Source organism: Panthera pardus, unplaced genomic scaffold (genome assembly GCF_024362965.1).
Source record: "Panthera pardus isolate Hobbes unplaced genomic scaffold, ASM2436296v1 HiC_scaffold_1, whole genome shotgun sequence".
Classification (NCBI taxonomy): Eukaryota; Metazoa; Chordata; class Mammalia; order Carnivora; family Felidae; genus Panthera; species Panthera pardus.
The window spans coordinates 66,236,395-66,491,466 of record NW_026526654.1 but is presented as its reverse complement, the minus strand read 5'-3'; the positions used below and the strand labels follow the sequence as shown (position 1 = coordinate 66,491,466).

The following is a 255,072-nucleotide window of genomic DNA, read 5'->3' as shown; positions in this document are numbered from 1 at the left end:
CTGTCTAGCTTTGGGGATCCTTTAAGATTTACTCCCTAACCAAGTCTTCCTTCTTCTCCTTAGAAGCAAGCATAGTCCTTGAAAAAAGTGGAAAAGTAAAAAGGTATTTCATCAGACTCTGGGAAATAGGCACCTTGTTTTTCTTTACAGTATTAGCATGTGGTTTCTTTTCCTTGTAAGATTAATGTGTCCCAATGAGGCCACGGCCACAGACCATGAATTTATTCCGTTTTTGCCGATAGATTTTGCTCCGCGGATTGATAAGCCTCTCAGAAAGACAAGAAAATTGACAGCATTAGGCAGATCTGATTGCTCAATTTTGTCTCAAGTAGTATTTGTTGTGCATAGTGTGTAAGTGTGAAAAATGTTTATATTTTTAGGCCTAAAAATGTGTTTCTCATATAAATGTGTGTTCCAGTATTTAAATTGAGTTCCTGTGCTCTTAAAAGTTGTTTGAACCGTGCCAACTGCTGAGATTCAGTTTTACTGACCAATGCTTGGCCTTTAAAATTTATGCTTTGTATTGCATGGTCAAAATCAAGGCAATGTGCTTATCAATAGTTTTTTTAAAAATGCTTTGTCATATATGGAATCAGGCACCAGGCTTCATTCCCTGCAGATTCCTTCTAGCAAGTACCAGGTAGAACCCAGGGCTTTAAATGTGGAAATGATGTACAAATACAGGCTGGATTTAGAAAGTACAAATCACATTCAATTTGGATTATTTTATTTTTATCAATTTTTTTTTACTATTTTTGAAAATGTTACTACCTCCATTTTTTTCCCTTTTAAAAAAAAATCATGTCTCTTTAAATACGGTAGCTCCGTCGTTGATTTGAAGGATTTATTTTACCTGTTGTACAGTACAGCCAGCCTGTTTTCTTGTCCCATTAGCTTTGCAATTAGACAGAAACACGTGATGAGAAAAAACTGAACCACAACACTTCTCTCTTTTAGTAGATTGTATTAAGGAGGCCAGAGTAATGGTGAGCCAAGGTTATATACATCCTGTGTTTTGTGCCTTTTTTTTTTTTTATGTTGCTAAACTGAGATAAAAGCTTATGCAAAAGAAACCCTAGGCAGCCCACAGGTAATGCTCTTGATTTTCCTAATGGTGGGGAACACTTGGGGAACCTCTGATTTGCCATTGGTGAAAGGGCTGCGTGGTCTGCTGGAAAGGTGTAGCAATTGTTGCTAGAAATCTTTACCATTTTCCCAATAGCTCTCTCGTTTATTTATTTTCCTTTTAAACAGAACAGAGGTTTACTAACCATTTTGGTCAGTGCAGATTTAATCTAACGTTTGCCCTATGGAAATAACTGGAGTAATTTGTATTTTTATGCTCAGTAGTTTTTAGAAGTTCTTTTGGAAAATGAAGAGTTATTTTTGAGTGCACATTGGTTAAGCTATTGAGTCCCCATGGTAACCCAGGGCACCAAAATGCTTTTGAGAAAGAGGTATTTTCTTGGTCTGAATTTACCTGTTTAATTATGTAGCCAGTACTGCAAAATGTCTTTATTCTAGTCACCCGTCATGGTGGCTTAAATGTATACATATATTTCTTGTGTTTCCAGGCTACTGCATACAGGACAGTTTTATATTTTCTTAAATGTTAATAAAGATATTTTGAAGCTGCTTTTCTTTTTACCTCTCATATCTAAACATTTCACTTCTGTTCTTAATTATTTTAATTATTTTTGGCCGGTTATTTAGTTATTTCTTTTTGTCTTTCAGGATGACACTTATTTCCTTATCTTTGTTTGAAGTAGAGATTGATCCTGAGATTCGCCCCCAAAAAATCATTACTAAGGAAATGATTTAAAAATCATTAATAAGAAAATATCATGCAACCTGCATCATAGAGGTTTTAAAAATCCTAGACACAATGAAAGGATAGCGATTTATTGGAAACCTACTATGCATAAGGTCTTTTGTAGGTGCTGAACTTTAACCTTTATTCAAACTTAACAATGGTTCGTTTGAAGCTTTATAATTTTGTACATTGAAATGAAAATTTAAATCATTTTCAAAGACTTTATCTTATTTTTCTTTTTAACATTTATTTATTTTTAAGAGAGGGGAGGGTAAGGGAGGGGCAGAGAGAGGAAGACAGAGGATCCCAGCAGGCTCTAAGCTGTGAGCACCGGATCCTGGGCTGGAACTCCCGAACGGAACCCCTAAGATTGTGATCGGAGCTGAAATCAAGAGTTGGCTGCTCAACTGACTCGAGCCACTCAGGTGCCCCTCAATGATTTTATTTATCTATAATTACAACTACTTGAGGTCTTTACATTTTTAAATCTTTTTTTGTGTTATGTTGTTCGGGTAGAATAGTGTTATTTATTCACACTACCCTGAATACTTGGAAATGATTTTGTACTTCCTTTGCTTCAGTGATGGTTTTAGACTGTTCATCTATACCCAGCGGATATTAGATATCTGTGTATATTGTGTGACTGTGTCCTTCCCCAAAGAAAGGTAAATAATATTTGTTTCCTTAATGTTAGGTTGACTAAGCAACGTTGCCTTTAGTGCTGTGAATGGTGAAATGTCCATGTGCGTTACTTACTATGTGGAAGGCACTGTTCTAAGTGTTGATTTTCTTTTATTTTACCCCACAGTTAATCATGTTAATTGAAAATTCTAGTGTGCATCAAGTTTCAGTCAAAGGCTGCATAACATAGCTCAGCTGGGTTCAAATCCCTGCCTGCCCCTTCTTAGCTCTCTGCCTTTGGACCAGCTCCTGAATTGCTTAACCTCTCTAAGCCCCGGTAGTTTCCTCACCTGTGAAATTGGGGTAAAATGGTACCTAACTCAGGGTATTGGGAGGATTTAAAGCAATAATCAGTGTCAAGGACTTAGTTTTGTGCTGGGTACAGATGAGTCCTCCCTGGATGCTAATTGTTAGAAGACAAATGGTACAGGTGTCCTATCCCTGTTGTCCCTGCTTTATGTGATGATAGTTGACGTAAACCAAAGTATTCAGAGCATTGGGGGGTGAATCCTGGGCATTTATTTGTCCATGAAGTATCACACTTAGTTTGCTAATGTCTCCGTCATGACAGAAAACCTAGCCTGCCGATCTCAGATTGTGAAACAAATGCGTGCTCTAGACAGGTTTCCGATCCTTATGCCCTTCCGGGCTGCCGAGGATCTGTGGGACAGCTTGTACCCAAAAGAGTCCAAGTAGGTGATGTAAGTAAGGAGACCTTGATTCGTCCTTCGCGTGAGTTGGGTCTGCGAGCTGCTGTCAGGATTGATTGAACTGGACTGAATCCATGATGAATCTCAACCAGTAACCCAAGGGTGAAAGTCACCTTGTTGTCAACATCCTCCGGGCCAGCTGGTGAGCCTAACAAAGGTGGAAAAGGCGAGAGGGGCTGCAGCGTGACTCCCCTTTGAATGGCTAGAGGGAAACGTATTCCAAGAGCACATAACCCTTCCCAGGTTTTTTCTAATGTGCTGAGTCCTTGGAACCAGCTGGGATTCAGTCCTAAATTTATAACAAACATGTGCCATAGGCATAAGGTATATGAGCTGCGTGCTCTCTCAGTCCTCAAAAATGACATGCAGCATTTCGAACCACAGGTGAGCAGAAATGCTTTGTGATGACACTCTTCATTCTAAGACCAATAGCAGTTTATGACCTTAAACAGTAAATACAATGGATTTGCACTTCAAACCTATCATTCTGCTTATGCTCACAACCCTGACTAAGCATATATTTTATCCTTCCGTGTAACGAGGCTAAAATTGCATGTGGGGACTTGGGTAGGGAAGGACACAGGTTGCCTGGACAGGTGATGGCGCGTCGTGCTGTCTGTGTTGACAAGGAACTTGCATCTCTTACACCACAGCTGGACAAGTAGAAGGGCGGTTGACTGTTTCTGAATCACACAGTGAGATTAGCGTGTTCTTGACAGTCCCATAGGATTTACAACAATCTCAATCCCCCACCCTCATGTTTTGATGTCAAGAGACTTTATCCGGGTTGAAAAGAGGAAGTTCCAGGACACTGCTTGTCTCCTCACCCTGTCCCACGTAGTGACCTGCCTCGGTGGCATGGAGAACATTGTTTTCATTTCTTCTGCCAGTTTTTCCAGGTGATGTGATATCCTCCAACGGAAGGAGATATGGTGTCCAGCTCCTATCAGGAGTCATGGGGAAGACAGACTATAGTTCTTTACTCTTCCATCCACGAGGAAAGATGGATGGAACACCTTTACAAGCAGAACACCTACGCTTTCATCTGTTTGACATATTAATATGGCTCTGCTTACGGTTTGCTTTAAAGAAAAGGTTCTGTAACTACAAGAGGTTTGCGTGCAGACGACCAAATACGATGAGCCTTTGTGCTCCTGCTTCTCATTGGACGGTCCCTTGCCATCCTGCTTCTCACTGGATGGTACCTTCTCATTGGATGGTCCCTTGCCATCCTGCTTCTCATTGGATGGTCCCTTCTCATTGGATGGTCCCTTCTCATTGGATGGTCCCTTGCCATCCTGCTTCTCCTTGGACGGTACCTTCTCATTGGATGGTAACTTCTCATTGGATGGTACCTTCTCATTGGATGGTCGCTTACCATCCTGCTTCTCATTGGATGGTCCCTTCTCATTGGATGGTCCCTTCTCATTGGATGGTCCCTTCTCATTGGATGGTCCCTTCTCACTGGATGGTCCCTTGCTCTGAGCCATGGAACTCCTATATGTCAGTGCTGGTGAAGTCCCTTCCTTGTGCTCAGGAGCCCCACACACCCCTTCACTAACCTATCCAGAAGCAGACCCATAAGGAGATGCCTGTAGTCACCACTCCTTTCAGCAGGAGCTAAGAAAACCATAGCATTCCCTCTTCCCTGCTCCCCCACCCGGCCCCACCCCATCTCCCAAACCCAGACTCATGGCATTAAAAAGGATTGCTTCCAGTGGGTTTGTAACTTGGTGTATCACTTTACCCAAGTGATCCTACTTGGGAGGTGAAAAGGCATCTCCTGCACACTCACTCTGGTTATTCTCAGTGCATTGTTGTGAGACACTTGGTGTGTCCCCAGTAAAGGTAAGAGGAAGGTGGCACTAATGGGGTCCGTGAGGAGCTGAAGCAATTGGCCACGGTGACTGAAAGTGGATCCATTAATATAACAAATCTGCCTTGCCACCGTTTCTTGCTCAGTAGAGATTAGTTAGTTAGGAACCGGAAGGGCCGGTTTTGCTAATCTGCTGTAAAATAAGCTGTGATGAATTAGAGCAGTGTGCTTTTCAGACCCACACCTGAGAACTAGACCTGGCCCAGAGTGTTTATTAATAATACATTCATCTCATTTATCCTCATTTTCAAGAGGAGAGAGTCATTTTGAAAAAGAAATGTTTTCCATAAGGTGTAGAAGTATTAGAGCATCAAATGCTGCAAGAACATCCCTTAGTCGTGGAGGTGTGGAATTTAAGAAGCCAGAATTTTCTGTATGAGTTATTGACATGAGCTGGCTGGAGAATACAGGAATCACAGAAGGGAGGGGCTCTGGCTGAAATGGAAGCAAGGATCTTCTGCTTGACCTCTAGACCTCCCCCAAATGACCTCTGCCCTCTTAAAACATCCGCACAAATCAGCACCTTTCTAGTAAGAACAGGTAAGGGAACCATGGCACCCATGTATGGGCACAATGGTAGCCCTCAGATGGCCAAGCACCGGGGGGCTGGCTCAGCCCTCCACCATTGCTCAGTCCCCGGCTTGCAACCTGGCACGGGTAACACCTGGCTGGCTCGCCAGGTCAGTCCACCTACCACACAAGGAGGCACCTGACCCCAAGAGGGAAGGGGTGTGCTTCCCTTTCCAACACGACCTTCCCCACCCCCACCCCGGCTCCCCAGATGCTCCACCAGCAGTGGTGATCCAAGGGGGTGGCTGGGAACGGGAAGCGAGACTACCCTGGGCCTCAGGCACCAGGGGAACCGGGGGCCAGGTTCAGCCTGCTCCGGCCCCACGGCTGGAGAAACACGGTGACGGTTCAGCCACCTGCCTCGGGGAGAGCCCCTGGTGACTCACAGACAAGAGGCCAGAGAGCATCTGCTGTGTCCGAGAACCCAGGCCTGTCAGCACCACCGAGAGGCAGAGGGTGGGAGGGAGTCCTCCACCCCTTCCTGCACACAGTGCCCACCAGCAGGGAGGAGAAGGGTGGCCACGGGCATGGGGAGAAGAGTGGTCCCATTCCCCAGGAGTGCTTTGGGCAACCTGGGCTGTGGCCCTCCCAGGAGAGCACGAGGTCACCACGTCCATCTGACAGGCACCTTTCTTCCTGGTACCGCATAGCGCCTCTCTGAAGTCCAAGGGACAGACTTCTGATGGGGTCAGGGTGAAGCACAGGAAGTTGGCACCTGGGAGGGCGCACAGCCCTGATGAGAGGTAAGCTCAAGATCCTGTCTCCTGAGACCGTGAACAACTTTTATGGCAGTTGTGTGCCATTTGTTGTTAGACAGTGGGCACGTTTCCTGAGAGTGTGACCGTGAAGTTTAGATGAGTTGTATCATTACTGAGTCACTTCAGGACAGCTCTAGCCTAAGTCTCCAAAGGAAGATCCAAGAGAGTTGTTGGGATTGCTGTGTGTGTTTTCAACCTAAAAAGTTTCTACAGCTAAACTTGGTCGGACTCAGGGACCGTGTTGTCTCAGGTGGTGAACTTCTGTGAAGCCTGTTTCCTCACCTTTAAGGCTCTTTACATATTCATGCCCTCTGGTGTTATTACCAGTTTCCATTCGTGAACAATTATTGATCAATAACCGTTAAGTGTAGCGAAGTAATTATTGAATATCTTAACATTTCCCACATAGACCAATCTTGGAGTAAAAATGTCTATTATAAGTCTATTTGATTTTCAAGTACTAGACGGGGCAATTTGTTTGCTATTAAATAATATCCGTTAAGCTTGGTGGATGTTAACACTGAGTTTGGTATTTCCGTAACTTAACAAAAATGTGTGCACTTTATGAATTTTGATCAGCTCCTCCCTCAACTTTTGTATTTTTGTGTTATTTATTTTTTAACGTTTATTTGAGAGAGTGTGTGTGTGAGCAGGGGAGGGGTGTGTGGAGGAGGGGAAGTGAGAGATGGAGAGAGAGAATCCCAAGCAGACTCTGTGCTGTCAGCACAGGGCTCCTAGTGGGGTTCAGTCTCACAAACCCTGAGATCACAACCTTAATCGACTCAGCCACCCAGGAGCCACTAGTTAAGTGTTTTAATATCGAAGTAATTAATGCTTGTTGGGAAAAAAATAATAGAAATGTACAGAAAGTAAATGTCTTCTCTCTGTCTTCTCCCCAAACCGTTACATTTATTATATAATACAATTAATACATAATATATAAACAATATATATAATCTCATATTTACTAATTTATAATATATAATATTTAAGTAAAGAGATTACATTGCATTACTTGGTGACTCAATTTTTTCATTTATTTTATCTTCGACATCCTATGGGACCAGATGTATAGACCCACTTCATTCTTCCCAATCCAGCCTTTGATTTTACAGGTTCAGAACCTTGCTTTTTCAACCTGCCCAGGTATTGTTAAGAAATACTGAATCTAGGGGTCATGAAACCAGCAACGTGTTTACTATAGGAAAATCAATTATACAAATAAACAACAAAAAAAGAAAAACTTCCTGTAATCCTTTTCATATAGAGATAGTTATTGTTAATATTTTGCTATAATATATATAATTAAAAGCATTGTAGGGGCGCCTGGGTGGCTCAGTCAGTTGAGCGCCGACTTCGGCTCAGGTCACGATCTCGCGGTCCGTGAGTTCGAGCCCCGCATCGGGCCCCTGTGCTGACAGCTCAGAGCCCGGAGCCTGTTTCGGATTCTGTGTCTCCCTCTCTCTGACCCTCCCCCATTCATGCTCTGTCTCTCTCTCTGTCTCAAAAATAAATAAACGTTAAAAAAAAAATAAAAATAAAAAATAAAAAAATAAATAAAAGCATTGTATATACATATAAACATATATATGTATATATATATCTGTATTTTAATTTAAAAATATTGTTTCATTGTTATTTTATAACCTTATTGTTTCTTTCAAACATGTAAGAATTTTTTTCCATATGGCATAAACATTTAAAAGCTTTTTGACAAAATATTCCCTATTTGTCTTCTGGAGTCCTGATTTAATTCCCACCAGCTGTGTGTAAGTGTTTATTTTCCTTCATGGGAGCTAACTGGTCCTGGGAATTCATCATTTTTTTTAACCTTCATTATTCTTCTAGGTAGAAAATAGCATCTTATTTTAATTTGTATTTGATTATTAATGAGCTTGAACATCTTTCCCCTCTGTTTATTACTGAATATTATCTATTATAAAGGACTCATCCTAGTCTCTTGCCTATTTTTGCATCATAGTGTTTATCTTTACCCCCAGTGATTTTTAAGGGATCTTTGTGTATTATGGATACCTACTCTACCCAGTTTGTCTACCTCAGCCATTTAAGATGAGATGTAATGTGATGATCTATTGGGACCCTAAAGCCAAACAGACACGGTTCGATTGCTGGTGCCACCATTTCCTAGTTGTATGACTTTGGTCAAATTACTCAACCCTTTAAGCCTTAATATCTACATCTGTCAAATTGGGACAGTAATGGCACCTGCCCCATAAAGAGCTGTGAAAATTAAATGAGAAGATCCTTGAAGTGCTTTAAATGGTGCCTGGAGTATCGAAAATGCTCACTAAATGTCAACTATTATTTTTCTCAGTGGCAATTCAGAACCTAATCGTATAAAGGAAATGTCACACCATGACCATTATTATTATAATTGCATCTGACAGTGATTTTGTTGCTAATTTATACTAAAATGGAACTTGTGCTCTTCTTTAAAAAAAAATATATGTATATATGCAAATACATAGGTATACATGTACATATGCATTTATATATCTATACTTATATGAGCAGACAAAGTTATGAAGTACATATGTATTTACACATGTATATATGTGTGTATATTTATATATTTTCTATGACCAGTCATAAAGTTATTTTATGAGGATGTGTAGTTTGTTTAATTGGTTAGAAATCGATGCTAGGAATTTCAGTTTACGTGGCCGCCAGTGCTGAGGTGGACGACCTCCTACCCAAATACATAGAAACGTCAGATAAAATATGTAGGTGAGATGAACAGAAAGGGAAATCCTGGCGTTGGAAATAAAAAGAAGTCAGTGGCAGTGAACCAAGCTTGAGGTGAAGCTGTGACAATCCACCGAGGTATCCGATTAGGACATGGGCTTTTAGGGGCCAGGCGCTGGGATGGTGGCACGTACGTGGGGTGTAGGCAAGAGCTCTCTGGTCAGCAGCAGGCAGAGAACTGAAACAAAATTCCCTGCTTCCTGTCCCTGAAACTAGAAAGCCCACGCCCCAAGCCAGGAAAATGGGGGCAAGGGAGCTCTCCGGGACCTTTTTTATACAAGAGCACTAATCTCTTTCATGAGGGTTCCACGCTCGTGACCCAATCACCTTCCAAAGCCCCCACCTCCCAATATCATCCCTCTGGGGACTGGGTTTGTACATATGAGATCTGAGGGGAAATAGACATTTCAGTCTATGGCAGCAGGTGTCCTAGTTTGACAAGGGAAGAAGCTGGTTAGGGATGACTGCCAACGTACGTCGGAGAGGGACTTAGATGTCAGGATTTTGAAACAGTAGAGAGTCACTGAAAGATTTGGAGCTGGGCAGATCTTTGGCAAAATGAGGTCCGCATTAAGAAATGAATCTCGAATTGATGCCAAGTTACTCCTTTAATTTCCAAGGGCTAGTGAGCAAAGAACCAGATCCAAATAAGTCATGAGTTTGTGCAAAGTGAAGGCCAAATGATGTCACTGAAGGCTGCAGTAGTTCAAAGCAAGCGAAGTAGAGAATTGATCTCCTGGAAGAACACAGTAGATGGTGTGGGCGGTGAGCACAGAATAACCTGTGCCCTGTGCCCATGGGGATCGGCACCCACTCACAGGGCAGAGGGTGACTTAATTCCAGGAAGTCACCACTCTCCTCATTAACAGATGTAATTCGATTTTGTTGTTATTGTTTTGAATTTAATTTTTAAGCTAATTTTGGATCCATTGCTAGGATCTAATTGCATTAACAGTTTATACCAAGTTTTATGCTTGCTTGTGTAATAGCAGTCGTTAGAGACAACTGCGGAAGTCGGGTAATTTTTCCAGACGTTTATTTCCAGATGCTAGAGACGTTCCGGTCTAGCTGACTGCCCTTATTTTACAGTTACAGTTAAAATATACAATGAGAGGCACCTGGGGGGCTCAGTCGGTTAAGCATCCGACTCTTGATTTTGGCGCAGGTCGGGATCTCACGGTTGTTGCGATCGAGCCCTGCGTCGTGCTCCACACAGAGCGGGGAGCCTACTTCGGATTCTCTCTCTCTTTCTGCTCCTCCCCTGCTCTCACTGACTCTCTCTCTAAATAAGTATTTAAAGAAAGTAAGATGTAAAATGAAGCACAAAAGGTGACTAATAATAAGAGCAGCCATAATTGAAATTAAGTGTGAAGACTGGCACTTCTTGTGCCCGTGCATCTTCTCACGAATGCCTTGTAACCATGCTGGGACGTGAGTGCTGTTTACTTTACTTTTCTTGTTTTGATGAAGAAACAGGCTTAGAGGAATTAAGAAGCCTATCCAAACTCACAAAGACCATACATGCAGGACCCGGGTTCGGAAGCCAAGCCTTGGTAAACTCCGGAACACGTGCTCTTAGCTGCTTTGCTATACTGGCTTGAGCTGGCCACACAAGTTGACACCCTGGCAACTTTAGATTCCAGATCTCAGGATTTGTGTTCTATATTTTCCACCTCACCCCAGGCCTCCGTGGCTGTGAATATAGATGGCTGAAACCACAGAGTAGTTCAAGATCCCACTGTAAGAAAAATGTTTAATTAGGCACATCTACACTATCAGAGCTTTGGAATATTAAAAACTCTGACTTTTCATGGAGTCTCCAGAATGTTTTAATTAGTTATTTGATACATACTTGATTTTCCCTATCACCTGTAGCACACACCAGTTATTCAGGTTTTGGACCCGATATTGGCCCAATAAGTATCTGTTGTATGGACGAATAAAAATCTAGAACCTCTTTCTGCTTACAAATAACTTATATTTCAATAGGCTGCTTTCAAATGCAAATGTATGTAAGTCCGTAGTGACAAAAATTGATTTAAGAAGTATTTTCCAGGAAGTACCTGGAAGTCTTTCCACAAAAGCTGGGTATAAATTCATCAGTGTCACAAAACTTGAAAATCAGGGCTATTTTTCTTCTTTGAAATCATAAAATCCATCAAACTTCCTCTTCTATAATTGATTATCTTGGTCTACATGGAAAATCTTTTGAAGCAATTAACCTTTGTATTTGATGATATTGGCAACTGTTTTAGGTTAAACCTTAGCTAAGGTGCTCACTTGATAAACCACAGTATTAAATCAGTTCTCTACCTACTCCGTACCTGCCCCGGTGGAGATGAATAGGGTGGGAGAAAAACCATGCAGAATGCTTGTGTTATGAATTCGCGATCACCTAATTATTAACTACAAAGAGAAAAAGACAAACTTTCCAGTGGAGGACCGTGGCAGACATCAGGGGCTCCGAGATATCATGCGCTAAACAGGACATGTCACTTATGTGGTATTTACTGCCAAAAATACATACCTGACTTAAATTGTGAGGAAACAGACAAGCCCAAACTGAGTGGCATTCTACGACTAGCTTTTTCCAAAGTGTCAAGGTGACGACAGACAGACTGAAGAAGTGTCCCAGGTTACAGAAGACTAAGGAGACCCCACAACCGCATGGAAAATGGGATCATGGATTGGGTCCTACTCCAGGAAGAGAACAGTAGGACAATATGCTAAATTTGAAAAAGGTCTGTACTTTGGTTAATAGTGGCGGGTCGACGATAATGTCCCGATATTGCCAGCTGTACTGTGGTTATATGAGATGGGAACATTTAAGGAAGTTGGGTGACGGGCATATGGGAATTCTTTGAACTATTGTTGCACCTTTTTTGTATTTCTGGAATGATTTCAAAATGAAACATTAAGTCGTTAAGAGAAAACTATTTTTAAAGTGTCATCCCTAGCCTTGAATGTTGCTCAGGCGTCTTACCAATATGCCCCTGAAGCATCCGCTTCCAAACTCCTAGCCAACCCTTTTCTACCCTCTCCTTTCTGTACAACCCTTCCATAGCTCCTTCCCCAAACTCATTCATTGTGGAAGTAAAGGCAGTCAGAAAAATTTGTGCAGGCCCACCGCCCGGCGCCTGGGACCATCTGTTCTGCTTTCTCTCCTGTCTTTGTGGATGGGCTCTGGAAGGAGTCTAGCCCTTCACTTGTTTACTAGAGCTCATCCTTTCTTACCTATTCAAGAAATTTGCTCCAGCAGGCCGTCCCTCTTGTCTCTTGCATTATTCCCCTCCCCCTCTCTTTGATGGGTAATCCCTAGAATCATAGAAACTTACTGTTAACTTCTCCCATCTTAAAAAAAGACACTTGGGCCCCCTTCCCCCCTTGAGCCAGCTTCCACAACCTTTCTTTTCTTCCTTTTACAGTAAAGCTTTTGAAGTTTGTGTATAGTTTCCGTCTCCAATTTCTTCTCTCCCATTCTTTTGGGAAAGTACTCCAGTGGGACTTTGGCCCCTCCTCTCCACCAAACTCTTCTTGTGTGATTACTAATGGCCTCCATATTTCTGTGCCCAGTGGTCAGTCCTCTATCCTTATCTTGTATAACTAACAGCAGCCTTTCAGAGACCGATCCCACTCCCTAACTTGAGATTTATCTTTACCAGGCCTCCAGCTCATTACGGTCACCTGATTCATTTCCTGTCCCTCTGAGTGTTCCTTCTTAGTATACTTTGCTGGTCCCTCTTCATTTTTCCAACCTTTTGTGTTGGAGTGCCTCAAAGCTCAGAGCGTGGACCTCTTCTCTTCCTTATCTGTATTTGTTCTCTAGGTGATCTCGTCCGGTCTCAGAGCTTGAAATACCGTCTATATGCCAGTGACTTCAGTGTGGGCCTCTGGACCCTACAGCCCACTGCCTGAGCAGATCTCCTAACTGGGTCCCTCATATACGACTGGTCTAAAACTGAGCTTGTGCTGTTCTCCAACCCCAAGCCGACTCTCATCTAGTCTTTCCACATCAGTGGAAACGTCATCTTCCCAATGGCTCAGGCTAAAGGCCTCGAATTCATCCTCGACTCTTCACTTTCTTATATGCTGCACGGAATCTGTCAGGAACTTGTTTCAGCTCTGCTGGCAAAATATACACAGAATCTGATGACTTCTTGCCATCTCCACTGCTAAGGGCTCAGTCCAAGCCAGCACCGTCTCTCCTGGATTACTGCAGCAGCCCCCGCTGGTCTTACTGTACCCGGCTTTCTCTGCCTTGGTTTAGTCAGGAGACTTCCTTCCCTACGATGGCTTCTTATGCCACTTCTTGTGAAAGCCAACACCCTGTGCAGTCAGGCCCCTCCAACCTCGTCTGCGGCTACTCCACCCCTCCATCTATGCCTCATCACGTGGGCCTTGCAAATGGCAGATGCCCCTTTCCCTCAAGGCCTTTGCCCCTGTTGCTTCTGTCTGGAATCTTCTTCCTCCGGAATCTGCAGGGCTTACTCCACTTCTCCTTCTCGCTGTCAGCACCCATTTCCCTCATGTTTCAACTCAAAATTCTCTCCCCAGAAGGACACACACAACTGTTCCCTTTCCCTGATTTTTTTCTTCCTAAGATTTATCGCTAATATATCACGTACCTTGTTCTATGTATGTAGACAGTTAGAATTTAGACTCCAGCAGGTCAGGAACTTTTGTGTGATTCATGCACGACTGTATCTCCAGTGCCTCTGATGGTACCTGGCTCATAGTAAGTGCTCAGTAAGTATTTGTTGAATGAATGGATGGATGGATGCATGAAGTTGCACTGGAGCCTCAAATTTTGGTGAAATGGGCTTGGAACCCATGGAATGGTTCCATGCCCGGCAACAACTTTCAGAAGCAGTTTGCCATGGTATGTTAATTGCTCAGATTCCGAGCCTTCTTCGGACTGACCTCAGGCACCCAGTATTTACACAACCGAAGATTTTCCCCTCATTCCAGCTGATGAGGATAACAACAATGAGGATAACAGGTCAAGCTCGTGTCAACATTTTGCGTGATTCGTTCTCATCTTTCAGTGTCATTTTTAACTGTCAAACCACTCACCCCATATGTACAGTGGTAGTCACTAATGTTACCACCATTACTAAGTCTTTTGATTATAAATGGGTGCCTCTGCTGTCAGGTTATCTCAATGTTCTTGAGTCTTTTGCCCTGGTTACACATGATAAGGTTAATGATGTTTGTAAATCTGCAAATGCCTTCCGTGTTCTCTACAAGCATAATGAACTCTCTGTAGACCAGAGACTGCAAATTAGTGACAGGACATTTAATTTTTTTTTTTTAACTCCTTGACAATATTTTAAAAATTAGATGATCTCACATAAAAATCTAGACTTCTGGTTTCTCCCGTGCGATCCAACTGGCATTCCTTGTGCTCTACTACCTTTGGGCAAGACGTACGTTTTCCAGTGCGTGTCAGTTTCTGCCACTTATACTCAGCCCGTGTCACCCAGTTTAACTACCTGCATGGTCCCTGTGGGTGTTTGACAGTGACTCGTACCACAGGCAGGGAAATGACCTAGAGGTGAAGACAACCCTGTGCGCCCAGCAGAGCCACCTGCTAAGGTTGGCCGAACTGGCCCACTTATTCTGAAGCTTTGTCTTCTGTCCTGAACACTTAACAAAATGAAAAGTCTATAAACTCACTAGCTCCAGTAAATCTGCTCCCACCAGCAGTTTGGGAGAGTTCATGCTTCATTCATTCAGGGGCTTTTTTAAAATTCTTAATTAAAAAAAAAAAATGCATATTTTTTGTCCATCTTCCATTTACCCTTCATTTCTGTGGATTTAAAGAGGAAAGGACAGTGAGGAGGGAGATGAGACGACAGAGGCCCCTTCTTCCCATGTTCTCATTCCTCTGGCTGGAGTTTGTAAAAGACTAGGGGGCCTGTGAAGGCCAAAACCTTCACTGTGTAGACGGCAGACAGAGCCCGCTGGAGAGGGCCACTCAACTACTGAGGTTAAAATGTGTGACCACTCGGGCACGTATAACAGTCACATCTAAAATAGTCCATCTAAAAGAAGACCTCCATCTGCTGGTTAGCAAACACTCAGGCTTCATCTGTAAAATGTTCGTAGCCAAAGGACAATGGGAAAAGCAAGTAGAACTCATTAAATGTCACTGAGGTCCAATCCTGTTTACTTTGGATTGGAAGCAAGAAGGAAGGATGCAAATTGTCAGGATTTCGGCTCTGCAGTCTATGGGAACAGAGAATGTGTGTCTAATTCACCGCTGTATACTCAATGTCCCGCCAAAAGTAGGCTGACTGAGGAAAACGGTGAATGAACTTGGACATTGTGGTCACTGCAGGCAAAAACAAGTTTTGAGATTTTCTGGGCACTTCCAGGGTCTCGCCGATGGAAGCAGATCTTACACATTATTGGAAATGGAAATGGATTGTTAATCTTCTTGTTCGGTCTGAGAGACTTCATTTTGAGCCATTTCCTTTCCCTAAATAGGAAGCTTCTCAAAATGGACAGAATTTAAAGTGCAGTGCACATGCCTCTTCCTTTGTTGACACTTAACCTTTACTGGGACAGAAAAACAAAAATAAAATGTAGTCCTTTATTGTCTAATACAATCTAAAATAATCTGAAATCTAATATAATATTAGTATATTCCATTACATGCCAAAAATTGATCAAAATTTGGCCTTTCTTCTCTCTCCCTCTCTTGATGTTAGCTGTCAGACCTTGAACTTCTGCTGATTTGCTCCTACGCGCTTCCTCCTAGAGAGCTGACCTTGTTGCATGGTTTTGCCGACCTCCATGCTGATGAGGTGCAAATCTGTGTCTTCCGCCTCGACCTAGCCCCCCAGCCTCAGTGACGTGGCTTGCATTTTGCACCAGTGGGCTCTCCTGAGCATTTTCAGTGTTGCCTTAATGTCAGTGAGATCCAATGGATTTCCTTCTTGGCCTCCCTGAAATGTCACATATCTATCCAGGACATTATCACTCTCCCCTCAGTCCCTTAGCTGATTGACCTCAGTCATCCTTGACTCATTCATCTCATTTATCCTCTACACATAGTCTCAGAGATAGTCTGTGTGCCTCTTGCTTCTGTCGCTCACTGCCATGATCCCAGGCTGACAGTTCCTGCCTCATACCTTAGTATGAGGTAGTACCTAGTACCTAGGTACCTAGTACCTAGGTACCTAGTACCTAGTGGCCGTGGCCTCCTACCCTTCTCCTTACTTCCAGTCACTGCCCGCTCCATTCCATTTCTCTGCCACCAGACTAATCTATTTCATTCTGTTACTCTCTACTGCGTATGTTTCCTCTGATCCTCTGTACCTTTGTTTGTTTTGTGTCTTCTACACAATAAATTCTTCCTGAGACCCATGAAGTAAATGCTTGTTTAATAAAGGAGTGATTGAAATAAGGAAGCTGTGTCATATGAACCGACTGAAGCTGCACTGACTATGTTTTGGCCGACTCTGCAAAGAATTAGCAGCTGATTCATATTCCTATTTAAGGAATGGAGAACTTGACCAGAAATATTTTCATTTTGCTGCTGCAGATACACAGTAAAAACAACAACTTTTCATCTGGGCCTCAGTGTCCTTACCTTCAGATGGAAATAGATGCCACTTACATCATGGGGTTGCTGGAAGTCTTAAAGGTGATGTGTTAAGGCCCTCAGCACAGGGCACTAGTAAATGCACAATAAATTCCAGTTGAATTTTAAAGAAAAGATTGAACGAATGAATGAATCGGACTTGGCGTAATGAAATATTTAGGTATTTTATGTAGACCACAAGTTACCAACTCAGATTCAGCTAAAATTTGGCACTAGCTAGGACCACTGTTAGCTGTGTTAGGAATAATCTTTATTCTTCAGAGTAACCCTGCGACATAGGTGGGAGTGTCTCCAATTTACCTATAAGTTCAGCTGAGTAAAGGGGAAACTCCTTACCCAAGATCTGATGCATATGCTGGAATCGGGATTTATCTCTAAGATTTCTAATTTCAGGTCTTTTGCTTTTCCTGCACACCATGTTCCCCAAATATTTTTCTTAGTAGCTTTTTCATTTTTATTTTTAGCTTTGCATCGTTAAAAGGCTCATGACTTTGCATCTTAAGACTTGATGCACACACCCTTTTTCTTGTATTGTTTTCTATGTGCTTATTTTAAAATCTCGGTCCGTGTATTTGTATTCTTGGTGGTTGGAAGGATATCAAATACTGTCTCAGCAACAGCAGCATATGTGTTCACAAAAGTTGAGGAAATACTGTATTTCCAGCATGGGAAGCCGAAGGTAAGTGGCCTACATTCACTTCGGCCCGCATCTGTTTTAATGACTCTGTTAGTGCAAATGGGTTGTAAAATGCCAGTGAGTATCTACGGAGTTGCTATCAACTCAAGTTACTCAAATTCTCTACCTTGGAAATGGTCAGAGCCTGCATCGTTTGCTAGATTTAACTTTTTAATACTTAAAAATATTGCAGGGCTAACATTTTATTGCACTTGACATTTTATGAAAATAAAATTCGCAGCTGTGAACAGCCCTCTTCCGTTTATACTCTACCTGGCAATAATAGCTATAATTAGCTTTTGTTGTACTGTTATCAGAAAGGGGTAGTAAAATTAGCACTAACCAGATGTAAAGTCAGTCTTTATATGGCAGCTGCATATATATAAATTCTCCGGAAGACCTCTCATGCTTTGTAAATTTTAGATATATATGGAAAATTTATCCTTTTGTTCAACTTTTCAGTCCCACATTGTTTATGGAATCAGTTTGCCTTCTCAGCTCATCCAATATTTATTGCATTTGTACTATGAGCAATGAATTGGATTAGGTGCTAGGTGAGGGTGCAATTCCTCTACTCCAGAAGCTGACATTTTGGCCGGGTGAGGCACGTAACAGTCCCACACTGTACGTATGTGCCGGTCCCTCTGAAATGCCCTTCATCACTCTCTTTCTCCTGCTTCGCCTGGCCAACTTCCATAGACTCTTGGGGGCCCAGCTCCACATCTTCTAAGATGCCTTCCTGCCCGCCGCGCCACCCCCATGTCACTGGTACCTTGGGCATCTGTCTCTCACCGTGTTGATCAAAGGGCGTTATAATTGTTGGGATATTTAGTAACCTTCCATATTGTGAAATCCTCGAGCGTGTGAGATGAGTCTTCTGGTGTTGTCTTCAAAGGGGCTGGCACGGAGGATGTTCCTCCTAAGAGCTTGATGAATGAATCAAGATGTTACAAACACATACGGACATGCAGATGGACACAGAGATTAATGGACAATACAGACACGGAGCTTAATGGACCAAGAAAGGTCGCGTGCAGTAAATGTCAAGGATGACTTACAGACAAGTACTGTAGGTGTTAGGAAGAGAACAAAAGGTAAATTGGTGGTCAAGGAGCAGGGACTGCTTTGTGGACCTGTGACGCGTGTCACACAGGGCCCTCTGCTCAGAAGGGCTCCACCCTTGGCTTCATGTTCTGTCGTCAGCGTCTAAACATCCTTGATCATTTTTGAACATAGAGCCCCACGTTTTCGTTTTGTACCGGGGCCCACAAATGACGTAGCCAGTCTTGTTCTTGGGACCGGGAGAATGATTCAGATTTATAGAAATGGGGAGTGAAAGAGCAGGCAGAGAGCGCACAGGAATCTGACAGGCGTATGAGAAGTGTTCCGGTTTTGTCAGATGGCTAACAGACCTGCTCAAGAGCACCAGAGGGCTTATGCCGTCAGTACGAGGCCTGAAAGATAGATCGAGGCAGCATTTAGACATTATCCTGCAAGTGGTGGGTGCTCTCCGATGATTAATGAGCAGGAGAATGAGGGGAGGGAGGTGCAGCTTGATGAAGAGGAGTATGGTGGTGACGTGCAGGATGTATTAAGGGTCGGTGAGGTAGGAGGTAGTGAATCAGGAAGTTGACCCGAAGCCCAGGGCTATGGTAGTAAGGGTATATGGTAGAAGAGGCATAGAAAGCACAAAATTGGGAAAGACTATCAGGGAAAAATAAATGCAACTTTGGCCACAGGAAAAAGGAGGAGTCAAAAAGTACTCTGGACCATCCTAGGTCAGTGATGCACTCCTGGCTGAACTAAGGACGGGGTGCCCGGGAGCTTCTTTGTCAGAGGAAGAAGGAGTTGAGCTTTAGATATTTGCAATGACAGCGGGATTTCAAAATAGAATTGCTCGTTTTGCAATTATGTGTAAATAATCGTTCGTGGAGAAGATGCTTAACGCATCAAATGTCACTTAAAGACATGACATTAACAGCAAACACATTAACGCTACGTAAAGTCCTTTAGATCAGTTTTAGAAGAGGGGTGAGATGAGCAGCCCAGTAAAGACAGTGTGGGAGTTAAGAGATGGGGTCATCCTTGACTGCTTTTTTTCGTCTGTTCAGTCTCTTTCTTCCTCTGTATTCAATCAGTTCCTTCTTGTCCTTTCTGTTTACCAAGCCACCAAGCGTCCCTTGCATCTGCCCACCTGTCTTTGTCCCACCACTGCGTGCCCTCGCCTTCCACCCACCTGAAGCCACAGATCTCTGGAATGGTCTGATCTTTATCCTCTCCACGCCCACTCTTTCTCGTTGGAGGTGGGGAGGTTTTTCTAAGAGACAGTAGTAAGGGTGTAAGGTGTCACTTCCTGTTAAGACACTGTTAAGAATTGTGTCCTCCCCTAAAGATACTGAAGTCCTAACCGCAAGTGCCTATGAATGTGACCTTATTTGGATATAGGATATTTGTAGAAGATGACATCAAGATGAGGTCAGAAGGGTAGGTTTTAATCCGGGATGGCCGTCTCCTTATAAAAAGGGGAAATGTGCTACCACAGAGATCTGGGGGATGCCTCTATCAGAAAGAATTGTCAGCAGACCACCAGAAACTGGAAGAGCCATGGGTAAACCACCCGATTTGTGGTACTTTGTTACAGCTGCCCTAGGAAACTAGTACAGACTTTAAAATAGTTCCCCATTCTTTTCAGAGTAAAGACCAAACTCCCTAACACAGCTTGAAAGTCCCACCACGATCTGGTCTCTGCTGGATTCCGCAGCCTTTTCTCTTTCTTTGCACCCCACCCCCCTTCCGAAGCTACACCTTGGCACTCATCACAGCAGGAGTACTTAGCTCCCCCATGACATTCCTTTGTGGCCAAAGTACATTTCTGCCTTTCCTTTCTATCTCCTTCTTCCAGTCAGCAGAGTCCTCTGCACTCATTTTATTCAACAAATTATTGTTGAAATGCCAGATAGAGTGTTTAGAAGCTAACAAAACATGCACAGCCCTTGGTTTCATGGGCTTTCCAGTCTAGTAGGAGAGCCCAATATCAAATGAGGTAATAGTTGATAAGAGATGTGAGCAGAATGTTGGAGGCCATAGAATAGATGGATTGCAGAAAGTGCTTAAGCCCACACAGCAGCTGGCCCCCAAGCCTGGAATGAGAGACACCAAGAAGAAACAATTCAAATCCCACCATGGACTCAGCAAAGCCTAAAACTCTGAGGCACCACGTACTTTTGAAGGTGGTTGTGCAAGACGAAGCTGGAAAACACGAGGATTGGTAGACAGGTTATACGAGGAGCAGTAAGATTGTCCTCACTCTGTCCTGACCCCCCCCCCCCCCCACATTGCTATTATATGTTAAAAAGGAGTATTCAGAGAAAAAGAAGGCGGCTTTGGCTATTAAAAAGAAGAAGGAAAGGAAATGTTCAATGGAAATCTTGAAGAAAAAGTTGACATACTTCCGTGACAGTAGAAATAGGCCAAAAGACAGGGGAGCCTGGGTGGCTCAGTCGATTAAGCGTCCAGCTTTGGCTCAGGTCATGATCTCACTGTTCATGAGTTCAAGCCCTGCACCAGGCTCTGTGCTGATACTCAGAGCCTGGAGCCTGCTTCGGATTCTGTGTCTCCCCCTCTCTCTGTCCCTCCCCTGCTCGCACTCTCTCTCTCCTAACTAACTAACTAACTAACCAAGCAAGCAAGCCAAGATACAGAAAATAGAAGGAAAAATAAAATTAGAAGGTCAAGCCAGGTAGCCCAACAATCAAATCCAATCCCAATGAAAGAGAACACAGAAAACAGAGGAGATGAGAGAGAAAGAGAGAGAGAGAACTCTCCAGAACTGAAATATTTGAATTTTCCAGATTAAGTGATCACAGAATCCCTAGCGCACAGTGGATGAAAACATATCCACTCTAAGGCATATCATAAAATTTCAGAATGCCAGGCACAAAATAAAAATCCTAAGTATTTCCAGGAAGAAAAAAAATGACACGTAAGGGATCATACGTCAGGATGGTATTAGACACTGAAACAATCCCTCCAGAATTTTGACAAAGATGATTTCCAGTGTGGACTTCCAAGAATGAGACTAGACTATACATATTTCCAGCTATAAAAACATCTCGAGAGGGGCGCCTGGGTGGCTCAGTTGCTTGAGCGACCCACTTCAGCTCAGGTCATGATCTCGCGGTCTGTTCGAGCCCCGCGTCGGGCTCTGTGCTGACAGCTCAGAGCCTGGAGCCTGCTTTGAATTCTGGGTCTCCCTCTCTCTCTGCCCGTCCTCTGCTCAAGCGCTCTCTCTCTCTCTCTCTCTCTCTCTCTCTGTCAAAAATAAATAAACGTTAAAATAAATTTAAAAAAAAAGTCTCGAGAAATTTATGTCCCATGCCATCTTTCTCAGGAATCTCCTAGAGGATGTGCTTAGCCAAACAAGGAAGGAGATGGAGAAATGGAAGGTGCAGAAACAGGAGCTTCAACCCAGAGGGGGAAGAAGGGGAATCCCGGGATGATGGCAGAGGGAAGCTTCTGGATGGCAGCTGGGCAGCAGGACCAGAGAGGAGGACAAAGGACCCTCGGAAGAAGGGTAGAAACAAAAGGGAGATGTAAACATTGTGCCCGACATAACTGAGCTGTGAATATTTATGTAGTCATTGTCAACACGGAATGTTGATTTCACTAAGAGGTGTTATGCCTGTGTTAGAGGATGGTGGGGGAGCTCGTGTGTACACACTGGGGGAAGTGAGAGGGTCAAATCTCCGTCTCCCATGTAAGATGTAAAAAAACCAAAAAAAAAAAAAACCAAACACAAAAACTGAACGTGGACATCCAGACCCAGCATGAACATAGCATCTTAGAAATAGGGAGTAGCAAGTTCGAGCCCTGCATCGGGCTCTGCACGGACACTGGAGCCTGCTTGGGATTTGCTCTCTCCCCTCTCTCTCTCTCCCTCTCAAAATAAGTAAACTTAAGATAAAAAAAACAAACAAAATTTAAAAGAAATAAGGAGTAGCAGAAGAAATAGACTGTTGAAAATCATTGTTTCTGGGGAATGGAAATTGGAGGTAAAGAAGGAGTGTGTCAGGAGACTCGTGTTTCTTCATAAGCCCAAGGGTAATGTTTGATTTCTTTTTTTTAAATTTTTAAAAAATGTCTTTATTTTTGAGAGAGAGAGGGTGAGCAGGTGAGGGGCAGAGAGAGAGAGAGAGAGTGAGACACACAATTTGAAGCAGGCTGCAGGCTCTGAGCTGTCAGCACAGAGCCCAGCCTGGGACTAGAACTCATGAACTTGAGATCATGACCTGAGCGAAGTTGGACACTTAACCACCTGAGCCACCCAGGTGCCCCAGTGACTTCTAAACCCGTATGTGGTTGACCTTTGGGCAACATGGGTTTGAACTGCATGGCTCTACTTGTACATGGATTTTTAAAAATACAGTACTATACTGTAGATGTCTTTCCCCTTCCTCATGATTTCCATAATAACATTTTCTTTTCTCTAATTTACTTTATTGTAAGAATATAGTATATGATACATATAAGATACAAAATGTGTGTTAACTAGCAGTTTATGTTATCAGTCATTAGTTATTGGTCAACAGTAGGCTGTTAGTAATTAAGTTTGGGGGGAATCAAAAGTTACACATGGATTTTCAACCTTGGGGGGGGGGCAGTGTTCCTAACCCCAATGGTGTTCAAGGGTCAACTATACTGATTAAAATATTAAGGCAAACATATGTCCGTAAACAAAAACATGTACATAAATGTTCATAGCCACATTGTTCATGTATCCAAAAAGTGGAAACAACTCAAATGTCTATCAACTAATGAATGGATAAATAAAATATGGTATATCTGTACACTGGGATATTATTCATCTATAGAAAGGAGTAAGGTACTGGGGCACCTGGGTGGCTCAGTAGGTTAAGCATCTGACTGTATTTCAGTTCAGGTCACGATCTTATGATTTGTGAGTTTCTCTCTCAGTCTCTCAATATAAACAAACAAACAAACAAACATTTTTTAAAAAGTAATGAAGTGCCGATACATGATATATCTTACAACAGATGAGCCTTGAACACATGCTGCAAAGTAAAAGAAACTATTCATTAAAGACCATGTAGTCTATAATTCCATTTATATGAAATGTCCAGAGCAAGCCAACTATAGAGACAAAAAGTAAATTAGTGGCTGGGGGTTTGAGCGGTGGGGGTAAATGGGGAGTAACTGCTGATAGGTACGTGTCGGGTTCCTTTTGGGGGTAATGAGAATGTTCTAGAATAATATAGGGTGATGGTTGCTCCGCTCTGTTAGTATACCAAAAACCACTGAATTTCAATTTTAGAAGGTGAATTTTCATTTCAGCCATAGCTCAACGAAGCCATTATTTAAAAATTGAAGAGGAAATGAGTTACCAGGGGCCAGAGAAGGAAGACAAAATTTTTACCGTATATCTTAGTGCATCTTTTTAAATTTTAAGCTGTGTGAATATATTATGAATCATGAAATTAAAATTTTTAAAACTTAAGAATATTTAAAACATTACAAAAGAGAATATTAGAGCCAACACTCATGTATCCAATACTTTTTTTTTTTTTTTTTTTTTTTTTTTTTTTTTGCCACATCTGAACATTTTGCTGCAGACATAGTTGAATTCTCCTGTCCACCCTCCTTGATCCCACTCCCTCCCTAACTTGCCGGAGGTAACTCTGTTCCTAAATTGGCATTTACCATTGCTTAGACATGTTTTTGTTATAAACACACACACATCCACAAATCACACTATAACAGTTGGGTAAAATGCGTATGAATATTAGCAGTATTCCGCAACGTTTGCTTTTCTTCCAAGTTTATATTCTTAAGATTTATTCTTGCTTAGGTGATCTAGTTCTAGTCCACTCATTATAACCGCCACATATTACATGGAACCCCAATTTATACATTCCCTCTGCTGCTTCCTTTATATTTTTGCTATCAAGCAAAGTGACAATAAGCTTTCACCCATACATCCCATTTCCTAACTGAGCGGTGGTACTGCTCCACGAGCCAGGCATATGGCTGAGAAAAAATCCAATAAACATCTGCCCAAAGCTGAGCTTGGGTTTGGGAGGAGACAGTAAACTTAATGTTAACATATTGCATGCTAGAAGGTGTTAACTCTGTAGAAAACAGACCAGAGTAAGGATGATTGGAAATTCTGGTAGCAGCAGAATTGTGAATAGTTGCTTGGGGGGAGGGGTGGGCACTGCTAGTCACGTGTCTCCGTGACAACCCTACTTAGCGAACGACTCCCGAATCTCACCTGTTTACAACACACCTAGGTTTTTGGGTCAGCCGGGGTGGCTCTGCGTCAGAATGTGGGTCAGCTAGATTTGGCCTGTGTTGTGGGTTGGATTCAGGTTGGTCCCAAGCATCTCGTCACTCCCCTGAAACAAGGGTGTGTTTCCTTCGTGGTAAATGTCAGACATGAAGGAGACCATGTCAGATCATGGATGTATATTCAAGACCTCTGCTTGTGTCTTGTCTGTTAACTTGCCACTGCTCCGTTCCAAGCAAGGCAATGAAATAAGCCTGGCTAGGAGGGAAGCATAGTCTACCTGCTTTGGGGGGGGGGGGGGGTCCTGAAAGGTCTCACAGGAAAGATGGCAGTGCAGAATTCCATGGAAGTCATGAAGAATTGAAAACTATACTAGGGGCGCCTGGGTGGCTCAGTCAGTTAAGCAGCCGACTTTGGCTCGGGTCATGATTGCGTAGTTTGTGGGTTCAAGCCCGCATCGGCCTCTGTGCGGACAGACAGCTCAGAGCCTGGAGCCTGCCTCGGATTCTGTGTCTCCCTCTCTCTCGGCCCCTCCCCCACTCATGCTCTGTCTCTCAAAAATGAATAAATGTTAAAAAAAAATTTTTTTTAAAAAGAACACTATAGTAAAAAAAGGGTTTTTTGAAGGAAAAAAAACACAAAATAATTCCCAACTCATAGGGCTATTGTGAGGAAGAAATGAAACAATGTACGTGCAGAGTCTAGTCCGGAGACTGGTACAGATATTAAAAGACTAGTTAATACTTCCATGTCACTTACCATGTGCCAGGCACTCTAATGTGTTCTCTATACCTATCCATGTAACCCAACCCTCACACTATTCTGCTGCCCATTTTCTAGATGAGGAAACCGAGGCCAGTGAAATGAAGTCATCTGCCCCAGGTCACACGACTAGTACAACTGTAGAGCTGGGGGTTGACATCAGACAAGTAGCCCAGCATCTTTACTCTTAACCATGCTCTCTGCTCCCTCTGCACACCTCCCAGACCCCAAGTCTGGATTAGTGCTGTGTGTTCCCACAGGCATTTTGCTTTTCATCTCAGGGTTCTGGGTACCACTCGCCTTTTCACTTGTCTGCGTCCTTAACTGCGGTGGGCATTCTGGAAAGGCAGGGATTGTGCCCATCTTATTTCCTTTCATTCCCTACCCATCGAACATGGCCATGGAGTGATGCAACCGTCTTCTTCCCTTTGTACCGGTCCCACAGTGTGTGAAAGCAAGCGAAGGGAGCACAAGAGATTAAAGATGCCAGAAAAGTGTGCAGTCATTGATGGACCAAGGTATTTAAGTCAGCAGAAGATAGAAGGTTAAGACTAAAATGAGGAAGTATGGACCTTGAGAAGATGGAAGGACACCTCTTCCTTTAAAGGTGGAAAGAGAAGGGAAAAGTGGATCTTGTAAGAGCAGAGGAGGCTAGATGAGGAAGCTCAGGCCGGATGACTTGAATCATCTCAGTAAATAAGGGGCGGGAGAGGATGCTGGAGGCTGGAGTGGGAGATCGAGGTAAGAGGAGAGAATTTGGAATAAATGCCTAACTTTTGGGGTCTGTGATCTGTTTTTTTTTTTTTTTAATGTTCATTTTTGAAAGAGCGCACAAGCAGGGGAGGAGCAGAGAGAGAAGGGGACAGAGGATCTGAAGCAGGCTCCACACCCACAGCAGAGAGCCCGATGTGGGGCTTGAACTCACGAATCACCAGATCATGACGTGAGCCGAAGTCAGACGCTCAACTGACTGAGCCACCCAGGCACCTCCCGTGATCTCTTTAACATTACAGTAAAGAATACGATGAACCCAGGAAAAAAAAAGAACATACGCACAAAATTGTGCATAATAATTTTCGAGGTCCAGGGACCCCAGGTTGGGAACTGCCTGCTCTCAGGAAGCTAATGCAACCGAGCAAAAGTATTTCTGAGAAGGAATTTGAAGGCAGGCAGCTTGAATTCATAGCCTTCTACGTCTGTGTTTCTGTGACTTCAACAGCACACAATGGCAGCAGAATAGCGGCTGAGGTGGAATTAGAGACTGAGGCTGCGGGTTTCTGAGCAGCCCAGGGCTGGGGGGGGGGGGCGGGGGGGAGGAGTAGGGGAGGGCAGTAGGGGTAGAGAGAAGGCAAAGGATGGGCCAGCCAAGAAGTGGCAGACGTGGCACTGTGGAGGGTGGCGGGTGGGACGGGTCCTCTCTGGGTGTGGGCCACCCGAAGCGCGTGGTCTGTAGAGAACAGAGAAATAGTAATAAAATGGAAAGTCCCGTTTGATGCATGTTGGCCGTGATGCCCCAGCAATTCTCAACACCGACAGTGATAAAATCCTGCCCTCTGAAGAAGCCTGGATGTCACGTCTAAACAGCTGCCTGTATCTGGGTAGACACGCCCCTGGGAGGCAGATAAAGAGATTTCTCTGGAGGGAGCAGTCCAGGATGTGGGTGAGGTGCTGGTGGGCGGCCAAGGTGGAGCCCAAGTTGAGCTCCCGCTAGAGAAGACTCCTCCCTCGCCCCGCTGGTTAAGCGGCACAATTCAATGGCTTTCATCTTCTAGAATCTAGATGCTGTCTGGAACCCTAAATCCTTCGTCTGACTGCCAGTCATAACCGTATGTGATTCACTGTCCTCACGCGTCCGCCCTGCCCCACATCTACACCTGCCTCGGTGTTTCACAGCCCTTTCGCCCCTTCTCCTAACAGATGGCTCTTCCTTACAGATTCCTCAGGTCTCCGATGACCAGGCACCGGTAGACACAGGATGCTGCCCCTTTCCTCCTCCCAGGTAAACGAAAGGAGTCTCTCCTTCCCTTTCTGACATGTTCCTGCGGGGGTGTTTTTATTCCATTCGTCAGACCAACCTGGGACGTAGAACCAGATTAGAGGGATCCACGTTTCACATGGTTTTCATCCTTAAACCATCAGGACACTATCTAGAGAATCCTGCTGCGGGGCTCAGAATGGTGATTATTCCCACCAGAGTAGGAACCGCCAGCTGCTTTGTAGCATGACGGGTACTGTCACAGTGGCGCGTAGGTGTTTCCTTGGTGTCCCAGAGGAATTTAGTTGCTTCTTGAAATCCCTCTGCAATCTCTTACTTGGGAGTAATGATGGAACGGAGCAAACAGGGTCTGATTCGCCCTCCCAGTCTTCCTTGGAAGTCACTGGAGGGCTGGTAGTTCTCTGGAGGTTAACCACTTCTCAAATGGACCGAATCTCCACCATCTCTTCCCATTACTCTGCCCATGCTCTTCTTCAAGATGGCCTCTGTGTGGTTCTGACCAAGAAGTTGCCCCATCACTGGCCAATGAAGTAGATAAACTAGAAACAGCTTGGTTTAACATTTGAGGTTGGAAGCAGGAACTTTCTAGAGGAGACCTCAAAGAAGCAAAAGGTGCATAAGAGCAGCTCCCCGACCGGAGTGCCCACTGGGGGGATTCCAGGCTCCTAGCAACTACAGAAGCATGTAGAATGATCAAGCATGGTCAACTCACTGTCAGACTAAAGCACCGCCGTATATCTTCATTCCTCAGTAGCTGATCGCTGGAGCCATACACAGTTTGGGGCAAATGTGAAGATTATACTTAGTTAACATTACTCCGGGCACTACACAACCTTCACAGCCTCTGTGAGGCCATGAGCACTCGAGCACTTACTTTGGACAATGGGAATTTGCCCTCAAGACAAGCATCCAGGGTTTGCACATAGAATAGAGCCTTTTTTTTTTTTTTTAATTACTTGCTAACATTATAAACCGTGCATTCAAAAAATAAATCTGGTCAGTAAGAAGGAATTCAGCTACCTATTTAACTACAGCAGCTGCCTGTGTCGTCCACTGGTGCTCTTTATAGGAAACGTCTAAATAATTGAAATCTTTAACTGGGTTAAAGAGATCCCTAGCACATAGATGTTCTATAAATAAAAGTGAGTAAATAATATAGTGGCCATTCTTTTTAGGCCCTTCCCCTTAAAGAGACCATTTTGTTTTTGTTTGCTCCAATAAGATCGGTGTTCAGGGACACTTGAGAGAGGTTAGGTTTCGGCCGGGGCGGAGCTTTCCCAAAGAAATCCCTTTTCGTTTGTTTCAGGTGGATTTCCACCTTCTCCTTTGGCTACTTCACTCAAAACGAATCATTTGTTTGTCTTTGCTCTAAGTAGCCAGGCACCTGGGCTTTGCATTTGCAAGTGGGGTCAGAGCAAGGAGTAAAGGTAGCAGGCTGACCTTGCCTTGTTATCTGAAATCAGACAGGTTTAAGTAGCCCAGAGCTTAGGAGACAGAGAAGAAAGAAAGGGAAGGGAAGAGAAAAATGCTTATAAAAAGGAAGTGGTAAGACGTTTCTGAATTTCAGTGTGACCTGTTCTGTCAGGTGATTTCTTGTGGGGGAGGAGACACGAGAAAAAAAAAAAAGTTAGGTAAAATGTCCTTATAAAGACAAAATCTATTTCTTTCCTGCCTGATGATTTGTCACTCTAGTCACTTCCTGCCTTGTGACCGCGTACCCGGGTTTGACAAAGTTGTTCTGCAGATCAGAAAGGAGGGGGTTTTCTGGTCACACGCCAGTACCACTGAGGACAGTTTTTCAACAAGGTAAAATTTCTTAATGTCTTTTTGTCATTTCTAAGTGCTCATGATGTTTTTCCTGGTTGGGCGGCTCTGTTTCTGTGGGTTGTGGGTTTTGCCTTCAGGGGACTGAGATCTGAGCACCTGTCACCCGAGCCCTCTGTGAACCATGTCACCGTTTAACTGCCCAGCCAAGCTGTAGCCACCCCATGTGGCTGTCCAGAGTCGGACCCCTCAGTTCTGTGGGGTGGCTTCTTCTCTAGTTATCCACAGTTAGCACCCCCAAAACCAGGATTCTTTTTTTCCCTTTTACTTTATTTTTATTTTTTTATGTTTATTCATTTTTGAGAGAGAGAGACAGAGACAGAGCATGAGTGGGGGTGGGTGCAGAGAGAGAGGGAGACAGAATCTGAAGCAGGCTCCAGGCTCTGAGCTGTCAGCACAGAGCCCAACGCAGGGCTCGAACTCAAGAGCAGTGAGACCTTGACCTGAGCCGAATTTGGACACCCAACGAAATGAGCCACCCAGGTGCCCCCTTTTTTTTTCCCCCTTTCAAACCAAACCATGTTTTGATTTATTTCTCTTGCTTTATCTCAGGGATGCTATTTACTGTGATTTGATCTACTTTAAAATGTTTTCAGGAAAGTGGGTATTGATCATTTAGATTGTGCTGCTCATTGGCCTGGTGGGAGTAGTTTAATTTTAGCTCCCGTGGTTCTGTTTTTCTAAAAAGTTTCTTTACAGCATTTGAGTGGATGTATTAACGTCTTGAGTCATATGTTGCTGAGTGTGTTACTGGTTATTTGAGTGATTTTGGTGCCAGTGGTTTTAATGGGTATGTCTAATAACCACAAGGAATCGGAGGCACCTTTTCTTCATTTACTCTCTAAAAATAAAAGCAATTTGCGTGGCTTAATTGTACTGTTTTTGCGGAATTGTTTGAACTATTGCTTAGGCTGATGACCAAACAAATGGCCGTTAAATTCTGGATGAAAGGCTTCTGTCTACATCAGAAATTCTGATAAAGTTGACATGGAATATTTACTCCAGAAGCTCTGTTGAAACATAGACTTTAAATATTGTAGCGTCGGCATTCATTTAATTATCATTATCCAACAGTATTAACAACCATTGACAGATGATAAACATAAAAGCCATTCAGACTGGAAATGGCTTAATTTATCAGGGTACTTATCAAAACCCAATTTTTCTTATTCAAGGATAGTAACTCATTTTTTCAAGTTAGTTCCCCAGGGCAACTTAAAAAAAAAAAAATAAATAACCTATCAGTCAACAACACTGGTTTATTCGCCGTGTCTTAGTTTTGAATTTACATAAATTTATCATAATTGGTTTCTATTAAATAAAACATTTCAAAGAACCATCTGCACAGCAAATTTGAATGGAATTAGCCATTTACCTATAAATGTGAATTTCTGAAAGTTGCAAAATGTGGGCATCGATATTTACACATCTCTCGTGAGTGGTTTTAAACTAGCAAAAATGTGGAATTGGGGGAGGAGGACCTGAGCCCCAGAAAAGAACAAATTAAAAAAATGCTCTATCTTCTTTCCAGTAAAGATATTAATGAGAATGAAATAAATTAGAGTGTGAAGGTATGTCAGTCTTTTCCTTACTTTGGAAGGAAATAAAATGGAATATGAAAAAGTTAATTCAAAGTAGAGAAAAAAGTCTCTTGATTTAAATCAAGTTTAGACTGTTAAAGTGTCAACCTGATACGCTATAAAATATCCATTTCTCTTCTGTCTAGCTCACCCCCAGTAGCATCAGGGAAGAATCTTCTGGGTCTTACCCATTGATCAAGCACTGTTATGGTGGGACATTTCATTAGCTATCTGAAGGATGCTTTTCTTGGTCACATTTAAAATTTTATTTCCTTTAACTTACAAAGTATGCCTTGAAACAATCAGTAATTTGGGAAACAATTTCAGTATTTTAATACCATTTATAAACCTTCTTCTGGTCCCTGTGAGGAAGGGAGGCCAACAAGTAAAGTCCCATTCAAATACGACCTACTTAGAGAGGACAAGTAATAACAATATTATTATATTATAATATTTATACCTACTTACAACATGTAGCCACTCCTTAAGCATTATCTCACATAATGCCTTTAGACATGAGGCGGGGGGGGCTCACCGTGGAAGCAACTGGCCCACTGTCACTGGGTTATTGGAGGGGTCGAGGGATGTTAGATAGTCATGATTTCCAGCTCCATATTGCTTCTCTATAAGCATCTGTCTCTTCTAGATCCCTTCTTCCACACCAGCATATTTTTTTCCCAGATGTACATCATTAGAAGCTTTTATTTCTGAAGCTGACTGAGGAGACCTTGGTGCTCATAATTTTAAAGGAAAGAGGGGGAGAAAGAGAGAAGAAAAAAATTTGCAATAAACCCAGAAGCTTTTTTTGTCTTTATAAGTAAGAGATACCGTTGTGGGTTTCATGTAATGAGTGCAGAATCCTCTTTTAGAGAATGAAGAAGTATCCTCTTTTAATTAATGTATAATTTTACCAAAGAATTGTACGCCTTCACAAACTTGCCTCAACCACTTCCCCAACCTTATTTCTTGTCACTTCCTTCTGCTCTGGCTGCCCTCCATCCTGTCACCCCCCCCTCATTTGCCCATGTTCTGGGTGCACAAGACCACAAGCCGCCAGAAAGTTCCATGCTTTCACTTCTTTTTGCTCCAACTGTTGCTCTGATTGCTTTCTTATTTATAAAACTTACAGTCAGTTTTCAAGACTCACTTCAAGAAACGAGTCCTTTTGGAAGTCTTCCCTATGGAACCCTTCGGCCATCTTCCTTGCCCCACAAACAGTTTCTTCTGTGTGTGTGTGTGTTTAACGTTTTGATCTTAGAGTAAGTATAGCAGTAAGCATAATTGCTTAAGTTTCAATTCCTTGTTTGACAGCCTGAGCTCCTTCTTAGCTCTCCTAGCACGTGGTCAGCACTAATGATATTTATTGAATTGAAAATTTGTCACACGTATTTTCTCTCAGCTACTTAGAGATGCATGGAGGTCTTTTCTTTGATTTCACTTACGAACTTATTATTTACTGAGTTCCTCACAGTGATGGCTGTGAAAGAAGATATAGTAATCATACGGTATTTTGCATTCTACCGTGCTTCCTCTTTGCCAAAGCACTATTCTTCATTTTAGCCTCAAAGCACTGAATGGACATTGAGTTCAAGGTATTTAGGAAATTTCCCAATGACCATCACAAACAGACAAAATTACAATCTTATTATTTTGGCCTAAACACAGTCAATGACCTCAAACTTAGCTACACTTACTGAAACTATTGTACTTGATAATGGGCTTCTTTGATGACAGAGAACCTAAGAACAGATATTAGTAACTTTTGCTTAGTTACTTTGGATTATTCTAGAAAGTTCTCAAGTCAACTTCTCATTACTTGTAGAATAAAGACCCTCCATATATAGAGGAGAGAGGGCAAACACATTTTGATATCAGTCTAGGTGAAATAAAATTAACAGACTTGCTCATAAGATTCCATTAACGAAGAGTCAAAATTTATAAAGCAAGATTGTAAAGGCACCAGACTTTATGATTAATAGATTTTGTGGCAGAGTAACATTATTTATAGTAGTCTAATTGTTTCTTTAGGGCTTTTTGTCAGCTAGTTTCCCAACTCACAGAAACCACCAACCAAAATGATGCTATGCCATCTACATATTGAGCCCTGCGGGCATAATAAACATTAGCATTAGAGCTCCACCGAAATGTCAAACTAACCAGTGTCAACAGATTCCAAGAGTTGCAAGTTTCCCTGTTTTGCCAGATGGCAAGGCACTTACATCAAAAGCGTCCATGTTTCATGCTGTTTTCATTTTGAAGTTCTGAGAAGTTGCCACCAGATTAGACGTTCACATTTTTAGGGGCATCTCCCTACAGCTGCTCCCAGATGGCATCTCCCGTGGCTTTCCTCAGTTCCCTTCTGAGTCCATTTCCTTAAACTATTGACTGTCCCCATTGTTTTGGGTTTGCCAAGTTTCAGTGATTACATCAGTCTTCCCAGTAATTTCATCATCGCTTCGTCTTGTAACCTACAGCAAGCAATAGAGCGGGGAAGAAAGAATTTCAATTTACCACCCTAATAATGATAGCTAACACTCGGGTACTACTCACTCGGGACTGAGTATTTTTTTGTGTTTTAGCCAATACTGATATACTTAGTCATCCCTACGATCCTGTGAGGTAGTTACTGGTGTTATCTTCATATGTGAAGAAAGTCAATCCATTCAGATGGTTTATTACTTTAATTTTCTACATTTGAATCAGTTTTTTATATAACTGCTGAATTCCAGGAGAAATAATATTCTCCTGGAATAAACAGGCAGCAGACCATGGGGCTTATTTGTACCTAAGCTCTGGAGTTGAGCTCAAATAATGATAATTTATCCCAAATAAAAGGATCTGTATTCCAATTGCTTTTATCAAACAGATTCCTCCTCTTCCTTTTCTTCTTCTTTTCCTTCTCCTTCTCCTTCATCACCATCACCATCAGTATCTACCCAGCACCTCTCTGCACTTGACTATTTAGTTTTTACCCATTTATCGATCTCTGCATGGGTCACAAAATATGATTTCTATCCTCAAAAGCTTTGAAAAGTTTTCAGTCTTAAAAGGTTAGAATACTTTCGGTCAAGTTTTATTCACATTTTTGACTGTTGTGACTGATAGACACAAATAAATTAGACAATTTAGTATTTACACTGGAACACCCATATCTCTAATTGTACAGTCGTGGCCAAACATAGGTGTCCTAAAAACTGTGAAAGCATGCAAGATTGTTTTAATTGTGAGTTGAAAAATAGACGTAAAAAGTGACCCACTTAGGGGCTTAAAATGAGTTTTGCTCGACTTCAGAGCCACGCCTGTGTGTCAGCCCCATTTATAAGTTATAAGGAGGCTTGTTTCTCAAATATGGTCATTGGGTTTTTTCTGGTGGAAGGAAAAGCTGCAATGTTAAATTGAGGAACTCGCACAGCCACAGTCCTGTGGTTGCAGCATTGATTCGTGTTTTAGTCCAGCAGCAGTTACATAGCCAGTGGATGCTCTCTGCCTTATCTGTCTTATCTGTCTCTATCTCTGTCTCTGTCTCTGTCTCTGTCTCTCTCTCTCTCTCTCTCTCTCACACACACACACACACACACACACACACACACGCACACATCTTTCTGAGTGGCTGAACGAAAATGGAAAAGAGATTATGTTCTCCACAGGCAGAAAAGCCAAGACACCGAATTCTGCAGGCGAATTAATTATGCATGTGAATTGCAATCTCCGGATAATTTGTTTTCCTTTTTTCTCTGGTTGTACTTTCAGGGGGGAAGTGAATTAATGGAATAATTACTTTGCATTTAAACAACACCCTGCATGTTGCTCCCTCAGTCGGGTAGTCAGTACCGAAATTTATCTAAGCTGTGTACCCAGATATATGAAGTAAAGAAGTGTACAAATGTATGTGTATAAAATTTGCATCTTCTTCCTTTTCTCCCACAAAATTTAGAATTAGAATTGCATCTTTGTTCATCTCTGGTGTAACATTTTAAAATGTGGGTCCTCTACACCTCCTTGACATCATCAGCCCACGTTATTTTCACTGGGTGGGGGTGGGGGAGTCCTTAGGGGAGAAATCTGGGCGATACATGCAAAGTGAAAGTAAGAAAAAAAATGAGCAACGCCTATGCTGTTACGCCCCCCTTCTTCATCTTGACAATGTGAAATGAACTTTCCTTGTCATTTCCAATGCTTTGTAAACATTAAAAAAAAAATCCCTTTGGAAAGATAGAATATTATGGTCACCTTTGAGAAATTTTTCAGATTTTTCCCTTCCCTTGTTGTCTTTCAGATGAAGTCTTTTCATCAACATATCCTTGATCCTTTGTTTCTTTCCTCTGACCACAGAGTAAAGGCAATTGGGATACTTAATCTGTCCGATCATATATAAAGTATACAATATAGAATGTATTTAATATTGTATAGCATCTTAGTTTTTTAAAGTTTGTGAGTCTGACTGTCTGTAATTTCTGTGCATGAAACAAATAGGTATGATATTCAGAAGACAGAGCAAATTTGGAGGCAAATTCGGATTCGTATTTTGGTCTTTTACTAAGTGTGGAGCCTGAGCAAGTCTCAGTTTCCTCATCTATAAAATAAGAGAAAGCACTGTCTGTTTCCTAGAACTGTTCTTAGGGTCATTTTCCTTTCCCATTTCCCCATGCCATCAGTCTGTCTGCACAGTCACTCCACGACACTCATCATCACTATGGACTGACCGAGCCCTCGCCATTTGCTGGGCGTTGTGCTGAACACTTGACATATGTTTACTCTTACATTTTAACACAAAAGATGCATAAGGTTGATATCGTCATATTCTTCTAACAGATGACCAAACTGAGGTTCGTGGAGGATTAAGTCCAAGGTCCCAGAGCCAGTTAAGTGCCAGAACCAAGATTTACACCCTGCCTCTTTCCCATTTTATAGTCACAGTTTCTTAAAGGTGATTTAAAATTTTGACACAAGAAATGAGATGTATCACATATCCCAGTATAAATTGGTATCGGTAAATATTTGCCAACCAAACTGTGGCTTCCAACAGACTGAAGATATGTATAGCCCGTCAAATTAATACAAACTTCCTGCCTCCATGTATCTGTTAGTCCTCATTTTTTTTTTTTGAGAATGAGTTTGTCATTAGAGATTCTAGAACAACGACCCCAATGAGCCTATAGAAAATGAGGTCACATTGTTAAGAATAAATAGAAGCTTCTGTTGTAATTGCGAACATACAAATGTGTGCTGCGTATTGTCTTGGTATTTTTCCAGCTCCAACAATCATAGAGAAAATGCCTAGACAATGAGGGAGTGGAGAGCAGACAGAAGTAGGGCACAAGCTCACAGAATCCGTCCCCTGGACACCTGCGATTAAGGAGACATTGCCCGATGGTCCCCATCACAGATACTCATAGATCTCATTTCTTTTGGTGACTCATGGAGATGTGGTCAGGCTTTTCTTAAGATTGCTGTACATTTTCCCACTCTGGCCACACTTCCTCAACTGTTAGAAGGTACTTTCCACCGTCAGTATCTCAGGCAAGACTAAGCCCCTTGACCACTCAACCTCAGATCAGCCAATACCAATGCTGTTGACTTCTGGTTATGTCAGTTAGCACTTCTGCAATACCTTTTGCAACTGACTTCAAGAACTCTGTATGAGAAATGCGCTAAAAGAACCAAAATGAGCCACACTAAGACCATTTGAAGGTAGAAAACAGATGTGAAATATAGATTTACATACACACAGACCTACATATAACATACATACAATTAAGTGTGGATTGTAGGGGGTGACTCTACATAATACTTGTGATACAGTTTATGGTGGAAATGGCGTTTATTCCCCAAGATGACTTTGTGAAACTTCTTTTTTTATTTCCCCACTCATTTCTTCCTTGCTTTCTTCTTTCCTTCCTTCATTAAGCACTGTTGTATACAATTTAAATCCTCTGTCTCATTTAATTCTAATACAACCCTATGGAGTGAGCACTGTAAATTGCATTGCTAATATCGCTTTTTTACATATGAAGAAACTGAGGCTCAGAAAATTTAAGGAGCACCTAATTGGCTTAGTCAGTTAGGCGCCCAACTCTTGATTTCAGCTCAGGTCATGATCTCAAAGTTCATGAGTTCCAGCCTCATGCCAGGCTCGTGCTGGGTTTGGAGCCTGCTTGGAATTCTCTCTCCTTCACTCTGTGCCCCTCCCTGACTCACACGCATGTGCTCAATCTCTCTCTCTCTCTCTCTCTCTCTCTCTCTCTCTCTCAAAATAAATAAACTTAAAAAAAAAATTAAGGAGGGCCACCTGGGTGGCTCCGTCGGTTAAGCGTCCGACTTCAGCTCAGGTCATGATCTTGTGGTCCATGGGTTCAAGCCCCGTGTCAGGCTTGCATCTGTCAGCCTGTCGGCGCAGAGCCTGGGGCCTGCTTCGGATTCTGTGTGTGTGTGTCTCTCTCTGCCCCTGCCCTGCTCGTGCTCTGTCTCTCAGAAAGAAAGAAATGTTAAAAAAAAATTTTTTTTTTTTTAGTTTAAGGAATGTGTACAAAAACACATAGCAAGAAGCAGTTGCATAGAAAACTCATCATCTTTTCACCATACCACGCTGCTTCCTACTTTATTATCGATATACAATTGTATATGTAATTTCACAAAGGAAGACAGAATCATTAGCATTTGGATGAGGATTTTGGATGCCTGAAATGGATTTTTGCTGGCTTGGACTAGGAGAAAGGCAGCTTGTGTTGTTGCAATAGGTGAGGCTGTAAACTGTGGAGCCTAGGCCATTCCTGAAAGACGTGGTTGAAGAAACTTCTCCCCTTGTTTTCCTCTCCATCGACATCTCTGAGGTATAAAGTACATTTCATGGATTTTGCATCCCTAGGTTTGTTTTTTTTTAAATCTGTTACGTTGTTTAAGTGTTTAGTTGACTTCTGTTTTTCCCATACCTTGGCTAAACCAAACGACAATTCTCAAGGCTCTCCTTCGCTTTTCAGACCAATCACTGACTCACTTTGAGACTTTGGGGAGTAACTTCACTTTTCAGGGCCCCATTTCCCATTTTCTAACATATCCAGTTCCTTCCTCACTTTGTAGGGCTGTATTTTCTACATGGGAGATGGCGATAGAAGGAGGAATCCCTGTCCATATAAACAAACCCAAAATGGCCTCTAGACACAGTGGTTTTGTTGCATTAGGAAGCTGCAGAGTATTTGTATGACCTAAAGGGGATGTCGTCAGCATCGTGGCTGAAGATAGCAGGGAGAGCCTAGATCACCAAGCTTTTTCTTCTGGAGACAAGAGCTGGTGAGGAAGGCAACCACATTGGCACTTCCCCAAACTCTTCTAGGGGCTGCCTCCTGGGCCAGTCATACTAAACCCCCAACGGCTTCCTTGGTGACCTTCTCTTGCTTGACTCCTCCCTTTGCAGGGCTATTTTCTCCTATACAGTAGTCCCCCCCCCCCCCCCCCCCATATCCACGTCTTCGTTTTCCACGGTTTCAGTTACCCGCGGTCAACCGCGTTCCGGAAGCAAAATATCCTCCTCCTGACATTTTATCAGAAGGTAAAAGGTCAACAGTAGCCCAATGCTACGTCCCACCACCTACATCATTCACCTCACCTCATGTCACCACGTAGGCATTTTATCATCTCACATCATCACAAGAAGGGTGAGTACAGTACAAAAAAATATTTTGAGAGTGAGACCACATTCACATAACTTTTATTGCAGAATATTGTGAGAATTGTTCTGTTTTATTAATTATCGTTAGTTTCTTACTGTGCCTAATTTATAAATTGCACTTTGTCATAGTTGTGTATGTATAAGGGAAAACATAGTATTTATTAGATTTGGTACTACCCGTGGTCGCAGGCATCCGCTGGGGGTCTTGGAACATAGCCCCTGTGGATAATGGGGACCACGGTGTGGAGAAATGGAGTGCCACTCTCCATTTTGTCTTTTTGGAAAATTCCAACTGGTTCTTTGAGATGTAGCTCAAGGAAAGTTAATATTGCCTTCTTTGGAGACGTCTCCCTTCTCCTCTGGGGCAGAGTTAAGTGCTTCTCCCTCTCTGCTCCCACAGCGCTGTGATAATAACACAGTTAGAACGTGAAGGTCAGCGTGGCCTCTAAGTGGCAGTCGGCACTTTCCTTCACAGGATTGTGTGTCCTTCAAGAGCAAGGATTCTTTGCTATTCATCGTTGCATCTCCAGCCCTAGAAGAAGGCCAGGGCTTTATTCAATGTGATGGGATGACAGGTGTGGGGCTGCTAAGGAAGAGCACCCCTTGTCCCGCAGAGACAGGAGGCACAGGCAGGAATGGGCATGGTCACCCTGGCGGTGTTCTTGCTCCTAACTCTCCCCTGAAGATGTTGAGGAACTGAAGGGAACTTCTCCAAAGAGCCCGGGAAGGTTTTAGCCATAGGTAAAACCTTGCCAAGCGTGTGTATCCCCAGTGAACTCGAGGTCAGAGCTGAGTAACCCCGAAGGAGAGCAGAGAACCTTAAGGTACAGAAATCCAGTGACCCCAGATACGAGGAAAGCTGCCTCCAGGAAGACCTACATCGTGTTGGCCTGTAGTGGGGTGTAGGGTGCCTCAACCGACCCCCAGGCTCTGTGCCAGCCTGAGGCTTCCCTAGTTCACAGCAAGGTAACCCTGGGCCAGTTATTATAATCTCAGTTCCCTCGTCTCTGAAGAGCAAATCATAACAGTGTTCCCTAGGACTGTGGCTCGAGGTAAATGCATATAAAACACTTAGCGTTGAAGAAGCACTCAGTAAACATTACCTGGCCTTCTCATTTGTCTTTTAGCCATTGTTTTCTTGGACTCCAACAAAAGTGGGGATTAATCCATAATCATCCGGCATGAATAAGAAAAAAGACTGACTGAACTCTAAGCATTTTCTCATCTGTGGAATTCCAGGTCACCTGTCACTTCCTGTGGGAACCGTGCCTGGCTCTCCGGGAGAGAGCCATTTCCCCGCTTCCTATGGCTCTAAATTGCCCCCTGTATTCTAGTGACTGGTGTCTCTCTTCCCTACGAACCAGGCCACGGCCACATCTTACCTTTGTGTTGCCAGCATCTAGCCCAGGACCTGGCATATAGTAGGTATTTGGCAGATATTTACCGAAAGAGGAAATGTGGGGGCACCCGGGTGGCTCAGTCAGTTAAGCGTTCGACTCTTGGTTTCGGCTCAGGTCACAATCTTCTGGTTCGTGGGATGGAGCCGCCCATCGGACTGTGCACTGGCAGCATGGAGCCTGCTTGGGATTTTCCCTCTCTTTTCCTCTGTCTCTGCCCCTGCCCCGCTCACGCCGTCTCTGACTCTCTCAAAATAAGGAAATCAAGACATGCACAGATGTATACATTTGTTTAGTAGCAGATATTTAGAATTCCCAGAGGGTTTTCATAGTCCAGATGGTGATATGCAGATTACATCCAGGTGAACTCTAGCACCCGTTCCTTGTTATTTCCTCTGTGCTCCTGGTTCACTGGCTTAGAGCATCCTGGCCGGTTTTACCCTCCTTTCGGCCACTGCTGTCTCCACAGTTCCTTTCCTGTCCTCTCAGAGTCAGGCACGCAGTTATCTGGAGACCCCACCGCCAGGCATCACAGTGGCCAGCAGGGTTTATAAGACAGCTTGGAGGCCCAGCCCCGGGCTATGCCACCCTAGGCAGAGACCTGTGCCACCCTAGGCAGAGACCTGCCACCCTAGGCAGAGCTGGTGGCTGGCAGGGTGGGGCCAGGGAGCATCTCTTAACTTGGGTGTCATTTCTCTCCTCTGTGGCGGGAGGAACATGGCCAGATAGGTCATCTCTGCGGTCCCTTCACTGCCACCTTCTGTTTCTCAGTTATCCTTCTGTCATTTAAGAAAGTGGGCTTGGACCCAGACCATAGCAAAGAAAACTGTTAAAGACTTGGACGACAAGCCCCCAAAAGCAGGTTAAAAGAATTGTTTTGAAAGGCCTGGTGGCAGTCGTTAAAGGCAGGTGACAGAATCATTATGAAATGAGCAGATTCTCTAATTCCTCCCTGAGAATAGCCTGAGAGAGAGAGAGAGAGAGAGAGAGAGAGAGAAAGCTTTCATCGTATCAAAAGATTTAGGTTACAGGGTAGCGATTTGAGACATCGGAGAGGTTGTAGGGTTTCATGATTCAGATATTTTTAAGAAAATAGTAGATGGCTCTCTTTCTGGGACAGTTTGCCTACCGTCTTGCCTAGAAACTGGGAGGGAACTGGATCGGCGTGCCTTGAGCTGTACACGGAGGCATGTCAGAAAGGAGATCCCACGTGCAGCTCGCCAACTGCCCTGCTCTGCACTGAGCGGTCCGAGCAGTGGGCATCTGCCTTGCTCAGTGAGGGCAATGCACGAGGCCAGAGCTCTCCCTGCCGCTGAGGTAAGAGCAGGAGCCGGGAGGGGCAGAGTGGGACCCACCAGGGTGATAGCCCCAGCTCCTGATCACCCCTGCCCCTATTTCTAGGCTCCTTTGAAGCACACCTTCTCCGGGCCCTAACTGGTGCAGACGCTTACCAGCCAGAGAGTAGACTTTGGGAACTTTTCACACGGAAGGGATTCCGTTTCTCAACTTACAGATGAGGAAACGGAGGCCCAGGGAGGCCAAACAGAGCCTGATATCACACGGATGGGCAGTAACCTAGGTCTCCCAAGCCCAAGCTCCACATTTCCTTCCCGTCTCTGCCAGGTTTTTGGTTGTGGTTTCCTTGGAGATGTACAAGTGTGTAAATTATCTGGGTCTCTTTATTTTATGGCTGGTGAAGATGTTTGCTCTTTGTATGTTTAGGTAAGTTTCTGTGTTAATTTCTTACTCTTCTTTTTCCCCCTTGCGGTCCTGTTTCACTTGTCCATTTTTGATCTTCAGAGCTTTTCTCATCGTATTTCACCGTTTTGCAAGAAGTGAGCGATAGTCTCTGTGTCACATTTGAAACCTGAGATGTAACTGTGGGCTTCATAGAGCCCGAGGCTTTGTGACCCCCTCGCTTATAGCCCAGCAAGGAGAGCAGTGCTTTGCACACAGACTAGTAGGTGAGGAGAAAGTATGGATGAATGAAAAAACGAGGAATGAATGATGTCTGATATTGAGGTAACTGAACTGAAGAGTGGGTGATCTATCAGTCCATAATAATATTCAGCTTTTTGAAAAACAAAACCCAAGGATACCCTGAACTTTCAAGAAGGAAGGGTCTGGATCTTAAAGTCCTTGTGGTAGAATGTGGAATGAAGGGATTTTCAAGATGTTAACACCAGGAGAGTCACTGCCTATATATACCCCGGGGAAGGGGAGGGATGACAAGGCAATGAGGGCCTCCCCAGCCCCAGCTTAGAGCATCCCCTTTGCTTGCAAGAGTTTTGTTCTGTGTCACATCCTTCCTTCTCTTCTCTTTTCTTTTCTTTTCGAGAGAATACAAGCAGGGAGGGGCAGAGAGAATCCCCCCATCAGCGCAGAGCCCCATGTGGGGCTTGATCCCATGAACCATGAGATTATGACCGGAGCTAAAATCAGGAGTCAGAAGTTTAACCAACCTAGCCCCCCGGGCACCCACTGTGTCACACCCTTCATGGCCATGAGCAGCTCGGTAGAGAAGCAAGGCAGTGTGGGGGTGGGGTGTTGGGGGAGGAAGGAAGTGGGGAGAAGCAAGGCAGCATGGGGAAGTGGGGAGATGGGCACTCCTTGGTTGGTAACTGAGCTGGGCTCTGTGTGCTGTGTTATATACAGCTTCCAAAGCCCCTCAACTGTGATCAGACGACAAAGGCCCCCAGAACATCACGTTCACCAGGGTTAGAGTGACCTGGCCTGCCAGCTTCCCATGAGAGTTCACGGGCCACCCGAGAGAGAGAGCTAGAGAAGAGAGCCACCGGGTCAGTGCCCCTGACCCACTCCTGCACCGTGGGGGCAGAGGTGGTAGAGATCCCAGTTCTGTGCTCTGGGGAGGCCCTTAGGCAAATCAGTGTATCTGCAGGGAGAGAGAGATCGAGAGAGAGGGGACAAAAGACAATCTAAAGGAGATTTTGACTTGACAAAAAGAATTCGTAAGAGTTCCTCTAAATGGTCCTCTATATTTGACGCTGTTTATAATTATATGGCTTCTTAAAAACAAAGTCATTGTTAAACTACATTTTCAGAATCATCCTTTACGTTAAGCTTTGGAACGTCCCGAAAATGGTCCTGAGAACTTACAGTAAATCACTGGTGGTTACATCCCCTACTTTGTAACATGAAGAGGACAGAGTTGTGTGAAGCAAACCTGCTTCTTTGTCTCGTAGAAGCTTATCATGATGGCTTCTTAAAAACTTATGGGTATGCTATTTTGCTTCAGAGTCTTAGGTGTTTTATGTTCCTCTTCAGTAAGCGTAGTCTAGCACTAAAGATTGCAATATGAGTGACGTTCTCGATTACGCGTTGTTTTGGATTATTAACTGTTCATTCACGTATTCGGAAGTTGTACAGCTTTCTCCTGGCGCTGTCCTGAAATTATTGAGGCAAAGCTGGGAATCTGGGTCCTGAGTTTCCAGTTTTATTTTACCCACTGTGTCAAGTTGCAGGAAAAGTAGGACACATTCAAAAAGAGTCCCTTGGCAATGTGATGCCGGGTCACAGATGCCTCCCTGATCCTGGCAGTTATATAACTGGGCATCAGTATATCAAACCGAAATACTGACCAGCACACCATTACCACCTCTCAGAAGTAAATGCAGCCCACGGGCATCTCACCCTAGCCAGTCACCTTTCCTCATCCCTTCTGCTGCTTTTCATGACCAGTTAGGAAACCCCTCAGAGAAAATTCAGCTTACACGGTTGCATTTATTTTAGAGAATGTACTATATTTCTTTCTGTAAATCCTACAGCACGGTGTTCTATAACAACCTCCCACAAATAGTTTCTGTATTCAGACTTTAGGGAACTTGAGTTTAGGTGCTTTTATTCTTAAGTAGTCATTATCAGAAGTTCTCTTTCACTGCCGACCTGGGAAATACCAGCCTCCTCTAAGCAGAGACTCAAAACTCATTGACCTAAAGAAATGAGCGGGTTTTGTGGCTTCTGCAACTTGGGGGGTTATCTGGCGTTCTTAGGACTTTGGAAATAATCTTATAAAAGTGAACAACCGGTACTTTCTTCAGCCAAATGTCTTGGAATTTTAGAGCTATTGATTTAATACATTTAAGTGCTCACAGAAAACCTGGCAGCCGGATGTGACTTAGATGAATGGTGGGAGTCTGTACTCTTAGATTTATGATTTGGGCAGTGATTCTAAAACAGGATTCCATAATTCACCCCTGATTTGCGAGATACCTTAAAATGGTTTCTGGGAGGGCATAGTTAGATGATGCCGTCATTAATAAGGGAGAAAGAAGTTGTGACGTATATACAATGGAATATCATTCAGCCATAGAAAGGAGGAAATCCTACCATTTGTGACTGTGGATGGACCTTGAAGGCATTATGCTAAGTGAAAGAAGTCAGACAGCGAAAGGTAAATGCTGCCTGATCTCACTTTTTGTGGAATCTTAAAATACATATATACATACAACTAGAACTAAGCTTATGGAAGAAGAGATCAGACTTGTGGTTACCAGAGGCAGGTGGTGGGGGAGGAGGAATTGAAGGAAGGTGGTCAAAAGATGCAAACTTCCAGCTGGAAGATCAGTAAGTCCTAGGGATGTGATATACGACCCTGTGGCTGCAGTTAGCCCTTCTGTATGGTATATAGGAGAATCGTTGCCAGTAAATCCTAAGAGTTGTCCTCCCAAGGAGAAAAAATTTCCCCCTGTGTTCTTTCCTCTTTCTTTGGTTTTTATTGCGTCTGGATGAGAAAATGGGTGTTAGCTGAACCTATTCTGATCACATGTCAATCAAACCGTCCTGCTGTGCGCCTTAAACTCACACAGTGATGCTATGTCAAGTATTTCCCAATAAAACTGGAAACAACGAAAGGGGGGCCCCACTTAACGCAGGAGCAGTAGAGTGGAAACTGGAAGGAACATGTTTTCCTCAAACCCTCGTTTCAGGCTCTAAATGCCTCAGTACATCCCATTCCTGCAGCGACCTCTCTGGAGACTGTGGCCAGTGTGGGGCCAGCAATTTGCAAACTGAAACCCTAACTTACTATCCTTATGAATCTGACAAATGTTAATACCACCCGTGCCTTCAAGTGGGCACGAAGTGGGTATATTTTTTCCAGGCAAACGCATCAATAGACTGTGTAAAGTACCTCAGATTTGATTCTAACCCCAGCGATACCCTTCTTAGAAATGGTCTGATCTGCATGGTGTTAATGACCTCCTCTTCCTGCTCCTCGGCTTTGTGAACATGCTGCCATTTGCACATTCAGTTCAATTAGTTAAAGGGTCTCCTCTCAGCTATGGACCTTAATAGGCCCTATTGATGGTCCCTTCATCCTTCTCCCGCTCTGCTCACCAGCAACTACATTTAGTACTCTAGAACTTGGACAGAGACATGGCCTTTAATCTCATTGAAACTCTAGTGTTCTGATCTCAAGAACGAAGGAGTTGTAATGAATTATTCCTTAAGTTCCTCCTGCCTCTACGAGTTGGCTTGTGTCTCCAAGACTTACTGCCCATTTTGACAGAACAAGAGACCCTCTCCAGGTGTATATTTGTGTTGGGGCCCCCACACAAGGCAGCATCATAGTAACTTGGGCTGTTGGCTGTTGCTTCTCCAATGCACCTTTTAAAGGAATTTTCCTCTGGCTCGCAAACCACTCAGGGATTTTGGAACCTTAAAATGTGAGGGCTGTCTCACTCTACGGCTTCTCTAAGTTGATCTTCCCCGTTTATAAATCTCTTTGAAAAAATACTGTTCTCCAGATGCCCAGGTTTTTCATCTTGACCTACTTGCAATGGTGCTTAAAAACTACATGATTTTAAAATAACGCTTCTCCCACCCCTTCTCGGTCTTTAATTTGAACGGGCCATGCCATTCATTTTCTCAGCTTTTCCATTGCACTGTGGTCTTGAGATTTTCTTTCTCATCTAATACGATGACTCTTTTGTTGCTTCTTTGGCCCTGCTCTTGACCCTTAAGACGCAGTCTCATTTTTGCCTTCACTTGTGTTTCTCCCTAGCCCCTTACAGTGCTCGAAGGTCTGAAATGCTTATGTCAAAGGATGGGGTTAAGTTCAGACTCAGAGATCCCGTTCAAGCTTCTACCTTTAACATTGTTCCCTGCTTTTCGGGTAACTAGGGCAGTGTAGACATGCCTCACCTGAAATGAGAACAGCACCTGGCTTGTAGCAGGCATTTAGAAAATACTGGTAAATGAATGAATTTATCTCATAACAACCCCATGAGCATCCATGAACCAGGAAGTGTGAATTAAGGCACCTAAGAACAAGAAAGGCCAGCCACCTCTAGGTCTAAAGCCCCTTGGATTTTATCAAAGATCTTGTGGAAATGTGATGGAGAACCTTCTCCTGATGTGTATATGGAATATTTGTAAGGGCATAAAGGAAATCTAGGCCAAATTACTCAACAAGGATTTAGAAAAGGGTACAAAGTTATGTACGAATTTCTTAGCACAGAAGCTTTGCTTCCCTCACACATGAAAGCAAAATCTTCCTAAGCTAGAATACCTAGATAGGCTCTCTGCGTTACGGATTTTTTAAAATCTCCCATGGAGTATATATATTAGATGGTTAATAATTGCTGAGTGAGCATATGGGTGGACAAACAATGTCTAGCAGAAGTGTGGAGGCATTGAACCTGAGTAGACAGCATGAGGGAAGAGAAAAGACTGAGAATTGGAATCCTGGCTGCTCCTCTCCCTGGCTGTGTGATCTGAGATATGTGTCCTAACTTCTCTGAGCTTCTGTTTCCTGTTCTACAAAATGGGAATATATATCTATATTTATGCCATCAGATTTCATTGAGGGACATTATAATAAACACAAAGCTAGTGTTTACTGCACCTCACAAGTGTCCTCTCCTGGGTGAAGTTATTGCTATGAGACCTCAGTTCTGTGGTCCTAAAAAAACATTGGTTTGTTTGGCTCTTAGAGATGGAGTGAAGTATGTAACTGATGACATTTCCCTTTTTGCATTCGCTTCTAGAGAACTTGGAACTAGATTTTCAGCCTGCTTCGAGCAAAATACGCAGTCTTAACTGTGGACTTGAAGGATTAAAGCCCCCCTGCCATTATCTTGTCTTACCTAGGCGTGGCTCTCCTCCTTAACAATTACATGATTTCATTCATTTAATTCTTACGCTTGGGTGTAACTTTGTAAGCTGGCTCAAATTGTTTTTGGAACAAGGCTTGGTGAGGGAGGAAGAAGGAAGGAAGGATGGGAGGAAGGGAGGATGAGTGGATGGAAGGAAAGGAAGAAAAAATTTTTTAAAAAAGGGAGGGAGACAGAGAGAGGCAGAGAAAAAAAGGAAAGGAGAGGAGTGAGGAAGGCAAGAAAGTCAGATAGCCATTGCCTGTCCCTGAGGGTTATTGTGCTGTGTAAATATTTGCTTATTACAGTTAAGTTCTGTGCAGTTTTACCTTCCTTCAGAGAACCCAGTGAACCTTTTTAGATACATGAGGCAACTAATAAAATTATTATTGATAATAAAACATATTTTTAGAGGAATTGAAATAGCAACAGTATCTAATTCTCTGATTTTCTTTTTTAAATGTTTATTTTGATTATCAAGGGAGGGACAGAGAGAGAGGGAGACACAAATCTGAAGCAGGCTCCAGGCCCTGAGTTGTCAGCCCAGAGCCCGACGCGGGGCTTGAACTCACGGACCTCGAGATCATGACCTGAGCCCCAGTCGGATGATTGACCGACTGAGCTACCCAGGCACCTCTAAGCCTTTGACTTTCAAATCATGCTCCCTGGAGTTCCTACTGGTACATAAGCTCACAGGAAGTGGGATAGTAGACGCAGGGGAACATTTGAATTTCTTCAGCCAACGCCTCTCAGAGTTGTTATTTTGTCTTGTTTGCTTCAATCTACATGTAAAGCTTCTGTTAACAAAGGATTTGGGGGGAAACCAAAGTTTGACGCCACCAATATGTGTACATAACAAAAGAGTAAGTTGGTGGATAAGCCAAATTGAGCGTAAGGCATTTTTGAACTATAGATCTAAGTGTTAAGCTTGCTTCCCTTTTTATGTGGTTGCTGATTGGTTGGCACTGAGAACAAGTATAGCACTATAAAATGCTGTGAAAACATAGAAAAGGAAATTCATTTAAAGTAATATCCTGTAACAAATGTGAAATATGTTTTTTAAATGTTTGTTTATTTTTGAGAGAGAGAGAGAGAGAGAGAGAGAGAGCAGGGCAGGGGCAGGGAGAGAGGGAGACAGAGAATCGCAAGCAGGCTCCACAGTGTCCGTGGCAGAGCCGGATGTTGGGCTCAGTCCCATGAACCATGAGATCATGACCTGAGCTGAAATCAAGAGTCAGACGCTTAACTGACTGAGCCACCCAGGCATTTCACAGATGTAACATATTTGCAAAACATCAGTAACTTCACTGAAATGCTCAAATTATAATTACATGTAAAAATACCCCATCATCCGCACTCCCACCCTGCTTATCCCTTCACCACCAGGAAATCCAGCAAGCTTTAGTGGAACTGCAATTTCAAATATTCTGGTGTGGATTAGCTAGGGGCATGGAGAATATAATCCGTTTTCTGTTTCATTCTCTTTCTACCCACTAGAGGGCAGCAATAAAGCACAGGGAAGGGGAAATTAACTCCAGCGCTGGCATTTAAGTTTTCCCAGCAAGACTAGCCTTTCCGAAAACAAGAACACCTAGAAAGTCCCTGAGATTCCCACATATGAATTATTAGAGGGTCAGGTTCCCTTCCCCTTTCCCTCAATATTGAGAGAACTTTGAAAACTCCCTTTGAAGTTATAAAAGTTACCTGTTGGCTTGGCCAAACATACTAATTGTAAATGTGAACATGACATCATCTCTAAAAAAGGCATTTATGTAAAAGTTAAGTGTTATAGTGGTATATTTCCATGCAGCACACGACTCCAAGACTTAGTGATTTACCACAACAGTCATTTTACCGTATCTCTCGATTCTGTTCACTGGGCACAGCTGGGTGGTTTTTCTGTTTTGTGTGATTTGACGGGGGACCGTGGACATCTAGGGTCTCAAATTAGCTGGAATGTCCAAAGTGGCCTACTCCGTGTGTAATTGTAAAAGATCCGCGTGTAGAATTTCTGGTGCCTGGCGGTTGAGGCTAGCTGTCAGCTGGGAGCCCAGCAGGGACAGGTGAGCAGAGTACCCGGTCCTTCGTTGGCTTCTTCATGCGGGTTGGACATCTCAGAGCATGGCACTTGGTTTCCAAGAGGGAATATCCTAAGACTGAGCGTTCCCAAAGGAAGGAGCCAGAAGGTTCCAGTCCCAGACATGGCTCCTGCTGCCTCCTCAATGGTCAAAGCAGACACAGGGTCAGCCCAGGTTCAAGGGGGAGGGAATCAGCTCCGGCTCCTGATGTGGAACAGTCTGTAGACCCAGGGAGAGGAGGGAGTGGTGAGGGCCAATTGGAGGCCACGTGGACGGTTAAGAATAAGGGAAGATATGGAGACATATGGGGAAGATATGTATAAATCGTGAGGGATACGGAGGGATATTTTCTTCATTTGATAAATGGAAATTGCTGCTTACTGTGGTACTTTAAGAGTTAAGACGCACGGAAGTCATTCCTTATGTTCTTCTCCTTCCTCAGATCTGTTGCCGAAAGCAATAAAAATGGCCAGAGGATCAGTGTCCGATGAAGAAATGATGGAGCTCAGAGAAGCTTTTGCCAAAGTTGGTGAGCAGGCCTGCAGCTCGAGTCACATGATTCTCTTCTTTGCTGAGTAGCTTCAGGACAGATTCAGTGAATCGGTAACATGAGCCAAATAGCGGAAGTGAAAGGAATACAGCGGTATTGGTTAGAGGAGCTGAGGGAACTTAATTTTGAAACATCTGCTTTAGGAAGATGGCTTCTTTCTCTATCAAAACATGGAATATGGACCCTCTCACCCCTGCCGCTTTTCTCATATTCTTATCTGGTCTGATTTCCTTGGTTTCCTTTGCTTTTCTGCTATTCCATACTCTGGCTTTGTATCTCTAAGCTTGTGATGTATTTTCCCGTCTCTTTCTGTAAAAGTCTCTTCAGATTCTGTTGCCAGAACCTCTGCTGTGACGTTATGACGCGTGGATGTTGGAAGTGACGCTAGTGCCCCTCCCCGGTAGAAACAGGCCTCTTGCGAGACTCTGACTCTCGCATGGGGTCAGGCTGCGACCCCCGAATGATTGCCCCTCCAGCCCACTCACCTCCCGTCTCGCCTTCCCCCACCCCTTTATCCTGTTTCCTGAACTCCCCTGAAACTTCAAGTCCTCTCTTGCCTTGCAGATACCGATGGCAATGGGTACATCAGCTGCAACGAGTTGAATGATTTGTTCAAGGCTGCTTGCCTGCCTCTGCCTGGGTACAAAGTGAGAGAAATTACAGAAAACCTGATGGCTACAGGTGATCTGGACCAGGATGGGAGGATCAGCTTTGATGAGTTTATCAAGGTGGGTACGAGGCAGGACGCACGGAGATGCGTTTGAAGCTTAGAGCCTCAACCTGAGAAATATCCAGAAATGGATTCCCACCCTCCCCGCCTCACTATTACATATTCTTCCCTTTGGGATTCTCTTGATCACAGATAGGGTTTCTAAAGATACATTCCATTTTTGCAGGTTTTCCATGGCCTGAAAAGCACAGAGGTTGCCAAGACCTTTAGGAAGGCGATCAACAAGAAGGAAGGCATCTGTGCGATCGGTGGTACTTCGGAGCAGTCCAGCGTCGGCACCCAGCACTCGTATTCAGGTGCGCTGTCCCAGCGGAAGTGGGGAGGGTGCTGGCACGAGGAGAGACTGGGGGGGTAGCGGGAGAGGGAGCCATATGGAAAGGATCCGTGCCTTCTGGGGCTCCACCTTCTAAACTCAGTGTGAAACCTAAGGGGTGCAAACCGACACAGAAGCCAACGCGAGTGTATTGACTACTGCCTGTTTCCCTGTGGTTGGCGGGCTAATTCCAGGGACGTGATGGAGGAGGAGCAAACCTAGTTCTAGGTAGAGTCCAATACCAAGTAATCTCAACAGCATTGAAAGAATACATTGAATGGAAACCAATTTGACAATAAACTTCATATATTGAAAGAAAAATACATTGAGGCTGGAGGGTATTATGCTAAATGAAATTAGTCAGTCAGAGAAAGACAAATGTCACATGACTTCACTCATACGAGGACTTTAAGAGACAAAACAGATGAACATAAGGGAAGGGAAACAAAAATAATATAAAAACAGGGAGCGGGACAAAATGTCACAGAGTCATAAACATGGAGAACAAACAGAGGGTTAATGGGCTGTGGGAGGGGGGCTGGGCTAAAAGGGGAAGGGGCACTAAGGAATCTACTCCTGAAATCGTTGTCGCACTATATGCTAATTTGGATGTAAATTTTAAAAAATTAAATAAATAAATAAATACATACATACATAAATAATACATTGAGGCTGCCAGAATTCCTTTATAAATCTTTTGGATAAAATGAACTATTCAGGCTTGTATCTCCTCCACGCTTCATGATTATTCTCAATGCCCACTGATGGGTCAAGAATATTATGTTTTTACTGATTTGGAAGGAAACTGTGTATTTATTTTACAGGCTGCCATCCAACAGCCCTAATGGAAACTATTAAAAATTCAAACGGTACAGTAATCCAACGAATCCCAAACTGAGTTCTTTAACACGTTAGTGGATCTTAAAGATAAGTTCATGGTTAAGTACCATTTGTGATCGTGAAGGCAGTGTTTAACCTTTTACTTTTAAATACAGAAATCATATAAATATGCATTATGAATATTCAAGACAATGAAGACTCGAACTTTGGTGACTCGGGATTCTTCTGTGTTTCCAGTGACACACAATTTGGGAAACACCGTACTGGGCTGTAAGGCATAGCGTGAGGTTTCATTAAAACTTCTGAAATCAACTTCTGGCAGCTTTATTGATAAGAAAGAAAGATTATATCACACAGGATTTTATTTCATAACAATTATATACAGAAGCTCAAAGATTTTGTAGGGATTATCTGTGATCATCTCACATTTAAATTGGCTGGGCTGAAGGCAGCCGCTGAGTTTTATCCTGTAAGCATTAGATCACATTCATATTTAAATTGTATCTAAATATAAATAAAATATATCTCTAACGTTTACAAATATAGTTACATGTTATATATCTATTATATCTAATATATAATAATTAGATATTATTAAATCTGCTTGCCATATGTTTAATGACTTGGAGTGAATAGAGGTCCTGTGCCTGGTCCCCAAGTCACTGAGATTTTTCAGCGTCAATCAACGTAAGATGATAGGATAAGGGACCAGATAGCATCTCAATGGCTCTCCTGGGCATGGCAATCTGAGATCCATGTACATAATTTTATGTCAGATTTTCACTTTGCAAATAAGCCATTTTTATCATTTACTTGCAGAGGAAGAGAAGTTTGCCTTTGTCAACTGGATAAACAAAGCCCTGGAAAATGACCCTGACTGTCGACATGTTATCCCAATGAATCCAAACACAAATGATCTCTTCAGTGCCGTGGGAGATGGCATTGTCCTTTGGTAAATAACGCTTCCTTCTTGGTTTCTAAGACCTTCCTGGAATTTTCTGGAATACCGGCAGTTGATTGTCTTTATCCTAGGCCAGCGTCCTTTGGCGCTCAGCGGGACTTGAAATGCTTTCTGCACTTGCACTTGGCAGGTCCCGGAAAGCAAACTAATTTCAAAAGCAACTTATAACGAGACACGTAAAGCTGCTGTTGCTTGGTTGGAGGGGAGGGATGCACAGTATACAGACAAACACAGGTGGAGATACAATAATACAAGGTCAAAAGCAATTACTTTTGGAACATATGCCACTTGGCTTCATCTGAAAGTACCTAGATTCAGCATAGCAGCGTGATGATTGAAGCAACCCAGTGCCAGTCCTTATGCAGAGACTTTTGAGTGGTACGTACAAACATGCAATTCAAATGCTGAGGACACCTGGAAAAAGAGGAATGCATTCTGTTTGCGGAAGGCCTCTACAACAATTGGTCCTCATGGTGTCTTTGAAATACTTCTGTAGCTCTTGCTTTAGCAGCTTCTAATGCCATTGTAAGACACGGTATTAATGAAAGAAAGGGCTTGGAATAGCCAATCCCAGGTGAGCTCAGGAGTTGAAGGGAAGGATGGATGGGCAAGATTTAAAACCCCCTCTTCCCTGCTCTGAGCAGGGCAATTCTGCTTTTGGTATTTTATTTATTAGAGTTCACCATGAGATTTCATTTTTAAAAATTTCAACTGCCAAAAAAAAAAAAAGACATACAAAATGTAGGCAGGAGCAAATCCTAATTCCTTCGGTTGGCCCACAAAGCACCCCATCATCTTCCCTCAGTCTCCTGCTAGCTTTACCTCCCAAGACCCCCATGACTCAGGGACCCAGCGTGGGACACTGAGTGAATGGCTGCGGGAATGGCTACATCAGCAACCATACTTACTCTTCCCCGTACACGTCCTGCTCATAACTGTAACTGTGGCTTTGCCTTTTATTCTCCTTTTTAAGAATGCCTTTCCATGGGGGTGCCTTGGTGGCTCAGTTGGTTAAGCATCTGACTCTTGGTTTTGGCTTAGGTCACGATCTCATGGTTCGTGAGATCAAGCCCCACGTCGGGCTCTGTGCTGACAGTGCAGAGCCGGCTTGGGATTCTGTCTGTCTCTCCCTGTCTCTCTCTGTCCCTTCGCTGTTCACACACACTCTACCTGAAAATAAACATATTCTAAAAAAAAAAAAAAAAAAAAGAATGCCCTTCCCATCATATCCTCCTATGGAAATCCATTTACCATGATAGTTTTTGGTCTATTCCAATCCTCCGGTGGTCTCTCCCTTCAATGGATTCTTAAAGCGCATATTCGTGGTACTTTGGGAGCCATCATAATGTTCTTCTTTTGGACTGTTGGGTAACTTTTCATATCGATATATTTTGTCTCCATAATTGGACCATAAGCTTTTCAAGAGCAAGGTTACCTTATACTTTCTGAACCACCCCTCCCTCCTACCATTTCCCAAGGCTTCTAGTTCACCAACAGCTTCAGATTTTTCAAATAATAATTTAGGGGTTGGTTTTGCCTGAATCGCAGTAAAGTATCTTTTATTTAAATATATGGAAACACACACACACACACACACACACACACACACACACGACAAAGTTACGGAAATACATCTTTAAAGGCCACCCCAAAAAAAGGCAGTTGCATAAAAATTGTTAGGAAAAAATGTTAATGCTGATTTCTCATTAGACACAAATAGCCAGGGTCAAGTTTACAAGTCTTTGAATTTGTTGTTGTTCCTTTGGATTTGGTTTTTCAACTTCCTTTCTTTAAATAAAGTGGAGGTGACCTAAGGAAATGTATTTTTTATGCTCCACTGAAGTTGTTAAATGAATGCTAAATGAGTCAAATCAGTTTTTCATAAATAATAACTGCTCACTGCAGATGTCTGATCAATATATTAGACACTTCCCTGGGTGAAATTTCTCCAGCATTGATACAACAGTGGGTGTAACAGGTACAGCAGAGTATAAAACATTTTATCATCCACTTAGTTAAAAGTATAGAGTTCCACCAAGTGTCAGATAGAAATTTCGACATTACATGAGCTCAGAAGTGTATAGATGGTCATTTATATAGTGGGGACAATTTTCACAGCTGAGAAAGCAAAGCACTCCTGGTGAATTTGCCTTGGCTTTCTACCCAGAATTTCCTAATATGCTAAAGAAACCAGGATGATTTCGCAGCTTGTTAGGTACATGAATAAAGCGGGGTCCTTATTGCCTGCCTCAGTATATTAGTATGATTTCAGGAACATTAACCTTTCCCATAGATAGTGTGAATCTAGTCAAAATCGCATAACTGATTTGATATCGAAACACTGGGTCACACGAATTATATCGTGGTCTTACGTGTTTCTGGTATTGCTAGAATTCAAATTCAATATTACTGGACTCTGTCATTCGGAAGCCAGCTTTCTTTAATTTAATTGTTTCTTTCTCAGTAAAATGATCAACCTCTCAGTGCCAGACACAATTGATGAAAGAACAATCAACAAAAAGAAACTCACCCCCTTCACCATTCAGGTAGGTCTTCTCTCCGTTACCGAAATATAGGATTGTGTTTGGGATGCGTGAGCCCCGGAACTGCAGAGTCAGCCTTTTCCGGGGGCTTGGCCATTATTCCAGAACTCAGGTTTGCGGCTGGTGATTTGTCATGACTAGCGGGACAGAGAAAGACGTTTTGTTTTTGTCTTTCATTAACAGAGCAGGGGGGCCGGGGAGGGGGACCATATGTGGGACATTAGCAGTAGTGGCCGGGCGTCGTTTGTTTTGGCAATTATGAATACAATTCACATTGGCTAAAGTTTCAACTCAGACTTTCCCTAGCAGTTTATCTTTGAGCTGATGCCAAACATGCAGCATTTTAGCTGAAAAGATAAGCCTTTCTAAGAATTGAAGGGCTGAGAGACGGGAAATGCTCTGGCAGCCTCCCAGTGGTATTGGCCACGGCCACTGGTGTGATAAATATAACCTGGTTTTATGCCTTCAATTTGTGAATTAACTGGAACGGTAACCAGTGGTTAAGTAAGCCGTATTTCTATGTTCTGTCCCAGCGTTTTAACATTATTGTGATTCTCTCGTTCTGGAACCGTGTCTCACTACTTAAATCATGAACAATATATTATGCCGTTTGGCGTAAGCAACGCCGTGTACTTTTAACATGCGAGGGGTAACCAAAGTGAGAACGATGATTAACCATATATGAACGTGCTTACTGTTAAATTTAACCTTGAGGTTAAATTTTAATCTTGGCCATAAATAGAAACGGTGTTTTTATTCATCATTTGAGCTCTCCACCAAGGCAAAACCCCACTTTATTCCCCCCCCCCCAATAGTTCCAAGTCACCGGTAGCCTGTGTTTCGTTTTTAGTTTGTCATAAAAACGACTTCTGTACATCCCTACCTCAAAATCTTCTCCTTTGCGGACCCAAGAAGAGGATATAGATTCTAGGCTGAAAATGTCATTGATTCTATTCCAACCGTGTTTGAGATACATCACGTGTGTTGTTGCTAGTTCTAAGAACGGGTGGTCTAGGGGCGCCTGGGTGGCTCAGTCGGTTGAGCGGCTGACTTCGGCTCAGGTCACGATCTCACAGTCCGTGAGTTTGAGCCCCGCGTCGGGCTCTGTGCTGACAGCTCAGAGCCTAGAGCCTGTTTCGGATTCTGTGTCTCCCTCTCTCTGACCCTCCCCTGTTCATGCTCTGTCTCTCTCTGTCTCAAAAATAAATATATGTTAAAAAAAAATTAAAAAAAAAAAAAAAAGAACAGGTGGTCTATATTTGTATGTGTGCATGTGTGTGTGAGTGTGTGTAGGTGTATGTGTACTTAAGGTCCCTAGTATTATGGATACTCAGTAAATTGTCTTAGTGAACACCACTCTCTCTTTCCCAGGAATTTGATTTTTATCTTTTTCATTCCCTTAATACCCAATCTGAAAGTCAAAAAGCTGTTTTGTTACTCTCTTTTATGACCTTGATTTACATCAACACTTGTGCTATTAATGATAGCCAGTGACAAGACAATGACCACCCTCAAAGGTACCCCTCTCTGTCTGGCCCAGTGGGGATGTTGAGTGGGTAGGCTCCATCACAGGGCAAAATAGAAAAATGGAACACTCTTTAGTTTCCTCCGGCCCAGGGTGGGCCTTCAACTCAGGGAGCCGGTTTGATTGAACAGACACCGCTTATAAGCCCAGTGCCTGGGTTTCTCTGAAAGATTTCCTCTTTCAGGTGTTACTGCTTTTTTTCGATGTTAAAGTCTAGTGAAGACCAGGCCTCTAGACCTGTGAACTTTCCAGAAGCAAAACATTGTTGTCGACCGTTTTGCCATCTGCAAAGTCAAAACTGAAATTTGTACAACTTTCCTCCCTCAGGAGAATCTGAACCTGGCTCTGAATTCTGCCTCAGCCATTGGATGCCACGTGGTTAACATCGGGGCTGAGGACTTGAAGGAGGGGAAGCCTTACCTGGTCCTGGGACTTCTGTGGCAGGTCATCAAGATTGGGTTGTTTGCGGACATCGAACTCAGCAGAAATGAAGGTATGAACTAAGCCACAGATGTTATTAATGGCGTGGCTTTTTATTAATGGATGCGCGGGGGGCTGTAGGAGGAAGATGTCAGGAATACTCAAGCCCAGAATCCCCAGTTTTTGAAAACTGTGGTTATATTGAATCTGTTGCATTAATGTAACAGTTTTTGTCCACACTGACCAGGCTTTTTAAAAGGACAGAGCAAAAGCTTTTTAAGACCACAGGCTAATAATAATGCTTGTTTAGAACCTAGAGCTCAGTCTGGCTGTCTGGGATCCAACCTCAAGAGCTTTTCTGGGTTCACTTTGCCTTTAGAATACTTTGTAACAAAATAGACAACTTCTTTTAACTTGTGTTTTATGAAGCAGTTCTCATTCATATACTGCAGTGACAGCACCAGATGAGGAGAAACGTGGTCTTATTTCTTAACCAAGACTGTGGAGGATTGCATTGAGGGTTTCAGAGTTCTCAGCTAAATATTGTAGCTGTCAGTCTTAGCCTGTCTGCTTCGGCACCCTCTCTCATTTAAACAATCACAGCCCCGTTGTTTAGACAGAAGCAGCAGATTGTGATAAGAATAAACTGAGGGTTGATGGGGGGTGGGAGGGAGGGGAAAGTGGGTGATGGGCATTGAGGACGGCACCTGTTGGGATGAGCACTGGGTGTTGTATGGAAACCAATTTGACGATAAATTTCACATTAACATAAAATAAAATAAAAGGATAGGGAAGTATAATCCTCCTGGAAGTAAAGGAGATCCCAAAATTGAATAAAAAAAAAAAGAATCATACAAAAAACAGGGTTACCTTTTAGTTTTCTGGTACAGATCCCAAGAATATGAAATCTGTAGCCAGATTCTAATCTTTAGTTATATATACTTTCTAATTTCTATCTCCAAATCATAATAACCCCTGAAGAATCCTGGGTTGCTATTTTTAAACCAATATATTCAGCATGATATAGAGTAGAAAAAGCAAATAGGAAACTTAGAACCCACGAGAAAGAATATTGATTTGTAAATTATGACCTCAACTGCATTTAGACCTTCTAGCCGAGCAAAACCCATTTATTCAGCAGGGAAAAATAGAGGAAAGAGTTGATTACACTTTTTGAGATGCTAATAATGATTCGAGCGAGCATTTGAAATACAAAACACCTATGGGAATAGCGAGAGGACAGTTGTCATTATTATAAACATTTTTTTAATGTTTACTTATTTTTGACACACACACACACACACACACACACACACACACACACACACACACACAGCATCAGCAGGGGAGGGGCAGAGATAGAGGGAGACACAGAATCCGAAGCAGGCTCTAGGCTCCGAGCTGTCAGCACAGAGTCCCACACGGGGTTCGAACTCACGAACCGCAAGATCGTGACCTGAGCCGAAGTCAGATGCTTAACCGACTGAGCCACCCAGGTGCCCCACAATTGTCATTATTATGAAATCGATCTCTTCAAAGCAAAACTGTTGGCATATTGTGAAACGTGGTCCAATGGAGCCAGAGGAGCGTTCTGAGCCGGTAGTCTTGGTTGTTTCTGCGTCCCTGCCCTGGTGCTCCTAGGCACAGCTTCGAGATTCACTGGCGACTTGCCTTTCCCACCTGAAAAATGAGGACAATAGATAAGCTCGCAATACCTTACATTTCTTTTCAGGGAATGATCATAAAGCGTTTATTCCGTGGGACAGGCTTATCAGTACCTTTACCCCAGAGAAATAACATTGCCACGTTGGCTTTCCGGAAGAGCCCAGTGAAAGTTGTAACTGCCCCCCTCAGCTATCCCCTGGATTTATCTTTCTTCGGCTTTTGTCCTTCTTCAGCTCTGATTGCTCTTTTGAGAGAAGGGGAGAGTCTGGAAGACCTGATGAAACTCTCCCCTGAGGAGCTCCTGCTGAGGTGGGCTAATTACCACCTGGAAAACGCAGGCTGCAACAAAATCAGCAACTTCAGTACAGACATCAAGGTAGGAGGCGTGTGCAGGGAAGGGGGATTGGGCGTTAGTGGAGAAAAGGCAAAGACTCGAGGCTACCTTCTGTCACTTCAGAAGCGCTAGGGTTAGTGAGAGGGTGGCTGGTGTCCTGGGAACTGCTCGATCCTGTCCAGGGTCCTTGTGCCGCTCTCCCTTGGGGCCCCACGCAGATCTGTCCAAGGTCCTAGTGACTTGGATGCAGCGGCCTCCAAGGGAGATGGGCCTGTCTGGAGCCAGAATGTCAGCAAGTGGAGGGAGGGAAGGGCGAGAGGTAAGACGGCTTTTCAAGGAGGAGGGTACGTGTAGGACTGTGATGCCTTTCTCATGTTATCAGTGGGAGCATCAGATGAGAAGCCTTTCAAAAAAAAAAATGAGGATTACTCTTCGAATTACGCGAAGAATACCAAACACAGTATCTCGTGCACGCTAGGTACCGTCCTACCTGCTTTATACATGCATTGGCTCATGTGATCCTCACAATAAACCTTTGAGATAAAAATTACTATTTTCTCATTTGACAGATAAGGAGACTGAGGTTAAAGAGAATTTAGGTACATGGTTCAAGTTCGCATAGCTGGGGAACGAGATCAGGATTCAGATCCGGCAGTCACGGGGACTCCATGGCCCCCATCTTTGACCATCGGACTTACCGCCTCTCTAAAACAACTCGCGGATTTCTTGAAAGGTTTTCATTTGCAGAAACCAGAGTGGTTTTTAGAAGCTAATGATCCTGGAAACCATCTGCAATGAGAATTCACCCCAGGGCATGTAGAAGGGCGGGCAGTCCCACAACAGAGATCCAAAGGGGGGAAAGGCTGAGGGAAGCATGCACTGTTTCAAAACTTGGTGAAAAGTTCCACGTCAAGGTGAAGGACAGGTGTTGACATTGAAGACGGATGTGCTGAGGTAGAAAGAGCTTAAGGAGATGTCAGGAAGATCATAAGGCACTCCCTAGTAGTAAACGGTGTGAGATGCTAGGGTGCAGCATGAGAAAAACATTTCAGTCTCCGCCTTCTCAAAAGCTAAAGAAATTTTCTCCCAAGAGCTGGAGGAAAGGTCACATGCTCACCAAAAGTCAACCCAGGTTTATATTTCTTTAAGTGACAGCTTCCCCCTGCTGTGGACTCAGTGGCTGCCAGGCCTGGTGCCAGTTAGACTGAAGCTTCTAGATGGGAAGTCCCAGATTCTTTAGGACCTAAGCTAATCATGCAAAATTAATTTTTCTAACTCTACAATTTTCACTAGTTATTAATAGTCTAGCTACCACCAACCAAAGAGGGGTTTAACTGGAGCCGGACAGCAGCATTATCTTCCTTTCGTCCCAACAGTTAAGCTCTGCACCTGTTTCAGCCAGAATTTTCAAGCTTTTCATCCCAAAATTAGGCTGCTTTATCTGAGCCATAAATGTATCTGATTTCCCATCACTAAAAACTGCATTTTTTAGAATAATAACCATTGGAACTAGCAAGCTGAGCATATACAAGGGTTGTGCCTGTGATCAAAGAACAGCTGTATCCCGTCCAAGGTCAGTGCTGTGACGTATGTCAGAGCATCTGGCAACTTTGGGGGGTTTCAATCATACGAAGTCAGCACAGGTGGGGAGAACACCCGCCCCTGAGTGAGTGAGAAAGGTTTATTAGTATATCCAATCTGCTAAAAATTTAGCCGTCTTTTTCAACTTTGTGGTAAACGTTAAATGCACTTGTCGTAGTAATATCTCCTTTTATGTAAAGATTGTTTGTGAATGCTTCAACCTTCTGTCTCTGAAATCTTTCTTTTTCTTTTGCTGATTGTCCATTTAAATGTATTTTTAAACTCTGCTTTAAACTTCTGCTTCCTTTTCCTGTCACTTTTTTTTTTTTAAATTAAACCTTAGCTGACTGACTTCTACAGCAATATAAAGGTATATATATTTTTCTGTATACAATTTAATACATATACATAAAGTATTTTTCTCCCCTAAGAACAACAGAGTGGCATTTGCCTCTTTGGATTGCCTTGTGTGTATGTCGTATATTTGTTACACTCCTTTTACAAAGAAAGTCCAATATGGTATGTAAACAGACAAATCGAAAATTCAAATTAGTGAATGTTTCCAGCTTTGTTAATTAAGTTGCATTCTCGAATGACAGTCCAATAAGAAAATAGAATATGTTTGCTTTGGGGAAATTATTGTCGTGCTAAGTATGTAATTAGCTGCGCTGTTTTGAAATTGTAATTTCTTAATTTCTCACAGGACTCAAAAGCTTATTACCACCTGCTTGAACAGGTGGCTCCGAAAGGAGATGAAGAAGGTATTCCCGCTGTTGTTATTGACATGTCAGGACTCAGGGTAAGACCATGTCCAAAGTTGCATTTAGAGGACATGATGTTGTTGGGAGCTCTGTCGCCCCGCATGACGTTGACTCCGGGGCTCCGCGAGTGGATATCTCTGCATAAAGCCCTGCTAAGGCCGTTAACAACAGTTAATGGTTTGGGATAACAATTGTGGGAAATGGAATCTGAAAATGGACGTTAAGGAAAGAAAGAAACTAATACCAATCCAATGCCACACACTTCTGTATGTGTCTCGTCATTGAATAGCACTCAACAACACCAAGAGGGATCATTAGGTTCATTTTTAGGTACCTGAGTATTATTTCTAGAAACCAGTGGGATATTTAGGCAGATAAATAAACTATCACTTTGTCATTGAAAAAACCGAGTCTGAGAAGGATTAATTAATATGTCCGAGATCATATATATGACAGATTATTGGAAGTTATTGGACCCAAGGCTGGGGTCCTTTTCCTCTGGTAATAATAAGGAAAGACTACATCAGTGGGGATAATAGGAGAAAAGGGCTGGGTAGGATTGTACGAGTTCTTAGAAGTGTCTAGTTTGAGGATTCTTAAAAACAGTCAACACAGACTTTAGTTTTTCCACCACTTTGGTATTGACCTTGAGAGTTTACCTTATCCATGTTTGTGCCTCATTTGATATCATTAGAGTTAAGTCCAATCAGTTAACGTTAAAGTTAACACATTTCTGAATGAGGAGCTCGTGAAATGTATCATGTACAGTGTCATCTAATAAAGCATTATATTAAATCAATTTAAGTTCTGTTTTCTGAAAACTGGTGGTTTCATAGACTCTTAAGAATTTTAAGAATGGTGGACCGCATTTTAACGGAACTTTACCTTCTAGTAAGAGTCTACTTACAAAGGACTGAAGATCCTCTAGAACTATTTGAATAGACTTTTAATATATCAAATTCTCAATGAAGTTTACAAAAGCCAAACTGCTCTTATGTCCTTCTCAATGACACTATATAGCTTGCCTATCAGTGACACTATGTCGCTCACCTATCAATGATAACTATGTGGCTCACCTAACTGAGCACATTTTATTTTGTTCGAGTTGCAAGTATACCAACTCAGTTTGGGAAAGGTGGTTACACTAATCAGAAGTTCTTAGTGACAGGTGTAAATGTCTTCGATGAACTGAGAATAGGAGTATAATTTTTGATGATCCCATGAACACTGCTGGTAGACACAATCTCACGGACTCTGTGCAAGCAAATAATAAAAGGAAGCTTAATCACAGAAAATAATTAAGATCAACTTAAATGATAAGATAGTAGACTCTCTTTAAAGACAGGACAACCAAGCATTCATCTGAAGTGGTTCTGTATAGAGATGAGAGATTCAGTTACTCAATTTCTGAGATTCATTTTACTTGTAACTTGCTGATTTCAGTTTAGGCAAACATAAGTAATAATATGCTGTGGTTAAGTGTCTATCTGAGGTTAAGCCCTGAGGGTTTCAGTATGGTTCCCATTACTGTTTCATGTTCCCTGCCTACTTTGTGCATGGAGGGTCTTGACCCAGCCTTGACATGACTTTTGTCGTTACAGGAGAAGGATGACATCCAGAGGGCAGAATGCATGCTGCAGCAGGCAGAGAGACTGGGCTGCCGGCAGTTTGTCACAGCCACAGACGTTGTTCGAGGGAACCCCAAGTTGAACTTGGCTTTCATCGCCAACCTCTTTAACAGATACCCTGCCCTGCACAAACCAGAGAACCAGGACATCGACTGGGGGGCCCTTGAAGGTAACTGGAAACCTGTCACTTACAGGTTCAGAAAGGCATTCACAATTCTGATTCAAGGGCAGTTTGAAATTACCTGCTAAGCAAATGGGAACCCCTCACACGTTGGGGAAGGTCATCAATTCTCTGGTATATAACAAAGAGAATAAATAGATTAACCAAGTCAATTACAACCTAGCAGAAATAATCAAGTACCATTATGTCACATTCATTATACATAGGCTTCATCCATTACCAGAATTAAATGTTTTACGGAAGACAGTGCATTTAATTATAGGATGAAATAAATTCTGAGTTCCAAAAACCTAATTTATGTACTTAATGGACTGAGTGTTAATTCCTGGAGGCAAGAGGTTGCAGTCACTCTTCATCTGAAAATATTTAACTTAATGCTAAGAGGTGTTTAGTGAGGTTTTTGTTTTTGTTTTCTTACTTCGATTTGGATTGGGGGGGGTGGAGAAGAGTAAAGTTTTGAGGCAGCATCTCTGATGGTTGGAATTTGGGGGTTAGTGCCCTAAGATTGAACATGTAACTATAGTCTGGTTCTTTTTTCCATCATGAATTAGTTTCAATATTGAGACCAAAATAAAAAAATCAAGACAAAATTGATATTAAATGAATATCACCAAAGAAAGGAAATCCAGATTTGAAGTATTGATTGTTTTTGTTTTTTGGTTTTTGTTTTTCTCTGCGATGCTTTACCCGAGCTGGATGTGCAAAATCAATCTGTATTCCAACAGTGGTGCATTTGAATCATTTGATAAATTGTGGTCAGGGGTCCAGGCATTTTGTTGACTACCGAGTGCATATATCAAGGCCTCTAATCAGCCACTTCCAGCTGCCTCTAGAACATCCCCATTTGGTCCCTCCGCCATCGCTTGAAATTCAGCATGCGCCAAACAGAATTGATCATCCCCCCAGCCCCCCACCCGCTCCCAGCATCGCCTTTCTGCCCTCCGGCCAGCCCACCCACTCTCCTTTAGAAACTCCATTTTCACTAATCATACCACTTTTTGTCTCCCCAAAACCCTGCTTTGATATTTTCCTCTTCTTCACCTCTAAATCTACTGAATTAGTAAATACTAATAGTTCTTCCTGCAGTATGGCTTGTAGATTGTTTTCCCTTACTGCTTTCTGGGCTCTTATTAAATCATACACCACCCAGTTCAGTAGGTCTTAAGGGCCTGGTCCTCTGTTTATCAAGCACTTGAACGTGCCCATGTGCCAATGGCGCACCCCGTCCCCTCTGCGTATTTAATTTAAATGCACATTGCCTTTCAGTAATTTCGCACACTGCTGCCAGGCACATCACAACACCACCTTCATTATATCTCTGCCCTGCTCAAGAATTTATTACAGTAATAATAATAAAAAAAAAAGAACCCATAATGACTGGCATTGTTTAATATATCAACCAACATCTGGTAGCTGGCATTCAGAGACCCCCGATTCTGGTTCCAGCCACTAGGCAGCCTTATCTCCACGGAGAACACAGATCCCTGAAAAATGAGTTCCTAATGGTTTTGACGCAGACCTTGCCTGCCACTCCTCTTTGTGTTCCTGTCTACCCCGCCTCCTCTCCCCACCCCTGACTCGTCCCTCAAATCCTCTTTGCTGTCCAGATTCTACTGGTCCTGTAAGTGAAGCTCAGATTCCACTCCCTCCAAACTTAGCCCACGCTGTTCTCTCTCCTTTCCGAGCTCAAGGGGCAAGTGTGTTTGCCTCCCATGTTAGCCGTCTAGCTTGCGTGATCGCACTTTGAGGCCTGAAAGCCTTGTTGACCTTGAAAGAATGTTAGCCTCTTAAGTGGCGGCTCTGAACCGCTTCCCCACACAGGAGCTCGTGCACCACTAATGGATGGTACAGACACACACTCATGGAATTGGAAGAGAGAAAAAAATTAACCGCGTAACAAGTGTCACCCAAATCTATTAAGGTTTATTGAGTAAATTGTCTTCATTCTTCGTTTCGTTTTTCGGATAGCCTCTTGAGTTAAACTTTGATCATAAAAAAGGCCTCTCTTCTTAGGGGCCTGAAAGATAACGGGTCTTCATTAATTTAGGTGAGACAAGAGAAGAGCGGACATTTAGGAACTGGATGAATTCCTTGGGCGTTAACCCTCGAGTCAACCATTTGTACAGGTAAGGATATGTAGGGACTCATCCTGTTTGTTTGTTTTTTTAAACATACAGATCTTTTTTTTTTTAAGTTTATTTATTTTGAGAGAAAGTGAGAACAAGAGGAAGAGGGGCAGAGAGAGAGTGAGTGAGAGAGAGAGAGAGAGAGAGAGAGAGAGAGAGGATTCCAAAGCAGGCTCCACACTGCCAGCGCAGAGCCTGACACGGGGCCAGAACCTGTGAACCGTGAGATCACGACCTGAGCCAAAACCAGGAGTTGGACGCTTAACCGACTGAGCCGCCCAGGCGCCCCGTGGAGGGACTCATCTTTAATGTGAGACACCGAGACCTTGGAAGATCCCTGGGGTCTCAGATATCTCTGTGCCATGCAGTTGTCTTTCCCAAATGTGTGCATCTTGGTGAGAAGGGGGATGGTCCCAAATGGAGCCGCAGGTGTTGAACCTTCAGCCGAGAAACTTCCATCTACCATCTTTGCTGTGTGTTCCCTAGAAAATCATGAGCCGGCAACCGGCCAGATTTACTACATATTGTAAGCCTGCGCTCCGCTCAGAAGCAGGCGAAACAAACAAACAAAAAAGTTAAGTTCACGGTGATGAAGTTAATGGCGTCTCCCATGCCATTTGTTGAAGCCACATTTCTTTTCCTGGAGGCAGCGTGTTCCGGCTTACGGGAGCATAGGTAGTCACACCTGGGAGAGACCTTGAGGAAGTTTCTTCAGTTCCTCTGAGTCAGAGTTTCTTCACCTCTAAAGATGGAGCTGCTAATACCAATTTTGCCAGGTTGTCGCAGATGTCCCTTGTGCTGATGTATGAAGAAGTGCCCGCCCACTGCGGGCCCTTACTAAAGGGTGGCGATCTGAGGATCCTTTTCTGTTTGTTTTTGTTCAGCGACTTATCAGATGCCCTGGTCATCTTCCAGCTCTATGAAAAGATTAAAGTCCCTGTTGATTGGAACAGAGTAAACAAACCACCATACCCCAAACTGGGAGGCAACATGAAGAAGGTAAACAGTGACTCTTGCGATGTTCCAACAGGCAGGTGAAGCCATAAGCTGCAGGAGCACCCTGTGAATACTTGATTAGGGGGCCAAACTTAGATAAGTAATGTTTATCCAGGGATTAAATTATAGTACAGCAATCAGAAGCCTGAATAGTTTCATTACAGTGAGCCCATTATTTCAGTTGATTACTTATTTATAATTCCACGTCGGATGTCTTTAAACATGATGATGTATAAATTCTAATTAAGATAATTAGAGCGAGCAGGACTACAGGGTTGCTCTTCCACCAGCAGGATCCTTATTCTTATTTTCTAAAGAATTAGAGCTTTCTACGGGCAGTTTGACTTGTACAAAGAGTTTGTCTCATGTCAGCTCAGCGGGGACACATTGTTTCGTAAAAGCGGAAGTGGGGTTGGCACAAATATTTCTCACCATTTCTTGTCCCTTTGGCTCTTAACGATCCAAGCGTAGCCATGGGAATACCTGTCCCACGTGTCAGCCCGTTACGTGCACGTAAAATGGAGGATCCGGATTTTCTGTGTCCGCCTCCACAAATTCAGTTGCTTTAGGAATATTATGGACAGGTAACTGAGCGTGGCCCTCTGTTTCTGTAGTGTGATACAGCCATGACAGTATTCATAATAATGAATTCATTTTGGTTTTGCACTTGGAGTACACCAGAAATATTTTTTTTTTGGTGGAAGTGACGGGTTCTAGTTAAGAAAAGATGGAAAATTCTTTGACTAATTAGAATCCCAGAATCGCAGAACCAGGCAAGTCTTGAGAGATCGTTCAGGGTGACAATATTTATTTCATTTTGTGTCTTTATTTTTATTATCTCATCTGGTATGTCTCCTCATAAAGATGGTGGCATTAGAATGTGTTCCTTCTTGCTCGTTAACAGCTTGAGAATTGTAACTATGCAGTGGAGCTGGGGAAGAATCAAGCTAAGTTTTCCCTGGTTGGCATCGGTGGACAAGATCTCAATGAAGGAAATCGTACTCTAACATTAGCCTTGATATGGCAGTTAATGAGAAGGTAATGTAACTCAGGAAGTGGCTTTTTATTGAGGGTATTATCAACCTGGAAAAATACTAGCAAATTTTCAAGAATGTGACACAAAACCAGCAAAACTACATTTTAAGCTAAGCTTAAAACCAAAGTTGTGTTTTATTATTTTCCTGTCATTTTTTTTTTCCTGTCAAGTCTTTAAATTTTCTTTCAGGTACTTTGGAACTCTGTTATTAGATTTCTAAATATTTTAGATGGCTTGTCCTTTTAATGAACCACTCCTTTCTCATCATGGCATGACCTTCTTTATTCCTGGTAATATTCTTTTCTTTGAAATCTACTTTTTCTGATGTTAATATAACTACTCCAGCTTTTTCTTGATTAATTTTAACATGACATATCTTTTTCCAATCTTATTTTTAGATTTGTATAAATAACAAATTATCTTTTAAAGAGGCTTTCAAAATAAGGGGAAAAGGTGCTATACTTACTTAGACATTTGCCATTCCTGGTGCTTTTCTTTTCGTGGTGCAGATCGAGATTTTCATCTGATATCATTTGCTTTCTATCTGAAATATTTCTAGCAGTGTGAAATCCTCCACTGGTGAGGATGCATTTCAGCTTCCACATGCCTAAAAAGTCTTTATTTCATTTTCATGTTTGAAAGATATTTTCTCTGAGTATGGAATTCTAGGTTGGTAGTTTTTTCTTCCAGTACTTTAAAGATACTGTTCTTTGTCTTCTGGCTTGCATTGTTTCTGCTGATAAATCTGCTGTCATTCTTAACTTCATTCCTTTGTACATAATGTCTTTTTTCTCTGGCATATTTTCAGATTTTCTCTTTATCACTGGTTTCAAGCAAATTGATGATGATGGGATTTGGTGTTTCTCATGCTTGAGGTTTGTTGAACTTCTTGAAACTGGGGGCTTATAGTTTTCATCAACTGTGGGAAATTTTGGTTTTTATTTCCTCAGGTATGTTTCCTGTACCACCCAGCACAGTTTGTTTTTGAGGGACACATATTTGTCCAAATCCACACATATTTGGTCATTTGAAGTTGTCCCAGGGTTCATTGATACTCTATTCATTTTTCCCCTGTTTCATTTTTCCTCACTACGTTTCATTTGGGATCATTTCTATTGCTTTGTCTTCAAATTCACTGAGCTCTTTCTTCTGCAGTGTCTAATCTTACATTGGTTCCATCCAGTGTGTATAGTTTTTCTTTTTTATCTCAGACATTATAGTTTTCATGTATAAAAATTTGAGGAGGGTCTTTTAGGCATCTCCCATATCTCTTTCCTCTACCTTCTTGAACATATAGAGCATAATTATAGTAACTGTTGTTTCTGAGTCTGTTTCTATTAATTGATTTTTATCTTCATTATAGGTCATATTTTACTGCTTCTTTGCATGCCTACTAATTTTTTATTGTATGTGAGGCCTTGTGAATTTCACCTTGCTATGGGCTGGATACATCCGTATGCCTTTAAATATTCTTAAATTTTGTCCTGGGATGCAGTTAAGTTACTTAAACACAGTTTGATCCTTTGCAGGCTAACTTAAAAGTTCAATTAGTCTTGAGCTAATTTTGTCTCTCAATACTGAGATAATCTCCTCTGAGTACTGAACTTCAGGTTCCATGTATCATGAGGTTTTAACACTCCAACTGGGGGGAACCAAATTATCTACAGTGCTGTGTGAGTTCCAAGAATCATTCTGCCCCTTCATTTCTGACAGCTCTGGTCCCAGTCTCTGGTAGTTTTCTCACACACATGTGCTGAGTTAACTCACTTTACCCAGCTAAAGACCTGTGGCAAACCCTCTGAAAATGTCTGGAGCTTTCTTTCTAGATGAATCTGTCCTTTCCAGGCAGCTCTCCCCTCTCTGGTATTCTGCCCCACAAATTCCAGGCACCTTGGCTTCCTTGAGGTCTCAATCCTGTCCTCTCAACTCAGAGGGACTACTGTGCTCTGTTTGGGTTCTCTCCCCCTGCGTTGCAGCCTGGAAACTCTTCGTGTAATACACTGGGATAATCTTAGGGCTCACCAGATTTGCTTTCCTTATTTCAGGGGCAGACTGTTTTGTGCTTCCTGTTATCCAGCGTCTGAGCAACATTGTTTCATATGTTTTTCATTGTGTTTTGGTGTTTAAGGCAAAAAAGGAAATCTGGTCCCCGTTACCAGACCATGGCCAGAAGCAGAATTTCCTGTTAGTTCTTCACAAGACAATTTTCGATACCTTTTAGAGTTTAATATAAACGAATTAATGTGAGAGCCATGTGGCAATGTTATTTGAAGAAGGTAGAATATGATATGTAAGTAGAAAATAAATTATCAGAAAAGTCATCAATTTTTGGTACAAAATCATGAGCCTGGGAAGAATTTAAGAGAGCAAATCTGTAAATATAAAATAGTTTACTTTTAAAATGCTTCATACTTTCCCCCTATACTGATAGCCTGGACCAGGCAGAAATCTTACAACCCTTAATTAGAACCTATGTTACTGTGGCTTAATTCATTTTCTACCTGGAAGGAAGTTCCAGAGGCCACATGTCACATTACATTATGTCTAACAAGTGAATGACAAAGATAAGGCATGTAGCATCTCTAGGCACTCCAGCTTTATTCCCCAGCCACCGTCTATGGATCCTGATACTCATAATGGCCCCATAAGTATGTCCGTGTGTCCAGGCGATGCCGTATAGTCAGAAATGATCATAATGGAGTTCGCTACCCAATTCACGCGTGCTTTACCTGGTGTAGTGCTCAACTACCCATCTCTAACCCGAGGTCTCCTTGAAATTTAAAGGCAGATGTTACAAGGCCCTTCTGGCCAGAAGACTTCAGAACTAAAGAAACTTCAGCTCCATCTTTGATTTTGCTGCATGCATTTAGAACGTCACTGGAAGTGCCCAAGGGCTGCCCTAACCAGCATATTTTCAGAAACACGCGTGACCTATTTTCGATGGTCTTTCGCGTGTGTTTTTAATTTGTAATAGACTGGCTTCAGCTGCTGATTGCTTTATTTATTTTTTTAATGTTTTATTTATTTTTGAGAGAGAGAGAGACAGAGTGAGCAGGGGAGGGGCAGAAAGAGAGGGAGACAGAATCCCAAGCAGGCTCCATGCTGTCAGCGCCGAGCTTGACGTGGGGTCTGAACTCACGAACCATGAGATCATGACCTGAGCCAAAGGTGGACGCTTAACCAACTGAGCCACCCAGGTGCCCTGATTGCTTTAAAAAACAAAACGAGGGGCGCCTGGGTGGCTTGGTCGGTTAAGCGTCCGACTTCGGCTCAGGTCATGATCTCACGGTCTGTGAGTTCGAGCCCCGCGTCGGGCTCTGTGCTGACAGCTCAGAGCCTGGAGCCTGTTTCAGATTCTGTGTGTCCCTCTCTCTCTGCCCCTCCCCTGTTCATGCTCTGTCTCTCTCTGTCTCAAAAATAAATAAACGTTAAAAAAAAAAAATTAAAAAAAAAAAAAAAAAAAAAAACGAGTCTTTTTAGTTACAATGGTTAAGTTGACTTTTGGGTTTGAATATGAAAATAATCTTTGATATTTTCTGTTTTAATGATAAAAAAAAAAAAAACTCAGGCCATTGTGAGTTTTATGAGACCTGAAAATCACTTTGTAATAGCATCTTTGTTCTGTACATCTTATAGAAATGTGGCCCGATGCTGTACTTTATGGCTGGTGTACATGTGATAAAATCTAGACTGCAGCTGCTGTCCCACCTGGTTAATAAGCCACATTTCTCCTGAGCCTTTACTACAGCATGGTGCATATAGGAAAGTGGACAGACAAATGCATTTCTGTTGAAGGCGATGAAATGACCGATAATTATGTAAATGCTACCAGAAGGGATTTTTTTTTTTCCTCTGTGTGCTACACATTCACAGATCTGTTAAATTTAGAGCTAGTTCTAGCCGGAATTTATTTCATCGGATTGCACAGATGTGCTAATTTGGTCATTTATGAATATGTCATTCCCCCCCCCCCTCCAAGAACAAATGAGAGATAGATGTGTGCTTAAACCTCCCTTTCCCCTTCAGTAGCCTGGGAATTGTTCTCAGATTAGAAAGCTGGCAAATAGTGTGTGTATAAATTTGGAGACAAAAGCTAGATAGGAGTAAGCTGCCGGCAGACGGCAATGACAATTAGACTCCAGCAAATGACCAAAGAGGCAGGCCAATGAGGAATTCACCCCAAATCAAACAGGCCGTGGGCAGTGAATTTGGGTTAGGTCCTTGCGAAACAGAACACCAGGGCTTGTCCCTCTGGGTCAGACGTTAAATAAATCAAGCAAGCATCGGAAGGCAGGAAAGCAAGCCAGTAATCTTCGCAGACCCTCCAGCGCTGCACATGCCCACCTCATCAATCCTCTTTTGTTGAATCAGGCAGTGGCTGAAGCCAGAGCTCACGACACCCTTTCGCCGTGACAGAGGGCTTTTCAGCACCGCACAGTTTGCAAACACCAGTGATACTGGGATCCTGTCTAGAAGTTCCAGTTCAACATCAAACATGTTTGATGGCGTGGAGGAAGATAATCAATCTTCCTACCAAGGAAAATCCTAGGCAGACATGGGCCAAATTGATTTTTGTTTCAAATTTTGAATCTACAGTTAGTATTCTGTGGACTGTCCAGAATTGAGACTCTGCCCTAATTCTATCCTTTCTTTTTACCATTTTTACTTCCAGGTGGGTATATGATTCCATTTAAACCGCTATACCTTCCTTGAGGTGGGGGAAAGGCAGTTTTGTACTCGGCAGAGCTCTGGGCCACCCCGAGGGGCCATACTCAGACCCCTGACTGCAGTCAGCTGCCTCCCATGATTTTCTGCGCGTCCCTAAGTTTCCTTGTTCCTTGGTGGCTGGCTATTTGTGTTTGCACAGATAGACTTTTGTGTAGAGGTGAGCCTGTGTGTACCACTTCCTTCCCTAGCTTCTGTCCACTTAAGGGTGTTGGCAGGGAGGCACCACTTCCTCTGCCTCTCACAATCCTTCCAGCCGGCCTAAGAACCAAATTAACGTGAGACCGCTTAATAGGAGAAAGTCAAATTTAATTTTGTAGGAACAGGAATCCACACAGACATGGAAATTCCAAAGATGGTCAGGCAAAATGAGGTATATACATCCTTCTGAAATAAAGAGAGGGGGTTAGGGGTCTGGGACTTCGGAGGGAAGAAACCCAATTTGCGGGAAGGTGAAAAAAAGTAAATGTTTGGGAAACAAATGTTTGGTGGGCCAGTCAGAAACAATGGACATGGAGAACTTTGATCAAAAAGAACTTTCTAGTTTCCTCCCAATCTACTGCACCTAGTTCATAGTGTAATGCAATCAATTATCTCTGATGCTGGCCCTCTTCCTGGAGCAGGTCCTCTATCTAAATTTTTTAAGGCACTCCTAGAGGGAGGTAAAGAGCTTTTCCTGAATCTGTTGGGTTTTGATGGCTTTTTAACTCAAAATAATCTGTATGCCCTTGGTCTCTACACTGTCAACAAAGCAGTATGGGCCTCCTGACAAAGGGAAGTGAGAACACATCCCTGAGATGAGTGGAGCCTCCAGTAGATGAGCTCAGTTCGCCCCATGAGGCCGCATATAGACATGACCCGATGAAGCATGAGTTCATCTGCCTTCTCTTACCACGTTCACCCGGCAGAAATTCCTAAATGTTACAGTAAATGCTCGTAAGTCAATACCCCTGCTCACTCTCAGGGAACACGAAGCCACTTATGCCAAAAACCATCATCTTCATGAACTGATCAAAAACTAGGGCCTTGTTCTAAGAGAGGACCATTTTGAAAAGCTACCTGAGACTTACCCCATTTGTATCCTTTACTTCCTTAGCATTTGATCCTATCTCTGGGCCCAGACTAAGCATTTCTCATCTTGACTTTCTCCTTGCTTTCTGTGGGAGGAAGTCATTTTATTTATTGCACCTATCACTCCAGTCTCTCATTTACTAGAGCTTGAAGCATCTTTTTAATCCCCCCCACACACACCCAAAACCCAATTCTCGTAATAGTGTGTGTGAAAGGTGATTCTTACGCTCAGACTAGAGATTCACTTTAGTCCGTGTATTCCTAGTATTTCTCTTTTTATGATAGAAGAAGGAGGCTCTTTTATATTTTTTCCCTTATTATGTTGGCCCTTGGGGTTTTTTTAACATTGAATTGTTTGTCAATTTTTAGGGTTCCTTTACGAAGACTGTCACTGTTTTGAATCCTTTGCCCTGTTTTCCTTTCCTTCTCTTCTCTTGTGCTTTCTCTTCCTACCCAGAGCAATGACTGTGCTTAGAAGGATGTATTTGTTCTGCATTTCACTATGATAACGATAAAGCTACGTTTTAAATTTCCCTAAAAGGAACAAATGTTGTTATTTTTTTTTTCCCCACAAACCTAACGGTATCTAGGCTACGTGCCGCGGCATTTCTAGAAAGAAAAGAACATTTCTACCCTGGCTATTTTCGGTGTCATTGAATTCCTTAGCAACTTTTCTCCAGAAATCATTCTTGATTTTTTTTTTTTTTTCAGGTACACCCTGAATATTCTTGAAGAAATTGGAGGCGGGCAGAAGGTCAACGATGACATTATTGTCAACTGGGTGAATGAAACATTGAAGGAAGCGGAGAAAAGTTCATCCATCTCCAGTTTCAAGGTAAAAATCTTAGTCTACCGCTCACAGCCACCTGAGCTCTATGCTAATCTTTATTGTTTTCACTCCATTTTAAAGTGACCTTCAGTGTGAGGTATCTGAGTCTCCCTCTCCAATTTTGATTTTGCTTGAATGGCCCATTATTGTTTTGACGGTCACAGGCCGTTTCATTGACAAATTTCTTGTCACTTTCCCCTGAAATAATTAATTTAAAAAACCCATCATTTTAGCACCTTGTTTTAGGCATGTTTCTTCCAAAGTAACATAAAATATAATATTTTTTAAATGTGCATGGCTCTGTGATTCAGATTTTTAGCATAATGATGGTGAAATGTAAAATGCCAAAAGATCTCCCGTGTGATATTTTTTTCGGAGAAAAGTAGTTGTGTACTTGTATCCAAATCCCATTTTTATTAAAAACAGCATTATATTTTATTAAATTTCTTAACTCGTGTTTCATACATTAGTTGGATCCTTCCCCTAGGGACTTGCACACCTGATTCGTGTCATAATGTCTGGACCGTCTTAACTATGTTTTTTTTGGTTTAAAGGTCAGGAATTAGGGCAGGGGACCCCTTCAGCGTTTGTATTTCTATGATTGCAGAGGCAGTTTGTCACCATTCAGTCTTCTGCTTCAAAATCAGGAAAACAGCCTTCTGCTTCAAAATAAAGAAAAAAATTTAAAGTTTCACCCCACCGAAAAGAGTAGGAAATATTTCTGAGTTGTGCTATACCAAGAGCGCCCACTCCCTGTGAGCTCATCACAGATAACGGCTGACCCTTCCATCTGGAGAACTTACTAGAGGCAGGAGCAGAGGCTGGTGAGAGGCGCAAGCAAGGTCTAACGAAAAAAGATTTGGAAAGGCGGGCTTTGTCAGAGCTACTGGACCCTGCTGTGGTGGCTGGGAAGCAGCTATGGGAAAGTATATATAGGAATGGGCATGGCTGTGTTCCAATAAAACTTTATTGATAAAAGCAGACAACGGGCCACGTTTGGGAGCACTCTCAGTATGGAGTGTGCCCTGAGTAGCAGGGGCTCCTTGTTTATGATGTCTCAGGTCATCTCACAGACATTGTGAAGGCGGCTTTACTGTTTTCCTCATTTTATAGGTAAGGAAACTGGAACTCAAGTAATCGAGGTTATAGTTAGTAATTGCAGGGGAGGATCCATCAGGGAGCGGAATGCGCCTTTACCTGCAGGGTGAGGTTACCGAGCAGTGTGTACCTCTAGGTCGCTTAACCATTACTATGCAGGGATTGGGTAGATAGCCCCAAGTGCAATCTTTCTGTAACACACGTGCCGCTGGGGCCTGCCAGGTCACCCTGGGGCTTCTGGGGCCTTCTCCTGGGACTCACTCCTGGGAATGTTTGACAGCTCTTTGGTTTCTTGTGTTGCTCTGGGCTAATTTTCTCCTGTCTTCTCACTAAGTCATTATAGAATTGATGAAGTAAAACATACACACACACACACACACACACACACACACACACACGGAAGAAGTCAAATTAGCCCCACATTCTTTTTAAGTGAAACCCTAAAAAACTGAACACAGTTCACTCTTGATGAACCATTTTGGAAATAGCCCTGGTCCCCTTCTCATCTGTGAATGCCGCCAAGTGCTGGTCATCTCTGCCCATCGGCGCTTCGGCAAGATGGTGGGCAGAAAGTAGGAGAGACGGCCAGACTCAGACCCTTCCATTTTGTTTCCCTTGCGGCTGTTCATCAAGGCTCAGGCTAACACTGGAAATGGTTGTGATTACATAGTAATTTATTTTTGTGGTAGTTCTCCTATTACCAAGAAGTAAATAAAAATGGACCCTTTATATATTTTTAAAAATATCATTCTTCGTCTTATCCAGAGGACCAATCCTAGAGACCTAGCATCTTGCAGGGGTCCTGTAGCTTGTTTCTTACTAAGAATTTATTCTGAGGGGCGCCTGGATGGCTCAGTCAGTTAAGGATCCGACTTTGACTCAAGGCATGATCTCACGGTTCGTGAGTTCAAGCCCCACGTCAGGCTGTCTGCTGTCAGCACAGAGCCCGCTTCGGATCCTCTGTCTCCTTCTCTCTCTGCACCTTCACTACTCACTCATGCTCTCAATCTGTCTCAAAAATAAAAATTAAAAAAAGAGATTTTTCTGATTTGGACCCTCCAGGTGTGCAGTGTTTGGACTTGACCGTGCTCAGATGGTGTGGGCACCTGCCTCGCCATGTGTGCTCACAGGTCCCCAGGACGGGGGAGAGCACGTGGGAGCATCCACGGCTCTATGTGTGAAAATCACAGTGTTTCACAGTGCCAGAGAAAGAGCCCAGGATTTTAAGTCCGAGTACCCAGGTTCAAATCCCAGCTCCACCACTTACGAGTGAGGCACTTAACCTCAGAAACTCTCTTCACTAGCTATAAATTAAGACGAGATGCCTATACCTGGGGCTTGCAGTGGCACATGAGGTGGCCTAGGAGAAAGTTCTGGGCAAACAGTGAGGCACCGACAAGTGCTAGTTACCATCACTGCATTTAATCACACAACTGCCACAACTACCTCCTTAGACCCATGGACTCTATTCTTTCCCTGAGGTCTCCAAGAAAGGAGCGTCCTCTGAAACTCCTGCCCAGCGGGGGCCTCATCATGATCCCTGCCAGTCACTTCTGGGATGTCATATGAACCTGTTTCCATTCACTGTTTGCCTGTGGGCAGTGGGTTTCCTCAGCTTAGTGAGGCAGGCGCCAGGAAGTTGGTGACGCCCCTACAGAAGCTACAGTTGACTTGCAACACCGTGTGGAACACTGTGGCATTTCCCAGTGTAGGCTGTATTTATTTCGTATTTAAGACAAAAGATGGGGCACCTGGGTGGTTCAGTTGGTTAGGCGACTGACTTCGGCTCAGGTCATGATCTCACAGTTCGTGAGTTCGAGCCCCGCGTCGGGCTCTGTGCTGACAGCTCGGAGCCTGGAGCCTGCTTCAGATTCTGTGTCTTCCCTCTCTCTACTCCTCCCCTGCTCACGCTCTGTGTCTCTCTGTCTCTCAATAATAAATAAATGTTAAAAAAAAATTAAAAAAAAAAAAAAAGACGAAAGAACCAGCCATTTCCCTTGAGCTGAACAGAAGTAACTTGGGGGAACATTGATGGACCAACTCTTTCTCTCTGCGCAGGACCCGAAGATTAGCACAAGTCTACCTGTTCTGGATCTCATTGATGCCATTCAACCGGGTTCCATTAACTATGACCTTCTGAAGACGGAAAACCTGAATGATGAAGAGAAACTCAACAATGCAAAGTACGTAAACAAACCTGAGGCCGGGGAGGCGGGGGACCCAGCTGGCAACTGGATAGCTGTAAAGTCTATTGCTTGTGCCTTCGCACAGTTTATTGCACTACCGATGCTTTTTGTTCTCATTATTTACTGTGTCCCATCATCATTATTTTAGATACTGTACAATAGTAACTGAAGAGTTCTAGTGTTAAGCATGGGGGCAAGACCGAGAACAACAAGAATATTCTTCCAGTTGAGAAGCAAGCCTATAGTTTCATAAAACCAATGTCCTAATCATAATCTATGGGAGACTTCCTAAATAAAGTACATGGCAGGCCCAAATATAAACATCCCATTTGTGATTATCCGTGCATGTGAATAGGCAGGGGGTGGGGCTCAAGACCAGAGTCTTTACCAGCTTGAGAGCGGCTCCCTGAGGGCAGCTTTGGCATGTAGAGTGAGGGTCAGCACATGATAGTCTGTGAGCCGAATTTGGTCTGTTGTCCGCTTTTGTAAAGAAAGTTTTATTGGCATAGCCATGCCTGTTCATTTATATATTTTCTGTAGCCACTTCCCTGCTGGAAGGGTGGACTTGAGTCATTGCGACAAAGCCCACAAAGCCTAAAATGTGGACTCTGTGAGTTTTTGTGGCAAGTTTGCTGACCCATCCTCTGGAGGAGTGTCTTTCTCGGAACAGGTTGTATCAGTTTCCGATGGTGGTCGCAACCAAATACCACAAACAGGGCAGCTTAAAACAACGGAAATGTATTGTCTCACAGTTGTGGAAGCTAGAAGGACAAGACTGAGGTGTCGGCAGGGTTGGTTCCTTCTGAGGCTGTGAGGGAGGGTCGGTCCCGTGCCTCTCTCCTCGCTTCTGGTGATGGCCAGCAGTCCTTGGCCAGCAGTATCTGCCTTCCCCTCCAGGTGATCTTGTTCCCTGTGTGTCTATGACTTTATGTGGCTGTCTTCCTTCTGTGTCTGTGTCTCCTCTATGACCTCTATGTCACTGGTCATACTGGGTTAGGGCCCCATTCTACTCCCCACTCTACTCATCGTAACTAAGTACATCCGAAACAACTTTCTTTCCAAAGAAGGTCATAATCTGAGTTACTAGGGGATAGGGCTTCCATCTATCTTTGGGCAGGGGAGGGGGGGGACACAATTCAACCCATCAGAAAGTTCCAGAATTAACAAGTTGAGTAGTGCCCGGCAGCCCTGTATGTTCATAACCTCAATAGTATTCTTCTTTTCACAGTTTGGGGAAGTGTAGGTCCTTTGTTCCTTGTATGCTGGAATTACAAATGGCAGTTACAAGAGATGGTGGGGGGAGGGGGTACGGAGTACTCTGGAGGGGACAGGAAGGGAAACAAAGCTCTACGGAGCAAGTAACATCTAAGATGAGATAAATTGAAAGGGCAAGTAATAAAGAGGTGGGGGTACCCAGGTGAAGGAGGCAGAAAGGATGCTAAAGGGAGGAATATGTGTGAAGGCCCAGAAAAAAGAAAAAAAGACTTGGGCCTAGTTTTTCAAGGGGAATGTGATGAGGCTGAAGGAATCTGAAGCTCCTCAAGTTCACTTACAGAGCCCAAGGTCGTAGAATTACTAAGTGGTCCAGCTTAGATTCAAAATCTGACTTCAGAGCCCAGGCTCTCGAGCACTCTTCTCTAAGGACAGGATACAAAATTACTGAGAAAAATGGTAAAAGGAATTCTACAAAAATGCCCAAAAATGGCTATGTTATGGTGGCAAGATTTGCATGATTTTTTGAGGCTCTTGTTTCTAATTTTTCAACGATTCCCCTCTCCCTTTTATAATGGGGAAATACATTTTTATTCCATTGATCATGAATGTAGAGGCAGTGATTGAGACATGAGCAGGGAGCAAAAAATGGGGACCACTCCTGCCTGAGGCTCTTAATTTAATGTGATCAATAGAGTAAGAGTTAAGTTGGTTTACAGAGCAGAGGGCATAATGGGGCCTTGGGTGGCAGGGAGAATCTCTGGAGTCGTCATTGTAAGAGGTTACTACTTACAGGTTATTACTGAGAGGTAATCGCCGAGGTGAAAAAAAGAGTTTCCAGGTAGTAGTGTGGGCTCATTTGAAAAGAGATCATAACTCATAAAAATTATCTTCATATAATTATAAAAACAGAGCAAACTGTTCCACTGGAGCTGTGATAATTTTACGTGAAAAATGGGTACTGTGAAACTCTGGCTATTCTAGTGTTAGAGTAGCATAAAAAAATGCATGCCTCCGTGGGCAACGATTGCAACGGGGCAAAGAATAAAACTGACGCGTGAGGTCAAAGTATGACAGACGCATCTCCCCTCCTTTCTCCCTTGTGCGAGTGTTTCTGTCGTTGCAATGCGGTCCGAAGACCTGTCGCAGCACCCATCCTTTTCAGTCCTGTGACCTGTTTTGCTGCCCTGCAGCCCGAGCGGATCCTCTTGGGGAAGGCATCAGAAGCGGCAGGAGCTAGGGAGGTCCGTAAGGACAGATGAGAGATTTGGTAATTGTCGTGAGCAGAGACCGCAAGTCTGGTGGAGCCCGGAGCTCTGTGGAGCCGAGCTCGGCTCCCCAAAGCGGAAGGATGCTGTGACTGGCTCCCGCTGTCCCAGCCGTGAGTCCTGCAGAGCATAGGGCATGTGGCACATGGCGTGTGGTCTGTAGCATGTGGTACGACTGTAACTCTGATCCTGAGGGGTCCCCTTCATCCGCTGTTCCTCAGGCTCCCCTCATCCTTCCTCTTTTCTCCTTTTAGGTATGCCATCTCTATGGCTCGAAAAATCGGAGCAAGAGTGTACGCCCTTCCAGAAGACCTGGTTGAAGTGAATCCCAAAATGGTCATGACAGTGTTTGCTTGCCTCATGGGGAAAGGCATGAAGAGGGTGTAAGGCCCAGAGGTGCCTTACACACACACACACACACACACACACACACACACACACACACTGGCTGAGCACGGGACACCTACAAGAAGCAGGGGGGCGATTCAAGCCATTCCAGAGTTTTCAACCCGGTGACACGACACAGGATTCCAAAAAGTGTATGTTTGTTCAGCCAGGTAGCCTGTCCGGTATTTAACAAAACTGCTTCATTCTTTGCAAAAAAAAAAAAAAAAAAACAAAAAAACAAACGCAACCTCTTACAAATATTTTTTTATGGTTGAATTTATTGCCTCTTTGAAAATTTGGAGGGGAAAAAAAAACTTATCTTCCAGGCATCCTTCATGCTTTTGCCATTAGTCACATTTAGTAGCTGCGGTGTTATTAATTTTAACAGTACTTCCAACTGGCTTAATTTAGCTGCCTTTTTTGTTCAAGGTGAGAACCAGGAGAGGGGGATATCACCAAACCAGTCCTTAAAGCCTGTTTCCGGAAGGCAACATTTGCTCTGTTACGAGCCTCACCTTCTGTTCCCCTTCTCCTACACTCTGTCTCCTCCGGCTTTGCTCCACACTCTCTCCAAACTATACCTTCTCTGTGGCCCACCCCAGCTGCCCGTCGTCATGTCTGAGCCATTTGAAGCATCTGACGAACCAGTCAGGCTGGTGGGGTCCCCAGAATCTCTGGAGACCTGCAGAAGTAAAACATCGTCAGAGCCTTCCCTCAGAACTAGGGTCCCAAATGTCGTGAAGTTTTGGTTTTGTCAACCAATAGGAAGCTTCTGCTTTTAACTCTAGAATTTGGGCTCGGGCCAGGTCTAACATCTTCAATACTGTGCCTTCAGAAAGATTGCGAACTCCAGACAGGTGACGTCCAAGGAGGGTGTCATTGAGCATCCGACCACTAGGGGGAAGTGTGGAGCCATAGCAAAGCCTCTGTCCCCCACCCACCGGGGTGTCGCCTGGGGTTCGGCTAACTAACCACTCAGCTCTGCTTTCGTTTGCTCTTAGATCTTAGTGCATCTGGTTGCCGCAAGGCCATACTATCAGTGTTTACTTTTTTGGTACTTCAGATGCTTTTTGTCACCCCCGGGCTCAAGGGGCCGATGTGTGCCAATGAACAGTGCCACCCTCCACAGCGTTATGTACACCTAATGACATTTAAAGAATTCTGAAGCCAAACCACAGGAACAGTGTGAATTTGAGCAGCCCGAATAGGTTATACGATTTCCGTGAAAGCATACTGAAGGCTAAAGAGCCACAGAGCATTGTGAACCAACACTAGGGTCCCTCCGTCATGGTGACAAGGCTCATCAACGAGGTATCTTGTAATGGAACTTAGCCATTTTTCAAAGCAATTGAAATGCCTCGCCCCACATCTGTTCCCTGGCAGCAGGTTCGAGAAGCCAGTATGTGGCTTCTCCCGGCCCATAATCTATATTTCTGCTGCATCTGAACACAAAGCGGTTGGCTTTATCTTAGACTGAACTTAATGTAGCCTCAGATGATTCTCCCCCGCCTGCCTCCTGGAAGATTGTTACTGCCTTAATGGAAAATGAAGATAAAATAGTGATCCAGATCTCTCCAAATAAAATGTTCCCTTCATTAGATGTCTCCGGATGTTTCCTTTTGAAAGTTTTGTGGGCATGTAGTATAACTTGTTATTTCATTCAGCCAACATGCACTAAAGGGCCTAATAGATGTGGTAGGCATTGTGCCAGATGGTAGAAATATGCCGCCAAATAAGTCGCATCGTGCTCAGCCCATCAGGAAAGACTGAGGTTGAACTGGCAGAAGTGGTAAGTAACAACAGAGGGAGACAGCTTTAGAAGAAATATTTTAGCTAAAAACTGAAGAGTCAGTTGGAGTTGGACACATTGAACCCAGTCATGAGCAAAAGCCAGACGTGGAACTTGGTGCAAGATGGCTTCTAGGATGAGCCAAGAGGGAGTCCTTTCTGGCTGGCCGTATCTGATGTCCCCTCTCTAGCCTGGCTGTCCGCATGTTGGCCGGCGGGATGCAGGACGGGAAGGAGCGTGGGGAGAATGCTGAGGAATTTCGCTGCAGCCCGGATCCTCTCAGGTGAGCCACTGTGATGGAGAAGCGCCTATGTGGCAGGGCCAGCAGACGATTGTCACACGCACACAGCTGCCCGGAAGCTGGGAGTCCCAGCCTCACCTACAGCTTCTTTCTGGAGGTGGCTCTTTCCCAGCCTGAACATTCCTGCAGCTTTCACACTCAGGAGGTAGCCGCCTTCCTGTATGACCGAGAGGCTACAGATGGGAATGGTTCCTTTTCGTACAAGGCTGAGTCGATAGCTCACCTGACAAAGCCCGACCAGGCACCAGGAAGGAAAACTCAGCCTCTTGGGGAGGAGAAGGCTAACGGAGTCTACCAGGCTAGTCGTGATAATTTTTCTAAATTTCAAGGTTTGTCACTTTTTAAATAGTCAATCCAAATATGGCATCAGAAGTTAAAATCGTACCAGAGGATTTACAGTGGAGAGGGGCCCAACTTCCCACCTCTGGGTCTAGAGGTGTGTGCCCTGAAGCCAGCTCCCATCACCTCACTGGAGCCAATTTTGGGAGCCTGTTGTTAAATCATTGTTCGAAAATGGCCGCGATGGAGGTGTTCACGCCACATATGTGATCCAACTCTACAAATGGGGCTCTTTGTCTTATCCCGAGAGGGCTGGTTTATCAACTCACCACACCCCCCTGCCCCGTCCCCCGGTTCCGCTCCTGGTCAGCAGCCACGGTTACTAATTCCTTTTGTATCCTTCCGGAAATACTCTATACACATAACACACACACGCGCGCGTGCACACACACACCCCTTGTTTATTACAAATATTAGCATACCATACCCATAATTCTGCATCTCGCTTTTTTTTACTTAACACCGTGTCTTGGAGATTGTTCCATATTGGTATGCATAGACCTGCCTCCATCCTTTCGTTAGGGTACAGTCTTTTATTATCTAGATATCCCAAACTGCATTTAACCAGTGGCTTATAAATAGATATTTAGGCTGTTTGATTGTTTGCCTCAGCAAATAAGGCCACAGTGGATAATAATATATCTACTTCCTGTGCACAGAATGTTCATTCTAATTTGACAGGAATTTATCAAGTTCCGTCTCGATCAAAGGTATTAACGTCGGATAGTAAAGCATAGGTCCTCTTTTAAGTTCCTTCAAATTATCTGACAAAATGGATCCTTAAGCTGATCCCAACTTCTCCATTTTATACCTAAAGGAGCATGTTGACTTGAGAGCACGCATCTCTTGATCTCAGGGTCGTGAGTTCGAGCCCCACACTAGGCATGGAGCCTACTTTAAAAAAAACAAACAAACAAAAACAAGGATATTGATCCAAGGAGATAATGTGCGTACACGTGCACACACAAAATGTAATAAAAGGCATAATGTGATAAACCCTATAAAAAATTTGTAAATAAGGTATGGGAGCTCAGGGGAAAATTAATCCTGAATGAAGGGTTGCCAAAACTGGGAGAAGAGCTGTCCTCCAATGAATGGGAAGGCAAGAACCATGCTTTATACATGTCAAAATTCCCTGCAGAACCAAGCATTTTTCCAGACTTTTAATAAGCGCTCAGTGCTCTCAAAACTGATTCATATTAAACATAAGTGTTTCCTGACCATGAGAGACGTCAAACAGAGAAGGTCATGGCGGGGGTGGGGGCATGATAAAGCCGACATGCATACTCAGGTTTCAGAACGGAAGGTGTTCCTGTGTGTGTGGAAATTATGAGAGGCTGTCTGATGCAATGTGATGGACTAGATGTACTTTTAAAGTCTCAGCTGGAGTGATTTTATCCACCTACACACACGCACACAGTCTAGTCTGTTCCCGGAAGCACAGCTGCGATCTTGATTGTAAAAGCCGCATAGGTTCAGCCCACCGTAGACCAGCCCATCTCGGACTGATGCTTCCCGCACAAGACACATTTCCGTGTGCTCCCAGCGTCCCTGGATGGCTCCCGTTCCAACCTGCTGCACAAGTTACCGTACCTGTTGTCAACACAGCGTTTGCTGAGATGTAATGGACTTTTGTTCTCCGTCTACCCGGTGTACCGATACACGTGGATTAAATGCTGGCAGGACTCTTGGTGAACTTGACCCGACGTCACTGCCAGCCTCATGATCCAGAAACCAGAGGTGATGCTCATGACAAGTTAGCATTGACTGATCTTGTGAAATCTAGTTCCTTTGATAGTTTCCTAATAAAATTCCAGTAATCAAGGCAGCTGCCGAAGACAACGCTTTACTCAGGGTCCTGTTCTCGCCATTTCTGGAAGATTTACCAAATGAGTCTGTGCAGGAGTGACCAAAAAAAACAAAGTTAGAAAAGAAAATTGTGTAAATGTTTTCTCAGGTCTGAAGTCTACGTATATTTAATAATCCATCTGTGTCAGGCACAGAAGCATAAATAATCTAGTCAATCCCCACTATTTCACCATTAACAATTCAGGGGCAGGGCGCCTGCGTGGCTCAGTGGGTTAGGCGTCTGACTTCAGCTCAGGCCATGATCTTGCAGTTTGTGAGCCCCGTGTGGGGCTCTGTGATGACAGCTTGGAGCCTACAGCCTGCTTCGGATTCTGTGTCTCCCTCTCTCTCTACCCCTCACCTGCTCACACTCTATCTCTCTCTCAAAAATAAATAATAAAACAATTCAGGGGCAGGTCAACAAAATGGCAGTAAGTTTTGTTATCTAGCATGTCAAAATTGGGGATTTCCATTTTATTGGGGGGGGATTTCCATTTAAATGGGTATTTTGGTTAATAGAGAGCTATCATATATCATTTTTGGAATAGGAACTTTTAGAGGATTAGAATGCATGCAAATAATTATAAAGCTATGTGTAATGTAGCATTAAAGTTGATAATTCAGTAGGCTTCTCTGGACTTGGCTATCCCAAGGTCCCAATGATGAGTCCCAAATATTCAAACTTTCTTGCCCGAAGGGTAGTACACAGGCCAAAGGCACCGGAAGCTGGTTAGAAATGTACAATCTCAGCCCTTGCCATAGACCTATTAAATCAGAATCTGCGTTTAAATAAGATTCCCAGTTAATTTACGTGCACATTGAAGTTTGAGAAACACTGTCCTAAAAGAATAGAAGCTTTCTTGAAAGATCTACAGTTGATAGGTAGTTAATTTAATCAGCTTTCAATTAAATTCCACTTTCCCAATTACAGTAGACTTGAGAGATTAAAACAACTTTCCACTCACATTTTCCCGTCATCAATACATTTTCAAAGTAGCTAGAGTGGTTTTGCCCTTTAGTTGGATGCATCCCCCACCACCCAGCCTTGCCCTTTGCTGTTCCTCTCTCCATTGACCCCCCCCCCCTTCCCTGTGGCACCCATTCCCAGGCACAGGCCCAAGCTTTATCTCCTGGTCCTCCTGGATACCTTTAATATGTCTCTTGGCCTGGCCTTCTCTCACTGAACGCCTAGAGCCGCCATTTAAATACATCCAACCTGGCACCATAACACTGGCCTTCCCTTCTGTTTCTTCCCCACCTACGTCAAGCCTCCTGGATTTTCTCTCATGGTCTCTGGAGCAATCTCTCTATGATTTCCAGTGACGGCAAATAATGTAGTAAACCAAACTGTCCCAAGGACAGGGGTCATGGCCCTCCAGAGCCTACTCTTTTCTCCCTCAAAACATGAACGTTGAAATGACTTTCTGGGGGATATAGTTTCATCAGTGTTATCTTCGCCAATTTTCTTTCTTTTTTTTTTAATATTTATTTTCTGTGAGGGAGAATGCAAGCAGGGGTTGGGGGGGAAAGAGGGAGACAGAGGATCTGAAGCAGGCTTTGTACTGACAGGCTGACATCAGCAAAATGGGGCTCGAACTCGTGAACTGCGAGATCATAACCTGAGCTGAAGTTGGACGCTCAACCTACTGAGCCACCCAGGTGCCCCTCTTTAGAAATTTTCTAATGGCAAAGAGAGAGAGGCAAGTACTTTCCAAGCGAGCAACTACAATGTGCAAAGGTCCAGTGGTTGTCTTTGAGGAACTGAAAGAAAGACTAGTATGGCTGGTGGGGAGTGAGACCCACCATACCACGAGAAGTAAATGGTCTAGTGAAAGGGTTAGTAGGGGTCCTCAGACATTGGGGCACTTAAGAATCCCCTGGGGAGCTTGTTAAAATACAAATTTCCCAGAACTCACAAGATTCAATGCCTATAGAGGTGATAAGTCCAGGAGCCTGCATTTTCCACAAATACCTAGGAGAGTCCGTGACTCGCAGAGCACATTTGGAGAAGCTCTGTTCCAGAACAGCTGTTCTCAACCCTAACTGCACATTGAAATTATCTTGGGGGTTTTAACAAAATGCTGATGCCCTATACCCCTTCCTCCAAGATTCTGATGTAACTGATCCAATGGGGCAGCCTGGGCAGACAAATATTTAAAAGATCCCCAAATGACTCCAATATAGAGTCAAGTTTGAGAACTACAGATCTATAGCCTGGTGTACCCTTCAAAGGCAGGACTGGGGGAAGCATGTTAGAAAGTGGGGAGACCAATAGAAGGGATGATGATTTAGAAAGGGGGAAAGAGGGGGTGGAAATTTCCCAAGACAAACCTTGCTTTGTTCACACCTTAGCCAACAAGCATTTGCCTGTCTGGGTGCCACGTAAGCTTCTTGGTGGCACAGGTCTCAGGCTCTTGCTGGCCAAAGCAAGGATATCAGAACCCAGAAGAGAGTTCCCTGCCTTCATGCCTCAAATCCCCCTCTTCAGTGGTTTCGGAGATGGCATTATCTCCGCTTTCTCCCCTCTTGAAACACAAGGGCCCGCATACACCAAACCTTTGTGCAAATTATAAAACTGCTTCACTCTTCGTGAATAAACATGAGAGAGAACATATGGAAGGAAAAAACATTTATCAACTAAGTGTCTTCAAAACCTCCCAAGATTATGCAGCTTTAATGGCTGAATGGTTTTGAAAGGAAACCTTGAGCTGCACCTGAACTCATAATAAAAATAATAGATCAATTGACTCTCTTAGTGCTTACCTAACAATAAGCCTGAGCTCTGTATCCAGGTGAGACCAGCCAAGATCTCAGTGGCACTTGCCCTTATCCTCAGGCTGCTCCAACCGAGAGAAAGGCAAAGCAGACCAGTCCTCACAGGGGAAATTACCTTCTTACACAGTCTTAATAAAAATTGAGGGCTAGGGCTCTTGAAAAAGAACTTGCCATATTATTATTGCCAGCTGATCTTCCAAATTGGCTGGAGAACAAATGTATAAATTAGCTGAGTCCCGCGGGACATGCTCAGTCAGCTAGGTCTCCCAGAACTAGATTCTCTTCTGGGGAGGTGACTCATCACCTAGCTCTGGGAGCATCAGAGGAAGAGGACGAGTTGTAGCAAGGTCACAATGAGCCGGAAAAGGCTCCAGGCATAGAACATGTTGGTCCCTGCCAATGCCCTTGCTGGTTTATGTTTTTTATATAAATGGGACATTTCGAGCACTTGTTTCTGCCAGTTATTTTCAAATGTTATCCTACTGAATCCTTACAACAGCCCTCTGACAGAGGTTTTTATTAATCTCATTTTTCAAAAGGGGAAATTGCATCTCTGAGGGGCTAAGAGATTTGCCTGTGAACTAGGGGTGGAGTCCATCTGATCAAACTTTACGTTCTTTTTATTCTTCATGAAAGGTACCAAGGTCAGAAATCTCAGGGAGAGATGCAGAACAAGGAAGAAAACTTGTCTCCATTTTTTCGTCTTTCTTTCCTTCCTACCTCCCTTTCTTCTGTTCTTCTTGTCTTTTTCTTCAGAAAAATAAATCCAACTTTTAAGTGTCAAGTTTGAGACATTTTGGCTGTAAACAATCATGTAATTACCACCACAGTCAAAATATAGAATCTTTCTACCACTCCAAAAAAATTCTCCTGTACCTCTTTGCGGGTTAATTTCTTCCCCACCAGCCCCAGTCCCTGGCAACAACCAACCTATTTTCTGTCTCTATAGTTTTGCCTTGTATAGTGTATCATATAGTTGGGATCGTACAATATAAATCTTGTAGTATTTGCCAGTTTTAGTTGGCATGCTTTTGAGATTCATCTATCTTGTTGTATGATCAGTAGTCTCTTCCTTTATACTGCTGAAGAGCATTTCTTTGTATGGATGTACCATAATTTGTTTATTTACTCCCCAGTTAATGGACATTTGGTTTGTATCAAAGTTTTTTCTTTCTTTCTTTCTTTCTTTCTTTCTTTCTTTCTTTCTTTCCTTCCATTATAAATAAAACTGCTAGAGACACCCAATGTTTTGAATATTCAGCTGTTATCAACATTCAGGTCTTTGCATAGACACTGTTTTCCTTTCACCTGGGTAAATACATAAAGCAAATGACTAGGACATATAGTAAGTATGTTTAGCTTCATAAGAAATTGCCAAACTTTTTCAAAATGACTGTACCATTTTGCATTCCTGCAAGCAATGTATGAGAGTTCAAGGTATTCCACATCTTCACTATTACTTCATATTGTTAGCCTTTTTTCATTTAGTTACTCCACAGGTGGGTAGTGATATATCATTGTGGTTTAATTTGCATTTCCTTAGTAATTAATGATGTTGAGTGTGTGATTACTGGACATTTGTATGTTTAGGAAAGTGTCTGTATAATCTGCTCACTAAAAAATTTTTTTGGTCTTATTCCTGATTTCTAAGTGTTTTTTATGTATGTTGGATATAAATCCCTTACCCAGTATGTGTTTTGAAAATATTTTCTTTCAGTTCATGGCTTGTCTTTTCATTTTGTTAAAACTATCTTTTGAAGAATAAGTGCTTTTAATTTTGATGAAGTCCAGTTTTTCAAATTTTTCCTTTGTGATTTGTGTTTTTTATGCTCTATCTAAAAAATCTTTGCCTGACCCAAGTTCTTTGGGTTCAGCCATAAGAAGCCCCCGCAGGAAAACAAAGGAAAGGAGGAAAGTGAGGTCAGGATATTTTTTCTTCTAGCTCCTTCCATGCAAGATGAGGAAAAATTGGTTGAGTTTCTCGATGAGAACTCACAGTTCTTGTCAGTCAGCCCTCTGCATATGGCTCTGTGTATTTCCACGTTCTTATCTTTTCAGATACTAATTACTAGTCTTGGTATACTCACTGGTCTTTTGTTATTTCCCTATACCCTGCCCACATCAGTGTAAACAATACTTTTATTAAACTCCCCACAAATTAACCAAATTGAGTGTGCCATCTTGCAATATTCACCAGGAAGTCTTCTTAGGTTCAACAAAACATTCAGAAAACACAACATTCACAAAAACCTTGACCCGCCTCATTCGGCACCATTCACTCAGAGATATATAAGATAGAAACCAAAGCTTGACACAAGGCAATGTCAGGAGTTCCTGTTGCATTTGAGTAGTTCTTGGAACAGTCAATGAAACACTCTACACAGCTTTCCAGGCTCCCCAAATGACATTTCAGATGTGAAGGAATGAGATTTATGTCAGGAAGTTATAAGAATCACCCTGGCTTAGAAGCCCCATGCCCCCAGTAGCCAACCTTTTATAATCACTTCACAGGCACAGATTCCTGGGTCCCTGTAGAGACATGCCCAGTTACAAAAGTCACAACATTCAGAGAAGCTTAAGGCTATGATGTCCCAATCAGCTCATTTATGGCATCTCCTAGTCCAGAAACAACTTACCCAGCAGGGGTTATTTCTATCATGAATAATATTGCCTAAAACTTAGGCTCTTTACCTTTATCAAGTTCTCAGGGGAACAGAGTGAGAAAGATAAGTGAAAGTCAAATTTTCATGCAAAAACATTCATTCCCCGCTGGATCACAGACTATATATTCTCTGTATCTCTTTTTTGTTTATTTAAATTATCACAGAAAAATGGTAGTATGCTAAAATCTTCCCTATGTTGTTGTGTATTTATGCTTGAATTTCTGTCACATTTTGCTTTATGTTTTCATGGTGTTTTTTCAATTCATAAAGTTTAATGATTCTTGTATATTAATTATATCTGTTATCGATCCCAATTGATCTTTGTCCAGTTTAATGCTTTCGCATTGACTGAGCTAACTTTGTCTGATTTCAACACTACCACCTTTAAAAAATTAATAGACTATTTTTTAGAGCAGTTCTAGGTTTACAGGAAAGTTGATCAGAAAACACAGAGTTCCCACATACCTCTCCCTCACCACACAGTTTCCCTTGTTATTTGCAACTTATATTAGTGTGGTACAATTTGTTACAATTGATGAAAATCAGCATCAATACATTATTATTAACTAAATTCCATAGACTACATTATGGTTCACTCTTTGGTACATTCTATGGATTTTAACAAATATATGATGACATGTGTCCATCAATATTTCTTATACACGACAGTTTCATTGATCTAAAAACCCTGTGTTCCCCCAGTGCATCCTCTTTCCCTCCCCTCAGCCCAGTGCAACCACTGATCTTACTGCCTCCAGTTTTGCCTTTTCCAGAATGTCATATAAGTGGAATCCTACAGGAGGCAGCCTTTTTGGATTGGTTTCTTTTGCTAGCAACGTGCTTTTAAGTTTCCTCCATGTATTTCTATGGTGTGATAGCTCATTACTTTTGAATGCTCCACAGTAGCTTTTGTTTCTGTTTTATTGATGTCTCGTTCTACATACCTTCTATTTTTAGATTTTATAGATTGTTCTACTTTAGGTGTAAACATTCTAAAAAAGTAGCAGAGCGATTACCTGCGACTGGCGAAGAGGCAAGAGATCTGGGAGCCCTCTCCTATGTAGCTGACCGCTGAGGGCAGAGCAGGAGAACTGAGAGCAAATCCTGAGGCAGTCAGACCCTGCTAAAGACGATTTGCCCCTGTTCTTAAGTAATTTGAGACTCTGGTAAATAAAATGTCATGAAAATAACAGCAAAGCCCAAACCCAGCTCAGCTGTAGCCGAGATTAACTCAATCCCTCACACTAGTGGCCTGAAGAAGAAGATATATGACTATTCAGGGCATAAGTACTATTTACGTTAGTCTATTCTATCCTTTTATACATAATATCTGACATTCAATAAAAAATCATAAGCACGTGAAAAAAAAAACAAGAACATGTGACCTAACTTTAAAAGATGAAATTTTTAGGAGCACCTGGGTGGCTCAGTCGGTTAAGCGCCCAACTCTTGGTTTCAGCTCAGGCCATGATCTCAAGGTTCATGAGATCGAGCCCCACCTCAGTCAGCACAGAGTCTGCTTGGGATTCTCTTTCTCTCTCGGTCCCTCCCCGACTCGTGCTCTCTCACTGTCTCTCAAAATGAATTAAAAAACTTAAGAAAAAAGAAATAAAATGTAGAACTTTTCTAGTTATTATTGCTGTTTTAAAAAAACAATCATTGCAGTGGTGCCTGGGTGGCTCCGTTGGTCAAGCACCCGACTCTTGATTTCAGCTCAGGTCATGATCTCATGGTTGTGAGATTGAGCCCCACAGGGGGCGCCATGCTGGGCATGGAGCCTGCTTAAAATTCTCTCTCTCTCTCTCTCTCTCTCTCTCTCCCTCTCCTTATGCCCCTCCCCTGCTCTCTCTCTCTCTTTCTCATAAATAAATAAATAAATAAATAGCATTAAAAAAATCACTGCAAAACTTAATGGTATAGGTTCACACTTCCACAGTCAATTGACTTTTTGCAAAAACATTGACAAAGTGATTCCACAGGGAAAAGAAAGTTTTTAGTCGATGGTGTTAGAAGGACTGGGTGTCTAGAAGGCTAAACAACCTCACACTCTGCCTCATACCACACACAAAAGTTAATTCGAGATGGATCATAAGCCTAAAATAAAGGCCCAAACTATAAAGCTTCAAGCACAGTTCCATGACCTTGAACTCATCCAAACCTTCTTAAACAAGACACAGAACATACCAATAATCAAAGAAAAATTGATAACTTGGACTCACCAAAATTAAAAATGTCTGTTCTTCAAAAGGCACCAATAAAAAGTGGGTGAGCCACCAAGTGACAAAAAATATTCACAAAACATATATCTGACAAAGGAGCTAGATTCAGAGTATATAAAGAACTCCTACAAGGTACGACAAAAAGAGAAACAATTGAATTTTCCAAAATGGTCCAAAGACTCTAACAAGAGTCTTCTTCGGGAAGATATATTCATAACACTTCTACGTGACAAAGGACTGATGTCCAGAATATAAGTAACTCCTACAAATCAGAAGTAACACGAACAGTATGATTAAAAATCAGGCAAATGGGGTGCTTGGGTGGCTCAGCCGGTTAAGCATTTGACTCTTGGTTTCAGCTCCGGTCATGATCTCGTGGCTTTGTGGGTTTGAGCCCTGCTTCGGGCTCTGTGTTCCCAGTGCCAGTGCTGCTTGGGGTTCTCTCTCTCTCTCTCTCTCTCTCTTTCTGCCCCTCTCCCACTGGTGCTATCTCTGTCTCTCTAAAAATAAATAAATAAACTAAAAAAAATCAGGCAAAAGATCTGAACACACACACACACACAGCCAAAATTCTTAACATCATCAGTCATTATGAAATATAAATTAACATCACAATTACTTAGCGCCACACTTTCACTAGAATGGCTGAAATAAAACACACTGCATCAGGTAACAACAAGGATGTGGCTCAACTAGAGGCTCAACTAATAGGGTGTCCGTGGGAGCGTCAAACGGTGCAATCACCTTGGAAAAAGGCACAACAGTTGCTTTTAACACGAAGGATCCCTATTACCTAGCAATTCAACTTCTAGATATTTACCCAAGAGAAATGAAAACACTTATCCACCAAAAAAGCCTCGCACAAGTATATTCGGAGTAGTTCTACTCATAATAGCCCCAAACTGAAAACATCCCGGATGTCTATTGACAGGAGAATGGGTAAACAAATACTGTTATATTGCTCAACAACGAAAAGGAATAAATTGCTGACACACACAGCAATGTGAAAGAGCAAAAGGAACCTGACACAGAAGAGTACAGGCTACAAGCCATAGACTGAAAGTCTGTGTCCTTCTCATCCCTCACACGTATATTGAAACCTAATCTCCAGTACGATGGTATTTACATGGAGCCTTGGGGAGATGATTAGATCATAATGGTGGGTCCCTTATGAATGGGATCACTGCACTTATAAAAGAGATCCCAGAGGGCTCTATCATTTCGTTTTCATTTTCTTCACGCCATGTGAGGATAGAGCCAGAAGGCCGCCATCTATGAACCAAGAGCTGGGTTCTCACCGGCACTGAATCTTTGCCCTGGTCTTGGACTTCCCGCTTTCCAGAACTATAAGAAATACAAGTGTTTGTTGTTTAAGCCATTCAGTCTATGGTATTTTTGCTACAACACCCTGAACCGGCTAGGACAGTATATTATTCCATGAAGTTCTAAAACAAGCAAAATTAATCTCTGGTGATAAAATCGGAAGAGAGGCTGCTAGAGTAGAGGGGAAACTGGGACAAATATCAAAGAACTTCTGGAATGATGGAAATGTTCTATACCTTGATAGGGGTGTGGGTTACTCAAGCGTATGTATTTTTCAAGACTAATCTAACCATACACTTAAGATCTGTGTATTTCAATGTATGTACTTCAATTAAAATTTTTTTTTAACATTTATTCATTTTTGAGAGACAGAGCATGAGTGAGGGAGGAGCAGAGAGAGAGGGAGACACAGAATCCGAAGCAGGCTCCAGGCTCTGAGCTGTCAGCACGGAGCCCGACCTGGGGCTCAAACTCACAAACCACGAGGTCATGACCTGAGGTGAAGTCAGACACTTAACCAACTGAGCCACCCAGGCACCCCTGTGTACTTCAGTTTTAAAAAGTGCCCACTGCTGCCTAGGACTGGTTCATAAGTATCTGCTGGTCTATAAGAGACAGAGGAGTAACTAAGCCAGTAACTAAGTTAAGTCATGCTGACTGATGACTGGATCTTTGAAAGCCATGATACTATCATGGTGTAGAAACTCCAAGAACCAGTTTAAAATAAGTATTCTTGGGGCGCCTGGGTGGCTCAGTCGGTTGGGCATCTGACTTCAGCTCGGGTCATGATCTCACAGTTCATGAGTTCGAGCCCTGCATCGGGCTCTGTACTGACAGCTCAGAGCCTGCAGCCTGCTTCAGATTCTGTGTCTCCCTCTCTCTGCCCCTTCCCCGCTCACACTCTGTCTCTCTCAAAAATAAATAAACATTAAAAAAAAATTTAAAATAAGTATTCTAAGGATTCTCAGCAAGCTGAAAGAAACATATCTATTAAAATTTTTAAAACAAATGCTTGAAAATGATATTTAACAATACTGATATAAAAGCAAAATGGATAAATGTGTAAAAAGCGATTGTAAAGGTTGGAAAATATTTGTAAAGTTATTGAAACTAAAAAAAAAAAAAAAAACCCACACAGCTCAGTTGACTATGTAATCTAAACTAGACCCAAAGAATGAATTTGTGTATTTGAAGGTAGTACTGAGAAGCTAACTCAGGACTCAGCACACAGAGACGCAGACTATGATTTTTAAAAACATGAAAAAGACAGTCGCAAGACAGAGAAGGTAGATCAAGGAACTCCAAAGGGAGTCCCTCCAGAGCACTTAACAGAGATACAATCGCTGAAGAAATAGAAAATGGTTTTCCCAAATTGAAGAAATGTCTAAATCCTCTGATCAAAATTACATTCTAGGTTCCAAGCTAGATAATAAAAAATAAATTCACATCTAGACAGGAGTAATGGATCTGAAAAGTATAAAAGATAAAGCTAATCCATACTTCCTGAAAAGCCGTGGAGTGGAGAGAACAGACGATCTACAGAGGAACAAGACCTGACGGTAGATTCCTACCGTGCAACAGTAGATGCCAAAAGACGATGGGAGAGCTGTCGCTCTAGAACATTGCGTTCAGTTCAACTAGTCTTTGAAGGTGAGGGTAGAATGAAGTTCTTGTCAGACATACAAAGTGTAACAGACTCTACCACCAACAGATCTTCACTAAACCAACTTTTGAAAGATTGCTTCGGCGCGAAGAAACGTAAACCTGGAAAGGAGACATCGGATACAAATCAATAGGGACTACAGAAACCGGAAAACCTTGTCAGTAAATTTTTTTTTTTTCAGTAAATTTTAACCACTGACTGTTACTTTAAAGTTACTTTTTGTGTTTAAAACAAAAACAAAGTCAAAGTCCTTGGGTTAGTTTTTCCTCTCTCCCTTTCAAGTGTAGTTATGTTACTCATCAAAAACATAATTCAGTTTGGGGCTCCTGGGGGGCTCTGTTGGTGAAGCATCTGACTTAGGCCGTCGGGCTGTCTGCTGTCAGCACAGACCCTGCTTCCGATCTTCTGTCTGCCTCTCTCTCTGCCCCTCCCCATGCGCTTTCTCTCTCTCTCTCTGTCTCTCTCTCTCTCTTTCTCAAAAAAATACATTTTTTTAAAATGTCTTTCGGGGCGCCTGGGTGGCTCAGTCGGTTGAGCGGCCGACTTCGGCTCGGGTCATGATCTCGTGGTCCGTGAGTTCGAGCCCCGCGTCGGGCTCTGTGCTGACAGCTCGGAGCCTGGAGCCTGTTTCAGATTCTGTGTCTCCCTCTCTCTGACCCTCCCCCGTTCATGCTCTCTCTCTGTCTCAAGAATAAATAAACGTTAAAAAAAAACAATAAAAAAAAAAATAAAATGTCTTTCAAAAACATAATTCAGTTCATGTGTTTTTGCTTGTAGTCACTTTATTTACTTGTTTGTTTCGAGTAAGTGAAAAATTAACATGGTCCTAAAAATTCTGTAGTGTTTTTGAATTCTGAACTATCCAAAAACGTCTACTCCAAGAAGTGTTCTTTCTCCCATCTCTTCTTCCCTGTTCTTACTCTTTCATCTTTTCCACTCAGTTTTCTACCCACCTGCTGTAGGTAACTATAACCTAGTGGATTTCTGGTCTATTCTACCTGTGTGTCTTTCTCTAAAATGATCAGATACACTTGCATGTTCTTTTTTTTTTTTTTTCTTCTTTCTTACACAAAAGGCAGTTTCAGTGGAGATCACTTTTAATCCATTAAATAACTTTTAATAGCTTTGACTCTCAGAGAGAGACGTTTGAAATCTTCATCCTTTCCTTCTCAGAAGTCTACTGTTGGGATGTTGTTTTATTTTGCAAATTTGCCTGCCCTGACCTCAAGAAATGCATAGACCAGTGGGAATTTAGAGAGAATACCTAGGCTTCGTCCACTTACAGAGGTAAGATGTGGCCTTAAACCAGACAAAATGTTCTAAGATACTATCTTCAGAATGACATGTGATAGCTTCAATTTAGATAATGGCTCTTCTGGTGGCCTTTCCTAAATAAATATGAATTCAAAGCAACCTGATTTTTCTTTATGGCTCAAAGAACTCTCTGGGACATAATATTCTTATTCTCTTACAGGTGGGCCCATCACTTCATATGAGCAAGGAAACGTCTCTTTAAATGGAGATCCTGTAATCCTCCATACAAGTTCTCCTTCTCAACCTTTGTAAGAGTCACAAATTTCAGAAACTCACCTTCTACGTCTTCATCTAAGTTGAAAATGTTGCAAAGATAGAGACAAGGGAAGATCTCTTTAGTACTCCACTGGAGACCTCCCTCAGCACGGGTTATGAGCCATTAGTCAAGACTCCAGGGTTATGGCTCTTCAACGAACCAGACACGTTTCTGCAACATTCCTACACTGTTTTTCCTGGCCTCATCGTCCCTGAGGAGTTAAATATTTTCTATTTGGTCGAACTCTCATCATACTTTATTTTTTGAGGGCGGAAATAGAGGCTAAGTCAATTGATCGCAGGAATGAGAGGGACCGTGGCATTATATTTTAACCAGTGTGTAAAGAAGGCTCTTATGTAACCAGGCATCGGGGCCCATTTCTCCGGAGAATTTTGTTGTTCAGCAAATCGCTGCTGGGATGAAGCTTTATAGCTTTGGAGTCCTTGTAGCCATCTTCCTCTCGTGTGAGCTGTATGTCTTCGCTTTTCAGAGGTAACCCAAGAGAATCGTCGATGGTGGGGGGCCATTTTCCTCACTTGTTTGCCCCACGTGGATTCCAGTCAGTGCACTAACCTGGGGCACAAAATGTTAAAAGCTTGAAGGTCAGCTCTTTCAGAAACTTTCCGTGTTGCCCGACAAATAGTACCTTTCAGTGGAATAAGGATCTCACTAGAGCCAGGGTCTTGTTTTCGTTTCTGGCTCAAGTTTCATTACTGGGAGAATGCTGGATGATATGTACGGTCAGTGGCTAGGGAGATTAAAGAAACAGAAGCTTTTTATAAAAATGATTATTTACACTCTAACACATCACATGATTTACATTTTTTTTTGGTCTCCACGTCCAAAATATATGAACCGGGTAATTTGCATTAACTAGGAATAAGACAACTATGGGTAGCTATGAATACTTTCCTCTTGTACGTGGAACATAGGAAGGAGAAGAAGGTAAAAGGTATGAAATATGAGGTTTGGGTTGAGCAAGGGTATTTACATAGGATATGAAAGGAAGAGTCGTTGTGTTATAAAGAACACATATAGAGGCATATCTAATTCTTATTTTGCTTACGAGCGTGATTCCCTAGAGATTTTCTTCTAAAACCAGTTAGCAGAACACAAATGAACCAGCACATAGAATATAATGTATAACGAATAGTTCCAAGTTATGTGTAAGATTGTAATGTATTAACTAGTGAATTCATAAGTTTTAAAAATTGATACTGTTTCCTTTGGGATTACCTTATTGTTTCCCCTTCGTTTTGCTTCTATGATTCTTTTCTTCTCTAATTATCTCTGAGACAAATGCCTCTCCCCACTTAGTGAATGGTAAAGAGAGAAAGGACATACTAGGGACAGGGAAAAGTGTACCAAAAAGACTTTTCTAGGTCAGAAAGAGCCGCTGGACAGCATTTAAGAAAACAGAGCTTGAGAGCCTGACACTGTGTTTGTACATCGTCACTGATCTAACTGTACTTGGTTGACTCTTTTTTGTTCAATATGATTATCAAGTGTCACGCAACAAATTCCATCACCAAATAACGATTGTCATTGAATTGACATGGGAGTCAAATTGCTACAATAATTGGTGACTCATACCTCTATGTGTTATCAATGAATCAGATGACTATAATTTCTAAAATCCTTGCCAGATCTAACATCCCATAACTTGATGGTTGGTTTTAATTAAAGGTAAGCAAGAAGGAAGGAGGAAAACTGATATCAACGTGTCCAGCTGGGTACTGTAGACATTGGCAGTGTCATCTACAGAGAGGAGAAAGGGAGGGGACACACGGTTATTTGGCATCTGTGTTGCCCCATGCGCTGGGCTCGGCGACTTGGAAATGTCATCTCCTACACCCTAGGAATCGTTGTGATGCCATCTTAAAGAGAAGGAAACTGAGCCCTAGAAAGGGTAAATCAAACAGGAAGCGAAGAGTTTGGATTCAAAGCCACCTTCCCCTCATTCCAACTCATTTCACTGCGTAGTACCGCCTCTAAAAAGTCTAGAAATTAGGAAGAGAGCTAATTTGATGGAGGTCAGACTTAGTCATAGGGAGTTCGCAGAGAGAAGACAGGTGGTCCGGAGTGCAGCCTGGGAGAGATGCGGGCTGGAAGCCCAGTATCACGGTCCTCACCTGCGGTGGCCCTGCCGGGCCAGCCCCTCACCAGCATCCTCGGGGTGGGGGGGTGGGGGGGACGGTGCTGGCTGCCGTGGAGCTTGGTGAGCTCACCTGCCTGCCACCATCTGGGTCACACCGTGAACTGAATTCCTAGATAAGACAATCATTGACGAGATACTCCAAAAGCTTTCCCATGTCACTTCAAAATGGCGAAAGCATATAACAGCTTAGTGGAACTAAATATTACGCAAATAAAGGACTTACGCAAAAAGATATAGCGAAGAAATGAATGAGAAAATTCCTTCATGCATGGCTTTTCTTACTATCTTTTCGCTTCAGCATACACTCTGGTGTCTGATAGCTACTTACGCTCGAAGAGAGGAATGAGAATGCGATTATATTTTAACCGATCACATGGTATTGAAAATGTTTTTATTCTTTGCGTATACCGTGGTGGTACCTGTGTAGGGGGGGATAGCTGCAGCTTTGTGGGCGGATGCATATCTGATTCCTCCCTCCCAGCCCTCCACTAGAAAAAAACATTCCAAACTTTTCTTTCCGTGAGTAAATATATATATTATATTTATATATATATTATATATATATAATATATATATTTATGGCCTATTAATTATATACGGCCTAAATTATACATATATTTACGGCCTATATCGAAGCTAAAAGGGAAATCTAATTTCATTCAGGGCGAGAGACTTTGATGAATTATCTCTGGGGGCGAGAATACAACCCCTTCTAAAAAGAGCTAACAGCCTGGCTTTTCCCTAAAGCTGTTCTTTGTTACTGTTTTCTTGTCGGGATCATTTTCCTAATAACGCTTTGTGTTCGGGCAACCTCTTAGGGGCTGATTTGGAGGTGCATTTTGATACGTCTCATCAGTGAAACGCCCCCGGAAAAAGAACAAAAAAACTTTTAAAGGCATAAATGCCATATGCCAGAGAGAAAGGCAGGCAAGCAAACAAACAAAAACCAAAACAGGTCTCCGTAGTCAGTTGCTATTAAAGGCCAAACACCGGAAAGGGCAAAAATGAAATACTAGCAAGAACCTTCTAAACAGAGACATTAATTGTGTTGTGCTCTGATTACCTAAGTGCAGCCTGTCAGCGGAGGCTATTTATTTGAAACAGACAAGTGGGGGAAAGTGAAAAGAAAAGGAGGAAAAAGAATCGGAGAGTGGAGGATGGTTGAGGAGACAGGGCTTCTGAATTATTAATAGACCAGAGGACTTGTTCCTTCTGTCGACTTCATACACTATCTGCCGCCTGGAGAGCAGTTTATTCTCTTTCCCTTGGTTCCCCCTGATATATTATTTTCATCTGAAGGAGCAGGGCACCATTGGCCTTAAAAAGCTGTAGTGCATAAAACAAAATTGTAGCCTTGAGCTATGTTCCATTGTTCAGAGGCGTCTCCCCAGCTTTTCAAATTCAAACATAATCTTTCAGAACGAGGGCAAATGTGAACCTTCTCCTTGTAAACCATAGCAGGGGACAGAGCTTGATGAAAATAATCATATTCTTAGAGGGGAAGCAACAGAGGAAATGCTGTCTAGTATTAATCTGGAGATAGCCCCGGAGCTGCGACTTACAAGTTATGCAGCCTTGGACGATTTACTTGTCCTCTTTGAGCACTGGTTTATTTTTTTGTGTGAAATGACCTGTTATTTCACTGTGCTTACACTTTTAATTCTATATTTAATGCAAGACTGGGTTTTTTTTAATTTTCAAACAGCTATTAGTTAAATCCTGTAACTGTATCACTTCACAGATGCAATCAAAACATGTCTTTATGTTTTCGTGTCCCTTTGCCCCATTACATTCCATGTGACGGAATAATCTTTCTCTGCCCCTGCAGGGAAAGTGTGCAAATTCTGACTTTTTAGTCCGCTCTCAAGTAACTGATAATTTTGGGGTCGTGTTAACGCACAGACAATCTCGATTCAGAGACTAGAATATTGGGTCCACTCTAGATATTATGCAAATGTCAGGCTTTAGAGGAAAACAACCCTTCATCCCTCTCCATACATACACCTGACCCTTTTTCTCATTAGTCCTTTTCTTGGGCTTTAACTTCTTCGGAATGTTTAAGATTCCTTTGCGGAGGAATTTTCCAGACGAGGGATAGATGCATCTCTGGCAACTCCATGTTTCACCCCTAGGAATCTTGCATTCACTCCCAGGTTCTTGCCCTGTGGGTGACACTATCAGTCAACATCTGAGTTCTAACTAAGCACCATGAGGGGTTTCTTCGTTTGGCTTTAATTACTCTCCAGCCAGCTAGAGACCGGGTCCATTCAGGTTTAGCTTCCTCGGAAGCAAGCCAGGCACGAGTCCTTGCGTCTCTAAACTTGAGGGAACATGTTCAGACTGTGCCATTACCCCTCGGCAGTCCTCCCTCTTAGGTGGAAATGAAGTAAGTAACGCCCCCAAACTTCATCCCCTTTGGGAGAAGGGGTACTGACCGAACTGCGACAATTTGCTCCAAAGAAATATTTGCACCACTCTCCTCCCTTTCTCCGCTCAGACCACTTTTCATAGCCTCTTTCTGATCAAGTAAGGGGGCATAGAGTCAGGAAGCTGACTTTCAGGAACTGTGTAAGTTCTCCATTAGGTGACCTGACAGGACCCTCGTCCCACTCCCTGATTCCATGGTGCTGGCACGTTAGCCAAGCAGATGGAGACAGAAGAGTGTAGCTGATCACAGCTGGTGAGCTTGGACACATCGGACACTTGGACACATTAATATATTTTATGGTGTGTTCTTACTGTCATAATGTTAGCCCTCCCCTTTTCCCAATTTATGCTTCTGTATTTTCTCAAATCTTTTTCCTCAACACAGAAACTCATTGGGATAACACACGTTTTTACCTTTACCTTTTCTTTTTCTTTCTCTTTCTGTTGACTCACTTGGGTCAACTACATTAGAAAAATGCCCTCATCTTCTAGTCAACACAACACTTCCCTTACATGGATTTGGAATTCGGCCTGTCTGAATAATGGAGAGGTCATCGCTTTGTAAGGCATCCCATCCCATTGTTAGCGTCACTCGTCAGGAAGTTCGTTATAATGAATTATAATTCTAATGATAAGGATTTACTTATATGACTGCCCGCTTTTTTGTACCTCACATCAAAAGAGGGCTTGGAGTTTTTTACTCTTTGGTTTCAATTCCCCAGATGGGGCCCAACCACCTTGTAAATAAGGGCCACAATCCTGACCCCAGGTTTTAAGACCGTTGATTCAGGTCAGGTCCCATCCTGCCCATTTTACTCGTTTCACTTCCTGGTACATTCGAACATAAGCCCCATATTCCTGCCCACCCGGATCACTTGTCATTCCTTGAGGTCTGATTTTGCCTTTCCACTTAGACATCAACACTTATACCATTTCATCTCCGACCCATTTGCCAAACTTCCACCTGTCTCGGTCATCTGGCCTCACTTCCCTCTCTTTGCCAGATCCTGCCCACCTCAGAAGTCCAACTCAGAGTGCCTCCCCTCTCTGACGACCTCAGCCCCAAATGACTTTTGACTTTGCATTCTTGTAACAGAGAATACAATCTCAGAGAGCACTTACATGGTTTATCCCACGCATTAGATGTTTGTATCTGTTGTGGAATAGTTTCCCCAGGAAGCGGGCTCTGAGATGGAGATTTTGCAGGTAGGAAGTTTACTGGAAAGTGATCTCGGGACCAACATTTGTGCAGGAATGAAGGAAAGAGAACTGGGCAGAGAAGGGATTGAACGGTGACACAGTCACACAAAGGCCTGGAGTCAGGAAACTGACTTGTCCTTGCAGAGCTGTCCTTGCAGAGCTGAGTTGTCCTTCCAGAGCTGTCCCAAACTGGGGCAAAGGGCATATGACTCTATAACCCATATTTATTAGTGGGATGTGGACTGTACTTGGGAAGGGGCATGACCTTGGCAGCATGGCCTTCTTCAGTCAAGGAAGAGTCCTGGAAAGGGACTCGAGTGACAGCTGCCAACACTTGCAGAGCTGGGAAAATGAAAGTTCTTTCCTGGATGGGGACCTGGGGAGCACAATATGCCACCTCCTACAGTTCAGTTTTTGTGCCATTCAGATCAATCTGCTTCAAAAATCAGCTTTGGGAGCAGCTCCTCTGGGATTCTGGGTGCTCTCTTCTCCTGGAGGAAAGGTACGAGAGGAGCATTAGTGGAATGAACTGCATCCCGCCACAGCTATACCTGGTCTTGAGACAATAAGCAATACTCACCATTTTCCTTTTCTACAGTCCATTCTGTTTTCCCCTCAGCAGCACCTAACATGGTCTAGGCAACGCACCTGGTGAAATGACCCAGACCTTTGACCTTCAAAGGTTTCAGCCTCCCATCACCATGCCCTCTTGAGCCGTGGCTGTTGCACTCGTCCATATACATCAAAATTGGACAAGGGAGTATTATAGAATGCCTAAGCTTATCAAGAATACCGAATGTATTCTTCCCTGCCAGCTCAATTGTGTGCATGCACCCCTCAATATTTTCCTGATGATCAAAGTCACTTACACCTTCCAGAATAACTCTTCTCCTTCCTGATGATCTTTGGGGACAAGGAGACTGCAATAATTGTCTGTTTAACAAGACTCTTGCCAAGACTCTTGCCATGAAGAAGCTTTTCTTCTCTGGGAACCAGAAATTTTAAATTTACAGAGCCGTATTTATAGATTTCAAGTACAAATTCCCCAAATTCACCTGGAATGATGGTAAAGAAAGCTACTTCAATCTGGTTCCTGGAACCATGTATTCTAGCTTGTGGGGACACCACACCATATAACGATTATTGATTTAAAATATATATTGCATCCTAAGAGGATGTTGCCTCTTTCCAAGCTAGCACCTCAGCTAATCCATTCTAATGGCTGTATGAGGCTGGCGGCTTCTGAGTGGTGTGGTAGGTGATATGCCCAGTGGATCCCACAGTAATGTGCCCATTCTGCACATCCCTTGTTGTAAAGTGGATCCCCTAATTGGTTACAGTATTAGGTGAGATCCAGTATCGATCAAACACTATGTAAGTCCTTGTATGGTAACATTAGCTGTGGCCCTGCAGGTAGAAGAGGCAAATCAAGACCCAGAGCAGAAGGGGAGCAAAGTAGGCAATTTCTCACCAAGCGGTTGCTTGGTCTCTTCAAGGTATAGTGCTGATTAAAGGGCTTGATTTTGGCTTCTGTTGCTGGCAAGTTGGACATTTGGCAACAAGAGTTGCCCTATCAATCTTGGTGAGTAAGAACCCATCCTGCGGGGCCACGCATAGCTTCACCTTTGCCATCATGGCTATTCTGTTCAAGGGCCCTTTGTGCCAGCACTGGGGTGACTGTTGACAGAGGCCGACTGACATCAACTGCCCACTTATTTTGTTTACATAGTTATTGAGCGCCTATTGTTTTGCGGGTGCTCCATGTTAGGTGTTACAATGTGCTACAAAGATTGTACTTTCTCCCCACTTCCATAGTCCTCCACGAAGCAGATGCCAAGGTGGGATGAGACATGCAAGAGATGTATTGAGAAAAGAGAGGAAAAAAGCGAGAAGGGGATAAGAAGAGGTTCTAGGGAGAAATGCGAGACTGCAGTGTAGGTTTGCAGTGGAGGAGAAAGAGGAGGAAGCAAAGTGGAACACGGAAGGTCTTAGATCATAGTGCACCTCTAAGAAAGGTTTTGCAAAGTTGGTAAGACAGTTCTTGAGCTCACGTCACCCATCAGAAGAGCCCCTCATCTTTCAGCAGTGAGCCTGCGTTAGTATCCCCGCCATGCTCACTTATTAGCTGGATGCAGCCAGTGAAAACTGTGGCCTTAGCACTAACATGAGGACAGATTTCCAGCACAGCAGCTGGGGCCTTCCATCAATTACACATATTACAGCTGGTGATCCTAGAGGTGTTCTCAGGGCCACTCCACTCCTCCATTATCTGGTCATAAGGGACCTCCACATGTGGCAGGTGTCAGTATGAGCTGAGAGAGAGGTCCTGGTGTAACAGTAGGGGATGCCACAGGGGTCTGGGCCACCTGCTCAGGCACCTCATTTGTGTCCCCGAACCCTACTCGCGCCCGATCCCGGATGTTCCGCTTCTGTCTTAGGATGGTTTGCTGGTCGGCCCACCCAACCTCACGACGTGACAACTGTATTAGTTTCCTATTGCTACTGTAACAAACGAGCACAGGGGAGGGTCTTAAAACAACACAAATTTATTTTCTTAGCTTTCTGTAGTTTAGAAATTAAAAATGGGTCTCGCCGGCCTGAAATCAAGGTGTCAGCCACCACTGTGTTCTTCTCTAGAGGCTCCGAGGGGAAAATCTGCTTCTTTGCTTTTTCCAGTTCCTAGAGGACACTCTCATTCCTTGGCTTGCGGCCCCTGCTTTTACCTTCAAAGGCAGCAGACGCAGGTTGAGTCCTTTTTGCATTGAATTACCCTGATTTCTTCTTGGGCCAAGTCTCCCTCTGCCTCACTCTCTGTCTCCTCTCTCCACTTTTGAGGATGTTTGCAAAAGCACTGGGTTTACCCGGATAATCTAACACGATCGCCTCGTCTCAAAATATCGAACTATATTTGCAAAGTCGCTTTCATTATGTAAGGCTCACAGGTTCTAGGGACTAGGACATGGACATTTTAGGGGGCCATCATTCCGCCTGCCAGAGTGCATATGACAGGACACAGGTCATGATGGGTGAGACTGACTCCTTGACCACGAGTTACCCAGGGTCAGGCATTCCCTTTCTACCAGGGCCCAGTAGCATGTCAGGAACTGTTTTTTTTGTTTTTTGTTTTTGGTTTGTTTTTGTTTTTTTTTAACATTTATTTATTTTTGAGACAGAGAGAGACAGAGCATGAACAGGGGAGGGGCAGAGAGAGAGGGGACACAGAATCTGAAACAGGCTCCAGGCTCTGAGCTGTCAGCACAGAGCCCGACGCGGGGCTCGAACTCACGGACCGTGAGATCATGACCTGAGCCGAAGTCAGACGCTTAACCAACCAAGCCACCCAGGCGCCCCAGGAACTGGTTTTTTTGAAAGGTGTATAATTCTCCTTGGCAGATGTCATGGCCTTGCTGTAGGTATCTATGCTGTGACCCTCCTGTTGGGACATGCCAAAACCTCTAAATGGCATCTTTTCCCACCGCAGAGGCCTCTAATCCTTTGTAGTCTGGCAGGCCATATGGTCCAAGTGTCAGGGCTTCTTATGCCACAGCCTGAAACTTTCTTCTCTGGGCCTCTCAGTCACAAAGATGATATTCTTTCCTGTTACCCAAGAAATGGGTGGAAACAGTATTTCCAGGTGAGGTAGATCCAGAACCCGAGACCTCCCAGGAATCATGCTCCTTTCCTTATCAGGAGAAGTATAAGATGTGCGCTTCCTTTGGGAGGGAATTCCCCAGGCTATCCCAGATCACAAGACCTTTAAAATTTCCCTAGTATGGGGGTGCCTGGGTGGCTCAGTCGGTTAAGCGGCCGACTTCGGCTCAGGTCATGATCTCGCGGTCTGTGAGTTCGAGCCCCACGTCGGGCTCTGTGCTGACAGCTCAGAGCCTGGAGCCTGTTTCAGATTCTGTGTCTCCCTCTCTCTGACCCTCCCCCGTTCATGCTCTGTCTCTCTCTGTCTCAAAAATAAATAAACATTAAAAAATTGAAAAAAAAAAATTTCCCTAGTATGGCTCAGAGTTACCTGAGTACATTTGCCATAAGTTTCTTTGGGAAGGGACAGAGGAAGTCACGATCATATACCCTTTCTATGCCATTGCAGGGTCTTTCCTTGTGGGGACCTGGCTCCCCACTTCAGGCAAGAGATTCCGGGTCTACGAACTGGCCTGCATCCTGGAAACCGGGCGATGGGTTGTGACTCTTGATTGGGCGAGCTGCCCTTAGCAACTCTCATATTCATCCTTGATTATTTTGATTGTAAAGGTTGGGCAATACTTTTGCTGACAGGTATTTACCTTGCTTCTGGGAACTCTGTGTACTCTTAACTAACCCCGTAGATTTCCGCGGGTCATGCCCTTCTGGCTGCCACGCTGACCTTGCTGTTCATTAAAATAATTGGGCCCAGCTAGTCAAGGGTGGTGAAACACTGCCACCTGGCTTCTATTGTGTACCTCTTTCAACATCCCCATTGTTATTCTGCAATGTCATCCCTTACCGTCAGCTCTCAGGATCTACTCCCACCTAATACCCTCTTTTTTTTTTTTTAATTTATTTTAATGTTTGTTTTATTTTATTTTATTTTCCTTTTTGGTGTTTATTTATTTTTGAAGGAGAGAGAGAGACAGAGCGTGAGGGGGGAGGGGCAGAGAGAGAGGGAGACACAGGATCCTAAGCAGGCTCCAGGCTCTGAGCTGTCAGCAGCCCAGAGCACCCCCCCCACACCCGACAACGCGGGGCTCGAACCCGTAAACACTGAGATCATGACCTGAGCCAAAGTCGGAGGCTTAACCGACTGAGCCAGCCAGGCGCCCCTGTTTATTTATTTTTGAGAGACAGAGAGGCAGAGCGCAAGTGGGGGAGGGCAGAGAGAGAGAGAGACACAGAATCTGAAGCAGGCTCCAGGCTCCGAGCTGTCAGCACAGAGCCAGATGCGGGGCTTGAACCTATGAGGCATGAGATCATGACCTGAGCCGAAGTTGGGCACTTAACTGACTGAGCCACCCAGGTGCCCCTTCTCATACCCTCTTAACTAGTAGCTAGGGTTAAGTCATGAAATAATCCGGCTGTGGAAGTGCCGAGTATATTAAGAAAGGAAAGGGACTATATCCCTAGAGAGGTACACTTGCCCATGACACAGCATTTGACATTTTAGTTAGATCCTTGGAAGGTGGTGCTAATTGCTGTTAGGACGGTTTTTGGAAGCTTGGAGAAAAGAGTGGCCTGCATTTAGTGAACTAGAAATGTCAGAGCTATTATGGCAGATGGTGAAAGAAAAGACTAAAAAAAAAATTCCCCCAACAGGACGTGCCGGGTTAGAAAACCCACCACACTCCCCTGATGGGCTCAGAGCACCTTGGAAAACAATAAGGAATGTGCTAGCAAAAGGGTGGCTTTTTCACAGAGTAGCTTTTTATAAATAAAAGTTCTTTTTTGGTGAATAAATAATCTGGAAAGGCATAAAATTGGGGAGAAAAACACCGAGATATCATCCCCTTTAGAAAACATCATTAACATTTTGGTGATCATTCTTTCAAGCATTTCTTTGTATATTTATATAAACCCTGTGACCACAGAGACCTTTAGTTTTTGAGAGAGAGAGAGAGTCCACAAGTGAGGGAGAGGGACAGGTGCAGAGAGAATCTCAAGCAGGCACCATGGTCAACATGGAGCCCAACACGGGGCTCGGGCTCAATCCCATGACCCTGGGATCATGACCTGAGCCAAAATCAAGAGTGGGACGCTCAACTGACTGAGCCCCCAAGGCACCCCTCTTTTAAAAAGCAATCTTATTTCCTCTCCCCACTTCCCTCACCTACCCAATCCTTCGAATGCCATTCCACACCACCCAAATCAATGTTAACTCTGTGCTGTTTCTTCGTTCATCAGTTTTCTCCTGCTTTTGACACAGGTAATTTTCCTTTTTATAATTTATTTACTTTTCACAAAAATGGGATAATATTGTATAGACTTCCCCACATCTTGCTTCTCTCCCTTAGTGCATCATGTAAATCCCCCTCAGGTAAATCTAACTCCTTCTTTATGATGGTTATAGAACATTCTAGAATGTACCGACACCACCAGCGTTCAACAGTTCTGTTACTGACAAGCATTCGTGGGGTTTCTGGTTATTGTTACTATGAATGGTCCTGCAGTATCTGCCCTTGAACATATTTCCTTAAGCACTGGTTGAATAATTTAATGCTAAAACCTTACCGGAGATTGACACAAAATTTCCTAGTCTGTTTTTTTTCTGTGAGCCAGTCTTTCCTTCTTCTGAAAATCAAATCTCCAGGCTTATTTCCAGAATTTAAAATCTTTCAATCAGGCTTTCTAAAATAAAACCATCTTCCACTCTATCAAAATTATTCTCATAAATCACAAGTCAAGTGATGTCTTTTCCTAATTCTTAATTGCCTACAACATAAAGACCGATTTCTCAGCATGCATTCACAATTTTCTCTAGAGAAGGACTGAAATAAGTTTTCAAACTCATTTCTATTTAGCTACTCTCCTATCCTACACTTGGCAACAATGAGCAGCTTGCTATTTTCCCAACAGTGCCCTTTTGTCTCCTGCCACAGTGCCTTTACACACTCTAAGTTACCCAATCATCACCTCCATGAAGCCTTTGCTAATAATGACAAGCAGAAGTTGTCATAACCTCTTTTGTATTTCCAGAGCTCTTGTTACATGTTTTTTTTTCAATGTTATAGAATAGTACCAAATTATTTCTCAAACTTTGTACCAGTTTGTATTTTCACCAGTAGTGGAAATGATTTCCTAAAGCCCTTCCTCCTTGCTAACACTGGATGCTGTCTGACTTTTTAATTTTTCCAATTGAGTGGTTGTGAAATGGAATCCCCTTACAACTTTAATTTTTAATTTTCTGACTCACTAATAAAGTACAGTATTTCCATTCATTTATTTTTTTGTGACAATTGGGTACTATAATTCCTTTCTGTAGTCTAGATACTAATCCTTTATCAGTTACACATATTGAAAATATCTTGTTTGTTTATCTTTTTTCTCTTTATGATGTATTTTTTTATGCATCATTTCCTTCTAGGTTTGTGCTGTATTGTGTGGTAAGAGCTCTTGCCCAATTTCTATGAAATTAAAATGTGTCTACCCCAAAGAAGTAGCAATTCCACTTGTAGACAAATTCCAGCCCAATATATTCTTCAGCACAAATGATAACCTTGAACATACAATGTTGAGGGAAAGAAAATAAGATACAGAAGGACACGTACAGTATACCAATTTAATAGAGTTACATCAAGCAAACCTAAGAATGTCTTAAGAATCTACACATTCAAGAATCCATCATGTGTTCAAGAATCCATAGTACAGAGAAAAAGTAAGGGAATGAGCCAAGTGAAAATTTAGGGTAGTGGGTACCTTTTGGGATATGGTAAGGAGGCAGAGCGGGGAGGAACCCACAAGGAGCTTCAAGGACACCAATAACATTGGATTTCTTAAGTGGTGTAATGGGTTCCCAGGCATTCATTTTATTATGTAATAAGCTAGTGTTAGCATTAATATTCCCTTATGCATCAAATATTTAATTTTTAAAACTATAACTCATGCACGCACACAAACACACACACACACACACACACACACACACACACACAGAAGAAAGAAGTACGTACTCTGCAGACTGACTCCCATTCAAGAGAACTATTGATTTGGCAGTCGATTTGGAGCAGAAAGAATGAGAAAGTGTATGTTCTCTTTTTAACCCTTAGCCTGTAGCAAGATCCTCTTTTCTTTTACTATTTAAAGTTTTTGTTTTTCCTTTTTACAGTTACCTAGAGGATTATTTAAAAATAAACCTCATTTTAATTTTTTTATTTAACCTCAAAATTCTGTTTTATTCTTTCCCAGTGGCCAGGTTTTATCAGCTTTTCCTAGAACCTCCAGGCAAGTTCAGATTGTGCAGAATCTTACTACAACATATGAGGTAATTTTTCCCTCATTTATCTTTACATTTGAGCCTTGAATAACACGGGTTTGAAATGCATGGATCCTCTTACACACAGATATGTGAGAAAGAAAAGTATAGTACTGTAAATGTATTTTTCTTATGATTTTCTTAATAACATTTGATTTTTCCTAGTTTATTATAAAAATACAGTATATTCGGGTGCCTGGCTGGCTCAATCAGTTAAGTGTCAGACTCTTGATTTCAGTTCAGGTCATGATCTCACGGTTTGGTTTGTGAGATCGAGCCCCACTTTGGGCTCTACACTGATAGCACAGAGCCTGCTTGGGATTCTCTCTCTCTCTCTCTCTCTCTCTCTCTCTCTGCCCCTCTCCTGCTTGCACTTTCTCGCTCTCTCGAAATAAATCATAATTCATTGTTATTAAATAATTTATTATTTAATAAAAATCTCTCAAACTTAAATTAAAATACTGTGTATAATAGGTACAACATATAAAATATGTGTTCATCAACTGTTTATGTTATCGGTAAGCCTCCACTTAACAATGGGCTATTAGTAGTTAAATTTTGGGGAGCTCAAAGTTATACACAGATTTTCAACTGCACAGGAGTCAGCACCCCTAATCCCCACATTCTTCAAGGATCAACTGTATATCAGCTTCATGGTGTCTAAATTTTGTGTGCCATGTTCTCTCATATGTTGTCTGACTTAAATATAGCTGACATAAACCCCTCTTCTTATAGCCTTCTCCCCCTCCCCTTAATCACATGATTTTGCCAGTGCTAAAATCAAAACATTCTTCATTTGTGCTATTGGCTTTTCAGCCAATTTCATCATAGTAGCACTTTGGGAGTGAAAGTTGGTACTTACAAAGATGTTATGATGACAGAAGTCCAATAGAACTTTGCTTACAAAATAATGGTTCTTAAAAAGGAATAGGCAGCAAAACTACAGGGGAGCGTTTGTTAAACTCTTCATGCTTGGGACCCATCTGTCCAGAATGCCTAAGGTGTAGAAAGCTGACAAGAGTTACAAGATGTCATGGTAGAAAATTGATGGCCCCCTGCTTGTCAGTGAAGGTTCTCCTGAAGCAGACATCAAAACCAGATTGAAGATGCCAGCTATGTGTACTAAGAGGAATGCTTGGGAAGGACGAAGAGGAGGAAGTCAGAGATGGCAGGGGGCACTTTCAGACCAGACACAGCTCTGACACTTTTGCAGAAACGGAGACTTTGTAGATTCCGGGGCAGTTCCGATGAAGGTCTGGCTAGACCAGTGGTCAGTCCTGAAGCCAAAGGCACCGGGCTTTGGAAACCCATATCTCGCAAGAAGGGTCCTGCAAGAATATGCCCTCAGTGCCTGGTCCGTGGCTGGCTGCAGCCCCGGAGCAGCACGGCATCAGGCTCGGGTGGATCAAGGGGGCAGTGGCTGGGAAGGCCTTTCAACTATGCTCCTCTCAACAGAAGCACCGAGTGGTGCGTTTTCATGGCCGTCACACCATGGACAGAGGACATACCTCTGGAGGAAGCGTTAGAGATTTAGAATCTTAGTTCTTAATCTGCCACTTCCTACATGTATGATTTTAGACATGCTGGCTGTGAGCCTTAATTTCTTCATTATTTCCACAATGGAAATAGCAACACCCGCCTCGCCTACATCAAAGCATAATTATAATGGTCAAAGGAAATGGGTGTGAAAATGCTTGAAAAAAGTGCAGTAAAGTAGAAAAAAAAAAAGTCAGTACTATTAAAAGTCATTGCCCAAAGCCCATAATTAGATTAAAGAAAAGGAATATCAACATGATAACAATATCAAGGACATGGAATTTTTATTAAAGAAGATCAACAGTAAATTAACTTTCTTTCTAGAGAGAATTTCATTTCTCCTTTAAACTGACATACACATCCAGCTTTAGAGTTGGGTCATAAATATATTCATTGGCTCATTCATTCTTGTCTAACCAAATATTTATTGAGTGCCTTGTATGTTCCAGGGCCTCTCTACTGGGGTCACAGAAAAGAATAAGACAAGCTCCCTGCAAAATAAATGTTTACACTGCCCCGTGTGTGAATGGGGACCAGCGGCTAGGAAATGTCTGTTTCATTTCTCCTATCGATACATGGTTTATGGCTTTAGCTATAGATGAGAAGGATACGAACAACTGTTTTCGTTTTTATCAATTCTTCCCCTTGAAAAATGCAGATTGTTCTCTGGCAGCCGGTAACAGCTGAATTTATTGAGAAGAAGAAAGAAGTCCATTTTTTTGTGAATGCCTCTGACGTAAGCAACGTGAAAGCGAATTTACATGACAACGCGATTCTGTTCAGGTAGGCATCGTTCAGTATTTCTTGAGCAGCCATTAGATGCACCTATGAGGCATTGTATTAGCAGCCAGTATAATTGCTTTCTGGAAAAAATAAATACTTACACTGAACATGACAACACGGAAATCTCTGAAGTGGACCGGTGATGAAGTTTAAGTGGCCAGCTCTGCGACCTTGGACAAGTGGCTTCACCTCTCACAACCTGGGTCTCTTGCCTGAAAATGACTCAGACTCAGTGATCTGGGGAGCCTCCTATAGTTCCTCCTTATTCCTTCCTTTTTTTAGTTCCTCTGCTCTGTGCCTAGACCTGGGGAGCAAAATTGTCATTCACTTTAGCAGGTTTTGCGGTATCTCTTGAAAAAGCAGCTGCTGAAGGCGATTCGGCTTCCTTCCTTGCTTCGCAAGGTCAGTGAACATTCCTGAACGTCTGGGCCAAACTAAACGTTGTATCAGAGGCAATTTCTGTCCAGACGCCACACCCCCTTCCTCTCGGATGCTCCTGTTCAACGTCTCCATACTATGTCCGCTGTTCAAGAGCCAGGATTCCACCTGCTACGCTAGCATTCCTGGAGGCCAAGCTCTCTCCCGCTTATCAATGGGCAGCCTTTGGATAAGACACTATGATGATTATTAGTAATATGTTATAGGTGTTTACCGCCTTCCTGGAACTGTGCTGAGCCCTTCTACACATTGCTTCATTTAGTTCTTATTTATCTCTGTAAGATAGATACTATCCTCATTAGGCAGATATGAAAAAACTGTTTCATACTCACAAAGGAATTTCTCAAGATCATAACACATAGAACATAGCAGGGCAAAGAGTTGAACTCAGACTTCTCTGATGTCAAAGCCTTGGCTTTTATCCGCTGACCCCTCCAAAAAAGGGAATAACATTAAAGTGATAGCTAACTTTCAAACTGTTCATCCCAGGCGATGCAACAGCTTAATTCACTTAAAATGTTTGCCTAGTTAACGGTGTGGCAATTCTCAAGAGAATTAAACAAGCTGCCTTTCTGGTACCTTCTCTTTCCCTGTGCTTCTGTTTCTCTAGAGACTTGATCATCTTTGGCTATGCAGAACATCTGGTGTAGGTCAGTGGCTGTCACGATGAAAAACAAAAAGAAAAGGCTTTCTGCTTCTCCTTGGTCCTCAACTGAAAACAGAATAATACAATGTTAGTCTGGATTTAAGAAAGTTGTCCATTAACCTTAAAGACACTGACGAATCACAGTCAAGGAATGTTGGTAATGGTGAGGAAAGGGTGAGTTTGGGGGGGCCTTCAAAACACATCACACAGGAGCCACTTTCTCTCAGCTGTCATGTGGGTTCCACCAAGAAGGTCTGTGAATTTCAGCTTGCTACCGCGTGAGGGGTTATTGTTTGCACCTTGATGAAGTTTACCTTGTTAAATTTCTCAGTGAATTTTTTCCCCCATGCTCACCTGTTGCTGTACCCGCAGTGGGCCGTGGGAGAATCAGAGTCCTGTTTGGAAATCAGCTGTCCCTCTGTTTCGTCCCCCAGCATCCTGGTGGAAGAAGTGGCAGATCTTATTCAACAGCAGACTGCCAATGACACGGTCAGCCCCCGGACCTCTTCCTCGTACTACGAACAGTATCACTCGCTAAATGAAGTAAGCCATTACGTTGCTCTCCAAAATCACTATTTTAATTTAATTAGCATGGCCATTTCAACCATGGGATATTATTAAAAAACAGAATTAGTGGAAGAGAGTAAAAAAAAATTACGATTAGGTTGATTATACGGTGGTAACCTAGCCTCTTGTGGATATCTTCCCTGGGGAGGTTGCATTCTATTAGGACCCTGCCTGTAAGCAGGCTGTTTGTCCAGAGTTGAGAGTGTCTCTAACTGCTAGCAGTAACACTACACGTAAAGGAACAACAGGAAATAAAAATAGGGCCTTTTTATTGACACTGCCCCAAAGAAATTAACAGTCTAATTAATCATGTGTCTTTGGACTATTACCCTGATAGTATTCTTTTTTTTTTTTTTACCCTGATCGTATTCTTACTGAATAATTGCTACATTTTCTCTCACTGAATTAGAGGAATTTACTCACTCATACTTAGTACATGGTAAATACGTACGTTTTATTCCCCTTAGGCGGAATCTATTTAAATGAATAATGTTACTGATGATAATACCACTTGTATTTTTTTTAACATTTATTTATTTTTGAGACAAAGAGAGACAGAGCATGAACAGGGGAGGGTCAGAGAGAGAGGGAGACAGAATCCGAAACAGGCTCCAGGCTCTGAGCTGTCAGCACAGAGCCCGACGAAGGGCTCGAACTCACGGACTGTGAGATCGTGACCTGAGCTGAAGTCGTACGCTTAACCGACTGAGCCACCCAGGCGCCGCTATATTTTAATCTTTAAGAAGTTGATTTTTTTCCCTATCAGTACTTATAGGTTCCCATTTGCTACAGGGAACCTGAGAAAAATGCTTCTGTTCGGCTGTAACCTTTCATATAACACTCTCAGAACCGTTTCCCCATATTGTTAATTGAAAGGGTAAACTCCTTAGAGGACTTTCTTTTTTATATAGTATGCTCCAAGTAATAAAAATCCCTTGATACCTTTTATTCCTTCATCGGAGTATGCTGCTGTATTGCCTAATGTTAAGTATTTTTATCATCTTTGGCTAGGTGCCCAGAAACTGTTAAGGACCATATCCATGTTTTTAAGACATCTAAGACTTAAGAAATACGAATCAATTTGCTATTTAATCTTCAAAAGCATCTGTTCCTTTCCAGTCAGTTAAACCGGAACTCGGTCGGCTTCTAGAATCCATGTGCCTGACTGATTGATGGGGATCTTAAAATTGCATCCCCTCCTTTGTCTCTCCTCCCTTGTCTCTATTCCCCTGAGACATCTCCCCTCCAGTGTCCCCAATCTGATGCCGGAGATCGAGACGCTCGGTGGGTGTGATTTACAGAATCACTGCTGTGCTGAATTCGATGGGAAGAGGGGAACGCCTGAAAAAAGTACTTTTAAATATTTTAAGAATATTTTTTCATGATTTTGTTCAAAAAGGTGACTTTTTCTTACCTTGTCTCCAGGAGAGAGTGGGAAGGACATGGGGCAGGGGTGGGGGGGAGGGACATGACTATTAGTCTGCCATAACAAAGTGCCCCAGATTGGGTAACTTGGACCACAGAAATGTATTCTCTCCCAGTTCTGGGGGCTGGAAGTGCACCATCAAGGTGACAGCAGGGGTGGCTTCTCCTGAGGTGTCTCTCCTTGACTTGTAGACGGTTGCCTTCGCAGTGTGTCCTCACATGCCCTTCTCTCTGTGTGCACATCCCTGGTTTCCCTCCGTATGTTTATGTCCTGATCTCCACTTCTTATGAGGACACCGGGCAGGGTGGGTGAGGGCCGACACCAGCAGCCTTATTTTAACTTAATTACCTCTTTAACGGCCCTATCTCCAAATGTAGTCACTTTCTAAGGCGCTGGGGGTTACGGTTTCAGTGTATGAATTCGGAGGAGAACACAATTCAGTTCATAACCGTGACAATCCAGGAAACATTGCAGACCTCTCCTCCCTCCCCCCCTCAATCCTTAGGGTTCATAGGATCCATGGCCATCTGGCCCTCAGGAAATTCCACCAAGTCCTTCCTTCGCCCTCGCCCTCGGCATTGATCTCTCCTTCAGTCCTCACCGCAAGGTCACCTGGTGGGCAGGAGAGTTCTTTTGTCATTGATTCCCACTAGGATCCACTGTAGGGAGAAAAACAAAGGGCCAAAAAATGCTTCTTCTCTCTCTCTTTTTTTTTAATGTTTATCTTTCAGAGAGAGAGAGAGAGAGAGCAGCAGAGGGGCAGAGAAAGAGGGAGACAGAGAATCCAAAGTAGGCTCCAGGCTCTGAGCTGTCAGCGCAGAGCCCGACGCAGGGCTCGAACCCACGAACCTGCGAGATCATGACCCGATCCGAAGTCAGACGCTTAACCGACGGAGCCACCCAGGCGCCCCGGCCAAAAAATAACTTCTTAAGACAAATGGCAAAAGAAGAGAGTTATTCAAAGGGTGTTACCTTCACTAGCTCAGATTAGATTGTGAGATGAACAGTTTCCTGTAAAGCTGCCTTCACCCAACACAGCCTCTCTGGTTGGAGGAAATGTACCGAACCATTAATACTGAAACACAAAATAGTTTCATGTAGTAGTTGTCTCAGATGCACTCGTGCCTTAGAAGAGTAGCATGGTAAACAGAGGCCCAGCGAGGAAATCTCTGACGGTTAGATGCCCAACACTGCAGGCACGGACAGCATTGGTATTTGGTGACAGGTGGGCCTTCGGAGAGCATCTTAATCCCCAGCACAGGACAACCACTTACCTTAGTTATGCTACTTCGAGAGGATCCACGGTGCTCCAGGTCCCGTCAACTTGAAATTACCTCTAGATAAGGTCCCAGAAATAAGGCCAAGGGTTGGTCGCTCCCATTGCAGAAGGTATACAAATACAAGCATGGCCCCTGAGAAGTTGGTCTGCAAACATGACCGAGTTCCGTCATTCAAACCCTGATTTGAAGTGGACACTAGCCTAAAGTCAGGTCCGGGAGTTTTTGTCTCTTCCTTCCACTGTAATCTGGACAGGATCACAAACACCACTAGACCTGCAGCCAGGAGAAAGGTCCTGAATCAAACGAGAGACTATTTTTCCTGCAGATTGTCCTCACCCCTGCCTCCTATCATTTTACACATCTTGTTGTGAGGGCACAGATCTCTAGTGGGGAACAACGGCGATTTATCCTGTACAAAGACAGTGCCCAGGGCCTCTTTAGGTTACTGTTCTTAGGGGCGCCTGGGTGGCTCATTCGGTTAGGTGTCTGACTTTGGCTCGGGTCATGATCTCACGGTTTGTGAGTTCAAGCCCCATGTCAGGCTCTGTACTGACAACTCAGCCTGGAGCTTTCTTCAGATTCTCTGTCTCCCTCTCTCTCTGTTCCTCCCCCGCTCACTCTCTCTCTCTCTCTCTCTCAAAAATAAATAAAAATTAAAAAAAAAATAAAAATGAATATTAAAAAAAATAACAAAAAGGTTCTGTATAAATGTGAACTCATGAATGAATGGGAAAGATTTCACACATGGAGGCAGGGATTCAATGTAATGAGCCTTTAAAAATCACTTTCAGGAGATACACTTTAAAGATTAACTTTTTCAGGGCGCCTGGGTGGTTCAGTTGGTTAAGTGTCTGACTTCAGCTCAGGTCATAATCTCATAGTTCATGAGTTCCAGCCCCGAATCACATCATGTGCTGTCAGCTCAGAGCCTGGAGCTGCTTATGATTCTGTGTCTCCCTCTCTCTGCCCCTCCCCCACTCACCCTCTGTCTCTGTCTCTGTCTCTGTCTCTCTCTCAAAAATAAATAAATATTAAAAAAAATTTTAAGATTAACTTTTCCTACTTTGTGCTGTTTTTCAGTCCTTTTCTACTCTTTCTCTAACCCTTGATATCTTTCAAAACTTTAATTTTATCTATTTTCCGAAACAGCAGAAGAAACACCCTGCCCCAACTGTTTTTGTTCCTTATTCTTTCCTTATGCAAAGGTTTTAAAGGGATCGCCTTGCCTTGATGAAATTGTCTCCTTCCTTGGGCCAGGAAAATGCTTTGAACTTGTTCTGCGACTGACTGCTGGTTTCTGCTTTGATAGATCTATTCTTGGATTGAAGTTATAACTGAAAACTATCCTGATATGGTTGAAAAAATCCACATTGGATCCTCATACGAGAAGTACCCACTTTATGTTTTAAAGGTATGCTGTGGGGGCAGTCGCTGATCTATCCACTTTGGAGAATGTGTTACTTCTCCAATGGTGCTTGTTATAACTTGCATATTTTTCTTTGAGCTATGGAAATATTTGTATTATGGGTCTTTCTCGGTTTTAATATCCAGCTATTTGGGGATTAGTTATTACCCTTACATTTTTTCCTTTACTAATGCAGGATGGATGGGAGAGTGAAAAGCCTATTTTCAGAATCCACTCTCTCTGTTTATGTGACATAGATAAGCCATTTATTTTTTTCTCCTTTTTTTAAATATAATTTATTATCAAGTTAGCGAGCATGCAGTGTATAGTGTGCTCTTGGCTTCGGGAGTAGATTCCTGTGATTCATCGCTTACATACAATACCCAGTGCTCATCCCAACAAGTGCCCTCCTCGGTGCCCATCACCCATCTTCCCTGCCCTTCTGGCCCCCACCCCTTCCTGAGCTTCAGTGGCTACCTTCATAAAATAAGGGAGTCGTCTGGATTATTTTTCTCAAGTCTGTTATTTACTTACCACCACTACCACCAGCACCTCTGACTGCCTTACTTAGGAGGAAACAAATACAGAGGAATCTGTTGTTAGACAAACATTGAATTGACCCGGATGTAGTTTTTGGAACCAAAGAAACAGCTTAACAACCACACCAAGGGAAGGATAGGAACCAGGGCTATGTTGGGGGCCTGGGCAGTAGGACTAATGTGATAACTTCTGCTCCAATCGCTGTCCATTTGGTTATTTATTTTTAGTTGAATAAATTGGTCTTAGTAAAGGTCAGCGACTATGGCCACAGAAAGAATTTTTGAGAGCCATGAAATCATACTAATTCCTGCCTGTTAATTTCTAATTCTGCATTTCTTTTTTGTTTGTTTGTTTTAGCTGTTCCCCCTAACCCTTCCTCAAAAAATAATTAAAAAGAAGGTCTAGACAAAAAAATTAAGCATTAGGAAATTACATTGGATTTAATAACATTTAATTTACATAGAGTTTCCCACCATTACCTATCTAAATTGTGATAGGTGAGCGTCTTTGTCATCTCAAGTTAAGATTTTGAGTTGGGGTTTCTGGGTTTTCATCTGTTTTGGCAAGTACCTACAGTAGAGACTCAAGGCAGACATATGAAATGTTGGGTCCTCCTGGCAGCTGAGTTGGTCGATCCGATTGGATCCATGTAATTGTGGTATACACACCCATGACATTCGCTTTCAGACATGTTGTGTGTACTCTTTAGGACTTGTGTTTCTGGGTCCTAGATTTATATGTTGGAAGACCATGCTTCCCGCATGCCTCAGTCCCAGTCTTACTTGACCAAGGGTGTGCACACACTGGAAGTCTTTGGGGTTCCTTCATCTTTCCAACATTGGGACTGGTACCAAGAGAGTTTGCTTGGCACAGTTAGAGAGTTGAGTCAGGTAACTAGTCCAGACAACCCAAGGTTTCCCTTTAAATTGAGTAGGTTAAATTTGCTACAAAGTTCTCTTTGTACTATTTCTCTCTTTGCAGTCAATGCCATTGGACTTTCTCCCTTGCTTTCTTACTGGATTATCACTAGCTCCAGGTTAGTTAAGAACAAAGCCTCTTTGAGGGCTATAGACGGCAATAAAATTTTTTTTTAATTTTTTTAATGTTTATTTATTTTTGACAGAGAGACAGCAAGCCAGTGGGGAAGGGACAGAGAGATAGGGAGACACAGAATCCAAAGCAGGCTCCAGGCTCTGAGCTGTCAGCACAGAGCCCTATGCGGTGCTCGAACCCATGAACCATGAGATCACGACCTGAGCTGAAGTTCGATGCTTAACTCACTGAGCCACCCAGACCCCCCTGGCAATAAAAATGTAACTCTCTCCTTTTCTTGTTTTGAAATTTCAACTCCACATATTTGCTTAATCTTAATGACACTCTTCTCCCTTCCATACCCTAAAATTGCGTGGGGACTAAGTTTTAAAAGCAAATGAACCGTGATTCATTTTGTTTGGAGCTGTTTTTGGAATACTTCTGAAGACACCAAAGTCTATCACTGAGGGCAAATTGGGAGTTCTGATTCCAGAATTGGCAGCTTGCGCTAGCTCCCTATACCATGAATCAGAGCAAGGTCTCTGTCCCTCGACCTGGTGGTAATAATTTTGTGTGAACTTAGATGTATGCTTCTTTTTGTGTGAAATAGGGGAATAGTCTATATGTAAAAAGTATGCACCCTGGGGAAAGTGGTCAGGGAGTCCAAGTTTGTCTTTGGCATCACTGGCTTCCCTTTATCTTTAAAAAAGAATTTTTTTAACATGTATTTACTTTTGAGAGACAGAGAGAGACATAGCATGAGTGGGGGAGGGGCAGACAGAGGGGGAGACATAGAATCGGAATCCGAAGCAGGCTCCAGGCTCTGAGCTGTCTTCACAGAGACCGATGCAGGGCGCAAACTCATGAACCCTGAGATCATGACCTCGGCTGAAGTCAAAGTCAGAGGCTTAACTGACTGAGCCACCCAGGTACCCCATCACTGGCTTCCCTTTCCCCATCTTTCTTTGTACTAGTCTCCCACAGAAAGCTGCCCACCTTGTACACACCCCTTTACCCCACGGAAGTGTCAAGGTACAGCCTGAAATACTAGTGTTCTGGTCTTTATTTCTACCCTTCTGCCTTCCACCCTTTCTACCCTGTGGAATGACAAGTAATTGTGGAGGAACAAAGAGGACTTGAGATCAGAAGTCCTGACTGAAAACCTCAGTCCTGCCTCTCACCAGCTACGTGAACTTAACTAGTCTCTTTTAGTTACACCAGCTTTTAATGTCCCTTGAAAATCCTCAAAGGAATGCAGAGAACAATGTGTGTTTCATAGATTTGTTGAAAGAATTAAACGCGAGCACTACATAGATGGAAATTATTTTCCTGAAGTTTCTTGTTATTGTTGTTGGTTTTCCTTGGGCAGGTTTCTAGAAAAGAACAAACAGCCAAAAATGCCATATGGATTGACTGTGGAATCCATGCCAGAGAATGGATCTCTCCTGCTTTCTGCTTGTGGTTCATAGGCTATGTAAGTATTCACATTCTCTTACACTAGGGTTTCTCAATTCGTGGCCCAAGACGACCTGTGTCAGAATCCGCTGGGCTGTTTATGAAATGCATTTTCCCAGGTCACATCCTAGGATTCTTGCCTTCAACTCTCTGGTGGTGAGGTTTGGTAATCTACAAATTCCACAAGCTACCCAGGTGACTTTTGTGCATATTTTTAAGTTTGGGAACTGTAACTTCAAGCATTTAAATCACCCTAAAGATTGTCTACCTTTTTCTTCCTGTATTTCTGGCTAGGGCTAAACACTGGAAAATAATTAAGAATTATTTTGCAATTGTAGTATGTTTACTAAGTAGAAGAAAGAACTAAAGCAATTACCTAAATTGAGTCCCAATTAATTTCTTACTCTTCTGATTTGAATAATCCAGACATCTTTGCTGTATTCTGCCCTTGGAAATTGAACATGAAGTACAACATTACAGAGCAGATCCTATTTTCTCATATGTTATAATGGGAGATTTTGTCCCTGAAGGAGGCCTTGGCAGCAAAAAAACCATATATAAGACAAAGAGTATGGCATAAAACCAAAAATTATAATGGCTATAAAGCTGTATAATAAATGAATACAGTAAAAATTATGCTTCAGCTCCCATAAAATGGGCATAAATGTTCTCTATATTGATTTATACAAAGAGCCGTTACCACTGGAAAACTAACTTAAAATATGTGTCCTTCTGCTAATGGTGATTGTCTCTGTATTCACAGGGATACAGCCACACAAAATAGATTTGTTTAAAAAAAAAATCAAAAGATAGTCACTTCCATTGATCTGTCTTAACCCATGACGTACATCAAAAGTGAAAATATTTCTGCCTCCACTGGGTCTTGTCAGATACAACACCTCTACCTCTCTTCCTTTGCCTCACCATCTGCTCTTACCCTCTGATGGGAGCTGCAGCCTCCCTGAGCCTTCTGGAAAGTTCCCAGCCACCACTGGTACCGCCCTGACCAAATGAAGATAGTTCTCAATGGACTAGATCGTTAACACAGCTCAGCCATTTAGTGATCCTTCCTCAACTTGGGTGGTTTATTCCTTTTAGGTAATGAATGAAGCAGCAGTTAGTGGAGGAAGAAACGTGCAAAGCAAGCAGGAAAGCACGCTTCTTTTCCTTCCATCACTGAACCTGGAAAGGACCAGAAAGAAAGGCTAATTCATATTAGTGAAGCTGTCCCTACTTGTCATCCCTCCCCGATTGACATCTCTTGTCTCCTATTACACATGCTCTCCTCCACCCACCCCCAATTGCTGAATCTTTGTAAGATTAAAGTATTTATTCCACAAATATTTATAAACTGCCTATGAGGTTCCAGACTCTGGAGATACCATGGGAAATAAGATACGGCTCCAAAACCTTACAGTCAAGTATTTTGTCCCGACAAACATGAGGCTGATTTTTGTAGCCCAAGGCAACACAGTTCAATAAACTCTTGTTAATGGACATTTAAGAAGCTGCATCCTTGCCTGCCTAAAACTAATGTAGATCATCTGCCCTTCGTAATGATTCTAACAACCGTAGAAGGAAAAATGAAATCCTTAGCTTTCAGATTTTTGTGGTGGCAGATTTTTATACTTAAAAAGTAAAGAACTCAAAGACAAAGGGAAGTCTTAGCTTTTAAGTCTCTATAAAGAAAACCTACACCGTTCCTTTCTTCTCGTACGACTACCACATGCACAACACTTCTGACACCAGATGCATGGGGACTTTCTCCATCCCAAGCAATTCTGTGACACCAGCTGGGTGTCCGACAATGTAACTCACTTCTGACACTGTCTGCCTGGAGACTGAGTCAGATCCCACAGGGTGAGGGCTCAGCCGCCACCCCCCCCCCTTCACCCTTCAGATGCCAGTTGAAAGTCCAGGCTGTTATCCGTGCTTCTGACTGATCAGCTCTAAGTCAAAGGTTCCCACCACCTCCTCCCTAGGTTTGCTTCATTTGGCTAGAGTAGCTGAGGGAACTCAGAGGAACAGGTTACTTCTTGTTTGCCAGTTTATTATAGAAGGATGTCATAAAAGATACAGATGAACACCTAGGTAGAAGAGATGCATAAGATAAGGTCTGTGGGAAGGGGCATGGAGCTTCCTGGCCCTCTCCAGATGAACCCCTCTCCTAGCACTTTCCACGTGTTCACCAGCCCCGAAGCTCCCTGAACCCCTTATCTTTGGGGTTTTTATAGAGGCTTCACCTTGTAGGCATGAGAGATCATTAACTCAATTTCTAATCCCACTCCCCTTCCTGGAGGATATGGTTGGGGCTGGAACCTCCAAGTTCCTAATCATGGCTTGGTCTTTCTGTTGATGAGGCTCCTGCCGGGAGCCCTCCAAGAATCACCTCGTGAGAACAAAAGACGCTGCTATCACCCAGGAAATTTCAAGGGATTTCAAAGCTCTGTGTCAGGAACTGAGGTCAAGGACCAAATACTAGAACAAAAGATGCCTTCATTGCTCTTATCATTCAGGGCATTACAAGGTCTGTGCCAGGAGCCAGAGTGGGTGTGGGGCAGAGACCAACACACAAACACACACACACACACACACACACACACACACACACACATATACATATATATATATATCGTACTCTCTTACTCTTTTCTCTAACTCAGTGTGGTGCAGTCTCAGCTTAGGAGAAACCCATTACTCTACACTTTGGGGAGCCTGAGGCCAGTCATTTCTTTCTATGCCTCTCATTCATCCTCTAGAGACCAATTTTAGATCCCTTCCACTTCTGCAAAGGCAGGGCCAAGGCTAGCTCGGGCATGACAAGCACCCGCCTGGCCCGTCATAGGAGCCCAAGGAACACGTATGGGGCATCGCACCTTGCCTAGCATTTTGTCTGCCAGCTGGCTTTTCTCAGTGCTAGCCTCCCTGTGAACCTCTGCCCAGGAGAATGCTCACGTAGCTGCACACAAAGTGGGCACCCTGCAACCTTATGGCCTCCGCAGATTTCCTTCTGCTGCCCCTTACCTTAGCTGACACGTGACTTGTGAAGGGCACTGCTTCATAGAAGCTCCATCAAGGAGACAGCCTGCTCTTTCTTTCATATCTCCATGTGCCAAGGGACCAGAGGAGTGGATCGACATTCTCCTGTCCTGCTACAGGTGTCCCCTGCTTTCCTAAAGTTCGCATTATGCCATGCACTTTTATGAAAGACCTGCATTAGGATGGTGATGGCTTTTTTCATAAAAGCAAAAACTCTCCTTCTTGCAGTAAGCAAAAACAGGTGCTGATGTAAAAGTGCTGGGAAAGTAGGGGATACTCTTCACTTTATCCCATTTTGGCTTATGGAAAGATTTCAGAGTCACCCTCTGCTTTCAGACAGCGGGGAAATCATCTGCAGTCACTGCCTTTTCCCCCGAATTCGCGATCTGATCTGATGGAACCACTCTTGAGTTTTCTTTTTACTGTCATCTAATGGCCTCCAGATAACTCCCTGGAACCTGGCTCACAATTCTTTATTCCTCTCCGATTCTTACTGTCCTTCTGAGTGAATTTAAAGTCCATGTGCGAGATCTAGCTAGTGAATAATCTCAGAAACTTGAACTCGACATCACTAAACCTAATCTCAACCCTGTGTCAGTAAATTTCTCCCATGGCTTTCCTCGGATCTCAAAACTAATTCTCTCCCTGACCTTTAGATCCAAAATATGGCTGAGGACAGTGGCCAGGAAGGATAGGAGGAGCCACTTAACAATCTGACTTCTTAATTTCCAATCCTTCTGTTTCTGTCATTCCTCACATCTGCCCACCACCCATTCACCCGTATCCTGAATGTCTTGTCCCCTCAATCTGCTCTTCAGGAATTCTAACACCAAACACCTGAAAAATTAACTCTCCTTCTTCTGAGCCACCTTGTACCTCCTGAAATTATTATCGTACTTATAGCATTGAATTCTTGCTGTTTCCTTTCCAACCTAACAGTTTTATCAGCTTGTTAAGGACAAAGATAATCTCTAAAGTCAGTGTTTGTTGTTGTTACAGTAAAACTCAGTATATTGTTTGGTCCACAGAATCAGCACTCAACATCTCTTGTACCATTTAAAATTTAAATTAATGCTTCAGCTTTAGGCTGAAATACAGCTCTCGGGTTCAGAGAGTACCTACCATTGTGCTAAATACTTGGTTGCCATTGCAGAAAAACTGGGACTTAAGCTCTTTGCTGTATTTCTACTGGTAGCAGGAGTAACAGTTTATTTTTAAATCTTCCATTCATAGGGGCTCCCGGGTGGCTCAGTCGGTTAAGTGTCCAACTCTTGATTTCCACTTGGGTTGTGATCCCAGGGTCATGGGAATGAGACCCACATCAGGCTCCAGGCTGAGCGTGCAGCCTGCTTGGGATTCTCTCTCTCTCCCTCTGCCCCTCTCCCCCTGCTCTTGCTCTCTCTCTCTAAAATAAAAAAAAAATTAAGAAAATCTTCCATTCATAGCATCTTATATGCCTTTTTGGACTAATTTATTCTGTCAAGTGGCTATTGGTGAATTTTTTGGCAGGTGTTGTTGTTGTTGGGGACCATAATAAGGACAAAACTTTGGTGTACCTCAGGAAAAAAGAAGTGAGTAATTATCTGCCAGAGGTCAAGCTAATAGGCATCAGTCAAGCCTTTATTTCCCACCCCTAATCTCTCATTCTTGTGCTGTCCTCTGGTACCCTCTTTCTTCTTGTCTTGTTTTTATACCAGGACAGTGAGTTCAACTTTGCTACTTATCTTGTTGGTAAACCATCCCTTTGACAAATATTTATTTGTTGTCTTTTGTGTGTGTTTTGTCTTCAGCCACCTACCTCATTAAGAGTGATTCATTCGCTAAATATAAAACCATGACTGTATATATCTTTATAAAATACCATGAAAACTCACTGGAGAGCCCCAGGATACGCAAATCACAAATTGATAATAAATTATTAGATGAATAAATACGTTACACTTGGTTGAAGTGTTATTTTAAAACATCATGTCTTTAAACACAGTTGATCTATTAAGTCATGTTACAAGGCTTATAGAAATCTAGAGGTTAAATTACTTCAGTGATATGATTATATGCCTAGATTGTATGCTTTTGACATATAAATAACTGGGTAGATGTCAAATCTGAAAATATCTTAATGAGTATAACATCATTTACAAGGTTAAGTGAGAATATTTCTTAGATTTCTCTGTATCTATGGAACTCTGCCCTTAATTCACACAATGCCTAGAAAAGAACACAGGTTTGCCCAATACCAGGTACAACCCAGCCTCACCCTTTAGCCAATCAGGAAAATATCCAAAGTCCTGAGGGTGCTCTAACCTTACCTAGCCGATCCATTCAGCTCACCCTCCCGTTAGGGTTCACTTCTCCTTTTATGGGTAGGCATTGAGAAGTCCCATTAATGCCCAGTTTCCCTCTGTCTTTCCTTTTTCTACACCTCTCCCCCGAGGTCCTGGTTTCGTCCTGCTGCTACTCTTCAGATCACCAATTCCCATTTATTCTGCACCCTCATCTTCTTTAAATGCACCCAAGCAAGCCTACCACTAGTCCAGATGGCACCTTTGTGAAAGGTCAAAAAAGCCATCCTTTGCTGGAACGAGTAGCTATCCACATGCAAAAGAATGAACTTGGACCCCTACCTCATACCAAGTGCAAATATTAACTCAAAATGGGTCAGAGACCTAAATTTAAAAGGCAAAATTACAAAATTCTTAGAAGAAAACATAGAAGTAGTCAATCTTTGTGCCTTTTGGCGATTATTCATTAGATATGACACCAAAAGCATAAACAACAAAGGACAAAAGAGATAAAAAGGGCTGTACCAAAATCAAAAACCTTTGTGCTTTTCAAAGAATGTCATCAAGAAAGTGCAAAGACAACCCATATAACCGAGGGAAATTTTTGCAAATCACATATATGATAAGGGACTTGTATCCAAAATATATAAAGAATGTTTACAAATAAACAATAAAGTGACATATAGTCCAATTTAAAATTGGGCAAAATATCTGAAAAGATAACTCGCCATATACAAATGGCCAGTAAGCATATGAGAAGGTATTCAACATCATCAGTCACTAGAGAAATGCAAATTACAACCACAAGGACATATCACTTCCGACCCACCAGGATGGCTAAAGTTCAAAAAGGATAATCACAAGTGTTGGTAAGGCTGTGGAAAAATTAGAACCCTCATTCATTGCTGTTGGGATCGTAAAACAGTGCAGCCACTATTTTACAGTTGGGCAGTTCCTTGAAAGGTTAGGCATTGAATTAGCATGTGACCTAGCAATTCCACTAGTAGGTACACACCCAAGAGAAGCTGACACATTTGTTTACAGATGTTCATGCATCATTATTCATAATAGTCAAAAAGTGTGCCCATCGACCTCTGAGTAGATAAAATAATGTGGAATATCCTTATAATGGGACATCATTCAGCAGTGAAGAGGAATGGAATACTGACTCATGCTACAAAATGGACAAATCTTGCAAGCATTATGCCAAGTGACAGAAGCCAGACACAAAGGCCATGCATTTGATGATTCCATTTATATGAAATACCTAGAATGGGTAAATCCACAGAGATAGGAAGTTGATTAGTGATTGTCAAAGGGGGAGTATTAGGTTCTGACAGATGATCCATATTAGCTCTGGAGCTTTTTGTCCAATAAGCAGGACTCCAAACAGAATGGGTAAGTGAGGGTTTGAATGCGTGTTTCATAGATTTGTTGAAAGAATTAAAATGAACATTTTGACTCCCCAAGTTATAAGGACAAAGTAGAAACTATGTAGTCATATCTGGGCATAAGACAAAGTTAGTTTAAACTCTGATTGATATATGGATTATTGAAAAAGGAATGGAATTACATCTAAGGTAGAATTCTATGTTTCTTGAAGAAGAAAATTTTAGAAAATATACGGTGCTATTTTCTGCCTCCAATAAATAAGAGGACCATTTGTCCCCTATCCAAGGCATTCGCCACCATTTGGCAGTCTAGTGCCCTGAGTTCAGACTTGTCAAGGAATTAATATTCTTCCTGAAAGTTAAAGATGCAAATCTAAACATACGAAATGACGTTTTAAAAAAATATAATGCATAAAGGAAACAGACTAAGTTTAGAAGGACTTAAGAGAGATGTTATTAAACATACTTGGTTTAATTTGTAGGTAACTCAATTCTATGGGAAAGAAACCCTATACACCAGTCTTCTGACACAAATGGATTTCTATGTGATGCCGGTAGTTAATGTGGATGGTTATGACTTCACATGGAAAAAGGTAGGTAAAGGCAAAGAAAACAAAACACGCCCTAGTTGGGGATAAAGGATGCACCGATCGAATTATTCATAGAATCCTGGATCTTGGCACAATGGTTTTATTTAAGATATAAATATCTTTAAATTCTTATTATGGACAACTTCAAACATATGAGTGGGAATAATTGTATAGTAAATTCCTCTGTACCTACCACACAACTTCGTCAATAATCAGCTCATGGCCAATATTTTCTTGTCTATATCCCCAACCCAATTCTACCTTATTCATATTATTTTGAAACAAAACTCAGATACCATATGATTTCAGCAAAAATATTTCAGGATGCATCTCTAAAATAGGTCTTAAAAAAAACACAGTACAATTGTACCTAAAAATTAACAATACTGAATATCAGAAAATGTCCAATCAAATTTAAATTTGCAATTGTTTCATAACTTTTTTAGAAAAATTTTCTTTGATTCAGGATCCAGTTAAGGCCAATATATTGTGATTGGTTTAGGTATATTTTAATTCTATTTTAATCCATAGATTCTCCCTCCATCTCTCTCTCTCTCTCTCTCTCTCTCTCTTTCTCAAATTTTTCTTTGCAATTTATTCATTGAAGACAAGGTTTCACATTGTCTGGATTTGCTAATTGCATGGCCATGTTGCAATTTAACATTCCTCTGTCCTCTGCATTTTCTAAAGTTTGAAATTTGGATAGTAGGGGATAAACCAGACTCAGATTTGACTTTTTTGGCAGGACCATTTCATAGTGATTCTGTGTTCTGCATAATGTCTGGTTGTATCTCCTTTTGTGACATTAGCTACAACAATGCACAATGCCTAGATCCATCCATTCTTACTAGGAATCATTTGAATAGCATTTTGACTCATAAAATCATAAACTGCAAGATTGAGAGAAGCATTTTAACTGCACTTACATTGTGACAGAATCACATTCTAACTGATACGTGAATTTAAACCTTAGGACCCTTTAATTCAATCGTGAACATCTAATATGCGTGAGTTTCCTAGTCAATCTCATCTATACTGGAAACCATTATCAATGGTATTTCTAGCCTATCAACATGATTCAGGAAAATTACTCAAGCAATGGAAGTGCAGTCCTTTCTAATTTAATGAGAAGCACATCAAAGCATATTTGAGCATATAAAGCTCAGAAAAGCCTCCTGAGCCGCACATGTAAACACTAAGGGGAATGAGAATAATCAGAGTGATTGGAAACATACAGGATTGGACAAAAACTGTTTCGTGGAAGAGGAAGAGGTAATTTTTGCAGAAGAAATGGCTGGAAATGGTGAAGGAGATTGATTGAGAAAGTTATCGCAAGTGAAAGGAACACTGAATAAAAGCTTGTAGGGAGGACTGGGCAAATCCTGAGCTAAGTAAATGAGAAATCCCTAGAACAGTACCTAACAAATTTGTGTCCAATAAACGATCACAGTCATAGATTGATGTTATGATAGACTTGTTCCTTTACTTGAATCACAGTAGAATTAGGCCATCCTTAGCTATTCCTACCCTCCCACTGTCTTTGTGTCTTTTTTTTTTTTTTAATTTTTTTTTAATGTTTATTTATTTTTGAGACAGAGAGAGACAGAGCATGAACGGGGGAGGGTCACAGAGAGAAGGAGACACAGAATCTGAAACAGGCTCCAGGCTCTGAGCTGTCAGCACAGAGCCTGACGCGGGGCTTGAACCCATGAACCATGAGACCATGACCTGAGCCGAAGCCGGACGCTTAACCGACTGAGCCACCCAGGCGCCCCATGTCTTTGTGTCTTAAAACTGCCAGTTAGTCCCTGCAGTGTGAGAACCTAATTTCTCCAGGGTAATTCTTGCTACTAAACCATAAGCCCCCCGCTGGAAGCGGACCGGGAAGCTGGGCAGAGGGTTGATCACAGCGGGGTAAATTTGCCACGTCATCTCAACTACAGGTTTAAACAAAGTCTGTGCAACTGTGTACATGATCAAATTTCTCAGTTTGTCCCCAAGAACCCAATGGGGCAATTCGCTTTGTGTTCACACACCAGGATCGAATCGGTACAATCAAAGGAACCATCAGGCTAGAAGTGTCTTCACATCTCCCCCTCCTGACACTTTTAAATAAGAGAGTTTAATTCAATCTAAAGAGAGCATTGAGGGGTGCCTGGGTAGCTCAGTCAGTTGGGCATCCTACTCTTGATGTGGGCTCAGGTCATGATCTTACGGTTTGTGCAGTTGAGCCGCACATCGGGCTCCTCACTGACAGTGCAGAGCCTGCTTGGGATTCTCTCTCTCCCTCTTTCTCTGCTCCTGCGCGCTCTCTCTCTCTCTCTCTCTCTCTCTCTCTCTCTCTCTCTCTCATACACACACACACACACACACACACACACACACACACACACACACAGAGTCTCTCTCTCAACATAAATAAGCTTTATTTTAAAAAGAAATATAGGGACACCTGGGTGGCTTGGTCGGTTAAGCATCCGACTTCGGCTCAGGTCATGATCTCACGGTCCGTGAGTTCAAGCCCCGTGTCAGGCTCTGTGCTGACCTCTCAGAACCTGGAGCCTGTTTCAGATTCTGTGTCTTCCTCTCTCTCTGCCCCTCCCCTGTTCATGCTCTGTCCCTCTCTGTCTCAAAAATAAATAAACGTTAAAAAAATTTTTTTAAATAAAAAGAAATATAAATATAAAAATTAAGTATAAATATGAAAAAAATAAAGAGAGCATTGAGACTCATGAGTCATCATTTTCATTCTCGTTGAAACACCAAGTTATTTTCCTTTTCTCAGAAGAAATTAAAATGGAAGCAAACAAGATTTAAAGAAAACCAATAACCAGCCTTGCAACCAGCCTTGCAAAGCCAAATGAAATTTCTGTTGGTATGGGTCAAAATTGATTAAATATCCCCGTTTCATCTGGTTCACACTGAAATAGCTTTGAGAGAACATGGTCAAGACCTGGATAGAGAGAGGGCTGCGCGAAAGGAACGCTGTGAGGACAGTGGCAGAGCAGAGTGATGGGTTTGCAGGACAGACACACAACTCTGGTCACTTAGGCTTTAGAAGTTGTGTCTTTGCTTGAACTGCAAACATGGCCATCCTGGTTATCAGTATTTTGTTTGTTTAGAATCGAATGTGGAGAAAGAACCGGTCTTTTCATGAAAATAATCGTTGCATCGGAACAGACCTGAACAGGAACTTTGCTTCCAAACACTGGTGTGGTAGGTCATTTGCTTTATTTCTAGCAATGTTCATTCATTTGAAAGGGGACATTCACAGAGAAAGGCCTATTAATTCAGAGTAATTACAGGGGAGGCCTATCTAAATCAGGAAATAATTCAAATAGGCTTTTTAGTTAAATGCAGTGCTGTAAATGTGCACGATTCACCTTAACCCCTCCGCCCTTCCATTTCGTCTTTAAAAAAAGGAATTTGGTGGGCATCTGGGTACGTCAGTCGGTTGACTTTAGCTCAGGTCATGATCTCACGGTTCACGAGTTCAAGCCCCGCATTGGGCTCTGTGGTGACAGCTCAGAGCCTGGAGCCTGCTTCAGATTCTGTGTCTCCCTTTCTCTGTCCCTCCCCCACTTGTGCTCACTCACTCGCACTCTCGCTCTCTCCCCAAAATAAAAAAAAAAAACATTAAAAGAAAAAGGAACTTAGGCCGGTTCCTTAAGGTCCCTTTTAGCTTCAAAATGCTAATATTCTACTTTTCTAGAATAATAATGAAGCGACTGTTAAAAGTCCTACTTTAAAGAAAAAAATAACATTCATCATTAGAGTATCAAAGACCAGGGTAGGGTGAGTAGCTCTCCATTTTAATTGCATAGGAAAGGGCTTACTTCCACAGCATTCAAAAACATTTTCTTTTGTTTTCACTATTTAATATTTTTATGAATACCATAAACTTATGTCTGGCATAGCGAGAGCCTATCATTTATTGATTTGAATGAGTCAAAGTACTCAGTGGATATTGATTTAGGCATTCAGGAACATTATCTGGGGGCACCTCGGTGGCTCAGTCAGTTCAGCATCTGACTCTTGATTTCAGCTCAGGTCATGATCCCAAGGGTGTGGGATAGAGCCCTGTGTCAGACGTGGAGCCTGCTTGGGACTGTCTCTGTCTCTCTCTCCCCCACCCTACCTCTCTCCCCTGCTCCCTTTCAATCTCTGTCTTTCTCTCAAAAAAAAAAAAAAAACAAAACAAGACAAAACAGAACATTGTCTGTTCTCAGGGAGGTAGGTGTTGGTTCACACCCCCATTGTATTTCATAGTTACTACATTTAAGAAACAGCTACAGGGGTGCCTGGGTGGCTCAGTCGGTTAAGCGTCTGACTTCGGCTCAGGTCACGATCTCGCAGTCCGTGAGTTCAAGCCCCGCGTTGGGCTCTGTGCTGACTGCTCAGAGCCTGGAGCCTGGAGCCTGTTTAGGATTCTGTGTCTCCCTCTCTCTCTGACCCTCCCCCGTTCATGCTCTGTCTCTCTCTGTCTCAAAAATAAATAAACGTTAAAAAAAATTAAAAAAAAAAAGAAAGAAACAGCTACAGAACTAAACCTGATGATAACCTTGAGTCTAATCACCCCTTTGCCCTACACAGTGCTGTGTACGTGATTGTACATATTTCTTTTCAAAACAGAAGAGAAAATGTGTGATTTTGAACGTTTCATCATTCTTAGAGTGCATGTGAAATCCTCACTGCAGGGTAGTCCCCTTATTTCCGTATTTCCTTCCTTCTCTAGGCTAGAGACTCAGTGAGGGAAGGGACCACCCAGTGCAGTGCCTGGCACATGCGGGAGTCGCAGAAATTAATTAAATGAATATAGGAATGACTTAGTTGTTGTAAGAGAGTTACAGATGTAGTAAGCAAGCAGAGGAAGGAGCAGTTAATCTCCCCTCAGACTCACTCCTTTTGTGATTAAGGGAACCACTCAGTGGTTTCTCTGTGAGAGCCGTTCTTAAGATTGTCCCATAAAAGTACCCACTGGGGCCCAAAGACTCTGCCACAGCAGTGATAATTGGGCAGGGGGTCAGAGAAGCAGCAGCGAATATACAATAGATCTGAATAGAGCTGTTAGTTACTAAGTGCAGAGCCGTTTACATATGTCTCCCCCTAGGTTTCATTATCTGTGTATCCTGGATGGAGAATCCCAGACTCAGGAGGTTGAATCCCTTGCTCAAGACCACAGACCTAGGAAGTGACAGACCTGGGTTATGAAGCCAGGCTGACTGATCCCAAAGTTATCACGATTCTTCTATGTCTGAGAATCACTCTTCTGTTATAGGTTGCCTTCTGGAACTTCTTCTTTTATCTGGAAGTTCTTTTGGTGCTCTGTTTCACTTAATATTTTTTTACGGCGAAGCCATAAAAAATTTGAATAGCCAAGACGTCAAATATATTGTTACTGCCATCAAGAAGTACCAGAGGCCGCTCTGAGGCGTGGCACTTTATGATTACCCATCACAAGAGTTAGAAACAGAAACAGCAAGCAAATAAAAGCAAAAAAAGGGTCCAATGAGGCACTCAAACTCACGAACCCGGAGATCATGACCTGAGCCGAAGTCGGAAGCTTAACCAACTGAGCCACCCAGGTGGCTCCCACCACCTCAGTATGTCTTTAGTAGTATGTAAGCAAGCCAGTGAGACAGAACTAAATCTTCTCTCTTCCTTGTCCCTACAACTAGAACACACCTTTATGATACTTTTTTTTAAGAATCTCAAAGAGCACCTTACTCTTTAATGAGAAACGACATATCAAGCCTGTTTATTTGTTTCATGTTCACTTCCCCCTTCCTCTAAATTAAAATTGTGTGTGTGTGTGTGTGTGTGTGTGTGTGTGTGTTGGAGTTGGGAATGGAGGTGAGTTGTCTTAGACCGATCAGGCTGCCGCTAACAAAATACCGCAGGCTGATGGCTCCAGCAAGGTAAGTTTATTTCTTGCAGATCTGAAGGCTGGAAGTCCAAGATCAAGGTGTCAGCAGGGTGGGTTTGCCCTGAGGCCTCTCTCCTTGGCTTGCAGATGGCCACCTTCTCACTGTGTTCTCACTTGACATTTTCTCTTCGTGCACATCTCTGGTGTCTCTCTCTTTCCTTAAAAGGACACCAGCCACCTTAGATCAGGGCCCCACCTTCATGACTTCCTTCAACTTTAATTACCTTCTTAAAGGCTCTCTTTCCAAACATAGTACATTGTGGGTTACGGCTTGCATACGTGAATTTTGGGGAGACAGAATTCAGTCCATAACAGGTAGCATTTTGTGAGGACCTCTGGTCTCAAACTTCCTAAGATAGATCCCCTCATTTTCTAAGATGTTAAGTTAAACTGCAAAGTTTTGGTAGCTATGATACGGTGGAAAATCCTTTCTTTCTTTCCCATGAGACCATAGTGTTTTTTTAATCGCTTTTATGGCGCTAAAATACATATAACCTGAAATTTGTCATTTTAACCATTCAGCACATTGAAGCATTAAGTATATCCAGTCGGTGAAACCATCACCAGTATCCATTTCCAAAAGTTTTCTTCAGCCCAAACAGAAGCTCTGTGACCATTCAGCAACGTCTTCTTGTTTCCTACTCACTGCAGTCCCTGTAATGTCTGCTCTACTCTCTGTTCTACGAACTTTCCTGTACTAGATACCTTTTTATTCCAGGGTTCATAGATGAGATAATACTTAAGCTCGAAGGGATCTGGGAGACCAAGCGCTACAGATGAAGCACCTTCAGCTGAGCCAGATGCAATAGCTTGCCCAGATCGACATGTCTGTTTAGGAGCAAAGCAGTCCCGGACTCCAGGGTCCTGACTCCCCATGAATCTTTCTACCGAAATACTTGAAACCTCTAGAATGACAGTCACAGAATGAGAGCCTGAGGCTGCTCTGTCCACTGCAGTAGTCACTAGCCGCATGTGGCCCCTGAACACTTGAAATGTGGCTTGTCTGAATTGAGATGTACAGTGAGTATAAAATACACACCAAATTTCAAAGACTTGGTGTGAAAAAAGGAGCCTAAAGTATGCCATGAACAATTTTTGTATTGGCTGTGTTTGAAAGGATTGTACTTGGTACCTATTGGGTGAAATCAGTTGTATTATTAAAATAGGTTGTTGCTTTTGAAATACACAGTTACTTGAAAACCTAAATACGTAACTTGCCGTATGTTTCTACGGAATGGCTCTGGTCTGAAGATTCATGTTAGGGGACCACCTGTTCCTTTGTCTCTTTGATGTCCCCCTACTCCTAACGTAGACTCTCTACTCTCTAAAACTATATATCGGGGAAAAGGGCAGGAGTAATCAAAGGATATGAAACTATCAGAATGGTTGGTCTGATCACATTCTTGGTTAAAAATACAAATGGGGGAACCTGGGTGGCTCGGTCGGTTGAGTGTCTGACTCTTGATTTCAGCTCAGGTCATGATCCCAGGGTTGTGGGACTGACTCCTGTATTGGACTCCATGCTGAGAGTGGAGACTGCTTAGAGTTCTCTCTCTCTCTCTCTCTCTCTCTCTCTCTCTCTCTCTCTCAAAAAACAAAAAACAACAACCAAAAAACCCATTAATACAAATGAAATACTTGGAAAGGCCTTGGATGTTTAGCCCATATTTTCTTGTGCCAAAAAGAATGTTTCACAAACATTAAGGTTGTCTCTGTTGCAAATAAAAGGCAGAAATCAGAGCAAACTTGAGGCAGGCAGGACCTGTAAGGATAATGGAGTAGACCATGGAACCCCAGGACAAGGGCAACGAGCTTCAGAAACAGCTTGGAACTGGGCCTGGGGGACTGCAGTGAGCTCTGTGAGTCCTTTCTCTCTCCATTCATCCCTGCAAAGCACAATGGGTTTTTGTTTTATTCCAATCCACATGATGATGATGGTGATGCTGGTGACCACGACGACGACGCGAGACAAAGACCATGAGGAGGAAAAGCAATCATTACTGAATCTTAGTATTTACAAGGCACCATGCAAAGCACCTCATATACATTGTACTGAATCCTCACGAAATCCATGTTAAATGTATAACTTTTCCATTTAGCAGATAGGAAAATCAAGGTTTAGACAGGTTTCAAACATTTCACCTAAGGCCATATAGCTATTAAATGGCAGCACCAAGCTTAGGATCAAGCGGTTGGGTGATTAACAATATGCCACTTAGCCTCTTATCGTAAAAGGTCCTTACTGCCAAGAATGTTCACTTTGCATCTCCTGAAACAGCAGTATTTCATTCATAGGGTTGCCAAGAGGAGTGAATGAGATACTGTGTGTAAATCTTAGAGTTCAGGTCAGCTGGTGTTTTCTTTGTTCTAGAGTGCCGCTGGACTGACGCTAGGATCTTCCACTTCGATACTAAGTTATCAGCGGAGGGATTCAGAGTGACAGAACACAAGTTAGGGACCTAGTTCAAGATTAATCAACTGTTCCTAGGTGGGAATAATGGTTGGGGTCAGAGGTGGCTCCCTGAGGCTCCACCCCTGTGAATGAAAGAAGAAAGGTGAAGGGGTAGGAGGCAGGCTACCATCCAAAGTGATGTATACTATAATTTCTCAAAAGGATGAATGAACATTACTCCGGCCCCGAACATTCCATCTTCTTTTATTTGCCAAACCTCCTTAGCGAGTTGCAAGTAGTACGAAAGGCAGACTTGTATAGTCTGAGCTCCCAAAGGAGACTCCTTTTATGGACCACATTGATTAGTAATTTTTAAACTACAAATATCAGAAAAACCAAGCTCACACTGGATTAAAGAAAATGGGGTTTCTAAAAAAAATGGGGTTTCTCTATCTCACAGAACCACAAGTTTGGAGGCAGGGCTGACGTCTCTGAGACGTCCTTAGCCACTTTCACAAAGGGTGCGAGATGGCTGTTCCCAGGCAGCGATTGTTGGGGTGTTTGCTCTGAGGGCGTAGAAACATCTGCTTCAATAGAAACATAAATATGTTCTTTACAGAACTCTGTCTAATCCACTTCTCTAAAAATTTTACACCATGGATAATAGGAGGATGCATTGTCAGGGAAATCACAAATGACAATGGCGTTTGCTAATCCCACTCTATCCATTTCACTTCAGAGGAAGGTGCATCAAGTTTCTCTTGCTCGGAAACCTACTGTGGCCCTTACCCTGAGTCAGAGCCAGAAGTGAAGGCAATGGCCAATTTCTTGAGAAAAAACATCAACCACATTAAGGCTTACATCAGCATGCATTCATACTCCCAGAAGATAGTGTTTCCATATTCCTATAATAGAAGCAAAACCAAAGACCATGAGGAGCTGGTAAGTGCTACTCAATTATCTTTTTTTTCATTGGCATTTCAGAAATAAAATAATACGAAGTTCAAGGATCAAAAACTGTGGGAAAAATTTTCTCCTCTGGAGGACAGATGGAAAGGTGCTTTCTGTTTTGATCTCGTTCTGCTGAGAGTCACCCTGGGTCAGGGTTCACTGAGGGAATATAAAGAATGGGTCCTATTCTGTGGACAAGAACTTCAGTCCAGCAAATGGGTATCTAAGAAAATAACTGACATACTGCTTGAAGGTCAGGGGGAACCATTCCCCGTGGAACTGATCTACATATAAAGCCCTAACAGCAAGGACAAGAGACTCTGGAATTGTGGGTCTGCTTTGTGGTACCTCGCTTTCAACAACAGATAGATCAAGTCCTGGAACCACACTCATTAATTTGATATCAACGTTGGGAATTGTGTGCACACTGCCCTCTCTAACCCCCAGGGGTTTGGTCCTAGTAAAAGCACCTCCAATTTCAACACTGAAGTGAGAACCGCCCCCCCCCCCCCAACGCCACCTTTTTTTGGAATGTAGTGAATGATACAGAAGTTCAAAGAAGACTCATTTTGTCTGCTAACCCCTCACTCCTTTTTGGTCCCAGATGTCCTATGTTTGGGTTGATGGCAAAGAATGCAAGGGTTCTCGATGGATTGTAGCTGGGATTGGCCGAATTCTCACCGCAGATGCCTTCCAGGCAATGGAAGGGTTATGGCAACAGTCTGATTCTTGCCCAAGTTCTGATCTTTATGTCGTGTTCTGTTTCTTACTCATTTTATTCTGGTTCTCTTTCCTCTTTCTCTTTTTATGTTTTTAAATGTGTATGTTTTTGTTATTGAAGTATAGTTGACATACAATGTTATATTAGTTTCAGTCGTACAACATAGTAATTCCATAGTCTATGCATTATGCTCACTGCAGTAAGTGTAGTTAGCATTTGTCACTCTATAACATTATTACAATATTATTGACTATATTCCCTATGCAGTATTTTTTAACCCATGACTTATTTATTTTATAACTGGAAGTTTGTACCTGTTAATTTCCTTCACCTATTTCATCCATTCTCCTAACCCCCTCCCCTCTGGCAACCACCAGTTTCTTCTCTGTAATTATGAATCCGTTTCCATATTTTTGTTTGTTGATTTGCTTTGTTTTTTAGATTTCACATGTAAGTAAAATCATATGGTATTTGTCTTTCTCTAACTTATTTCACTCAGCATAATTCCCTCTAGATCCATTCATGTTGTTGAAAATGGCAAGATCTCATTCCATTTTATAGCTGGGTAATATTTCATTGCACACACACACACACACACACACACACATCTTTATGCATTCATCTATCAGCGGATACTTAGGTTACTTCCATAACTTGGCCATTGTAAATAATGCTGCAATAAACATAGGGTCATGTATCTTTTCAAGCAAGTGTTTTCATTTTCTTTGGGTAAATACCCAGTAGTAGAATTACTGGATCATATGATATTTCTATTTTTAATTTTTGAGGAACCTCCATACTGTTTTCCACAGTGTTCACCCCAATTTACATTCCTATCAAACAGTGCGCGTGAGTTCCTTTTGTCCATCTCCATGCCAACACTTTTTATTTCTTGTATTTTTTATAATAGCCATTCTGATAGGTGTAAGGTGATATTTCATGGTAGTTCTGATTTGCATTTCCCTGATATATGGTGATGTTGAGCATCTTTTCATGTATCTGTTCACCATTTGTATGCCTTCTTTGGAAAAATATCCATTTAGGTTCTCTGCCTATTATTTAATTAGATTATTTGTGGGGTGTTTTTTTGTTTGTTTTTTGTTTTGGGGGTTTTTTGTTTGTTTATTTGGTTGGTTTTGGTGTTGGTTTTATGTCCTGGTTCTCTTACAAGAATAAACTATAGCCACATTAAGGGCTGGCAGTGGCTGATGACAAATATAATGTTATTTGCACTTCCTGAAAATAGCTCATTTAGAACATAAATGTGCTTGATGCTTGCAATTCTTTCTTTTTCTCAAAGGAAAACTTTTAAGGAAAGCTCCTTTCTTGGTGTCATCCTTGAAGAAACGAAAGGATATTTATCATGATTTGGAAATAGAACTAGTCTGATTTTCCCTTGTTTTTGCATTAGTGTTGCCACACATATTTTGTTGAGTTATTTGGTGTAAAATATTGTGTTTGGCGGACACTGATGAAAGAAGCATTCGGTAGGACCCTGCCCTTTAAGAGAACATGATATGGTTAGGGAGCTCAGCCATGAGCAAATGTTACAAGTAGCTATATTCGAGGTGCAGTGACTACTGAATAAGTTGGCCCAGATGGTGCATCCTCAGTTCTGACAGGGCTAGCACGGGGGTGGCCTCGTTAACTGATTCAGAAGGAAATGCTAGATACGCCTGGGGATAAAGTCCCTGTGCCTGAGGAATTTCTCATCTCTTAAAGGGCAACATACTATAAAGAAAACATAATAATAAAGGGCGATTGCCATCAAAGAACAGATACACTTTCAGCCAGAAATGGAAAGACAGGAATTCCATAGACAGACCGGGAAGGGAGGACATAGGACATTCAAAGCGGAGGAGATGCGTCCCCGCAGGAAGTGTGTTCAGGGGACCCTGTGGGTGTGAGAGTAGAGAGTGACGCCATCAGAAAGTGGATGTGGTCCGCTTGTTGGCATGTCAGAATAAATTCGTGTTTTGTTCTGTAGACAGTGGAGGTCCATTACCATTTTTTTGAACAAAGGAGGGGTACAACATAATATGCGCTGATACTCCTCTGGGTTATTCAAGAGAGTGACAGCGGATGCTAGCCTGAACTTCGCGAAAGGTCTGGATAAGCTAGAAACAAATGTAGTGGAACAACAGACTTACTTATTAGCCTGCTCCACACTGGGCACATGATCCTTTTTATGTGATGAGTCTTTAGTAGTTATTAGGCATTTTACCCAAGAAGAGAATGGAGTTTGTGAGAAGGAAACGAAGTAAGCATTAGGTATATGTAATATTTACACAGGTTGCATTTAAAGTTTGGTGATGATTTTGTGTAGGAGTAGGGTAACCCCAGGCGGTTTGCCTTTGGAATACAGTTATACCTCATTGTATATAAGAAACGAACTCCTAAAAAAATGCATGTGAGAATTATTTTTTCTTCAAGTTAAATCAAATTTTCAATGTACTAGAAGAGTCTATGTTTAATGCCACCCAACTGTGATTTCCATAAAAGTTTATTTATCCTTACTACGCAGATTTTTCATATCAACAGTTTTCTCTAGCTTTATTCAGATATAACTGATGTTTAACATCATGTAAGTTTAAGGTGTACAATGTGATGATTTGATACACTTACACATTGTTTAGCTGGAAATTTAACTGGAAATGTATATAACCAACACTCCCCCAATTCATTCACCCCCACCCCCCTAGCAACCAACAATATACTTTCTTTTTCTTCACCTACACAGTTTGATTCATTTAATATATGATGATTTTTTTAAAGAAACTTCTGCTTGTCCCGCTCCAAAGCTGCACATTAACTGAAATTTCATATTCTATTGATTTCAGTCTCTAGTGGCCAGTGAAGCAGTCCGTGCTATAGAGAATACTAATAGAAATACCAGATATACACATGGCAGTGGTTCAGAAAGTTTATGTAAGTATTTCTTCTTAACATCTTGGAGAACTGTGAGCTACTAAAGAAATCTGTGTGTTTGCTTTTTCTGTGCGGATTTAATTTTTCTAAATGCAATCTTTAAACCAGGTCACACGTAAAATAGTTGGATTATAACAATTAGAAATGGAAGCATAATAGCTATGACAGCACTGAGCAAGGCTATATTAATAAATGAATACACTGAAGACAAAATGGTATTTAAGAAATCGTGTTCATTGCTACAGAGTAGAGATTATAGAATTGTCATCATAGTAGTTGAGTGAAGGAGGAAAGGCCATAAAGGGTTAAAAGAATGTATAAGATGCCAATGGCCACCGTGTAAGGTTGCACAGGTTGAACACTATATAAATCTGAGGAACACTCTTTACATTAGATGCTTGCTAGTGACAGGCGGTGCTCACTAGAGTACATTATAGTTAAATGTCTTTTGCTTGTATCACACTGATGATAGCTCATATACGGCAAACTCTTAAGAAATATTTTAAAATTTAATTTCTGCTGGCAGATATTTATTGGGGGACTCCTTTTTACCCACATTGGGAAGACAGATAATGATTTTTATCTTTTGCAACTGGAGGGGGAGATGGAGAAAGAGGAAGAGAAAATAAACATGTCACCAGGTGTCCACAAACTGTGACCCACAGGTCAAATTCAGCTTACTGCTTGTGAGGCACAGGCCTGTGAGATAAGAACAGTTTTTCCATTTTTTAAATGGTTGAGGGAAAAAACACAAAATAGCAAGATTTTGTGACACGTTAAAATTATATGAAATTCAGATATCAGTATCCAAAAATAAAGTTAAAAAAAATTTTTTTTGCACTTATTTATTTTTGAGAGGCAGAGAGAGACAGAGAGTGAGTGGGGGAGGAGCAGAGAGAGAATGAGACAGAATCCAAAGCAGGCTCCAGGCTCTGAGCTGTCAACACAGAGCTCGACGCGGGGCTCGAACCCACAAACTGTGAGATCATGACCTGAGCTGAAGTCGCACGCTTAACCGACTGAGCCACCCAGGCACCCCCTAAAAATAAAGTTTTATCTGAACACAGACACACGCATTTATTTATGTATTGTCTATGATAGCTCTCATGACAGTAGTATCGAATAGTTTTATGATATAATTTGTGGCTCACAAAACCTAAAGCATTTACTATCCGGTCCTTTACAGGTAAAGTTTGCCAATCTCTGATGTAAACAACTAAATAGTAAAATAGAGTATAATCCCATCGATATGTGAAGAATATAAAATAGTCTTAAGGGTTTGAGGATGACTGCAGGAGAGAGAGGTTACTTAGCTAAAGTGACCTAGGAAGGTCTCTCTCTGTAGGTGACACTTCTGGGAGACCTACCTGACAAGTGGCTGCCCAACAATGGTGTCAGGGGAAAACCAAGGAGAGGAAATGGCTTGTGTAAAAGCCCTGAGGCAATATTTAAAACCTCAAAGTTTTCTTTAACAGGTATGATCTACGGGAGTAGAAAAGTACATTCAGCTTAATAATCACATTCATATGATTTTCAGTAAATTGCTTTACCCCTGGATGTCCTATTAGTGGAAAGTCCAGAATCTTCCTCTTCCTCCTCAACTACCCCTAAAATGTCTCACAACAAAGTGGGGCCAGATTGGTCCACATGGTGTCTCTGTCTCTTGGTGTCACTGGTCCACTGTTACCTTTGCTGACCCAGGTCCTTGCTCTGTCGGAGAGGCACCCCACACCCTCCTTTCACAATTCAGAGCTTTCTTGATTCCCATTCTCTTCTCTACCATTGTTCCCCAAAGCATAACCATAGAGCCTCAGGGCTGAAGAGCTTTAAAAGTAACTTTCTGTTGTGGTGAAATCAGTCTATCTCTACATACTCTTTCATTCATTCATTCATTCATTCATTCAGTATACATCTGTGTGGTTGTGTGCATAAGCATGAGAAAATGGCTAGAAGAAGAAATGCCAAATATTGAGAGTGGTTGTTCTGAATAACTTATTTAATCCACTGCTGATGGATATTTTTCGGTATTATAAACAATGCTTTGGTAAATACCTTTGTAGTTAATTCAAGTATAGGTATAGAAAGAGGCAAAAATGATCACTTTACACGTTACATGACTGTCTACCTGGAAAACAGTAGAAATCAACCAAAAATATTAGTAACAATCAAAAGTTGAGTAATGTTTGGGACACCTGGGTGGCTCAGTTGGTTAAGTGTTCTGTTCTTGATTTTGGCTCAGGTCATGATGTCATGGTCACAAAATTGAGCCCTGAGTTGGGCTCCACGCGGGTGTGGAGGCTGCTTAAGATTCTATCTCTCCCTCTCCTTCTACCACTCCCCTGAGTGCACACACACACTCTGTCTCACAAAACAAAACAAGAACACAAAGTTGAGTAAGGTGGCTGACTATGAACTAACTATACAGAAATCTAAAGCCCTCTTATATAAAAAAATAATAATAATCAGGTAGAAAATAAATACCCCTCTATATGTACATGCACATATATATACATACAGATACATACATATATGTGAATTCATTGTTGAATGCATATATGTGTCTACACACACAAATAAATCCATATATCTACATGAAAAACCTAGAAAATTTTACTGGTAACCATAAAAGAAAATAAATAAAAGGAGAAATGCAGCATGTTTTTGAGTGGGAAGACAATATAAAAATGTGTCAGTTGTGCTAAATTAGTCTGTATATTTAATGCAATCCTAATGAACAGTTCAATGACTTTGAACTTCCTTTGAAAGAATAAAGTTGGTAGATGAGCTCGTAAAATTCTGAAAAATGAGGCTAATAGGAGAATTTGCCCCAACCAGGTATTAACGCACATAAACTTGTAGTAATTAAGACTGTGGAACAGAGCCTGGGAGAAACAGATCAACAGAAGGGAGTAGAAGAACAGAAAGACACTTAAATACATAAGGACGTCTAGTATCTCATAAAGGAGGCACTTCTAAGAATGTTATTCAATTAATAGGGTTGGAGAACCTGACAACTTACTTAGAAAAAGAAATTAATTTATTACTAACATGTCTTTCTCCAAATTACATTCCAGATAAAATATTTTAAGATAAATCCTCTGCCATAAACCAAGTCAAAAGCGAAATAAGCAAATAAAAAAAAGTTTACATATTACACAAGGCAAATAGCACTAATATTGCTGTTATAAACAATCTATAAAATGAATCGAGTAGAAAAATAAGCAAAATATACACTAGAAAAATTGAGTAGAAAAATATATAAAGATGGACAATAAATATAGCAAATAAAATGTCCAGTTCAGCGGTAATCAAAGAAACAAGGTGATTTTGTGGTATTTTTCACCCATAGAATTGCCAGAAATGCATGATTCCTGTGGATGGTATGGGAAGGGAAGTGGGCATATTCATACCCTGCTAGTGGAGGGGTAAATTAGTTCAATTCTTTTGAATATTATTTGGCAACATGTAGCATAATCGTAAAAAGTACATACTCTTAGGCTGGTAAATCTGCTTCTAGGAAAGAATATTCCAAAGAAGCAAAGAAGCAATTAGTGAAAACCAGAAAGTGCATTGTAAAGTTGTTTATATTAATTAGAAATCAGAAAAAAATCTAAAGGTCTCCAAGTAAATAATTATTATATCCAGCTTTATAGTGTAGTGCTATGAGATCATGAAAAAATATTATAGATTTGAAGTCATTAAGACATAAATATGGTCAGAGAGATCATGTTTAGAAATGTTACAGGGGCACCTGGGTGGCTCAATCGGCTAACGTCTGACTCTTGATTTCAGCTCAGTTCATGATTTTTCAGTTTGTAAGTTGGAACCCCATGTCTGGCTCCCCACTGCTGATGGTGTGGAGCCTACTTAGGATTCTCTCTTTGCTCCTCCCCCACTCTCTCTCTCTCTCTAAAAATAAATAAACTTAAAAAAAAGAAGAAATGTTACAACACTTCATGTATAGGATGATCTTATTTATGTAGGAAAAAATTATGTTAAAGCATGCACTGAGGGGAAAAAAAGACACTAATATGTTAATAGTGATTACTACTCTTTGGCAGGGTTATGGGTAATTTCTTCCTTAACCTGTTTTTCTTCAGTCTCCATTTTCTACCAGAGACTTAGATTACTTAATAATCAGAAAAAAAGCAGAGCTATTTTTAATTTTAGGGGGAAAAAAATCCATTTTGTTAGTTAACTTGAAACATTGTATTTCAAAAAGTAATTTCTTCTTTCTTCTTGTAGACCTAGCTCCTGGAGGTTCGGATGACTGGATCTATGACTTGGGCATAAAATACTCGTTTACAATTGAACTTCGAGATAAAGGCCAATATGGATTCTTGCTGCCAGAGCGTTACATCAAACCCACTTGTACAGAAGCTCTTGCTGCTGTCTCTAAGATAGCTGGGCATGTCATCAAGAATGTTTAATACTCTTGATTTTTCCACTCTTCTCCCATATTTTAATTTACCGATTCCAACAAGACTAAATCATCGTACCAATTCTTTTTAAAGTTTTATCCGTAGTTTTGAGAAAAGCTTTTTCCTATTTCTTGGTTTTGTCAAAGAAAAGGCCAAAATAAATGCTACCTTAAAATTAAGGCAGAAAAGGGCTCACATTGCTTTTTTCTTTCTAAAAAAATATGTAAGAGGCTAGATATGATTTTTTTTTCTTTGATTAAGGACGTTTGACCATCGATCTCAAGCAATTTTAATAACTAGTTTCTTGCAGATCATTGGACCACAAAAGGAAAGGTGGTTAGGACATTAAAGATTTCTGCTCCAAATTTTCAACGAACTGCCTTGCGCCTTTAAAAACCCAACCGTGTCTTGTTTGCTCTACAGTAATAAGCGAAGGCCCAGAAAGCGGAGGAGCGGAGGAGTGTCAACAACAGTACAAACACCGTCTATCACCTCTCAGTGCACATTGCTGAGCACATGAATGAATGGCTGTAGTTATTGTCAACAACCAATGTGGCATTTTGTGCATTTACTACAGCTGTTTATTTTAAGACATTATATAATAAAAGGCGTAAACTCTTTCTCTTAGATTCACTTTTTATTGGCAACCTTGGCTCCCCCCCCTGGCTCGGGCACGCCTCTCCGGGGGTCTCTCACCCAGCACAGACGTGATGATTTCCCCGGCACTCCAAGGAGCCGACGTTACGCCCGGGGGCGTGTCTCCGAAGGGGCGGTGCCTGCGCGCTGACGACTAATCTGGAGGCCGGAAGCTGCCGCGGTCTAGAGGGGATCAGGGCAAACACTTGACTTCCGGCGGCGTTTTGAGTCGGTTCTCCTAGCGGCCTGGTAGTGTTTTCGTTTCCTTTTCTTACTCTCCAGTCTCTCTTCGTTCTTTTTCTTCCTACGTGTCAGTCTCACTTGACCCTGGCGAAGCGGCGGGCGGGTTCTGCTTCTCAGCCACCCCGGGGGCCCGTCGCTAGCGGAGGGCCGGTTCCCGGGAGTCGCGCGCGCACCTCCTTCTCCTCGTCGTCGTCTTCCCGGGTCCAGGCGCGGGGACAGAGAGTCGCCTCCCCCGCTCCTCGGAGCGGTGGTGGCGGTAGCGCCTCCCGACTGAGCTTGCGACAGGAGCTCGGGGAGGAGGTAAGCTTGAATTGTGTGAATTGGTGTGGGTACTGGGGGAAAGGCGTTGGGCGGACCCGGGATGGGGAGGCCCCGAGTTGTCCTACATCCCCGCTCGGGTCACGTCAGGATTTTTAGCTCTCCTTCAGCATCCCACCCTTAACTGTGCAATAGCTCCTTCGGCTCAGGCTTCGTTTCTCGCTCTTGTACTGATTCTGACGAGTTTGTCTACGGAGTCGGGTCTATTCAGACAAAAGGCTGTGCCGGGACACTACCATTTGTGGGCTTGGGAACCCTTGGGGCAGTATTCGCATTTGTATAAGCTGGAAGCGGGCAGGAATATGGTGTTAGATTTAGAGGCTCTCTCTTACGCATTCCAGATCTATTCGGAAAAATTATCTTGCTGTTGGTTGTATTTGGTCTTGCTTATTGCCCGACAGTGGTCATTTAGAGATTTGGGTCCTGGAGGTTGAGGAGTGCTGCTTTATCTTTACATTCCTAGGTAGTTACTTTTGGCAACCTATCTGTCAGAAGCCGGGGAAAGTGGAGCGAAAGGAGAGGGTCTGTTGTCTGGCATTATCTCTTTCTAAAACAGGTTAAAATAATTTATGTGGCTGGAAAATTATTCAAAGTTGATATTACTTGAATGATATTGGTAGGGTCTTGTTTGTGGAGCGTAGCGGCTTACGCTTTTGGGTTATATTACAAAGTTTTCAGATAATTTGAAGCACTCTGAAAATTATAGACGTATACTATCTGAGACGTTTTGGGGTTTTTTGAAAAAAACAATTTTAAAAGTTTGGAAAATATCTTCACACTTCAACTTTTCAAAGACCGTGATACCGTTGCAGTTAATCTAAATGTTTATGGTGCCAGTTAGCGGAATCTAGTTCTGTAATATTTGAAATGACTGGCTTTAGTACCTAAGCGACAATATTTTGGAGAGTTTTGTGGATATAATGTGTAGATTTTAATATATTTTCCAATTCTTACTGAAATATTAAGATTGTATCATGACAATTTAAACAAGAGACTACTAAGAATATTAATGCTGGTATATAGCAGTTTGTGTCTGTAAAAATAGTTGCACCATGAAACTTAGACTTTTATCGTGTGGATCTGTTACGATCCAGTTTTATCAAATGCATGCCTCTTACTGGCTTCCTAATCATTGCTGATTCGAAATGAATGTTGATTGCGTATTTAAGATATGCAAATCCAATTTTCATATTAGTAAATTAACACTAAAATCCATAAGTGATGCTATTTCCACTTATGTACAAGTTATTAGAATTTTTACAAGTTGTCAGTGTTAATTTGTATTACAGTATGCATTGGCAGTTAAATATAGAAAGCAAAATTGTTTAATTTACATTTATTTGAAGAATTGGTTTTTAGTGGATGTTTCCCCCACTTCCTCCAACCCCACTCTCCATTTCATATAGAGTTGGAGCTAGTTAGCAACAGTTGAAAATTAACTGGTGTTGCTGTAGAAAGTGTCTTTATACTTTTTTGGTAGTGTGTATGTTGCAGTTTAGTTTATTTCACTTTATCCTAGTTGCCAGCATTGGCTATTCTCTGTGCATAGTCTTTTTTAACAAATTATTTTTATTGCACTGTGCTGCAGTATTGCCTTGCTCATAGAAGTGTAGTCAATTTAGTTCTGTTAGTTTTGTTTGGAATTCAGTTTGGAATTGTTTTAGTCTATTTATAAGTAACATGCAAGGTTGTTTTAGAAAGTTCTTTTTAAAAATATTCTCCCAGATTATGCATCAAATACATTTCTAAGGTCTGTTTTTTCTTTTAAAAATATGAACTATAGATATGAAGAGACCTTATTTTTAATATAAGCCTTTTAATTTTAGAACTTCAGTGGGTAGAGGTTTCTTCTAGTACCAGTTAGTACATTTATGTAGTTTTAATTGTTTAATTATTTGACAGTTTCCTAATATGCCACGACTCATCCAGATTAAAATAATTTATGTTTTCGTTTGTGCTAAGGGAAGTTGAGGCCTCAAAAAGATATAATTAGGGGCACCTGGGTGGCTCAGTTGGTTATGCATCTGACTTCAGCTCAGGTCATGATGTCGCAGTTTGTGAGTTTGAGCCCCGTGTCAGGCTCTGTGCCGATAGCTCAGAGCCTAGAGCCTGCTTCTGATTCTGTGTCTCCCTCTCTCTCCACCCCCCCCCCCCCCACCTTGTGCTCTGTCTCTCTCAAAAATAAATAAAAACATTAAAAAAAAGAAGATGTAATTCTGTATTGTAGTGAGGCTACTAGAATTGATACATGTTTTATTGACACAATTTTAGTAATTAGGCTTCAGGAATAATTAATAATTTAAAAAGAGGTTTCTATATGTTTCTCCTTTCTTAGCCATATTTATGTAGTATGTAGCTTTGAGTACATTGCCATATTTGTAAGTTTGGGAGGAAAAGGAGGGACAGTTTCCATTTATTAAGACCCTCTTTTGTTATATTTTAATAGAGTCAAACTTTGTGTCCCCTGTTTTCCTTTTTTCAGTTGAAAAGATATCATGAAAATTTTGATATTTATTTACTGTGCAAATAGAGGGGAGAAATAGGAAAATAACTCAATAGACTTTCACCAGTGTCACCTGGGCTTTGATAATGATGGTATTTGGGAAAGACTTGATAATGTGGGTGAAAGTGTGATGACAGTTTGAAATCAAAGAATAATTTGAAAACAAATCTGGGGGGAGAGCTTTTAAAGTCTCTGAGATAGGGAAGACTTTAATATTTACATTTTTAATTTCCTTGTTTCTAACTTTTCTCATATGCTTTGAAGCATTTGCTTATTGAAGCGTGTTCAGATGTTAATTGAAAAAGGTTTTTCCCCCCTCAGTCATATCTATATTTTATTCTGTTATGGTGTTTTTTTTCTTTTTTTTAAAGTTATTTGTTTGAGAGAGAGAGAGAGAGAGAGAGAGAGAGAGAGAGAGAGAGAGAGAGAGAGACTGCACAGGGGAGGGGCAGAGAGAGAGAGAATTCCAAGCAGGCTCTGCACTGAGCAAGGCTCGAATTCACAGACGGTAAGATCAGGACCTGAGCCGAATCAGGAGTTGGACCCTTAACCAACTGAACCACCCAGGTGCCCCTCTGTTGTGGTATTTATTTGCCTTTGAGGGCCCAAATTTTTAGAATGAAAATTCTAATTAAGTCATATTAATTGGTAACATACTTTTAAAGTAATAAATTAATATATATGAGTAAATGCTTTTCATGTATTGCAGGTTTGTGTATATATTTAGACAAACAGGATTTTTTTTTTTTAAATGTTTATTTATTTTTGAGACAGAGAGAGACAGAGCATGAACGGGGGAGGGTCAGAGAGAGAGGGAGACACAGAATCTGAAGCAGGCTGCAGGCTCTGAGCCGTCAGCACAGAGCCCGATGCGGGGCTCGAACCCACGAACCGTGAGATCATGACCTGAGCCGAAGTCGGACGCCCAACCGACTGAGCCACCCAGGCGCCCCTAGACAAACAGGATTTAAAACATATTTTGTCTTCCTTGCAAACATGAAGCATTTTGTCTATGCCAACCATGAATGTTTCAGTAATAATATTTAGGTAACTATTATTGATGACTACTGATGGAAGTTCCTAGATAGATGATCGGAAGAATTCCTATTCCTTTCAATTAGAAAAGTTCAAGTCCTACTTTTTCCCTTTGCCTCAGATTTTTTTTTTCTGTCCACGACCACCCTATAACATAGACTTGGTGTTCGAAGTCAGTGCAGTTTTGAGAGGAGGTCTGATACTGTTGGATGCTGAGAATATGACTTTTATTTCTTTGCTGTTTTCCCCTAAGTTGGGAGACTCAACAGTAGCTAAAAGTAAAGTTCTAGTGATAATCACTATGTAGGTGAATCTTGACTAGTTCTTGATGTCACCGGTACAAGCAGCTTTGTCTCTGTGGGAAAGAGTGACAAGAATACAGGAAGGGGTGTACGATTCAGTCATTAGTCCTCACTTGAATATCTTTGACATATAGTCTGAACCTTTTGAAACCTTCAAAGTTGATGTTAATGATCTAGCATTAGAGAGAAGCTGTGGTTTTCAGTGGTAGGTCAGGGGGGTAGTGGAGTCCTGATCCAAGCAACAGATTACAGAGCAGGAAGGAGCCCTCAGAAAAACAGGAAGGGAGATGCTAGATGACCAGTGTTTTAGGTATAATAATAAATAGCTTCTTGCCTCGATTATGGAAAGCACTACCATTAATTTTTTTTTTTTTTTTGGAGGAGGGTGTGTTGGAAGTGTTGGCATGCGGAGATACATAGGAGTTTTGTGAGCAGAACTATTTCCTTTGAGAGTGGAGGGAAATACGTTAAGGTTAGGGTTAGTCTTCTTGAGGCAGTGTGGTGGGGTGGTGTGCCTGTTTTCCAAGTTCTAAATAACTGGTAATAGCTAATAAGGAACTTCTAGAACTCCTTCAATTTTAAGTTTATTAATAAATGTTTTAAAAATTGAATTAGTGAATGAGGATTATAATGTGCATCTATGTATTAGTACTTATAATAACATATAATGAAACTTTAAATATGCTTTTGTTCTAAACGTTCCCTGTATATTTTGTGACATACTCACTTTTTATTGCCTCCTGCTCTGATATAAATTGTAAAAAAGTGGTTTTCTCAGTTAATCAAAGCTCTACGTTTTCTAGATCTTTCCTCAGCTCCCTTTATCTTGGCTTTCAACTCTCTAAAGAACATTTTAGTTTGGTAAATCAAATGGGTACATGAAATTTTACCAACTTTTACTCTGTAAATTCTCATTTGGGCTGAGAATGAAATCAAAGATTATCTTAGAGTAGTAACTGTTGGATGTACAGTTGGCTGTAAAGTTCCTTACTCAGAGAACACTTGACACATATGTGATTTCATGTTGCAGCAAATTCTTATTTATGGGACACTCGATGCTAATTTTTAAAAATTTGTAACTAAAATTATTTTCTGAATTCTTTAAATCACTAAATATTAATTAATAAAATGGTTGTATTTTATATTAAAGAATAAGACTGTACCTTTTTTTCCAATTTAAAACTACTCTATCATTTCCTATTTTTCTCTTGGTTCATTATCTTTTGTTCATTTGTCAAATGTTGTCCTTATTCTTAGGATTCTTTTAAAAATGTGACCTGAAAAGAAGTATCTAACTAAACCAAATATTGTTTATAATTTTTTTTAAAGTTTTGATTTGGTACTCTCATGATTTAATTTCCTTTCAAATTATATATCTTTGTTTTGAAACCACATTAAAGAGCTTTTTGAATTTGTGAACTTTATGGAGACCAGTTCTGTACCAAATGGAACTTTTGCCTCTTTGGCTGCGATTGTTCATTCTAGTAACTTTTGACTATTGATAAGATTTCAGCTATTTAGATTGTATGAAATTTGAATGGGTTAGTGGTTTTTTTTGGAGTCTTAGTTAGGCAGTTCTTACCCAATTCCCAGAGTGATGTACTAAGTTGTTCTAGATCTGGAATTTAATATTGTTTTCTAATGTATATCATAATACTGTTATCTGACGTTTTCATTTCCAGTTGAATCACCTGATTATATACTTGGATTTGTTTTGTTATGGTTTCAGTTTTAAATGTTTTATTTACTTTTGTAAAATATTTGTACAATTTGTCTTTCTTATTTCTAAATGGTAAGGTAGCCTGTTCATCACTTTTAGCATCTTTGATTTTTATGTCAGTGTGGTATATAAATTATAGAAACATCTTGACTTCTAGTTCTGTAGCCTGTTCCATTTTGAAAGAAAGTCATTTTATCAACATTGACTTTTTTTTTATATGTATATAATTGGAAAATAAATGTCCTTGAATAGACTGTTCTTTTTTAAGGTCTGTAAGGTGGAGAAAATACTTAAATAGTTTTCACTTTTCTCCCAAGCTGCTTTTTGGAATATACCTAATGTCATGAACCGTATAAAGCATAATTTCTGCTATCACCTGATCTTATTTCCTGTTCTCTTTGACATAGCTTTTCCCGTTAAGTAGTTGATAGAGAATGATAGTACAACTTTTCCTTGAAGGATAGTTAACTAAGTTTTGAAACTTTTATAAGGAACGTAGAAACTAAACATTTTACAGTGTGTTTTCTGAGGTTGAATGTGCTTTGAAAACTGTATGAGTAGAATATTATTCATTCTGCAGAAGAGGTAAAATTGTAGCCAACAGGTTCCAAAGTTGTTATAAATTTACTAAGAAGGTATGCCTTAGAAGATACCAACTGTTTACCTCTGTTTACCTGTGACCTCTCCAATGCCTTTTTTCTCCTGAGAAAAATTCCCCATAATTTTGCAGTGTGATCTACAGCTTTATCTACATGTAAGTTATAGGCTCAGTTAATTTAAAATGGAAGAATTTTACAGTTTTGCCTCTCTCTCTTTTTGGTTAAAGTAGTACAAAATGTCAAAAATTAGAAGGAAGGTCACAGTGGAAAATACCAAGACCATATCTGATAGCACATCCCGAAGACCCAGTGTATTTGAGAGGCTCGGACCCAGCACTGGCAGTACAGCAGAGGTGAGTTGTCACTAGAACAGTCACAGGGGTTGTCTTATAATCCTATTCTTGAAATACTGATTTGTATCATAAAGGTGAACGGGTTATTGTAGGAATGTTCAGTAAATTTTTAAAACCAAGTAGCATAAAGAGGAATGAGAAGAGTCACAGTTTTCATGTTTTTTTCCCTGGTATTTTTATTGTTTGGGGGATAATGTATCTCAGGTTATCTGGAGTTTTGGTAGAATTTGTTTTAATTTTGTCCCTGTAGCGTCGTTTATCCAGAAATAAATCTGAAATTTACATAGTAATATCTGTCTCTTAGACACAGTGCCGTAATTGGCTGAAGACTGGCAACTGCCTCTATGGAAACACATGTAGATTCGTACATGGCCCTTCACCCCGTGGTAAAGGTTATAGCAGCAATTATAGAAGGTAAATTAAGAACTTTGAATTGTTCATATACTGTTAGAAGATGGTTTTTGTAATTTATCTAGTATAAAAATCTGAAATACAAACATATTTGATCAGATTTTCTCTTTTGGTTGTAGATCAACGAGATCTTTCTAGTTGTTAATTTCAAGATTAATAAAATGTATGCTTTAAAATTATTTGCTCAGTATTTATTGTTTTTGCCAACAGATTTTTTTGTATGTATGACTTACCCCCCCCCCCCCCCCATTATGTATTAAAATGGTTTAAGATAGAATATTATGGATTTATTTTTACTGAGGGGAGACTTTTTAACTCTTAAAATATTAAAATTTGAAATGGATATAACTTTAGCTTTTTAAGATGTTCTGAATTCAAATCTTAATGACAAAAGACAATCCACTGCAGACTCTGTAGATTAAAATGCATCTGCCAAATCTCTAAACTGTGTATTAATGTAAAATATGTATTTATATGTGGATAAAGGTACTACTACCTATTTAGAACATCTTTTTTGCCTTTGATAAAGGCAAAGCTAAATGAAATTTTTCAATAAAGCCCTTTTATTTTTCTTTCAGTTCAGTTCACGATTTTGTTATTGTGTTTAAATATGTAACATATGTAAAGATTGTCACAAAAGCAGTTTAAACTTGATTGGTAAACAAACAATTAACCAAGTCGTAAAATTGAATGTGCTGATTGCCTTGGCTACAGCAAGAGTGTAAAAATCAAACATTAGCATTTGCAGTTTTTTTTTTTAATAAGTGAATTGATGTGTGTGTGTGTATAGATTTTGAGGCCTAATAGAATTTAAAATTCAAACGCTGAACTGGCTTTCTGTTCATGTAAACATACATTTTAGCTTACTTGTGATGCTGAATACTCTGTTTTATTTGTATTTAGATTGTCATCTGTGCCCTCTGTTAATGTGGGAAAACCACTTCTTTTATATGTTTAAGTATCTGTAAAAATACACACCTGGGTAAAGTATTTCAATAATTTTAATGTTTTGTTTATGTTATTACCACACTTTAATACATACTTTAATTCATCTGTGAAATTCGCTGTTAACTGACAGAAAATTTTTATAGAAGGGGTAATTTTGAGGAAAATGGGCAGAGAAATTGGCCTAAAATGGAAAAATACAGTGTCATTACTAGACTTGGAATAAAGGATTTTTTAACTTTGTGCATGTTTTTCCGTTTGATAACCCTCTTTGGCTTTGTCTTTTTTTTCCTTTTTTTTTTATAGGGAAGAGAATGTAGTTCGTAATGTGATTCAAAGATGGAAAGAAAACCCGTGTATTTCAGAAATGCTTTTTTAGTCACAAGATATTTAAGTCATTTATTGAGCATTCACTGTATGTAGAGCACTCAGGTGCTGTTTAGGATAGAAACAAGTTCATAATAAATTGTCTTATTATATAAAGGAAACCAGGGCACAGAAGATTTACATGTACATCATAATTAAAATTTAAAGCCTTTAAGTACTGGTTCATAATAAGTTTCACTTTCAAGGTCAGATTTAACTGTTAAAGTGTTTAATATAGTCTTATAAAATATACATATAAATATTAATGAGAGCCTGTAACATGAGTTAACTGAATTATTTCTTCATTAATCATTTGTTTTGTACTGATTGATAAAGGAATTGATTTGCTTGATCAACTATTGAAATAGATGTAAATGTCTATGTGATTTCTTTTTATCTTTAAAAATATGTATACGGTATTTTTTGTTAGCCAGTGAGGGACATACCACTCCTTGACTTCTGTTGCTCTTTTTTAAAGATCCTCTAGGAATATTCTTTAAAGATAGTGTGTTTTCCATCTCTGTTTTGTTTTCTTACTTAATAATGGTGTGAAAATAATTGGATAGCTGTTTATCGAACTTTCAGTATAAGTTATTAAGGTTTACAGTGTTGAATATAAGTATGTATGATTTTTCTTAATTAAAGGAAGTCCGCTGCCTAAATCTTGCTTTGAATCCTTTAACTATTTTCTGTTCTGAAACAATATCAAATTTAAGAAGAGTTATAAGAATAACAGAAAAATCCTATATTTGCCATGATTCTTGAGGTGGGTAATTCTCAGTTGTTGGCATTGCACCCAACCACATACGTGTACATATGAAAATACCACTAATGTTGCCTTTTGATTAATTTTACAATGTTGGGGTTTAAAACTTTATCTTCTGACTTTTTACTTCAAATACAAGTAATACATTTATGTGATTTTTAGAAAAACAAGTTAAGCTGTTAATTGCAAATTCTTTTTTCTCAGCTCACATGCAGTTTTTTATTCTTATCACTAGTACCTGCCTCCCCATGGAATTTTAATGTGTACACTTCTGGTTGGTATTAGGAGAAAACTTGTAAGTGATGCTTGTATTATTTATATATTAATATTTAAGCTCAAGCAAATTAATTATTTTTCTGAACATTAGGAGCCATGGACAGTTAGAAAATTTTTATTGATTTGTGAGGTATTTCTATAAATATAGTCTTATAAATGTTATATGAATATAGATTTTTGTTGTTTTGTTTTTCTTTTGTTTTTGTTTTTTCGGTTCAAAGGTCACCAGAAAGACCTACAGGGGATCTTAGAGAAAGAATGAAGAATAAGCGCCAAGATGTGGACACTGAGTCCCAGAAACGAAACACAGAGGAGTCATCCTCACCTGTTAGGGTAGGAATGAATTTCCCAAAACAAAGTTTAATTTCGGTAGTGATTTATTATTTACGTTCCACTCAAAATAGTATCTTGGGTGCTAAATATATGGTAAATGTGTAATACCAGGTTATAATGTTTTATGTGAATAATGTAATTTAGAGGAAAAACATCGTCTGGGAAAATTCCTAATTCTCTGAATTAGTTCTTGATGGTAGTTAATTAAGGTGAAGGGAATTGGTTAGCAGAGCCCAAGCTGAACTTCATAGGATTTCTGTATCTTGGTGGGCATCCTGAGCATCTAAAAGTATCCTGAAGTTTTCAGAATTCAGTCAGCTGTCCTATCCTGCTTGCTTCTAAGAAAGATTGAAGTGGGTTACAGTAGAACACTTAGAAATTAAAACAGTGAAAGCAGGCGTGGTGGTGATGGAAGCTGAACTAGAGAACTTAGGTGAAGGAAAGCACATGTGACCACAAATTCAGTGGTGAATTTCCTGGTAATGAAGCCAGAAGAGAAATATAATTGATGATTATATATAATTTGGTGGTTGTATAAGTATATAAATTTATATCAATATATAAATCGATGCTTCGGTATAACTTATTGAATAAAAGAAGACATCAGTTTTTCAGAAATGGAAATCTCTTCCTGAGTTAATTTTTTTTAAGAAATTTATGTGTATGTGTAACAGATTATTGAGATATAACTCACATACCATACTGTTCATCCATTTCAAGTGTACATTTCAGTGGTTTTTTGTATATTCCCAGAGTCAGACAACCATCACCACAGTCAATTTTGGAGCATTTTCATCACCCTGAAAAGAAACCCCGTACCTTTAGTGGTCACACTTGTATCATCCAACTGACCACCAGCCCTAGGTGACCACTATTCCACTTACGATCACTATAGATTTGCCTGCTGTGGATATTTCATAATGCTGGAGTTATACAATATGTGGTTTTGTTTTTGACTAGTGTCTTTCACTTAAAATAGAGTTTTCAAGGTTCATGAAAGACTATAGGATACATCAATATTTTATTCCTTGTTTTTGCCAAATAATATTCCATTGTATTAACATATCATGTTTATCCATTCATTAGTAGATGAACATTTGGGTTGTTTCCACTTTTTGGCTTTTAGGTATAATGCTGCTATGAACATCCATACACAATTTTTTGAGTGGACACATGTTTTCATTTCTCTTGGATTTATAGCCTGGAGTAGAATTGCTGCATCATACAGCAACTCTATGTTTAATTTTTTGGGCAACTGCTAGATTGTTTTCCGAAGCAGCTACACCATTTTACATTCTTGTTAGCAGTGTAGGAGGTTTTCAATTCTCTATGTCTTTATCAGCATTTGCTATTACCTAAGTCATCGATTATAGCCATCTTAATGGATGTGACATGGTAATCTAATTGTAGTTTTTGCAATTCCCTGATGGCTAATGATACTGAATATCGTCTCCTGTGCTTATTGGCGACATGCATACCTTCTCAGGAGACATGTTCATTCAAATCCTTTGCGTATGTTTTAATTGGGTTGTCTTTTTATTGTTGATTTGTAACAACTCTATATATTTAAAAAAATTTTTTTTAATGTTTATTTTTGAGAGAGAGACAGCATGAGTGGGGGAGGAGCAGAGAGAGAGAGAGAGAGAGAGAGAGAGAGAGAAAATCTGAAGCAGTCTCAGGATCTGAGCTGTCAGGACAGAGCCCAACGTGGGGCTCTAACTCTCAAACCATGAGATCATGACCTGAGCTGAAGTCGGACTGAGCCACCCAGGTGCCCCTTCAACTCTATGTATTTTAGATACAAATTCCTTACATACGATTTTTAAAAGTTTTCTTCCATTCTTTGGGTTATCTTTTTATGTTCTTGATGATGTCCTCTAAAGCACAAATGTTTTTAATTTGATGAAATCCAGTTTATCTGTGTTTTTGTTGTTGTTTGTGCTTTAGGTGTCTTATTTAAGAAACCATTGTCTAATTCAGGGTCACAAAGATTTATGCCGTGTTTTCTTCAAAGAATCTTAGAGCTTTAGCTTTGATCCATTTTGAGTTAATTTTTATGTATGGTCCAGCCTTATTGTTTTTCAGGTGGATATCTTAGTTGTCTCATATTATAATCTTTTTATTAAGATTATTGTTTAAACAGAAACGTTTCTGATAATTTACGCTTTATAGAAGCTTTCCTGTGATTGTCTTTGATCCTTGATAAAAAAGCTGTGTTACAGTTTCACATTATAGTTTGTAGAGACTTCTCTTTGGGAACCTAAAGTAGTGCAGTTTTAAGTTTGTAGCTTCTAACATCTGATATGATCCACAATACTGCTTTAGAAATCTCAAAGAGTACTTCTCAGCTACAGGTATGTATCAGAAGGTTTTTAGAGGATAGTCTTTTGCAAAATACATGCTAATACTCTACCCCTGATCTACTGAATGAGAGTTTCTGGATAGAGGCTGAAAATTGCATTTTGCATTTTGCAAATTTTGCATATTGCATTTTGAAATAACTGATTATTCAGAATAAGGAGCGAACTTGTGGTTTGCTAGTAATGTGTAACAACCACTTGGGGCGTGGGGAGCCATGCTTTGTAGGATTTGCCAGTTTCTTTGGTGTAAGTACTCCCATTGTGCTCGGTCCCAAGCTGGCAAAGTGATATCACTGAATACAGAGTTGAGAAGAGATACTCGTTTTCACACCATTATATAGTATTCACACGTATGTCACACACAGATGTATATACACATATATAATAAGTGTAATTAACCTCAAGTAAAATGTACTAAAATATTTAGGAAGTGAGTTTTGAATAAGTAGTACCTTTGTTTTTATTATTTAACTGTCAGCTTATATGCTTTAATTTTTTTTAAATTTTCTTTTTTTAATGTTTATTTTGAGAGAGAAAGGGAGAGACAGAGCACAAGCAGGGAAGGGGCAGAGAGAGAGGGAGACCCAGAATCCAAAGCAGGCTCCAGGCTCTGAGCTGTCAGCACAGAGCCCGATGTGAGGCTCAAAGTCCCAAACTGAGATCATGACCTGAGCCGAAGTCAGACGCCCAACCGACCGAGCCACCCAGGTGTCCCTATGATTTAATTTTTAATCATAGCTCCGTTTAACAGTGGCTTGTGCAGTTCCTAAAAATTTAACAGTTGGCTCTTGTGAGTCAGTGTGGACCTGACTGTAGCACACCACTAAATGGGCTATAGTTTAAAGGGCAAACATCTGGAATTCGTATTCTGAAGACATTATTTTAGGAATTGTTTTTTAACTTTACTGTCAGTTTCCTTATCTGTAAAATGGAGTTGTTGGCTATATCAATGTGTTACTGTGAAGAAAATACATGTAAAACAAAGTAGCATGAGTAGCTGGTCCATGGTGACTGTTGGAAAATGGTGTGGACAGGTGTGAGAATAGCTCTCAGCCTTCCTGTCTAATCTAAATTGGCTTTAGGCCCTTTATAGGAGATGAACATCAGCTTTGGAGATTTAGGTTGTTAACAGATACCTAAATCTAAGTGTGTTGCTGATCATAAAAGTTTATATGTTCAGCATTATCAGTTTAGTAGACAGCTAAGTTGAAATTACATTAAGAAATTTAAAGCCTGGGGCACCTGGGTGTTTCAGCCAATTGAGTGTCAGACTTTGGCTCAGGTCATGATCTCACAGTTCATGAGTTCCAGCCTCGTGTCCGGCTCTCTACTGTCAGCGCAGAGCGCACTTTGGTTCCTCTGTCTCCCTTGCTCTCTGCACCCCCGTCTTAAAAACAAACATTAAAAAAAATTTTTAAGCCTGATTTTTACTTTCTCTAGAAGAGAAAGCCCTCAAAGGTGCTGAATGCCATGCATACCTCAGGGTTATAGTTAGAAGATTCAAGAGTGATAAGGTTTTAGGAAATTGACTATCCAAACTTAGAGAAGACTGTTAATAAGCTAGGATACCGGGGTATTAACTGTTTAGAGTGATCTGTCTGGCAGGATAACAAGTGCTGTTCGTTTCTGTGATATTCCTACTGCAGCACATGGGCTTGCTGATCTTAATGTAATAAATTTCTATGGGAAAGTCATTTAGTTTAGGTAGGGGCACCTGTAGGTTAGATAACAGTGTTGCTAAGATAGGTTGTGTGTGATTTTTCACAAAATAACTATAATTCTACCCCTTCTGTCCCACTGAATCCAGCTCCAGTGTGTCTGAGTTATGAGGTGGATAACCCATGATCTTGTGGGGAGACATTCATCAGTAGATAAATTGTAATTCTATAAAGTATGATAGTATGACAGAGAGATGAATAAAACACACAGTGGAGAGAGTAAATACCTCCATGGGGAACCACAGAACATTTCACAGAAGGAAAGGATATTTGCCCTGAGTGTTGAAGGATAGGTAGGATGAAAGAGGGGGCAGTGAAAGTTTAGGAAGAGGAAAAAACCAACACACTAACAATAAGGAGTTTTAAAGGACTAGTGTGTTTGAGAATCTGTGAAGATATGTGTTTAAAGAATGGAAATTATAGCATGTGAATTTGTGATAAGGGCTGAAGAGGTGGATTAGGTCGATCAGATTGTGAATAGTTTTAATGTGTCAGTCAGGGTTTGGCAAGAGAAAAGAGATTTGTACGCCAGGAATCTATTCTTGTTCACAGATTCGCCTCTAGACCCTGCAACTAGTAAGTTCGCTTAATGAATGAAAAGTGATTCTGATGTGTAGCCAGTGTTGGAACCTCTGGTGGTCTTGGGCATCTGTGCTCCAGCGGGGCTGCTGAACACTTGAGATGGGGCTAGTCTGAATTGAGCTGTTCTGTAAGTGTAAAATACGTAGTGAATTTCAAAGCCTTGATATGTAAAATAAAAGTCAAGTAGCTCATTAATAATTTTTGTTTACATGTTGAAATGACAATATTTTGGATAGACTGGCTTAAAGATAATCAGAATTTTAATTTTCCCTGTTTCTTTTTTCTTTTTAATATGGAAACAGTGATACCTGAAATTACATATGTGGCTCATGTAACATTTTTATTGCAAAGGATGTGTTTGGGCAGTCTGACCAAATTTAACACAGTGGAACTAAATTTAACACAGAGGCGCGAGGTAGAGTCAGTAGGATTTGATGACCAAAAGAATGAGTGGAGGGGACATGTTAAACCTAAGTAGGTTTTCGATACCATTAAGTAAGATGGGGAAGACAGTGAGTTGAGTTGTGGCCCCTTTTGTGTACTAGGCTTATATCACGGACAAGTAATTTTTGGCACTATTTTCAGTACTTGTACGGATGCTAGTATGCTATTAGAGTCCCTGTTGACATTCAGTTGCATTATCTTATGTTTAAGAGTTCCAGAATAACAATAATATCACTAATAATATTACCGAGAACAGTTTAAGATTTCTTTGTAGTTCTTAGGATATATCCCATTAGGGAAATACCTGTGAAATCTGTTAAGGACATATAATCAAAGTATTGTATGTCAAGTCACTTGAAACAGTTCTTCTCTGAGGTCAAACCACAAAATTGATAACAGTTGCATTGCTTTATTTAATTTTGATTTTTGTTCTAGGGTTTCTTTTTATTTTATTTCATTTTGTTTTTTCATCATAAAACATTTACATGGTTGCAGAGTTAAATCTCCCAAACAGTTTACCTTCAGAAAAGTCTTTTTATCTCTTGATTGTTCCACCCTATTACCAATAGGTAACCAGTTTTAGTAGTTTGTGGATTATACCGCTGTTTTAACACACACACATACAGATCCAAATTGTATGTATATGAGTACATACACAAATTACTGTTTATGTAGGGGTATTTCTTCTTTTTCTTAGATAAAAGGTAACATACTGTATACATTTTCTTTACCTTGCTGTGTTTACTTATTACTGTATCTAGGAGACCATTCCATAGCAATATGTAGAGATATTTCTTATGTCTTTTTACATTTACGTAGTACTTCATTGTATGAATGTATCATACATTGTTTAATGAATGTAGTCTTCTGCAGACATTGATTTCAGTCTTGCTGCAGCAAATAGAACTTCAGTGAAGAGCTTTGTGCACTTGTTTTTGGGTTTTTTTTTAAGTGTGTCTTAGGAAGAGATAAAGCCCTCAAATGGAACTGCTGTGTCAAGAGTAAAATCCTATGTAATTTTGCTAAATAATGACAATTCTTTTTCAAAGCATTGTTGCCTGCAGTGTATGATGGTGCCTTTTTTTTCCCTACTTTGTTAGCATATGTGGTCAAATTTTTGAATTTTTGCCAATTTGATAGGAAAAAATAGGGTGTATAATTTTTATTTATGTTACTCTTATGAATGAAGTTAGACATCTTCCTATAGATAAGGAACATTTTCTGTGAATTCTGTTCATGTCTCCTGCCTATTTTTGATTTTTTTTGGCGGGGGGAGGGGGAGGGTTGGTTTTTTCCTTTTCTATTTTTAGAATTCCTGTCTTGTAGGGATAATTTATTTATGATATTGGGTGCAGATAATTTCCTTGTTTTTTCATTTATTTTATTTTAATACTTTATTTTTCAGTTTTAGGTTCATAGCAAAATTGATCAGAAGGTACAAAGATTTCCCATATCCTCCCTACGTCCACACAGTCACAACCTCCCACACTCGAAATATCCTGAACCAAAGTGATACATTTCTTAAAATTAGTGAACCTACATTGACACATCATTATCACTCAACGGTCATAGTTTGTATTAGGATTTACTCCTGTACATTCTATAGGTTTGGACAAATGTATAATGACATGTTCACCATTATAGTATCATACAGAGTAGTTAGACTGCCCTAAAAATTCTCTGTGCCTATTCATTTTTCTTTCCTATTATCTCCTAGTAACTACTGTTTCTTTTACTGTTTCCAGAGCTTTTCCTTTTATAGAATGTCCAGTAATTGCAATGATACAGTATTGAAACGTTTTAGATTGGCTTCTTTCACTTAACAATAGGCATTTAAGATTCTGCCATGTCTATGGCTTGATAGCTCATTTGTTTTTAACCCTGAACAATATTTCATTATCTGGATGTGTCAGGTAATAGTTTATCTATTCGTCTTTAGAAGGATACCTTGGTTGCTTTCAAGTTTTGGCAATTTTGGATAAAGCTGCTATAAACATCCTTGTTTGGGTAAATTCCAAGGAATGCCACTATAGGATTGTATGGTATGAGTATGTTTAGTTTCCTAAGTTTTGTTTCTCTAGTTGAGGAAGTTCCCCTCTGCTTGTAGTATGCTAAGAGTTTTTATCACGAATGGATGTTAGATTTTGTCAAATGCTTTCACTGTATCTATGGAAATGATCACATGATTTTTTCTTAAGTCTGTTGATGTGATGGATTATTTTAATTGACTTTTGATTGGTGAATCAACCTTGCATACCTGGTATAAATCCCACTAGGTTGTGTTGGGCAGATCTTTTTATATATTGATGGATTTGATTTGCTAATATTTTCAGGATATTTGCATCTATGTTCTTAAGAAATATTTGTCATTACAAGAAGATTGTGGTGTCTTTGTCTGGTTTTGGTATTAAGTATTTTGCTATTAAATGCTGTCTTCATAGAATGAGTCAGGAAGTATTCTCTCTGCTTCTATTTTCTGAAAAAGACTAGAGAATTGCTCTAATTCCTTTCTTAAATGTTTGATAAAATTTTGCATGTGAATCCACCTGGGCCTGGTGCTTTCTGTTTTAGAAGATTATTAGTTATTGTTTCAGTTTCTTTAATGGATATAGGCTTACTCAGATTGTCTTTCTTCATGTATGAGTTTTAGCAGATTGTCTTTTTTTGAGAAATTAGACTATTTCATATAGGTTATCAAATTTGTGGTCGTAGCATTGTTTGTAGTATTCCTTAATTATCCTTTTAACGTCCTTGGGATTTGTAGTAATGTCTCCTCTTTTGTTTCTGATATTACTAACTTATGTCTTCTCTCTTTTTTTCCTAGTTAGCCTGACTAGCTTATCGATTTTATTGATGTTTTCAAAGACTGGCTTTAGGTTTCTTTGATTCTTCTCTGTTGATTCCTGTTTTCAATTTTGATTTCTGCTCTAATTTTTATTCTTTTTCACTGCTTACTTTAGATTTAATTTGCTGTTCTTTTTCGAGTTTTTTGAAGTGGAAGCTTTGATTATGGATTTTAGAGTTTTAGAAATGCTGTAAATTCTTCTCTAAACCCTGCTTTCACTGCATTCCACAAATTTCGATAAGTTGTATTTCAGCTTCATTTAATTTGAAATATTTTTAAATTGCTCTCGAGGTTTTTTCTTTCAGTCATGTGTTAATTAGAAGTGTGTTGTTTAATCTCCACATATTTTGGGATTTTCCAACTAGCTTTCTGTTATTGATTTCTAGTTTAATTACATTGTGGTCTGGGAGCAAACATTGTGTGATGTCTGTTCTTTTAAAAGTGTGTTTTATGGTCCAGAACATGGTCTGTTTTGTGGTGAGTGTCCCCTATGAGCTTGAGAAACATGTGTATTCTGCTGTTGTTGGATGAAGTAGTCTATAGACGTCAGTTGTATCCAGTATAGATTGATGGTGCTTTTGAGTTAAACTATGTTCTTACTGATTTTCTCCTTGCTAGATCTGTCCATTTTTGACAGAGCGGTGTTAAAGTCTCCACCTGTAATAGTGGATCATGCCTTTTCCTTACAGTTTATATCAGTTTTTACCTTATGTATTTTGACACTCTGTTGTTAGGCACATATATATTAAGGATTTTTATGTCTTCTTAGAGAATTGACTGCTTTATCATTATGTAGCGTCTCTTTTTGTCCCTGGTCACTTTTCTTGCTTTGAAGTCTGCTCTGTCTGAAATTAACATAGCTACATCCACTCTCTTTTGATTAGTATTAGCACAGTATATCGTTCTCCATCTCTTTTCCTTTTTTTCCTGTGTCTTTATATATAAATTTATTTCTTGTAGACAGCACGTATTTGGGTCTTATTTTTTAGTCCACTCTGACAGTCTGTTTTCATTGATGTAGTCCATTGATGTTTAAAGGAAGTATTCATATAATCGAATTAATGTCTATTATATTTGTTACTGTTTTCTGTTTGTTACCATTGTTCTTTGTTCCTTTTGTCTTCCACTCTTTTTGTGCCTACTATGGTTTTAATGAGCAATTTTATATTATTCCAGTTTCTCCTTTTCTAGCGTATCAGTTTACTCATTTTCACTTTTTTATAGCGGTTGCACTAGAGTTTGCAGTGTACATTTACAACTAATTCCAGTTTACTTTCAAATAACACTCTAGTGCTTCACAAGTAGTCCAAGTACTGTATAATAACAAAATACTACTAATTCTTCCCTCTGGAATATCCTAAGTGGTACTGGGATTTTCTGCTCTTTAAAGGTTTGGTAAAATTCCCATGTGAAACCAACTGAGTCTGGGGGCGCCTAGGTGGCTCAGCCAGTTAAGTGTCCGACTTCAGCTCAGGTCATGATCTTGCGGTCTGTGGGTTCAAGCCCCGCATCGGGCTCTGTGCTGACAGCTCAGGGCCTGGATCCTGCTTCAGATTCTGTGTCTCCCTCTCTGCCCCTCCCCCATTCATGCTCTGTCTCTCTCTCTCTCAAAAATAAATAAACGTTAAAAAAAAAAAAAAAAAGTCTGGTACTGTTTTATGAAAAGTTCTTTATTTTTTTATGGAAATTAGACTTTTGGCTTTGAAGTCAATTTTGTCAAATTGTATTTTTCTAAAAAATTAGTTCCTCTGGGTTTTAAAACTTTCGACATAGAGTTGTGAAGAAATCTCATGTTTTTCTTTATTTTTCTTTGTTCTAATGCCTATTTTTATTTTGTTATGTCTGATTCGGGATACTTTTGTTTTTTCCCTTTTTACTTGATTTCGGTTAGCCAGTGATTTTCAGAGAGTTGGCTTTTGGATTTATAGATTAGTTCTTTCTCTTTTCTAATACATTTATTTGTTTTTTCTTTTATTCTGTCTTTGCTTTACTGTGTTCCTTTTTCTTTTTGAATTGATTGAGCATTTATTTATTCTCATTTGATTTATATTAGTATTAAAGCTTTTCTCCATTAAAAGCTTTAGCTGAGTTTATGGATCTGATCTTATATGTCATGTTTTCATTATCATTATTTTCAAGAAATTCTCCTCTTTAGGTTTGGATTTTACCTATTATCCAATAAGTTTTTAATTGTACATTTAAAAATTTTAGGTCGAAGAGCCTTTTGTTTGTTGTATGTGTGTGTGCATGTGTGTGTACATTATCTCTATTAAAAACAATAACTTCTCTGCTATTACTCTTTATATTTCTATTTTTTTCAACTTTACCGAGATTTTTTTTGTGGCCTAAGGTCAGTTTATCTAAATTTTCCCCGTGTGCTTGAAAGGATGGAGTATTTCCTATTTTTTTGGTTTTCAGCTTCTCAAGTATATCTAAAATATCTACTGTTTTGATCTTCTCTATTTTTAATATCATTGTCTACTTGAGGTCTTGATTTGAGACTATCTTGTTGAAGTGTCTTGTGTCTCTGTCTACTTTTCCCCACCTCTCTTATACTTGCTGCACTTCACTGTGTGTATGATGCACAGATACAACGATAAAAACTGTTCTTTTTTCATGGTAATGTTTTTAACGCAGTGTTTAGAGAGGACTTGATTTTGGTGATCTGTTGAATGTCCTTTGAAGTATAAACCTTATTTATTTGTGGCTCTGCTTATTGTGAAACAATGTAATTTTTGTGATCACTTCATAAAAGAAAATCTCCATTAACCCTATCATGGGATTTTTCTTCAGTGGTTATAAACAAAATATACTACAGTTTCCCAAATACAGATCTACATTTCTTAACTGTCTGTGTTTCTGTAATATTGAAAGGATCTGAGATTGTAATCTATGAATAATTTAAAATTTCGCAATGTCAGCTTGTTCTAATAGCTATCTATAGACTGGGCTGAGTTAGCTGGGCTAATGTTCAGGCCAAAAATCAATGAACCATTATTGTTCATTTTTTAAAGTTTTCAACCTTCATCAGAAGTGTCCACTTGAAAAGGTTTCAAAACATTCAGGTGAGAACCATAATCTCAGTAATAGTTTTTTCTGATTGTTAATAGCTTTGGTGTAAAAATGTGGTAATAAATTATAGGCAAGAAAAATGTGGATCAACATTAATCCTAGAGCTTCTGACAGAAAATTAAGAATTCACTAATAATGTTAGTATTTTGTGTAACTAAGCATATTTTTAGAGCAAAAGGGTTGGGAATCATTATTCTTTAAAAGATGGGAAGACAAAATCCTTTGTATGAAACATTGAGTGTTTAAAACTTGATATTCTTCAATATAATAGAGAATTATTACTAGGAACAATAATAGCTTTAAGCTAGTAATGGACAAATTTACACAGTTTTAAAGTGAATATTAGTACAAGGGGGGAACTTCATTGGTATATAAGGGAGTTATTTTTTGACCAAATGTTCTGTGATAATTTTTATCTATTAGTTGCAAAGGAAGTTTCTCCAACTAGTTTTTTTAATTTTTTAAAGAATGTTTGTTTTGAGAGAGAGAGTGTATGTGTGTGTGTGAGAGAGAGAGAGATTAGGGGAGGGGCTGAGAGAGAGAGAGAGAGAGAGAGAGAGAGAATCCCTGCAGAGCCCCATGCGGGACTTGATCTCCCAAACCATGAGATCATGACCTGAGCCGAAATTAAGAGTCTGAGGCTTAACCACCTGAGCCCCCGAGGGACCCCCTAAGTAATTTTAGAAAGGTGTAAGGAAATGCAATGAGATTATGTGGGATAAATGGAAAAGATAGTTGAAGTACATTTTTTTCCCCTTCCCATCTTCTTTGTCTCATCTAATACATATTAATACCATTCCCTGTCATTAACAAAGAACAAACATGTTTTAGGGATAAACAGACTTTAGGAACAAAATGTCAGTTGCACTTGTATGGCCTAGGGTGGCTTGAACTAAGAGTTGTGGATAAGTCAAAGGGAAATAGTTGGCTCTACTTTAAGCAGTAGACAAAGTTTGATGTGATTGCTAAAGAATTGTTAGGCTTTAAAAAATTTATTTTTATTTTTTTAGAATTGTTAGTCTTAACTTTCCCTTTCAGCACTATTATGGACTATATACTTTGAGGGTCCTCTTACTACAGTAAAACTAGATCCTGAATAAGTGACAACAAACACATTTTAAATGCATTGCTGCTTTCTCAAAAATGTAAAACAGCAGCAAAAACAAAGAAACAAGAACAGGGAATTAAATAGTAAATGTGAAAGCTAGTGGTGACCTTACGACTTTTACTAGTATTAGAGCAGGTCAGAGACTAAGCCTTTTTGGTCCATCTGTGGAGACAGAGTTGTTGAATTGGAAGATGGAGCTGAAAAATTAATCCAGAATACAGCACATAAATACAGGTTACAGATAATGTTGAAGAGATTCACAAGTTTGGGGGAAATACTTAGAAAGTCTAATGTACCTCTCATTGGAACTCCAGGAAAAAAATAGAATGTAGGAGAGTCAGTTATTGAAAGGAGTAGTGCTATGAATTTTCTGTAATTGATGAGACAAAGCTACAGAAGGCACAATACATATCAAATGGAATATTATTATGCAGTTGTAAAATACCAGAATCATGGAGAAAATACCAGAAACACCCCAAGAAAAAAAGGGAACTCCTCCTACAAAGAAGCAACAGAATGACATCAGTAACAATGGAAGCCAAAAGACAGTGGGATAATATTTCCAAAATGTTAAGATAAATCTGTCAACCCATAGTTATATATCCAGCAAAACTGTTTTTTAAGAATGAAGATATAATACAGACATTTTTAGATAAAATCGAGTGTTGGCTACTAGGAGAACTTCACTAAATAGAGAATGTCTAAAAAGACACGCGTCAGGAAGGTAGTGCAAATGATTCAGAAGGAGGGTCTGAAACGTGAATCGTAAAGGCGAACAGAGAAAATGTTTACTAGGTTGGACAGTCTGTTTTGTGTTGGCCTATGAAATCGTTGCAAGTGTGGCCTTGTACTTTGAAGAGGTGAAGCGTAGTTTCAAAAGTGTGGTGTAGATTGCTTTGCACTCACCAGAACCCATCCCATCACTTTTTCATTTTGTAGATGCATCGTGGTTTTGGGGAATTGACCCTGGTTCACTGCTGGGGCCTGATTAGTCTAATTCAGTCATAATAATCCCATTCTCTTTGCTAATTCGGTTGATTGAGGAACCAGGCCTGAGTCATTTCACCTGCGGCCATTACTTTGGTATTAGTTTTTGATTTATTGATCGGTTTGTTATTGATTTAGATGTGGTCATGTGACTGAAGTTGGCCCACTCAAACTGAAGGAACGAATTCTCATTTTGTGAGTGAGGGAGAGCACACTGGGAGAACCTAGATTGCTTCTTATGGGAAAAGAAACATGCCTTAATGTGAAGTCAGCAGTAGGAAGGGCAGAGCTGTGAGAGGAACAACACAAGAAAGTTTGATGTCTAATGATTTCAGTATGTTACTGCATCACCCAGCCCTGAAGTTCACCTTATTTTATGTGACTGTACTTCAAACTTACGTAGTTTGTAAGCTTATAGTACCTTGTGTAAGCTCCACCCAAAACTTATCCTGCAAAATAAGTTAGACTTTATTAATGCAAGTATAATTTCAGTTCTACACCAGGAGAGGCAGAAGCCATATGCTGTGTGCTGCTGTGGCAAGACTAGATTAATTTTAGTTTTCATGTTTTATTGAATTACATTGGCAGATTGACGTGCCCAGGGAAAATGACAGAGTGATAAAGTGGGAAAATTCCAAAATGTTGATGTGTGATCAATGTGAAGTGTATCTTTGGCCTTGTCTAAGAAGATGTTGAAGAGATTTAGTAACAGTGTTCAGATATTTAAAGGGCTGATGGGTGACAGATGTTTAGATTTATTTTCCCATGATCTAGAGGTCGGAACTGATTCCAATCAGAAATTCTGGAGAGGTGTAAGAGAGTTGTGATCAGTATAAGAAAGAATTTTTTGATACTTAAGAGCTGTCTGAAAATGGGGACTAAGGGGCATAACAGTGAAGAGAGATCAGTGGTGACCTAGGGAGTAAATATTTTTCCTTATATTCATCTACTAAGACTTCCATGGGTATATGATATTTAAGAGATTTCCTACATAGGGCAAGAGAAGGTTGGATTATGTTATTTACAGAGACTCCTAACATTTTATGACTTTAGTTGCTAATCAAATTATTGTAATACTGGTTTTCAACTTTGTTTAGCCTCAGAGCTTTTTTTAAATCAAATTCTTGGCAATGCCTCTTTACTATCTAAAATTAAAATTCATGGGGTGTCTGGGTGGCTCAGTTAAGCATGCGACTTCGGCTTAGGTCCTGATCTTGTGGTTTGTGAGTTCGAACCCCGCATCAGGGCTCAGCTGACAGCTCAGAGCCAGGAACCTGCTTCGGATTCTGTCTCCCTCTCTCTCTGCCTCTCCCCTGCTCACACTCTGTCTCTGTCTCTCAAAAATGAAAAACCTTAAAATTTAAAAAGATATTAAAAAACAAAATTCATAATGAATATTACCTATCCATACATATAATGTTTATGGAATAAATGTGAATGTACTGTAAACTAAAAATAAAATGAAAATAATTTAAAGTAAAAGCCTGCAATCATTTATTGCATTTCTGAAATGTAAGAAATTTTTAATACCAGCTTTTCTAAGTGAGGCATAGATTTGTTTGACAGCAAAACCTAATTTTAATTGACATGAAGCTAATTATAGTCTTTATACAATTGGCGATTTCATGTTTTGCTACAAAAATATTAGTATGTTTGAGCACAGGTTGCTGCTGTAGACCCTGTTGGTGTTGTTACTTAGCATACTTTGAAGTCCAAAAAAAATTCTGAATTCTTAAAATATCTCATCCCAAGTGTACTGGCTGAAATGCTTTAGTTCATTAACAAGTATTTCAACATGTACATGTTCTGGGATGACTAATTTAGAATAAATAATAAAGTAATCAAACGGCTGCACATCTTTTTAAAAAATGTTTTTAATATTTATTTTTGAGAGGAGGGGAGGAGGGGCAGAGAGAGAGAGAGGGAGAGAGAGGATCCAGAGTGGGTTCTGTGCTGATAGCAGAGACCCTGATGCTGGGCTCTAAGTCCGAACCGTGAGATCATGACCTGAGCCAAAGTCATGAGATCATGACCTGATGCCTAACGGACTGAGCCACCCAGCCCTCCCCACCCCCAGCTGCACATCTAATTAATATGTTTGCATTTAAAAGAAATAAGGTGACAAGCTACTCTGTCGTATTAAAAAAACAATAGCAATTCAAAAATTACATAATTTATTTATATAGGGTGAATATTGGAAATATTTATGTTATTAATGATATTTATTGAGATGATTGCATTTTTAGTTCTAAATCTGTTAAAAATACTTCGCTACACACTTGCAGGTTATTTTATTTTGCAGTATCAACTACTACTTCTCTGAAATCCTTTTCAACTAAATTAGTAGTTGGGTATTACATGCTACTTTAAGTAGAAAACTATATTTTTCAATAATTTGGAGACAACTTCCTATAAAATTTTTTTGATATAAATTGTACTGATGTAAGATTATAGTAAATTTAATCCATAGAACACTGAAAAGTTACATGGGATATAGAATAGTTCCTCATTGATAATCCATGGAATATATTTTAAGAATAAAAATAATTGTGTCCCTTTTTTTCCTTTTGTCTTATATATAAATAGGAGTTAGTCTGTCCTTCCTTCCTTCCTTCCTTCCCTCCCCTCCCTTCATACCTTCCTCCCTCCTAGTATTTTTCTATGGCTGGTTCCACTCTTGTAGAACCTTTTCTAATATTTTTGTCAGTCTTTATTTTCATACCATATGTGTCATTTAGCAAGTGATACACCATGACTTTGTACCTAAATATGTAAAATTTAGGGCAATTATAATATATACTAGATTTTTTTAAAAAAAGATTTCAGAGAGAAATTAATTTGTGTTGTAAGCAGTGCCATTTTATGTTTGGTAATGCCCAGAAAGAACTTTCAGCAATTAATGTCCTTGAGTTTTAGTTTCTTACATAGTCAGGATTTAGAGTGTTAATAAAAGTGAGACGCTGTGGTAGGAAGGTTAACAATTCTACAACACTGGTTATTTTCTTACCACGTAGTAAAATGTTGTTTGGAGTCTTTATCTTATATAGTTATTTAATTAAATTTTACAAGCTGAAACCGCCCTGTTCTGTTTGTAGGATACTGTTACACGTGGAATAAAATGTAAATTTTTATGTTTTTAACTATAGTATAAGGACTAATTTTCTAACCATTTTAGCCACCATTTTGATTTCATCAAAATAGGGGAACATCTTTTTAAAAAAGCATTTGTAAAATTACCAAATGAGTTTGGATTTAATCTTTAAGTGTGCAGGAAAATGCTGTTACATTAAGTGTATGGTAAGTTTTAGATCAGTATTTCTGAGTCTACTGTGAAAAATGTAGCCATTTTTAGTCATTTTTTAATATAGTCACTTAAAAATCCTTTTGTTTCTTTTTATCCATTTTAAACTGTCTTTTCCCCCTAGAAACTTAGAAGTAGAAACTTGGTATGTTTTAGACTATCCAGTGCTTAGTAAATATTTGCATTGTATATTTTAAAATCTTATTCCTTACTTTTACCAAGTTGCTGTTTGATAAAATACAGTGTTTTCATGATGGTGCTACACTAGAACTTGTCGCTTCTACTTAGTGGATAAGTGATTATTTGCTAGATTCTTTAATGAAACAAAGATGAAGCTAGAAATATTCTGTATTATAGTAACTATCTCGTAATGTTTAAAAAATATGGTAATCTGTATGTATATATATACTTTTTAGAAAGAATCTTCGAGAGGGAGACATAGGGAAAAGGAAGACATTAAAATCACTAAGGAGAGAACTCCCGAAAGTGAAGAAGAAAATGTAGAATGGGAAACTAATAGAGATGGTGAGTGCAAGAATCTTTGCTTATATAGTCAAGCTATTGATTATTCACTTTGTAGACTTTTTGGGTTTCAAAACACTTTTCAACTGTTATCTCCTCCTTTCAGAATCATCTTACTGCCGTCTTTCCACTTTAATGAGCCGTAATACAGAAAATAGCATGTGGTAGCGGAACAAAGTCAGAGAAGGCTATTCACACTGCATTTTTCAACTTCCCCATCCTCCCCTCCCCCCCCCCCCCCCCAGGACTTCATTGGGCAGCATCACAGTCCTTTGAAATTGCATTACTTTTCTAAGTGTTTTTAGGCCCTTAAAAAATTAAGGGTTAATTAAAAAAAAAATTAAGTTAAAAAATTAAGTCTAAATTTTTTTTTAGTGTTTATTTTTGAGAGCACAAGCAGGAGAGGGACGGCGAGGCGGGGACAGAGGATCCGAAGCAGACTCTGTGCTGACAGCAGCGAGTCCCATGTGGGACTTTAACTCACGAGCCGTGAGAGTGTGACCTCAGCCGAAGTCAGACACTCAACCGAGCCCCGCTAGTGCCCCTAAATTTTGTTTGTATTACATAAAATATTAAAATAAGATTTTTAAATCTTAAAGATGTGGGAAAATTATTTCCAAGAAATTGTAGACTTTCACCTTTCAGAAGAAATCCAATTCACATACTAATTGAGACCAGGGATTTGTTCATGAGTAATAGCAAAATCATCTTTGCATCATTTAACAAGTTAGCATTTGTTTTTCATACCATGAATGTTTTTCACTTTTATGACCTCTGAAGGTGAGCAGTAGAGCCTCACGCTACCAAATAGAGAAAGGAAAGTCACATTTATTGAATGCTTTGGGTGTGCTGGGCATTTCAGTATCATTTATGTAATTACCTCATTAATTCAGTAGCTTTGTTACTCTACTTACACATGACAAAACTAAAGAATGTAAGAATTTAAGCAAGTTCCTTAGCAGTAAACTGAAAACTTAGACTAAGAGTTAAAAAAATTAGAGTTTGTAGGCCAGCCACCTGTGTTTGCAAATAAAGTTTTATTGGAACACAACCAGTCCTGTTTGGTTACATATTTCCTGTGGCTGCTTTTGACCTACCGTGGATGAGTCGAGTACTTACGAGAGCCAGCAGTCTGTAAGCCTAAAATATTTACTATTACATTGAAGAACAATCTCTAAAGAGATCTATTCTGAGACTTCAAAAGTATGCTAAATGCCTCTCCTGTAATTGGAACATCAGTATTTTTTTAGGAAATCCATTCCACTTCTGGACGGTGTTGTCTACTTAAAACTTACTCCTAAGAGCAGATAGGGAATTTCCTTATGATTAGTTTATTGGGATTTCATAAGTTAATGTAATACCTCTTACAAAATAGTAGTAGAAGCAGCTATAATGTCTCATTGTAGGTGACTAAATAGTTCATATATTGAAATAAAATACTATAAATCTTGACTGTTTGAGGTTGGATAGCGAACTTTGCCTAACTATGAAGGGATTAGCTAAACACACTCGGCATTCTTTTCATTTTAATTACTTTCGGATAAGAAATATTCTGAAATATACTAGATACCCCTTAATCTTTAAAAATAAAAATTTCTCTATTCCCATTTAAAAGCCTAAGATGAGTTTTCTCCTTGTCTTCATAGTAGCTATTTCAGACTCTCTCCTCAGATCTCCCCATGGACCCTTCATGTCTCCTGTCTGCTCTTTACTACACAGAGATGGTGCAACTCACCATCTAGTAACTCCCTCAACTTCCTGCTACCACACTTACAAGCTGGTCTTCTTTTCCCCACCTGAACTTTATTCTTTCTCTTTTGTTCTTTGTAAGAAGCCTCCCTCTTGCTATATAAGGTTATCTACTCCTGTGTCCTGAATCTGATTTCCTCCCCCTTCTGCAATCTTGTTCATTTGTTATACATTCTCTTTTACATCTTTAACATCCATCTGGACACAATTTCTCTTCTCCCCACATGACTTTTACCCATCACCCGGCTTATCCCCACTTTACAACTAAATTTGTGAAGTAACTCTGTGCCTTACTGTCTCTACTTTTTTCACCTCATACTTGCTCAGTTTTCTGACCCATGTCTTCAGTAAAATGGCTTTTCAAGGTCACTGATGACCTCCTGTTTGCTAAGTAAATAGAGACATATTGTCTCTCTCTCTCTTTTTTTTTAATTGTTTATTTATATTTGAGAGAGAGAGAGAGACAGAGCGTGAACAGGAGAGTGACAGAGAGTGAGACACAGAATCCAAATCAGGCTCCAGGCTCCCAGCTGTCAGCAGACAGCCATATACAGGGTTACAACCCATGAACTGTGAGATCATGACCTGAGCCAAACTGTGACTGAGCTACCAAGGCACCCTGATACTTGTCTCTATTCTGTAATCTTTCTGCAGCATTCGAGAGCCTTTTTGAAACACTTTGTCCTTGGATTTCATCTATCACTCTTCAGTTTTTCTGTCTTCCTTTGAAGCCCTCCAGTCTTGAACGGAGGCTCCTTGTGTTTTATCTATCCCTTAAATGTTGATTCCCAAGGTTTTGCTCTAGGCTATCATCTTTAAAAAAACTAAAGTGATTTTACTATACAAAAATCATTTAAAAGGTGAGTAGATGCCTTTTATAATAGTTGTACATATAAAATCTACACATGGCTATTACAGTTTTCTCTTGATTTGAACTCACAGGTTTTGATATTTTGTCTCTATGGGTTAAAACATGTTTGGAAGAATATTGAAGCATGGATATAGTCATCTCAATCCCCAGATAATGACACTGAACCAATTTAATAGACTTTCTACGTTTTAAATCTAACATGAATAGCAGTTTTAGCTAGACTCAGAAGAAATTGCTTTGTATTAGTATTTCTCAAACTTTTTGGTCTCATGACGCTTTTCACTTTTTTTAAGGATCCCAAACAGCTTTTGACTTAGTGGGTTATTTGTTTTAATTCTTGCCATATTAGAAATTGAATCTGAGAAATTTTTTAAATACTTATTTATGAATTTATTGAACAGTGAAAATAATAAGCCCAGCATATACTTTTATAGAAAATAGATTGGTTTTGGAAACTAAAAATAAAATCACAAGGAGGGGGCAGTGTTTTACATGTTTTTGGAAATCTTTTTAACATCTGGCTTAGTTGAAGACATCTAGATTTTGATGTCTGGTTCCACATTCAATCTGTTAATGGTATTGCGTATCATGTGACTTTTGGAAAACCCCGCTGTATACCCAGGAGAGAATAGTAGACCAGCCACCCAAGTGATGTAGTATTGTAGAAATATTTTTCATCTTCTGAAACTCCAAGAATTGTTTTGGAGATCCCGAGGAGTCCTCAGACCCCTCTTTGAGAACCGCTTGTTTCTAGAAGTGGCTTCTGCTTTCAGTTGTTTTCCCTTTGCCTAGCCACCTCTTCTCAATTTTAATTTTTCCTTCCAGATGAAGTCATCCTTTCAGGGCGTCATTAGCATCTGTGTGTGAATGAATCCAGTATCTGGAGCTCTCAGTTGAGGCATCTGTCAACTGGATCTCTCTATCTGAGTTCCCTAAGACTACCACTTTCTACTGGGTCCCCCAAAGCCTGGGAGTTATTATTTGATATTTCTTCCCCTCACCCTAGATGTTCACAGAGTTCTGACATTTCTGCCTATCTTTCAGAACCACCTATTTTTCTAAATGACTACTAATATTTTAGTTAAGATATTTGTTTACTGCGTACAAATATATTTTACCACAATAGCCTCCTAACCTCATGCCTTGAAGTTATTAATCTTGTCTTCTAATTCATTCTCCACTTGAAAGCCAGAATAATCTTAAAAGAATTTTTTTAACTGAAGTGTAGTATACATTCAGAAGAGTGCATGATTCATGTGTGCAACTCACTGAATTTTCACAGACAGAACAAACTTGTATAATCTGTACCCAAGTCAATAAATAGAAAATTAATAGGATCCCATAAACCCCTTTGTGCTCCCTTTCCAGTCACTCACTCCCAACCCTCACCTCCCAGAGATAACTACTACCCTGATTTCTACCACCATTGATTAGTTTTGTCTGTTTTTGAGCTCTGTATAAATGGAATATATAGCAGTACTCTTTTTATGTTTAGCTTCCTTTGCTTACAATATATTTGAGATTAACCGTATTATTTATTGCACATAGTTGTAGTTTATTAATTATTATAGCTGTATAGGATTTCATTGTATGAATATGTCATAATTTATCCATTCTAATGGTGCTAAACATTTGAATAATTTCTAATTTTGAACAGTTATGAGTAGGGTGCTGTTACTGTTCTTAATCATATCTTTTGCTAAACTTGTACCCATGTCTCTTCATCTTATGCCTGGAAATTGGATTGCTAGATCATGGAGTTTGCATATGTTCATCTTTGGTAGATAATGTCAAATTAAAAATGATTATTTTTCATATGGTACTTTTTATCTTTTTCATCTTAGCCATTCTGGAGGTGTGTGGTATCTTAATTGTGGTTCTAGTGTGCATTTCCCTAATGACTAATAAAGTTGACAACTTGTTCACGTTTATTGACCACTGTACAATCTATTTTGTAAACTGTGTGTTCCAGACTTGCCTATTGTATTGCATTACCTGTTTTCTTAATTGTTTAGAATTCTCTATATACTTTGGATATAAGATCTTTTATCAGATATACGTATTGTGAATATCTTCTTCCACTCTCTGAGTTCCAGAATGCTCTTTTGAAAGAATAAATGTCTTCATTCCTCTGCATAAAATTTGGATTTCCCGGGGTGCCTGGCTGGCTCAGTTGGTTAAGCGTCCGACTTAGGCTTGGGTCATGATCTCATGGTACATGAGTTTGAGCCCTGCATTGGGCTCTGTGCTGACAGCTCAGAGCCTGGAGCCTGCTTTGGATTCCTTGTCTCCCTCTCTCTCTCTCTGCCCCTCCCCCTCTCATGCTCTGTCTCTCAAAAATAAGCAAACATTTAAAAAAAAAAAAGCAAATAAAATTTGGATTTCCCATTGCCTTCAGGAACCAAGTACAAATTCTTACTGTACAGAACTTTTCATTATCTGGTTGCTGCCTGTATTTCCAACTCCTTACCCCCAAGTCTGTTTTTTATTTGGTTCCTTAAACTTCATCTTATTTGTTTACCATACTGACTAGTGCAGTAACATAAAAAGGGAAAGTGTCATTGCAGTAGAAGAGGAAATAAATGAACGTATTTGGTAATCTTATAGGTGGGTACATTCTCCTGAAGTAAGGCATAAAACCCAGAAGCCTTATTTGAGTACATAAAGATTTAAATTTTCTGTGTAACTAAACTACAGTTTAATAATTAAGAAGTAGATCACCAAAAGGACATATTTACCATGTATAACATGTATAAGCACATGGCATAAGTACTATATAAACATATAATGAGCTCCACAAATAAAAGGAAAATACAGTCCAGTTGATAAATGGGCAAAAAAAATTAAATAGGTAATTCATAGAGGAAATAGAAATGGTCAGTTGGTACTCAGGCTCACTACAGAAGGAAGTCAAGGAAAATAAAAAGGTAGCATTTATTTATCTGTCATCAAATTGACAGAAATGAAAAATATAAACGTTAGAAATGGGAGTTTCCGTTGGTAAAAGCTGTTTTGAGGTGTAGTTTGGTAATATTAAAAATAAAGTTACACTTATCTTTGATCCAGCAACTCTGTAGCTTACGAAATCTGTTCTAGGGGCACCTGGATGCCTCAGTCGGTTAAGCATCTGACTCTTGATTTTGGCTTGGGTCATGATCTCACCGTTCAAGTACCCCATCGGGCTCTGTGCGCTGATAGCATTGGGTGTGCTTGGGATTCTCTCCCTCTCTCACTGTCCCTCACCTGCTCACCATTCTTTCACTAGCTTACTCTCTCTCAAAATAAATAAACATTAAAAAAAAAATCTGCTCTAAAGAAATACTTTGCACTTGTGAACCAAGGAAGGTGTCAGAATGTCCATTGAAGTCTTGTTTATAGAGCAAAATATTAAAAACAATGTGTATCAGAAGGAAACTGGTTCACTAAATTACAATGTGTTCATATTATGAAATGCTTTTCAGATGTTAAAATGGTTCCTCTTTGTATGATGTGGAAAGGTATCTCTATAGGGCATTGTGTGTAGTTTTAGTCCCATTATTTTAAAGAGCATAAATATAAAGGTTTATTTTTATGCATACAACACTAAACTAGTAACATTGTTATCACTAGAGTAAGGTAGCAGTGGGAGGAGTGTAATGGAATTTCTCCATTTACCCTGTGTACTTAAGAATTAACACTTTTAATAGAATGTATATATTAAAGACAGAAGCAAATACTCAACCGTAAAGTCTTTAATCCATATATGTATACCTTGTATATTTCTATGATTATTTGCATAAAACAGATTACTAGAAGTAAAATTGTTTTATTAAAGGGTATTAATGTTCTTAAGGCTTTTACCCACATTGCCTAATTACTTTCCAAGATAGATGTCCCAGTGTCCTAGTTTGCATTGTTAACCTTCAAAGAGTGAACATACCTTTTATCTATACCTTTGCTAATACCTAATACTATAATTAGAAAAAAGTACCTCTTTAATACATGAAAAAGGCATATTTAGGTACCATTTGCATTTCCTTCTTTTTGTGAATTGCCTGTTCATGTCCTTGCATTCTCCTTTCAATCAGTAAGAACTCTGTATGTATGAGGAATGTCAACCTTATGTATTGTATTTTTGTATTATATATTTTTAAAAATAGCTGCCTTGTAAAATATGCCATTCTAATTGTATTTAATATATTTCTAATGACTTAGACTAATCATCTATCTATATGAATCAGTTTTTATTAGGCAGTTATAATGATAACCTCAAGGTATGAGACACATTTTCTAAATTTATTAAATGGTTTCAGACTTCTTTTTTTTTGTCAGGTTGCATCATGTCTGTTTTGTATTTCATCTCCTTATAGGCTAGGAAGACATCTTCCTTTTGTTTATAATAGCTATGCATAAAATAAGAATAAATTGTATCTGAGTAAAGACTAGAGAGCTTTTCCTCTGAGCAAAATATATTATAGTACATTGACTCTGACATATATTTTAACTGTTCAGGCTTACCCCTTTGGTAGGATAGCTGGGGATTGAAGGACTGAAAGCCAACTTTTCATTTCTTACCTGTGTTCTATATTGGTGACATTTCCAGGTAGTAGTTTTTAGAGGGGTGCAGGGTATTATTGATAATACCATTAAAAACACTATAAATCATTCTTCACAATTAATTACTCTTCCCTTTGTTTTATACATACTTAGTATTTAACTATGGAATTTTATCTGCTAGCAATTTAAGAATACTGTCAAACTGAATCTTTGAACCCTATTATTCATTGATACAAAGTGTCTCAGAGTACAAAACAGTATACAGATAGCCATTATTTATTTAATTAAATTCAGTATTTCCAATCATTTTATCTAGTAAATATAGTTCTTAAATATAGTAAATTATAACTAGTAAATATAGTCCTTAAATATTTAGTAATTGCTTTCTGACTGAAAAATGTGATTTAGTCTATTTTATATATTTACTGAAAAATTGTCATCATCTTCCAATATAAGATGAGCAATCAATTCAGTTACACAGAGGATATGTAGTTACCCCCTCTGTTCCCAAGCAAATAAATGGATAGTTGGAATTATAATGTATTTGATCTGTACACGACAGTGATGTTCATTTTCTTGTGTTTTCGACAGTCAAATAGGACTATTTATCGTCGTCGTTTTTTAGTTCTTCATTTTATTTCTTTACCCCAGGTTAAGGAATGGTGATCTTCAGTGCTAAAAGTTAGAAAAGTTAGAAAAGGCACCTCAGTTTGTTATCAGTGTAGCCCAACATTGTCATGTGTTAGGATAAGAGTCACTGAAATTCCTTCCTCTAGGCTCTTTGGCATTTATATATAACAAATGAGGGTGAGAGGCTGGGTGACAGTGCCAGTAGCCCCTGAAAACTTCTGCATGTTGCGAAGGAATAGCTCTGCACATCATTCTTTCTTTTTCTTTCCTGTTTTTTTTTTTTTTTTTCCTTAACAAGTCTTTATATTTTTTCCACTGGAAAAAATGAATGGAAATAGAGACATCGTACCACATCTGTTGAGGAGATGGACAGTTCTGATCTAAGGAACTATCACAAATTGCTTATAATGGAAAAGTTACAGATCTTTCGGATGTTAGCTCACGTACACATTAGTGTTAAAATTACCAAACTTTACTTTTAGATACAAATCAGTTGTGTCACTAATAAAAGGGAAATATGGAAGCAATGTAGGACACCTAATGCTACCTTCATTTAATACTGATGAATCTTTAAGAAAGTCAAGGACATAATGAAATCATATATACAGCCTGAAATACTGAAGGCTTTGGTATTTTTAATACTTAGAATTTACATGTGACTTTTTTAACGGTAAAATTGTGAAATCCCATCTCCTAACCAAAAACCCAACTGCCAGACAACCCAAAATCACTTTAAGAAAACCCAAGTGTCTTAAAAATGTTTGGCATTTCATAAAGAAATCAGCCGTACTGATTTTAACCCTTTATAGAAACAGTATATATTTTTTATCTTTGAGAAGTATGTTATTCTAATGAAAGACCACCATTTTAATTTGCATAAAAAATTAGTTGAAAAAGTTTCTCTAATTTTTGGTGTAATTTTGATAGTTTCTGACAAGTAATGGAATTTTATCTTAAAGATTCTGACAATGGAGATATTAATTATGATTATGTTCATGAGTTGTCGTTGGAAATGAAGCGTCAGAAGATACAGAGGGAATTAATGAAGCTCGAACAAGAAAACATGGACAAAAGAGAAGAAATTATTATTAAAAAGGAGGTATGCTATTGAAATACATGTTAGCAATTAATATCAACATGGGTATTGATCAGAGAACTCATTAGCCATTTGTTGTGTCTTAAATTGTATCAGGATGTTGATAAGTTGATCACGTTACTGTAAATCAACTACATGTTAATATTCACATTACTCTATTAGATAAATAGGAAATATTTTTGCTTTTGGACAGGTGAAAAAACTAAGGTTGTGCTGCATAGATTCACCGGCTAATGTAAATGGGATTTGAATCTATGTATGTCTGTTTCTTAAGCCTAAGCTATGTCTAGAATACTTGTTTATTTTTTAAAGACTAGGGGTACAATTTATTGGAATGTAATTTGTGATTTTTCTGAGGAGATTTTGAAATTGTATAATTTTGGTGTGCTTTGTTAATAATAGTGTTATGTTAGGGCAGGTAATTGTAATTAGCATATTGGTTAAAAGCACATGTTTAGAAGTCAGACTAACACTTGGTGGCTATAACAGCACTTAATATTTCATTTGACTTTTGGTATGATTTAGAAACACCTGCTTTGTTATCTGATTATAACACCCATGATTGAAGGAGTTTCTGATTGATCTACTGAATTCTTTTAAAAGGTTTCACCAGAAGTGATTCGATCAAAATTATCTCCATCTCCTTCTCTAAGAAAGTCAAGCAAATCTCCAAAGCGAAAGTCAAGCCCTAAATCGTCGTCTTCAGCAAGCAAGAAAGACAGGAAGGCAACTGCAGTATCCTCACCCTTGTTGGACCAGCAGAGGTCAGTAGGGTGGTAAATAACGCCAGAATGAAATAGCTTTTTCTGAAGTGATACCCGAAATCTGAAGTGATACTCAGAAGAATTAGTAGATTACAGAAGAATCCTTGTAATACATTCAGTATTTAATGTAAGTTTTTTTCTTCTAAAATAAAGGTATGACCATATGATTTCACTCATATATGGAATTTAACAAAGCAGAGGAACATATGGGGGGTGGGGATGAGAGAGAGAAGGAAACAAACCAGAAGAAGAGACTTTTAAAGGTAGAGAACAAACTGAGGGTTGATGGAGGGATGTGGGTAGGGGATGGGTTAATTGGGTGATGGGTATTAAGGAGGGCCCTTGTTGTGATGCGCACTGGGTGTTACATGTAAGTAATGAATCCCTGATTGCTACTCCTGAAACCAGTATTGGGTTGTGTGTTAACAGAATTTAAATAAAAATTTGAAAAGAAAATAAAGGTACAAAATGTTTCTGTTTAAAAGAAAATTGATAGAGAACAATAAAACAAATGTCTGTGTCCCATCTGCTGTCCTTCAGAGCTTTTTTTTTTTTTTTTTTTTAAATAAAACATAACACACCTTTGTATTTTTGTCCCTCCCTCTTGAATTTGTTTTTGGTACTTGAGCATGTGTGTTTATACTTTCATGTGTATTATTTTTATCTACTTAGTCGTAGTACTTATATATTAAAGCTTTGCTTCTGCAACTTTCTTTTTCACTTAACATTTTTTATATTTGTATTGATCTATGTAGCCTTTTGTCATTTGAGTATTTATACTATGTGTTTACTCTTCTGTTGTTGAACTTTTAAGTTGTTTTCAGTTTTTCACTGTTACAAATTATACACAGTGAACATTTTTCTTGTCTCCTTGTGCACATGGTCATGAGATTAGATTCTTAGTTTATACTAAGCAGTATGAATATATTATTTAGAATTACTGCAGTAGCCAGTTGAAATAAAAGCAGAAATGAGTAAATATTACATTGAGGGACTAAGAATAAGACAGAAGACATTTTTCTATTTAATGTCACTCTGTACTATTTAAATTTTTTTTTTAATTTTTTTTTTTTTTTTAACGTTTATTTATTTTTGAGACAGAGAGAGAGAGCATGAACAGGGGAGGATCAGAGAGAGAGGGAGACACAGAATCTGAAATAGGCTCTAGGCTCTGAGCGGTCAGCACAGAGCCCGACGCGGGGCTCGAACTCACGGACCGTGAGATCATGACCCGAGCCGAAGTCGGACACTTAACCGACCGAGCCACCCAGGCGCCCCTAAATTTTGTTTTAATGAAAGCGTATACACTAATTTTGTTCAAGGAAAAAAGCTAAATAAACTAACCTCTTTCAACATACGACCAGTTGGCAAACTGTCTGAATCCACAATGAAACTCATATTTGTCTTCCTTCTAGTTTCTAGAGTTTTTAACCCTATTTCGGACTCCAGTTACTTTTTGCCTAGGTTATTGTATCATCCTTCTACTTTATCTAGTGTCCACTCTCCTGTGCACATAGACATTTCATTCCTCAACCCCCTGTATTCATTCATTTTACGGATGTTGTGAGAGAAATCTTGAAAGAACGATTGCAGTTAATTTACTATGCCATTGAAAAATTCTGTGGTTTTCCATTTGGTTGAATAAAATTCGGATTCTTTGTTTGTTTGTTTTAATGTTTATTCATGTGAGAGCTAGAGACAGTGCGAGCAGGGGAGGGGCAGAGAGAGGGAGACACAGAATCAGAAGCAGGCTTCAGGCTCTGAGCTGTCAGCACAGAGTCTGATACAGAGAAAGAAAGGATCTAAAAATGATAGATGAAATTAATTGAACTCTGTGCCACAAGTGGGAGGTACATTCTGTGCCATTACGGAGAAATCAGTTGACTTAAAAAAGGTTGAAAGATCTTGTTGCCTTTAGAATGTGCAGAACCAATTTTGACCCCTGTAGTTGGAAGGCACTTGAAAAGCCTATATTGTAACATAATTGTGATTTCCAACTACGTATAGTTTTGAAGGAAATATGAAGAAATTCTATACCATAGTGAGTGTATTGATATAATTCTGTCATTATAATAGCTTAGTCCCAAAATCTGAGTTTAATGCTACGGAGGTTTATTTCTCAAAGCAAATCAGAGTGGGTGTTTCTGATTAACAGGTGGCTGTCTTATGCATAAAGATTCAGTAACCCAGGCTCCTTTTGAGATGGCTTCACTTGGGTTTTGTGGACATCAAAAAATGGAACGCCTAAAGAAAAAAATTAATTGGAGTACTGCTCTTATCGGGCTCTACAGTTTACAATTGCCTGGAGTATGAGGATCATTTATTAGGCCTGGTAGTGGTGTACAATTCCACAAGCATTTTTGCCCAGAACTTGGTCACTTGGCCATATATCTCATTTCAAAGAAGTCTAGACAGTATAGTTCCAGCAGTGTGCCCAGGACAACATTTAGTAAACACCTAGCTAGTCTCTGTCACAGGAAGTAATGTGAAAATACAGTTTGTGTCAAGAATTCCTCTATTATTTTATCTTTAAAATAATTTTTAAGTAATTTTCCATTGGGGCGCCTGGGTGGCTCAGTCTGTTAAGCGTCCGACTTCGGCTCAGGTCATGATGTCACAGTTAGTGAGTTCAAGCCCCACGTCAGACCCTGTGCTGACAGCTCAGAGCCTGGAGCCTGCTTCAGATTCTGTGTCTTCCTCTCTACCCCTCCCCTTCTTGGGCTCTGTCTTTCTCTCTCAAAAATGAATAAACGTTAAAAAAAATTTTTTTTTAAATAGTTCACTGAGTTCTGGAAGAGGTTAAAAAAAGAAAACCTAGATATATCTTCATGAAAATTTTAATTTCTAAGGAAGAATTATAATCATCCCAGCTGAAAAACTGGGTAACATGCATAGGGAAAAAAAATGGACTCTACATTTTTCATCTACACTAAATGTTATAAGATATTGTAACAATATTTATAGAGGTCTGAGGTAAAAGGATATTGATACCAAAATACTGTATTCAGTCAAACTATTGTGCAGGTATGAGGTAAAGACAGATAACTTTGGATACATAAGGGTCAAAGTCACACCATTTGGATAAAATTATTTAAAGTGCTAAGTTAAAGAGAATATTCCACACCCAAAAATCACTTTTAGGTAGATTAAGTGTAAAAGACAGAATTCCCAAAAATTAGAGGACTGTTTTTGTAACCTTAGAGTTGAGAAATATTTCTTAACTCGAAGATTTAAATGAATGTTTATTAACAATGTTTAGGATTTCATTTATAGATGATATAATTTTCTGTTCCTTATAATAAAACATGGAGGCCACCTAAAAACTTACCAATCTGAAACTGTTTAGTTATGGAGCATATCTATTTGATGAAATTCAATACAACTTATAAAAATTATTACATCTATTTTTTGTTGTAGAAAGATCCCCATGCTGTGTTTAGTACAAAAAATTTTAGAAAACGTTGTAAAAAGATTGGGGGAGGGGGAAAGAGACATGGAAAAAGTGTGGGCATATATCCAAGTTGTTAACAAGGGTTATCCTTGGGTAGTGGAATTATACATGATTTTTATTTTCTTCATCTATCTTTCTATATAAGCTAAAAAAACAACAAAAAAAAAGTAGTTCATGAAGTTGTCCTGTGTCATTTCTTTTGTTGGAAAGAATCTTCCTATTCCACCTCTATCTTTCTCTCAGAAACCTACCCTTTAAAATTATGTAAGTGGCAAGTAAATTATTCGCTCATTTCTGTGTGTTGCTTTTTTTCTGGATATTGATTACTATTGCGTAAGATAGTAAAAGGCAAGGCATTGGAAGGAATGCTACCATTTTTAAAATGAAAAAATACCCATTTGACCTCCGAAAAGTAATTGGACCTCTAATGATAGCTTTGTGTCACCTTCAGGAATTCAAAAGGCAACCAGAGTAAAAAGAAAGGACCTCGAACGCCTAGTCCACCCCCTCCTTTACAGGAAGATATTGTTCTGGGGAAAAAATATAAAGAGAAGTATAAAGTAAAAGACAGGATAGAAGAAAAACCAAGAGACGGAAAGGACAGAGGACGAGATTTTGAAAGACAAAGAGAAAAAAGAGACAAGCCAAGGTACGTAGGATTGTATGTTTTCGGCACTCCTGTGTAGAATCTAAAATCCTTTTCATAAGCTTTTTAGGCATTACTGTAATAGATTTTTTTCCGTGTTTTAAAACTCTGTGTATGTGTACTTAATAATTCCCATATTGAGTTAGGGATAATTCAGTAAACGGTACCTTAAACATTTTTTTTACGATCATGAAATAATAAAATTTTCAATCTTAACCATTTTTAAGTATACAGTTTAGTAATGTTGAGTATATTCACATTGTTATGAAACAGATCTCCAGAACGTTTCATCTTGTGCATCTGAAATTCATCTGAATACCTATTTAAATGACTCCCGTTCCCCTCTAACCCCCAGGTCCCCAGCCCCTAGTAGCCACCATTCATTCTATTTTCTGTCTTTATGAATTTGACTGCTTTAGATACCTCATGTAAATGGACTCATTTTGTTTTTTTGTGACTTATTTCACTTAGCATGATGTCTTTAAGCTTCATCCATGTTGTAGCATGTGACGGGATTGCCTCACCTTTTAAAGCTGAATATCCCATTGCCTGTAGATCCAATTCTCTGTTGGACGGATGGGTAACTTCCACCTCTTGACTGTAAATATCTCTTCAAGACCCTTCTCTTGATTCTTTGGATATGTACTCCAAAGTTCGTATGATAGTTCTGTTTTTAATTTTTTGAGGAAATTTCATACTGTTTTCCATACCCGTTGGCCCATTTTACAACCCCACCAACAGTGTACAAGCGTTTGAGTTTTTCCACATCCTTACCAACATTTATTATTTTTTGTTTTTTGGACAGTAGCCGTCCTAATAGATGTGAGGTGATACCTCATTGTGGTTTTGATTTGACATTTCACTGATGATTAGTGATGTTGAGCATCTTTTCACATATTTGTTGACCATTAGTATATCATCTTTGAAATAATGTCTGTTTAATTCTCTGCCCAATTTTTAATTGAGTTATTGATTTTTGTTCTTAAGTTTTAGGAATCTATTATCTATTCTGGATATTAACCTCTTACCAGATATATGATTTATGAGTATTTTCTCCTGTTTATAGGTTGCATTTTCACTCTTTTGATAACGTCTTCTGATGCACCAAAAGTTTTGTGCTTGTTGTGGTCCCATTTGTCTCTTTTTGTTCTTGTTGCCTATACTTTTCGTGTCATTTCCAAGACGTTATTGCCATATCCAATGTTATAAAGATTTTCTGTTATGCTTTTGTGTTGGAGTTTTATAGTTTTACATCTTACACTTAGGTTTTTAATCCCTTTGGAGTTAATTTTTGTACATAGCGTAAGTTAAAGGTCCAGCTTTGGGGCGCCTGGGTAGCTCAGTCGGTTAAGCATCCAACTTCAGCTCAGGTCATGATCTCACAGTCTGTGAGTTCGAGCCCTGCGTCGGGCTCTGTGCTGACAGCTCAGAGCCTGGAGCCTGCTTCAGATTTTGTGTCTCCCTCTCTCTCTGACCCTCCCCTGCTCATGCTGTGTCTCTCTCTGTCTCAAAAATAAATAAAAACATTAAAAAAAAAAAAAAAGATAAGGGTCTAGCTTCATTTTTTTTTTTTTTTTTTTTTTTTTTTTGCATGTAGATAGCCAATTTTCCCAGCGCTGTTTTTTGAAAAGACTGTCTTTTCCCCATTGAGTGGTCTTGGCCCCCTTGTTAGAGATCATTTGATCATATATGCAAGGATTTATTTCTGGGCCCTCTGTAGTATTTCACTAGTCTGTCTTTATGCCAGTACCACACTGTTTTGATGGCTTAGCTTTCGAATACATTTTAAAATCAGGAAATGTGAGTCCTCTCACTTTGTTCTTCTATTTGAAAATTATTTTGACTTATTTACATGTCCCTTGGAATTCTATATCAATTTTGGGATGAATTTTTATATTTCTATGAAGAATGCCATTGGGATTTTGATTGCGATTGTGTCAAATCTGTAGGACGCTTTGGAGATTAAGGACATCTTAACAGTTTTAAGCCTTTCAGTCTGTGAGCATCTTTCCACTTATTTGTGTTTTCTTGAATTTATTTCAACGATGTTTTGTAGTTTTCAGTGTACAAGGTTTTCAACTGCTTGGTTAGGTTTATTCCTAAAGTGTTATATTCTTTTTTTATGCTACTGTAAATGGAATTGTTTTCATAATTTCTTTTTCAGATTGTTCATTGTTAGTGTATAGAAACAACTGGTTTTTGTGTGTTGATTTTGTGTCCTGCGATTTGACTGAATTTATTAGTTCTAACAGTGCGTGTGAGTGCATGCACACATGCACATAACCCGTAGGCATTTCTACGTATAAGATCCTGCCATCTTAGAATGGAGACAGTTTTACCTCTTCCTTTGTATTTTGGTTGCCTTTCATTTCTTTTTCTTGCCTATTTGCTCTGGCTAGACCTTCTAATACCATGTTGAAAAGAAATGGGAGTGGGCGTCCTTGTTCCCAATCTTAGAAGAAAAGTTTTCAGTCTTTCACCATTGAGTATGATGTTTGCTCTGGACTTTTCATAAATTGCTTTGTTAAGTTGAGATTGTGTTTTTCTGTTCTTAGTTTGTTAAATGTTTTTACCATGAAGAAGTGTTGAATTTTGTCAAATCTTTTTTCTATACTTATTGAGACGATCATGTGATTACTTAATTCTGTTACGTGGTACATAGTATATCGATTGATTGCTCTATGTTGAACCATTCTTGCATTCCAGGAACTAATCCCCCTTGGTCATGGTGTGTAATCCTTTTAATGTGTTATTCAATTCTATTTGCTAGTACTTTGATGAAGAGTTTTACATCATTATTCATCAGAAATAATGGTCTGTAGTTTTCTTGTAGGGTTTTTATCTGGCTTTGCTATCAGGGCCTCATAGAATAAGCTTGCAAGTATTCCCTCCTCTAGTATTTTTGGAAGAATTCCAGAGGACTAGTGTTACTCCTTTAAATGTTGATAGAATTCTTCAGTGAAGCCATGTGGTCAGGGTTTATCTTTGGGGGGAAGTTTTAGATTACTGATTTAATCTCCTTACTCATTATTGGTTTGTCCAGATTTACCGTTTATTAAATGAGTCAGTCTAGGTAGGTTGTGTGTCTAGGAATGTATCTATTATTTCTAGGTTATTGGAATTTGTGGATGTACAGTTTTTCATAGTATTGTCTTATTATCTTTTTTTATTTCTGTGGCATCACTTGTATTGACCCCACTTTCCTGATTTTAGTTATTTGAGTCTTCTTTTTTTTCTTGATCTAGCTAAGGATTTATCAAATCTTTTAAAAAATCCAGCTTAGTTTTGTTGATTATTTCTATTGTTTTTCTGTTCTCTATTTTGATCTTTAATCTTCATTATTTTCTTCCTTCTGCCAGCTTTGGATTTAGTTTATTCTTTTTGTAGTTTTTTGAGGTGTCAAATTAGGTTGTTAATTTGAGATCTTTCTTATTTTTAATGTATACATTTATCTATGAAATTCTTTTTAGCTCTGCTTTAGCTGCATCTCGTAAGTTTGGGTATGTTGTGTTTTCATTTTCATTTCTTCCAAGGTGTTTTCTAATTTCATTTGTGACATCTTTGACTCATTGATTAAGAGTCTGTTGTGTAATTTCCTTATATTTGAGGATTAAATAACATAACTCTTAAAACGTAGGCAAAGTACTCAGTAAATATACTCTTTATTTTCCTACTTTAATAATAAATTGCAGTATGATAATATATTAAAATGCCTTTCTATTTTCGGATTTTCACTTTGTAAAACTTGAGTTCTATTTTTCTCCCTTGTGATCAGAAAAAATACTTTGTATGATTTCAGTCTTGAATTTGTTAAGACTTGTTTCATGGCCTGAAACATGGTTTGTCCTGGAGAATGTTCCATGTACACTTGAGAGGAATGCATATTCTACTACAGTTGGGTGCAGGGTTCATGTATCTGTGAGGTCCAGTTGATCTACATAGTGTTGTTCAAACCCTCTGTTTCCTTATTGTTCCTCTGTCACTTAATCAACATTAACTTTTGGTGTAAATGGAATTACATAAAAGAGCCAGCCAGTGAAAGAGCTGAGACCCTTCTGAAAATCTGTGCATTTTAAACTTAATAACTGTGTCAGAATTTAGTTAAGTCACTGCATTAACTAATTTAGATTGTATGTTTTTCAATAAATTCTTTCTCATCAGCCAGTTTTCCCTCTAATGATGGTACTTCTTAAAGAGCTGTTTACAAAACTGAAAAATAAGGAGTGCTTGATTTTTAAAATTCATTTATTTAATGTTACTTGGGAGCAAATTTTTTTTTGTAAAAATTAACTTGAAGGTAATATTTTTGTGGCTCATAAAAATGCTTACAGATTTAATTGGGATGCTTTCCCCCTATTCATTTTTTAAATTAGTTTTCAAATTTGTCCTTTCATGAAATTAATATTTCCTCAAGAAAAAAAATGTAACTCTTTAGAGGGCTCTCAGTCTCTTTTCTTCTTGAGTTACAGCATGTTGGAGAATGCACCAGCCTTGAAATTACACAAATAGGAACTTGTATCTTGGCTCTGCCAGTTACATGATGTGAGACCCTGAATAAGTTGTTTTCTCTGAGCCTCTCTTTCTTCAACTGTTAAACATGCCTGATACAGCCTCATAGGGTTGAGGTGAGGATGAAATGAGATAATGCTTTAAAAAATAAGCAAAGTACTTAATAAATACACTGTGTCTTCCTACTTTAATGGTAAATTACAACGTAGTGATATTTAAAAATACCTTTCCATTTGCAGGTTTTCACTTAAAAATGTAGCCATAAAGATATCCTTTTTTTTTTTCCCCCGATGCTTATGCACGATCCTATTTAGAATCAGCTGTTAGTAATAAGGGCTTAATATGGGGGCGGGGGACTTAAGTACCTAAAGCAATAGTGTCCGAACTTGAAGTCTATCGAGAAGTATTAATACCTGATTTCAATCCCCAGATTTTCCTAGCTAATTAGTATGGGGAGCTGCCTTGATGTCTAGATTTTTAAAAGCTCATTGGGTGATTGTAATGTTCATCAAAGTTTGGGAACATTAACTACATACATTGGAATTTATTTTCTCATTTAAAGAAATTCAGAGGAAGGCAGTCCAAGACCGATAACACTGCTCGTTCCACCAAGTCATTGGGGATCCAGGTAGTAGCTGTCTTCCTTTTGCATGCTTCCATCCATATTCCAGGCAGGAGAAAAAATGAAGGGAAGAAAGCCTTAATTTTCCTGGAAGTCCCACACACTATTTCCTGTTACATCTTAATTGGCCAGAATTTAGTTTCATGGCTACATCCAGAGAGGAGGGTGTCTTAGAACTGTAATCCTTTAAACAAAAAAAAAAAAAAAAAGAGAGAGAGAAAGAAAGAAATGTAATCCTTTAGCTGAGCATATGGCTGACCCAAATAAAATTGGGTTTACTAAAGAGCAAGGAGAGAATGGATTGGGATAGCTGGTTGCAGTCTCTGCTACATTCATGGGATGCCATTTCTGTTCATTGTTTTTAAGTACCATTCTTCTTAATTAAGTAGCAAGATTATTAGAGTTTTAAAAGCAACATTACCTGACACTTTATCTGGGGTGCTCTGTGAACTGATATTTGTAATATAATTCGGGATAAATTATCTACCTAGTAAGCAGTTAACTTAGCCTTATAAGTTCAACAAAACCCAGTCTTTTCCCAAAAAATATATTTTGGTGATAAGCTTAGTCCTTTCCTTGTCTTGATAAGAGATCATCTTGTCGTACTTAGATGAGTCGATTTTTTTCTCTCCCATTATGGTGACTTGACTTAGAAGAACCAGAATGACCCTGTGAACTGCTGCTAGGACCTAATATCGTGTTAAATATTTATATTTAATATCATGTTAAATAACACGACCGAATATCGTGTTAAATATTCTTGCTCATTTACATTTTAAGAAGTATTTTGGGGCATCTGGGTGGCTCAGTCGGTTAAGCATCCAACTCTTGACTTTGGCTCAGGTCATGATCTCAAAGTTCGGGAGTTCAAGCCCCACCTTAGGCTCTGTGCTGACAGAGCTCTCTCTCAAAATAAATAAGAATAAACTAAAAAAAAAAAAAAAAAGTCCCAAATAACCCTGAAAAAAGAAGTCTATGTTCTTTAATGGTTCTTGGTATTCTAATTTTGTTATTTTGACCCAGAAATCTCTGAGACATGATTTTTAACGTATGTCCCTGGTACTTCACCATTGAAATGGTAACATATTTTGTATTATGAGAACCTGTGTACTACACAGGTTGATTTTTCTTTTCCAGTGTTTCTGGTGGCTGTCTCCACCAGGAGCAACAAGGTATATGTAGGACTTACCTGTTACTTAGTATATAGAAAAATCTGAACTTGGTTTATTTTGTTTATCTAAAGAAACAAGGCAGCAGAGTGGGTTACTGCTTTAGCGGGTACCTGAATTGCATTGGAGTTCTGAAGCCATATATTGCAAAGTTGAGAAGGGCCATTTTGATTTAGGAGGAGTTCGTTTAATTTACAGGGGTTTTTTTTTTGAGGTGGATCTATTATTTTAATATATCTCCATTACTGTGAAAAGAGAACTTATTCTCAAATGAAGTATTGTATCAAGAATCTTTGTCATGCTTTCAGATTGGTGGGATATGTAATTAAAGGTTAGCGTCTAAATTCCTTTTGGAGAAAATTGCCCTTTAAAATTAATGCAGATGGGAGCGCCTGGGTGGCTCAGTCGGTTGGGGATCTGATTTTTGCACAGGTCATGATCTCATGTTCCGTGAGTTCAAGCCCCACATCTGGCTCTGCACTGACAGCTCTGAGCCTGGAGCCTGCTTCAGATTCTGTTTCCCTCCTTGTCTGCCCCTCCCCCACTTGCACTCTGTCTCTCTCTCTCTCTCAAAAGTAAGATAAAAACATAACAAACATTGTTTTAAATTAACTTAGATGTTGTAATGAGCTTATTCGGAATATTCTGATTATCAGGATGTGTTGTGCTTAAGTGAAAGTATGCTAATATATTTATTCAGTTATTGGGTATAGGGATAGGCATTGTTCTAAAAGTTGGTGATGCAGCAGTGAACAAAAATGTTCTCAGAAAGTTTTGTTACTACAGGTAGAAGTAATATAGTAATCACGTGTATAGAAAATTACATTTCTCTGACTATGGACATTTTTTTATTTTTCCAGGTAGAACTTGCAAGGCCTACTGGGTGTAGGGGATTGCTTACATTTCTTAAGGATGGTTCCCTATTTAGTTACTAGAAGAGTATGCGTATGTGTGGGACAAGTGGTGCAACAAGACCATATGGTCCTATGACTTAAGTCCTTCTCCCTGTCTTCTGGGTCTCATCTGAAGTCCACAGCCTTCTACGTCAAGGGCTCCTAACCTGAGATCCATTGGTAGATTTTAGGGAATCTGCACATTTCTTGATTTGTGGGTATAATTTTACTGGTGTGTGTTTTGGCGAGAGGGAAAGTACCTATTGCTTCCCAGAAAAATTCATGATTCTCCCCCTCTCTTTGCCACTCATCTGGCTCTTGAGGATTTGAGTATCTTCCCCCCAGACCTTCATTGGCCACGTCAACTGTGTTAAAAATATACTCCATTCCCAGAATATTTGTTAATTTGAATAGCACTATATTCTGTCATGTTTTGAAGAGAATAGTTTGGAGGCCATGGTTTTAGAAGAATGTTTCTAATCAGTGTCTTCCCGTTTGACAGGTAGACTTTACTCAACTATGATTAAAACCTGAATACCACTTGTTTATCCAAAAAAAAAAAAAAGCCTTACAGGTTTTATTACTCTACTTTTAGAAAATGTAGCAATTTCCCATTACATTTTTGTAAAATAAACTTTCCGTGACCTGCTCTGTACAGAAGATGGTAAAATCTTGATTACCTGGAATTCAACTAAATCATTTTTATTCTGTAATTTGTTTTAGAAGAGGTGTAGTACACAGAAAAATTACGTTCAAATTACATATTTAGTCAGAAAATCACTTGTGAAGGGAATATTTTGTGAGTATGAATATTCCTAACCTGTAACATCTAGATAACCCTAAAGTGGATATTTACAATGATGTTTCACTGGGCTTGTAATACTTTTCATCAGTGAAAATCCATATTCTGTATACATTGCTGAATAAGGAAAGTGAACCAAATTATTAGTGTACTTTAAGAACAAAGGCTTACACAAGCACAAACTTTTTGGATTAGTAGTTAACCAGAGGACTTAGCTAGCAATTGTATATAGCCTGTTCTGCTGGACATTTGGTTAAATATGGTTTTATTGATGGATAGTAATATGTCTTAATCAAGTTGTAGGATGCAGAATTTTGTGTTAAATGAGAAGAATGTAGCTAATCACTTAAAAAAAAAACAAACAAACACACACTTCATTATAATTACCTGAATATAGAAATCTCCTTCTTGATAGTACAAATGCTTGCACGATGAGTCTTACCCAGATTTCAAAGACAGATCTCATCATTCAAAACTTGTTGGCTTTGACTTCAATTTAGTAGAATAAGCAAATTATCATCAAATTGACAATCTTATTTCTCCTTTCAGTGATTGCACACATTTATCAAAATAATTAAATCAAAATGTTTCAGACCTTTGACAAGGAATGTTATTTATTGGATTTATTCCGTATTTACTATTCATGGATAGATACCATGGTCTGGACTGGCAGATCTCATCCTGTGGCCATGAGCCACAGGATAGGGAATAGTCCATTTGTTCACTGAGCATTTTCTATAGACTGAAGTATAGTTGTTTTTTTTTTAATTTTAATGTTTATTTTTGAGTGAGAGAGAGAGAGAGAGAGAGAGAGACAGAGTACCAGAGGGGGAGGGGCAGAGAGAGGGAGACAGAATCTGAAGTAGGCTTCAGGCTCTGAGGTGTCAACACAGAGCCCGACACGGGGCTCGAACTCACAGATCACAAGATTACGACCTGGAACAAAATTGGACGCTTAACCAACTGAGCCACCCAGATGCCTCTGAATTATAGTTTCTTGAGTAAATGTGCACTAATGTTGCTTGGCTATATAGAGAGGATGGAAAAATACTACACTAACGTTACTATTAGGGAACATGTCACACAGAAAAAAATAGAATCATATAATGATCCTTTCATGTCCATCTTGTTTCATCTATACCCCTATATACCTCCTCCTCCATCCAATATTATTTTGAAGCAAATCCCAAACATCTTACTACTTCATCTGTCTATATTGTAGGATATATCTCCAAAAGATCAGTACACTTAAAAATATATAATCAGTACACCAGTATCACACCTAAAAGAAAAAAAGAATAGTATAATTTTAAAATATAAATTTTAAAAGTATTGATGATTTAAATATCTTTTATAACGTTTTCCCAATTAAGGGATATTAACACAGGTAATCATGAAGGATATAAACACTTTTTAATATTAAAATGGAACCTTTGTAGTCAGGAATTGTTTATTTGAGGCATTTTTTTTTTTTCTGCATTTGATTGAACCCTGTGTATAGACCTAAAAAGTGTCTTCATATGAATGTGATTTAGGCTAGAGATACAAAATTAAGGCACTTAAAGAAATATGTAATATAGCTGAATATAATTCTATAATACACTAAATTTATGGTAGACTTGTGTTAAAAATTAGTTTTATTTATTTTTTTTAAGTAAGCTCTGTGCCCAGCTTGGGGCTTGAACTCTCACCATCCTGATATCAAGAGTCGCACGCTCTACTGACTGAGCTAGCCAGGTGCCCCCAAAATGAAAGGGTTTTATAAATATCAAAATAACGCAGTCACATTGGGGGGAAAATAGCAATTTCACAATTTTTGGTCCAATTGATCCAGTTTTGGGCTTTCATAGATGGGATATTGGGAAAATTTGTTGAGCTCATTAGAGAGTTACGAAATCTAGAATGGTGTTTATGTCCATACAAATTGTACTTGTATCTTTTGTCCAACATACTTGGCGAAATTAGAGACTTGAGAGGGGAGTTGTTCTCAAGCAGTTTCAGAGAGGTTTTCAGGAACAAGAGGTAGTTGGGAAGGTTCCAGTAATTGGTCCAGTCAGAAGTGTATACCATGGTAAATGGAGGCCAGATAGTCAATCGAGTAAAAATGTGGGGCCGCATAGTGGGGTTAATGAAAGGCACTCAGCTGCACCAGCAAAATCTATCCCAGTCTGGCTGTGGTTTGGTGGCATCTGGTGGTAATTTTTTTCACTGACAGTGAAATGACCTGTGACTGGATAGGACTTTCAGGACAATGGCAAGGATTTCAAGAATCTCCCTTACTTGGTTACCCATTTTGCTGGCCTGATCTTAGATGTTATGTCTGAGAAATGAGTCCAGAGCCTTGAGGACTTTTCTTTACCTTCCTCCTTCCCAAGACTGGTTGCTTGTTGTTTCTTGGTGTAGTCTGGTTTTCTCCCTCATCACCTCACCACCCCATCCCATCCCAGGAGAAAGTGATAACTTTAACTTGCTCCAGCAGGCAGAGGATAGGAGCCAGTTGCCTTCATTCAAATGGAGACATTTGAATGAAGGCAACTGGCTCCTATCTTCTACCTGGCGTGTGTTGTTTCTGGATTTTATTTTATTCGGAATACTGACTCTCTTACTCCTAAAGCTTAAAAACAATCTTCTCATGTGTGCCAGGGATACCAAGTACTTGTCTCTTGTGACTTTCTATCACAATGGCGGGTACAGTTTTTAGTTCACTAAGTCACGTGATTGAGCAAATCTGTGTCAGGCTCTTGAACAAGATTCTGAAAAATTCTATTATTGACTCTTGATTACAGCTCAGGTCATGATCTCATGGTTCATAGTTCAAGCCCTGAGTTAGACTCAGCGCTGATGTTGTAGAACCTGCTTGGGATTCTCTGTCTCCTTCTCTCTCTGCCCCTCCCCTGCTCACTCTTCAATCTCTCTCAAAATAAACATTTAAAAAAAATTCTTAAGCGATTTAAATGATAAATCTAGGTTTTAATAACATTGAAGGATGTGTTGATTTAAGGATTATCTTAACAGTCTTTATTCTTAAGTTGAGGCTTTTGAAATTTCTTCATCGCAAAATGCAAAATTGAAATTGACCCAGAATTATGAGTACTCGGATTAGGGTTACTTGTTTTATGTAGAATTGGTTAGTTTGCTTGAATCAAATCTGTTTTACAAGTACATTATATATTTATGAGAAGATCTCTTTCAAAAGCTTCCCACAGACAAAAGTATTCTCCTCTTTTTGTAGATTGTTGACTTAAAAACGTTTCCCCTTGCAGGGAGTATTTATCACCTGCTGCAAAGGGACAGCAAACTCTAGGTTTAAAACAAGTCCTCACACAGAAGCATTTTCTCTCTCCATCTGATGTAATTATTTAGACAGGTAAAATCTTGCTAGATTTTTTTTTTATTGAAGGATACCTGACACATAATGTTAATTTAGCTTCATGTGTACAGCACAGTGATTCGTCTGCTCTGTACAGTATGCTGGGCTCACAAGCGTAGCTACCATCTGTCACCATACAGCGCTATTTCAATACCATTGACTGTGGCCCTTATGTTGTACCTTTTATCCTTGTGACTTATTTATTCCATAACTGGAAGCCTGTACCTCCCACTCCCTTTCACCCAGTTTGTCCATCTCCTCACTCCTCTTCCCTCTGACACCATCGGTTTGCCTCTTGAATTTACGGGTCTGTTTCTACTTTTTGTTTCTTTATTCGTTTGTTTTCTTTTTAGGTTCCACACGTAAGTGATGTTAGGTGGTATTCATCTTTTTCGGTCTGACGTGTTGTGTAGCATAATACCTTTCAGGTCCATCCATGTTGTTGCCAGTGGCAAGATCTCATTCTTTTTTATGGCTGAGTCCTATTCCATTGCACATATATACCACATCTTCTTTATCTGTTTATCTATTGATGAACAGTTAGGCTGCTTCCATATCTTGGCTATTGTAACTAATGCTCTAGTTAACATAGGGGTGCATATAACTTTTCAAATGCGTGGTTTTGTTTTCTTGAGGTAGATACCCAGTAATGAAATTACTGCATCATATGGTTTTTCTGTTTTTAATTTGGGGTACGGTGGGGGGGCCTCCATAGTGCTTTTCCGAGTGACTCCACCAGTTTACATTCCCTATCAGCAGTGCACGAGGGTTCCTTTTTGCCCACATCCTCGCTAACACTTGTTATTTTCTTGTGTTTTTGATTTCTAGCCATTCTGACAGTTGTAAGGTCATTGTCTCATTGTGGTTTTGAGTTGCATTTCTCTGATGATTAGTAATGTTGAGCATCTTTTCATGTGTCTGTTGGCCAGCTGTATGCCTTCTTTGGAAAAATGTCTCTTCAAGTCCTCTTCCCGTTTTTAATTGCAATTACTTGGTGTTTTTTTGGTGTTGAGTTATATACACTCTTTATACATTTTGGGTAATAACCCCTTACAGGATATATCATTTGCTACAAGTATCTTCTCCCATTCAGTAAGTTGCCTTTTTGTTTTGATGGTTCCTTAGCTATACAAAAGCTTTTTATTTTGGTATAGTCCCAGTAGTTTATCTTTGCTATTGTTTCCCTTCCCTGAGGAGACGTATCTAGGAAAATGTTAAGGCAGATGTGAAAAAATTACTGCCTGTGTTTTTTTCTAGAGGTTTTATGGTTTCAGGTCTTTAATCCGTTTTGAGTTTATTTTCATGTATGGTGGAAGAAAGGATCCAGTTTCATTCTTTTGCATGTAGCTGTTCAGTTTTCCAGCACCATTTACTCCATTTCCCCATTTAATCTTTCCTCTTTTGTCATAAATTAATTGACCACGTAAACGTGGGCTTATTTCTGGGCTCTCTGTCCTGTTCCATTGAACTATGTGTCTGTTTTTGTGCCAGTGCCAATACTGTTTTGATCACTATAGTTTTGTAGTATATCTTGAAATCTGGAATTGTGATACCTCCAGCTTTGTTTTTTTCTTTCCTCAAGATTGCTTTGGCTATTCAGGGTCTTTTGTGGTTCCATACAAATTTTAGGATTATGTGTTCTAGTTCAGTGAAAAATGCTGTTGGTATTTTGATAGGAATTACATGGAATCTGCAGATTGCCTTTTGAACAATATTAATTCTTCCACTCAATGAGCATAGTAGGTCTTTCCATTTGTTATTTTCGATTTCTTTCATCAGTGTTTTATAGTTTTCAGAGTACGGGTCTTTCACCTCCTTGTTTAAGTTTACTCCTAGGTATTTGATTGTTTTTTGGTGCAGTTGTAAATGGAACGGTTTTCTTAATATCACTTTGCTACTTTGTCATTGTTGTATAGAAATGCAATCAATTCCTGTGTAGTAGTTTTTCACCTTGCAACTTTACTGAATTCATGTATTCTGATAGTGTTTTGGTGGAGACTTCAGGGTTTTCTCCTTATAGTATCATGTCATCTGCAAATAGTGACAGTTTAATTTCTTCCTTACCAATTTGGATGTCTTTTATCTCTTTTTCTTGTCTGATTGGTGTGGCTAGGACTTCCAGTGCCATGTTGAATAATAGCGGTGAGAGTGGACATCCTTGTCTTGTTCCTGATCTTAGAGGAAAAGCTCTGTTTTTCACCATTGGATATGATGTTAATTGTGGGTTTGTCCTAGATGGCTTTTGTTATGTTGAGGTATGTTCCTTCAAAAGCCACTTTGTTGAGAATTTTTATCATAAATGGATGTTGGATTTTGTCAGTGCCTTTTCTGCATCTGTTGAGATGTTCATAATGATTTTTATCCTTTGAGATCTTGCTAGATTTTGAATGACACTTCCCTGCCTAAATCTCTTCAGGGGTTTTCTTCATGCTGAGAATAAAATCCAGACTTTTACCATGACCTGGATGACTTCACATCATCTGACCTTCTCTCATGTAACTCTCCACTCATAAGTTGAAGCTACCCTTGTCTTTCTGTTTTCCTCATGTCTGGTGATATCTCTTGCCTGCCTTCTTTGTTGTTGCTGAACCCTATGCAAGGCAAGTTCTGTCCCCAGATTTTCAGCTCATGGTTCAGATTTCACCTTCTCAGTCAAGGCCCTTTCCTTCCAAGCAACCTAAAGTTGTCTGCCTCACATTTATTTTATTTTTTGGACCTAACAGTTTCTGTTTCATTACCCTGTTTTACAAACTTTGTTGCATTAACGAGCTGAAATTGCTTTGCTTTCTTGGTGGTGGTCTACTTCTAGACCATATAGTTAGGGCAGACTGGTTTTCAGTCCACTGGCTGTCTTATTTTAGGGGTGTTGTCATAAACAGGAAATGAGTTATTATATGGAGAGTACTTAAAACGGTGTCATGTACACAGCAATATATGTGTTACCTGCTGTTATTATTGGTATTATTATTGCTATTGTTATTATTATTATTATGTGAGTGGTTTTGTCTGCCTTCTTTGCCTCTGCATTCTTAGTGCCAAAAATAATGCTTGGAGCATAGAAGGTGCTCACTTAATATTTGCTCAGTGAATTAAAATGACTATTTTATATAAGGATATGTTTCTTATGTAAAATAAAACAGCTTAAATATTTCTATGTGTGAAATCTGTATCGTGTTATATTGTATTTTACCACAGGAAGCAGATTTTGATAGTGTTCATAGTCCATTTGTGGGGTTTTTTTAAGTATACTTTTTGCATGATGATTTTAAAGGGTGAGTTATAACTGTTACATTATAAAAGCATATTTTCATATTGGAGGAATAGAAACCATCATTGTAAGAAAAATTGGTATTAGTAATTTTAAGAAAGTGTAGGGTAAACATATTGGTTTGTAGGTAAAATATAGTATCTTGAATGAGAGACATTTTTTTTTAACTTCATAATCTTTCACATTTTTCCCCAAATGAAATATACCCTAAATATTCTCATCTCATATTATGTCTTAATTATATCAGCATTAAAAACTTTTTTTATTAGAATCAAGTCAGAATAAAGATTGGCTTTCCCTATGTGCTATAAATCACAGTACTTTTGCTAACAGTGTGCAGTTTTCTGTTTTAAGGTATATAGCTTCTCTTCATGCAATAAACTCTTCTTTTTTCTTTATTTGAGCTTCAAATATCCCCTCTTTTTTCTCCCTCAGGTGAGAAACAATCCAGTTCCAGAGCCCAAGACTAGTTAATCTAAAATTACCGCCCTTCTAAGTAGAAATGTATTTTAATATATCTCTGCAGTAGTTTAGAAGCCAAAGTACTAATAATTTTTATCAGGTTTCAAAGACAGTTTTATTTCTTAGACTCACACATTTTCTATATGCAGAATGAACATAGGCCCAGGTCCAGTTAGGCTGGCATCCATAATTTGACCCATATTGTTTTGGTAACAGATCCTCTCTTTTCACTATTCTTTAGTTATCAGACTTTTAAAAGAATAATAACAGGAAGATATAAAGATGCTGTCTTAGCCAACTTGGGCTGTTATAACAAAATACCATAGACTGAGTAGCTTAAACTAAACAGATATTCATGTCTCACAGGTGTAGAGGCTGGGAAGTCCAAGGTTAAGGTTCTGACAGATGAGATCCCTGGGGAGAGGCTCACTTCATAGACAGCTGTCTTCTCACTGTGTCTTCACAGGGAGGGGGGAGAGAGTGAGCTCTGTTCTCTTCCTTTGCTTGTAAGGACACTAATCTCAAAATGGGAGCCCCACCCATAGGATCTCATCTAAACCAATTATTCCCAAAGACCCTCACCTGCAAGTACTATCACATCGGGGACTTGTGGAAATTGGGGGGACACAAACATTCAGTCCATAACAGATGCTGTTAAATTAAACCAACAGTTTTCCTAATTTTTTTTTTTTCTTGAAGGCTAGGTAAACAGAAAAATGCTGAAACCATAACTTGATACCATGTTGGTGCTCTGACCTTAATTTGGTAGGGTGATTATCCTAAGCTTGAACTGAAGTTTTTTAAAACTTCCATCCTGTCAGCACCAAATTTGAATAGAAATGTGATTAGACTATAATTGTGTTTTTTCAGTGATATTATGAACTCTCATTTTTTAAGTTCTGTGAACTAATTACCAAGAGGTATTGCAGACATTCTTGAAACAATTTTTAGTATACTCCATAAGTAAAATTAACCAAAATCTCAGTTCATTGAAGAGCCACATTTTTTATTTTGTCAATTTAGATATTTCCAAATTGACTAGAACCTGATGAAATTGAAATTGGAAAGCACCAAACAAGAACCATTCTGATTCTCAATCTTGCAGTATTTTTCTGTTGACTAAGATGCATTTGAATGTCCATTGATGATAGATGGTTTTCCAAATTTGGGTAAGACTCTGTGAGCATTTCTACTCATACCTATAAGTAAAAACATTTCTGTTAAGAGTCGGTTAAATTACAGTGGCTTATGGCTTTTTTTTTTTATGAAGAGGAAATAATTTTTATGAAAGACATGAAGGCTTAGTGGAATTGCTGATAACAAGAATATTTAGGTGAATATCTACTTCCCGAGTAGGGCAGCATGTTGTAGTTAGCTGACTTTTTTTAGTCAGTTATTAATCCAAAAGGTATTTTTGTGTACTTGCTGAAATCCTTGTTCTGCAAAATTCTTTCCAATATACTGGATCACTTTCCTGAGTCAGTAACATATATTTTATGTATTTGAAGCTTTTATTGATAAAAGGTCTGCTAAGGCATCATTGATAAACAGCGTAGTTAAGGGCAGCAGTTCTCAATGAGGGGTGGTTTTGCCTCCCTGGGAACATTTGGCAATGTCTGGGGTAATTTTCGATTGTTATGAATGGGGGTAAGAGGGAGGTGGTGCTGGCGTCTGGTGGGTAGAAGTCTGGGGTGCTGCTGACATCCTGTGATGTACAGGACACCCCCCCTCCCCACTACAAAGAATTACCGAATACAAAAGGTCAGTACTGCCAAGAGTGAGAAACCCTGGGTTAGGATTGTGGATGCTAAAAACATCTCTATCATAGACACTGAATGTAAATCTAAAATACTTTGACCAGGACTCCAGAATCTTTTGGAACAAACATCTAGTCTTCAAAATGATTGTTTTGAGGAATATACTCATCTGGGTTATGTGGTCTCTGTTGTTTTTTAGACATTTCTTTTTAGTTATTGCACAAATGTATGTGTTCCAGCTTTCCATCACACACACATTTTGCATATTCATTGTAGACAGGGCCCAGGACATAACACATTGTAGGAGTGATTCAGATGTGCTTTGTGAGGTTATAAGTTGTTTCTCTGGCGTCAGTGAAAGAAGATTTGAAGGGCATAGAAGAAGCCTTAGATAAACCAATACTCATGAACTTAATCTGTGCTGGCTAAGAGTGAACATGGGTTATTTAAGATACAGACAGAGTATGGACAGTATGTCCTTTCCTTCACTGTAGCATTCTTTCCCCATCCTAAATGTCAACCCAGGCTGTGCAGGCTAGGTTTGGCTTAGCCAGTGATAACTTTTCCTTTTCCCTGCAGCCTTGAATTACCAGCCTTTCACAGCCACTTTCTGTCTAGATCTTCTAGTGGGTATTTTCTTCAGCTTTTTCTGGTTTCCTCCCTCCAAGTACCTACTCACACTGTCAGAGATGATCTCTGATAAGAGTGAATTCCATACTGTAAGTGAGGGTAGTTTTCTCCCTACCTGTGCTCAGGGACAGTGTTACCTGGAAAAGGAAGTGTACCTTAGAGCCAAAGCTTGGGAGCAAGGCAGTGCATATCTCATCTACAACTGTTGGCCTTGGGCTGACTTAAAATCCGATCTTAAAAAATTAACTTAGGGGCGCCTGGGTGGCTCAGTTGGTTAAGCGTACGACTTCGGCCCAGGTCATGATCTCACTGTCTGTGGGTTCGAGCCCCGCGTCAGGCTCTGTGCTGACAGCTCAGAGCCTGGAACCTGCTTCGGATTCTGCATCTCTTTCTGTCTCTGCCCCTCCTCCATTCGCACTCTGTCTCTCTCTCTCTCTCTCTCTCTCTCTCTCAAAAGTAAATAAACATTTAGAAAAAAAAATTAGTATTGTACAGCACTGTGAATTGAAATTTATCCTGGAATTATGGTTCACACTTTTAGCTTTAACATTCAGGCTCTTCATTGTTGCTTTTTTTTTACAGGTCTACTTCCCCAGTAGGACAGCATCATTCTCCTCTATCTTCTAGACATCACTCATCTTCCTCACAGTCAGGATCATCTATTCAAAGACATTCTCCTTCTCCTCGTCGAAAAAGGACTCCTTCGCCATCATATCAGAGGACAATAACTCCACCTTTACGACGCTCTGCTTCTCCTTACCCTTCACATTCTCTGTCTTCTCCTCAGAGAAAGCAAAGTCCCCCAAGACATCGCTCTCCAATGCGAGAGAAAGGGAGGCATGACCATGAACGAGCTTCACAGTCTCATGATCGGCGTCATGAAAGAAGGGAAGGTATGTACTTTATCTTGATTTTTTTAGAGTTCTTTAAGTATTTTCTTTATTAAAAAACCAGACATTCAGGTTTATTGTTATATTAAGGAAAAGAGGAGAACTGTGTTGTAAGTCTTCTGTAACAGAAGAGTTCTTGAGGGCAGTAGGAGGCACTTTTAATGATACGGGAACATAAGCTATGAAATGTATGGTGTAAATGGGCATTTTCGTGTATACTAAGGCTGTGCTTTCTTCCGGTGCTAGACATTTTGGACTGTCTGATTCTTAGAGCATCCCTCTAATTGCTTAGTTGATCCTTTAAAAAAAACAAAGATGTGAACGAAAGAAAAGCAGCAACCCAGGGGGTAGAGTTTGAAAGCATCAGACATTCATAAAGAGGTAAGGGCTGGGGGACCATTAAGAAGCTCTGTGTAAACCACGCGATCAAGTTTCTAGGTGTAACTCCAGAAAGAAGTAAGCAAAGCTGTTTTCCTTTCTGGATCCCTGAGAATTAAGTTAACTTTGGATTTGCTACTCCCTCTTCAAGCTGAGATGCTATTCTAATCTGGCAGTACATCTCTTTCTCTACTCCTTGTCCAAGCTTCTTGTCCTTATTTACTTAAAGTTTTTTCCTCACTTCTCCTGAGTTGGTGTTTGAACGTAATGAGTACTCAGGAAATACCGCTTATTTGCAACATTTCTGTTTAACATGCATTTTAAAATAAGCCTCTCCATGAGTATGTTACCGCAGTCTCCTATGAAAGGTGTTGAATTTGGTTGTTCTCTATCAACAGTGCAAGCAATAGTTAATCAGATTCTTTTATTCAAGAAAATGATGAATGCATAGGTAGGGACCAGAGAGAACATCTGTTGCATAGAATTGCTTCCTGTGTACATGATTTTGGAACCAGATTGGCATAGCAGTATTTATGGAACTTTGGTAAGATGGGAAAATTCTCTTAACACCTATCTTTAATTTTAATAAGATATTTAATTAGAGTTGACCAGGAATATAGTATATATTTAATGACCACTGACTGAATGAAAACTCTTTAGTGTGTTTAATAACTTTGTTTTGAAATAATGATGAGGGGAAATAGTATTCATTTAAGTCTTATAAGAATGCTTGTTTTGTGCTAAGAGTGGCTGATATTACAGGAAGAATCCATTTAATAATAAACCATGTGTTTAGTTTCTTTGTAAGGAAGGTGTTTCTTTAACCTTCCACATAAGAGATGTAGCAGATGTTTGTTCCTCCATTTCGATGTCATTTTCTGAAATAAAACTAATTTTAGTGGAAGAATGGGGAAGTAGATGACAAAATACAGTAACTAGATACATTTGTAAAGACAGATGGGGGACCTGTGGAAAAAGGATCTGGTAGTGAGTGAACATATTTTTAGGCACAGTTGGCATTGAAAGAGGACTCGAAGTCACAGGTGTGCGCAAAAACGGATGGAGACCTATCAAATCCTTGCCTGATGCTTCTGTTCTTAAAGGCATTTGTGGATATAAGCACATGGACAAAGTAACTGGCAGGAGTTATTAATGGCAGAATCTAGGGGGTCTTGTGGACACTAGGTGTTGAGGTGGCTGGAGAAGGTCTATAGACCTAGTTATGGGGCAAAGAGAAAAGAAGACAACTTTACAATGTCTTAGGTATTAAAGCTACTACATTTGCTAAAATAGCCTCAGATCTTGAGGCAGTTCCAGAGTGTCTAAGAGCAACATATAAAGGAAACTGATTTAAAAACAAGGCAGTGTTTGTTTTTTGAGGTTCTCTTGTTAATCCTTTGACGTCATACCAGATTTATGCTATAATAAATTTATGCCTCTTCCAGGCATATCTAAAGAATAGTTTCTCTGCTTTGCAAATTCCCTTTAGAAAGGGGGTCGCCTGAGCCATTTAGGCTCTGGGCCTCTTATTTCTTCATTTACACTGACAAGGTTGAAATAAATGATCAGTGAGTTTTGTTTCAACTTCTTAAAAACTGCAGCTCTTTTCTTATTTTTCTGTGAAGTATTAGAAAATGCTTTAAGTAGAGAAAACTTTAGAGACAGGAGTGATCCCACTAAACAGTTGAAGAAAAGAGAGGGTGAATAACAATATCCCTTTGCCAGCCACCTTACTAACTGTAGGCCACTCTTAAGTGCTTTAAGTACATTTGAGGTGGTCATGGGTGGTCTAGTCTGGTGGAGGTGGTTAAAGTCACTGTGTAGCTCTGGATCTAAAAGTAGTTTCTAAAAAATAAGCCATCAGTGATAGGAAATCAACTTACTTGTTTCATTTGTTGAAGATCTGTAAGTATGGGTAAGTTGGGGCACTGGAAGATCCTATTCAGAGTTTATCTAATCAAGAACAAAGTTATATCCAGGCGTTAATAAAATTACCTTTGGAATTTTAGCTTATATATGGTCTTAATTTTCTTATTTGCCCATGTTTTCTTTCTTTCTTGTCTGCAACGAACATGAATTACTATGTTTCAAAAATTGTTTAAGCTCCAAATTACGTAAATTGTCTTGTTTCTCAAAATTTTGTGAAAGGAATTCTAGTTCGTTCCCACACTTGCCTTACAGAGACCAGAAGCAAAAGAGATAGAGAAAAGGACACAAGAGAAGAACGAGAGTATGAACAGGATCTGAGCTCTTCTAGAGACCACAGAGATGACCGAGAACCTCGAGATGGCCGGGATCGAAGAGATGCCAGGGATACTAGAGACCGACGGGAACTGAGGGACTCCAGAGACATTCGGGACTCCAGGGAGATGAGAGATTATAGCAGAGATAACAAAGAGAGCCGTGATCCCAGAGATTCTCGGTCTGCTCGTGATACCCACGACTACAGGGACCGTGAAAGTCGAGACACCCATCGAAAGGAGGATGCCTATCAGGAAGAATCCCGAAGTTATGGCAGAAACCATTTGAGAGAAGAAAGCTCTCGTACTGAAATAAGGAATGATGCCAGAAATGAGTCTCGAAGTGAAATTAGGAATGACCGGATGGGCAGAAGTAGGGGGAGAGGTCCAGAATTACCTGAAAAGGGTAAGGTTTTTGACTTGTCAATAAACTGTATCTTGTATGTTTATATAGAAATTATTAAATCATTTAAGGTTTCTTTTCTAAATGCATTCTTTTTTACATTCATTAGTCATCATTTTGTCAAAGTAATTTTCAACTAGTTGAATTTTGGCCTTCCCTATAAATTCCAAATAGGAAGCGTTAAATTCCTAAGATTTAGGAATTTGCCCAAGCAGCAAAAGATAAATGGATCCCGATCCTAAGATCCCCTGGTTGAATTATATCCAGTCATGCCTACCCTCTTGATTAATGTGGAACGCTAAGAAAATTGCTGTCAGGCATAAAAGTAGAATGAAAAGAAAATAGTTTTTAGTAAACAGGTACATGTATGGTAAGATGATTATTCAAGTGGGATTAAAATGGTGGACTTTCAGACTTCATGGTATCAGACACGACTGTGTATCCCGCAGTGTGCTTGTGCTCGCTTCACACCACCTCCGATTATCGCATATCAGAATCTCGAGCCACTTTCCTTCCCCTAAAACGCATTTGCCATCACCCAGGAACTACCCACCTAAACGTATTTGTCTCCGAACTGCTTGGACTGAATTCGTTTTGGCCTTTTTCCCTCCACTGTCTTCTCTCCCTCCCCTGAAATGCTTCTACAGAATTCTGAGCACTCATTCTTTCTGTTGATCTTTTGGTCCATCTTGGTCAGCATTACAGCTTCACACTAAGCTGAAGGCCCCTTACCTTCTCCTTCATAGTAGTCGTCGCTTTTCTTGGCCTTTTGCTTTTTCATACATGTTTTTTAAATGAGTTGTTTTTTTAAAAATTTCATGAAAAACTGTTGGATTTTTTTTCAAATGCATCAAATTGATGAATTTGTAACTTTTTCCTGTTAAAGCCTTGTACAGGTTTTATTCCTGGGTACCCAGCATTTTTGGTGCGCTTGTCAATGGTACTTAAAAAAAGTTCTCTCTCTTTTTAATAATGCATTCACATGGCTTAAAATTTCAAAAGTATGGAAGGATGTGTGGTGAGAGACCTCCCCGCTACCCCTGACCTCATTCATTCTCTTGCCAGTTTTGTCTGTATCCTTCCCAGAAATATTTTACACAAGCAGATTTGTGTGTGTACTCATCCCCTCTGGTTTTACAAATGCACTTTTTAAAAAAACATATGTATTGCTCTATACCCTGCTCTTTTCACTTAAAAAATACCTTGGAGATCATTCCACTTCAGTCAACTTGATAAACAACTAACCCCTTCTTTTTGGTGCATTTGTCTACTGTAGGATATACTGTAAAGTTTTTTATAAGTTTTTATTTAAATTCGAGTTAGTTAACATACAGCGTAATATTAATTTCAGGTATGCAGTATAGAGATTCAGCATTTCCATACAGTCCCAGTGCTAATCACAAGTATGCTCCTTAATCCCCATCCCCTGTCGAACCCATCCCCTCACCCGCCAGAGCTCTGGTAGTTCTCTGTAGTTAAGAGTCTGGCTTCTGCTTTGCCTCTCTCTTTTTTTTTTAATCTTTACTTATTTGTAAATTCCGCATGCGTGTAAACCTACGGTATTTGTCTCTCTCTGACTTATTTCACTTAGCATTATACTCTCTGACTTTATGTCCTTGCAAATGGCAAGATTTCGTCCTTTTTTATGGCCGAATAATATTCCATCGTATATGTACATACCACGTCTTTTTTACCCATTCATCAGTCAGTGGATGTTGGGCTGTTTTCCATAATTTGGGTATTATAAATAATGCTGTACATATAGAGGGGCATGTATCCTTTTGCAGCAGTATTTTTATATTCTTTAGGTCAAAAGTAGTATTTTTATATTCTTTAGGTAAATACCTAGTAGTGCCAGTGCTGTGTCGTAGGGTGGTTCTGTTTTTAACCATTTGAAGAACCTCCACTCTTTTGCACAGTGGCTGGACCAGTTTGCATTCCCACCGACAGTGCAGGAGGAGGGCTCCCTTTCTCCACATCCTCCACACCACCTGTTGTTTCTTGTATTGTTGATTTTAGCCATTCTGACAGGTGTGAGGTGATGTCTCCTTGTAGTTTTGATTTGTGTTTCCCTGATGAGTGATATTGAGCATCTTTCAGGTGCCCACGTGGGAGTCTGGGTCTCCCCTTCCCCATGCATGTGCACACACACGCACTCTCAAATAAATAAACATTAAAAAAAATACTGAATTCTATATATATTGGGTCTTTTCCTGTACATACACACCTGTGATAAAGTTTAATTTATAAATTAAGCACAGTAAGACATTAATAATAAAACAATGGTAATATACTGCAATGAAAATTACGTGAATGTGGTTTTCTTGAAATTCTTACTGTACCGTACTCACCCTTGTGAGGTGACATGGTGTATGCCTGTGTGATGAAAGGAAGTGAGGTGAATAATGTAGACATCATGAGGTAGCCTTAGGCTACTTTTGACCTTCTGACCAGATGTCAGGAGGAGAATCCCCTGCTTCTGGATCCCAGTTGACCTTGGGGAACTGAAATAGCAGAAAGCAAAGCTACAGATAGGGAAGACTGCTGTAAATCCTATATTGATAGATGTTCAGGTGGTTCACTCTTGTTTGTTCTTGAACAGTGCTTCAGTGAATAACTGTGTCACTAAATAATATCTTTTTAAAATCTTTATTTTCTAAGCTGTCGGTGTATGGAAATGATAATTGAGATTTGTATATTAATCTTACATTGTTATGTTGCTGTATTTTCATAGTAGATCTAGTTAGATTCTCTTAAACATTTATGTCTGGGAACACACAGATTTGGCTTTTCTTTTCTGATTATGTACTGTCAATAACCTGCTGAGAATCTTTTTCAGTATAATATGGGATATGAGTGGTATAACGGGCTTCTTTGCTCTGTTTCAGATTTTAAAGTATTATTGCTGGCATTTCACTCTTAAGCATGGTGTTTGAAGATTTTTAGCAGATGTTTTTTACTGTGTTAAGGATGTCTGCTAATTTTCCCAACTTAGCTAACAGCTTCTATCATGACCATTTTTTCTGGATCTTGAGAAGGTCATAGTTGGTCCCTTTAACTTTTCTACTTACGTTTTATATATTTTTAAAAATTTCTAACTATTCTGGCATTTCTTTTTTTTTTAATGTTTATTTTGAGAGCGAGCACACCACGTGCATGGGGGAAGGGCAGAGAGCTAGGTAGAGAGAATCCCAAGCAGGCTCTGTGCTGTCAGCACAGAGCCCGATGTGGGATTCAGTCTCATGAACTGAACTATGAGATCATGACCTTAGCTGAAATCAAGAGTCAGATGTTCAACCGGCTGAACCACTCAGGTGCCCCTATCCTGGCATTTCTAAGATAAATGGAATTTTTTCATTTTTTTTAAGTTTTAGAATAAGTTTGTTAAAACTTAATGTTGAATTAAGTATCTGTGTTTTCAGCTGAGATTACATATAATTAGTGGCATGCTGGTAAATTCTGAACAATGAACTCTTCAGAAAAAGCCCTGGCTTTTAGCTTTTGCCAATTTCCATGCTATAAAATGGCAGATTTTGAGCTGCTAACAGCAGAAGAGATGTGCACAATTGGCTCTTTCAAGCCAGCCTGAACCGCTTCTAGCATTACCACTGCATAGTTCATTTTTTATGTTCTTGTTTGGTTTGGGAATCAAAGTTATACTAGACATAGAAAATGTGTTGGGAAGTGTTGCTTCTTTTTTTCCTCTAGAATAATTGACGTATGATTACTTATGTATTCTGTGACAGTTTAACGACAGTTGTCTGTTAAACCTGGTTTCCTATTTTTTTGATGGTTAGAGCTTTTACTACCAATTGAGTTTCTTACAAGAATTACAGATTTAGATTATTATAATAGTCATAGATTTGTTTTTTTTTCTTAAAGCAGTATAGTAAGTTATATTTTTCTAAGAAATTTGTTTTCAAAATTTTGGTACAAAGATGTTTCAAAACTCTTTTAAATCTCTATTATGACTATGTTTCCTTGTTTTTCTTGCTCAGTCTTGCCAAAGATAAGGCTATTTTGATTGAGTCTTTTCAAAAAACTAATCTTTGGTTTGTATTTCTTTTGTATCCTTTGTATCTCTTTTGGTCTATTAATTTCTACTCTTGGGTTTTCCTTTGTTATGAAATGTGTGATAATTGTATTAGTAACCATTCTAAACACTATTTCTAAGTTTTAATACGATTTCTTCTTTGACTCATGAGTTACATAGAAAAGGGATTTAAAATTTTTAATCATACTTTTTAAAATAAATCCCCTTCCCTAATTTTAATTGTTGTCAGAAAAGACTTTGAAGTCAGCTCTTTGGGATTTGTATTTAAGACTTAGCTGTGGCTCAGAAATTTTTATAAATGTTCTGGGTGTGCTTTTAATTGTTGGACGCAAAGGGTGTCTCTGAGATCAAGCTTGTTAACCATGCTTTCAAATCTACACGGAATTAGTTTTAGTCTGCCTTTTCTAACATTACAAAGAAGTGAGTTGAATCTTCCACTGTCATTGTGAATTTGTCGATTTTGTGTGATTTGATCAGTTTTTGCTTTGAATATTTGAAGCCTTCACTGTTAGGTACTCATAAGGCACATTATTCCTTTCATCATTGTAGAATGACCCTCTTTATCCCTAATAGTGCTTTTTGTCTTGAACGTTATTTTACTAACATTTCTTTTGGTTAGTATTTGATGAGTATCTTTTTTCATCCTTTCAACCTTACTGTATCTTTTTGTTTTAAATGTGACTCTAAACAGCATAGGTTAGACATATGTCGAATCTTCTTATTATATCATCTTTGATTCTTAACTTTCATCTCTTTATCTCTCTTTTGTTTCCTGGGTTGTATCCTCAGATGTAATCTTTTTTTTTTTTTTTTTTTTTTTTGCTAATTATCTCTTAGCTGCATCTAAGCTATCATTTAACTTATTTTTTCCTAGATGTTATGTGGGGCTCATCTTTATTCTTTAAAAATTGTTTTAAGTTTCTTCTTTGTGGTCTTTAATTATTAAAGCATTCTATACGTATATTTTTATTAAAATACATTGCTAATAGTATTTAGAATTATTCTGTAATTCTTTTAAGGGCTCAAAGCCTATTATTATAGAGTGTGTGTGTGTGTGTGTGTGTGTAGCTGTATGTATTTTTTAAAAACCACTTTATTGAGATAGGATTGACATACAAACAGCTGCACATATTTAATGTATACAACTTGAGCTTGGGGATATGTATATAATCATGAAACCTTCACTACAGTCTATGGCATAAACATATCCATCACCTGCAGAAGTTTCCTCAGGTTCTCTGTTATTTTGTATGTATGTGATGAGAACATTTAACATAAGATCTACCCTCTTACCAAATTTTTGAGTTTCCAACGCAGTATTATAACTGTGGACAGGCATTATGCTATAGTGTAGATCTCTAGGACTTACTCATCTTATACAACTGAAACTTTGTACCCTTGACTAATATCTTTGTGTTTCCTTCTATCTCCAGCCCTGTCAGTTAGCATTCTACTAAGAGTTTGACTGTTTTAGATTCCACATGTGAGCGGTATCACACACATAGTGTTTGTTGTTCTGTGGGTGACTTATCTCATCCAGCATAACGTCCTCCAGGTTCATCTATGTTATCTCACATGGCAAGATTTCCTTTTTTTTTTTCCCCTTTTCTTTTCCTTTTTTTATTCCTTTTTTTTTTTTAAGGCTGAATAATATTCTGTTATATGTATATGCCACATTTTTTTTATCCATTTGTCAGGGGACATTTCAGTTGCTTCCATGTCTCGACTATTACGAATAATGCTATAGTGAATATGGGAGTGCAGATACCTCTTCCAGTTCCTGATTTCAATTCCATTGGGTATATATATACACCCAGGAATGGGATTACTGGGTCATACGGCGGTTCTATTTTTAATTTTTTTGTGGACCCTCCATACCGTTTTCCAGCAGTGGCTGTGTAGCCTTGCATTACCATTACCACAGTCAAGATACTCAACTGTGTATCACAGGACTCCCTGTATGACCCCTTTATAGCCACACTTGACTCCTCTCTTAAGTCCCTGGCCCCTGGCAGCCACTAATGTGTCCTCCATTTTACAATTTTTATTTCACAAATATTGCATAATGGAATCAGGCCGTAGGTATCCTTTTCACTCTGCATAATTTCCTTGAGTTTCATCCAAGTTGTTACACGTGTCCGTAGTTGGTCCTTGTAGTATTCCATGGTCTGGATATACCACAGTTTAACCATTCACCATTGAAAGACATCTGGGTACTTTCTAGGTCTGGGCTTTTACAAATAAAGCTACTATGAACATTCATTTCCCACATTTTTTAATGAAAATTTTTAGGCACCACTTAATGTTAACAAAGTACTTTGGTTCTGTATTGGAATGTTTTTGCTACAAATTGTAATCAAAGCAATAATATACATCTACTTTTCATTATTTTCATGATATTTCTGTGAATTAGATATGAATGGATAGCTTTTATTTTTTGGGGGGGGGAGGAGGATTTGGGTTAATTGAAATGAGTCTTCTTGCTTTATGATTCCATTATGACTTTTTTAATAGATAGTAAAAACTGGGACCTAGCTTACCCGAGCCCATCATTAGACCATTTGGGTGTTACGATCCAACGTTTAATATTCTTTTCAACAATGATTACCATACTTTGAAACACCAAAAAAGAAAAACAGCAGCAACCCCAACACACCTTAACTTGTATGTTTTATTTGGGAAAAAAGATTGTGACTGATATAACTTGTTGAATAAAGTGTATGTGTTTAAACATTTGTGTGAATATCCTTTGTTTAGGAAGTCGAGGCACAAGAGGTTCTCAAATTGATAGTCACAGTAGTAGTAGCAACTATCATGACAGCTGGGAAACTCGAAGTAGCTATCCTGAAAGAGACAGATATCCTGAAAGAGACAACAGAGATCAAGCAAGGGATTCTTCGTTTGAGAGAAGACATGGAGAGAGAGACCGTCGTGACAACAGAGAGAGAGGTTTGTCAGATGGCGTATTATTAAATAATGACCACCAGTGGTTGGGAGAATCGTTTTTGAAAAACCGTCCTCCGTTTACTTTTTTAATGTATCTTTTAAGACTTCTGCTTATTGACACATTTGAAACTATTATCTTCACTCATATGATCTTCCTTGTTTATTGGAGAGTATGTAAGTGGTTAGCCACCAGAGTACCTGGTTGGCAGCAGAGTGGGTACTGAGGTGCAGTAAGCGCTTGCACGCTGCAAGAACTGAGGCTCCCTGCTGAATGTCTCTCGCCTTAACCTAATGGCTTATACCCCTTCGAAGAATATAGATGCTTGGGTGCCAGTCTAGGCGTTTCTGATTTAGGAGATACTTAAACTTTCTCACCCCGGTATCCTGGCCACTCACTCATTAGTTGTAATAATAAAGTCTTAGAGGGCTGTCAAAAGAACAGGGCGGGGAAAAGATGATGATAGGGCTGGGGGTTGTTCGAAGAAACATTTTTTGCATGTTCCTTCTTGAGAACCTGTAATACTTGGCTTTGGCTAATTTTATGTTCTTGTATATCTTAAGCTAAAAATTCTGGCGTATCTTAAGCTAAAACTTAAGCTTAAAAATCTTGTATATCTGTATCAGATTCTACTCTATTAGATTTACTCTCTTAAATCAGTTTTGCAACAAGATTACCGGAAGTCATTTAGGAAGGGTTATAAGGACTTTCTTTAACAAGCTTTTATTGTCCGTATATATTAGGGCATTTTAAACTCTAAGATCTTATGAAGGTCTTGCTAACTTTGGCTGGTTACTAAAGTAAGGTTTGCTATAATGCTGAGATTAATACAGTACAAAACTTGAAGGGGTAGGAAATTGAATAATAATGCTTCATAGTAGACTGAATCGCAAAGGTAATAGTGTATATTGATATGAGCAGTGATGAGAGAACGAAGCCACTAAGACACCAGGTGCTTTGGGAGTATGGATGAGATCAGACTTGGTTGATTTGAGTTTGTTAGGGTAAGCCTAATGCATTTGGGTTAAAAGATGTGTAGGGCTTCCTTAGTTACAGATGAGGCTGGAGTTTATATGTTGTGTGTTGATACCTGAAATTCTATCTTCCCTAATGCTGATTCACCTCTGTTTAATCTAATGCTATGTCCTCGTAATGCTATGCTTTTTTAATATCTCTTCTCCCCCCCCCCCCCCCCCGTTTGATATCCGAGCTCAGGGTTTTTTCATCTTATTCCTGAATTCAGTAGTACAATTTGGTTTCAATCTTAGCTTTATTTCTCAACCATCCATGTATTGAGTTTCCAGGAATTTTGATAGTTGCTTTATATATATGTGCCCCGACTTAATATCTTTTACAATATTAAGTCAGAGAATATATATAAAATATTCTTTACAATCCTTTTATCTTTATAATATTCCTGTGAGTGGAGATATGATAAGAGAATTCATGTTTCATAACTTAGGGGATTTGGGCTAAGAGAAGGATAGTGATTTGCCATTATTACAGAGACGTAAGTTTTCCAGCTATAATTCAAACTCGTATCTTCTGATTGCAAGTCCTGTTCTCTTTCTGTTTTACTTTACTGTAACTACTTCAGTAAATACCAGTTGTATGATTAAAATAGCACTGTATTTTTGAGGTTACTGACATATTCTACCATGTTTTTTGAGAGCTCATGCACTTCTGCTAGGGTCCTTCAAGTAAAGTAGTTCTTGTCCTTGTAGAACTTCACGGGAGGGAAGATACCACCCCTGTTCCTCCAAAACAGAAATGACTATTGAGTGCAATCAAGGAAACAAAGAAGGGGCCTAGATAGAAATAAAGGATAAGAGAGGGACCTACTTCAGATGGTTTATGAAAAATTTGAGATGACATTTATGCAGATGCATAAATGCAAGAGAAGCTAGCATTGCGGAGATTGAGGGTAAAAACATTCCGTGCAGCGGGAAGAGTATGTGCCAGTTCCCCAAGAGGGAAAATATCTTAATATGTCCTAGAGTTTGAAAGAAGACCAGTGTGACCCGGGTATGATGAGCAGTAGGGAGAGTGATAGACGTTGAGGGTGGAGATGTGCCCAGGCACCTTGTTCTGTGCTCAGGAGTTTCCGTCTTCCCTTTAGTTCTTCATGGGCTGATTAGGGCACAAACAGGCAATTGAAGGAGGATGAATGCTGCCACTATATGAAGTTCTGTGAGACAACAAAGCAGCACAGAGAGTTGTGAGGAAATCCAGAAAGCTCCCTAAAGAGTTTGCTAGAAGGAACAGTGGAAGAAACACTTTGCAGGGAGAGGGTATAGTATGTGCAAACACGTAGGACTAAAAGAAACGTATGCTTTTGGAGCAGTAATGAATTCTGATGTTGGAGTAGAGGTATATGCCATAATTGGTAGGGAAGGAAAGAAGCTAGTAGAAAGGATTGGTGAGAGACTATGGGCCAAGTTCTACATAGCCTAATAAATCAGGCTAAAATTTTTGATGTAATTGCTTTTCACTGCCTACAAGACCACTCTTTTTAAGCAGTTGGAAAAAAGAGTTTTCATGAAAAAAGTATAAGCGAGTCTGGGGAAGGATACCAACCAGTTAGACAGACTGTTGGTGACATAGACATGTAACAGGTGATCAGAGTTTGTGTTAATAATATTAACTGTAGGGATGGAGAGAGGAAAGGGAATAAAGCAATATTTTGAGAGTGAAATTGATAGGACTTAGATAACTCAGAGATGCCGGGTTTCATGAATGGGTATGTCATTCATTAAGATAAATATATGAAGAGAATCACATCTTTGGTGAACACATTTTGGGGAAAAGATAGGAAAAATAATTTAGATACATTAAAGTGGTGTTCTTATATCCTTTTCATTTTCTTTGAAGTAAGGGACATTGTCATTTTGGTTGGGGAAAACAGTTTTTATCTGTCAGAGAGTGCATAAAACTGTCTGTTCTCTGACATTGGTATAATCGGAAATTTCAAGTATGAATTACTACAAGTTGCAGTATTGAATTTCAGGTTGTTTTGTAATCGTTGTGACATTAGTTTGACCCCTAAACCAGGAACTCAAATGGTCTAAGACCATAAATATGTGGCATTTGGGGAATCAAGGGTGCACAGTAGAACCATTTTAAGTTGGTTTCAGCAAAAGTGAAAAAGGGTTTAAGAGAACTGCCTTATAGTCCTGGTGTCCTAATAAATCTGCCATCTCTATGACTTTGGCTAGTCAACTTCTGGACCATAATTTCTGTGTTTTTAAGAAGGAAAGGGCTGGAGAAGGTTTTGTTTTGTTTCAGTGTTAAAATTCTATGAACTTCTGTATTGATCTGTTACCTCTAAAGAGCAAATGTCCATAATTCTTGTCTTTTTTGTCTGTGATAAGACAGGATCTTCAAGTTACTACATTGAACCTTTCCCTGGAAATATCCTAAAGTTATTCTGCTTAATAAGTTGGTGCTAGATATTCCACTTGCAAACCTGTTGACCATACTGCAGTATGACCTTGATGACTAACCCATAAACATTAGTACATAATATGAAAATAGGAACATCACAGTACCCTAGACTGTGCCACAATAAACTACTTCCAAAATTGCTAGCTCTGTGGAAAAGTTAACACCATTTTCTTATACGTTTTTTGATCCCAGACTAATTTCCTGCTCAACTGGGCATTTGGGCAGCATGTATTCATTTTCTCTGTGTTTATATGATTTATGTACTGGGAAAAAAAATATATATATACACACACATATATATTTGTGTGTGTGTGTGTGTGTGTATATGTTTATATATATATATATATAAAATGTGATGAGATTATCAGTTAACATTTTTAAGAAAACAGCTCTTCATCTGAGTGGTCAGTTATATGATCGAATAAAACTTCTAACCTAGTATAAATATATATCGCTAATACGAAACACTTTATATTTGATTACTTCAAGATCGCTAAGCATCAGTACCCTTAATATTCTAGTTTATGATAAATTGATATTGCAGCAACAATTATTGACAGATGTTTTGTTCTACTATATTTTCCTCACATAATAGCTGCACTTTGATGTGTATATATTTTAGCCTGAAATTAGAGGTGTGACTTACGAGGGAAATTTTTTTTTTCCTTCAGCTCCTATGTTCTACACCTCCTGCTGCCCCTATCCTTTGCCACCAGTGTTCTCAGGTCCTGCTGGGGGGACAGAGAAGATCAGAGGTGAAGGGTAGAGATGGCAGAAAGTGGGGTTGGAGCAGTGGGCTGGAGGTAGGGTAGGGAGCATGCAGAGAAAGATCAAAGGTGGATCAGCGGGTGGTGGGAGGGGGGTTGTTGGGGAGCAGAAAACATGTTAGTTAGAGGGCAAATAAAACTTACCTCTAAGAAAAAAAATTTGTAAACATCTAGGGGTGATTTTTTGGATGATTAATTTAAAAGTAAATGTAATAACCTGATTTGTTGCCAGCGTGACCCTATACACAGATAAAATTTAAAATTTGCCGTGCTGTCTTACCAATAGGTTATCTGTCAAGTTAATCACTGACAAAACTTGATTTTCATTGTAGATCAAAGACCAAGCTCACCAATTCGACATCAGGGAAGGAATGACGAGCTTGAGCGTGATGAAAGAAGAGAGGAACGAAGAGTAGACAGAGTGGAGGACAGAAGAGATGAAAGGGCTAGAGAAAGGGACAGGGAGCGAGAGCGAGACCGAGAGCGCGAGAGGGAGAGGGAGCGTGAGCGGGACCGGGAAAGAGAGAAGGAGAGAGAACTAGAGAGAGAGCGCGCCAGAGAGCGGGAGAGAGAAAGAGAAAGAGAAAAGGAGAGGGACCGCGAAAGAGAGCGAGATCGTGACCATGATCGAGAGAGGGAGAGAGAGAGGGAACGAGATAGGGAAAAAGAGCGGGAGCGAGAAAGAGAAGAGCGGGAGAGAGAGAGAGAGCGAGAACGGGAGAGGGAGAGAGAGCGAGAGCGGGAACGAGAGAGAGCGAGGGAAAGAGATAAAGAACGAGAGCGTCAGAGGGATTGGGAAGACAAAGACAAAGGACGAGATGACCGCAGAGAAAAGCGGGAAGATACCCGAGAAGACCGGAATCCCAGAGATGGACACGATGAGAGAAAGTCCAAGTAAGAATGGGAATGGATCTGTTTTTTAAAGTTACATTTCGGTAGAGTTCAAAACATCTCATTGTCATGAAATTTTCATTGTAATTCTTTTCCCTCTCTACATTTTCCTGGATGTCAACTTTATTAATACATACTTGGTGTTTAAAGTCTTTTGAATTGTCCAGGAAGAAAAACACTTTCTCATTCTACTATTTCTGTAGCCATGGATAGAATTAATCACTCTTGTTTTCTGTGCCATTTTTGATGGCATATTGGCTTGTTCGACTTCTGTCGACTTGTTTTTAACAGGAATGCAACCTAAAAGTGATAAAATCAGTGAACCTATCTCTCATCAAACCCACTTAAAACTAGTTGATGGAGTTGGCAACTCACCAAAAAATAGTGACTGTGCCATTTCTGATAATCCTTCGTGAGTTTTAGGTACTTATAACTCTGGAGTCAACTACCTCCAGTGACAGAAGCATTCACAGGGTCTTAAAACTGAAGGAAGTCCTGCAACCACTGAAGAGAGATACAGACTTGACCTATCTTGAGCTATGGAGTTATAGTAGATTATTGGGATCAAAAGATGTGTTCTCATAGGGGCGCCTGGATTGGCTCAGTCGGTTAGGCGGCCGACTTTGGCTCAGGTCATGATCTCATGGTTCGTGGGTTCGAGCCCCACGTCGGGCTCTGTGCTGACAGCTCGGAGCCTGGAGCCTGCTTCGGAGTCTCTGTGACAGAGACTCTGTCTCTGTCTCTGTCTCTGTCTCTCAAAAAATAAATTAATTTAAAAAATAAAAAAAATAAAAATAACAAAAAAGATGTGTTCCCATCTTCTCATGTATCTGAGGACAGTTTCTCTTTTTTTCTTTTTTCCCCCTCCCCCCTGCCCCCCCCCCCAAAAAAAGGATTGCTCAGATATTCTGGAAGTCCATGGTTAGAGTTCATTTGTTCTGATGTGACTATGTTCAGACTTTGAAACAATGTATCAGGAATCCTGTCTGTCCATTTCTCCACTGTTTTCTTCTGTGTGAGTTCTAGTCTCCGAAAGGTTTTCTCCAGATGGTGGCTAAGATGGCCTGAGTGTATGCCTGTCAGCTTCACAGCCCTCTATGTATGTTGGGACTCTCATCAGTTGAGGAATAGACAAAGAAAGGGAGCTAAATTAAATCACTGTAGCCATGAGAATTTTGGACTCTGATTGGTCAGTTTTGAGGTTTCATGGACATAAAACCAAGCTTATTGGAGTTAACTGCCTTTTTTTTTTTTTTTTTCCTTTTTAATACCAGCTGGGATAAAGGGTATGGTTAAGTTTGCTAAAACAAACTGGAAATAATTTATATATTCAGTTCCATTGCTTCTGCTTCTAGCTCATGTGAATTATGGTGAATACAGCTCCCTGCTTTCGGCTGTTTTTCATCATTGCTGTTGTAGATTATGACTGTGGACAAAGAACAAGGCACAGAAGTGGAGGCTGCTTCTATTAGGTCTTGGCTTCCCTTCAATCTGCAGCCAGGGTTTTCTGTAGTTCACATCCACTGGCTTCCCTTTCCCCATTAATAAATAATCTTACATTAACATAAAATTCAGATACTGTTTTTAACACATGTAGGCATACAATACATATTTCTCTGACCTCCTTAAAGTCTCTAAGATGAAAATTGTGAAATCTTTGTTATTTATCTATTATGCAGTCCTGTGCTTTGATTTCGTTTTTCCATGCTTCTGATCTCTGCTTACAGTAGCAAAACTTCCTTCTGGTTTTTCATGGTTGGACAATCCAAACGTTGCAAGGACCCCACAAACTTAGGAGTCAAACAGCTCTAGAACAATAGCTGTATGAGATTAATATCTTGATGTTTTTATCAATTGTACTGTCATCTCAGTAGTTGAATTTACCCAAAACTTTTTTTTAACCCCTATTATGCAGGTTTTGTTTGCTGACTTGCCATACTATTTATTTTACTCTTAATTTTATTTCTATAGATACTTCCTAGAAATTAAAGTTATTTTTTTGTACATTTTAATTATTGGCTTTATTTCAATATACCAGTTACCTCTTGCTATTCGTCAAACCACACATAAAGTTAGTAGTTTAAAATAAGAGGCAGTCATCTCATCATTCTGTGGATTAGCACTTTGGGCTGGGCTCAGCAGAGCAGTTCTGCTGATCTTACTTGGGGTCACTCATGTTTCCGAGGTGGGTCTGGCAGTTCACCTGTGTCTGGATGACCCAAACTGGCCTCACTCTTCATGCCTGGCATTTAGTGCTGGCTGCTGTTTAGGGCATCTCATTTCTCCTCCACACGACCTTTCATTCTCCAATAGTCTAAATTCTCCATATAATGATAGAAACATGCCAAGAGGTCAAAAGCAGAAGCTGCAATGCATCTTGAGTCCTGATTTTCCAAACTTACACTCTGTCACTTTCACCACATCCTCTTGTCATAGCAAGCCGGTGGGCCAGCCCAGATTCAAAGAATGGGAGAATAGACGGCCTAATGATAGCAGGAGCTTTGGATAGGGAACTGTACGAACTTGAGCCTGTAAGTTGTCACACTAATCTCTTTTTTTTTCCGAAACCCTGGTTACTCATTTATGTAAATGAGCCGTGAGGGAGATATGTGTGCTGCAGTATGTTTCATAACTTTTGACCACAGTATTTATAAACAGTGGTTTAAAAAAAAAAAAAAAAGGTAGTCAAAATTTACTGACAATACAGGAACTCACTAGAATAATTTAAGTACCAGAGATATAAATCACTAGTCATTTAATGTTTAACTTAAAGAATAAGAAATATAGTGAACATTTTAATTATTTTATTAATTTGCCACCAAGCAAGTGATTTAGTTTTAAGAGAAAGGAAGGAACCAATTTTTACAGTGTACTCACAACATAACTAGCACTAGGCTTATGATAAAACTAATTTATTCCTAAGTGCAATTTTATGAGATGGACCCTGGTTTTTCCCGACCATTTTCAGATGAGAAAGCTAAGGTTCAGTGATTTAAAGGAACTTCCTAAGGTTACCTAATAGGTAACATGGCTGTAAGTTGCATTCATATCTTTTTGACTCCAAAGCAGATACTGATTTTCTCATTTGGCTTCCCAGCATAAAGTATTTATCATAAAAGATAAAATTAACGAGTAAGTTTTAGTAGACGGTACATTAATTCCTCTCTTATATGTTACCACCATGCAATTATTAAATCTGGCGATTTGATGAAGAAAGACCTGTTGTCATGTGTTTTAAATCACAATTGTATGTCTTAACAAACGAAGTGAAGAATTTTATTCAAGATGCATGCTGAACACCTTTTATATGATACAGCTCTCACAGTATTGCTCTCTTACACTTATATTTTGTAGTTATAGTAAAGAAATAATACTGAAAACTAGTAAAGAAATCTCTTTTTCATCCTCTGGAATTTTCTAAACTATATTTGTCCTATTTAGGAAGCGCTATAGAAATGAAGGGAGTCCTAGCCCTCGTCAGTCACCTAAGCGCCGGCGAGAACATTCTCCCGACAGTGACACCTACAACAGTGGAGATGATAAAAGTAAGCAGAACCTGTCTTCTGTGTTTCTGTATCCACATTCCTTTGTAACCATGAGACCATTCTTTGGCATTAACAGGAAATGATGAAGTGGGATTTAAAATTTTTCTTGCTCTGCTGCCTCTGAATAGCTCATGTGACTAAAGTATATGTTAGGAATACAGTTACTTTATCGTAGTGGCACGGTCATCTCCTGTTGGTAGTAAGTCCATATTTTTCGTGAAATTATTGCCGTTTTTAAAGTTTTAAAATGAAAAGTGAGAGGCTGGGCTATTATTATTTCTGTGTAAATGCAACGTTGTTTACCTGGTGAAAGTGTGATTGCTTTCATCTTTTTGTATAGATGAAAAACATAGACTCTTGAGCCAGGTTGTACGACCTCAAGAGTCTCGTTCTCTCAGTCCATCACACCTTCCAGAAGACAGGCAGGGTAGATGGAAAGAGGAAGATCGTAAACTGGAAAGAAAAGAGAGTTCAAGGCGCTATGAAGAGCAGGAGCTTAAAGAGAAAGTTTCTTCTGTAGATAAGCAGAGAGAACAGACAGAAATCCCGGAAAGCTCAAGAACTCGCCCACAAGACATGATGGGACACCACCCGTCTGACGAGCGAGACGCCTCTGATCGAGCTCATGATGAGAACAAGAAAAAAGCCAAAATTCAGAAGAAACCTGTTAAGAAAAAGAAGGAGGAGGATGTTGGGTTAGAGAGGGGTAACACAGAGACAGCATCTGAAGACGGTCAAGTATTTTCACCAAAAAAGGGCCAGAAGAAGAAAAGTATAGAGAAGAAACGTAAGAAATCCAAAGGCGATTCTGATATTTCTGATGAAGAAGCCGTCCTGCAGAGTAAGAAGAAGAGAGGCCCGCGGACGCCCCCTCTAACAGCCAAAGAGGAATTGGTTGACCTGTCCAATGGTAAGGATGGCGGTCTGGAGGATTCTCAGAAAAAGGAAGACACGGCGTTCAGCGACTGGTCTGACGAGGACGTGCCTGACCGGGCGGAGGTGGCGGAACCGGAGCGCGCCGCCACGGCTGCCACTCCAGGAAGGACTCCTTCCCCGTCCTCTCTTCCTCCCCCTCCGCCTCCCGCCGCTGCCGCTTCTACCACCGCCTCTGCTGCCCTCTCCTCGTCGGCCTCCGCCGCCTTCAGCGCGTCCGCCCCCAGCATTTCCTCGTCTGCCGCTCCCACCAACAGCACCGGTGAAGACTCGCACAGGAAGTGCCATAGAACCCGCGCCGAGAAGGTGGAGGCGCCGCACGTCACTATAGAAGATGCGCCGCATCGCAAGCCGCTGGATCAAAAGAGGAGTAGCAGCCTCGGCAGCAATCGGAGCAATCGGAGCCATACGTCTGGTCGTCTCCGCTCCCCGTCCAATGATTCCGCCCATCGAAGTGGGGATGACCAAAGTGGTCGAAAGAGAGTACTGCATAGTGGCTCGAGAGATAGAGAGAAAACAAAAAGTCTGGAGATCACAGGAGAGAGGAAGTCTAGGATTGATCAGTTAAAGCGTGGAGAGCCCAGTCGAAGTACTTCTTCAGGTAATAAAATTGAATTCTAATCTAGCCAGTGCTTCCTGTCTTAGTGTATTTTATACACTTTTCTCTTTTATACAAATTGTAACTTTGACGTAAATGAGACATTGGTTACATTATATACTGCCTTAAATTTTAAGAAACTTGAGAGCTTAACCATGCCACCAGAATGTTACCTGTTACGACATTAACACTAACATTATTATAATAGAGGTACATTGAGTGACGTCCATCAGTTTGATATCAGGGTGTTAGTAGTATATCTTGGCAGAGGGCTCACGTATTCAGGTTCCTTACTGATGCTTGAAATTTTAACCTTCCTGCTCTTCCTCCTGCAGCCAGTGCTTTTTCTTTTGACCACAGAAAATAAGATAGGGGATAGGAAGAGGTCAGATGATGAAGTGATCAGTTCCGTTAATGCTTACCCATTTTATGTATGTATTTCTCGGAAGATATTTTGTGGTTATAGTGGAAAATTACATGTTCCCTTGCTTTTACATATTTTAATTAGCACTTTACAATTTTTCCTTAAAATGAGTTTCTTGAATAATTGGGACTATGGAAACATCAAATGTAAGTTTTAAAGGACCCTAAAATGAAGCATTTTTTTTCTTTCTTTCTTTCCCTTCTCCCTTCCTTCCTTCCTTCTTCTCCCTTTTTCTTTTCTTTCCTTCTCTTTTCCTTCAATTGAAGTAGAGTTGACATACAGTGTTAGTTTCAGGTGCATAACACAGTGATTTGATACAAGTATGGCGGCAGTGAAGCATTTTATTTCTTACCTTGTGTAAACTCTTTGTATATTTATTTTAGATCGCCAGGATTCAAGGAGCCATAGTTCAAGAAGAAGTTCTCCTGAATCAGATCGACAGGTCCATTCAAGATCCGGGTCGTTTGATAGCAGAGATAGGCTTCAAGAACGTGATCGATATGAGCATGATAGAGACCGGGACAGAGAGAGGAGAGACACGAGACAGAGAGAATGGGACCGAGATGCTGATAAAGATTGGCCACGGAACAGGGACCGAGATAGATTGCGGGAACGAGAGAGAGAACGAGACAAACGGAGAGATTTGGACAGGGAAAGAGAGAGACTAATTCCTGATTCTATGGAAAGGGACAGGGACAGAGACAGAGACAGAACTTTTGAGAGTTCTTCTCAAATAGAGTCTGTAAAACGCAGTGAAGCAAAACTGGAGAGTGAACATGAAAGAGACCTAGAAGGCACTTCCCGAGACTGTCTTGCTTTGGATAAAGAAAAAATGGATAAAGATCTAGGATCTGTGCAGGGATTTGAAGATCTAAACAAAGCGGAGAGAACTGAGAGTGTGGAAGGTGAGTGCCTTGTTGTCTGTTATCTGCTCCATTCCTTTTCAGATTTCATAGGAAATAAAATATTTTCTCGTGAAGGTGTTCTGATATGCATAAGGAAAAGCCCTGTGCTATTTCAAAAATGTGGTCCCCTGATTTGTACTATCATGGTATACTTGGTTCAGATTCACCTGAATGAAATAAAAGGTAGATGCAGTAAAAAATAGTTATCACCTTCTTTTCTTAGATATTTAAAAAAAAAATCATAAAAATGGAAGTTATTTCTTGGTTCAGAGACAGATTCAGATAACTCTTAGTGATTCTGTTTTCCAGGGCATTTGAGAACAAATACACGAAACAGTCAACACTCCCTGAAAATGCATTTCCCCTTTGGCCCACTAAGAGCCAGCCTCAGCTGTGGGGAACATCATTGTTCACTGCCTCCACTCTCTTCTTCACCCCCAGTCTAGTACAGACCACTCATGCCTCTGAATTCTCTCCGTGCACTGCCCTCCAGCCTTCTTTGTGCTCCCTCTTCCCTTTGCTTGGTAGATGTTTGCCCTCTTATCTTCCCTTATTCAGACTTCATTTCCCAGTCTGTGCATCATTTCCTCCATGAAGCCTTCTCTGCTAACGGTACTTATTCAGGTTGCCATAGCACCTTGTCTATATGTCTTTTATAGCATCCCCACGCTGTATTACAATCATTTTTCCTTGGTTTTGTCCCCACTATACTCTACTCCTTTGTTAGGGACCGTAGCTTTTCATTTCTTTATCATCAGGACTATAGCACGGATGCAGTAAATGGTTGATGAATGAAAATATGTTCTGCCTGTGCATATATATACCCACGTCTTATTCTTTGGTAAATTATATAGGCTAGCTTAACAAGAGTAATGGCTTCCCTGAGAATTGTCCTGGAAATTCTGCCTCCGTGGGATTGTCCAGTTCTGGTACCAGTGCTTAACACCATTGTTCTGATATCAAGCCCTCAAGAAACTTCTAGGGTACTTGTATATAAGCAGCAGTTATTTCACTATTCTTTTTATTTGTTGTATTATAACATTGGGCCCAGAGTAAGTGCACATTCTTTTGAAACTATAAACATCTTTACTATCTCTTGGTTATCTGATCAGATTATGTTCCAATACAGCAGCTGTTATATTTTTTCTACTTGACAAAAACATTTCTATCTCAGTGTTTCCTCACATTATGTTTTCATCTCAATTTTGAGTATAAATAGCCTCAAATCCTGAGCCATAGTACTAATGGAGGTATAACCTTGGAGTCTAATTGAATATAATTGAAATAATCATAATAACTCTCTTGTGATTGGAGTCAGTGCCCCTCATCCCTAAAATACAGCATTCACTGGTTGTGATCACACATAACATAGCATCGAAATTTATAGGTGAATTACCTACTGTGAGATGAAAAATTTTATTCACCTAAAGTAGGAAAATGAGTGGGATAAACTTGAAAAAATACAAATCCTATTATATGCTTTTATGCTTAGATGTATATTTGTAAAATGAAGTCATTAAAGTTGATTACCTTAGAAGTGAATTGGGAGATTATTCTAGAACATAATAGAAAATTATACAATGACCAGAAACATCTCATAGTTTATTATATTTTATTTGCTGCACATTTATACCTGTAAAGCATACTGTTGCAAACTCAGTAAAGTGTGTGGATAACTGATTAGAAATATTAAACATACTCTCTAGTTTCAGGGTACTTTTCAGTTCACAGCTAACTCACTGGGTGACAAAGCCTAACCTAAGTAATTGAGAAAGATTGGTAAGATAAATATATGCTAGTGGTACCAACAAAATATTTTTCAATTTCTTACAGCATTCTCTTTAAAATTGAGTTGGGATAGGGAGATGAATTGGGAGGTAGAGGGAGAATCAGCGGCAATTTTTCAAATAAATGTAATTATTAATGTCTACAAGTCTTTTAAATTAATGAGTTTATTTAAGTAAAGAAATTACTACATCCTTTTGAAGTTAGTAAATTTGTCTGGATTTACTTAAAGTTTTATTATAAAAACATTACATACAGAAGCAAAATTAATAAGTTAGCGGTACCTTTTGTCACATTTTAATTGTAATCTTATAACTTGTTTCTACTGTGTTCTTGCACTTAAAATTTAATTTTTCTTTTGGAATATTAAGAAATGTAGTTTTCTAAGGAAAAAAACGCTTTTCAAATATTTTAGTGTGCACAGCCTCTTCCTCTTTGGTTTCACTTAAATGTCCCTCCCGTGTGCTCTTTGACATGAGATAAATCTTCCCGAAACAGGAGATGACGAATCCAAGTTAGATGATGCACATTCATTAGGATCTGGTGCTGGAGAAGGATATGAGCCAATCAGTGATGATGAACTAGATGAAATTCTAGCAGGTGATGCTGAAAAGAGGGAAGACCAACAGGATGAGGAGAAGATGCCAGGTAATCATTTACAAAGGTGGTTGAACGTAAAAATGACCTGATTTTTGGTATTAAGGCATTGCTAAGTAATGAAAGGCAGAATTTTTCTTTCTAGGTTTTATTTGAGACTGAAAGGCCAATACAATGAAAATCACAGTCTGTGTGGTCAGCACACTTTTAAGTCGACATTGCCTACGAATTGGACAGGGTCTCTTTTAAAATAGTCAAATTCTAAGATTTCCGTTCCAGAAGTTGAAATTCATGTTATATAACTTGGAATCTAACCGAATACTGATTGCCCAGCAATGTTCCGGATGGTAGATGTATGGTACAAAGCTTCACGGTCGTGGTGCCGCAAGCCAACTTCTGAAACAGTCATTCAAAATTTATAATTGTTGAAATTACATTTATGCAAGATCTATATACCTCTGTCAATTTTCTCAACTCAGTAATTATCTTCCCTTGTATAGTGTAGAACCGTACACTCCGCCAGAGCTTATTCTGGTGACCACAGCCTGAAGCAACGTCCCAGTTAGTCTGCTTGTTGTAATTTGTTTGAGGGAGAGAGCGCCCACACGCGTGGGGGAAGAGGCAGACAGAGGGGGGGAAAGAGAATCAGTAGGCTCCAAGCCCAGAGCCCAGCGCGGGGCTGGATCTCACCATGGTGGGATCAGGACCTGAGCTGAAATCAAGAGTCCGATGCTTAACCACCTGTACTACCTAGGCGCCCCGTTATAATTTTTTTTTTTTTAATATCATAGTGCGGGTCTTTGTTTTGTTGGGGAATGTAAAACGTTAAAATTTTATTTTGACTTAATTTGTTTTGTACTTCACAATTTTCTACTAATGTAGAAGGTATGTATATCTTTTTTATTATATGTTATTAAATAGAACATTACTGTTAATTTTTTCAATTGTCCCTTGTCAGTAGATGGATTATTTGTTCGCAGTATTAAATTTGTAGGAATGCGCTTGGGTTTTGTTTGCTTGCCTGTTATCTTTTGGTGAGGTTTTTTTTTTTTTTTTACTGGAAAGGTCCTTAGATTCTAAATATTAGTCTTTATAGTAAAGCTTTCATTTTAAGACGGTTATTTTTCAAACACTTGTTACTTAATGCTTTCTATGTTTTGCAGTTTCTGTTTATCAAAAGATAACAAGAATGCTATTTCTTGATGTAAAAACAAAATCCCATTCTTAACTTTTTACAGATCCATTAGATGTGATAGATGTGGATTGGTCTGGTCTTATGCCAAAGCATCCAAAAGAACCACGAGAGCCTGGGGCTGCCCTCTTAAAATTCACACCTGGAGCTGTTATGCTAAGAGTGGGGATTTCTAAAAAGTTGGCAGGTTCTGAACTCTTCACCAAAGTCAAAGAAACATGTCAGAGACTTTTAGAAAAACCCAAAGGTAATCCTATTCTACTTTGTGTAATGTCTGCTGCAACTTAATTAAGATGCCTTTGAAAAGGGTTCTTTGTTTTCACATAGCACTCCCAGTATAGGAACTTTTTTTTTTTTGAGGAATCAGTTGATATTCAGTATTAAATCTTCTTCAGAAATTTAAAAAGGAATTTTGACTCTGTAAATTAAAGCAAAAAAGTTGCAGAAATAGCACAGTAAAGTTCTTAGCTGTGTTCCCAGAACTAACCAGAGCAGAGCCTGGAAAAGTGGGCTTCGTTCGTATCTAAACAAATTGGGTGTCAAGGCAACCCTTTCCCCTGGGAAATGGGGAGTTCTACCCATATGCAAATGTCTAGGTTGAGCCTTTAACAAAGGGGGTAGAAGCTTGGTGTCTGTGCCAGATGATCTGGATTCCTAAATAGGCACACACTTACCAGCTACTCTGTGTGTTAGTGTCACCATTTGTAAGCTGGGAATAGTTACCCCATCAACTTCATAAGATTGTTAGGAGCAGCAAATGAGGTTTAAGTAAAATACTTAGAACGATTCCTGACATGTGGTGACACTTAATAAATAGTGACTACTATTTAGTTTGAAAATAGTTTCATATTGATTTTAGACCTTATTGCAACAGCTTTTCATTACAACGGAAGAGGAATGACTGGGTGGTAAAAAGAAGGAAGAGATAAAATGTGAAAGCAACAACATTTAATTTTATATCATGTTTGTGAGAGTAAAGGTTTAAAAATTAAGATTTTTACTAATACAAAAATGGAAAAAAAATTTTAATGTTTGAGAGCGAGAGCGGCAGAGACAGAGGGCGAGAGAGATTCCCAAGCAGGCTCTGCACTGTCACAGCGGAGCCCAACATGGGGCTCCAACTCAGGAGCTGTGAGATCATGACCTGAGCTGAAATCAAGAGGCAGGCATTTTTTTTTTTTTTTTTAACGTTTATTTATTTTTGAGACAGAGAGAGACAGAGCATGAACGGGGGAGGGGCAGAGAGAGAGGGAGACACAGAATCCGAAGCAGGCTCCAGGCTCTGAGCTGTCAGCACAGAGCCCGACGCGGGGCTCGAACTCACGGACCGCGAGATCATGACCTGAGCCGAAGTCGGACGCTTAACCGACCGAGCCACCCAGGCGCCCCAAGAGACAGGCATTTTAACTGACTGAGCCACCTAGGCTCCCTGAAAAAAATTGTTTTATTACTTTCATGTTTTTTCTTTCAACTGTTAGCATAAGCAGCAAAAGTCTTGATTTTAACACGTCCCAATAAATACAGAATGAAACATATGCGTGAAACATATAAATTATTATGATTGTGAATATGTGTTAACTTGACAAATGACTAAACTCCTAGGTTCCTGCCCCTGCTCTTTTCTGCCTTGTTTGGTTGGCTCTTTGACCTTAAGCAGGTAACTCCTGTGGGTATTAAATAATGGAATGAAAGCCCTAAGATCTCACCCATCTCTAAAGCAGTTTGCTCCTATGACTTTGCTACCTATGAAATATAGTTTGGCCATAACCTGATGACATACATCGTAAAGGGGGGTTAATTGTTGCTTACCAATCAGACCTCTCCTAATTAGAGAACAAGAGAACTGATACAGGATGCTGAATATACGTTTCCTAAGGAATGGGACTTTGTATACTGCTGTATCCATTGTATAATGACCTGTTCTTACTGATTATGCTATTATCTAGAACAGTACCTGACACACAGTTTCAATAAGTATCTGTAAAATAATTGGTACTGATTTTTTCTGTCCTATTCAGTCTATTTCAGTGTCCCAATACTGAAGAAAGTATATCCCTATCCCATTTGTAATTTTAAAAACACTGTAAACTTTATAAGTATACCGAAACTTAAATTGCCTTTGCCTAAGTTTTCTGTGTGGAGTGTGATAGATTAAAAACAAGTAAGGTGGCACCTGTCTGGCTCAGTCGGTAGAGACTGCAACTCTTGATGTCAGGGTGGTGAGTTCGAGCCCCGTGTTGGGCACAGAAATTACTTGAAAAAAAAAAGTCTCTTGAATAATTTTGTGGTAGTCATTTCAAAACCACAAAGAGACTGGAAGTTTGGGCGTGTTATACTTTCTAGGGAGGTGTGCAAGTGTGTGTTTTGTATGCTTTTGTTAAAGAAGAGAACGATAAGGATTCCAATAAAAAGAAATTTGTCATCATGACCATTGTTCCAGGAAGAAGGTGGGCTCAGTGCACATTTCTTCTGTATTTGTATCTACAGTGGAAGGGTAGTTAATATTTTGGGGGGTTTTAGGTTTTTTTAATACTATGTGTATGTGACTGTGTCACTGCTTGCCTGAAGCATAGTTCTCTCTGAATCACCTGAGGGACTGCCTTTTTCCCATTTAGGTATCCTGATCCAACTGTGGAGCTTCTGTAGATGCAGTGGTAGAACCCTGGCACTGTACTTTAGAAAGCTCCTCAGATGATTCCGATAGACACTGAAGTTTGCAAACTGGTTTTGAGTTTTTTCTTTATATTTATTTACACTTGTCTTACATTCTGTACCTTTTGACAGGTATATGACCTGTTGACTAGATATATTACATGAGACTAGTTTCTTGTTAATTCTCTAATCTCACTGTGCTTTGCAGTTCAGGAAATGAAAGTGAAACAGTCAGATGTGTCTGTTGTGTTTTTACTAGGTGATATTTACCATTTTCCTTTGTGGACTCTAACAATAACCTGTTTGATTATGTTGTCAAAGAAGCGGTATCTGGTACTTCTGGCCAGCTTGTAGAATGCTAGCTGTGAAGTTTTACTGTGTTATATTTTTGGATTACTGACTGGCCCTGTTCTGTTATTTTGACTTCTTATTTAACCCAACCTCTTTATTTTCCATCAAACTTTACAAAAATAGAAGAATTAAGGAGAGATTTAAGTGTTTCCTCCCTGCCTTTGCATGTTGTAACTTAAGACTAAGTGATTTTTATTTATACATTGTTTTCACAGTGACCAAATCTACGATAAAATTTGCTGGTTGTCTTAATACCTAATCATCACTTACCTGATTTTTTTTTAAGAGATCACAAAAGGTAGTCGTATTACTGCAGTTGAATGCTGCTATAATAAAGTCCTGAAATCTATTCCGGGACTTTATGCGATAGTTGATGGTAAACAATATACTGAATTCGATTTCACTAATTCTAACTTCCAACCTTTCTTCCCAGTAAGAGACAGTAATCAGTGTCTAAATTCTTTCCCCCTAGGCTACTTGTCTTACACCTTCAAGTGGCTATCTGAATATTTATTTTTGTTTGAGATTAGCAACATAACCACATGTTCAAGATCTTTCACAGAGAATATGTTGCCTCTTGAATGTTTTCATTGCAGTATGGTTGGCACACGGTGTTAGCCTCGGTGTCAGTTGTACAGCACAGTGATTCACCAACTCTGAGGTTATGCTCTGTTCACCCTAAGTATAGCTGCCATCTGTCACCATGCACTGTTACAATACCATTCACTGCATTCCCTGCGTTGTACCTTTTATTCCTGTGGTTTATTTATTCCATTACTGGCATACCTTTTAGCTCATCCCCCACCCTTCTCCCATCTGGAAACCATCAGTTTGTTCTCTGTATTCATTGGTCTGTTTCTGCTTTGTTTTTTTAGATTGCACATTCTAGCTTGATACCTGGGATGGTGATCCCTCTAACACTGTTCTTTTTCCGCCAAGATTGCTTTGTCTATTTGGGGTCTTGTGTGGTTCATACAAATTGTAAGATTGTTTATTCTAGTTTTATGGACATTATTGATATTTTGATAGCAGTTGCATTGTGTCTGTAGTGTGCTTTCGGTAGTGTGGACATTTTAACAGTATTCTTCCAATCCATGAGCGTGGTGTGTGTTTGCATTTGTTTGTATCTTCAGTTTCTTTCATCAGTGTTTTATAGTTTTCAGAGTAAAGGTCTTTCACCTCTGTGGTTAAGTTTATTCCTAGGTATTTTATTATTTTGGGTACAATTTTAAGCAGCGTTGTTTTCTTAATTTCTCTGTTACTTCATTATTAGAGTACAGAAATGCAACCGATTTCGGGAAATTAACTTTGTTTCTTGTAACTTTACAGAATTCATTTATTACCTCTAGGAGTTTTTTGGTGGAGTCTTTAGGATTTTCTGTGTACTGTATCATGCCATCTGCAAACAGTGACAGTTTTACTACTTTCTACCAATTTGGATGCCTTTTATTTCTTTTTCCGGTCTGTGGCTAGAACTTCCAGTACCGTGCTGAATAAAAGTGGCAAGAGTGGGCATCCTTGTCTTGTTCCTGATCCTAGAGGGAAAGCTCTCAGTTTTTCATCATTGAGTATGAGGTTAGCTGTGGGTTGCTCATATATGGCCTTTTTAATGTTATGGTACGTTCCCTCTAAACCCACTTTGTTGAGTTTTTATCGTGAGCAGCTGTTCAGTTTTGTCAAATGCTTTTTCCTCACCCATGAGGTAATACGATTTTTATCCTTAGTTTGGTTAATGTGGTATATCCTATTGATTGATTTGCATATTGAACCATCTTGGATCTCTGGAATTAATCCCCCTGAATTGTGATGAACGGTCCTTTTAATGTGTTGTTGAATGTGGTTTCCTAATATTTTGTTGAGGACTTTTACATCTGTGTTCATCAGAAATATTAGCCTATGGTTTTGTTGTTTTGTGGTGTCTTAGTCTGGTTTTGATATCAGGGTAATGCTAGCCTCATAGAATGTGTTTGGAAGCTTTCCTTCCTATTTTGGGGGGAATAGTTTGAGGTGACATGGTATTAACTTATTAACAAGCGTTTGATAGAATTCACCTGGTTCTAGACTTTTGGTTGGGAGTTTTTGATTATCACTTCAGTTTTGTTACTAGCAATAGGTCTGTTCAGATCCTATTTCTTCTAGGTTGTCCATAGTACTCTGTTATCCTTTGTATTTCTGTAATGTTTCTTGTTACTTCTCATTTCTGTTACATTTATTTGTCATTTTTTTTCTTGATGACTCTCAGTTTTGTTTCTCTCTTACTGAGAACCAGCCTTTGGTTTCATTCATCTTTTCTATTGATCTTTTTAGTCTCTGTCATTGCCGTGATATTTATGATTTCTTTCCTTCTACTCACCTTGGGCGTTGTTCTTTTTCTAATTCCTTTAGGTGCAAGGTTGGATTGAGATTTTTGTTTCTTAACATAGCCCTGTATTGCTATAAGTTTCCCTCTGAGAACTGCTTTTGCTGTGTCCCCAAGATGCTGGACTGTTGTGTTTTTGTTTTCATTTGTCTCCATGTATTTTTTTTTTTTCCTATTTCTTTGTTAACCCATTGGTTGTTTTTAGTAGCATGTTGTTTAGCCTTATGTGTTTGTGGTTTTTTTCTTGTAATTAATTTCTAGTTTTATACTTTCATGTTCTGAAAAGATGCAGGATAGGATTTCAATTCTCTTAAATGCATTGAGACGTGTTTTGTGACCTAATAAAGTATATATGCCTTTAATATAAAATAATTTTCACCAGCATTATGATAAACTTAATGGAATATGTAAGCGGCCAGCAACACTTTCCTATTTTAGGAAAACTTAATGCCTGTTTGTTTTTATTGAAAGATGCAGACAGTCTTTTTGAACATGAACTGGGGGCTCTCAACATGGCTGCATTACTACGAAAAGAAGAGCGAGCAAGTCTTCTTAGTAATCTTGGGCCCTGTTGTAAAGCGTTATGCTTCAGACGGGATTCAGCAATCCGGAAGCAGCTTGTTAAAAATGAGAAGGTACTGTTTCCTTGGAAAGTATGGATGGTATATTTTTCATTTGATTGCTTTAAGGTGAGATTAAGGTCTCATTATCTGCTTTTAGGAGTTTGGTTTCCTAGTCTTTTACACATGGAGAAAGAAGAATTCTATTTTGTAATGGTTTTCATTTTACTTCAAGAGTATTGATGAACGTTTGTGTCGAATAGCAATTTGTTATTCAAAATTTGATGCATAAAGAGTTTTAAATAGTCTCTTTCTGTGAAACGTTTTAATTTGTGAAAAGTTTCTCTAAGTAAATTTCTAGTATGTTTTATTATCTAAACTGAACATCAGAGAAAAAAGTTTTCCAGACACAGAGTGGTGAGGATATTTCTAGGAAGAAATAGTGTCTATGAGAATGTACCAAGCCAGAAGAAAGGAAATAAATACAGGTGAGTGTATGTAAGCATTTACTTAAGAAGAATAAAATAAAACATAAAATAGAAATTAGATTTGGAAGAGATCTGGTCATGAGAAATTGAAAATGTCTAAACTTTAAAAAGCCTAAGAGAGTTGGTTTAAAAGGTTAGAGAAACTTTCATTAGCTTTTTACCTGGGGACATTTAAAACAACATTGCTAAAGAAAAAGATTCGCATTTGCAGAAGAAATTAAATTCATGAAAAACAGAGGGATGAACTCAACTGCAGCGATTAAAATGGAAACAGATACAAGGAATAGGAAGCTTTTAAAGTCTTCCCTAGTTCAAGGCCTGGCTCAGAATCACTCCTGACAGAGTTGCTACAATCCTTCTCCTCTGCACTCCCATTTCATGTACTTCATGTACTACTTAGTTTTCTCCTCATGCTGTTGCCTAGGTGCCCATTTCTCCTTGCAGCTTTTCTCAGCTGGAAATGTCCCTAAGAGAATTGAGTCCTAGTGAGCCTTGAAGCACGTATGTAATGGGTCAGCTTCTCTTGTAAGTGTCTGGAATGGTACGACTTGCTTCCATCCTCAGGCGTTGAAGTTGAAAATTTTTCTGTTTGCTCAAGGAGAGGACTTGGGTTGAAAAAGGCTGCGTGTTTTGCAGTCTCACCAGAATCCTGCCTCCTTTTCGTAAAAAATATATTGTAACATTCCCCAGTTCCTCCTCTAATATGCCATAGCGCCTCTCAGAAATGGTGACAACCAAAAACGCCCTTGCAGAATTCTCCTTGAGAGCCATTGTCAGAACCTTGTAATCCTTCAGTACAGGGCACAGACCATTAACTAGCATGTGACATGTTATAAAAAGTTATAGTGGCACAGTATTAATGTCTTAAATGATCCACCTGAAGAAAGCATTGTGAGCTTTTCTGATTGCTCAGCGTTAAAAATTTTCACACAAAACCTGAAGAGACCCAACTGAAGAAAAATTAATTTCAGATATAAGAGAGCCTCGTGAAAGATGTTAAGAAAATTAAAATATATAGGACTGTAAAAGCAAAATACAGAATAGGACCACTCATCAAGGAAAATGGTACTTCTTATCAGAAGATGAAAAAAAGTGGAAAGCCAGTGAACTCATATTTTGGCATGCTCTTTATTTAGAGAATGATTTTTAAAATATATAAATTATATCAGAAAAGATAGTTTAAGGATACCAAGAGAACACTTGGCTGAAGAACACTTTAAATGAGCTGAAGTCTCAGCTGAGTATTGTAGTATTAAAAGAATGTATAGAACTGGTAGCAGGCAGAAGGAAGGAAGGAATACCACAAGAAATTAGTAGAAAAATTCTGAAGAGATGAAAAAAACTAATCCAAGTCTCATAGATATTAAAAGGATAATACTGTAAACAGCTCTATGCACATAAATTCGACAGTTTAGGAGAAATGGATCAATTGCTCTAAAATCCACAAGCATCTTTGAATCGTCTGTGTCGGTTTGCTTTGGTCTGGTTTTTATTGGAAAAGAAGCCTCCACTCTCAGATGGTTTCACTGGCAAAATCTACCAAATGTTTAAGTTAGAAATAACACCAATTCTACATAATTTCTTCCAGAAAATTGAAGAGACAGGAATCCTTCCCAACTCATTTTATGAGGACAACAGCTACTTGGATATCAAAACCAGAGTAAGACATCACAAGAAAACTACCGATCTGTATCACTCATGAGCATACACATAAAAAATCCTCAAAACTTGTAAATCAAATCCAGCAATATATAAAAGGAGTACTGCACCGTGACCAAATACCATTTATCCTCAGAGTGAAAGGCTGGTTTAATATGCTAGTTTAGTATTCTAAAATTATTCAGTGTAATCCACATATCGACAGACCAAGAAGAAAAAATACCTAATCCTGTCAATTGATGCAGAAAAAAAACACTTGAGAAGAATCAGCATTCCTATGCAATAAAAATTCTTAGTAAGCTGGAATAAGAAAGAGTCTTGACTCGCATCTCCAAAAACCTGTAGCTAACATCGTACTTAAGGGTAAAAGTTTGAAATATTTCCCGGAGAGGTCAGAACGAGGCAAGGCTGTCCATTCTCACTACCCCTGTTCCACATTTTACTGGGAGTTCTAGCCAGTTCAATAAGAAAAGGAAGTAGAAGGCATACAGATTGGAAAAGAAGAGGTAAAACTGTATTTACAGACAAGATGATTGCCTACATGAAAGTTTTCAAGGAATTTATCAGAAACACTCTCAGAACTTAAGAGTGTAACAAGGCCACAGGATACAGAGCATGCGCAAAGCAATTGGATTTCCATATACTAACAGTGTATAGAAACACCTGGGAACTGAAAGGTAGGAAATACTTTTTAGTGGCTCCCCAGCAAAAAGTACTTAGATACAAATCTAACAGAACATGGTGCAGGGTCTGTGTGCTGAGAACTATGAGACCCTGACATAAAAAATCAAAGATGACCTGAATAATGGAGACGTACATCTTGTTCATGGATTGGAAGACTCCATATAGTTAAGATTGTAATTTTCCCCAAATGGATCTGCAGATTTAACACAATCCAGCAAAATTGCAGCAGTGGTTTTTTTAAGATAACAGATTCTCAAGTTTACATGGAAAGTCAAAGCAACTAGAATACACAGAATAGTTGTTTAAAAAGATGAATACAGTTGAAGGACTCAAAGTTCCCAGTTTTAAGACTGCCTGTAAAGCCACAGTACTCAGGATAATGTGGTCCTGGCACCAGAGATGACACACACCAAAACCAATGGTACAGAGTCCAGAAATAAACCCATAAACCCACACAAGTAGGACTAATCTGGCGGGGGGTGGGGGGGGGGATCTAAAAATGGGTTGTTTTTTTAATTGAACTTTTTATTTTGACATACCTGTTCTTCATCAAAATGTACAACTTCTGTGAAAGAGATGAAGACTGAAAAGACCAGGATACTGAGAGAAAATACCTGGACACCACTTTTTGGGGAAAGGACTTATATCTAGAATGTGTAAAGGACTCTGAAAAGTTCACAGTAAAAAAAAAAAAAGCAATCCAATTTTTTTAAATGGGCAACACTTGAATGGACAGTTCACCAAAGAGGATATGTGAATAAGCCCATGAGAAGATGTTTAACATTTTGAGCCATTAACAAATGCAGATTAAAAATTAAATGAGATACCATTGTGACCCTGTTACAGTAGCTAAAAACCAACAGCAACGAACCCCGTGGCAAGGATGTAGAGCAGTTGGAACTACCATGTGTTCCCGGTGAGAATGCAAAATGATACACCACGTGGGAACACAGTGTGGTTGTTTGGGGAAATGAATATTCACTCTATGACCCAGTAATCCCTATTGCCAGGTTTTTACCTTCGAAAAATGAAAACTTACATTCATATAAAAACCTGTCCACAGTAGCTTATAGCAGGTCTATTCATAATCTCCAAAAACTGGAAACAACCCCAGTGTTCTTTATGTAGCTAATTGATAAACTAGGACGCATCTGTATAACCGGTTACTAATTTATAAGAAAAAATAGCCAAACTGTCAGTAAGTACTATCAACAATATGGATTAATCTCAAAAACACGATACTGAAAGAAACAAGTCTCTAAAGATCATATAGTGTACGATTCCATTTATTTGATGTTCTGGAAACGGCAAAGCAATCACAGAGACCCTATCACTGATTGCCAGGGGTTAGAGTTGGGGAGAGGGTGTGAACACAAAGGGAGTTTTCTGAACGATGAAACTTCTCTATTCTGATTGTGGTCATGGTTATGTGAATCAGTACCCAAGTGTCAACACAGAACTACGCATAAAAAGTCAGTTTTCTGTATCACAACATGTATATTTTTCAACGCACATGTAATCGAGGAACCACTGTTCTTTTAAGGATCCTAGAAGGAAGAGAAATGGCAGAATGCCCAAGATAGTCAAATCTTACCTTCTTTCATTTATGAACACACTTGGAGAACATTTAACAAAATTTTATGACAACTTCCAAAAATGCTAATGTGGCCTTAAATTGCAGTAATAGAGATAAGCATTTTAACAGAAGGGCGGTAGTACTTTCTCAGTGGACTGCAGTGATCAGCTGTCTTCTAGAGAATTTGTTCACTCCTGGAGCCCACGTTCTACAGACAGAACATGGACAGACCAGAAAGGAGTGCAAGTGCTTCTCCTCAGAGGTTCGAAAGGCTGTCATGTAAAGTAAGATTGAATTAGCGTACAGCCCTATATAAGAGATTTGCTGTCATGTAAAGTAAGATTGAATTAGTGTTCAGCCCTATATAAGAGATTTCATTTCAACATGTTCAAAAACGTGCAGTGATTGCTGTTTGTTTTGTCATTGGAAATAAAAACTCGTTGATGACCTGTCAGGGATTGTTGTAGATGCCAACTTTAGGCAAGAGATGCCCCTCAAAGCTTTCTTTTCTAAATTTCTTGAATCCGAAAACATTTCTTAAGAAAAATTAATTTGGGATGGATATTTCAAGACAAACTTGTCACTTTAATATTTTTGTTAGAGGTTAACCTGCCTTTGTCAACTCGTAGCATACATTAATTTTTTTAATGTTTGTTTTTGAGACAGCGAGAGAGCATGAACAGGAGAGGGTCAGAGAGAGGGAGACACAGAATCTGAAGCAGGCTCCAGGCCCTGAGCTGTCAGCACAGAGCCTGACGCGGGGCTCGAACTCACAGACCGTGAGAACATGACCTGAGCCGAAGTCAGACGCTTAACCGACTGAGCCACCCAGGCACCCCTCATCTTTTAAAATTTGTTTTTGTTTTCTTCAAATAGGGCACCGTGAAACAGGCTTACACAAGTGCTCCAGTGGTAGACAATGAATTACTGCGATTGAGTCTTCGGTTATTTAAGAAGAAGACTGCTTGTCATGCCCCAGGACATGAGAAGACTGAAGATAGTAAACTCTCGCAGTCCACTGTCCAGCAGGAACTGTGTGTGTCTTAGGACTGAAGTCAAATGACATTTTTGGTACTCTCTTCCTTCAAGATTACACATTCTTTTTCAGAGTTCTTTGGTTTGACAAACATTATTCATAACAAAGGCAGAAAAGATTTATCAGGCATGGTAAAAGGGTGAAGAACAACTTTGATCTAAAGTTTAAAGACACTAGTTTTGGCTAACTTAAGGTTTTACATAGATTTTTACACAGTACTTGATATTCATGTGAAATAATGTGAAAACATCTAGATTTAGTTTATTCTGTACTTTTTGTTAAAACTGAAGATTTTGGAAAAACGGTTGCCACTGCTCATGCAGCCTATGAATATTTTTTATGAAATGGAGCCACTGACTTATGTTCTGGATCATCCCGACAGAAATAGATTTTATTCAGAAACGTTGTGTTCACGGAATGAACGCACACTGCAGTGCAGAGCTCTTGAAGGCGGATGCTGGTCCTGCGTGCTGTGTTTGGGGGCAGACCTCCAGCAGGAGGTAGCCAAAGTACTTTTTTCCTTTCTAAAGTTCGAAAAAAAAAAAATTTACTAATGGGTCTTTTTTTTTTTAATACATGTGCGTTGTTACAATGTATATTGGATGTCTTTGGATTCTAAATGGTTTTGTTATCAGAAAATGTCTACTGTTTTTATTTTTAATAAATGTACCTTTCCTTGTTCTAGATTTACTTTGCTCTTCATTGATCTTATTCCTAATGTTCTGAGACACTTGTCATCAACATTGCATATTTCATATTTCACATTTTATTGCTCAAGTAAATAATGCAGTAGGAGTTGAGGAGAGACTTCAAATACAGGTCAGTAATACTTGAAACAAACCAAGAGTGAACAAACCTATGTCATCTGAACTTTAAAATCCTACCGTCAAATTTTTCAGGGCTATCATCTTCGATTACATTGAACTGTCTAGCCTGTAATATGTAAGATGACTTAATTTTTTTAAATTACCATCTGTTTTATTCTGTGTATATTTCTGTAACTCATGAAGAGGAGTCTTAGAAGGATTTGAAATGCACTCCAAGCTGCAGAATGTGTGGGCAGACAACAATAATAAAGGAAACCAGTCAGAATTATAATTTTTTTCATTGGCTCTCACAGGTTTTTGTTCAAACTGTAATCCGTTACCTGTGTCAGTTTTGTATCCTCTAAAGGTAACAGTGCTACTGATGTAAAATTCCTGCTCATTTTAAGAAACGTTCATTGTACACTTATTTAAGATACTGACCCAGCAAAGGAAATGGTATTATTTTCAAATGACTTTGAAAGCATGTATAAGAAAATGGCAAGGGGGTGGTGGGGGAGCTGGGGGAGGATGGGAGTGTCACTAGATTTTCCTGGTGTCTGTTTCCTTTTCTAATTGGTATTTTGAATAAAGAAGAAATTCCTTACTGACCCTGGAGAATAAATATCCTTTAAAACACCAACTTCCTAATTATAGTAGATATTATTTGCTATAGCACAAACAGTTCAAGTCCTAGAACTTCTGTTTCCCAGAAATGAATATAACAGAAAATAATGGTTTTCTTTAGGAATGTTCCACAGGTTATTTATTTACAGAATGAAAACTGTACTTAAATTTGCCATACAATGTGTCGCCTTTTAGGATTTGAGCATCTTTTTGTTATGAAAGAAAATTTTAGCGCTATTCCTCTGCACACTTAGCCACAGCATTCATAGCTATTAAGTGAGAATGTACTGTTAAGTCTCCATTTTTTTAATTCAAATAGTCTACGTAGTGCCAAGCATACACCCTTCGAGTTCTTTTTTTACCGAGCTTTCCGTAAAAGCTCTTGGACGCCAGTTAAAGTCTCAATGAAAGCAGCTGCTCGGCTAGAACTGATTTGCTTCTACAGTTGAACGTGTGTTGCCTTCTAAGTGATGGGTCAAGTTTGTCCATTTGCCATAACCCCACAACTGGACTCCAGCTGCTGGTAATAAATTGGCAAGAGAACGTGTGCAATCCAAAATAAATGAGAGTAAACACCTATTACTGAGTCAGTTCGGTTTTTTTGGCAGCTATCCTGACCATTTCTTAGAGGATTGTACTGACTGATTATAAATAACTTTGTGTTTCATAAACATTTTGTATAACTATCCCCACCTTGTTCATTGATATGCTGCAAAATCTAGCTTGTCATTTCTCTTTGTTCTGTAACTGCATGTTATCTTCCTTATCCTACCTACTCCACAACTACATTAGGATTTTATGACCTCTCTTTATTAACTTGACATTTTCTGCCATTGGCAGAATATCTCACATTGTTTCTTACCGTCCAGTTGGGTAAAGATTGTCTGTATGGTCAGTGATGCTTTTAAGTCTCAGAAAGAAGAGCCAGCATCTGAACCTCAACTGGTTATTTTAAAGGGTATGTGGTTTCTAGTTGAAGATGGTAATACAAGGTGGACCCTAAACTCAACCTCCTCCCACAGATCTACAGCTGTGTACAAAGCAATTTTCTCTGAAAACAAAAAGCTAGCCGAGTGGACTCCTACACATTGAGCAAAAAAACCAACGACAACACCAACCAACAAAACATACTGAAGCAAGTATGAGAGGCTGAGATAAATCCCATCCTCCGAATGGAGACCCACAATCGGTCAACCAACCGAGCCACTCAGGTGGCCCCGGAGACCCACAATCGGGAAGGAACGCCCAACCCTGAGCCTCTCCCAAGGGAGTGAAGAATTTGAACTCCATATCTTGCATCTGACTTTTAAGACCTGCACCTGACAAGCCCACAGAGCATCTAGCTTTGAACGGCAATGGGGTTTCATCCACGAGACCCCCAAAGGGTGCAGATGGATTCACCCATCCCCGGGCCCACTGCAGAGGCAGCTGTCTGAAAACGGTCCAGACTTTCCACAAAAGAGGCTTGTTTATCTTAAAGTGTTGGCCTAATTTAAAACACATCTAGGGGCCTACTGAAATAACCCCCAACAATGGAGGCCAGCTCTGCCTCATCCCAGCTCGCTGGTATCTGCAATTTGTACACTCATCTGGCACCCCGACTTCTGTGACTGCTGCTCAGAGGACACCTCTTTGATGCTTGGCTCTGGTGGCCAGTGGGGCTTACTGGGGAACCGTCAGGGTTGTTACAGGGTTTTTAACTGACTACCACCCCCAGGGCACAGCAGGGAGGCAACAGCACCCCATCTTTCTGTGTAAGTGGCCTATTAGCTTATCTTTTGTAACTGTGGCCTGAGGGCAGTCTTCTAATTAAACATGCTTGAAGCCAAATGTAATCCTTGGCTGAGACCTGGCACGGGTTGTGGGGGGTGGGGATGTAGAGGTAATGCTGTCCTAAGGCTCTTCCACAGCCATGCTCGTGGCCACTGGTATCGCCCCTAGAGGAGCTTGTACATGTGTCTGGTGCCCTGGTTCGTGTGGCTGTGACCCAGGGACGCCCCTTGATTGCCTGGCTCCGATGGCCAGCGGGGCTTGCATTCCTGGGTCCCATAGGGCTACAGCAAATGGAAGAACGGATCTTGGCTGGCTACTACCCGCCCCGGGCACTGTGCAGAGACAGCAGTCTGAAACACATGCCAAGTCTTTCTGTGCAAGAGGCATATTTGCTTGTCTTGGAACTTCAATCTAAGGGACAAGCCTTGGGTTTGGTGCATGTCTCGGGGCCTACTTCGGTGTTTTCTGGGGATGGAGACCTGTGGTTGCCACATGTGCTCTCTACCTTTCACTTGCTCCAACTGGTGGGTATCTCTGAGTACAGCTTGTGTACATATCTAATGCCCTGACTTTTGTGACTGCTGCCCAAAGGACATCCATTTACAGCCTGGTTTTGGTGGCCAAGAGGCTTGTGTTTACAGGTTCAAGAGACTAGCAAAGAAACAGTTCTTACCTGGCTGCCTCCCCCCCCCCCCCCCCCCAAGGAATCGGTGCAGAGGGAGGAGACAGAAATCCTGATCTCCTAGTCTTCTCCAGAAAGAGGTATATTTACATTCTTTAAGAGCTGTGGCCTTAGAGTCTGGTTCCCAATCAGCCTAAATCTAAGTGCTGCTAAAATCTCCCCATTTGGGACTCTGGTAGATCTTAGAATACCCTCAATTACTGGGAACCACTAAAAACAAAGTGGGCTGCTTGGCAAGTCACAAATGTTTGAGAGAGTCGAGCTAGGGCAGGGTTGAACAGTAGGTTTCATCTACACAAGACCAATCCTTCAAGGTGGGGAGGGAGTGCTTTTATCTGTGCATAGAAACCAACATAGAAAGTCAAGGAAAATGAAGGAACAGAAGAATATGTTCCCAATGAAAGAACAAGTTAAACCCTCAGAAGGAGAATTTAAGGAAATGGAGGTGATTTCCCTCTGATAGAGTTCAAAACAATGGTCATAACTGAGCTCAGGAGAAGAATGGACCAAAAATGGAAAATTTCAAGAAGGAGATAGAAAATATAGGAAAGTAGCAAACAGAAGTCACAGAGCTGAAGAATATAATAACTGAACTAAAAAAAAAATACAATAGAGGAGTTCAAAAGTGGAACAGATGGAGAGGAAAAGATCAAAGGGCAGTAAAACTCATCCAATAAGAGCAGCAAAAAGAAAAAATTAAGATAGCTTTAGGAACTTATGGGACATCAGGCAGACCAACATTCATATTGTAGGAGTCCCAGAGGAGAAGAGAGAAAGAAAACTTTTTTTGAAGAAATGACTGAAAATTTCCCTATCCTGGGGAAGGAAACAGACATACAGATTCAGAAGTCCCAGAGAGTTCCAAAAAGGAACCCAAAGAGACCCACACTGAGACACATTATAATTAGTGTCAAAAGTTAAAGACAAGGAAAGAGTCTCAAAAGAAGCAAGAAAAACATGTATAAGGAACCCATGTAAGTCTAAAGCAGATTTTCCAGCAGGAATTTTGTAGGCCAGAAGGGACTGGTGCAATATTCAAAGTAATAACAACAACAAAAACTGTCAAGCAATATAAGAATATTCTACCCAGCAGGGGGGTTCTGACCCAAGATGGTGACATCGAAAGATCCTGAACTCACCAAATTACACCTGTGTACAGGGCAGTTACTCCTAAATAAGACCAGAGGGCCAGCTGAACAGCTTCTGCACAAGAAAAGAACAGTGAAAGAGAACAGCACGAGAGATGGGGATAGGGTAAGGAAGGGACCCCCCCACCCCTACCCCGTCCCTGATGCAGTGAACGGCAGTGGGGAAGGAAAGTACTGAAGGACCTGGAACAGATTCCCCTCTCCTTAGGCACGAAAAACAAAACAAAAAAATACGGTTTAAAAACAGCATATAAAAGAGGCAGTCCTCGAACCCCACCAAATGGTAAGGGAGCCTCTGGACATCTTTCTGGAGGTGATGAACTGACAGACACAATGTATGCAGTATCTCCACCTCAAAAGCACGGACCAGTGTGAAGTCCAGGCACCCTAACCAGGGAGCCCCAGGCCCTTAGCTATCAGCAGCTTCAGCCATCCCAGCAAGGCAGCTAGCTACAGGGCCGTGCACACTGGGACACCCCTGGTAAGTGCTTACTACAGCTCCAGTCTTTGTGCCAAGGTGGCACAGGAGTACTCCAGACCCACACCACTTGACTTTCAGACAACTTGCTAGGGCACCTCTGGTGTAGAGTGCTCCAGAACCTCCCGAGTGACCTCTGTTTTAGAACCAGCTGCCTTGCCAGGGTTCCCCCTGCACAGCATCCCTGGGAACCCCTGGCCCATACCCGCTCCAGTTTCAGCCACCGGCAAGAGCACACTCCCTACGTGGAGCACTCTGGAAAACCCTCCACGTGCAACTGCCTCTGCTGCAGTTACATGGCAAGCACACTCCCTGAATGAGCACCCTGGGACACCCTGGTATGCACCCAATTCAGTTTCAGTTGTCCTGCCACTTTACCGTCACTGTGGAGAGTCCTGGGACAACCTGGTTTGCAAACACTTCAGCTTCAGCTGTCCTGCCAGGGCACATTTTGCATGGAGATCCCACAGACCACAGAGGCTTGCACCCACTTTAGCTTTAGCTGTCCTGACAGGGCACCCAATGCAAGACCCCTGAGACCACTGATCCACGATGCCCACAAGGTCCAGCCAGCCAGCACAAGTCACCAAGCACAGTCTACACAGGGGACCCCCATACACAAGACCATTCCTTCAAGTTTAAGAGAAGTAGCTATTCTACCTAACCCATAGAAAAACATAGAAAGTCAAGCAAAATGGGGAGACAGAGGAATATGCTCCAAAACAATGAGCAAGACAGTACCTCAGAAGAAGAATGAAAGGAAACAAAGATAACATGCCTAATAAAGAATTGAAAGTGATGATCAAGTTGCTTGTCAAGCTAGAGAGAGGAGAAAAACTCAGTGAGACCTTTGATAGAGATAGAAAATATAAAAAAGAACCAGAGTTGAAGAATACAACAAATGAAATAAAAATACACTAGAGGGAATCAACAGATCAGCATATGCAAAAGAACATATCAGTGATCTGAAAGACAGGGTAATGGAAATACCCCAGCTGAACAGCAAAACGAAAAAAGTATTTTAAAAATGAGGAAAGGTTAAGGGATCTCTTGGACAACATCAAGCCAACATTTGCATTACAGGAGTCTCAAAAGAAGAAGAGAGAGAAAGGGGCAGAAAACTTAAGGAAATAATAGAAAAAAAACAAGCAAACAAAAAACTCTCTAACCTAGGGAAAACAATAGATATCCAGGTTCAGAGTTCCAAACAAGATGAACCCAAAGTCCACAGCACAACACATAATAATTAAAATGTCAAAAGTTAAAGATAAGAGAATTTTAAAAGCAGCAAGAGAGAAACAAAAAATTATGTACAGGGGAAACCCTGTAAGGCTATCAGCTGATTTTTTTTTCAGCAAAAACTTTGCAGGGAGGGGCATGATATATTAAAAGTAATGAAAGGAAAAAAAACCTACAACCAAAAATACATGGCAAGATTATTATTCAGATTTGAAGGAGAGATTAAGAGTTTTTCAGACAAAAAATAAAGGAGTTAATCACCCTATATCAGACATACAAGAATTGTTAAAGACTGTTGTTTAAGTGGAGAAGGAAGAACCATAACCAGACAAAAAAAAAATGTTAATAGAAAGGTAAAATATGACAGCATACATACAAAATGTGGAGAATTTAAAAGAAGTTTCTTGATTTTTTTTTTTTAGAATGTTTCTGAATTTAAATGATCATCAACTTAATATAGGCTGCTGTATACTTAGGATGTTATATATGAACCACATGGTAACCACAAACCCAAAATCTAACAGATACACAAGAAAATTAAAAAGAAAGTCAAACTTAACACTGCAGAAACTCCATCACAAAAAGCAAGAGAAGAAAAAAAGAAAAACTACAAAAACAACCAGAAAACAAGTAACAAAATGGCAATAAGTACATGCTTATCAATAATTACCTTAACTGTAAATGGCCTAAATGGTACAATTAAAAGATACAGGGTGGAGGAATATTTAAAAAAAAAAAAAAAAAGGCTCATTTATATGTTGCTTATAAGAGAGGCACCTCACACGTAAGTCACATACAGACAGGAAGTGAAGGGATGGAGAAGCATTTACCATGCAAATGGAAGGTGGTGGGGGGGGGGGGACTGAGAAAGCCAAGGTATCAATCAGACAAAATAGACTTTAAAAGAAAGATGGTAGTAAGAGACAAAGAATGACATTACACAATGATAAAGGGGTCAGTCCAACAAGAGTGTATAACAATTGTAAATATCTATGCACCCAACATTGGAGGACCTAAAAACATAAACCAAATATTAACAGAGATAAAGAGGAAACTTGATGGTGATAAAATAATAGTAAAGGATTAAACACCCCACTTACATCAATAGATGTATCATCCAGGCAACTTATCTATAAGGAAACGGTATCTTTGAACAAAACATTAGACCAGATGGACATAACAGATATATAAAGAGCATTCCATCCAAAAACTACAGAATATATATTCTTTTCAAATACACATGGAACATTTTCCAGAATAGATCACATGTAAAATGTGCCTCAGTAAATTTAAGATTGTACCACGTATCTTTTCCAATCACAATGGTATGAAACTAGAAATCAATCACAGAAAAACAAATTTGAAAAAACACAAACATGGAGGCTAAACAACATAATTAACCAATGGATCAATAGAGCAATCAAAGAAATTAAAAAATACATGGAGACTGATGGTAGAGGAAACATAATGGTCCACAATCTTTGGTATACAGTGAAAGCAGTTCTAAAAAATATAGGAAGTACCAACATGGTGGAGAAGTAGGGGGATTGAATTTCCCTCATCTCTCAAACAAAGCAATGTTGAAACTAAAGGACTTTGAACTCCAAGAGTCTGGGAGGAAAGGAGTCACACTTCAGGGACCCACTGGACAACCTGACAGGCCATAGGTGAGTGATTGTGAACTGGGAGAGATAAAATGAGTGGAGGGGAGGGATCCCCTTCTGGGGAGACACAAAGGGAAGAGAAACAGAGGCTGGGGAAGCATAGGACTGTATCTGGACAAGAGAAAAACCATGGGCTGGGATGGAGAAAGATCCAATCTCTAACTGAGGGTCTTTCTCACAACTGGGGCCAGCTGTCTGGATCGCGCACCTGGGGAGGAAGGGACCCAGCCCCAGGCTCCGTGGCTAGGTCAGGGGCACAGTCCACAGTGGGGGGAAGCGATCCCCTCCCTGGAGTGCTGTGGGACAGGACAAAGCCTGCCTGTCCACCAGCCAGTGACCACATATCGAGGGGTGTAGGGTAGCACTCCCCCAGTACCAGGAGTTTGAATCCTAGCCAAGAACCCGGGCACAGGCATTAGTGGAGTGAGACAAACTGCCTCGTTTGCGCCCATGGCACAGTGAGGACGGCTGGAACAGACTGGGGACACCTGGTCCGTGGAGGAGAGACCGGGGTATCACCATTTTTCTCCCCACCACCACCAAGGTGGGGCCTCAGGGATCAGTCCATGGGGCCCACATTGGAGGGGACCAGCCTACACCAAGCCATGACCCTCCACACAGGTAACTGTGTATCTACTGGGACAGGGTAGACACTGTGGAACCAGACAGCCCCTCCTCCAGACCAGCGCTGGTGCATTGCCTGGATTCTAGGACAATTCTTGTTATATAGATACATTCTCCCTTCCATTTCTCCTCTTATCTTTTCTCTAGTCTGGTTACTCTGGTTTTTGGTTTGTTTAAACAGACATATTTGATCCATTCTCTTAATACACATTCCATGCCTCCTTCTTTATCCTCCTCTCTCTATGGATTAAGCCATATAGTTTCTCCATCTGGTCAATTTTTATTTTTTCTTTTCCTCCCTGCTGCCCCTGTCATTTCTCTCTTTGTTTGGGATAAGGGCCCTTCCATCAGCACTGCCTCCACCCTGTTGTTTACTTGTAGCTGGTGTTTCTGGTTTTGTTTGTTTGTTTTTGGTGTTTTTTTGGTTTGTGTGTTTGCATGTTTTTGTTTTCTGTTTGTTTTTTGTTTGTTTTCCTTTCCAGGGCTACTTCAACGAACAAATGAAAGCACATCTAGTGGAGGGTTCAAAACATCACCATGAGTAGAGAGAGAAAATAACCAAAGTCACAACAAGAGAGAGCAAGTAACTCTCTCCAAAAAACACCTCCTGAAGGGCCAGGCCCTGGACAGTGTATGAGCCTTCTTTAATACAGTAGTGCTCACAGGTGCAGGGCACAAAACAGAAAACTAGCCAAAATGACAAAATAGAAGAATTTTCCTCAAAAGAAATTCCAGAAAGAAATGACAGCTAAAGGATTGCTCAAAACAGGTATAAACAATATAACTGAACAAGAATTTAGGACAATAGTCATAAGATTAATTGCTAGACTTAAAGCATAGAAGACAGCAGAGAATCTATTGCTGCAGAGATCAAGGAACTAAAAAATAGTCATGATGCATTAAAAAATGTAAGTGAGGTGCAAAATAAACTAGAGGCAGTGACAGTGAGAATTGAAGAGGCAGAGGGGAGAATCGGTTAAATAGAAGACAAAATTATGGAAAAAGAGGAAGCTGAGAAAAAGATTTAAAAAATTCTGGATCACAAGGGAAGAATTAGAGAACTAAGTGATTCAATGAAATGGAACAACATCTATATCATAGGAGTTCCAGAAGAAGAAGAGAGAGAAAAAGGGGCCAAAGGTATGCTTGAACAAATCATAGCTGAGAACTTCCCCAATCTGGAAAAGGAATCTGACATTGAAATCCCGGAGGCACAGAGAACTCCCTTCAGATGTAACTTGAATCAATCTTCTGCATGACATGTAGTGAAACTGGCAAAATACAAAGATAGAGAATTCTGAAAGCAGCTAGGGAATCAACAGGCCTTAACCTACAAGGGTAGACACTTAAGGGTAGTACCAGACCTATTTCCTGAAACTTGGCAGGCCACAAAGGAATGGCAGGAAATTTTCAATGTGGGAATAGGAAAAATATTTAGCCAATAATCCTTTATCCAGCAAGCCTGTCATTCAGAATAGAAGGAGAGATAAAAGTTTTCCCAAACAGAAACTGAAGGAATTCATCACCACTAAACCAACCCTACAAGAGATCCTAAGAGGGATTCTGTGAGTGTTGCAAAGACCACAAAGGACCTCACTACAAGCATGAAACTTACAGATAACACAATGACTCTAAACCCATATATTTCAATAATAACACCGAATGTAAATGGACTAAATGCTCCAACCAAAAGACATAGGGTATCAGAATGGATAAAAAACAAACAAACAAACAAACAAACAAAAAAACCATGTATTTTCTGTCTACAAGAGACTCATTTTAGACCTGAGGACACCTTCAGATTGAAAGTGAGGGGATGGAGAACTATCATGCTACTGGAAGTCAAAAGACAGCTGGAGTAGCCATACTTATATCAGACAAACTAGATTTTAAATTAAAGACTGTAACAAGAGATGAAGAAGGACATTATATCATAATTATGGGGCCTATCCATCAGGAAGAGCTAACAATTATAAATGTCTATGCACCAAATTCGAAAGCACCCAAATATATAAAACAACTAATCACAAACATAAACAATGCTATTGGTAAGAATGTGGTAATTGCAGGGGACTTTAATACTCCAGTTAAATGCATGGATAGAACATCTAGACAGAAAATCAATAAAGAAACAATGAACCTGAATGATACACTGGACCAGATGGACTTGACAGATATATTTAGAACTTTTCATCCTAAAGCAGCAGAATATACATTCTTCTCGAGTGCACATGGAACATTCTCCAAGATAGATCACGTACTGGGTCACAAAACAGCCCTCAATAAATATAAAAGAATTGGGATCATACCATGCACACTTTCAGATCACAATGCTATGAAACTTGAAATCAACCACAGGAAAAAGTCTGGAAAACCTCCAAAAGCATGGAGGTTAAAGAACATCCTACTAAAGAATTAATGTGTCACTAGACAATTAAAGAAGAAATTTAAAAATATATGGAAACACATGAAAATGAAAACAGAACAATCCAAACCCTTTGAGATGCAGCAAAGGCAGTCCTGAGAGGAAAATACATTGCAATCCAGACCTATCTCAAGAAACAAGAAAAATCTCAAATACAAAATCTAAGAGCACACCTAAAGGAACTAGAAACACAACAAGAAACACCAAACCCAGCAGAAGAAGAGAAATAATAAAGATCAGAGCAGAAATAAGCAATATAGAATAAAAAAAAAAAAAACAGAAAAGATCAATAAAACTAAGAGTTGGTTTTCTGAAAAAATAAATTGATAACCCCCTAGCCAGACTTATCAAAAAGAAAAGAGACAACCCAAATAGATAAAATCATGAATGAAAGCAGATTTATTACAGCCAATCCCTCAGAAATATAAGCAATCATCAGGGAATACTATGAAAAATTATATGCCAACAAACTGGACAACCTGGAAGAAATGGACAAATTCCTAGACACCTTCACACTACCAAAATTCAAATGGGAAGACATAGAAAATTTGAACAGACCCATAACTAGTGAAGAAATTTAATCAGTTATCAAAAATTTCCCAACAAATAAGAGTTCTGCACCAGATGGCTTCCCTGGGGGAATTGTACCAGACATTTAGAGCAGAGTTAATACCTATCCTTCTCAAGCTGTTCCAAAAAATAGAAATGGAAGGAAAACTTCTGGACTCATTCTGTGAAGCCAGCATTACCTTGATTCCTAAACCAGAGACCCCACAAAAAAGAACTACAGGCCAATATCCCCGATGAACATGGATGCAAAAATTCTTAACAAGATACTAGCAAATCGAATTCAACAGCATAAAAAAGAATTATTCACCATGATAAAGTGGGAGTCATTCCCGGGCTGGCTGCAGAGCTGGTTCAATATTCACAAATGAATCAGTTTGATCCATCACATTAATAAAAGAAAGGATAATAACCATACGATCCTGTCAATAGATGCAGAAAAAGCATTTGACAAAATACAACAACCGTTCTTAATAAAAACCCTCAAGAAAGTCGGGATAGAAGGATCATACTTAAACATCATAAAAGTCATACATTAAAATCCCACAGCTAATATCATCCTCAATGGGGAAAAACTGAGAGCTCTGAGATAAGGAATA

At 40.1% G+C, this 255,072-nt stretch overlaps 3 protein-coding genes and 1 long non-coding RNA gene across 15 annotated transcripts; 3 read left to right on the top strand and 1 right to left on the bottom strand.

Annotated features, from left to right (window-relative positions):
* The first annotated feature begins 29,195 nt into the window (after positions 1 to 29,195).
* On the top strand, positions 29,196 to 81,743 carry LCP1 (lymphocyte cytosolic protein 1). Of its 3 annotated transcripts, none has more exons than XM_019447540.2 (16): positions 29,196 to 29,326; positions 49,620 to 49,706; positions 50,292 to 50,455; positions 50,624 to 50,753; positions 52,430 to 52,562; positions 55,036 to 55,117; positions 56,967 to 57,132; positions 58,958 to 59,100; positions 61,343 to 61,438; positions 63,002 to 63,197; positions 65,257 to 65,335; positions 66,220 to 66,334; positions 67,236 to 67,369; positions 73,875 to 73,998; positions 77,149 to 77,273; positions 80,011 to 81,743. In XM_019447540.2, exons 2-16 carry the CDS (start codon positions 49,643 to 49,645, stop codon positions 80,141 to 80,143), a joined length of 1,884 nt encoding a protein of 627 aa, XP_019303085.1. In that variant the 5' UTR covers positions 29,196 to 29,326; positions 49,620 to 49,642; the 3' UTR covers positions 80,144 to 81,743. The 3 variants fall into 3 exon arrangements, with proteins under 3 accessions (XP_019303085.1, XP_053755373.1, XP_053755371.1); XM_053899398.1 differs by lacking the exon at positions 29,196 to 29,326 and adding an exon at positions 29,805 to 29,827; XM_053899396.1 differs by lacking the exon at positions 29,196 to 29,326 and adding an exon at positions 38,554 to 38,576.
* Positions 81,744 to 92,931: 11,188 nt separating this feature from the next.
* Positions 92,932 to 96,860, bottom strand: LOC109265930 (uncharacterized). Of its 2 annotated transcripts, none has more exons than XR_002079423.2 (3): positions 96,654 to 96,860; positions 94,901 to 95,164; positions 92,932 to 93,421 (listed from the first exon to the last, which is right to left on the bottom strand). It is a non-coding gene; the product is annotated as an uncharacterized LOC109265930 (long non-coding RNA). The 2 variants fall into 2 exon arrangements; XR_002079424.2 differs by having other exon boundaries at positions 94,972 to 95,164.
* A 114-nt stretch (positions 96,861 to 96,974) lies between these two features.
* CPB2 (carboxypeptidase B2) lies at positions 96,975 to 146,738 on the top strand. Its single transcript, XM_019447539.2, has 11 exons — positions 96,975 to 97,125; positions 110,303 to 110,378; positions 112,564 to 112,688; positions 114,207 to 114,315; positions 118,355 to 118,456; positions 121,392 to 121,496; positions 128,672 to 128,782; positions 131,902 to 131,995; positions 137,837 to 138,039; positions 141,610 to 141,697; positions 145,943 to 146,738. The coding sequence occupies exons 1-11, from the start codon at positions 97,052 to 97,054 to the stop codon at positions 146,125 to 146,127; spliced, it is 1,272 nt and encodes a 423-aa protein (XP_019303084.2). The 5' UTR covers positions 96,975 to 97,051; the 3' UTR covers positions 146,128 to 146,738.
* A 157-nt stretch (positions 146,739 to 146,895) lies between these two features.
* On the top strand, positions 146,896 to 243,129 carry ZC3H13 (zinc finger CCCH-type containing 13). 9 transcript variants are annotated; one of them, XM_019447531.2, is made up of 21 exons: positions 146,896 to 147,003; positions 153,702 to 153,827; positions 154,132 to 154,241; positions 156,813 to 156,924; positions 167,888 to 167,938; positions 173,758 to 173,866; positions 182,609 to 182,748; positions 183,349 to 183,509; positions 187,412 to 187,609; positions 205,671 to 205,981; positions 208,538 to 209,002; positions 215,811 to 216,002; positions 220,113 to 220,196; positions 220,541 to 221,102; positions 224,541 to 224,644; positions 224,985 to 226,178; positions 226,983 to 227,504; positions 229,788 to 229,937; positions 231,125 to 231,325; positions 236,912 to 237,075; positions 242,284 to 243,129. In XM_019447531.2, exons 2-21 carry the CDS (start codon positions 153,711 to 153,713, stop codon positions 242,452 to 242,454), a joined length of 5,118 nt encoding a protein of 1,705 aa, XP_019303076.2. In that variant the 5' UTR covers positions 146,896 to 147,003; positions 153,702 to 153,710; the 3' UTR covers positions 242,455 to 243,129. The 9 variants fall into 9 exon arrangements, with proteins under 9 accessions (XP_019303076.2, XP_019303077.2, XP_019303075.2 ...); XM_019447532.2 differs by having other exon boundaries at positions 146,906 to 147,003; positions 153,705 to 153,827; XM_019447530.2 differs by having other exon boundaries at positions 146,946 to 147,297; positions 153,705 to 153,827.
* The last annotated feature ends 11,943 nt before the right edge of the window (positions 243,130 to 255,072 follow it).

Bases quoted from the DNA above. Each gene is read 5' to 3' on its own strand.
- LCP1 (XM_053899398.1), top strand. The intron at 49,707-50,291 runs GTGAGCAGGCCT...CTTGCCTTGCAG, and splicing joins AGAAGCTTTTGCCAAAGTTG to ATACCGATGGCAATGGGTAC. The intron at 65,336-66,219 runs GTAAGGATATGT...GTTTTTGTTCAG, and splicing joins CGAGTCAACCATTTGTACAG to CGACTTATCAGATGCCCTGG.
- CPB2 (XM_019447539.2), top strand. From the start codon at position 97,052: ATGAAGCTTTATAGCTTTGGAGTCCTTGTAGCCATCTTCCTCTCGTGT. The intron at 121,497-128,671 runs GTAAGTATTCAC...TTTAATTTGTAG, and splicing joins GCTTGTGGTTCATAGGCTAT to GTAACTCAATTCTATGGGAA. The intron at 138,040-141,609 runs GTAAGTGCTACT...TATTGATTTCAG, and splicing joins CCAAAGACCATGAGGAGCTG to TCTCTAGTGGCCAGTGAAGC.
- ZC3H13 (XM_019447531.2), top strand. From the start codon at position 153,711: ATGTCAAAAATTAGAAGGAAGGTCACAGTGGAAAATACCAAGACCATA. The intron at 224,645-224,984 runs GTAAGCAGAACC...CTTTTTGTATAG, and splicing joins CAACAGTGGAGATGATAAAA to ATGAAAAACATAGACTCTTG. The intron at 237,076-242,283 runs GTACTGTTTCCT...TTCTTCAAATAG, and splicing joins AGCTTGTTAAAAATGAGAAG to GGCACCGTGAAACAGGCTTA.